Source organism: Telmatherina bonti (assembly GCF_933228915.1).
Source record: "Telmatherina bonti genome assembly, chromosome: 8".
Classification (NCBI taxonomy): Eukaryota; Metazoa; Chordata; class Actinopteri; order Atheriniformes; family Telmatherinidae; genus Telmatherina; species Telmatherina bonti.
Window position 1 is genome coordinate 20,274,170 of NC_136626.1, and position 252,402 is coordinate 20,526,571.

Below are 252,402 nucleotides of genomic sequence, written 5' to 3' on the forward strand. Positions count from 1 at the left end.
TGTTATTAATACAGCAAGCATATACTTACAGAGTAACTTAACCAAATAACAACCACTTTAAAGTTGGTGAGATTGGTCCGGAAGTCTAAATCTCTGGCTACATCTCTGTTATTGTTTTGCATCAACACACGTTTGCCCTCTGGCATTCACAGTGATCGTCAGCAGGTTTATTTCCTTCTGTCCTACTGATATCCCCTGTCGATGTCACCATAGCAACCCACCAGAAATGAGCTAAAGATGTAATTTTAGAAATAATAATTTTTTTCTTTGGGGGAAAAAAAAACAAAACAGCGATGATTTACCCTTGCAAGACATGATTAAACTGGCTCACATGTCTTCCAAAATAATTTAGTCAAGTCTGGTGGGGTTGCAAGGATTTGCATGTATCAGCAACAGAATAACAATTCACACCTAGCTCAGGCACATACCCTCTTCAAAAGCTTCCACAAAGATTGGTGGAATTACGAGGCAGAAAGAAGGCAGGGCATGGATTCCATGTCAGGATGTATGGGGGGGGGGGGGGGGGGGGGGTTAACGTTCACAACCTGCTTAACAGAGTGCAGATGCATGATATAAAATGTGTTTCACTGGTACAGACAAGCCCTTTAGAGTTAGGGACTTTCTTGCAATGATCAGACAAATATTGAGGATTGTTGACAAAGTGTGTTTTAAGGACTCTTTTTTTTCTTTTTACTCACATGGCATTGCTTCATGTTCTATAAAGCCGGTGTGCCTGTGAGATATCATGTTCCATAGCGTGATACAAGCAAAAACGATGATAAAACATTCAGTGGGTCAGTTAGGTTTCATCTGGCAATATCCATAATTAGTCTTTAGATTGCGTCGTGTTAGTCTACCGTGATATTAAAGCTGTGTTTCAGTGGTAAAACCTGTACGAACAAGCCTGACACAAAGAAATGTGTCTTTCCACACACCCTGAAACCTCGCCATTGTTTTTCCTCAAAGCTTAAAATGTTTGAAGTGCTTGAGTTTTTTCAAAGGCAAACGGGGAAGGGCACCTTTAAAAGTCCTCTTATTGTAACACATGAAGGGGAACGGGAAGAGACTTAAACCGTCATCTCAAAGTCAATGGAATGAAATAGACAATCTAGGTGTTCTGAAATGTAATTACAGGTTGTAAAAGCCCCAGGCTTTATGTGAGCCAGAACCTGCAAGAACAGGATCCAGCACCAACCAGTGAGGTTCTAGTAGGTTCTTTCTTTAAAACCATGAAACGTACTGATGTAACTTCATGAAGTTGGCCACTCGCTCTTTCTCCTTCTTTATTTTTCCTACTTTGAGAACTATTACCTCTGACATATGCTTGAATTTAAGACACACTACATGAAAAGCATGAAAACACAGTAATTGTCTAAAAGGTAAATCCAATAAGGTAAACAAAAAAATCCCAGTGCAGTAAGCTGGTTCTTCCGAGGTAAAGATTTTGTAACTGTGACGCATAATCTGCTTTCAGTTTAAATCCACCGCATACCTTAAGTTGTGCATGTAGATTTTATTTACAAAGGAGACTGAATATTTATTTTAAAGAAAAGTTTTATGGAACCATTTGTTCTTTCAAGTCGTGTCAAGTCAGAAGAACAGTCTCCTGTTTGATCTCTTCAGCTAAAGTCTTATTTCTTTTTTACTTCATATTGAAGGCAGCACCAGGGCTACCCAGGTTAATTGGCTGAATTTTTTGTTTATTATTGTGTTTCTTAAACAACTCCAGTTGGTTTTGCCTCTCTACCTCTTGCTTGATGTCATCTTGGTTGTTTGTGGCAGACTTCGAGATCCGGCTTCCCGTGGAGCCAGGCAGGCGTGGGGTCTGTGTACGTAGGCCCACCATGCTGTCATGTCTCTTTCATCGCCAGCCAGGTTTGCCCAATAAGGAGATAAGGAGACAATGACTGGGAGAGCAAGCAGTGGCAAGGTGTAACCACAGCCCCTGGGTCTCCTCCCTGCCGAGTACTTCAAATCCTCATTAGGATTTTCAGCAAAGGAAGGAGGGATTTTCTGGATTAAGGCTTTGTCACAGCTGGCTCCAGGTTAGTGTTTGTCATGCATGAGCATGGCGGAGCGTTGACATCTTGCCACCTTCCTCCTCCTCCCGCACAAACACAGACACCACCTTCACCTGGCTTCCGAGGCAGTCAACGTATGTTCCACTGACCTAAAATGAAACTCAGAAACATTGACTTGCTGTCATTGCCAAAGGTTTTTTAGCAGCTTTCTAGTAGCCTGTGTCAGGTGTGCATTTAGACTGCTGCATCAGCATTCTTCCTTTTGGTTATTTATGCAGCGTTTACCTTGGGAAGTATCATTAGGTTGTTGTTTGCAGTTGCCATCTATAACCCTTGCTAAGATCTCAGTTGTTGTGACACTATGCTTTCTTTCAACCGCCCAACTTCACGTGTCAGTTATAGAGGGGGCACTAAATTGTATTTTCCTGAAGCCATTTGTCCCCTAGTTTGTAACTCATTTCAAGGTGCTATTGAAGTTGGATTCTTGTCCCATTTAGACCTAGACAAGAAACTTTGCATTGTGAGGCTTATGGCTATTTGCTTAAAGTCATGAGCTTTAGTGATTTCTCACACAAAACTAACGGGCCTTGTTTTTTTTGTTTATTTGTTCGGTCTCATATGGTCTTTAATTGGGTTTCCAGACTTGTTTAGCAGAGTGGTTCTGCGTGACGGTGTCTCAGACTTGGCATGTAACCTACCTTTTCCCACCATTCTCTGTGCTGATCTTTGTGGATAAGGGCGTCCATGCAGATCCCACGAGAAATTTGTCGGGTGGGATCTCAAGCTACCTAGATCATTCCTCATGCCACATGTCCCTATCGGCCTCGTATTTTATAGTCACGCTTTGTCTCACTTTGTTCTGGCGCACGTAGAATCATGCGGGTCCCTAACAAACATATCCCAAACAATCTACAAACGTGTTCTGATAAACCATAGCGTCTCCTCTCTGAATTCCAAAAATGGAAAAAGAAATATGACTTATCAGTCTCCAGTGCAGTGATCTATGACCAAAAACCTATTATTCATGGAGCATTTGTTGTTTTGTGCTTTTGTTGGTTGTCTCTGATCTGACCGTGGCAGATGTGACTAGCGGTATGTGGGCATCACTATGTAAGCAGGATTCAATATTGTCAGAGATATGCCTCCGTTTGGAAAAAGTTATGTTTTTGTTTGCTGTTGGCCTTTTATATTTGTTGCTTATGTCTTAAACTTTTGTTGCCTGCAGGATTTTGATGTTAAACATTCTAGTATATGTAGCAAATGAAAGAATGTAAAAAGACCTGAACATATCTGCATGATGCTGCAATATAAAACAGCGCTTTAGCTCTTTAATATTTTTGTGTTGCTAAAGCCTGTGTAGTGGATATCAAGGACCGCAGACAGACATCATGCGAGGACTACTGATGAAGTGCAGTCTGGAAGGGGCGGATGAGGAAAATGTTTTTGATTATCCAGCGTAGATGATATTTCAAACAGGAAGCGGCATGTACACCTCGCGCTTGACAAACGAAGCAGCTCAGCTGGTCAAAGGGCAAATATAGCTTTGTTTCCTGTTTGCTACTGTAATACTGTGGAATTTTAAGGTGATTAGACTGCAGCGTTTGGGTCACATGGATCACAGCATGCCAATATTCCTCTTTTCACTAGAGATTTTTACAGACTTGTGCTCTTTGTGTGAGTCAGAGACCGATACCAGCTGAAATAAATGGGCTTTGCTTTTCATCCTATTCTAAATATCTTTGTAAGTAGAATTATATGTCAATGTGACATTCAGTCCAATACAATCTTCTGATTTTAACTGACTCAAATGAGAGCTGAATGCCCTGAAATGATCTTGATCAAATCTATTTCACAACAACTGAAACGTAAACAATAACAATCTGGAGGTGTTTGAATGACACATTATTGTGTTTCCATGGGCCACATTTTACATGAGAGTTTTAATTCCTCTTTAATTCCGAATAAAAGTGAATTGTGCTTTAAACTGATGAAAAATGACCATGTAAACACCTAATTCCGAATGCAATCAATTCAAAATTAATCTTTATTTAGAAGTAAGCGGCTGATGTATTCACATTTTAAATCCGAACTGATTGATTCCTTTGTCATGTAAACCTCAACCTCACAGTTAATTCTGATTGTTCTGTGCATGTACATTACGTCCCGATAATGCACGTATTCTGTGCATTGTTTTCTTCGGTAGTATCTTCCATCTCCTTCTCAACTGCTTAAAAAAAGTAAAGTAATATGCTTTTATCGAGCTGGTACTTCAAAATTATAATAAAAATAGCAGCAAAACTTATGTTGTTTTTCATGTTATGACCAAAAAGATGAAAAGCAGCAAGTGAACTTAGTATATTTCAGGTAGATGTCAATATGTCACCTCTGCTGCCTGTCCAATCAGAACCCTTCCCATCTTACTGATCTAAAGAGGAATTAAGTAAGAAGGTGTTTCCATGGAAACCTCCGTTCAGAATCATTATTTTAATGTAAACTCATAGGAGAATACAGTTGATTTAGAATGATTTAATTCTGAATTATTAATTCTGAATTAAAAAACACCATGTAACCGTACCCAATTTGAGCCCACTATGAAATGACATACTCGCAGGATGTGGCACTGTCATGCAAAAAAGACCGTTTGCAGGACATACAATGACAGAGTCTGTTAAGGGAGCATAATAAACTCAACAAGTTAAGATTTCACAGGTTTTACAGTTCACTATCAAGAGTCCAATGTAAGATGTTCCTTCTTGCCCTTAGTGGAATCCCTTTTGTCCTCTTGCCTTCAGTTCTGATTTAGTGCAGCCATAAACCCAGAGGAGGCTCCTGTAAATGGGGGGTGGTGGTGGTGAAACCAAGCCTGTAAATATAAAGGATTTAAAACCAGGACCTTTTCAAGCAAGTCTAAATTCCCATTTATGAAGCTTGTTAACTCACAGACTTTAAATACATTTAGTGTCCTCCCTGATTGTTCAGGGGTCTTGCAGACCTTTTCTTTTTAGCAAAGCTGCTTGTCTAAAACTGACTTTAACAGAGGCTGCAAAAATATGCTGTGGTCAGTAAAGACATTCTTCAACCTATACCCAATGTTTTGTGTGTGGTTTCTTTTTTAGAATTGAAAATGTCCTGGCATGTTGGTTTACTTGCTGGCAAGCTAAACATGTGCCAGTTCAAGCCATTTGTGCTCTGCCACTATGACTTGACCCCAAGTTACTCAGCTTTTGACCTTGTGAGTCATAATGACCCCTGAGTGCTTTTGTATGTCCAGGCATCGGGCCCCTCCTTTTAAGCCCCCATTCTTCAGTAAATGATGGCTTGAAGAGTTAGCGATCAATAACAAATTAAATAAGTCATTTTGAGTGAGGCTCTTTTAGTGTATGAGTGTGTTTTGTTTAACGCTAACACAACTCATTTTAACTGTTGTTTCTGCTTCACTGTTGCTGTCATCCCCTTATTTCCATCTGACACGTGCCCCCCCCCCCCAAACCCTCAAACTATTTAGAAATAGCCAACAAACAATAATTAATCCTGATAAGTATGTGAGACATCTGACAAATCCTTAAATGAGAACTTCAAAGTACTCCTGCTGTGACATGTGTGAGGACAGAAAACAGATGGCGGAGTGAGAATGTTAGGAAGGAGGCTAAGGCTGTGGACTCAGTTCAGACGAGGTTAATCCAAAATCTGAAAGTTTCTTAAAAAAAATTCTGATGGGGAGACCTCTTTTGATGCTCAAAACAATCATCTCACCAAGGGAAAAAAATAATATAAGGTCATCAAGATAATAGTCAGCCTCTTAATTTTAATAAATAGCATCCAATAAATCCTTGATAAAAATGTAATAAAGGAAGTTTCAGTTTGAACTTTCTCTTTTAATATTATGATTCACAGTCCTTGAGTCTGATGAAATCTAAAGAATATTTTAAAAAAGCGCTCAGTTGAAAATAAATATACATATTTGTATTGATTCCCTCGTTTGCATTGTCAGATAAGCACTCTACGTTTGTGAATTACCTTGAACGCCTCATTCAGTGTGTCTAAGTTGAAAAGCATTGTGTCAAATAACCAAACCTGGAAGGCAGCAAGTCTGTGGTTGAGTCTGAATAAGGGCTGCATAAAGAATTCAGCTGGAGCAGCAGTCGTGTCATCAGGGCATGACTACCCTGTTGGTCAGGGAATTTAAATGCCAGGTGGGGGTCAGTTGAAGCACTAGCTGAATAATGTGGCACAAATGCATACACATGAGAGCAGAGTCTTGGGAAGAGGAACCACTGCTGTGGGCTGCTTGAGGAAGTGCACTCTGGGAATGCAAACCAAGCAGATGGACCCTTCTCATTTGTGTGTATTGCCATTGGTGACCCATTCGGGGAACACTATTTTATTGAATTGAGGAGCATCAAACGCTTCATTGGAGCAGAGACGGAAGTCTTGGCTACCCTGTTTATCTCAGTCCATTGTTTTCATTATTTTTCATGTAAATTGTGGAACTGATGGAGAGTAGAACTGAAACACAGAGCAAAGGCAGTCTGAAAGACTCATTGTCAGAACAAAAGGAAATTTTATTCAATTCTGTATTACATTTTAAACTCTGGATCAGTTAAAATCTTTTCAAAAACAGTTGCTGATTTGGAGTAGCAAGGTTCAAAGAGATTACTGTTGCCAAAAAGCACATGATTTTTTAGCAGGGGCTTCCCTATATCAATTCTCCTGGGGACTGAATCATAAGATCAGTCACAGATTTATATTGTACTGTCAGCTCACTTTCAAAGTGCGTTTTTTGAAATGTAAGGTAACATCACCGCTCACATATTTCTCTAAATTATTATTCCATAATTTACTAGTGAACTGAGTAATGTTGAATTGATTTAACCTCAGCACTGTCATAATAAAAATGAGCCCAAAGCCTTCACCTTGCCTTGATAATGTCAAAATGTCTGGTAATTTAACATTGAAATGTACCTGTGACCATTTGTTAGGGACCATGAGACAAAATTTACTGCTTGACGGTCACCGCAGCCATTTCATTACCACAAGATGTCCTTGCCTTTTTTTTTTGGTGACCTAAAAAGCACTCCCTCTTTCTCTCTCTCTCTCTCCCTACACACACCGCCTGCCCCCAGGGCTATCCGATATTAGACGGTGAGATGACACTGTGCGCTTGTGTGAGTGCAGTCAGCCAACATGTGCAGATGATGTGATGTCAATAATGCATTATGAAAAAAGAGGATTTATGACCTTGATGAGCCCCATAGAGCTTAATTAGGCCTAAAGGTTGATTTACATACAAGTGTACATGGAATTTGATGAGGCAGTGTTTTCCTGCTGGTGCAATACATTTTCATTTTCTCTGGCAGCAACACTTGATGCCTTACACTTGTTCTAATTCTTGGATCAGGGAAAAAAAAAAAAAAAATCTTGGCTGGTAGTTTTTTTTAGTGTCTTTTTTTTATTATTTTTTGTTTCTTTTTGTTAAGTTGTTAAATTAAGTAATCCTGACATTTCTTGTGCATGCTTTTGTCTCCACAAGTGCAGCTTAGTAGGTGTGAGGAATAAACTACATAAAAAGGAAACCGTGACAGGGTAAATTTCTGTTTAAAGAGGCCCACCTAAACCGAAAAGGAAGAGAAAATAGTTTCCTTATTCATGGTGTCTATTCAGAGAGAAATGACAAGATCTTTTTCAGAGTCATGTACCTATATCAAAGATGTTCCTGATAGCCCCCCTGCTGTTGCTATGGAAGTAGAGGAGATGTAAATGAACTGGAGTGAACTGAATGGGGGAGAATACAAATGAGGTTGGAATGCTCATTCTCTTGCTGCTCTTTGCCTCCTCGTCTTCTCCAAGTATCTTTCGCTGTTCCTTCTTTCTGTTCAAAGACTAGGATAATCTACATATATCTACAAATAATCTACATCTTTTAGCACTGCATCATGTGATTTGGGGCTTCGTTTTTAAAAATTTCCGATCAAATTGACTTCTACTCTGATAAATAAACAATGATTTTGTGCAGATTCCCTTTTTACGCTCGGACATTGTGTATCAGTGATAATGGATTCATGAAATAAGAATAGAAAATCAATGTTTTGTCCCCATGGAGAATAATGTGAGCTGAGGTATCAGTGTGTTTCGTGCCACATGGATCATAGTTTTGGCATTGCTGTCAAAAAGTTTAATAATCTGCAGATGTTACAAGCTGCACTGCAGTGTGGACCTTTACAAATTCTGCTGCTTGCTGTTAGGTGTGCCCAAAAATGACTAATACTTTGTCAGACCATTTCAAATTTTAATTACGGCATGCATTTGCTGCATCATTGTTTCGATAATAACTCGGTCAATCAAAGTTTACTTCTATAGTGCTTTCGAACAGTGGTCAAGTTGGCCAAAGTGCTTTATATTATAAAAACACATAACACAATAAAACAGATAGCATAAAAGAACGTGGTAAAAGAACAAAGTAGATTAAAACTAAGATGTATCAAGGAAGGTGCTGAAAGGTACATAACACATTTAAACAAAGGATGAATGTACTAAACACCAAAAACCATTTAAAAAAAATGTGGTTTTGATTTTGGGTTTGAGTATAGGCAGTACAATGAAGGAGCATATTCCACAATGTTGGACCTGCCACTGAGAAAAACTGTCACTGGAATTTAAACTGGTGAATAGATTTTCAAGTCTTCCTGCATACTGATGAAAAGTCAGATTATGCTGTCCAATAATCGGTCCGAAAGGCAACATGTATAATGAGAAAAAGAACAGGTCCCAGAATGGATCTTGGCTGGACTACTTCATTTTCCTCTCTTATTATCCTGATTGGGTAAATCTGGAATCATTGTTGGACCCATTGTTCCAGAGTCAAATCTTTATGCTCCTGAGCAAATTAAAGCCTTTTTGTCAAGTTAGCCCCATTTATTAGTTGTTTTCTTATGGCTATATGATAATTGAGTTCCAATCCATTGGTTTTCTTCACATTGTATGTATGGAAATGCACTTATTGTTTACTGATCAACAGACTGCTGAGTTCTACCGTTGTTTTTCTTCAATTTGAATTCACTAAACTTTGAAGTGATCAGGAAGTCATGATCATTGAGAATGTTGTCTGACTACAATTCTTTCTTAAAAATGATCTTTCCCCACTATCCTTCCAGTTTACAATAATGTGTCGGGCAGTTCTTAACCCCATTGTAGTAATTTCTGCAATCACCTTGTATGTTTTCGCAGCTTGATGCATGCCAATGATTTGACCCTGCTCAAACATACCAGCATCTTTTACACAACTTAAGGATATGTCTTTCCAAAAAGTTGTTTAAGAAATTAGAACAATGCTTTGTTGAATTAGAGTTAAATAACTTGTAGCCAACTGAAACATAATTACCCATACAATAATTTTCTAATACATAGTTTGTAACCATTTTCTTTGTTAAATCCAGGTGGTGAGTTTTTTTGCGGCAGTGTTGGAACATAGTCTTAAGTTAAAGAATGCTAATATTTGTCAAACCAGTGGTGTAATTCTTCTTTACAATGACCACACAGAGTCAGCAGTATACCTCATACCCTGCTGTTTGCTGGATATATGCAATATTTTCTTTTTTGTCGCCTCCCCTGTGTAGATCTGACTTCTTAAGAATACATGCTGTTGTAAAGGATATCTCTGGATTATAGAATCAACACTGTGGGAAGGGTCTTGAAATAAAGGTTTTCTTTCTTTTTCAGACTTAGTTTGCTTGTGACAGATTTAAGAAGGCAGTGGAGGTTGGATGCAGAACCTGGAGCCTCAAGCTGCGTCCCCTGTGGCTCTACGCTAATGCTATAGGCCACACTATTCTTTCACTATATATCCCCTCAGCAAGCTAGCTTGTCGGCTCAGGAGTGCAGAATGACAGGCCAAGCAAATATGCTAGCTCATTTACAAGCAGCTGTTTAGCTCTCGTCTGAACAGCGAGGAAAATCAAAGGGCTGTCTTAACGGCAGACGACAAGCATTGGAGAGTCCCTGTCACACTTCTCATTGGCTCTCGGCAGAAATTATCTGGTTTCACATCAAAATAATCTGAAGACCTCTTTTGTGATCTCAGCACAATGATAGCAGCGTTAGTCTCTGAATAGGCCTTTTGATGGGCTTCTGCTTTGCCCCTGAACCAACTGTGGAAGCATTTGTAACTCAGGTTACAAAGACTCATTTTAATATGAAAACCATTAACTGGATGCAAGATAGCCCTGGTAAAAAGCAGAATGGTCTCTCTGTCAAAATGCAGTATGACGAGGGCTAAGCATTATGCTGTATGATGAGGTAATTTCCTTTTTCTGAAAGAGATTTAAATTTGTGGCTCACATCTGCTTCACAAACTGTACATAGTGTATATAGATGTTCTTAAAGCTTTTCATATCTACATGTATGTCCCTTTGGGTTCAACCAAGTAATGTCTGGCTTTATGGTAGAGCGAAGATGATCCTAATGACTCCTCATTTCTGTGAAATACGAAGACATTTTGTTCATTACCTCTGCTTCAGTGACACTCATATCCTACCAGATGGTCACTTTCCAATTGATTTGGCTCATTGGTGAGGAAAAAAAGAATTAAATCATTACAGCACCAAAGAGACAGTGCATAATGGGTCCACCTTGCATATGGTGAGTTTTTCACAGTTCTTCAGCTGCAAATTGTGTATGGACCGAATGTCATTGTAAAGGTTACATGGGGTAATAAATACCAACTTGGGAAGCTTTAACTAGAGGTTTGTCACTGGTTTGATAAAGCATTATAACCCATGAAACAAAGATCCTGTACACCAACCAAAGCCAGTTACTAGTGTGTTATACAATGAGCATATGGAAAAAGATTTAAAGGACTTTATTACAAAAAAAAAAAAAAAAGATTATAAAATATACAATCTTTTCAAGGCTTGCCATTTTAAGGGGAAAAATAGTGCCTGAACTAAAACAGTGTTTAGGGGAGTTATAGTGGCTATAATTATTGCTCAGTTCGATGATTGCTATATAGTTGATGATGATGAACCAAACTGCTTATTTATGGTGGTAGTTGGTTGGATTGGTGGGTGACCACAGTGCCTTATTAGGGAGAGTGCCAACAGGGTCATGATAAGGGTCTGGCAAGAAAGGTTTCAGCTACACCATGTTGCCATGGTCACACAAATTGGTTATTCTTTACAATATGTTTATTGGCTGTGTCTTCTGTTTTGTTTTCCCTTCTGCTGTTATAAGATTGCATAGATTTAAATAACCATTTTATTTAAATGTTGGATTGAAAAAATATTGTTTTCTGGCTTTCAAAGAAGTTTGCATGTTGCATCACACAATAAATAAATATGTTGAGATTCAGTGGGTGTGCTGTCAGTACAGTGGGTGGAGTTCAGGTTCTTTTTGACTGTCAACAGTGCACGTAGAAAATGCAGCTTAAAACTTTGTTTAGTATTGCTGGTTTTTTTCTTTCATGAATTTGCCAGTGATTCAGATTTTATTTTGTTCTTTTTTTTCCCATGTTTGTTTTTCTTAATATTTTCACTCTACTATTCTTTAGTGTGCATTTTGTGTCTGGTTATACCAAGGAGTGTTTCAGTAATGAAGGGTTGCCGATTGTTTCAGTGAGTTTCACAGAAACTTCTCAGTTCCTTGCTTCTTGCTATATGCACCACCTGAAACCTCATTAACTACATCATAAACTTTCCGTTGCACCAGTCAACACCAATCAACTCATCCCCCCATAAATTTCAAGTGTGAAACAAGAAGAAAAAAAAAAAAAAAGCTTCTTACATAATCAATATTTTACTATTCATACTCCTGACATGGTTTACTGCTGCCATATGGAAAGTAAACAATTTTCATATCATGCATTCCACTAAATAATTATGCTAATGACCCCAGCAGCAAAATAATGATTACTTTTCTGGGTCATTTGAATAATGAAATTATGCAGTTAAGTCAGACAGTAAGCATTGGATTTGTTTAAGTTAGATTAAGTGTGATCACATTACTTTGCTGTAATAGCAACGCATGATCAATGTTGTTTTGGTTTCCTCATATTAAGGGAATGAAAACAGACAAAGACCATTTATTGGAAGTAGTCACATAAACTGTATTATACAATATTAAAGAACTTTAGCAAAGTAATACTCAACAACAGATTTAAGTAAGCATATTGTTAATTTTTTTCATACACTATTGACTATTTCTTATGTAAAGATAGTTGGAAATGAAAACAAAAATATTTGCATAAAAAAGAATAGTAAGGTATAGAAATGAAACTGTAATCAATTTATTATAGTTTCATTTCGATACCTTACTATTCATTACATACTATTAATCTCTACATTAATTCATCTATGTCAGTCATCTCCGCTCAAGCTAAAAAAATTCCGTCTGACACCAGGGTGAGAAAGTGGTTCAGCCTTGGGTCTAATCAATGATGAGAGGCTTTTTTTTTCAGGTTGTTTACAAGCATGCTGATGGTCCATGCTGCATAAACCCTGCTGACTAATAAAAAGCACTTGGGTGATGGCAATGGTGTTTAAGATTCAAAAAGTAAAACGTGAAAATGTACCACAGTACCGAGCCTGTCATCGGTACGGGTGGAAAGCAGTCGGTGTGTTTCAGCAGGAGTCTTGCAGTTTTCCTGAGTATACATTTATCTCCTCGTTTCTCAGCCTCTGTTTTCCTCTTTAAGAGGGAGAGACTGCATTAGCTCTAAATCATAAAACCAAAAGCCGAGATTGTGAAGGCTCTGTTGAGTGATTTAAGTGTTTTAACAGTGTTCCTGCAAGGCAGAGCATCAGTGGGTTTGGCTGCGGATTTGGAGATGAAACTCAGAGGTCTAACATATGGCCAAAAAAACAGATCCCTTCCAGCCACAAATTAGACCCTTGGAAGCTAATGCATCCCACCCAGCAAAATGTGACTGCTGACCAATTGATCCATTTGTAGTCTTTTTTACTTTTATAGTAAGAGATAGAAGTTAGACAAGTTCATTCTCAACAGTTTAGCAGAAACAATTTAAATCACTTAAATTCAGCTTTATTTGTATAGCGCCTCTTAACAACAGTGTCACCTCAGGGCACTTTACAGACATATCAATTCAAGCCAACTCATAATAAATAGCCTAGCTAAGAGAAAAACAAACAGATTTTATCAAGTGTTGACTTTGATCCAATCCCCCATTCTGAGCATGAATGAGGCGACAGTGGGAAGGAAAAGTGTCTTTTAACAGGAAGGCAAAGCCTCCAGCAGAACCTGGCTCCGGGAGGGCAGACATCTGCCTCAACTTGTTGGAGTGGAGAAGACAGGATAGACAGATCAACATGTACTGCAGTTTTTTTTATCCCGGAAGACCTGCATAAAAAGGAGAAATAAAGAGAAATTATTGTTAAAAATGCAGAGTAAAATTATTTAAAACTATGTGCAGATGCAATATTTAAAAGATGTGTGAGACTTAGGTCGTAGTTTCTCTTCTGCTTATTTAGAGGATCAGACTGTCAAAGCTTCTGGATTTTTAGCTCGGTCATTTTATGAACTATTTTTTTTTTAAATTATTTTATAAGACAGGTGGTAAGAGAAGAGCAGCAGCCAAACTTCCATTACACACCTGTCACTTATACATCATGGTCTGAATATATATATATATATATATATATATATATAAAAAGGTTGTAATGCAGCATTGAGTGATGTTTAACATAGTCTTATAGTTCCTACCTAAAGTATTGCTGTCTATTGGTGAAGCAATAGTGAAGAGCATTGGCATGAACGGAAGATTGACTGTCAAATCTTGTTCCTAGCATGCAGTGTTGCCTTTGTTTTTCATTTATTTTTGCTTTCCTTAACCATTTCTTTTTGACTCCTCAGAGAAAAGAGTTGCAAAAATGAAATACAGCTGAAAGCTATCATATATGGAAATCTTTACTTTTTCATGCTTACTCGTCACATGATAATGTTTGCTGTCAAAAAGCGCAAGTAGAAAAAAAAGCTCCTTTCTTGATGATGGTATTCTCCCGGACAATAGAGGTTAGACAGACCAGGGCTGCAGCCCTTCTCCTTACAGATGTATCCTTTGTTTACCCTGAGCTCTTCACCGAGCACCTTAGAAGCTGGACTTTCACCTGATTGGTGCACAAACAGAGCATCAGGCAACACAAACTGACATTTATCTTCTTTTGTAAAATACCACGGCAGCATTTCCTGGCAAGGAGCACAATGCAGAATGCTAATCCCCTGCCATTGTAGCTTAGCATTTAACCAGACAAAGATAATTGTATTGGTAGTTAATTGATTAAGCATTCAGTCGGGTAAAATTAACCCAGCCTTTCTTGGTCAGTCTAGTCAGTGGCTGTAAGTAAACTGCTGCCACACAAAGAGCATCTCAAAGAATAACCGATGAAAAGGGGAAAAAAGAAAGTCCTTTGTGATTGTAAACAACTGCATACATGGATCACTCCTACTTGTCCAGGAGCCAAACAAATTAGTGCATGAGAAGTAGTTAATGGTATTCTTTTTTTTCCTCCTGTGACTCTGAACTAAGCCTCATTAGGGAGACAGAGCCTTTGGAAACAGCACAGCTATCAACAAAGTTGTATGTAGCAAAGAGGTGACAAAGTCACCACTGGATGCAGGAAAACTGCTGTTATTAGACAAAGAAGTCAACACAGGAGCAGCTGGCAATCTTTATAAAGCTTCCTGCGATGCTTCTTTGTTATGGTCCATATTGTAGCTGCAAAAAGCTGCTCTTATCAAGATATATTTGCATTTGTATACTTCATCTATGTAGTTGACTTTTAGTTTAAAAATCGCTTTTGGGATTGTTCATATTTGCAGAGCCACAATATTGATTTCTTTTCTACTTTTCCTACCCCTCACCCTCCCATTACAGTAACACACACACTCACATAGTGTTCCTGTTTTTTTTTTCCAGTCTCCCAATAGTCCTCACTTCGATTGTCAGCTCTGCAAAGTGGATTAAATTACACTCATGTTGTCATGCGTGTTGTTCTTTTTCATTTGTACAGAAAAAATGAGCATTACAGGAAGACCTCAACTCTGGCAATACACTGTCCAATAACAGTATGTGTACATATAGAGGTGAAATAATACACAGTAGTGAGACAAAGACATAAGAAATGGTCCTTCTTCTTTTTTTTTTCCTTTTTTTTTTAGCTATGTTGTGTCTGGATGTTTATGCTAATGGTCACATTAGTGCAAGATTCCAGACATTAAGCCAGTAAACTAGACTTTAATGACAATTATTTCTGGTTTTTTTTTTTTTTTGTAGGAGCAGTTCAGGCAAAAGGGTGACATAGTAACACCATTACCTTTGAGCTGCGGTTGAGCTCTGTATGTCCGGCTAGTAGACTTAGAAACTGTTTTAACCTGTGTATTGATTTATGGCTTATAATCCGTGCAGTTTCAGCCTTTTGCCTTAAACCCACAACAAAAAACTGCATGCATTGAGATATGTCCTTGGTGTGTATCCAGCTCTAATGTCCTATATCCTCTTCCTTTTATCGTGTCTTTCTCTGTGTGATTGCAGCTACACACCTCCCCTTGATTTACACTGATAGAGCTCTTCCTCTCTCTCTCTCTCTCTCTCTCTCTCTGCTTTCTCCCTCAGGATTTAGTCGAGCTGCCCTGCCGTTTGGCTTGGTAAGGAGAGAGCTGTCTTGTGAGGGTTACCCCATTGATCTGCGGTGTCCAGGAAGTGATGTCATAATGATTGAAAGCGCCAACTATGGCAGAACAGACGACAAGATCTGCGACGCCGACCCCTTCCAGATGGAGAACATCAACTGCTATCTTCCAGACGCTTACAAGATCATGTCACAAAGGTAAAACCTCAGACATGTCTGTGCAGTGTCAAAACAATCACTCCAAAATGAGGTGTCTGCCAAAGTTTCAGGACCCCTTAGAAAGAAATTGACAGGGCATGGTAATGGTTGCCTGGTACTGGACTGCTGCCGACCGTTTTAATTTGTCTGGTTTCCCCCATGTCGACACACATTTTCCTACAAAGGGGGGAGGATCTTCCAGCATAGAAACTAGCAGGGCTTCTGTCAGATTGATTTACACCATCGAAAGAAGCAAAACTAAACACACAGTAAGTGTGGGATTAGAAATAGAAATAAAATAAAAAAAAGCAGCAGTAGCCTGTCACCTTTCTCACATTTCAAAGGATATGAACATAGCAATTGGGCTCTTCATACCTATAAACACCATGTAAGAATACTGGCAACATCGGACTTTGCAGTAAGTAATTCCTGTCTGTTGTAGTCCTGCTCATGTCTTCATAAACCTGCACCGCAGTCTAAATTTACATCAGTCTAGCAGTGCTTGCTTCTATTATGGCATGTTGGTGAGGGCGGACTTCTTGTTCTCAGTGACATATGTTTAATGTGTGTAGGTATGTGTACCGGCACGTGTGGGTGTGTGGGCGTATGTGTGTGTGTGTGTGCACGCTGCAAAAACGTAAAGCCAAAAAAAGAAAGAAAGGAAAAAAAAGGAACAAAAAGTTTGTTGTACAGAATAATAATCAAAGATATAATAATAATAATAATAATAATAATAATAATAAAAAATAAAAATAATCACCATCATCGTCATAGTCATAAAAATCATAATAATAACAATTAAAGCAGTAGTAGTATTATGGCTGTTCTTTTTTTTTTTTTTTTTTTTTTTTTTGTCTTGTCCAGCATTTAAGCAAGCAGACTGATGTTCTGGATGCTGTGTTCTGCTGAGCAAATTTATTTTGCCAAGGGGAACTTTTGTAGATGTAATGATCCCCTTGTATTTCTTGATTCTTATTTTATTTTTCAATTTGTTTTGGATAATAGCTTGTATTACAGAGTTTATGCTGCTGGACCCGACCGGAAAGGACAGGAAAGGGGCAGAAAGAGAACAGAAAAGAGAACATAAAAAAACAAAAAAAAAAAAAACAAAAGAAAGAGATCAATGCATACATGTATATGCACATACATACCCACCTACATATATATGTATATACACTCGCACATACATTATATATATACATATATACATACATACATACATATACACATACATACACATGCATACACACACATGTACATATACATGCATACATAAAGATAGATATACATACATACATATACACGTACATACACACACATATATATATATATATATATACATATATACACATATACATACTCACATACATACACATACATATACACATACACACACATACACATACATATACATATATACACATACACTCACACATATGCATACATATATACATATCCATACACATACATACATACACATACACATACACATAAGTACACACACATACCCACCCACACACATAAATATATACACCCACACAAGCCAACTCTAGATTCGTGGAGAACAAAACCGTTGACAATCATGAGGACCAGAAACTAGCAAGTTAAGTCAAAAAGACAGAAAGAGAGCTACCTGCTGTTAGTGAATAAACTTGCTGGATGACTCAGTGACTGTGACACATGCAGAACATTCATGCAGAACATTCAGAGTGGAACGTGTTTAGAGAAGAGTGATCATGCCAATGTGACCCCGCCCGCCTACAGCTAGAGGAAGGCCAGGAGAACCCAGAGACCCGGGTAACCGACAGTCACCCCCAGGTACAGATCCCAACCCCCCCACTCCAGAGCCAGCCATGCATCTGCCCAGGAGGTGGCGAAGGAGGTGCCCAACCAGAGTCCCCCGCAGTCAGGGGGAACAGGCCCCAGCAGGCCCAGGCCGGCAAGGGCCGATCCCGCCGGGCACCGGCCACCTAGGGCAGACAGAGCGCAGGCCCCAGGGCCCCAAGAGCCCGTGAGCAGCCCCCCGCCCCCGCAGGCAGAGGGCACAGCCCACACCGACGGAGGACCAGGATCCCCAGACCGCCACCCAGCGGCAGCCAGGTCGCACCCCAGCGCACCAGCTGCGCCCCCGGGTACAGGACACCACCCCCCCACCACCAAACCACACACACATATACATGCATACCCCGCCCCCCCCCCCCCCAAACACGCACTCCCCTCACACATATACATGCATACCCCCCCCCAAACACGCACTCCCCTCTCAACCCCCATCCACACAACCCTCTGCAATCCATGCACATCATCCATAACATATACAACCCCACCCCACCTCTACTCACTCACCCATACCAAGTCACACGAACCCCAATCGCCCCCGCCCCCACACACGCTCACCCCCCCCCCCCCACACACACACACACGCTCACACCCCGCCACCCCATCCCTCTACTTCTACCCAACCACACATGCCCCACCAAACACCCCTCCACCACCCATAGCCCCCCTCCAAACTTCACCCTCACTCACACATCCCATTCCGCATATACACCACCCCTACACACACACACACACACACACACACATACCCTCACTCCTCCAACACAGGCACACCCCAATACAACCCACGCGCCAACATACCCCTCCACACACACATCTACTCATCCTCACACATCCCTATCCCCTACCCACCTATATCCCCAACCCTAATCCCCCCCCCAGCCATCCCACCATCCATCTGTAACCCCATACACCCACTCCCACACATCCTCACCTCACCCCTCCATCATGTCCCATGTGAGATACCTCAGAGGGGGCAGAGGACAGGATGGCCCCGATCAGGGCCCCCATAATTACCGCCCACCACTCACAGCGTCCCCCCCACCACCCCACAGATGCAGCCGACCCAGCACCCCCCCAGGGCCGGCGACAACCCTCCTACAGCCAGGCCAGCCCAGACTTAGGCCTAATGGACGGCACTCTTCCCCCACCCGTACCCCCCCCCCAGTAAAGCCCCGAGAGCAGGGGCATGAGAAGACCCTATCGTCCCTGCCTCCCCCCCGCTTATGACTGATTGTGAAGTATGTATTAGTTGCAATTAAAACTGAGGGAATTGCCACGCGGTGTTGGGAGAGGGACCACCTAAGCAGCCCCGCCCACCATACACCGCATGCTCTTCCCCCTAATCATGTGAGTCGTCAGTGTTTTGGTGTTTGGTGTCTAAGTGTAATTAAAACTGGGAGGTGAGCCGAGGCTGGGTGCAGCGATCAAGACCACCTTGATGGCCTTTCTCACCACCCAGCGCCACGTGCACACCTCCCAATACCCTGCCTGTGTGTGATGGGGAGCGGGGAGGAAGAGGGGTTGAGGGATTTAAGTCTGGAGGAAAGTGAGCTTTCCTCCAGAAGGTGAGCCGCCCGCAGCACTGGGCATGCCCCCTACTCCCAGGGCCCCCCAAGGACCAGGACAAGCCGGGGACAGCCATCCCCGTAACCAGAGCCTTCGGCGACTCTAACCAGAGAGTCATCACTGACCCAAGAGGGGACCAACTCACCACATGCAGAAGGGGGGCACGAGGACAAAGAGGAGGCGGGGCGGCAGAAGGGGAATCCCAGACCGATTGTCCACCGCCCCCTCACTCACAGAGGACACCCCCACCTGGGGACATGAAGTCCCCACCTTGTCCACACATCGGCACTTCACACTGTCTCAGCACAAACCTACAGCCACACACACACACACTTCCGGACACATTCAGGTCCACCCAGCCACCCGTTCAGCCCACCCTTAAAACCATCCTCCTGACCCCCACGTCACATCCAAATCTCCCCCACTCCCATCCATCATATCTACACTTATCCACCAACCTACCACACACATGCACCACCCACTCCCCCATACATACACCCCTGCCCCCCCCCACACACACACAGACAGCACGCCCCCCCCTCCCCCCTCCTCCCCCCCCATACACACACCCGTATACATGCACCACCGCCACTCCCCACATACACGCATCACCCCACTCCCCTACACACACGGCACTACCCCCCCCACAGACACCACGACACCCCCCCCACACACGCATCATCACACTTCCCCACCCACACACATCCACATACCTATGTACCGCCACCAGTCCTCAACGCACACCCCCTACACACATCCCTCCATACACACTCACATCCCATCCACACTATCAAACACCCCCCACTCAACAAGTCCCAGGGTCGCAACCAGGCACCAGAGCACGTACCTGCCCGCCGCCGCAGCGGCAGGTCCAGGTCAGCCCAGCCCCCCCCCGGCACAAGCCGACCCCCCACCCCCAAGAGACAGGGGACAACCCCGGGCACCGGAGCCCGGGACCCCGCCCAGCCCACCCCACGGCGGCACAGGCGCCCGTTACGGAGTCACGCCCGCCAACCCATCCCCCGCCAGCGACCTCACCCCGCCGCTGCGCGGCAACTCCAGCCGCTGGCCCATCCAGGTCCACAGTAGGGCTAGAAACCTAGCCACTCCAGCAATGGAGCAGTCAAAATCCCCCCCCAGGAGCCCACCACAGACCCACAGCCCCCAGAGAACCCCAACCGGCCACCAACCCCGAGCGCAATAAGGTCACATTCTCCCCCCATACTAAGTGATGGAGCTGATCACAGGGGACCAGAGGGAATAAAGTTCAGCTGACTGATCTCTTGAGGAGGCAGACATCATCTCGACACTGATGTGATCTAATAAGAGATTTCTGAACTGCTGGATACACAGACTTTGTTTGCTTTTCCAGTTTAGAAGGATAGTTTTCTTTGCGATACATAAACTGGTGAGGATTTTTGAAGCAATTTGACAGATCTTTACATACCTGAAACCAGAATTCCTGGACAGGTGGGCAAGACCACAAAGCATGGTAGTAGCTGTCAATTGTGTTGCCATTGCAGTGTGGACAGATGTTTGATTGTGACAGACCCATCCTGAACATCCTGTGTCCTGTATAATGAGTTCTATGCAGAATTTTAAATTGTATTAGTTGCATGTTTGAATTCTTAGTCATTGTAAATGTATTTGAACAGATTTGTGACCATTCATTTTGGTCAAAGTTACTGGATAAGTCTGCTTCCCATTTAGAAGTTGGGAGACATATGGAATTGTCTAGCTTTGATAGTAATCTATATATTTTGGATAACAGTTTCGGGGCATTGAGATTTAAGAATTCTGCAGCCCTGATAGGTAGCTGCAAGTTTAATTGATCAGGGGTGTATTTCTTACCTATAATAGATTTAAGTTGGTGGTATTCTAAAAATTTTGTGCTGCTGATTTCATATCGTGAAGTAATTGTATCAAAAGGGAGAAAGTTCCCATTTTCTATTAAATGTTCTAACTGTTTTATTCCTTTATTCTTCCACTGAGGGAAGTTTATCATTTTCCGGTTTTGCTGGATGTCGGGATTGTTCCAAATAGGTGTAAGTTTGCATGGAATAAGCAAGGATTTGGTTAGTTTAAGAAATTCCCACCAGGCCATTAGTGAGGAGCTGATATTAATGCTTTTAAAGCATTTTTGGCGTTTGACAGCTGTGCTGATAAATGGCAGGTCTGAAATTGCCATATCCTCACACATAGCTTCTTCTATATTAAGCCATGGTTCATCTAGATAGCTAGGTTTAAGCCATTTAGAGATGTATTGTAGTCTATTGCTTATAAAGTAATTTTGGAAATTAGGCAAGTCTAAGCCATTATGGCTGTTCTTTCTAGCATTTTCAATTATGGTATTACTACTCGAGTGACAATAGGTATACTGCCAAAATTTCTTCAATACACCGAGCTTCTGTGTAGACGGGTTTTTGTGCATCATCATCACCGACGTGCATGCAGAACCTCACGGCAGAAAGTAGCACTCAGGTCAGTGTCTTTGGCAGAGCCAGGCTCTGAAATAGAGAGACAGGGCAGTAAACTTTTTCAGTCACCTAAAAAGATAAGATGGAAATTATTCATAATTCCAAGGGGTTCACAGCTCTTTGCTCAGAGCAGGAGAAAATTGTGGATCCAGTCCAGTAAAAAGAGCAAACTTACATTCCAAAAGGCAGCTAAATCTTTGCAGTGTTCACTTTGTGTATCAAAATTCAAAGCTTTGATCTTGTGTAATAAGACTTATCTATTTAAACCACACAGTGAGAACAAATATGTGCATTTAAATATTCGGCTGCATGTGGACAGACAGATTTTATGTAAAAACACTGAGTGACATTCTCAATGATGTGTATCAAGGCCTGCAATTACTCACTCAGAATTATGACAGCAGCTCAGCTGGGGACAGCGGATGAAACTTGCTACATTTTTAGCTTTAGCCATGCCATTTATATCAATACAATGATATATAAATTTAACGTAATGATATGGTTATCATTGTTATTATTACAATCAAGGAATCTTGAATCAACAAATACAGTGGTTGTAAAATTAGGCCTGCCATGAACATTATTACAGACTCAGCGCAATGAAACATCAACATAGTGCTGCTGATATCCTCAATGAAGGAGAGCAGAAACATTAAACAATCACGTAATATCATAAATGCATATCAAAACTATGAAATAGCATTTCATGATTAAACTATTTCATTCATGAGTCAAAAATAATAATTAAACAATAAAAAGAAATTGACATCTATTAAAGAATTTCACGACATTCATCGGGTCACCACATTTTTATGTCTTGATGCACACGCATCAATTATTATGTGCACACAAGAGACCCATCTATTGAGTGACACAGTTACCTTAAATCTTAGGGCAAAAATATATTTTCGCTTTGGTCAAAGTAACATTTGAGTCAAATAGAATTTCAGACAATATTTGAGAATAATTTTTGTCAGTATTGACACTATTGCTGTCACCATCTTTGTGTATATTTCTGCCATGGTTACCGGTGTTGATCAGTTAAAAAGTGTCCTCTGACTCTCATATTGAATCTAATTAATGTTATTTATAAATTCTGGAAATTTCATGTCAAGAAAAACAATTTAATTTGTGAATGAGTCATGTTGGGAAAAAAAAAAGTTTTCTTCCATGGTCATGAAACATGCGATTACACACCTAATATTCCTAGAAGGAGGCTGCTGCTTAGTGACAGATATATTTCTAGTGAAGTGTTGTGTGATGTCCCCAGTATTGTAGGCCCCTAAATTTGACTTTTCTATTTACATTTAACTATTGTTCCAAAAAACTGTCTGTTGTTTATTTTTATTGAGACATATTTTCTCAATGACCATTGGGTCATCATCATTTTTTTTTCTTTTTTCAGTGCGGTGTTCAGGGATAAATTTAAGGCGGCCCATTCATCATGAAGCATGACAATTTGAAAATTCGACATGTGATTTAAACCACTAAAGATACTCTAACTTGTCCCAGCACATTAAACCATGATGGAATTCCACCAGGAAAATTGTATACCATGGGAGACTCAATACATGACACCAGTTGTCACGCAGGGATGCCACTGGAGCCAAAGTGCACAGGATGGAATGACATGTGTCTGCCATAGAGCGAGATATTGGCTGGTCTGACACTGTCAGAATTCCTGTCTGTTGTGAATGAATGAATATATATATATATATTCATATATTATATATTCATTCATTCATTTTCTGAACCGCTTAATCCAATTCAGGGTCGCGGGGAAGCTGGAGCCTATCCCAGCTGGCTTTGGGCGACAGGCAGGGTACACCCTGGACAGCTTGCCAGTCCATCACAGGGCCACACAGAGAGACGGACAACCACTCATGCTCACACTCATTCCTAGAGGCAATTTAGAGTAACCAATTAACCTAACATGCATGTCTTTGGATGGTGGGAGGAAGCCGGAGTACCCGGAGAGAACCCACGCATGCACGGGGAGAACATGCAGACTCCACACAGAAAGGCCACTGACCAAACCCCTCCCCAGCCAAGGATCAAACCAGTGACCCTCTTGCTGTGAGGCCATGGTGTGGACTGGCATTTCTTTGGAGGGCTGCACAGTCCTACATGTACTCGCCAGAGGTAGCCTGACTGCCATTAGGTACCGAGATAAGATCCTCAGACCCCTTGTGGGACCATATGCTGGTGCGGTTGGCCCTGGGTTCCTCCTAATGCAAGACAATGCTAGACCTCATGTGGCTGGAGGGTGTCACAGTTCCTGGAACATGAAGGCTGTTGAGAAGATGGCTTGATGTTATGGACTGGCCAGCCTGTTCTCCAGACCTGAATCCAATTGAGCACATCTAGGACATCATGTCTCGCTCCATCCACCAACACCAAGTTGCATCACAGACTGTCCAGGAGTTGGCGGATGCTTTAGTCCAGGTCTGGGAGGATATCTCTCAGGAGAACATCCACCGCCTCATCAGGAGCATGTCCAGGCGTTGTAGGGAGGTCATACAGGCCTGCAGAGGCCACACACACTACTGAGCCTCATTTTGACTTGTTTAAAGGACATTACATCAAAGTTGGATCAACCTGTAGTGTGTTTTTCCACTGAAATTTTGAGTATAACTCCAAATCCAGACCTCCATGGGATACATTTGATTTTCATTGATAATTTTTTGTGATTTTGTTGTCAGCACATTCAACTATGGAAAGAACAAAGTATTTAATTAAAAAATATTTCATTAATTCAGATCTATAATATGTTACTTGAGTGTTCTCTTTTGAACAGTGTATATTTATATATACACTGTATATACTCCCCCCCGCAGAGTTGGCAAATGTGGCTGGGGAGAGGGAAGTCTGGGCTTCCCTGCTTAGGCTGCTGCCCCCGCGACCCGACCCCGGATAAGCGGCAGAAGATGGATGGATGGATGGATATTTATATATTACGACGACTGGTTTATTCTAATTGGTGTTGGCTTTGCCATTTATAATGGCGTGGTCTCAAATCAAGAAGCTGTGAAGTGGGATCCCTTAGTGTTTATCATTTATGAAAACATATACAGATTGCGGCATCCAAAATATAGTAAAAGGAGGGGCACAGATCTAAGACATCCAGACCTTCGCTGCTGAGGGACCCCATATACCGACCCACACTGAGCTGGGATCCCAAAGACAGTTGGGGACTGAGTCAGACAAATCACTTCCGTAAGAACTTAATAGGAAGAGTTTTGTTCTGAATTAATATGATCATCTGACACCGTGCTGCATTCTCAGTGAGAAGACGGGCATGTGAAGTTGTGTATAAAGCGCTTTGCAGCTAACACTCATTGATGTGGGATCATGCTAATGTGACAGACAGAGAAAACTGATCAGTTTTCTTTGAACTTAGGAAATAGATTTTCATTATGGCACAATATATGCGGGCAAATAAGATTAAATGTTGTTTAGCGATTGTTGATAAGGTGTTTAGTTTTTTTTTTTTCATTTTTACTTCAGACTGTTTGAAGAAACATATTTCAGTTCATAAAGAAATGTTTTGGTACTTTTGTAGTCTGTCACTTTCTAATGACAACAGTTTGCGTGGAGTACAAACATTTTCATGCTAGGTCAAAGTGTCTGTGGCGGTACGGACAGACCTACAGAAAGTATTCTTTTGTACATCCCAACTTAGGTGTGGAACATGGCATACGTATTCTTTTCATGCTTACGTAACATTTGTACATGAGGATCCAGGTGTCAGTTCTGCGCTACTCAGACTCATAGCAAATAGAGTGTATGAGAGAAAAAACTGCTAAGACTGATCTCCCAGGTGTGTGAGGTGTGTTTAACTCCAATACTACTGGCTGATAGACTAGGGGGAAAAAAGTAGCAAAATGTTGCTAGATGTACATTTTCAACAGAGCTAATTTTATTTTATTTTATTTTATTTTATTTTATTTTATTTTTTACATGTTCATGTGCAGTATCTCCATGGTACTGTGAGAGCAAATGGATAAATTATTATTTGAGTGAGAGTCATACATTTTAATTATATTGTCAATACCATAAAATTAAAACAAGCAAGTCCACAGTCATGAAAATAAACTCCCATTGACAAAATGCCCAGGACTGCATATGGGACTAATTAGCGATTGTCTTTCTCTTCCTTTATTTATTTAAACGAAAGGGCCTCTTAAGATACCAAATGTCATACAAGTATGCTTCTTGTGCCATTTGTAGTCATTCTCAGTCGAGATTTATATATATATATATATATATATATATATATATATATATATATATATATATATATATATATATATATATATATATGTGTGTGTATATATATATATATATATATATATATATATATATATATATATATATATATATATGTGTGTATATATATATATATATATATATATATATATATATATATATATATATATATATACACACACACACACACACACACAACAGTTATAGGCCAACATATTTTTGCCACAGTTACTTTGGTCTCTTAATTTAAGTATGTTGGGAAAATAAATACATTAACACTTGTGTGTAAAACTGTTTTAAACATCCAAAATGAATCAGATTCTGAAGTGTGGAGAATTGGATTGAGGCTCTGCTGAGTTTGATGGATCCTGTTGGCACTCCAGCTTGTTTTTATATCTGGCTGGCATATTATATTCATGAGCACAATGATTTTATGAAAATAGCCTTAGGTCTGTTGTGGCTCAATTAGAACATTCAGCTGCAAGCAATTAGTCGACTCAAGTGGGTGATAATCTGTTCAGGAATTTTTCTTTTTTTTCTTTTTCATGGACACCTCCCTTGCAGATGTGAAACTGCATGGCAGTACAATTTGAAATAATTAATTCATTGATAATAACATTCAGCGGTGTGATTTCTCTTTCTTTGCAGAATTTAGATTTTTTTTCTGCAGTAATGGCATTTCCATGTCTGCACTGATGGTAATGACTGCAAAAGCATTTGAACCACACAGATAGTGCGTGCAAGATTAAAACTGTCATTTATACATATTTAGATATTACTTTGTGATGCATTTCGCTTTTCTTGCTCAACCATCTGGTGCTTGGTTGTGATTTCCTCACATTTAACCATGCATTCTGATCTCTGCAGGAGTTGGAAAGATGACAGTGGCTTACACTGATTAATTATTTTGACTGAGGAAGACATATTAAGATATAAAGTATGAAAAGTGGCTTACTTATTGATTTCTCTTTCACTAATGAGCTTCGTTGTAAGTATTTGATAACAAGGCAATTGATTGCTGTAACATTACATGCTTGGCTCCTGCAGTGCATGGGATCATGTGTTTTCCAGTGGGTGTATCATTGATGGATTTGATCAATTCAGATACTTCTCTAAATGAGAAGATTCAATTCATCTGTGAGATGTGAATTTGACAATGGGTTAATGATAATCTGGAAAGTTATTAATATCAATCCAAAATGTTGTGTATAATGTAACATTACACATATTTTGAGTCGCAGCAGAATTTAATCTGAATTCATTTTTTTTTGTTAAAATGCTGAGCAATATGCTTAAAATCAGCTCTATCTTCCAAGTTCACAACAGTAAATGGGAGGAAGGTCTGGAGACTAAAGGATGCTACTTTACACTATTTATATCAGTGACAGTACTGCTAGCAAGGCTCTCCAAGGATCTCCATTCCTGCCGCCTGACAGCACTCTGCCTTGTTCTTCCTCTCTGTACATACGCTGCTGGTGTTTATTTAAAGCACGGCAGATTAAGATTTTATAAAGATCCAGATTCAGTTAGGGCGTTTCACAGGGATGTGCAAAAGTTCATGATGCATGAAACGGCTCTCTAACCAGTTGGTGAAGAAGTCTTGAACAAGAACATGTATTATTGGTGATCAGTGATTTGCACCATCGCCGATCATCCACCTAAACCAGCTGTCTATCTTGAAAGCTGCTTGATAAATCCAATTTACCTGCTTACTAAAACCATTATATTATGTTTAATCTTGTTAAATTATTAAATAAAACTCATAGTGCAACTATGTTCATGCTGCCTTCCCTTCAATGCCACTAGACACCAACCATTTCATCTGATTAGTTTATCTGTAAACTGTTTTTTCCTTACAAGTTGTTGAAAAAAAATCTAATGAACATTAAATATCTGTTGACGTAATGAGAAGCTGTGTCTGCTTTGATGTAAATACAGAAATCTGACCCACTTTCACTCACAATAATACTCGCTGACTTGTTCCAGTTTTAAAGGATTACATAATCATTTGTATTAATACAAAAAAAAAAAAAAAGTATTCTGCGCTTCAAAAAACGATTAACCTATTTTCCTACGTGGCACACTGTATTCTCATTTTTATTTGGCTTTTAGATGTTTGGATCAAAAGAGGGGAAAACTGTCCTTTTACATATGTATCTGAGTGAACAGTACCTGTACCATACAGAATGTTTTGTGAATGAGTGCATGTGGACAGGTTTCTGTCAGCTTTGTGCGGTGTGATACCGCATAACTGATCACTTGACAGTGAAAAGAACAGTCCTGACATCAACCTTATTTTCTTTGGTCATATTGAGATGTGGAGTCTCACTCAGCTTTTCCGGTTTGCTTGTTGTCTTAATGCACGAGTGAGCCGGCATCGCATTTTGTTGTCTTGTAAAGGTCACATTTCGACCAGCACACTGTCACAATAACATTCCCATTGACTTCAGTGGCATGACAATATACCTCTTGTAGTTTAAAAAAGAAAATCAATATGAGAAGTGGACGGATGTGAGTCAGACAGCCTCCCCCCTGACTCTTTAAGAGCCAAGAATTCCACCATCGAGTATCCATTAAATATACCATAAATGCAAGCATATGAAGGTAATTACATGTTTCAGGGATGTCTTACCCGGATATTGGTTAAGACCTCAAGTTAAAAGCAGGATACTAATAGTTCATTTCTAATGACCCAGTTCCTGAAACAATATTGGGCCACCCCATTAGATAATAGTCTAAATATACTGATAGTGGAGGTGATTATACTAAGAACATGGTGTAATGTATGTGTGTGTGCTTTGTGTCCTGTTCACGTCAGATGGTCTTGCTGCCATTCTGTGGCCCTGGAAATGATTTAATTTTTTTCATTGGCCTGTCTGCGATCAACAGGCTTGCCTCTTGAGAGAGATGTCTGCCTTGATAATTGTGCCATGAACCTCATCAGCATTTCAGATGAAATGGGTCTAGACGGGTCACTTTGAGTTTAAGAGACGCTAATTTGATTGAAATTCAGACTGGGAGCTCCAGGAAGTAGATTGTGCGTTTTTCCGTAATGTGCTCCCCTCACTCATGTTGCTTCTCTCCTCCTCTGACATGCCTATTGTTTTCGCTGCTGCTACTCCTTTTTTTTTTCCTTTCTTTTTTTTTTTTATACTGTGAATTACAAATGTTCACTTTAGGTTTCATGAGTGTTGAGGGATAGAAAATTGCTGAGGTGAGGCAAAGCAATCTAGTATTAAGCAATTAATGGCCCTATCGCTCCTCTTAACTGGGAAGACCACATAAGAGACAGACATTGTTGGGCCTGAACCATTTCAACCAGCTGTAATTACATTGCCACTTGTCAAAATGCTTATTCAAGATATGAAATATCATTTCACAGACCCATACTGATACCTTTATTTAGACTGGAGCTCTAAATATATGAAATGTTGGTATGCCGCATCTCAAACTGCTGCACGTGATGCTGCTTATAAAGAAAGTTGTGTAGCCACTGATAAAATGAACACACATCAGTTTTCCCCAATTACATGCATAGACTGCAACATCAAAACAATGCTAAGATTGTAAGCTCAAAATCCAACATCAAGCAATTTAGCTATAGCTGAAAATAGATTGATTATATCTAAACTATAATAGTATCGTAACATGTTTCAATAGCCAGCTGCAATGCTTGTCTTCCATGTTTATGTAAATGTACATTTACATGGAACATGATGTTAATCTGGGGCCTTTTTTTTTCTTTTACTAGATAATCTGTGGAAAGAACAATTCAAAGTGAGCAGTGATCTCTTTCCAAGTGTTCAGTTCTTAATTGATACAAAGAAAAATTTTTATTAAAATCTTAAACATATTTGGTGAAGCTTAATTAATAATATGTGTATACAATGGAGAATTGGTTATAAAGATACATATTTTATTCCAAAAGATATTTTTGTGAAAAGCAAATGTAATACAAAGTCCTTTATCACTTAAGTAGACTTTATTTCCCTATAGCTGAGATTAGATGTAATTTGGAGCAATTTTGCCATTTGAGGGATTACATTGTTCAACCTCCACATTATCTCCATGCCCAATTATTCCTCTGACATGGTTTATGTTGGTAATGGTGAAGGTTAGATTGAATGTGGCTACATGGTATCAGGAGTACTATCAGTATTACCTTGTTGGCTCACATTGTACCCTTTTCACTGTCATCTGCGGTGATGATTTTTAAAAGAGATTTGCGTCAAATCCAAGCAGCATCTTCTACAACACTGTAATTGTAATGATGGCTGCTTCGTCTAAAAGGTCAGAGATGTGATGGGATTATATTTGGAATACTTCAGTGTGATTAACAGGCCAGGGGGAAAGATGAACACAATCAGTATGGAAAGCTTTGTTCCCCACTTCTTTTATTTTTCCACCTGGAAAGGATTTGGGAAAATTGTTTCACACATACTTTCACTATTTCTGTTTATTTTTTCTTTTAACTAAATACTCTACATTTAAAATAGTTCATTATTTTGTGAGCCGTTGAACGATAAACTCTTCACACACAGTGTTGTATATTTTTCTTTCTAACAATGAAAACAGAAATCAGTCAGATAATATCCCTGCTGAAAAAAATCCAATGATTTTACCTGAAAAAAAGAAAATAAAAAAATAAAGCTCCATTTCCCAGTGGTTAATCATCATATCTCTCACTTGCATTACAAGACAAACTAAATTTCTTTTTCCATTTTGGTTTTATCCAGTGGAGCTATTGTCGTGTTTATAGAAGTAGAGTGTTTTACTCTGGAGGAAAGTCAAGAAAAGCTTCCTTCCACTTAATATTCATTATGTAGATGATTAATTACTACATAGCCTCACACTATCAAAAGATAGTCAGCGATATCATATTTTGAATGTATTTAATTAGTGTGCACTTGGAGACCTGTGGCCTGCCAAACCAAACGCTGAACTTTTTATGGGTGGAATTTCAATTACATGCTTTCTCTCAAAATGAGGGCTAAGACTATGCAGAGAAGAAGTCATTAGGGCTTTTTCAATTGGTCTCAGGAGATGCCCGAGGTTTCACAGAAGAGCTAGGAATCAGAGTCACACAATCCCATAGATCAGGACGCCCCTGTTGCACTGCTCTAAAATTAGGCCAATATATCAGGAAGAGCTATCAGCATTATGTCAACATTGTTTTAAAAGAAATATGAGCTTCTTTTGGGTTTCCTTCTGTTCTTCAATGCGTATTTCTGAGCAATGACAACAGGTCTGTGTCTCATTAGTGTCACTAATTTTATTTTTCTATATTAATCTGTTTCATATGCCTGACATAAACTAGGCATTCATTTCCTGGTCTCAGTGGAATCTGGTAGATAAAGCAGTGAAATTTATATTGCTTCCGAAGGATACACTTACGCATGAGAAAAGCAGGGAAAGTCATCAAAGTGACCATTTAATATGTAGAAAGAGCTGCAGACTCATGAAATATTACCCACAAAAACAGGCTTGATATTGCTGTCCCACCATGAGATGTGTGTTTTAATTTCCACAGTATTTTATTTCGATAAGAACAAATTTAATATGCTGATATTCAGTTGCTGTTTTGCGTAGAACTATTAATAAAGCAAATGCCCCTTGAGATTCTCCCTGAACACAGGTGCACAATTGTATGTGGATTCTAATGTGTTTAACAAATATGCTGGTTAAAGTACTCTTTATCAGATATTATTATAAACTACTTTATTCAAACATGCAGGTCTTATGATTAAAATGAGCATCAACAATAATGAAATTGTATATCTTTAGTGTTTCCAAAGGCATTTTGAGTGTTTACCTATCTATCTATATATATATATATCTATATATATATATATATATATATATATATATATATATAGATATAGATATAGATATAGATATATAGATATATAGATATATAGATATATAATATCTCTCTCTCTCTCTCTCTCTCTCTCTCTCTATATATATATATATATATATATATATGTATATATAGATATATATATATATATATATATATATATACACATACACATACACATACATACATATATATATATATATAAATATACACATACATATATGTATGTATATGTGTGTGTGGGTATGTGTATAATAAGCACTGCATGGACTGATGGCATGCAGCAAAATTAAGGTTGTTTATAAGCTGGGACCAAAAAGGCACTGATATCTGAGTCTATGTTCTTTGCATTAACTATTGCTATATGTTACCTTAAAACACACACAAAAAAAACCTAAAAAAAAAAACATTTGGGTAACTTTTCCAGCTGAAAATAAAGGCAAAGGTAAAAAACAGACCAACTAGTAATACATTTTCCACTGATCTGCTGTAAATGGGGGCACTGGTCTGTGATAAGAAGAAACAAATATTTTCTCTGGTCCCAGCTAAATCAGCAGAACAGAGTTATTGATCTGACTCCTCACACTCCCAATAGAATTTTAAGTCCCTATGGTTACAAAGACGACACGCTCGGCGTATTGATGTCACTATCTTGGTTTTAGTGCAGCAAGAAGGTAGTCACCTGCAAGTACCTGGATCTCAGAGAACACTGAGAGCCAATTTAAAATGTCTGCTCTCCAGATGTTACATGTGTTAGCTGAAATTAGGTTGGCACAGCTGCACACAGAGGGTGTAATAAAATTCAACAGCCGATGTGTTAATATTCAGGTCATTTTTTTCCCATGAAGATGTCCATCTATCTATTTTATCTGCTGCCCATCCACAGGTCTTCATAAAAATGACTCCCAATGCAACTTATATATATCTTTTTTTGTCTGGATTTTTAGGTATTTTTTAGTATTTGAGAACTTTTACATTCAGAGCAAGAGCAACCTCACACAACTTACCCAGAACATTTGAGTCAGGATGTTTACCAGAAACAAAATCATGTGCAAAATCTACTACACTAAAGAAAGAAGTGAAAAAAAATAAATTCATAGATTGCATTAGGTTACCATGCAGCAATAGTCAGTACGCATCATTTTTGTCTGCTCTCCATAATATTTCTTGTTTTATTATTAAATGCTAATAAAGTTGAGTTAGAAGAATGAAGTTAAGTAAAACTGGTTTGGATTTTATCTTGTCACAAATAGCAAAAATAAAGTTGAACAAAGGCTAAAAAAAAAAAAACTGTAATTAAATCTAAATGTAATACGGTGTCAAACCCATTCAGACACAAAGTCCAAGCTATTGGAAAATATGGAGTCATATAGCACAAAAAACCTCCGCAACATTGTAGACACGAGATACAAATGAGAGGTTCTCCCTTACTCTACAGGTGCTAATCTTAAAAAAAAAAACAAAAAAAAAAAAAAAACATCCCCTTAATGTTATCACTGCTATTTCCTGAGTGTTTATTTTTTTGTTGAGCAGTGTGAACTTATTTTCTGTTCAGGTTTTATTCCACTTTTACTCTTTTTTAAGCATTTTATGCATTTAATTCCTTTTAGACATTTAGTTCATTATTATTTTATTCTGCCCCAGAAGCGTAACATTTTTAACAATTATTTTGTCCTTCATCTGTACTTTTTTGTCTTTGTTTCTTGCCAGATGTAACAATCGGACCCAGTGTATTGTGATCACTGGTTTAGATGTCTTCCCTGACCCCTGCCCAGGGACCTACAAGTACCTGGAGGTCCAGTATGAGTGTGTACCCTACAGTAAGTATGACCCTTCTGTCATGAATTGAAAACCCTTAGTCCACCTTTTCTCCACCCTCTCGTCCTTAGCTCCTCTCTCTCAGTCTGCCCTCTGTCTCTTCTCGGTGGTTTACCATATCTAGTCCCATTTCTCCCCCGCCTCGTCCAGTCGGTGCACTTTCTTTGTCTGCAACACCTTCCAGCACCCTTTTTCCTCTGTCTCTTCTTCAATCTGTGTCACGCAGTGAACCTTCCATGAAATATGACCTGTGAAACCCCTCAGTCCTCTTCTGCACTCCCCTCATTATTGATGTGCTCCCCATGTTTCGAGTGGATCGACGAGCCTGGTTATGAGGTAGCAGAATAGAAGGAAGGCAGAGGAAGTCATGCTGATTCTCTGTGATGGCAAGCGGGAGTTTCATTTCTCAAGTCTTGTACTGAGAAGTCTATCAGACAAGAACACGGCTCACCGTGATGTCTTAATATACAGCCATACAACAGGTGCAGAAATATGTTAACAGATGTTTCATTATGTAACAGAATGGTTCCCCTCATAAGTCAACAAGGTAATATTTCATTTAAAGAGATAGTGTTAACATTTTGTCTCTTCCTCTGATGCTAAAATATTCATTGCCATTCAGTTCCCAAACAATCTTTAGATTGCCCTTTGTATTAATATTCCCCTTTGTCCTTTAGGTTTCCACGTTCATTTGCAATTTGTGAAGGAAATCCCCCCATGTAACCTTTACATACTGATTAATGACAGTGATTTAGATGAATTGCCAGAATCACTAATCAGGTGGAACTGAAATAATTAGAGTTGGAAAGATAGGATGATATTATTTTCCAGCTCTTGCAGGATCAAGTGAGTGTTTTGGGTTTTCATGTCTTCAGATAAGTTTCAGTTTGAGGAAAATGAATTAAGAAAAATTAAACCCAAATTTAAATAGTGCTCATACATCCGCTGCACTTTCTATGCAATACATCTGTTCTGCATTGTTCATCACAACTACACCTGTCCAAACTGCTCCCCTTAGTGTTGATTCAGATTGCTCAAGTGAACATCATTAGATGGTGAAACTCATTACAACTTAAAGGTTAACCTCTCTGAGGCTTTGAGGACTCGTAATTAAAGATGGAATAAGCAATAACAGCCATTCGAGTCCAAACTATTGAGCAAAGACAAATTGTGAAGTTCATTTCTTAAACTCAGCAGCTTGTGTTTTTTTCTCTTCTGCTTTCTTCTTTTTTTCTCCTTGCCTTATCGTTAAGTATTGATCTGATGTCTTGCTGTGTTACCCCCAACCTTAATAGAGGGATTAGCCTCAAAGTGCACTCATGTCCACCCACTGTTATGATTGTGTTTTAGTTTTGTCTTGTATCAAGGAAACAGTGAAGACCACTGTGGTGTGGTTCAAATTAAGCTTCCACCCAAGGACTCTCAGTCCTCGCAAAAACCTATGTAAAAAACTCCCTTCATTCTGTGGTGTTGCAAAGATGCGTATCTGTAGCCCCATCTTTTTGCTTCTCAAGGTCCATGTCCAACCAGAACTGGGCCAAGAATACAGAAAGTATCCTATCACAACTGCCCTGGTAAGTGTTTAGTGTTGTCCCAGTCTGATTCAGTCCACACAAGCCCAGTCAAGCCTTTCCCACTCAAACCCTCCTGTAAACCTCGCTAGTTTTTGATTTATAGGCAAGTTCCCTATTCCGTTGCCTTCCTCTTACCAATCCTCTTGTCTCCTCTCTGAAACAAAATCAATATGCCTCGCATCATTTTATAGAGTCGGACTAATGCAGAGAAGCAATCGCGAGAGAAGATTAACTATTCAACACCAGAGCAAACTCTAACTACAGCTTTCAGACGGGCTAGCGAAGCTTTCACTGCAGATTTCTAGTTTGCAGATAGAATAGATCATATGCCAAATACCACGATTTGTGATTAAAAACATTTCAGTGGTCCAGGGGCTTAAGATCGCCTGGATTTGCTGGGACACAAGACTTGAGAGGATGTTTTGCAAGAGAACGCATTAAAACCTCATTAAGCTGATCAACAAGGGGGCCGCAGACAGTGTCCTCATTTTGACTGGTATTTACCCAATCTGTCCCCAGAAATATGTGACTAGAATATTTATTAATATTTATTTATTATTATCATTTATTTATTTATTTATTCTACCTGAAGACATTTCTTTTATTTGATTGTCTTAACTTTTATATAATGACACAAGCATTTTAAGATTTTTTTTTTCTATTCAGGTGGCCTTTGTAACACATTGACAATATTTCCTTCTTTTTTTTTCTTATCTCTTTGGCTTTAAATGTTGGTTCTCGTCATTAGCTGCCCTCATTAGCAACATCATTTTCATACTCCAGCCAAAGATGTAAATTTTTTGCCTTCACTTGGCACTGAGGCCCCATCTAAATTGGCTCCAGTAATTGCTTTAATCAGACAACATAAAATCTAAGACATACTTTATTAAGACTGTTCTCTGCATGCTTGTTTGAAATAATAACAAGAAAAAAAAAGAAAAAAAAAAAAGAACAAAGTTGGCTCCTTTACCTTACGTTGTAAAACTGTAGTTGTGCCAGTCAGTAATATTTTAACACTACTGCCAGTAATCCATATGAACGCAATGGCCAGACCATGAAAATGAGTAGTAGCATGTGTGTTTGGTCCCTGTTTGGTGTTTGCTTTTAGCCTTCCCCTTCCACCTTATTTGTTAAATGTAATTTACATAATGTTCTAATTTCATTAAACACTCAAGCGCTTGGTTCAGTCAACAGTGGACAGCAGAAACCATCCATATCAAGATGGAAAACAAGTTTTTATTTTGTTTTGTTTTTTTTTAGAAGTGATTGCAAATGCTTGTCCCAGTTTAGTAGGAAATACCCAATAAAAATCCTTTTATATCGTTTAAAGAAAGTCTTGTGTGTTTGGGCATTTGTGGGTTGGGCTGTGTCTCTTGTTTGTTTTTATGTTGCTGGATGAAAACTGACTGACTGTCTTCCCTTCCCCTGTGCAATCTGCAGGAAACCTCCTCGGGTATCTGACTCACTCTCCTCACGCACTCACCGATTTCTGATCACACTGATTGCTCCTTCTATTTTTGCATTTCTACTAACGTCATCCAGTCTTCCTTCACGTCTTCTCATTTTCTTTCCAGAATATCGTCACGCCATGTCTCTGTGTTTGCCTCTGTTCTATGTCGCTGAGGCAGCTTCTGAGAACTGTAGTTAATTTATTTGCTTCCTAGCCATGTTTGATCTCATAGTTGGGTGCAACACACTCGAATTTCCTCTGCAGAATGGAGTGCATTCATTTACGGATCCTTGCGAAACTCAGTTTCAAATGTTTTTCTGTCACTGAAGCCCAGATCAGACTCAACAGTTTTCTAACAAAATGAAATTCTGTTATGAACGCGAACTAATCTGAGCAGGAGAAAATCACATTATCCCATGATGCATACTAGCCGGGAATATGCATGTTGATTCTTTCTGTTCTCTGTCATGGAGCCTGTTGATTGTAAAAACAGGCATCAGAGAAAGACATAACAACCAGTCGGGGTGAAGATCTCCAGTCCAAGAATCAATGCTGGCAGTACTTGTGGATCTCCATGTCTACTGGTATTCACATATGAGGCTGCTGCTGTAATGATAAACATGTTTCTACATTAGATATGCTTTGTAACAATTAAATATGATATAATTCCCAATTACCCAGTGTCAGTGCAATTGAAAAATAATCGTTTTTAGTTATTTATGTGCCATGAGAGTTCTTGTAGCTTTTCACACAACATTTCAGCATCAAGTAGACAAACTAAACCACCCTGAGAACTTATTGTCTAATCTGGGCTTCAGACTAATTTAGAAAATAAATGTGTACACTGAATAGCCATACCTTAAAATCACTTTATTTAGGCATTCTTTTGGATTTTGAAAGTTGTGGGTTGGCGGCGTCACAAATACTGTTAATCCTGTGAGGTTAGAGGCTAGGTCAACACTTTTCACTCACTAATGTGTTTCTCCAAAGATTCCCTCCAGTGTTGGAGTGGATTGTTTTGCTGTGGGAGGGCACTGCCACCAGGGATTGATGGAATTGCTTGGTCTGAAACAAAGAGCCCATTTACAAACACACCAAAATTTAATAATTACCTTATTTCTGGAGTTAACAGAAATATAAAGCTGTTGTTTAAATTGTTAAATCTAATATCCTTTATCAGATAACTTCAATTATCTGATTATTAGAAATCAGATTAGCACACCTACATTTCCCACCAATACCCTAAAGTCTGTGTGCATGTAGACCTGAATGTGTGATTTAGTTTTGTCTATTTACGATCTGCACATGCAAAGACGTAATCGCTTCAATCTTTTTAAAAGCATCTGTCAAAAAGAGAAGTGACTTTATCACGAGTGGAACACAAAAGAAAAATACGATTTCGTGCAGCCGCCAGAGTATAAACAAAGTAAAGTGTTGACCTGTGGACTATTTTGCAGGCCTCTTAGTTCCCACATTAGCAGCTAATGCTAACACTGCAGGGTTATTCGTGCCGAACAAAGATCAGAAGTAAATCTGAAAATGAACAGGAATTGTAGACTTTATTTTGATGAGTGCAAGACGCATAAAATCAGATTATTACAATGATCTTATTTGTCCAAGTTATCAGAATCGAAGGTCATGAACTGTTTTTTTTAGGTGGATTGTTTATGTCAAAACCAAAATTTTCTTGTCACTTAATTGGTTCTCTGTTTCACCTTATGGTAGTTTTCAGGTTGTGGCTGATCTGTGTACTTTGCATTAGCGTTTATCTTTTTTTTCCTTTTTTTTTTTTTTTTTTTTTTAAGTCAAAACTGTTTTGTTGTGCTGTTTTTATTGATGATGTTTTTCATACATTTTAGAGTAATGGCCGGGGTAATGCTGCTTATTATATATGAATTCATTTAACCTTCTTTAGACTTGTTTTGGAAATAAGGAAAATCAGTGAAACACATTGTTCCTAGTGTTTTATGTTATGTAGTACTTATGTAAAACTTTTGTATCTGCACAAAAATTTGCAGAAAAGTCAAACACTTTCTAGCAAATATTAATCTGTTTAATTCAGGTGAAAACACTAACTTTTTGTCGTCATATGTAGATTTACTGACATCTGTTTTGTATTGAGACTTATGTCAAATAGAAAACAAAAGGGAAATGGTATCTAAAGATGGGTGGCACATTAAAGGGAAAAAAAAAGAGCACATAGTGTCTTTGTAAGGTGTTAAACTAAATTCAGCGCAATTGCGTTTCTATTTACAAACATATTGGTATTTTGCTGATCTATAGCTGATTTCATTCATATTACAGTGTGGTTCAGCTTTGCTAAAGCTTTCTATGCATGTGTATTAACTTGTAGGACTATATTTTACGTCAGTAAAGCATTAGGGTTATGTACAAAGGCAACTTCCTCAGAGTCGCTTCTAAAAAAAACATCCCATGTTGCTTTTCTGCTCTGTCTCCATTGTCTGGCTTGTTGTTTTGGAGATTGATTTAAGCACAGCAAACACACACACTTGCCTTACTTAGCATACGGACAGCAGGGGAGGCACTGCTGATGACAAAATTTATGTCAAGCAAGTCGTGATCACATGTAGAGACTCAACCATAAATTGACTTTTTAGGCCACAAAGTGCTACAAAAACAGCATCAGTGCAACAAGGCATTAGCTTCAATTACACTATAGAGCTGTTACAAGCAAGGCTATCTTTGAGCCAGAAATACTGCTGGCCCTGAAGGACTGCACAGATCCTTCCCACACTAGATGGCTTCAAATTAAATATTGCCCAACTTGTTTTAAAATAGCCCCAAAACTGGGACATATGCTCACTCCACAGCAGCATTAAGTGACTGCTAACAGGTTTTATTATACGACAACATTCAGAACAAAAAGAAACTATTTAAATGTGTGTGTGTGTGTTTATGGGAAAAAAAATCAAGAGATTTATTCAAACAAAATGACTGGTTAATAGCAACATTAATAATGATAATAGTAATAACAACATATACTCACTAATAACAAGAGAAAGCTGTTTAACCACTAAGCAGAAGGTTGGTAGTTTAAGCTAAAGAGCTTTGGGCATTAAATGGTTAAAGTAAGCATTTTTACGAGATTACTAGTGAGCTCTGAGACTATTTCCTCCATTTTTACAACCAACTAATCAGCTTATATAGAAAATAATCAGAATAATGAAAAATCCCACAAGGTGCAGTTTGAAATAGTTTGGTGCCAGCTGTATAGATTAAACATGTATATTTATTTATTTATTACATTATGGGACTATTATTATTATTATTATTATTATTATTATTATTATTATTATTATTATTATTACTTTAATATTTTGAAATATTTTTCTGTCCCAATTACAGTTTCCAAGTTATACTTACTTTAACTTCCTTAACACAGACAGTACAGGAATTTTATAACAAATTTGTATGATTACATTTTAACAAAGTTTCAGACACCACTTTTTGAAACTTCAACTATTTCACTGTTGTTACATTATTATTAACTTTTTCTTTTTACCATCTTAAACATTTGCTTAAAAAAAAACAAAAAAACAGTCATCCTGATAATTCTTGTCCAAAGCAAACAGAAAAAAACAGGGAAAATTGTTCTCTGGCCTTTTTGTTAGTGTGAAAGTTAAAGGGTTAAAATGGGGAATCAATGCAAAGTAATCCAAAAGACAAAAAGTCTGCTGACTAGTCACAAAACAGATTATACGGGTCCAAAGCTATGCCTAATGTGCTCCAGGTGACTTTATTTGGCCAATAAGAAACACTGTCTGTGCAATTTGCCAATTTGCAGCACACACAGTTTTTTCTCTTTTCTTTCTTTGTTTTATTTTGTTGCTATTGTGTTTGTTTTTCAATATAAAAGTTAGATTAAAAATGGGATGATATTTGAATTGCAAAAATATTCTGCTTGGTAACATGACTGGATTAGAGCACCTTGGACAGACACAGTCTCCCAGAAGTAAAGATGAGCAGAGGTCAGGCATTCTACAAAAGACTGTCTAAAAATATGGGAAGCATTTTCAGCTAAATCTTCCCCAATGTAAAACTGTAGAAACTATGAATGCTTCATCATTCAGCAAAGAAAATCATCTACATTCAGGGAATCTGGAGACATCTCTGCATGACAAGGACAAGCTTGAACAATCAGTACTGGATGTCTGAGATCTTTGGGACACCAGGTGGCATGTCATAAAAATATATAATAACTATAAACATAATTATCTGATAGAAATTATCGCATGGACTCAGGAAGACTTCCACAAATCATTAATTATGAACACACTCATAGTGCAATCCAGAAATGCAGCTTAAACTATTATACAAAGAAGAAGCTAAATGTGAACATGATGCAGACATGACACAGTCTTCTCTAGAGCGATGTTCATTAAAAATGGACTGAGGCAAAGTGGAACACTGCTTTGTGTTTAGATGAATAAAAATTCTGTTAGCAATAAAACAAACTATCAGGATGTTTAAACTATTGCAGAATCCTTTGGACTAAAGGGAAGAGGGCCCATCTGGCTTGTTATCTGCATTCATTTCAAAAGTCTGCATTTCTGATGGTATGGGGATGCTTTAGTGGCTGGTGGAACTGGCAGCTTCCACATCTGGGAAGGCTCCATTAATGCTGGAAGGTATAGTCAGGTTTTAGATCTGCATATCTCCCATCCAGATGTCATCTCTTTCAGGAACAGCCTTTTATGTTTCTGGGACAAAATGCTAAAGCACATACTTCATCTATTACTTGTATTTACACGGAGAAGTAGCTAAAAAAAAAGGTGAAATGTTTACGGCTGTGCCGTCTTCTGGTGGATGCCACATTCTGATTTGTAAGGCCTGTGATTCAGGATGACTCAGTAGACTGTTCAGTTTTTCCACACCCTTTTAAACCAACACTGATGGACCAGTCAACTGGTCTTAAAGACCACACACACATATGCAATTAAAAACAATTCAATTCATAAAATCAAAGCATCTCAATGTGTGTAACAAACACAAGATTGGGTGCCTGAATGCAGCTCTAGTTAGCAGTGCTGGCATCAGCAGCGTTTTTTCCATCCAGTTTGAAGTCCACTGTTTGTTGTTGTAGTTGCTCGAGAGAAGAGATTTTGTTCCAGGTTTTTCACCCTCTCAACCTTATTTTCACCTTCTCATTGAAAGCACTACCAAACAGCACTTCTAACTGGTTTGCAATAATCATTGGAAGATTGGGGGACTGTGTTTGCTGGTCATGTGCCAACAAGTGCCTGCTGACGTGCAATACCGAGACTGGTTTCAGCAGCTAGTATTTATGGTGCCATCTTCCAAACAAGGTAACATATAATTGACAAGTTGGTATTAGTGGACAACCCCATGGCCTTCATCTCTGCAGTGAGGGGTTATACACCGCAACCTTACTGTAGTGTCCCTCTCTACGGTTTGGTCGATGGACTGTTCTTGCTGACGCAGTACAATTTAGTCCTTCCCTGACATTTTCAGTAACCTGAGGAAGATTTTCTCTTCTGGTTGTCCTTACATATCACGCTAATGCACAAGCAGCAGTGTCATCATATGTGCACTGTCAACCACAGTATCTGTTGCTTTATTGAAAATGTTCTCGCAGATCTCACTGTAGAAATCATCACAGGAACTATTCTAATCAAAACTCGAGCCAGAGTAGTTGTCAGGACTGAGACTGCATCAACAACAAGCCATCTTCAAAAGTCATGTCGACTTTTAATTCTGGGCCTTTGAATAATAAAAGCTTAAATTCAACAAAATCATGATGAGACGTTTACGGCTTATTTGTACCATGAAGTTCACCAGTGTGGAAGAATCTGTATTTGCTGTGTTTTGTAGGTCAGTTATTCAGGCTTTTCCTTTAATATGCCACCCATATATACACACACACACACACACACACACACACACACACACACACACACACACACACACACACACATATATATATATATATATATATATATATATATATATATATATATATATATATATATATATATATATAATGATAAAAGATAAAAAATAATCAGAGGTTAAAAGATGTGGATTATGATGGTGGGTGGATTATAAGAGGCATAGTGTACTTCATTTTCAATCACGCTCTAAATACCATATTACTGCTATTGCACTCATAAATGGAGCCACAGCAGCCTTGAGGGTTGTAACATTACCATTATAAGCTACAATAGTTTTTACATCATATATTACTGTCTGTTGAGGTGATCTCACACAAAACATTTAGCAGTTGTTTCAAGCAAAAACTGAATATGTTTTACTTGTGAATTCTAGACATTGAACCAATTTGGAAATACTATTAATGATCAAACTGGCAGTCAGTGGAGAAAAAGATATCCACCCACCGCCATAATGTACAACTAAAAGCAACAAGTGATCTTTTTTTTGTGTGTGCTAATCTTAACCTATTTCCAGTACAGGACCTCGATGGCTGCGAGTTATCTTCCTCATAACTTTCCTTGCTTTAATAGGAGTACCCGTCTTTTTCCATGTCTCATAACGTGTTGCTGCATGTGTAATCACAGCTATGACAGTTAATTCATATTAATCTCTTTTTTCCCTTGCACCCCTTTCATTCTCTCTTCCAACGCTTAAAATAGAAGTGGAGCAAAAAGGTAAATAACAGACACGATCCAAACCCTAGCTCCTTGTTTTGTGGCATCTGGTTGTAAATTACCTATTTTCCCATGGTGGCCTCTACAAACACACTGCAAACGCTTCCTTCAAAACACCCCAACTGTAATGTTAACGGCCAGTGTAGCGCTACAAGGGAAGTGAGGCTGGCCATAACAAAGACAGCACACAAGCAGCCGAAAGATGTAAATGGGGGTGTATTGGCTGCAATCCATAGGGGCATCCTCTTCTTATTCTCCCTGGGTGTTTTTGCTACTCAGCAGAATCTCATATTGCCTGGCTTCCAAACCCTTTCTCATAGCATGCCATGGTAACGGTGTTTCTTGGCCCTCTATTCAAGCTATTGCTTTCTACTGTTCCTTTTTCTCTCCAAGCCCCCCCCCCCCCCCCCCCCCCCCCCCCCCACACACACACACACACACACACTCCCAGTCTTCTACCCATTATTATCATCTGACCACTTGCCTCTCTTTTCTCTGTTGATTCTTATGCCTTTTATACCTCAGAACAACAACCAAAAACACCTCAAGAGACTTTGAATTAAAGTATGCTAAGACCTTAATGTTTGTGACATTTGCACCACTTTGTAATGAAACAATATCTCAGGTTTATAATGTAGCAAAGTTGGTGTAACTAAGACACATCTAAGTACACACATTTTGCAGACTGCTGACTCCTGCTCTCTCATAACCTCTCCCGTCTGTTGCTAAGTGACTTTAGTTTGCTGCATTTTTTTGTTTACAGGACCAATTGTTTTTTTTTTTGTTTTTTTTTGTTTTTTTTTTTAGGTTTTCTTTCTGTTCTGTTTTCCCTTCATTGTGTTCTGTTCAACAGTACATGTCAATGAGGCCAATCTTCTTTTTGTTTCAGACTTCTTTATACATTTAAATAATATGTTTAATAACTTTTTCTATTTCCTTTTTTTTTTCTGTGCACAAAACCAAAATCGGTACACTGCTTGTAAATATTGGCTATAGAAATTAGTTGTGTTTTGGCCACTCTTTAATATGTATTGTTGTTATTGTATTCATTCCTATTGGACAACCTGTAAAACACAATGAAGACCAGTGATTTTTACTGGTATTAAATTTTTGAAGTTTTAAGTTGCACATTTTTAACCTTTGTCTGTTTCTCATTCTACTCTTCTCCCATTACTAGTTTTTCTTTGTCCTGGGACTCTGAAAGCTGTCGGTGACCCTTCCTTTCTATTTGAAGCGGAGCAACAAGCTGGCGCCTGGTGCAAAGACCCACTGCAAGCCGGCGACAAAATCTACTTCATGCCTTGGACTCCTTACAGGACAGACACTTTAATTGAGTATTCCTCCCTGGATGACTTCCAAAATGCTCGGCAAACAATCACCTACAAGCTGCCTCACCGGGTGGATGGGACTGGATTTGTGGTCTATGATGGGGCTGTATTTTTCAACAAGGAGCGTACGCGCAACATTGTGAAGTTCGACCTGCGGACTCGAATCAAAAGTGGCGAGGCAATCATCAATAATGCCAACTACCATGACACATCGCCCTACAAGTGGGGAGGTAAAACAGACATTGACCTGGCGGTTGATGAGAATGGGCTGTGGGTGATCTACGCCACAGAGCAGAACAACGGCATGATGGTAATCAGCCAATTGAACCCCTATACGCTACGATTCGAGGCTACCTGGGAAACAACCTATGATAAGCGCTCAGCCTCCAATGCCTTCATGGTTTGTGGAGTACTGTATGTGGTCCGCTCCACCTATGAAGATAATGAAAGTGAGGTCAGCAAGAGTTTGATTGATTATATTTATAATACCAAACAGAACCATGGGGAATACGTTGATATCCACTTTCCCAACCAATACCAGTACATTGCAGCTGTGGATTATAATCCGCGAGATAACCAGCTCTATGTATGGAATAACTTTTACATCCTGAGATACAACCTGGAGTTTGGCCCACCTGATCCAGCACATGGTAAGAACCCATCATCCATGCATTTCTCCTGCAGACAATAATGTTAGACATCATTGGTGTAATGGTTATTTTATTTGCTGTCAAGTACACTTTGATATTCCCTTCGTATTCCCCCTCTATGTGTCAAGTGTCACAGCCAGCTGGTTTTTAATTTAGAATCTAATATGTGCCAGATATGTTATAGGAAGCTTTGGAGTATAGGAAAGTATCTTGGGGAGTGAAGTGAGCAGGCTCTGTGGTAAACAACACCTCGAAGCCAGTTACCATATCATAAGGGATCAGTATCTTGGGGATTTGGGGAGGTTTACCATCCCAGCGTTCCCTGAGTCCCTGGTGCTAATGCTCCAGGGACCACTGCTAGCATGTCCCTTTTTTCCAGAGTGAGTAAGACAGGAAAAAAGAGAGATATATTTTCACCTGTGGAAACATACATGCCTGGACAGGTGCAAAGTCTGGCCTGGGGCAAGGTTAGATTATCCCTTCAGTGATGCTGAAATTCCAAATCTCCATTGGCCATTAAAACGAGGAAAAAAACATTTTACACTCCGAAACGGAAGTGTAAGGTTCAAGGTTTTTCCTAAGAAGGAGATGGTGGACACAAGGGAAAGGGATCAATCATGTGGGGTCACATCAGCTGCGTATGTTTTTAATTTAGCTGTCAAGAGCTGGACGCAGACTAGCCAAGGCCTGCGATAGCCCTTGCACTGAGAATATAATAACAGTAATTATCCTAATCCCCTCCACACCCTGAGTCCTAACTTCACGTAATACTCAACATAGTCAGTGATGAGCCAAAGAGGTCAAGCAACTTTTCTCCAGATTATCCGAGAGCTCAATATTTATTAATGTGATAGCTCACATTGGTATTGATAGAGCAGAGGCTAGAGCTGCTAAATTGGGTTCAGTCAGTGGAACAGCATCAGACTAGTCAGAATAAGGCAAGCTTTACTGTGACAAAGGATGGAGTCCAGGTTTCAAAGCAGAGGGAATGTGCTAAGGCCTCGCTGCAACAATCACATTCATTAATATTCCACATCTGAATGTTTGAAGTCTTTCCACTGCAAATATGGCTGATACTGAGGTAGTTTTTGAATTGAGCGTTTGCATTTTACAAGTACATTTAGATGAACTGAGAAAGCGCCACAAAGTTAAAATTTTAATCATATTCAAAATGTAGCTTCACACATTCACATGAAGTTACTGAAAATGAGCATATTTTAACTTGTCCCTCAGCAGACAGATCCTCCTGAAGTCGTCATAATTTAACCTTTTCTCATCCAATGGAATGATGATAATTGTGTATTTTCACATGACATTCTGTACACTATAAGCTGGTTATAAATGAAACAAGAACATTCCTCACTTTTGGTGGATATGGATTTAGCTGTGTACAAATGGGCTGTGCACTATATTGATTTGTTCATTTGTTGAATAGACACTGATCACAGATAGCAAAATCAGATTTTCAACGAATATTCCCTGAAATAGCTCAGCAGTCAAGTTATTTGAGTTCAATGAGCCTGAGTGCATAGGAAATACACACAGTTAGACCTCCAAAGAATCGAAAGAAGCCCGCTTCAATTCTCGTTGAGTATGTTTGGAAAGACACACTACCTGACGTACTGTATTAGCTCCTCGGGGTACACATTTTTATTTTAATGTCAGCAAAAACTCTGTTCGCTCTTCTTGACAAATGAGACACGAGCCTGGCCCTGCTGCTGACTAATGTATGTTGAATTGAAGTCGATGAGAGCAAGGGAGAATGGTCCAGGATGATCATCAAGATGTCAATAAACTTGTCCTCCCACATGGCTGATGTTGACACATAAATGATGGCACTTTTTTCTGCCTGTCACAGGACGCCCTCTCTTTGATATCTTGAAGCTTATGTCTTTTCCTGCTTCAGTAAGCAATAAAACAAGCTATCAGAATGCTTTTGTGGTAAAAGTTGACTGCAGTGTTGCGTGCTTCAAAATACAAACAAATAGAAACTCAAATTGAAAAGAACATTTCAGTGTTCAAGTGATTTTAGGCTAAAAAAAAAAAAAAAAAAAGCACCAAGAGTACAACAGAGCAAACAGACTCCGTAAAACATCACCAACTTTAATATGGATAAATTGGAATGACAAAATATGCACAGTCTGAAAGCACAAGCAATTTAAACAGATGGTAATCCTTATAGCAGCAAAGATTCATTGCAATTAGCGTCCAAAGAAGACAAAGAAATGCATCGTTATTGAATCACCATAATCTCTTCAAAATCTCCATTAAAAAATCCAACAAAATGCTTCTACGCGTTCAGGGTTAAATGTTATGGAGAAGCAAGAGTTGTTAATTGTTTCTTCTCCAAAGAAAGAAAATACTTTTTTTTTCCTCATATTTTCCTTCAAGGGAATATCCAAACACGCACAGAAGATGAGTCAGTGGTTGCAGTTGTCGGGAATAGAGGCAGATGCTGTGTGCATTTGCAAATCTACGTTAAAACTCTGATGTCCTACTCACTATATTTCTCAAACATCCTAGTATCTGGTCTCTAGATTCGCTTCGTCATGGAATGCAAAACATCAAAATGATGTTAAGACCGTGTGCGACAGACAGTTGGATTCTTGTCAACTCCAATAACATTGCTTATGTCGAGACAAGCTCATCTCTTGTAGGATTATGAGAGAGTGAATAGGGTCACATCCAACATGCAGCTCTTCTGGAAGTGGACATTAAATGGGTCAGTAAGTCCGACTCTTGGCTTTGAACAGCATCCCCATAATCCACTCATTTAACCACAGTTCTCTGCATGTTTTCCTTTTAGCATACAGGAGCTTATAAAAACACATATTCCTTTGTTGCATCATGTTCTGCATGCGAGATGATTAAATTTAGTTAAATGAGCTATTCCCACAGAAAACTCATAGCACACCCATTTTCATGGACAAACTCCTTATGCATCATATGCGTCCTTAGACCACTTAGTAAGCACTATCACGAGCTATTTTAACACGAAATGTGCACAAAAAGAGCTGCCTCAGTTGGACACGTGAGCCTTTTAGTCATCCCTTGTTGCAGAGCAACCACTTTAATAGTTCAAATGTCAATACATTTGCATTCAGTTTCAAACTTTTGCTGCCCTCTCAAACAGCGCAAATGTAAGCAGGGACTGGAGGAAAGAAAATGACCCAATTTGTTAGAAATTATTAGGTGCAATTCTCTGATATGACTTTCCAATTAGCTTACAGAACTCTGCATGTGGTCAAAATGTTGCTTCATAGTTTGTGTTATAGAAGTGCTTTACAATGCAAAATTGTTCCGCAGCTAGGAATGCATGTGTCTTGTATACATTAGCGGTCACCCTAGAGAGCATACCTCTCACAGTCTGATGAATATACAGCTCTTTAATAAGCACCACAATGATTCATCCTCATCTTCTGCAGTGCTTACAAGCAGGTCAACTTGTGCGTGGCAACATTTAGAGATGAAATATGGGATATGGCGAGGAGAGGTGGACGTTTTCAAAGCAAGAAGCAACCACAAGCTGAAAATGACACCGCTTTGAAAGTACATTTTCCTAGTGGTCATCAGGGTCTCTTTGCTTTTAGTTTACAAGAAAGAATACCTTGTATGCAGAAATTAATGGAAAAATTTCCCTACTCTTCCTTTGATTTATTAACTCAGCAAACATGTTCCTAATAGGCTCATAGTCTCAGTGGTCGTGATGTTTATTTAGTAAATTATGGTTACATTAGAGTAAATAGAAGATAATACTGAGTGTATGCTTGCAGTGGTGTAGTGGTTATCTTGGATTCACAAGTAACTTATGTGTCAGTAGTGTGCCACACTCTCAGCCAGGTTCACAGATTACATTCTGTTTTAAAAAGGTAGTAATAAAACTCAGTGTCAACCAAAATGTCAAATTCGAACTTGACAAACCAGTCTGTGACATCATGCAGTATAAAGCCTCTAGATTGACATCTTGGTTTTCGCTCCTTCTATTATACAAAGGCAAAATTCAGCATTTGAAACCATTTTAATGTGACCAGGTAAAATGGCAGGTGCTTATTTCTCAAACATGCTTGTAAGGGGTATAGGAGCAGAGATCAGGATGCGTTAAGAATGGCCGGTCTGTTTGTTTTCCCAAACAACAATCCTCCCTCTCCGCAGCCTGCTGTCGGCTGCCCAAGTGGACACAGCAGTGTGAAAGGAGAGGTTATCGATGTGGAAAATCACCCGTTTTGTTTTTGTTTGCCAGTCCTCGTGTCTTATTCTCAATGCTATGGTTTCTTTGTCTGTTTCCACCTTATTGTTGTGTTTTTTTTAACCAATAGACCCTTATGTTTTTTATTTCTCTTAACCCTTCACCCACATGAGCTATGCCATCCTTCCCCACACTCTTAAATAAATTTGCATTTAAGTTCAAGTCTGTCTCCTCACATAACCATCTGTGTGACTTTTTTTTTTCCTGAGTACAGGCTAAAGCCCAGGCCAGACTGCTCAAATAATGCCTAGTGGGAGCAGTGCACACTAAATGACTGGATTTAACTAAATCCTGAGCTTTGCCTCCTGGGAAACTACAAACACAACAGAAGGAAAAAAAAAGATGCCCATCACGCACATAAAAATCAGCGATCACACCGCTTACTTACGGCATTCAGAAATATTGTTTCAAGAGCTCGAACAACTTTTTGCAAGAAATTTATTCCTCCTTATTTGCAGCTGTATTCTTTTGCATTTTGAATGTGACCCAGATGACTAAATGACTGCAAAGCAGAGCCATCTTCATCCAAACTCTTGGGAGAATTCATTCAGGTTTGCTATGTATTGTGTCACATTAAGATGCTAGCAGATCTGTTCTGAACTGTTTTATGTGTAAGCTGTGAGGAAATCTTACTCAGTCAGAACACAGTAGGGTGGAAGACTACCCTAATTGCTAGCTTCCGTCCGTTATTCCTCCCGTGTAGCTTTTTAACCATTGATTCTTTCTCCATCATGACCCCTCTGGTCTGATTTATGGCTGCATTCAGCTGTGAATTTGCTGCTTAAAACTGGCCAGCATGAGGTCAAGCAGTCACCTGTTTTCTCTGAATTCTGATCTCGATCTTTGGTATTTCTCCAGTGTGAAAAGACTACAGCCAGTTGCTGTTACCACAAAGAAGGCCATTTCACCTCACACACTTTAACATAATATTTCTCATAATCCCAAGCTGCTAGTTGTGGGGATTTTTCAATTGTTCAAGTTAAACTGCGACACGAAGCAACACCAAATAATAAGCACTCACAACGTGCAAGCGTGTGGGCAACAGTAAACCTGGGGTTATGATTTAGAACGTCACAAAGAGGTGTTTTACATAAAAAAGAGAAAAAAGGAGGTGGGGGAGGGGGTGATTATGGTTGCATTGAGACCTATAGCCAGGGGGATCCACAGTCTCTTGTTTGATTACAGTCAGACTGTGAAACAAGGCGTATTAAGAGAATTATTACTCAGACATCACAATGGTCCCCTACCACTGCCTGACACACGCCTTTGAGGAGATTTATTTCACACAGCCTGATTATTGTGTCTCTGGGAGTCTGCATTCCTCTAATCTGAGCATATGCGGGTTTGCATGAGTTTTTGTGTTACACAGCTGTGTTCGCATGTGTATGCGTGTTTATGCATTTGCAGTCTCACAGATGTGTGTCTGTGCCAAACTGTTAGCAACCACCCTTTTGCATGCACAGCATTACACCTCAGTCTTCGAGGCACACATAGAGTTGATGCTTGAAATTTGAAGCGTGTCTGGTCTTTGTTTCCTGTACTTTGGTGTTTTTTTGTAAGTAGAATTATGTATGAACGCGTACATGTGTTTGTGCACGTGAGTGGGTGTGCACTGGGCGCCTCTGTCCATATGAATCGATGCCATTGTATTGTGGGAGAGAGAAATATTGGAGACAGCAGTAAATAACATAAGCCAGCTATTAGGTTTTGTTCGCCGAGACATGGATGCGTACTGAACACTCTTCACAAGGACATTACTCATGGGAAATTATATGAATTTTCACTCAACTTTCCTCATATTTACTGCTGATACACAAGCAATCACATGTTGCGTTCGCTTCCATAGCTACCAACACAACGCAGAGTGGAAGATGTGTGATCTGTTTTCCTTTGTGTGTTATTGTTACATTTTGAAATGCATTATAACCATGTTATAAGTCATCACACTGTTTCATACGCATGAAGCGCTTCAGCTCAATCTGAACCTAGATGCATCCACAAACGGCAGATATGCACACACACACAAAAAAAAAAAAGATATTTTAGGAGAATACTTAGAAAATTATTGACATTGTTTGCTCAACAGTTCAGCGCCTTATTCCCATTAACTACGTTCTGTGTCAAATAGCATAAAGTGGAATGGTATTAACTCATTTATTTTCTCCTCACCACTGTCTCCCAAACACCTTGCAAAGGCCAAACATCCTTTGAAGGTAAAAACAGGCCTTGAATTATTTGAGGTTCCATTGGCTCGTTAATTTTTGCTATTCCTCCTCCATTAGGATGTGATTACCACTAAGGGGCCACATTTCAGTGTACAAAAGACACAAGTCTTTTACCTAAGCACAAAGTAATTCTCCCAGAGAGATGTGAACAAAGAAGTAAACCTCCTATGAAGGCTTGATTCACATCATCATGAGATTATTCCACGACAGAGCAGGGGATAGAGGAGGGAATGAGGCAGATGGAATGGTTCTTTTAAGTTTTTATGTGGCAAATTATCTGAAGCAAACCCTAAATGTGTGTTCCCTTACCATTTTCTCCTCCATCAAAAGATAAACAGTACCTGATAATGTGTGTGAAACATTAGTCTGATGAACAACCATGCAGCGTACGCTGAAAGTGAAGCTATTAAACATAATATAACAGACACACGCGCTGTCAGTTTCCATTTGTCACTCCGCCATGAATACTCAATCCCAGCAAAGTCTCATCTAGGCTCTATGGGAGCATGGGTTTCGCTGTGGGTATGTGTTCTTGAGTTCTTACTATACATGTATATATTATAGTTTGACGGCATTTGACAAACTCCTCTCCTGACTCCTCTCCTCAGGTCACATCTCGACGTCTGTCACCAATCTCAGACCTGTAACCCAAGCAATATTAACAACAATATGTGAGCAGTGAATCACACAAAGAGGTTATGAATAAGTCTGTCCTGTCGATTGGCAGCGCTTTTGAGACTATCGGTCCATGCTCTCACACTCTGTGACAGCTAATTGAAGCTTCCCCTTGGGCTGAGTGCAGCAGAGATGTAATAATCAAGGATCCTGTCCTGGTTTTTTTTTTTTTTTTGCTGCATAGCCCATATGCAGAGCTGGCTTCTTTTATCACAATCAAAGGAATATTATACAGGGAAAGGATTCAGCGCTGTCAGACTTGTGTTGCCGCATTTGAAAGCTTGGATGTTTAGACCATGTTATGAATCAGGGAAAAAGTATGGCAGAGGCTGCTGCAGCACTGGCAGCAGATCAATACCAATCCCTCACAGCCTGTACTTATAAACTTATCCACTTAGACATCTTTGTGAAGTAGTGACTACCTGAGAGGAGTGTCCATTTGAATACTTATGGGTTAATTCCTCCCACTTTCATTGGATTAAATTAAACCAAGCTTTGGCATAAAGGTAATAAGATTATTGTGTGGCTGGCAGGATTACTGGCTGACACGCCGAGTACACTAGAACAGCAGTGGTCAGAGAGGCGGCATTGTTTATGCACAAATCTCACTGGGAAGTATTGCCCACGTTCACATTAGCCTTTTTCACACAGGAAAGAGGATTACTTTGTATCGTAAACATGACATGAAACCCCCCAACAGGATTATTTTAGACCCATTATATAATGTGCTCTCCTCATAATATCCCTCATTAATGAAGCTCTTTAAAGTACAGCTGTATTCCATGGTAGCGTGGACACAGACCGGCCATTTTTAGCAAATGCCAGGACAGTTTTATTTTTGTCACACAAATAGTTTTGGAATGGGGCGCTTTATTCTTCAACAGGGCGCTTCAGGAAAGCAAAACCCATTAGCTTTATCCTCCAAATAATCCAGTCTAGCCTTAATTATCTCTCCAGTTATATTTGTGGTGGCACATGTTAAAAGAATAGGAAAAAAAAAAACCTTCAAAGACATTGAACTGTACCTGCTACAGGGCATTAAACTGTTGAATGAGAGTGTAGACAAGATACAGTTGATACAGTTGTTAGTTGACATGCTAAAGGAATGTGCTTGGATTGCAGCAGATGACTTTTTGATTTATTGGCTGGAGTTCTAAGAGCTTTATCTTAAATCATGCCGCCAAACAGTGATTCATTTTCGTTTTATTTCTGTCTGGATTCGAAACCTCTCACCCATGGAGACTGAGATCTTATCTTGCATACTTTGGAAATGAGAAACCTTTAAAGGGCCTCACAGTTTCTTGGGAGTCTTCTGGATGTTTGCCAGGCAACTCTGACCCAGATATTTAAAAAGAAACAATAATAATGTTTTACAGGCTATATGGAGACATTGATTGCCATGAGATGGTGCAAAGACAAATGCAACTAGAAGTTTGCAAAGTTATGAGAATTAATTTTTGGTGGTTTTTGCTATCTCCTCTGCGAGTCTTCTAAGTGCCGCTTATAGCAATAAAAGGGTATTTGTCCAGGACTGAGACAGCCATTTCTCCCAGCCAGCTAAATGCTAGTGATGACAGGACACTAAGCACAGGTTGTCTCTCAACTGCTGTGACAGGCCGTGCAGCCGAGAATTTCACTGCGTTGAGTAAAAAGATGCAGGTAGGGAGGGAGGGACGAGAGAGGAGGAGGCTGAGGTGAAACCAGCCGGCCAAATCTGCCTTCAGCTCAGTGTCAAAACAGCCAGTCAGCTGTGTACACCGTCATGTCACCTGCTTGTGTTTGTGTAGGTGTTTGTGTGTGTGTAGTTCTCTCGCCCCCAACAGGAGGAAACACACAGAGACATCTCCTCTGGTCAATAGAGCCTAATTCGCCACAGGTAGCGACCAGCCTCAAAGGCGATTTCCCTTCAGCTCAACTGTGCTGAAGCCTTTCATCCTCACCGTGGGGCCGACAGTGATAGTAGCAGTTGTGTGCCTGTGTGTGCATGTGTGTGTAGGGGAGGGTTTGAGCTTGCTATCAGCCAGACCCATTATCCAATGGAAGCAACAGATATGGAGGTGTTGTCGCCTGGGGTCTGTCTGCTTCTCCTTCAATCCGGGAGAAGACAGAAACCGTCCTCTTGCTCCTGAGTTCGGCCCCATTGTTTCTGAATTTTCCTGTCATCATCCTCTGTGTGTGCCTGTATTTCCCACCTCCTTCTCACTCTGCTCCCTTTGTCCTCCGTCTACCTCTGAAATACCCCCCCAACCCCAACCCCATCATCCTCTTTCTGTCACACTCTCGTCTATGTTTTCACCACTGGTTGTACTACTGAGAACTGCTGCGTTCAACTCAAGCACTGTAACAGCACCTCTTCACATTCTCTGCATGCTCTACAGGCAGCCTAATGGAGGAAATCAAAGTACTCAAATGCGATTAGATTCAGTATGCACATGGCATTCCAATCAGAGCTCCTTAGATTGATGTAGCTTATCCTTTTAAACTCAACCTGCAAAAAAAAAAAATAAAAAGGAAAAGAAAAACAAAGCGGTTAATGGTTTCTTTTAACATTTGTTGGTGTGAAGTTGTTTTTTCTTTGTGGGTAAAAGTTGGTGTTTATCAACATTTCATCTATGAAATGCTGTCATGTTTTATGTTTTTTCTTTTTTTTTTTTCTTTTTTTGTGAAATGTAATTACAGTGTTACTCACACTCCTCTGGTGTATCTCATGAAAAATGTCCTCATAGGTTTTTCCTTAGTGGCTCATGTTAAATGTAAGGAGAGTACTATTTCCTCCTTTCCCCCAGACTGAGACATATTGTTTTTGCCCAGGGCATTGCATGAGTTACTGCACACCTGCTTTATCAGAGTATGAGTTGTTGGGAGAAACAACTGTAAAATGAATGTTCTGGCACCATGGCTATACATACTGGTCTGTGTTGCTCTAGTGAAATCTAATCAGCCATGCCACAGAAATCTCCCAGGCAAGAATGATTGCCAGACTCGAGGATGTTACTGTAATTATTGTCTTGTTCGCCTCAGACTGAGTGCACGGGATGAACTATAGTCAAAGGGAAAGGATATACGCTTGTTGCACAAAGCACTTAGCGACAATCCACATGACAGGGTACTTGGATATGTAAGCATGACAATGTTGGATATGTGCAGAATAACATTGTGAAGGGATGGGGATGCAGGACATCTCGCTAACGGATGGTCAAAATACTCTACATTCTCCCCACCAAAGAGCTGACTTCACCATGAAACCAGAGGTCAAAGAACCAGATGTTTGTTATTTTTGTTCACAGTGCTGCATCATATTTTTATAAGATGTATAAATGTGACCAAACGAGAAGCATACTTCATTAATCATGGCTGCAGTCGTGTTTTATCACATCACATGTTAGTGCGCCAGCCAATTGTAATGCCTTTTTTTTTTTTTTTTACCTTTTCCATCTTCCACAGCACCACCTCTGTCGGAAGTCACCACATCCACTCAGCCTCAGAGAACGACAACCGCAGCCACCACAACCACAGTGCACTGGGGTGTGGCCAACACTACCACCACAACAGGGCTGAAGGAGGGCAGGGGGGCGCCCAAGCCGCCTCCTGTAATTCCACAGACTACGTCTCCTCCTCCCCTGGAGTCGTTCCCGTTACCTGAGCGCTTCTGCAAGGCGACTGAAAAAAGAGACATAATGTGGCCTCAGACCCAGAGAGGCATGCTTGTGGAGCGACCTTGTCCCAAGGGAACACGAGGTAAACAGAGCTCCCTTTCACCTCAGGGTCGTGTTCTCTCTGTAGTCGGTATGACCCAAAGCATCTCAAGCGTTCATTCACGCATTTGTTAGATCTGGCTGATATTCGCACATGCCGGGATATTTTTTATCTAAAAAAAGAGCACAAGTGGCAGAGAATCAATGAAACAATTTGTTATGGTGTTAGGCTTTAGCTGTGTCATTCTGCGTCAGAACCTGATTAGGCGATGTGTAACGGCTGTGTTGGGGAGTGAGAAGGCTCACTTGTTTTCTCCAGAGCTTGCAGTGGAGGCATGCATTCCTGTTTTTGATTGTGTGTGAAATCGTGCTCAGACTTCATCAGACATGGAGCTGATTAGGAGAGAAAAGAAAATTGCTGCCACTTTGTAGCAAAGCCAGGTGCAAGGTGTTGCAAATATTTCCAGAAAACAATTTGACCAAAATAAAACTGGTGATTGGTGTTTGGAGTTAACTGGTTTCCTCAATCTCAGTGGAAATAGTCTGCGACGCTCACTAGACTAAAAAAAAAAAACAACAAAACAAAACAAAAAAAAAAAGACAATAAAATATTTTTCCTTCTACGTCCGCAGTAGAATTATGATTTTACACAGTTTCTTCCTTTGATTTATGTTCTTGTCATTTGTTGTTCTGCAAATGACCTAACAGGAGAAAAAAGAAATAGAATCTGATTTGACTTGATTAAACTTGAATATTCTTTTCTTGTTTTCCCTGCCAGGCACAGCCTCTTATTTATGTGTTCTTTCCACTGGGGACTGGCACCCAAAGGGCCCAGATCTCAGCAACTGTACCTCCCACTGGGTCAACCAAGTGGCCCAGAAGGTTTGTATGAGCTCTGCATTATCTTCCTCCCTATAAGTGGAAAGTGCAGATGGAAAAACAAGGAAGGGTTATTTGGAATAGTAGAAATTTGCACTTTGCAAGGATTATAGCTTTAAATTTGCTCGCAGATGGCAATAAAAAAATCTATGTCTGCATTACCAGTGTTACGCCCTGGCATTTCAAACACTCACTCGAGTGTGATGCATTGTTGGAAATGTAGCTACAAAGAACCATCCAAGGCTGTCTTCTTCTGTTCTTGTCAACATTATTCACTCTCTGCTCCTGCAGATCCGCAGCGGTGAAAATGCAGCTAATTTGGCCAACGAGTTAGCCAAGCACACCAAAGGCCCCGTATTTGCCGGGGACGTCAGCTCCTCAGTGCGCCTGATGGAGCAGCTGGTGGATATCCTGGATGCTCAGCTCCAAGAGCTGAGACCCAGTGAGAAGGATTCTGCAGGAAGGAGTTTCAATAAGGTAACCACAACTACCAAACTTCTTTTCCATAATGACAAAAATATGAAATCAGTTTTTTCTTGATGCTATCTTGAGCTGTTCTGCAGTGAGATTTAAGATGACTTCTATACTTAATGGATGAGATAATGGCCTTATTTGTTAGGTTAGTTAAGTTCATGGTTTGAAATCGAGCTAAAAGGCAAGTTACTAACGTAGCAAAAGAGAAACACTTGTAATGTTTTTAAAATTGACACATAGCAGATATCATGGTTATATTTATGCATTCGTTTGTATTACTACATTGCCTGTGCTAATTAATTGTCACGTGTCATGTGAGCGTAAAAACCAAATACACCATTGTCAATAATACCAGCCACATCCCTTTTTTTTAAAAATAGGCTTGTGCATAAACAGGTCTGTGGCACAAGGCGATGAGGATTGGCTACTTATTAGATAGTTTGTACATCCAGCACTCAGACATGGCCTTTTTTTTTTTCTCCACATACTCTTGAACTTGTGCAAATTATTTGTCTCTATTTGTTATCTTTTCTTCTTCTTTTCTAATAAAAAACAAAAAAAGCTTCAAAAGCGAGAAAGGACATGCAGGGCATACATGAAGGTACTGAAGCAATGCTTCTGTCCACTCTGCTTGCTGCTGTCCCCTCTGTTCCTGCACCAATCTATGTGCCCCAGCCCAAGTTCAGCAGCATGTACCTTATGCACTGTCATGTACTCCCTCCTCCCTGTGCTTCCTGCTTCTCTGAGTATGTGCTTGACATGGCCACAGTTTCATTGAAAGTGCTCTCTAAGACAAAAGTGAAGTCATCTCCCATCAGTGAGCTGGCTTCATTTGATCGGGTGTGTCTCTGTGTTGTTCTCCTCTCTCCACATCGACAGCTATGATTTAAACGTCATTCATTCCGCATTCTCTGTCTTATGTTGATTGTGTTTCCTTAAGAGAGCCAATCTGAATGCATAACTCCTCAACCCAAGTTCACCCAATCTCTTTCATTATCGATTCAAGGCTTTATGGCTATTTCTTTTGTTCGTCCTGCAAGAGCTCGCTGTTATATTCACTTGTCCAGACTTGATTCATTCGAACCTCTTTTATATCAAAGGCCACCGCCTGACCTTTCACTGCATTTAGGGTAAAAACAGGGGTTGTTGTTTAACAAGGACACAGGTCTTAGGTAATTTTTTTGTAATTTGTTCGAGCACAGACCTGTAGCTGCAGGGTAACTGCAAGTAAATGTTCAGGTCAAACTTTTTTTCTTTTCTCAAGAGCCTCACAGGGTAATCTTTAGATATCAGTGTTTTTCGGCCTCATATCCATCCAGTATGTGGAACATCAGTGTCCTACTACACCTGTCTCCAGTACAACACATGCACTTCCCCAAAACTGAATCTAAATCTGTCCTTTGCGAGGGTATTAAAATAGATCAAGCTAATTAGCCAATAGACAGACACACGCTCACAAATGAAGCGGGAAAGTAGAGGAAAAAAACATATATTTAGCAGTAACTGCCCCCCCACCCCAACCCCTCTCATGTTACATCATTCCTTTACTTCCTGATCTAGATTTAAATTGAAAGATGGTGACACTGTTAGACTGCTGTTATTGATGTAAATCACAACATTCATTGGACTAATGACAGCGTGAGGGGAAGTGGGACAGTGATTGTTGAGTCAGCATTATCTGACATCTGCCAGACTCGGCACAACATCGCATTAGCTGTCCCCCAACCCATTCCACCAGACGTCACCAACATTGATTACCTGATTAGACACATTGATTTTATTATTTCCCTAAGTTACCTTGCATTGTCTGGATCCCCCCTCTCCCAATTTATTCTCTGTCTCTCTAAGCTTTGAGGTTCTTTGAGGCCGGACAATGTTTCCTGCTGCAGTTTTAACAGTCATATCGGGCACATTTCCATGATCTCTTTAGAGCCTTTCGCAGGGTGACTCAGTTGTACAGTTGTTCACCGAGCTTTGCAATTAGAGAATTTTAATTGAGAACAGCTTCAGATACTTTCATCAGCCCATCTCTTATTATCCTGGTGTAAGAGAGCCCTGATAGGCTCAGTTCTGTGCAGCCCAAAGTGTTTGCCTTGGTCCTATGTCCTTGAGAGAGGAATTGAATCCGTAACCGTCGGTGATGCACGTGTTCAACTCTCTCAGCACGTCCCTTTTTTATTATTTAAAAAAAAAAAAAGACATCTGCCAGATTCAATAAATGTCTGATTAAAAGTCCGTGCTATGTATATAATCCAAAAATAGATCAATAAATAAATGTCCATGTTTATTTGATGTCTTCAGGATGTCATGCTTCAAGCACAGCACTTCATTCATTCCAATGTGTGCATGTCACTACTTACTGTGTGTTTTCAAGCAACGTTTTTTTTTCTTTTCCTTTTATTTTGTCCATCAGTTATTCAGATATCTTTTCTGTCTTCCGTCTGTCTATATTGTCTGCTTTGATTCAGGCCATTGTGGACACAGTAGACAACCTTCTGCGACCAGAGGCCCTGAAGTCCTGGCAGGACATGAACAGCACTGAGCAAACCCATGCAGCCACCATGTTGCTGGACACTCTGGAGGAGGGCGCCTTTGTCCTCGCCGACAACCTCATGGAACCTGCCATCGTCAAAGTTCCCGCAGATAACATTAGTAAGTAAAGAGTTAAGAGTCAGTAAAAGACAAGCTTTTATAATCTACACGAGCTCAGTTTATTAGATTACATGAAGTTCATTGAAAGTGACACTCCCGTGATAGGAAAATATGGCTTGCTTATAAAAAAGGGCTTTGTTTTCCTAAGAAGTGCTTAAACCCCGAGGGAAGAGAAAAACAACGCATATTAGGTTTAAAGAGCTGCTTACTGACAAAGTGATAAATACCAGACAATTAAATAGACTGGATTCTCTGATTGTACGTGCTTACTTTATAAATGCACGCTTCTAGACCTTGTAACTCTATACATTAATGCGAACATTAGCCTGCTGTGGAGAGAGAAAAAATACTTTGTTCTTCCACTGTCTTCTCTTTCTTCAGCTGGCAGAACACAGAGTAGTCTTTTTCTTTTTTTTTTGCCCCTCCACTGTTTTATTAATTTTACTGAGTGCCTCGCTAGGACAAAACAATGACTTTGTGATTGACATTTTTATTGTACAGTTCACTCTCGCTAAGATTTGGTGTTCACATGACACATTCATGCATTCTTTGCACGCTGGAATTGTTGGAGTAGAATTGTCAAGAAGAAAGCTCTGGCATCAACATTTCCCTCTTCTGTTATTTACCCTGTTAATCTGAATCTGAAAATCTATAATAACCGATGGCCTTTTTTTTTTCTGTGTGGATTTTTTTTTTTTTTCCTTTTTCTTTTTTTTCTAACTGATTCCCTGTCCATATTTTCCTGACAGTCCTGGATGTTTATGTGCTCAGCACTGATGGTCAGGTCCAGGACTTCAAATTTCCTCAATCCAGCAAGAGTGGGATCTCAATCCAGTTGTCAGCTAATACTGTAAAGCTGAACAGTCGGAATGGTAAGCTACGGAAAAGACAGACTGACGAGTAAAGTGATCTGTGAGCTAATTACATTTTTAAAAAAAAGGAACTTAAAAAGTGAGAAGACTACATGGTTCTGTAATTTCAGCCAGAGATATAATAAGCTACTTATAGATGCTTTGTTTCATTATGTCTCACTTGTCCTCTTCATACTGGTCATGTGTTCAATATTTTAAATGTAATTACTAAACTGAATACTAGCGTTTTAGTACTTTTAATGATTTCTCATCACATAATATTTTTTTTCATATGCATTGTCTGAGTCAGGGGTGTGAAACTGGTCTTCAAGGGCCGCTTTCCTGCAGGTTTTTATTGTTTTCATGCTCCAACACGTCTGATTCAAATCAAACAGATCTAACAGCTTCTTGTCTACTTTTTTTTTTTTTTTTTTCATAATGGCCCGTTTATTTTAGTCAGGTGTGTTTGGATCAGGTGGAGAACAACAACCTGCAGGATAGCGGCACTCAAGCACCAGAGTTTTACACCTGTGGTCTAAATCAGGGGACCCCAAGTCTAGTTCTGAAGGCCCATCTGCAGGGCCGGATTAAAAGTGCACAGGTCCCTGGGTCCACAGTGTTCCTGGAGGCCCCTTCCCCACTTTAACATTTTGAAAATTGTGAATGATACTCTGTGAAATGACATTTCTAACATCTCTCAGCCAGTGGTACCAGTAGCAATACACTAGACACTGTGCTGTAACTATTTATCTACATTTTGTTTCATGTCCAAACTACGTGGCCCCGACATGGGACCCAAGTGGGTGTGGGCCCCTGGACCTGTGCCCATAATGCCCATTCAATAATCTGACCTTGCCCATCTGAGTCAAATAAACGGCTCCATAGCAGACTTGTCCAGAGCTTGTCAGAGATCCATTTAGTTTTAATCAGGTGTGTTGCAGCAGGGACACAACTAATACCTGCAGGGTAGTGGGCCGGATAGGATTGAGGATCACTGCTGTAAATCATGCAAAATATATTTTTTGTCTTACTCTGATATCTTTCACCCCACAGGAGTTGCCAAACTGGTTTTTGTGCTGTACAAAAACCTGAGCCAGTTCCTGAGCACAGAGAACGCCACCATCAGGATGGCCAATGAGGCTTATGGCCGCAACGTGTCGGTGGCCGTCAACTCTGACATCATCGCAGCCTCGATCAACAAAGAGTCCAGCCGTGTATTCATTAATGAACCAGTGATTTTCACCCTGGAGCACATTGATGTGAGTCTCGCTGCAGGAATGAATGGAGGGGTCATATTAAAAAACACCAGGAGGGAACAGCCAGAGCAGACAGGGATCTGCAATTTGAATTGTAAATGTCTGACTAGGTCAGTTGGCAGTTTATTTAAGTCATTGAACATCAAATTAAAGGAGTCTTTAGAACCTAAGTGAATTCTTAATGAAAACTAATTCTTTAATCAACATTGGAATATAAATGATACCCATTTTCTTTTATAGTGAGGAAAATTAACTCCTAGATTAGCCCTACAATCTAGGATGAAATTGCTGGAGCACCAATTATCTTTCGTCTTTTAAAGTTGTCACTGGAGTTCCCAGAGGGCCATGCATGACTCCATTCTTTATCAGAGAAAATGTGCAATTCCAAAGACATGCCGTCAAACAATTATGCTTCTCTGTTATTAAGGCCTCATATACTCAACCATGCTTCGGTAAATTTGGCAAGCATGTGCCAAATGAGATACAACATATGAATTGCTTCATAAGAGCTGTGAAGTGAGAAATCCTCACTCATATCAGTGCAGAAAAATACTTTGTATGAGTAGGGGGTAAATGGCCTCTGTGTTCTACATGTGCTTCAATTTCAGGAAGTCAATTATTTGGACACTTAACCATATCTCTTGTTATCTGCAGATGGAGCACTACTTCAACTCCAATTGCTCCTTCTGGAATTACTCGGAGAGAAGTATGACGGGCTACTGGTCCACCCAAGGCTGCAAGCTCATGGACTCCAATAAAACACACACCACCTGCTCATGCAGTCATCTTACCAACTTTGCAATCCTCATGGCACACCGTGAAATCTCAGTAGGTCACACCTTTTTTTTTCTTTCCTGTCAAACTCACCAGTATGATTTAAGATTTGTTAGGAACAGGATTACCATTTCTGGGTTCAGGTGTTGTTATAATGTTGTAGGTATTATCTGGGAGGTGGTACAGAGTCTCCCAGTCCCACACGTCCCAACAGTTTTTATACCAAGGCCATCATTCCATATGTCTTATTTTATTATTTTATTTATTTTCTAAATTTTGCAAGGTTGATGTAATATGTCAATATGTCACCATATGTGACATACTGACAAGAAAGTATCTATAGTACTATCTAGTGTCTATTCTATTCTATTCTATTCTATTCTATTCTATTCTATTCTATTGCAGTGAGGGTCAAAGTGTATTTAAAACTGTGTTTGATTCTGTTTGTAAAAGTCTGTTAAAGTCACCAAAAATTAAAAAGATAAAATAAAAAAAAAACCTTAAAAGATTTCTTTTTAATTTAGATGCAGAATTGGAGAATTGAAGAAGATAAAATATGAGTTCACATATGTCTAGAAAGTATTGACGAAAGAAAAAATTTTGTCAAAATGAAATACACTTAGTTTGGATTGAAGGAAATATGATTATGAGACCATTTTATACCATTTTGTGCTCCATCATGAATATCTTGGGACCTCTTTGGATTTTATTTTCTTACATGCAGATAAAAACTTTTATGTTGTTGAATATTTTTGTCTCATTGGCAAAATGCATATATTAAAGTTGGTTGTTCTTTGGAGTTTCCCCGGTGACCGAGAACTGTGTTTACTTCACTAATGTTTTATTCAATCTGTATATTCATAAGCATTTCTAACAAAGTCCTATGTGATGCCCAGGACATAAAATACTTCCATCTTTCTGCTTAATACTGGAAATAAAAATCCTCGCAGATAAACTTTTTAAGTGGAAGTTTATCTTTTGCTCTTTTCTAGGGCAACATTAGAGACCATCATGAACTGCTCCTTACGGTCATCACCCGCGTTGGCATTGTGGTATCCCTGGTCTGCCTCACCATCTGCATCTTCACCTTCTGCTTCTTCCGGGGCTTGCAGAGCGATCGCAACACCATCCACAAGAACCTGTGCATCAATCTCTTTATCGCAGAGTTGATATTCCTAATTGGTATTGACATGACAGAACCAAGGGTAAGCTGGACTGACCTTACCCTATTGATATGGTTTTATTTATTCCCTTTCACTTTATCTCATCTCATCCCTCAAGACAAAAGATGCTTTTAGGACAAAATGGATGGGACTTAAAGCATTGTTTGTTTCCAACCTTCCCTGGCTGTCTCTGACATGACATGGCTGGGACAGCACCATTAATACAGATTACTAAGGAGGCATGTCTTACATTTGACAGGTCTTTTTTTTCCTCTTTCACTTAAAGTCACTGTTGCCATGGCTGAGCCTGCAAACGTACCACTTTCTACCCTCGCTTTATATATTTATTTTTAAATATTTCCCCTTCAATTTGGAGAAATACAAAAACAGAGCGTATAGCTGGGAAGTGAAGCTTCGGGTGCTGAGCTGTAGGTTGAAATTTACTTACTAAAACCTCAAACCTCACAATATGCATGACATTTTAATTTCTGCTGTGCTGCTGGAAACGCAGGCCTGTGCACCGCCAGAGCCCATGTGCTGAATGAAAATTCATTAATGCTTTTCATCAGTTTTATGGATATACATTCTGCTGAATGAGAGAAGTAAATGCGATGAATGTCATCTTTTTGATGAGTATTAATAAAATATGGAGGTATTTGATATACAGTTTTCAATAAAGAAACCACAACAGATATCCTTCTTTCCATGGTTAGATTATTGTTATTCTACAAGTTAATCTAATTATGCCTTTTTTTTTATTAGCTATGTATTGAAAACCAGCTATAATATTTGTTCTCTGTCATTGTTCGCTCTCAGATTGGATGTGCCATCATTGCGGGGATTCTCCACTTCTTCTTCTTGGCTTCCTTTTCCTGGATGTGTCTTGAGGGGGTCCAGCTCTATCTCATGCTTGTGGAGGTCTTTGAGAGCGAATACTCACGGAAAAAGTACTACTACGTGTCCGGCTACCTCTTCCCCGCCATTGTGGTCGCCGTCTCTGCAGCGATTGACTATGGAAGCTACGGGACCAAGAAAGCGTAAGAGCGGAGCAGACACACTGAACGCTCCACTGTGCAGACTCACCTGCTGTGACTTGTTTGTGGTAGATTTTGAAATGAAATCAGCTCATCTTTGCCAGCACCTTATGTGTGTCCCCGGAGACTACACCAAAACATGTGAGCTCTTTTTTGCCAGGGATGGGCAGCTGTTCAATTTTTCATGTCATTTGAAAGTGGCTGACAGACCCGACGTTGTGGTTTCACCGGCGGGTGCAGCTACATTAATGCTTGTCTATTCAAAGACCCTCCTGTGACCTCTTGTTTGTAAATGCTTTCTTAAAGAGAAGAGCGCAGTGCAGAAGCCTTTTACATAGATTAATGGCCATATCACAGCTAAAGCCCGGCTGTCTTTCCTCTGTTTTGTACACATGTATTTATGTTCAACATGAAAAATCTCTCTAGGTTAAATATTGATGGAAGAACAACAATAGTCCATCCATTAAATACCTTCAGCTCAAGCGACAAAAAAAATGTATTTCCCCCATTATTATTTGTCCTGGGGAGCTGATATTGGGTTTTTTTATTTGTTTAGTTTTTTTAATACTTGTCTCTCCCTAAAGCTTAAGTATCTGTTTCTTTATCACAGGTGCTGGCTAAGTGTGGACAATCATTTCATATGGAGCTTTATTGGACCTGTCACCTTTATCATCATGGTAAGCCAATATATTTTTGCTTTGAGTTCTGAGCCTTAACAGCATGCGGGAGGACTGAGAGTGAGGGATGAAAGAGATGCAGGAGAAGGATAAAGGAAGTGAGACATTTGGACTGAAGGAAGAAGTCGGCAGGATTTTCTTACCCCTGCCTTCCTCAACAGTGACAGGTTAATTCTGCGCCAAAGACAGATTTCCAGAAACCCAACCATTCTTTGTGCCTCCCTTCACCTGACAAGGATCAGGACTTGATGGTGTACTCTAACCTTGGTTTTGTACAACTTTGTGAAGTGACAGTACTTTAACGGCCTTCAGTTTATACTTTATATGATCAAGAAAAAGAATATATATATATATATATATATATATATATATATATATATATATATATATATATATATATATATATATATATATATAAATATATTAAAAACTGCCTCAATGTGGTATTCTGTAGCAGATAGGAAATGTTAGTGTTTCTTACTCTTTTTATCCTCCTCTGCTTTCACTTCCTTGAGTGTTTTTCTGCTCTTAGCAAATAGTAGATGGTAGTGTCAGGGAGAAGAAAAGCAAATCCGTCTCTCTGTTGGTCAAGGACCGTCAAAAGTGAAGGACATATAGCATATCATATTGACATATGTTCCATAGAGGCATGCAATTATTTACTGGTCATGACATTATTATCTCCCGCTCCATCAGAGAGGCTCAGAAGAACGAGACCTCGGGGAGTCTGACTCCTCTACAGAAAAAAAAAAGGAAATAGCACGCGTTATCCCTCACATATATATTCTCTCAGCCTACCGCATGATGTGTCACTTTGCCCTCGTGCACACCAGAGGACAAGTCAGCTCTGCAAACTTGTCTTGCTTCCATCCTGGAAGGTTGGGTAGTATTTGTTCAGCACCATGTTCATTATACAATCTAATGGCTAGTACAGTATCTACAGACACTGTGACCTCTGTTGAACATCAAGCTGACACTGAAAATATACTAGAGAGAAAGGGGCAGCCGTGTCAAATTCCAGTGAGTGTCTGCACATTATTGGCAGACTGCTAGGAGCTTTCACAGCAAAGCTACGGTAGTGCTCTTTGTGGGCGGTGGCAGAATAAATAAAAGACGAGTCCGCTCGCTGGACTGCATTTCACAGTTTTCTCAAAGAGAAAATGTTGCCTCTCAATGATGCATTTAAACATGGATGAGGAAGTGCAGAAAGGACTTGAAGATCTACGTTGAATTGAAATGTCTTTGAGTAAATGCTGAAATGCCTTTTTTTTTTATCTTTTCATTCCTTTTTCTTTGTTTTCTTTGTTTTTTTTTTTTCTTTTTTCTTGTAGCGCCTGCTTTGAACGTGCGAGCTTATAACTGAAGAAAAACCCAACATCGTATCAAAGCAAACATACATTTTCTCCCTGCCTCAGCAAATGCTCTGTCAGCCACACAGGAATATGTTTCCTCCTCCCTAAATTGGGCCTTCATTGTTTTCCAATCGAGTGTTGCTCTCATAATAATTTGCATGAAAAATATGTCTGCAGTGGAAATGATGATCAGGATCCCAGCGGTGATGACCGGAGAGATAGAATCATGACCCTTTGAGGAGCTAATGTATTGCTGCAGAGCTAATGTGTGACAGCAGTGAGGCTTAGTGGCGTTGGCTCGATCTTAGCGCGTTGCCCCTCGGCTTCCGTGCAACAATTGTCTCGCAAAGACAAAGCACTCTAGAAGGGACACCTCATGGGAGCTTGCAGGAGCAAGGTTTGTCTACATCATCCGTGACCCTGGTTTTTCTACAAATTGGCTTTGTCCTTGTCAATGAGAGAGAGGGATAGAAAAGACTCACAAGAAAAGAAAAAAGTAAAAAGAAATAGTGCAGCTTATGCTATGTGTGGATCCCCTTATGCAACACAAACTATGTGAGGGCCAGGTAATGGTGGCTTTAACCAAAGGTGGTCATGTTTTTCCTTCATCCTGCTGAAAAGGGTTCCGAATACTGACTGGAAACTAAAGCACGGAGCAGACATTTAGATCTGTGTTCCCAGGCATAGGTCGCTTGTCTCTGGGTACAGGAGGTATTAGCTCCATGAAAGGGGAACATGGAAGTAATGAGTGGTGGAGGGAGCCATTAGTATGCTTGAGATAGCTTCAACACAAGGCCTCTTGGATCATGACACGTCGTGAGCAGTTCTTGTCATCTGGACAGCTCCATCTGCACCTTTAATATTTTATCCCCAGCAGTTCATTTAGAGTTCAGTGTGTACACACACAGTCCACTTCAGAAAAAAGCTTTCTCCCCCAGTCCCAGTGAGGCGAGGTGCTTCTGCATGGCTTGCAGTGATGATTCAGAGACAGAGTGAAGGATAGAGGCAAGGCAGCTTCGCCCCAGCAAGAGGGATCCCCCGGGAAGGGCTGCGAAAGCATGTCGGTAGGGGTGGGAACATGTGCCATGCTGCTAGGTTACTTTAAAGCACTGTGCCCCTCTCCTCTGTCTCATTGGATCCATGTCACCACTCCATGTGTGAAAGTTTGTTTTTTTTTTATATTTCAAAAAGTCCTTGCCCACCTATTCCCCCCCTCTCTGACTCATGCAAGCGGATGACAGAAATAATGGCTGATAGCTGCGAAACAAAACATGGTTTCAGTGGCGTCTATGATATAAAAGAGGGTTAGCAATTTTTCCCCCTACCTCGCGCTCTTTCTTTCCTTTTTTTTTCTTTCTTTTTTTTTTTTTTTTCCTGCAGTCGTCCCTTTCTTTTACAGCCTTGCTCATTGTGTGTGTGTGGCTCCGTGAGTTGATTGCATGTAGAGGGGGTGATGTATTGATCACAGGCAGTCTTTTGATAGCAGTGTGAGCCTGAACACCAAGAAATTTCTACTCAAGGATGAATGGCTGTGGTCTGAGCCCAGCTCACAAAGGTCCCTCGTATTGGCAATTTGTCTCCATTTTTCTTTTTCTGGCATTCTAAAAATATCATTGTGGCACTCTAATGCACCATTTGTGAGGCTCTCCTGGAAAATCTTTTTTTATTTTTGTTTTTAAAAATGCACAAACAAAACCGTGTTTTTGTCTTTGCAAATGAGTTTATTTGTGCGCTACGTTTTCCGCTGCATTGTTGTATTTGTGTGATCTTTTGACACGCTCTATTGGAGACACACATCTCAATTCTTCTTCCTCAGACATTCCTTGACATTATTTATACATGGGTAGTTTGCGGTACAAACACAGTTTGGTACATCTGCCGTGAGTGCTTGTGCATGCTGTGTTGTGGACTAGTTTGCAGCAGAATAAATGTTTTTGAAGTGAATTATTTGGAGGGGGCGCCTTGCTGGACCGTTCAGCCTTTGTGTCTCTAAATCACACTATTGATTTTTAAGCTACCAAATAAATGTGCTCAGAAATACAGCACATGGTATCCTTGTCTGAACCTGATATGTGCCACTGTGTCCTTTAAGATTTAATATGCTAAAACAAGCATGGACTCTCCCTCTCCCTCCTGTTTTTATTTATTTATTTTTATTTTTTATATCAAGACACTAGAGAATCAAACAAAATATACCATCTTCCCTCATGCCTTTTGTTGGTGGTTATACCTGATTATATTTCACTATGTGCATAAAATGATATGCAGTTGTTTTGTACAACACGAGGCTCTCTTATTTCTCCCGCTACTTTTCATTCCCATCTAACATAACCAGACTACTGCTATATGGCTGTTTCTTCTCTTTTTTTTTCACAGTGATGGATTTTAATGCATTTCCATGCTCTTATTGATATAGAATGACACTAAATTTGGCGCCAGTCTGCCTGTCTGAGACTAGCTGGAACGATAGATGTTTATTGGATTAGTCTGTGGACATGCAGAGTTGAAGGCTCTCTGCTTTTAATACTTATAGTCAAATTAACAGTTTTTTTTCTCTCTCTCTCTCTCTCTGTGTCTGCTCTCTCTTGAGTAATACATCTTCATGAATTAACACTGCCATTACTCTGTTTTGACAGCTCAATCTCATATTCTTGGTGATCACAATGTACAAAATGGTGAAGCACTCTACCACCCTGAAACCAGATTCAAGCCGACTGGAGAATATAAAGTAAGTGAAGAATCATGTGCCGAAACCCCGACGTTCTCCATTGTGTCCGCACCTTAACACTGCTTCCTTTCTTCCACAAGAAAAATAATGTTCTTTTACTGTCATGCTTGTGTTTGCTGCTGCTTCTTCAGTTTCTTTTTATCTTTTAATCATTTTTATCTGAAAGGATGTTTAACAGATGGTTGTATCCGGAATGAAGCTGGTGTTTTGAGTTGTACTTGTGGATGATTTAACTATCTCGATGACGCCACGCACTTTGTTGAACCTGCTTTTCGTGCTGTGTTGTTTGCTCCAAACCACTAACCGCAGAATGGCACTGGCATGACACACATCACTCTTAAGACTGCAGCTTTAATACGCGCTGTTGGCTCTTGGGAGGGCGAGGGTGGGGTGGAGCAGAACAGCTAACGTGCGTTTGCCACTGAAGCATGTCTAACCTTATTCTCTGATGGGTCTCAGTTTTTATTCCTGAAAGCAGAAAACAGAACAAATATCAATGTACGTCCAGAACATTTCTGCTTGTTGAAGATTTTTTGCCTCAGAATTTTGCTCTTGGCCTGTAACTTTTTTTTTTTTTTTTTTTTTTTTTTTTTTTTTACCCCTTATCGATTAAACATTATTTATTGCTGTTTTCTGCAGGCTGAGATTTATGACCCCTTCCATTTGGGGGTAGTATGGGCTTTTTGGTTGCAGTAGTAATGCTAGTTTTCACCATTACATTATTACAGTAAAGTGTTCTAACTGCCACCACTCTGTGTCAGAGCAACGCTGTTGCTTTTTATAGTCGGTGTTTGTTATTTTAGGGTTTTTTTTTTTTTTTGCAGTGTATGTCTACAATATTACAGCGCTGTGGTAAAACCGCAATCAGGGAGAAAAGTCAAGAAAAGGGCTTATTTCGACTTCTTGGTGGATTCGTGATGGACTACTCGCTTATCAAGGAAACCACAGCAGACCACATTTGCTGAACTTGGTGGCTCTTTCAGATTTGTCTGCATTTTATTCCTAGACGTCGGGAATGATTTAATCTAGACTTGTTTGCGCTGAGAAATCCCACTGTTTACTAATGGCTGTTTACTTGTGGTAATTTCCTTTGTGTTCTTTGTGCCAGTTTGCTTTCAGAGCTAGTTTAGCACAATGGTCATCGCATGTTGCATGTGAAGGCAAAGCTAACGCGCACCCTCTCTTTTCTTCTCTCCTCTCATCCTTCTTCTTCCTCTCTCTCTGTTCTGCGATCCACACCAGTAATTATCGCGTTTGTGACGGCTACTATAATACAGATTTGCCTGGGTAAGCCTTTATTATGCACCTCAGATAATTCTACCCACACAACACCATCCACTTATCAGAAGCACAAATGCAAACTCAAACCACAGACAATGTGCTCTGACCAAATGCTCTGCTATCGACGGGATTTCTGTAATTGATTCAACAACAGCAAAAACAAACAAGTTTTTAGTTCTTGTTAGAACCTTAATTTCATTGCCTCCAGTGATTTCCCTTGGATCAAAGTTGAAGATATCATACTCAAGTGCCAACTAACACACGCTGCTGTGCGCTCTGATCTAATTGTGTTTCTCTCCTCCTGCCTATCATGCTCTCTAGCTATGAAGATAATAAACGGTTTATCAAGTAAGAACATGTTGCCCAATAGTCTCCTCTTCAGCTTCTAGTTTCCTCTCTCCTCTTTCCCTTATTCGTTCTTTTCTTTCCCCCTTTTTTTTCTGTCTTTTTCTTTCTTTCAACGGTTCATCCTCCTCCAGACTGCAGCTTGAATGCTTCTCATCCATCCTCCTTGTGACTGGTCACTATCACCATTCTCATCAATCCAGTGCCGTGGTTATTGTTGTGTGTATGAGCATCGAACTGTGACCGCTGTTGGTGTCTGAAGGCTCCACGGGACCTTTACACTCAAAGCGGGGAATTTTCCCTGAAAATGTTCCACATCTGCCTCGTTTTCCACTCTTGATAACATACACTAGACGACTTAGTATTTATTTGTTTCTTCTTTTTTTTTCTTGTTTGTTTATTTATAGTTATTTGCTGCTCAGTACGTTGAAACATATCTTCAGTTCTTTACACTACGAAGCTAGGTGTAGCTTCTTTTTTCTTTCTGAAGGGAGGAATTGTATATGAGCTGAAAATTTGTGTTATGAGAGGGATGGGACAGTGTCATTAGGGGGTTTTAAGATTGCATATGTGTTTTTTTGTCATTATATTTTTATTTTTTACCCCCCCACTCCCACTCACCAGGTGATAAAAATCTCAGTCATTGCTCTGCTTTTGGAAATTTCTAATGTTTTATTTGTCCTCTTCTTTTTTTTGCTCCTTTTTTCTTTTGTCCTTCGGTCTCTTAGGTCCTGGGTTATGGGGGCTTTCGCCTTGCTGTGCCTGCTGGGTCTCACTTGGTCCTTCGGGCTCTTCTTCATCAGCGAAGCCTCAATCGTCATGGCTTACCTCTTTACCATATTCAACACCTTCCAAGGAATGTTTATCTTCATTTTCCATTGCCTCCTTCAGAAAAAAGTAAGGTTTTTTTGGATCCGCATTGTTGAAACTCTGATTTGTCCTTCAAGTTGAAAAGGTCTGAGAGTTTTAGTATTCCAGCATTCCACTTTTCTAATATAAAGACCAAACACCGCTTGGTTGATATTATGGCTAAGTCATTTTTTAAAGTCAACAATCTGTGCAAACACTCGGCTGTTTGCTCATGCAGGTCCGTAAAGAGTACAGCAAGTGCTTCCGTCACACATACTGCTGCGGTGGGCTGCCGACCGAGAGCTCGCATGGTTCTGCAAAGACATCCACAACACGGACCAGTGCACGCTACTCATCTGGCACACAGGTAGACCGGCAACTTTACACAGTCAGATCCTTCCAGAGCTGAAGAGAAAGGCACAGTGTTTTCTTTCGCCGAGGAGGATGTACAATGCTGACAGATGATGTTCAGACCCATCTTTTACATTCTGTTATGCTTCAGATTTGTGTTGAAAATAGATTAAAACTCATCTGTTTCTCATCAGCCTACACACGTTCTGGAATGACAAAGCAACAATAGGTTTATGGATCTTTTTTTCCCCAGTTTATTGAAACAAAGACTGAAAAACCCAATTCACACAGGCATTCAGACTTTTCAGACTTTTTTATGACACTCATTTCAGCCTCCATGCGTGCTTTGGGATGCTTCTACAATTTTATAATTTGCCCAAAGGAACCTTTTTGTACATAATTAGGAATGGCAAACGCCTGTGAATATAAAGCCGGACAGGATTAAAGGGTCAAAAAGCACAGCAGCCCACTTCATAGTAAATGAAAACTGTTTGCACAGATATTCTGGATCTGTCAGCCAAACTGAGTGACCTGGGATGAAGGTCTTTGATTGTACAAGTCAGGCAAGCCAATGTTTTTTGTTGAATAAAATAGATTTTTTTTTTTTTTGTGGAGATTGAAGTACCTTGCTGAAGGCCTTTATGGAAGACTTACCAGAAAAAGCCGTTCCTCACTAAAAACACAGTTCCCTGGGAGTTTGCTAAAAGGAAACTGAATGACTCTCAGACCATGAGAAGCAAATTTTTCTGGTCTGATGGAGCAAATTTGAACTATCTGGCATTAATACTCGACAGTATGTGGGGGGAAAAAACAAGCACAGAGCATTACGTCATTTCTAATGTTCTTGTGGTCAAAGATGGTGATTCTGTGGGGACTGGGAGACCAGGAAGAACAAAGGGAAAGACCGACTCAGAAAAAATATGGAAATGGTAAAATCCTGGATGTTTGGAGGAGTGCTCACTAGCTCATAGGATGAAGGTTCGCATTTCAAAATGATTTCTGTCCACTTGTGGGTTTTAGATATTTGCTGCTCCAAAACATCTGATTCACATCAAATGGATGCAACTGCTTGTTGTCAAGTTCTGCACAGTGATGCATTTATTTGAGTTAGGTGTGTTGAAGCAGGGAACATCTTAAACCTGCAGGACAGAGGCCTTCGAGGACCATGTTTACATCCTTACAACAGAGCATCCCTGGAGAGTGGTACAAATGAACACTAATAGTAAAACAAAGTGGAATAGAAGCTAAAATAAAATGTATGTCAAGCTGTTTAAAACGATGGACAAGAAGTCTAGAGGCTCCCATTGCTGACAAGAAAATGCTTCAACTAAACATTAAATAAATGTTCTGAATACGTGTTTTTTTGTTTTCCAGATGAGGAAAACAGGAACGTTGTTTCTTTCTATATAAATCTGAAACATAAAAAGTGTAGAACTTGAAAGAATCTGAGAAGTTTCTGTCAGCACTGCACTGTTACACGAGCATGTAGGCGTCGCACAGTGTGCACAGTCAGCGTTTAGGCTTCGAGGAGGATCAAGACATACTGGCATTACTGCACATTTTACAATGAGTATTTGCTGTGCTGCATGAGTGCCTTGCTTCTGTTCTACCCCTTTAGCACTTGCTTTTATCTTTTTTTTTTCTCACTAACGCCATGTGCATGGAATATAATATTACATTCTTTTAAGAGCATTACTGGTGCTTTTTTTACCACAGGGAGTACCTCAGTTGCAAAAACAGTACATGTTTAAATGATCCTTTTATTACTCTGAACTGATAGCTATAAAGACACAATAGCCTCGGATTGTTTTAGATTACAGACCATCACACACACACCGCCTTCCTCAACCAAAGAAGTGATGACTAGAGCTGCACTTGTTCAAAAGTTGACTTACATATATATATGAAATTAGATTTGAAGCATTTATACAGAGAGCGTTAAGATTAGGACCGCCCTCTGTTTGCTTTATATTAACAGCCAGGTGAGGTGTGCCACGTTTTGCAGTATGCACAGAAGATCTAATTAAAGTTGATCTGAAGGGTGAGGGCTAGCTTAAAATCCTAATGACTGTCCCTTGTTGACCTGACAGAGTCGTATCAGGAGAATGTGGAATGACACCGTAAGAAAGCAATCTGAGTCCTCCTTTATCTCAGGTGACATCAACAGCACCTCCACTCTTAACCAAGGTCAGTCCACGCCTCGTCTCTCTCCGCACCTGTGCACACATTTCATCATCCAGCTTAAAAACATCACCTTCAGGTTCCAATGATTTTACCACCAGACAGGGTGCAGGTAATTGTAATAAACGCCTTCAGCTTGAAATACGCAGCAGTATGGGTAATGATACAGGCGAGAGGCAAGATTTGAAGCCTTCACTGTCATCTTCTTGTTCTGCAAGCTAAAAAAGCCCACAAATCTTCAAATACTGCATCGTCATTCTGGCTGATAGCGTCAGTATCAAACTGGGAATGGGATGCTTTTTTTTTGCTTTTTTTTTTGTCATTTAAGTAATGGTTGTCCAAAGTTTAAACACAAGCTCAAGGAAAGCATAGAAAAAAGCCAAAATGGAAAGAAAAAAAAGTTTTATTTTCAGAAAATTTCCTAACATGCAGAAATTCCTTCCCATATAAGGTGACTTCTGTTACTTTAAAGGGGGGGTGGGGGGGTTTATGAAGGAGGGACGAAAAAAAAACTGTCATTTATTATTTAGCTTGAGCAAGAATATGATGATGAGAAGATGATGTTCAACTCTGGCTGACCCAGAGTACTTAGTGTGTTGTTTGGCTTTCTACTGCCTCTGAAATGGCTCTCCAAGCATGCATGGGGAAAGAGGGTTTACACCACGGTAGTTTAACTTCCCCTCCTCTGACTTCTGTTGCTGCTGCTCTTTACCTTCCCTTTTTTTATGTCACTTCCAAAAATTCAGAGCATTACATCAGGAGCTTTAAAGCACATTTTGACATGTTGATACATCAGTAACAATATAGAGATAGGGCGTTTTTTTTTTTCCCTTTTTTTCTTCGTCTTTTTCCCACAGTGCCATTTCCTGGAGATGTTAATGCAAAGGTTGGATATTGATCACTCCAGGGTGTAGTAGTTACCCTGGAGAGCTAGTGCACTGAAGGAGGGCTCTATCTCCTAGAAGCACTTCCATGTCATTAAAAACATCCCTGGAGACTTCTCAACATGACAGATGGCATTTAACACAGGTGATAAATGGCAGTGGAAATACCTCAGATCCTTAAAACACACTGCAAGAACGGCAGAAAAATGAGGGAGATTATGCTTTGGGAGATAATAGCTAATTGATTTTTTTTTTTTATTATTATTAAAAAAAAAAAAAATCTTGCTAAGATTGTCTTACCTGTCATACAAGAGAAATTATATTTTGGCTTGTTTGGAACAGTGAAACTTTGCATAACCACAAGAACCCAAAGTGCTGTTTTTGAAAAACGACGCTTCCTCGAGATAATACGTAAACTTCAGTTCTAAAATATACTGATGACAGAAGGCAATAATGAGCACAGTGGGGTGAAAATTTGTAGGTTTAGAGAAAAATGAGTTGCGAAGGATTTGTAACATACATATTAAATCAACTTGAGGGCTAGCAGCAAAAAATTGAATATTTCTGCCGCATGCTAAAAGAGCTGCTCTTATGTTTCCTTGCAAAATTCTGCACTTTTATTCCCGACCTTTAAATAAGTAACCCGGTTTCTGATTTTGGCATATATATACTCCAGGTGAAATCACTTGCTTGAAAATCCTGTTTTCTGAATTTCTTTTTCTTCACAAAACTTTTAAATCCCAAACTATTTTTCTCCCCCTCCTCTGTCTTGCCGCTCCAGGAATGACCGGGAACTATCTACTAACAAACCCTCTTCTGCGACCACAAGGCACTAACAACCCTTATAACACCTTACTGGCTGAGACAGTCGTGTGTAACACCCCCACAGCTCCAGTGTTTAACTCACCAGGTGTGCTTATTTAATTCTTCCACCTGCATTTCTGCCTTTTCTTATATCTCTGCCATTTGTTTTTTTTTCCTCCCTTTATGGTGGAGTGTACAGCAGGCCTAAAGAAAAGCAGAACGCTCTGCAGTATCACCTTTCCGTCTGAATCACTGTCTCCCAAATGCTTGATATAGTGCTCAGTATGTGTTGCACATAGACTGTATACATTGTGTGAATGTGTATGTGTGTGTGTGTGTGCGTGTCTGTGTGTGAAACGCACATGGTTTTTTTTCTTTTTCATGCACGACAAAGATTTTTGTGGTTCGCCTCGATGCAGCATCTGTGTTCTCATATTTCTCTTAACGGGACATAATGATTAAGATGGGAAAGAGATACTACATGTTCTGCCCGGAGATAATGTAAACAGTGGTGAAGACCTGAAGCTGTACTATAAACTGCATGATCATTAAGATTTATTTCCCTTAACTTATTAGGGGGATTTGTTTCTTTCTGTGTTTGCTTTAAAGGCTTCATCCTAAAACCTACTAGGCTGCAAGCAATACCATGCAGGATAAAGTTGACTATTTATGTATAGAATAAACATAAACATTAACTTTAGCAAGTAAATCACTGTAGTTTGGTTGCATGGGATATTTTAGCATATATCACACTGTAAAGACTACTGTAATAAAATGTATGTTCCTGCTATGAAACTGAAATGGCATCTTCTGTCGTGTCTTGTGCTTTTCCCTTGTGCTTTCCTCTAGTGACCTACAGAGAGACAAGTATGGGAGTAAAACTTAACTTTGCCTATCAAATGTAAATTTTATTCAGCATGCTTATTTAAAAACAACCCAAACCCTGGCACAATCACTGGTTTACTTTAGGCCATTAACACACACTCAGTGAGCAAGTGGTTCACAAAATTACCCGTCTAAATTCTGCGCTTATCTGAAGGAAAACAAAAGGTTTCATTGGTCATTTGAAGCAGTCGTTCAGATCTGACAGATTAATTGCACAAAATATGTTGCTCTTTTTCTGGTTTTATTTAGTTTTCCTCCCCCCACCCCCTCTCTTTTTTTTCCCCTTCTCCCCAAATGTCTGTCCTCATGTGGCATTCAGCAGTCTCAGTGTCCAGTTGTATTCCTGTCACACCTTCCAGACAACACCTGTCTGGACACTAAATTGCCTCCTTGCAGGCATTAGCACACGGGTGTCATGGCAGCAGCTGTTCAGTTTCCCTCACTTTCCTAATTCTTTTTTTTTTCCCACCTTCTTTTACAATAAATTTTGTAAAAGCTGCTCATTTTATATGCCTTCTGCAACACCAACGTCCCTCCACACACACACACACACACACACACACCTCCTGTCTTATTTGGGGCTTTCAGAAACGGCATTATGAATAACTGCAATAGCCTCCATCTTAATCTTCTCGTGTTATTCTACAAGGAGGTGTAACAGTCACAGCAGAGCACATTCTTTTATCTCCTCTTTCAATCATGACATAAATAATATTTGTATTTCTTGGCGCTGCTTTCCATGACCTCTACGTTTGAGAAATTCCTAACATAACTGCGCCTGACCTCTGCAGCGGCTGTGTTTTCTTGAGCTGTTCTGCTAGTGACCGGGGTCTCGCTGGGAACTGTTACTGTGACGGATGCCAAGTGCCGGACTGCGGGCCAGCTCTGACCTTTGCCAGCTTTGGCTGCACGAGCTGCCAACTAATGGACAGCAAGTGTACTGACACGAAGTCAGCTTAAAATAAAAGAAGTAATAAGAAAGGGGGAAAAAAGAAGAGATCTTCATAAATAAGCTGCTGGCGTTAAATTCAGAGAAGTGAAAGCAGTTTTAATGCTTGTCTGCTTAATTTGCTGAACCCTTGCTCTTGCTAAGTTGCAGTTAAGACTTTTACTTTACATTTTGTTTTGTTTTTTTGTTTTTTTTTGTTTGTTTGTTTGTTTTTTTGGGTGATTTTTCATGTTACAATAAATCATTTTACTTTCTTTTGTACATCAGCTGCTCTTAGACCAGATAGCCTGAGCAGACAGACATGATGTGAGTTGTCTAAAGTGAGTCTTTTCACCTGCTGTGTGTGGTGATGGTGGAGTGCTGCTTGTAGTGACAGCAACAATGGCTGACCCATGTCGACATGTTACTACTTTCCCTTTTTCTGTCGATGTCATCCTTTCTCATCGCTGTCCTTTGCTTTTCTTCAGCACATCCAATCTATTAGTTGCTAGAAAACCTTTGAGTGTCGTAGCGTGCCCGTTTGTGGCTTCATACTTGTGGACTTTTTTACCCTGTGTGTTGTGATTTTGCTTACTGTTTCAGTTTGTTATTAATGTTGTTTGGGATCCCTTTCATTGCTTTGTCACTTTTGTGGCAGAACTTCTCGAAGCATTGCTTATTTTACAACAACTTCTAAAAAAGGGAAAGTTGAAGTGTATATATGAGAAAGTAAAATGATTTCTCATTGCAAATGAAGCATGTTTATGTATTGTATGTTATGGATTGTGCCTAACTAACAGATTTATGGCATGGCTTTAAATTAACTTGACTTTTCCATGTGAAACCGCATCCTAAACAGCATTAAACTTTTAGGTTTTGTTTCTTTCATGGTTATCAGCCTTGACTAATGTCAACCCTCCTCACGTTTTCCTTTCTTCCCAGGGCACTCACTGAGCAATGCGGTGAGGGATACAAGTGCAATGGATACTCTACCGCTAAATGGTAACTTTAACAATAGCTACTCGCTCCGCAACGGGGACTTTGGCGACAGTGTGCAGGTAGTAGACTGCGGCCTCAGCCTGGACGATGCTGCCTTTGAGAAAATGATCATCTCTGAGCTCGTGCACAACAACCTGCGTGCCTGTAACAAAAGCCACCAACAGCAGCAGCACTCCAGTTTACATCATCCACCCCCCCACCACCAGCAGCCGCCACAATACCACCATCACCACCACACGGAGCGGGCTCCGCCCAAGGTGACGGTGGTGGGTGGCAGCAGCAGCAGCGAAGATGATGCTATTGTAGCTGATGCTTCATCTTTAGTCCACGTTGGCGACACGGTGGGCCTCGAGCTGCACCATCAGCAGGAGCTGGAGGCACCTCTCATCCCACAGCGGACTCACTCGCTTCTGTACGCACCCCAGAAGAAGGTGAGAACCGACGGGGAAGTTGATACCTACGTCAGTCAACTGACTCCCACCAACCCCGATGACAGCCTGCATTCCCCAAACAGAGACTCCTTGTACACTAGTATGCCTAACCTGAGAGACTCTCCATGCCCCGAGAGCAGTCCTGATGTTGTGGAGGATCTGTCCCCCACCAAGAGGAGTGAGAATGAGGACGTTTACTACAAGAGCATGCCTAATTTAGGGGCTGGCCACCAGCTCCAAGCCTATTACCAGATAGGCAAAGGGAGCAGTGATGGTTACATTATTCCCATCACAAAAGAGGACTGCATCCCTGAAGGCGACGTACGAGAAGGACAGATGCAGTTAGTGACAAGCCTTTAAACGTATTTAAATCATCCCCCAACCATCCTGTCCTTACACAAGCCTGACTTCTTGCAGGACACACTAGTGAGGGCAAGGGAAGTGTTCGATTTATTTTTTGGAGAGAGTGCAGAAGCCTTGTCACACAAGCTCACCATTTGCAAACTTCCCCTCTCCCGTCTACATTGCAACCCCCCCCAACCGCCCCCTCTCCTCTCGAATTGCACCACTGCAGACCAACAGACTTGGAGCGCCGCAATGGCAGTGCAAAGTTTTAAAGAGACTGTATATAAAATGCAGAGTCAGATTTCATTTTTAAGAGACAAGCCGACTATGTATTTAAATGTGCTGCTGCTGTTAAAAAATTGAGAAAATTTTATGGTACAAAAAAAAAAAAAAAAAAAAAAATCCTGGAAAAAAAATGTAAAATCCCGAAAAAGAAATAAAACAGGCATTACTGGTTACATCCAATCAGCAGTTACCCTGTCAACAGGTTGTACATACACTCCCCAACATTCAAGTTGAAGTCTGTTTTTCTTTTTTGTTTGTTTTTTGTTTTTTTTTAGTCCTTTTTTTTTGTCTTTTTTTTTTTCCTTTAAATTGTGAACAAAACTTACACGCCTGGACCAGGACGTGGACACGTTGGTGAAATGTTCCTGATCAGACTGTTAGAGAAGGAATATAAGGTCCTGGCCGTACTCCCATCACCATGAAGTTTGGATTGTATAACCACTAGCAATCAAGCCCCTGGCCTTATATTTTCTCAACTGTACCTTGAGCTGTTGTCAAGGAAATCTGCTAAAATATATATTTTGTTGTATTGATAGTGTAAAATAAAAATTCATGGAGAACCGTTAACATAACGAAACCTTTGAATTGCAAAATTTAACGTTTGAGAGACTATTGTGTAGAAGATGCACATACGTTATACAGTGTGTTTCATGGTTCCAACACTTCATTCATGGTAATATGTTTGAACGTTCAAGGCTTGCAAAAAGAAAGATGGAGTCAATCAGTTCTAAAAAAAGAAAAAAAAAAACATCACTTTCCTCACCTGTGAACAGTGTTCCTTGCTTCAAGAGTTCCATTGATATCGCCCTTTGAAATATGTTTATTTGACTTTGCCAAAGTGGCATTACTTCAGTAGAACAGAACAGCAGCAACCCAGTTAAGGTTTATGCATTGCACAGTTTTTTTGTGTAATTTGAATTGATAGAGAACTTTATAACAGTCGTGGTTGAGTGTTGGGCAATTGCAACTGAACTGAAACCGACTTTTAATGATAACATTTTTATCATAAATGTAGTTCTTCCGCTCGGGTTTGGATATTTTATTTATTAAAAATCTTTCCAAAAAATAAATAAGTGGGAAAAGTGTGAATATTTTCCAGCACTGGTATACATACTGTACTGTAGCTCATGTTTTTTTTTAATGTAAACAGAAGGGGCTCATCACTTAAGACTGATGTAAAGTTCAACACTTGTTTATCAAATACAATAAATGTGAGATTTTTTGTCAAATGCCAGTTGCTTTTTAATGGTTTGTGCTTTTGGTACTAGAAAACAGGTTTAATTATTTTGCTATGGACAAGATACACTTTTGACTCAGGTTATAAGTAAGTCCCGAGCACCTTGAAAGGCAAATTGATCAATTTGTTTTCTGAAGGATTTTTTTTTCTTTTTTTCTTTTCTTTTTGTTTGGTCTGCTATTTCTTAAATCGCTGCAGAGTAGAGACAGCTCATTCCACCGTGTGTGTTAGAGAAGCCAAATTTGTCCATGTGATTCAAAGATGAGAAACTCAGGTAGGAAAATTGCATTGTAAATGTTACTCTTTGTGGTTGTAACACTAATAAAGGTTAAAAAAAAAATTTACACTGTCCACTTAGTATATTACTGAATGAGCAGTAGGTTGGGCTCAATTAAAGGGCCTTGCACTGCAGAAATCCTGTTCTAAGATGTGGGCTGTAATGCCGCATGGGAGTGGAGAAAAAAGTCCATGGACCTAACAAGGGGTCAACGTTACACATGGCTGCAGTTGTAGAAATATATAATACATAATATATCTGGGTATGACACATATTTGCCCTAATTAATGTCTGCAGCTGCTGAAACCCAAAGTCAGTTTCTGTACGCTTTACTTCTCAGGTAATGCTAATTTACAAAGCATTTTGATATAATACCAGTTGAGGCAGAATGACAGCTCACAGCAGGGTAGCTGGAAATTGCGCTGTTTACCATTTGGCATTGAAGGAAATGACTCACACATAATGCTGTGTGGGTTGTGTGTTATTTTGACTTTTTCAACAATTATGTGACATTTTGTGCAATTACCTGAGACTTCAAATTGTCTTAGCCTTTTTTTGTGTGTGATCTATTATACAAACCACCTGAATGTCAGTTTGAAATCATGTGTTTGTGTGAAATGGAGGGAGTTAGGATATGTGTTGTAATAAGAACAATCCATTTGGTTTTCTATGCTGCATTGTAAACCATGCAGTCCCATTTCAATTCAAAACCACATTTTGAAACTTATTATTATCAGTTATTACAAATATTATACGTGAGAAACTGCCTATAGGAGAGTAAAAACAGAATTCAAATAATTTTGAATGGAAAACTCAGGTGTGCAAACACTTCATGGTGAGAAGGTTAACTGCACAAAAACCTTGTGCTCAGATGTTTCGCTGTACTTCAAAATCTTCAAAAGCACTAAAAGCAATGCTTTAAATATTAGGAATAATCCTAACCTGGGAGTTTCTTTGTTCTCTTTCGGCATAAATCACTCCAGGAGCCACCTCTAAGTAACCAACTAATTCAAATGAAACTGAAAAGACGATGATTTACTGGAGAAACAAAACAATGTCCACATTTATAGCTGAATTTTACATTTTTAGTTTACTCCAAAACAAATTCTCCACTTTTCTTACCAATCTCTCTTTGTTTATCCTGACAGTCTGACCTTAGACATGGATAAACTCCATGGGTAAGCAGGTTTATTTTCATTATTTGGGGCAAGGAAATCTGATCTGGGGCTGACTATTTGTCTGTGACAGAGAATGTGGCCTCAGCACCCTCTTGCTTTTGCGTGTGGCCTTCTCTCCATGCAAGAGTCTCTTTAATTCCCCGCCTTTAGCTCAGGGAGAGGCTCGCCCCTCGTCAAACACTGATTTAGAAGTAGGCCAAGAGCTGGGGGGCCGGGAGCCCGGTCCTGCCCAGAGAGGGCCGAGTCGCCGCTGGAAAGAAGGTAGAGGATTTTCTCAGGAGAATTAATCTCCTAAAGACGGATGAGTTCGAGACTAAATAGAGGGATGAGAATGATAAGTGGTCAAGCATGGATAACTAGGATTAGCTTGCAGAGGTAATATTTTAATGATATCCAAATCAAGTATTTTTGTTCATGCTTTTGTTTTCCTTTTCATCGTATCTCTTATTTTATTATGAGCCAATTTGCTTGTTTTTTACTTCAAATCTTCAGCTTTCTTAAGCCTTTCTGGAAGATGAGCAAATGTAAAACGGTGTCTTTCTATTTTGCTGAGAGACTTATCACATTTTATCAGTGAAATCAGATTTAATCAGTTTAAAAATATAATTATCCTTGCATTTACAGCATTTCTTTATTTTTTTATTCATAGAGCAGTGTGATTTTTAACACAAATTAAAGATGAATTTTATGAGTTTATTAAGTCTCTGACCCAAGAAAATCAAAATTAGATTAGCGCATGCTCTGAATTATTTTTTATAATTCTGAGTTCTTTCTCCTCTGGGATTTTTTCCCGTTTATCAATAACTTCTCTAGCCGTAAGTTCTGCGAACAGAAAAATAAAAACTGGCAATAACAAATATGATAAACATAGATGAAAACAAGTGTGTACAAGAGAAGGAAAACCTCTGAAGCTATAAACAGTAACTGGCAACACTAAAATAACTTCTTAAACTCTTTAAGTTAAAGGGGGTCTTAAACTGCTTCCTCTTTTCTTCCCCGAGCCTCTTTTGTCCTGTCCCCAACATCAAATGTACAGATTTAGGGCCCCATGGTTGACTTAGATCCGGTCCCGTCGAGGTGAAAAATCCAATTAACCTGCAGCTCCCGCTTCCTACGTTATAATCCCCTCCCATAATTATGAAATTACTAGATGCAGGATTTCAAATGAAAAAAGGATAAGAGTGACTGGCACTAGAAATAAGAAAAAAAGGTGAAATGTGGCATTACTTGCTGGTGTTTAGTTCCTGGTACCTCCAGGAGAAACAGCGACTGAAACTCTTATGGCTAATTTTGAAAGTGAAACCAGTCCAAACCCTGAAAATCAGCATAGAAAACATCCTGATAAAAATCCTAAAGTAGGTTTATCATAATTTAGCTTTTGAGATTAATCGATAGACTGTGAACCTATGAAACATAGCGTGTAGTGATGTAGTGATGGTCTAAGTACTCACTGAGACTAAAATATCCAAAACCAAAAAAACAACATTAGGTGCTAAGATAACACAAGACACAAAAATACAGCAACACTGCAGTCTTCTGTTTACAAGCTGCAGGCCTCGGCAAGGTAAATAGATGCATGTGCAATATCAGAATTTCTTTTAAACACTCAAAAATAAAGGTTCATTCTGATGCATTATTTAATCTTTAAATTAAAAATAATAGTTAACTTTGTTTCAGCTTTAATGGATTATTATGATCAACAGTGAACACTGCAGAAGTTCATGTCACATAATAAACATTTTCAGATGTCTACTGGTTCTTCTGGTTTTCATTTTGATCAAAGTTGTTGATTTATCCACTGCAGGGCAAGTTCTTGATTTTTACAAGCCACAAAAATAAACAACTTAAATCATCCTTTAAGATTAAAATATTTTCAACTGATAATGTAACCCCGCCTCACGGTGGAATTTAATGATACGTCATGATGCAAATAACTACACATCTCAGGAATGGAATAGAAAACTAAAAGGCCTAAATCATTTTCTATATTTTGACATGTGTATGAAAGAGATTATTATGCTACTAATACAACTACTGCTACAATAATAATACAAATTATAGTGAAAATAAAGTGGTTAATTTTTACTTTGGCATTTTGTCAAGAACAGTTCTGATTAATGTACATTAGATGCTGCAAAACCTTAGTTGTCATAGAGTGTAATAAATAGCATAGCACATATTTGTTATGTAACGGTATGGCTTATCACATTGCTTTTCAGTAATGAGGGACAATGCGTTCTCGTCTTTTATTCAGGCCCTTCACAGCAGAAAGAAGCTCCATCTCATCAGCAAATCTAATATTCGTCTGATAAATTCATTGGCGCTCGCCGAAGGGAAGCCTCAAGCAATAACTACAAGAGCTCCTGCTGTGTACAAGCTTCTGCAGGCCAATATAGATAATTCCCACTCAGAATACACCTACGGTATTCAGTCTCATGCAAAATAACTCATTTTACCACTCAGCATCAACATCTCTATTCATCATTTGGCAAGAAGGAAAGGGGCTTGCAATGACTTAAAAGTCGCTCACCAACCTCCTATGGATCTCAAGGATTCAAAGACAGGGACTCAAATCTTGGACTCGAGACACTCTCAAGTCACGTTTCCGGCAACTTGAGGTTTGATTTTGAGTCGCAAGCAAAAAACTTGAGGCTCAGATTTGAAATTAGAGACTCATGAACAACCTGATAGTCGTGATCTTCTCTCTGTTTGAGCGCTTGTGTGCCGTCTGTATTGTGTTCTGTCACTTCCTCAGACATAACCATGATGTAACATCACACAAACACATCCAAGAGAGCAATCAGTCAGAACAGTGGCAGCACCAGTGTATAAGAGCAGCAAACTGCAAAGTCTGTGGTATTAGCATCCAGTATTCTATCACATCCACCTTAAAACAATGTAACATGATAACATAACTTTTCAAACTTAAAATTCCAAGCTCTTTGATTGCACAGTGACGTATCGTTTGTGTATTTTTAAAGCTGAACGTGGCTGATTCAGCAAACAAATGCAAGAGGACATTACTGGAGGAGGAGAGTTGTCCTACCTGCTGCAGTACACGTGAGTCAAATTATTAATAGGCAATTATGAGGTTTATGCAGAGCTTGACAACAAGTTAATTTGAATCAGGTGTGATTTAAATCCGGTGTGTTGCACCAGGGAAATATCTAAAACCTGCAGGACTCCGCTCTACAATCAGGAAAAGAAATGCCGTGTATTGCAGTATTCGTTTAGAAAATTTCTCTGTGGATCCAGGTGGATTTTTGTACAGATTAAAACCTCTTCAATACAATATTTTAACCCATTTAGGTATTAAAGTTTTCAAAGTTTTTAAGAGATACAGCAAATGACAAAAACTGTTGAATAAAATGATTAATATATCTCATCTTGTGGTCCCACAGGTTGGCAGCCATGTTAAATTTTATAGCCTGATGTTTGTAGCAAGATTGCAACTTTGGTGCTTATAGAGGGTTAAGAGCATACTTACTTATCTGAATACATCTTCTTGTTCATCCACAGATGTCTGAATGCAGTAAAATAAAGCAAAAACTCAAAAGGCAGATTACTCTTTACAATTAAGAGTGACTTGCAACTTGAGTTGGACTTCAGGTCAAAGACGTAAAAAAAAAAAGATGTGAACATCTACAAGAATACAAGAAACAAAAAAGTAAAGGTGGGTTACATTCTTCAGTCAGATCATTTACTGTCAAATGAACAACCTTTTCCACATTATAGTAGGTTTTGTTTCTCATCATCATCTTGAAATACTCAAGATGATGAGTATACATATATCCCATGTACTTTTGTTGCTCGCATGTGACACTTGATTTGAATCTTTTCATTTGAATCTTTTCATATTCAGCTTTAATCTGACAATTGCCTTGGCAGACATGATAATAAAGTACTGAGCCTGCAGTAGTGTAAGAAAGGAGCCTACTGTCCATATTTTGGAAATGACAACAGCTGATAATGTCATGGTTTGTACATTTCATGTCTTTTTAGTACCAGATTCCTGTTTTACTTTGTAGTTTTCCCTGTTTAGTTTCCTTTAGTCCTGTTTCCTGCTTAGCTTTCCTGTTCATTAGATTCTCCTGGACCCATCTAGTTAAGTCATTGCACCTGTGTCTTGTTCTATTTCTGTCATCAGTTTTACTCCTTGGTTTCAGATCTGTTTGCTGGTTGATTTAGTTAGTTTCATTTGTTAGCTCCATGCGGTTGCTTCATGTGCTTGTGTTAGTTTATCATAGTCAACTTCTGTTTTCTGAGAGAAGTTTTAGATTGCTTCCCGCCTCTCATCCCTGTGTTTGGGTCCACACCTCCACTCCAACTCGTGACAGATAACATCCATTTCAGGAGTGTTTTAGGTACTATTTGGTCATGTTATTGCATCACATTGCATTGCAAATGGTAGTGGATGAGACAGAATATGAACTGCTCTGGAAAAAAAATTTAAAAAAAATAATATATATATATATATATATATATATATATATATATATATAAAAATTTTTTTTTGTTGTTTTTTTTTTGTCAGTAACTCATTATCTCAAAAAGTGGACAGAAAACATCAACACAACAAGAGTTATATGAGTTCCCAGATTCAGAACCACCTGTACCTATAATACCAACAAGCAGAAGAAAGGTGTAGGTTTGAAGGTTGGAAAGCCAAAGCTTCAGTAAGCCACTTCAACTTTTCTGTTCTCCATAATGCACCTTTAGTGTGATCTAAAACTAACTAAAGAAAAACAGTAACATGATAAACCAGCTCAATTATTTCAGGAGTACATGAGCACTTTAATGACAGCATATCAGTAATGTAACATCATCATCTTGTACATCTGATAAAAATATTTAATTGAATAAAAATGTGTGAACCTCAGTTGTGAGGAAAATCTACATTCATAATATGCAATGCAATTTCTGGGTCTAGTGCTGTCTTCATTATTGATAAATAGAGGGAATGCAGTTGTAACCTTGAGTAGCAGTGTGCATTGGAGCTGAATATTGATTCTGAGTTTCCTTGCTGGTGGCAAATGTACGAGCAGACTATGAAGAGAAGATATAAAATATATTATGAATGTCTCTGTTGGATTGTAGTTTCTCATTAAGATTCAGAGGGGCCTTTGCAGACAAACCTTGTCATGCTAATCCTGGGCAAGTGTTCCCACAGGGTCCCAGTAACTGTGTGTGAGCACACAGTGTATCTCCAAGAACATTTCTTTTTGCGTGTGATCTTTGTCATATCACTTGCTTTGCCTTTGTGTTGTCATTGTCCTATTTGTGAAGTAGTTTGTCTTAGTCAAATTAACAACTGAAACATCGAAATGCACAGTTGCCCCCCAACCCCAACCCCACCCCCCACTTCCCATCTCCTCTCTGCTGAAAGAGAGCAACAACAGAGTGGATTTCTACTCTCACACACACACACATATATATATATACATATATATATATATATATATTCTCAGTTAATACTAAAGACTCAAAAAACACAATCACAACACAATTACAAACACCTCCCTTAATGCTGATGGATTATCACCTGCTTGATGACTGAATAAGTCAAATTTTACTATTTTAAATGGAATGTGAACACCTATACCAATGAAAAAGAAAAGTAGCTCTATTCTGTGACAGAGAAATACAAAGGATATACAGTACGTGAACAATTTAATGTCTACTGATCTGTAGGTCAGTTTCAATATATCATGAGTGAAGTGAGATATAATCTGATTTCATTTTATTAAAATGAGAATGCATTTCTTTGAGTCAGTTGCACTTCTTTGATTCATTTCAACAGTTCATTCCACCCTTGGTCAGTGACAGCCCACATCCAGGCTTTGTTGACAGGTTGTAAATAAATACATGTTCGACTGAAGACTGCACATTTGATTTGAATAACCAAGATGAAAAAAACAAAAATAAAATTTCATATCTAGATCACATATTGGACTGTAAATTAAATGTATGCAGGTAAATGCTGTTGGAATCTCAATGAATGATCCTTTATGCATCTAACTCAGCCTTTGTAGTTTCTACACCGACTATAGAAAAATGATGAAAAAAATTCTAAACTGATATTATTTTTAAGTGCTATAGTGATGCTGTAAAAGATTCTTACTGCACTGAGCTGTATCTTTATGATTGGAGGAAAGCCCTGAAATCTATCCACTGCACAATTCCTAGCTGATGAAATTACCAGTATGACCTTTAAAGCTTCCTTTTTAAACTTCTTATACCTTACAAATGACAATAAAATGTCTTGTCAATCATGCAAATTACATCTCAGATTCTTTGGCTCACGTTGCGGTTAGAAGGGAGAAAAGCATTATGTTGACTGAAAAAAAAAGAGAACAAGCAATTAATGATATCTGAGCTGGGGTTTCATATCTCCAACAATCAAAAATAGATTTAAATGATCAGATGATCTGATGTCGAGCATGCTTCCACTTTCCGTGTCATTTCTCTGTTAATATAGGAGGGTAAATTGCTCTAAGCTTATTTGTTACAATCATATTGACACGCAGGTCTTTGAATGGTGCCTATTAGATGTTCTTTGGGTAGCCTTGGAAATAGACTTTTAATATAAATGTATTTCAATAACGTTGAGTGAAATAGAATATGATGGCGCCGCCTCCTGCTTGATTAATTTCATACTTTTTGTGCCGCATAAATCTGATTGACACTAGACATGTCTTCGCAGGAATATCGCTTTAAGAAACAAAACTGTAGTCTGACTGTTATTCAGTGCATAGGCTTAGATTGTAGTGCAGTCATTATACTGGATGTTTATCTTCACTGTCTGTATCATGGCGACCTAAAATGCCTCCTCGCCGCAGGTGGACTATTCAAATATGTTAACACAGAGCCTGGGATTCTAACAGATGCTTTGTCTTTAAACATCAGGGCTTTAGCTTGAAGGCGATATCAAGTAGGAACCATATTATGATTCATTTGTGTTATAGCTTACAGCTGTGAGTTGCAGATGAGCTGAATTAAATCTCCAGCTGATATTTAAAGAAACCACAGGATGAACATATTTGTTTTCTGTTTTTAATCTTCCAGGTTCGGTGCAACTTGGAGGAAATTAAGTTAGGAATTAAAACATTTGCAGAAATGCTGCAGATAACTATAAATTCTGAATGTAAGAAAAAAAAAAAAAGAAAAGGCTGCAAAAGGGCTGAGAATGCATTAGCTGAGGAGCAAGCAAAGTGAGAAATACAGATTTTTCTGTTGGCTTCACCCCTCAGATCACTGTAAAACACACATGCACAAAGTTTAAAATTCCAGTGTGCTGTTTTAGAAACTGCAAGGTAAATTAAGCTTTTCCAAAACCAATGATAAAAACTGGTTAAAGGAAGCCTCAGGTATGTGTGGCTGTAATGTCAAGAAGGACTTCCCAGGCTTCTCCATCATCATTTAAATGTCAGCAAAGCAAATGACACAGGGGGGATCATTAACTTGTACTTGTGTTGATTTTTATCAAACGATACCATAATCATGAAATGGCTTTCTCACTCTTTAGCATGTGTCAGTGCTGAGAGTTAACTGGAAGATGGTGGAAGGAAAAAAAGAGCTTTATCTTGCCCAGGTGTTTCACTGCGAGCAGATTCCTGCTGGTCTGTCTGGAGATTTCTTTTCTCATAAAACCTGAGTTTAAGAGAAAAATAAATGCCATATAGAGTAGATTTGGTCTAACACACGTTCTTGGTTCAGACAAGATTAAGCACTTAAATTCCAAACTCACCCCCAGGCCAAAAAACCGATACCATCACTTCCCACACTGGCTTACTGCAACCTCTGCATTTAGTGATTTTAAATGGGGTCACTTTATTGCACAACTGCCAATCCCATTTTCGTATCAAGTTTGTAGAGTTGCCGATGCCATGTCGAGATTTGTTGTTGGATGTAAAAGCTAAGCCACTTTAATTTGTATTCAGAGGGCAGCTCTGGCATCTGAGGGGTCTGTCTTGATGTGGCTGTGTATGCCAGAAGCATTTCAGGACAACCACATGCAAAGAATCACAAACCAAATGGAGGCCACAGCCACAATATCAACATGTGTCATCTGGATAGACGTGTCAATTTAAGTGTGCCACATGCAATGTGTTGTGCCTTGAGCAGCGCTTTCTGCATTAATTTCCTGTTGTCTGAGTTCAAAGTGTTTGTCACCCGGTGTCAGTCACATTGCTGACTCCCCTCTTGCTGCTCAGGGACCTCGCCGCAGTCGCAGGAAATGTTGTTTTTCCTAACAGGACACTGGGTCACTTGGTCGATAGTGGCAGGAGGTCAGGGCAGGAAACAGCGGTGCCCACTGCCGCTGCTGCATCACAGATTACTCCAAGGATTCGCTGAGTGCTCCCGGAGGAAGAAAGAGCAGGCAGATGAGCGAGGAGGAAGGTACAAAGATAGAAGCAGGAAATGTCTGCCATGTTTCTATTTAATGACCATAAAACAGCACATGGATGGTGGATCATCCAAACATGTGATCATCTGAAATGGCTGTTTTTTTATTCGTTTATGGGTCTTCAAAAAAAAAAAAAAAAACCCTTCCAGAGGCTCGAGGAAATCAGACTTTCCCCATCGGCATGGATCTCATTGTTGAGTTTAGCCTTTAACAAGCAGCAAAATCTACATTAGGAGTCTTAGGAGGAATGGTTGGATGGAGCCACCATTAGATTATACCAGGGCTTTTTTTAAGGCATTCTTTTAACAATGCAACAAAATGCCATGATGAGCGTTATGTTTTTCTCTTCCTTTGTAGTTGTTTTCACAACCTCTAGAGGTTCCACATTCTTTAGACGTCAATCCATGTCATTATCTGCTTGCATCAAAGTAAGCAATATGGTCATGTTTTGGGGAGGAGAACAGCCTTAACTAGCTGGTCAAACCAAACAAAGTTCCGTTTGATTAAAGCAACACTGCAGATCAGCTGGACTCTGTACATATTTGCCCAGAGGCATTAATCAACATTGGGTACACTACTCTGAATAATAAGAGAGGTGATTATGCAGCTCGGAAATGCTGCCTCTTGTTCATGATTCTGGGCATGAGCAGGTTTACAAGCCACTTGTTGGTTGAAAGTGATATAACAACACCAATTATGAAACACAATAGTAAATCAGGGAGCAATCAGTGTGTCTTATTTACCTAAGATTCAAGCCTGCCTTCTAAACATATTTGATTAACAGCTTATTTTAACATCTGCAACAATCTGAAATTCCTGAAAAAAGTAAAAATAAAAAAAGAAAGAAAAGCATTTTAACTGATTTCCCTGGCGGGCTGAAATGTATTTGCTAAAGAGATTTAAGCAAAAGCTACACGATAAGAACAGATTAAATATCTTTGAAAACTTTAACTACCACAACGACTCGCATTCATGTGTCCTGTAAACTATAACTAGTTTTTCCAAGATTTCTCTTTATTGTTTAAATTATTATAAGCCTGATTTGACAGATAAAAAGGAGCTTCTGTCTGTGGCTCATACCCAGGCTGACGGTCTAAGTATCTCACAGTTTGGTAGCCAATGAAGACCATCCCATTGGCGAAGTTAAATTCTGCTGAGTGCTCACCTTTACTCATCACTTCTCATTTTACCGTTTAACATCCAATGCTCATTTGTAGTAAAGCTAATGCGCAGTAAGTAAACACTCAAAACAATTTGCTATAATCGTAAAGCACAACAGTTCAACAGCAGCACAAATCTGCCAACATGGAAAAAAGTATTGATTCATAATTTCTGTATAAGTGGCAATGACTCGTAATCTGACACCTCTCAGAGGTAGTTGCTAGTTGACAATGGACACAATAATGAAAAGGTATCATTTTAGCACATCCTGTAATTAACTTCATGAATATATATTGGTTTGTTTGGTTCTCAGCATCCTAGATTCTCACCTTTGCATCTAATTAACACCCTCAGTAGCAACTCAGTGTTATTAATCCACAACCTAGAAAAAGAAAACGCTGACTTGTCCTTTTTTTTTGTATCACAGTGTTTCTCTGCATACTAAAATGACTTCTTAAATAAAAAATCTAATCTCTCTAAGATAAAGTTCAGCAAGTGATGGGCAGAAAACAGTGTCATTTGTAAAGTTTCCTCATGCTAACTGACGATGATCATTTTAAATCCGACTCACAGGATAGCAGTGCTCAAAGATAAGCACTAATTGGGGTCATGTATTTCATGCTTAATTCCCCATCCTTTACAATATCATGCACATTATCACAAGGCTTTTCACAGTCAAACTAGAGAATCCATTACATCAATTAGAGAAAGTTGACAGCAGTCAGTTAAAATTAGAACAGTCATGTGGTGGGCAAGCCATTCTCTGTCTAAAAAGTGTTTGCAAGTGAAAGTATTAGTAGGGATTAGGAAAATTATCTTGTAACAGTGCAAGCAGGTGGCAAGAGGCTCGAACAACTCCATGCTGTAAAAATTAAACTGCTCATCGTGGATTAAAAGGAAAGTCTCACTTAAAAGCCTACTGCAGTGTTTCAGTGTACTTAGTACATAACCTTTGCTGCACTTTTTTTTTCTTATGATGTGTCAGGTGTGTAAATAGACTAGTGTGGCATAGTTTTTGAAATAAGAGTTTTTTTCCTCTCTTCCTGTTTTATACATTATTTTTATTTTTCTACAAATAGTCCTGGCAACCTCATGTAAAAAAGGCAGAGCACATTCTTCCTAAAGTTATACCCAAACAAGACATAGTGAAAATCATCTGGGTCTTTCCAGGCTCTAAAATGAGGAATATTCCACCTCTAATAAATAACATCACACTTTAAACCATGTCGTTGTTTCATAAAAAAGAAATTAGGCGAAATGCAGAAGCATTGTTGTGAAAAACCAAGTATGATCACCTTTAGTTACATTAACAGTAATCATTTTCTGTGATCCATTTCTCACTTGGTTCAGTTTTTTCACTCTTGTTCACAACTTTGCTGCAGTTCATTTGGTTTACAGCCAATTTACAGACAGGCACATTTCATACCAAGTTAGTTAGTTAGTGCAAGTCCGAGCTGTCTGTTACTGTAACTAAATGTTGTCCAACACAGTTCTATCTTGTAGACTACTATAATGCCCTTAATGTGCCTTAGTGTATTCCCATGGGGAGACCTCTGCATGGGTGTCATGTTGGCCATGGCTGCAGGGGCGCCTTTCACGTCAGACTGAACATCACAACTTTTGACTAGTGCCCGTGGTGGTGCTCTAGTCGCTGTGGTCTGGTCAACTCGTGGTGCAGACGGCTCCTGTGATCATGTTTCCTTAACCAGCTCTTCTGTGCTCAGTAACGTATTGCTAGGTGTTTGCGTGATGATTGAGATGGGTGTTGGAAGTGGCTGTTGGGTGCTTGTGTGTGCATGCGTGTGTGTGTATGCTCCAGGGTGTGAGAAAGGCAGCAGCAATGGATTATCCTTTGTAATGCTTTTAAAATGTGCGAAGCACTTTGAGTTACATTTTAGTATGACAAGTCCTTTATAAATAAAGCTTAATTTAAGTTGAACTGATCTTTGAAACTATTTGTATAAATAAAGATTACAAAATTAAAAAATAGTATGGATTAAGAATAAAATAAAATAAAGTAAATAAAAATATATGGCCTCTAATGGTCACAAATGATATACAAAATATATGTCATTTTGCTAGTTTTTTTTTTTTTTTTTTTTTTTTTTTTTTTTTTTTGCAGACAGGTCAGTCTGGAGTTCTGCAATGTCCCTGAAATCAGATTTTTCCAATTATTCCCAGGAAGTTCCTGTGGGCCAATTACTATCTAACTTTTTATATTCTACTCTGTGTTGGAGCGGAACCTTATTGCACACCTGCTGTAACGCAATATTGAACCTTTCCTCTCACATTACAATAATGTAAGCGGAAGTCTTTTTTTTTAATACTTTTTTTTTTTTTTTACTGCATTCACTTCGTAAGTCTCTCCCTTTCATGCTTCTGTTTGCTTGACTGGAATTATCTAGTTTTTCTATTTTAATGGGAGAAGCCAGTCCAGTTTACAGCTTCCCAGGTTTAAGAAAAATTCATTAATAGTTAGAGAATTTGTCTTGTGATTTCAGCGATAAATAATTTTGTAACGCTGGAGGAAAATGTAGCCTCTCCCTCAAGTCTACTTTAAAAACCGTAAGTATGTGAATGTGAGCCTGTTTTTGGAGCAGTCACAGATGCAGAGGGAGGATCGGGTCACTGTGAGCCCACAGAGGAAAGCAAAGAGGGGAAAGGGGGAGGCTAATGTGGGAACAGAATGTCAGTGTGTTTCACCTTCATTAGCCAGACTCACCACATGTTCCCACCCAGCCTCAGTGTAGTTAACCAGCTCAACTGCTGTCTTGTATGGCGACAAAGTGCAGTAAAATGAGGGGGCGGCATGGTGACACTTGCCAAGGGAAGGAGTAACTGCTGAAGATCATCATTCCTCATCACTCATTTATTTGCCACTTAGTAAGACTCATGTAAAACAATTGTTCGTTTATGATTTTGATCAATTACAAGTCTATAAACGAGTTGTGGTCAGATTCTGAAGACACACGGTACCGAAGGCAGTGGTTAAATGCCTCCTTAATTCTTCAGCAGACTGGCACCTGATCCTTGTCTGTGTTTAAGATAATCTGACCAATTTAAACAGCCTCATCACACATTTGTGAAGCATGTTTATATTTTCTTTAACTTTGACTTTATAGACACTTCCTTTTTCCCAGCAACATAACACAGTTTTCTCTGAGAGATCAATAAAGTCTTTCTGATTCTTACACTGAATATAACACAAGCCAATTCCCTTCACTGGCTTTCGAAACCTGGTTTGACAGCAACATGCTTTAGTGTTCATCAGTACCGAGCTGTTGGAGGCCGTCCCTATATTACAGATATCCAAGCTTCTGTTTGAATGTTGTGGGAAAAAAAAGCTGGTCCATCCGGTGCCTCACTGGTTAAGATAAATAAAACAACAGCTTTCATGGTCTTGCTCTCTAGTTGTGCTGCACATATTAAAAAAAAAAAATCATGGTAATTAAAAGTAAAGCAGGCAGTGCAAGGCGTTAACTGTGCTGCCCCTCTGTGCCCTGTTGCCCTTAGCAAATGATGTTTTTGTTATCTTTACTGCAAAATGGATCGCACTGGCAAATCCTGCTGATTCTGATGCAAAGTCATAATGAACAACAAAAAAGTTGTGTTTTCAGTTTGACATTCAAGTGAGTCTAGAAACACAACAAATTGAGACAATATAACATAGTACCAGCTGCAATTCAGTCTTTCCTGTTAAAATTAAACACACTCAGATACAAAGACCTCAGCCAAGCCGTTGTATGTTTTTTGCCCAATAATTGTGGGCATTTTTTTCGAGGCATAACCTCTATAGAAAATTTGTCCCCACCTCAAGTACAGGCACAATATGTAACAACCAGGTGGTGACGTGACCATGATCCTCCATCATGTCAACGAGTGTTGGAAAAGTGCAACTTGTTCTTGTAGTTTTTTTTTTTTTTTTAGAAAATGATCCATAATGTCATACAATGTAGAATACAATCAAATATTTAACTTACCCGTCACAAAATGATCGGAAGAAATTGTCAAATGTCTGAAAGGACTCCAAGGTGTCAGCTTTTGCATTTTTCTTGGTTTTGGGTCTTTTTGGAAGTTTGAAGAACATTTTTTTTGTTGTCTTTGGAACAACTATTTTAATGGCTACCAAGCACAATACTTTTCTGCAAATCAAATCAAATCAAATTATTTGTTTATATAAAGCACTTTTCATACAATAAAATGTAAAACAAAGTGCTTTACACATTCTAAAAGCACTACAAAGAATTTAAACTAAACTGTGAAAATCAAAGAATCTATGCTGAAAATCCCATGATGTCAGCTTTATTAACTGTCTGTTCACAGATGTTCCCGGATATTGTTGCTTGTCCTGTGCCTGTAAACAATCCGTTAAGTATTTCTGAAATTCAGGCAATAATCTGGATCACTCCCAAAATCAAATCACTTGGTTCTGATGCTTTTTTTGTTCATTTCCTGAAATCACAGCAAATTCAGCAATCACAATTCAGAAATTACAGGAAATTCCATCCATAACTATTAGAGTTATGTTGCTAAGAGACAGATGGACAAACCACTGCTGCTGAAAACATTACTTCTGTTTTGGAGGTCATTCAAAAATATGCATTAAAGTAGCTAAGAGACCAAAATCAACATTTACGGTCTTGTTTCTTTCAAGCATGTGAAAATAAACATTTCAAATTACATTTAAAAATAAGTAAGATGAATAAAATAAAACTTATGTTGGGTTTAAGCTCCTGAGGATTTCACAGTATTTCTTCAAAGAGGTCTTGGTCTTAGAAGCCTAAATTATGCAAGCGATTTCACAGCATCTTTTGGCTAAAAACATGTTCCTTAAGACAACGGCATGTTTTCTTAAATACTTACTCTGACCGTTTTTTTTATTCACCATTATTAAATTTACGAAAACAATAACTTTAAATTTTAAACCACTAAAAGGCAAAAGAAAGACCCTTTGCAATGCCTTTAAAAATTGCTCCCAGAAAAGAAAAAAAAAGTCAAACAAGCACCTTCACATCTACGAAGGTGAATGTACAAGCATGAACGAGATAAAGGAAAATACAGCAGATTAAACAAGCAGCTATGACAACAGGCATGGAGATGACATTGAGATAGTACAGACATGTTTAATGATGAGCCCTGCCTGTTCTTCTTTTTTTATTTTACATTTATTCATCCCTTCTTTTCTTCTTTTTTTTTTATGGCAGAGCGTTTTATTGCTGCAGCTGTTGTTTTCCATGTCATTTGTATTAAGGAATGAGGATGCATCCTTTCCCATCATTGGAAACTCTGACACCACTGTGATTTATAATCCCTGTGAATAATTTGCAAAACATTTCGTCTCTCTGCGAGATACCCTGATATAAACCTCCTCATTTAAGCTGGCCCCTGGGATGTTTAGGACAGAATCTCTTTCAACACAGTCGCTGTAGGCTGCAGGCACGGTTGGCTGCTCTGGACTTGTGAGAGCCTTGTCATTAGTTGTTAACTTTGCTGGAAAAAAAAAAAAAAAAAATCTTTCTGGTGGCAAAGTTATATTTCCACCACTGTACAAGTAAGGATTTTTTACTCGTTCCGTGCTGCGCATTGCAAAGCTGTAATAGGAGGTGCATTGCAATGTGACACGGAAATGTTTTTGCGGACAGATATGCAGACCTCGGCCTCAAGCTGCTGGGTATGTTTTTTCTTTATTTGCCGCATAGATAAATCATTTGACACCTTTATAGTTGGTACTATGGACTACAGAGAATAGCTTTTTCTGGAGGAGTGCAGTGCCTTTGTGTACATAACCACATGCTATTCAATTTATCATTGGACAGTAATTTCAGTAATCAGGGCAGTGATAAATCTTAATTTTTTATTTTTATTTTTATTTTTTAATGTTTTGGGATAATTATGCTATTTAATAGTGGTTTAAACTGTGCTTTATATTAATGAAAGAGTTTGCAATACTTTAATCTTCAGCTTTTTATGTAGTTAAAGATGCAATTCTGACATTAGGAATTTAAAAAGTCAAAATATTGTTTATCTGAATGTAGGCTAAAGCTCAACAGTCAACGGTTGTGTCCAATTTATATATATATATATATATATATATATATATATATATATATATATTTTTTTTTCTTTTTATCCTACAGTTTGGAAACGATCCGTAAATACAACAGTTGTGATTTTCTCTGAGCAGTGCCCCAGATGAAACAAAGCATACACCTCAATGAGTCTCCATGGGACTGGCGGCTATCTTACTAGTTTTTGGAAGATTGACAATTGAGTATTATTTTTTCTAGGAAAAGTGGCAGGCAGTCCCTCGTGTGATATGAAGGCATGTGAAGGGCTGCTCTCAATTTTTCTCTCTATGTGTCTTTTCTTTTTTTTTTTTTTTTTAAACACGGCTGTTATTCAGGCAGGCCTCTGAGCATTTAAATGATCAGAATTCTGCAGCATGGCTGTCTGCCCCCATGCTGTCAAATTTGGACGGATATGTTTCAGCAAGTGAGAGAGGTAGACATGGATGATACACGTATGCTACACAGAAACAGGATGTGCGCACACAGACACACATAGATTTGCCCACAAGTCCAGCGTCGCCTCTCCAGACAGGCGAATGCCTCTCGGCATACCCGGCAGTTGAGCCGGGCAGAAAAGTGGAAAAATGTGCTCCTCAGTGGAAATGCAGTCAATCATACAGCTGTCCAGAAGCACCAGCTATCTGTTCAGTTAGAGACCAGAGGGCAAAAGGCCACAGTCTTTCTCTTGAACTTTCAGTCACTCGTCAAATATAAATCTAGAGTGAATAGCTTTTTATCCTTCAGTGTTTTACAGGAAATAACACCCCTCAACAGTTTTATTCAATTTCATAAGTCTCATTTCAAGATTCAATAAGGCTGAGTTCATTCACATGGATATAAAGTCCATTTTATTGGTTTCAGGATAGCAAATAAATGCCAGAAAGATGAACCGAGCAAAGAAATTGATGATTTAAAAAAAAAAAAAAATAGTACAGACAAATCATCTGTTTGAAGCTTTGAGAGCTTTCTGGCATATGATGCTCATGGGTTAAGCCAGATCCATAAAACAGCATCCTCTCTGTGCAGAACATGTGACAATACCCAAAATTAGATGGGCGATCATGTCTTCAGACATAACTGCCCAATTATACATTACAGCCATATGACCTGAAACAACACAAATATGTACACTGATCTTAACTGGTTGCATTTGGATATTGCTGAGCGCAGATGTCACTGTCAACACAGACTGATTAAAGCAGATAAGAAAATAAATAAGCCACAGGCAGTCGTTGTTATTGACAACAGCGTAGTGTGCCTCTAGTGAGCCAGAGCTTGCCAATTTTCATTAAAAAAAAGGCACAATTTAGTCAGCAAGACAAGATCTGTATGACGTGCCTGCCTGCTGGCAGTAAGGGGAATATGGCTTCCTCCAGTGCTCTCGTTGCTCATCATTTGAATAAAACATGTTCATGTGAGTGTGCTAAATAGTGGAATACTCTGGAAGTCATTGAAAAAGACAACGGTGTGTTTAGATTGAGGGTAAATGAGAGCCATTTTAAACAGAAAGAAGAAGAGAAAGAATTGGCTTTGCAGGAAGTGGGACTGTGACAGAAGAGCAGGTGTAACCTTATAGCAAATCAAAAAGTAAATTTAATGAGGCTTTAAACAAGAATAAACAAATAAAATAAAATGATGGGAATCTAGCATCTGTGTCATCCAGGCTAATACAATTTATAGTGCAGTAAGCCAAGTCTTTTCTTTTTTCTTAAGGAACAGAGACTGACACAGAGGAGCCAAGAATGGCTGCATCTGCCTGCCTGCTCCTATATACATCAGTCTGAGAAGAAATGCCTTGTGAACAATAAATGCGCTCGCTGAGTGCTGGGCTGCTGCCAGAACTGATCGATCTTGAAATGTTATCGTTTGGGTGACATATCTGGAGGCAGCTATTTTTGTCTGTTTCTTTTCCTTTATTCCCTATTCTCTCTTTTTTTGTTTTTCTTTTTTTTTGTTTTTTAGATTAATTTTCTAATAGCTTAATGAATTCTTGTGTGTCTTTCATATCTTGCCTGACCAAAATGAATTTTGGTAAATAACACTGAGCTGCTATCTCAGCTCAGAGTTAATAGAGTGTATTTCAGTTCATTATGAAGTCTTTTTGAATTGTATCTCAAGTATAATAATCTCAATTAGCATATTATTGAAAATATTGAGCTGAGTTTAGGTGCAATTCCAATGACAAGTAACAGAAAAGAGCTGAAATTTGCCCCAGATGTGCACCTGGTCCTGAACTCACCCTGTCAGCTGGAAAAGATGTTAATAAATTGCCACACAGTAATCTTTCCATATCTCTATATGAAGCTTTTGCTGGTCAGCAGAACTCATGTCTACTTAGGCCGAGAGATGTCGGAACCTGTTTTCTATGGCCTTTTGCACAGCCTCACACTGAAAAAATTGACATATTGGTCAAAAATAGCTTCAACTGCTGGGTAAATCCAATATACCTGGATATCATACGTTTCGCCATGTGAGCAGGACTCTGAAGAGTTTTGAAGCAGGATGCGGGATGACTCTGAGACACAACATTGACATTCTGAAAATGGTTTGTTGTTTGGATTTTCACCGGAGTAAAATTGAACTAATCAAATTCAATGTATCTTGAGAGAGATCTAAATCCTTGAAGCCTTTTTCAAACTATTTGGAAATGAGATGGATCACTAACTTTCTGTGGAAGCGCCATCATTTTTAAGGTTGTTCACTTTTACTCTATAAAACTGTGTAAAGGGATGGATTAAGTTTCTTCTTTAGTGTCTTTACACGCAGTAAGAACTGGAAAATGTTTTTGGGGGTGGCATTGGCATCTTACACTAAAACGAATATATATATATATATATATATATATATATATATATATATATATATATATAATACACTTTTTTTTTTCGATTGTTTAAGCTGCAGTTGGCAGTGGTAGTTCTAGGGCAGGACTTAGTAAACGGTCAGTTGATCTGGTTGCTTCATATTTAACAGGAAACTTTACATGCAGCCCAGCTGGGTTGAGCACCGAACTGGGTCTGTGTTTATAAAAACTATCCATTCAACCTGATATTAGCAACAATGCAGAAGCGACAATTGTCCGCCTTGTGCTTTTCCACATTAACCACACCCACTTCAAATATTCAACCAATCACACAGTACTTCACGGAACCCTACAAGAAGAAACTTCTGCTTGGCAGAACAAGCCTCAAGTTGCATCCACAAGAACAAAGCTACATCATTTTGTTCTTGTGGCCTCAAGAACAAGAAAAAAGATCTTGCTACTCAGAGAGTATATAACAGGCTTTAAATAAACACTGAATACATTCTTATACATTATCCCGATGTTTGTTGGAATGTTTATTGGCAGGGTTTGGGCTGCATACCAGCTGTGACTTCCTTGTTTTTGCCCAACTACAAAGCAGTGTATGTGCGGGAAATACACACAAACATCTTTGCTGACTGGCGGTAACGTCCTTCACAGAGTGCAATTCACAGATAGACCACAAAGAAAGCAAGGTCTGAGATGACTAATCTCCTAATTATTTGACAAATAGATCATTTATAGCACACAAGGGAGGAAGGAAAGAACAAAAGCATTCTAAATAGCTTTGCTGTCAAGCCATTCTCAGTCCAATATCAACAAATACTGCCGTTTCTGTCAAAATCGGCTGAATTGAGATATGTACTAGGTGTCCTTTGGTGTTGATGGCGCTACTAAAATTTGATTGCAGCTGCTGCATTATGAATCCATACATGAAAATAAGAAACTCAGCTTTTGCATGTGTTATTTTATGCATTTTTTTCTGCCCAGTTAAGAAAATTGCAGTCTGTTGCAGTTTCTATGTACCATTTTTGGTTTTGAAGTTTTACTTTTGCATTCTGTTTAAGCCTGGAAACAGCAGCTTGATCGTGGTTTTACTTCACTTGCACCATTTTACTTTATTCATTTTTCACACATAGTGTCAACATCTCTAACTGTTAGTATCACTGAACTTGGGGTTATCAGAAAAGAAGCAATGTGTGACACAATGGGACTTACACCAGGCTCCATGATTACTAGTGTGTGCTGCATGTCCTGCAGTGCACATTGGTCAATCCCTGATAATGTAAAAACATCTATTGACAACATCGATGTTGTTCTTTTCACAAATGTAAATCCATTGATCTAACAGTGCACAGAGCTGCAGCTGTGATGAGATGGCTAAACCTGAGGAACACAGTAAAGACCTAAATCCATAAAACGTGTTGTTTTCTACATCTATTCAAGACTCTCAGCATTGATCAGTTTCTTGTGAAAAGAAGATCAAAGACTCGCTGGTAATTAATATTGTGGTCAGAAGTGTACTCTACTTGGATGAAAGGCTGTATAATTTTGGATTATACTTATTTTTAATGTGGTGCAAGGATGGAAACTTGCAAACCATCAATGTTTACTGGTAGTGAAAACATGTTTCATGTTGCAAAAGGGGCCACGGCAGGAGGAAGTTAAAAGAAAACCATTTAAAAGATGTGTCAAAAGTTAAGTGTTGCCTAGAAGTACTATCTTTTATATCAAATGTGTATATCAAAGAAGCATTGTTAGATTCTAGTAACATTTGTTTTCAGCTTTATTTCAGATTTGTTTTGAAGGAAGAATGCAATGCTAACAGGGCACAGCATTCCCTTCAATTTGATATACTTACCACTATAGTTGGAGCAGTTGATGATGCTGACTGAAGTCTGTCTTACTTTTGGACCAATGTGTTGATCTTGATGGACGGTATTGACTTGTAGACTACCTGGTTCGACAATCCACGAGTGCCCAATTTGTAAATCCTGTTTTTCCAGACACCTGAAAATGATTGACTTCATTTGCACAGGTGTGTTTCTTCATTCTCAACCAGACCCCCTATGCTGAGATGTGAGAAAGATCTCATAGTGCAGTCCTTTTATTTATTCGAACCACACCATTTTTGGAAGCTGTAAAATGCACTGTGAACTTATTTAAGGTGTAAGCACTGTTCAGTTCAGGATCGAATCTTAATTGTTCTCTGCTGCAAGTCAGTAAAAACAACTGAAGTAATTCTTTTGTCATCTGGTTTCAGGGAATTTCGCACAGTGGAAAAAAATAAGAAAGTGCATAAGTGTTAACTAAAAGGCATAACACACCTGTAAGGTTACAAGATGAGACAAGATGAGGAGGGACAATAGGGCGGCTAACTTTGCCACACTTCAAAATGTACTTCTGGTTTTATATGCTACAACTGCTATCTAGATGGTTCAATCCCAATTCCTCTGTTTCTTGGTAACCAACTGGGACTTCCCCATAACCTAAAAATCTTGTGGATTCTAACATACCACTAAAAAAAAATATTACAAAAAACCTCTGAGGACGTCCTCTGAGGATGTGGAGGATGTTTACATCTTTGGATTATTTGTGATTGTGGCGCTGGTGGAGTTCTGATCTACCTCAAGACCTGTGAGATTCTGGCAACAACTGGCAGGTTGCTAGAATTCTGTAACAGTATGTGCCGAGCTAGCAGTGCACAGACTCTTGCGTTGACCGGACTCGACCATAAGCAGGATACCAGTCTGGTCCATTGTGGTCATTTGGCTGAGGTCCCGGAGTTGGTCCGCAGAATCGCAGAATCGACAACAACATGGAGAAGATGTCTGCTCAGGACTCAAGGCCGAGGGTAAATTGTTTTCCTCGCCTGGAACCCAAACAACAATCGTATCTGGATTCGGCTTTCCAGGGGCCTTGGGCCAGTGCAACCCCCACTGAGAATGGAAGAAGAGATGTTCATAGATGCTCTGTCCCCCTTCCTCAGCCACACCCGAACCCCTCCCACATGACTCACCGCCTCCCTGGACTTTGTATGTTGTTTGAATTCGTGCTTGAGTGTATGAAGGTTTTTTTTTTCTCTCTATCTTCGGACTGCGTCATCTAGTGGTGCGGCACGGAGTTACAAGACCTTTTTTTCCCTCGAACCCCTATTATCCGAATGTATCTCTGTTCTTACCTGTTATAAGGCAGCGCCAGTAAAACTGGCTGCTTGGCCAGAGCTTAAGCTTGGTTCTGTATTATACTTTTGTCATTAATGTTACATGTCTGTATGTCAAACCTTGGATGAGCTGGCTTGAACTTTGAATTTCCCCTTCAGGAATGAATAAAGTATCTTTGATTTGATTTGATTTGAATAAACTTTGTTTTATTCTTGACTATACTTACTAATTTTGATTTGATGGCTGCAACACATTTCAAATAAGCTGAGGCAGGTGAATGTTTTCCACTGTGTTAAATTACTTTCACTTTTTACACTTAATAAGCATTTGTGAACTAAGAATATTAATTGTTGAGGCTTTGTCCATCTCAGATGGAGAAGTCGGTGGCATTTCTTGGTGTTTCTCGTGCATAGTTTTGGCTTTGCATGGTAGAGTTTTAACTTGCACTTCCAGATGTAGCAACAAAGAGTAGGTGCGTTTCCATTACTCCTAGATTTGCACAAAAAATAAATATTGCAATGAAAAACCACTGATGGAAACCCCTACATTTTTAAAACAGTCTCAAATATTGCTGAAAAGTTTTTACACTCTCATGAGGTGGTTTTTCAGATGTTTCGATATAGAAACATATCGCAAAAGTGTAATGGAAACACTTTTTTTGCTTTTATGTGCCCCCGGACATGACATTGGAGCATCATGACCAGTTTATTTCCAGTAAAGATGGCACAGTGTGGAACAAACAACAGGGAATTTCAGAGTTTTACAAAAGGAAATGAGGGAGAAAAACTTTTTAAAAATCCATAGCAAATTCTCAACAGCAAGTAGGAAACCCCAGAATAACGCTATGTGCCTATTTTGCATAAACTGCAGTTTTCATAAAATCTCGTCAGAGGAACGTGATTTTATGAGAGTTGAGGCTAAAGCGCTTTACACTCTTCAATGGAAATACCTGCAAATCGCAATTGCAGTTTTTTTAAACTTACAAATATCGCTTTTATTTTGCGAAAAAATGTAATATAGATGCAGCTTTCCTTAACTGACAGTTTCTTTTTAGAAATGTTCTTGTGCCCATGTAGTAATATACATAGTTCATAGACTTTAGCGTATTTAGCAAGTTTTTGAAAAAAATCAAATAAACTTTTGTAAACAAATGTTTACTGTGTGGGACCAAGATATAAGCAGACTAAACAGCTTGGACCCGTGCTGTGCGTTGTGGTGTTCTAGACTCTGTGTCATGCATTAAACCCACATCATGCATGGCTCCCCATTGTTTAATCCTTATTTTAATCATTGCTAATCACAACTTCCTGCACAGTAACGATGCATGTAGGCACATATTGTAAATGGCATAATCACTCACAGATTTTAAGTAATTTATAACATTTTTTTGGTAATATGCCTTTGTCTTTGACAGAGTTTAATCTTCCAGGCTCATTTTTGTCCTCCCTATCCACAGTTAAGATCGGCTCTTTAGGCGTGTGGTGTCCCGTGGGGGACAGCACTCCCCACACAGTCTCTACATAAGCTAACACTCTCAGAAGATCCTACAGGAGAGATAGTTTTAAAAACTTCACAAATTCATTATTGGACTCTAAATCTTTATGAGCAGAGGATAATTAGAATAGAAATTTAAATGAAGTAACTGATGCAGAGGTCGACGTGGAACAGAGGCTCTGTTTCATTCACATAAAGAATAACATTTTTTTTTTTCTGATTATGAGGGAAAGTAAATGTATATGATGTGTTTCTGGTAATCATCTATGTCAACATAAAACATAAATTGATGACTAAGTGGCCAGTTTGGCACAGTTTAAACAACAACTGACCTCACTTGAATAAAAAAAATTAAATCAGCAATCTTTTAATTTATCTAGACTGTTTATTGCTTCCATTAATTTTGATTTACTTATTTGATATGGTGTTGTTCTGATTTATTATGTTTTTTGCATACACATGTAGTCATTTCTTATGATTTGGTGCTTTGTATTATTTTACACAATGCACAGTAAATTTCTTCATGTATAAAAGAAGCTAAACAAATAGCAGTGCAATTTTTTTATGTTATCAATGCACTGACGTGTAGTTTTAGGAAGTAAGGTAAAGATAAGGTTGAGGTACTTTTAGAGGGACAGTTTAGCTCTAAAGTTATGCAGAATAGTTCACTGGACACGACGAAGGGGATGTTTTTCATCAACTCTGGATGTGAATCTTTCTGAATCAGCAAACAGCTGATTCAGCACACAGCTGATTCAGAAAGCCCTTCCCCTCCTCCAATAAAGAAGGTCCTTGATGGATAACTTCCCATGGAGGCTTCCTGATAATTCTACTCACAGCAGCCTTTTAGAAAAGTGCGTTGGATAGACTAAACAGGCTGGAAGCAGTACTAAAACACTGCAAGACATTTACTCTTGTTTTATAGCATGTTTGTTTCTAAATGAAGGCAAGGCTGTGAGAAGGGTGTTGAAGGAGTGTGTGTGTGCTTGTGTGAAGGTTTTTTTTTGTGTGTGGTTGTGTGTATGTGTGTAAAGTCATTCAACCTCTGGGAGGTAAATATAACTGAAATGCTTCATGCTATAACTGCAGGTACATAAGTGCTTCCAGAAGCATTTAAAAAACTTGCTTTTACTGTGCATTTAGAAACTGTAAAAAAAAACAAAAACAAACAAACCTGCAAATTAAATCCGATTAACATGTTATTAATCGCTATGGACTATTTTGAATGACACAACTCACAGCCCCAACTAATAGATCATTATACAAAGCAAAAATAACACAGAAGTTCCACTGAACATGGAAGCATCTCGGATGCGTTGTGAAAGGCTATGTGCTTGGCACCCTATTCCATCTGGAGTGTTGTAGAGCGGCACATCTCTGGATTCAGTACACTCAATCATGCCAGGATTGTGTCTGATTTGTTAACTTGTTAAGTGAACAATAAATCAACTACGAAGTTCTTTGGCTAGTCTGACCGGGTCTTGCAAGCCTTTTCTATGTTTCTATATAGTATGGATGTGTGGTGTCAAAACAATACAAAACAGCGCAGCTTCATTGTCCGTGGTGTAAAGTATCAAGTAAGAACCTGCCTCATCTGATGACTGAGTCTTGGTGCCACTGGATAAAAAAAAAGTTGTTGATGTTTCAGAGTAAAATGCAATCCAAAGTGAGGACATGTAGTCTTTTACTGGTAAAATCAACTGGATTCACTTTGTTTTTGATGAACCAGCTCCCTGCCTGAATGATCCAATCTGCTGTTAATTGACATGGTTTCAATGTTGCAAGCAGCAAAAACAGAACAGCCACGTAATTTTGGGAAGCAGAAAGTAGCAATACTTCTGTGTTTTTTCAGAAATGCACCTCTGAACAGCTTAAGTGGAAAATGCATTGACAAGAGTTGTCGCAATCTGCTGCAAAGGAGCTGCAAAGGCGCTCTGCAGCGGTTTTGCATTTGGCATAACCAAGGGGTTAAACTTCATTTTGGGAATGTTGTCAGATAAATGCTACCTGTAATCATCACCTTTTTTGTTCAAAATGTGTTTACATTAATCATGTAATAGAAGAACACAAATTGTCATCAAAGAAGGATCTTCTTAACTTGGAAAAGACAGCTTTTCAGCATTAAAGGGCTCGCCTAGACATCAAAGTCTTTTGTAATATCAAGTAACCGTTTGATTGTCTAACAAACGGGGAGCTTCCTTATCAGCATTCACAATGCGTTTCTGCTATTTTGTTCGATGTTGTTATTGATAACATTATATGAGAATATTATGCATTAATCGCATACTTTAAAATGCTGTATTTAGTGCTGATTCTGTTTTAGATTAACCAAGTCAATTCTCCTGTAAGGACACAAAACAAAATCAGCATTCTGTGTGGCCTAGATCAGGAACACTGATGTGTGCATTTTTAGATTTGTAGAACTGCTACATCTATGCAGTCAACAAGCACATATACATAAAAAAAAAAACACCCACCATCAAATACTGCATAGTCTGTGCACATCAGGTGAGTGTTTCACATGTAATAAAGTTTGTTAAAAATGTCTTCATACATAAATATGTCATAAAGACACAAACATTCATCTCCCTTAATGTTATCTTTTGACTCATGTGGCTATATATTGCGAGGCAATGTTTTACAGAAGCAAGGGGGAGAAAAAAAATAAATCATCAGTTTACAGCAGTGCAGCTACCCTGCTGGGTTTCCATGTACAGCATCAATCCATTCACAGTTGGATAAAATTACTCAGTTAACTCGCACGGAGACAGAGAAACAAACATGTTCAATGTACATATCAAAGGTTCCAACCAGTTGCTTTATAGTGCGGAGGTTCCCAAACTCCTTTTCTTTCTCTTTTCTTTATTCTTCCTCCCTTTACCTCTCTCTATCTATCAGCACATGTGTGATATGTCAAAGTCTTATTTCCATGTCTTGGCACCACTTATACTCAAGGCAAACACAGGGCGGTATGTGTTGATGATTGTCAGCACTGGCCATTTATCATCTGTCAAGCTTCTGTCCTCTGAGGAGGTAAATACACCCAGTGAATTATGGTTGTTTTAGTCTGCAGGCGGAATCCCACATGACAGCCAGCAGAAGGCCGTGACAAAATCGTTTATGAGGAAATAGTTTATCACGACCATGGTAAACATTGTCCATCATTCATGAATCGCGCAATGGATCTACAACTCTGATGGAGAGAAACTTGGATTGAAGACGGTTTGGAGTTGAAGCACAAGCATGACAGATGTAATGCAGTCTGATAGGTGGAAGAAACTACATAATAATCATATTTAGTTTGTGTCTCATTTGTTTAGTGTTGGATCCTTTCACTTGAGAATTTGTTGGTGTGTGTCTTGAATTATAGGGTTTTCTTTTCTAATGTGACTGGTTGCACAGCTTCAGCACATGTATAGATCCCACTCCATAAGACTTCTTTTTTTTTCATTGCTTTTTAATGATTTTTGCAGAAGTCATCAGATTAGTAAAACATAAAATATAGGTATTGCAAGTACTAAAAGGGCTTTGAGCTAAATTAGGGCCTAATAAATGTAAAAATACTGCAAAATGTAAAAGGAATCAAATATTGTAAGGCTTATCATGCAAAACAGATATTTAAAAATCATTTTATCATCATAAAACTACTCCTGAGATAGATTATTTACCATATGTAATTCAATGTTTGATAGCACTTTCAATAAGTGTGACACAGAACCTTTTTCGTTATTATGTTTTGCCATTTCACACAAATGTTTGATCCATGCTTCAAGTGGAAATTCTTCCAACTGTTGGACCAGATAAACGTTGTGTTGAAAAACGGCAGAGCTTGGGGCAACAGGGTCAACTCTACATCTCTTCCTGCAAAGTGGGTCAATCATTAACAAATCTGACCCTGCTTTTCCTGACTACATGTGTTAGTTCTGGCTAGCACTGCATTCTCCTCTAAAAGCCCTCAGGCAATCCCAGCAAATGGCCTCCATCATATGGAGGGAGGTATGTGGCTAAACGCTCCAAGTTTTAAACGCGGCAGAACTTTTCCATGAGTGCTAAGTACTGTGGGGTGCGGTTAAGGATTGTCACACTTGTGGCTCAGGACTGCTTCAGGAATTTGCAGTTGTCAGATCTTGTAAGCTGCTTGAACAAATGATGTTGGACTCTTAAACTGTTGCCAACAGCATCTGTTGCAGGGAGGTGCTTGTTGTGCCCAGTCTGACAGTGAAAGTTAATCATCATTCAACACAGTACAGAATTTCATAGAAAATTGTGAAATGACAAGAGCTTGATAGGTTTTGTCCTAATCTCCTGTGAGGCACCATTTCAAAATATCTGGGCTCCAATCCAGCGGGTGAAAAATAATAACTTGTGCAGTCTTTCTTTCTCTCACCCAGTTATTTTGGCCTCAAAACATGACTTGCAAGGCCATTTGCTTCAGGAAAACCATGAAAATAGTTTGTTTCTGATTCGACAGCTCTCCCAATAACATGTTGAAAAGTGGCTCACACACTGTCAAAGTCTTGAAATGATATTTCAGGTAAAGGAACCATTAATGATGATGGAAGCTAATCAAGAGGTGACCCGTAAATGTCCAGGTACTAGTAGGCGTGACTGCTTTGACTATCAGTAAATGGTGTGTTCAGGCGTTGAACTACTTTATATTCCATTTGGAGAATAGGGCCACTCGTGCATTAAAGTATATCTTTTTACAGTTGTCTTCACTGACAAATGCAACTGTCTAAATTGAAAATTAAAAATAATTTCACAACCTATTTCACTCAATTAAAGTCGTAATTATTTTGTCACATTGAGGATTTATTTTTTAAAAGTTAATGTATAGAGAGACATTTTGTTGCCCTTTCCATGTCATTCCTGCCGTTTGAAAAAAGTGAACCTGCATGCACAGATAGCATCTCATGACTATGAAAGGTAAGTACTGGAGGCTTAGTTACAGGTATCTACATTTTATGCAAGTGCTAAGCAACAGTATTATATATAGCTTAAACATTTCTGCTTCCCATTACACTGATGCTTGTTTCTATGTTGCTTTGTCATGCTTTCTCCTCCGGAGAAGGTATTCTAATGGATGATAGATTTTCTTATCATTATTTTCTTATTTTTCATTCTTAATTAGTTTTTCCATTTTATTAATTCTGCTCGTAGAAAAAAGTTTGTTCCCTTTATTAGAAACTATCTGCTAAAAGAGAAATCATCTGATGGCTGTCATCAAAAAATGTGGAAAATCGATCTTAGAACAAAAAGGGTAGGATGGAATTAGTTAAACAAACATAGACTAAGTAATAAAGAGATTTGTGGAAAAAAGTGGGATAAGATAAAGAAAAGTGAAACACTAAAAAAATTAACCTTACAAACTCATAATTTATTTATAAATAGCTGTTGCTCGACTGGCAATACCACATACCCAATTTAGTCTATCTGCATTTTACAGATTGCAGATTTGTTACCCTTTTTATTGTGAATAAACATAAAGCTCTCAGTTAATTGGAGATATCATGAAATCTTAGTTGAAAAGCAGAAATAACCTGCTGGACTCAGACGTTACTGTAACATTGCCTCATAAATCTTATGACAATTTAAATAAAACACTTTTCACTTTTCTTTGACAGTGTCAGTCTTTAAAATGTTCTTACAAATAAGACTTACACAAACATAAAATAAGTGACCTAAATATAAGAGAATATGCTGTAATTATCATGACTAATGCGTCCTTATGCATTGATAGCAGCTCACACTACTGCTGCTCCTGAACCCTGCATTGTATATGGTTGTTGTCATGCTAAGATCCATCTGCCCGCTCCATCAGGAAGTGAAGAAATCCTGTTAACCATCATCTGTTGGCAAAGTATTTGGCAACTTTTCCAGATCTTTCATATGCATTAAATATTACATAACACGCTGAGGAAAAGAGAAAATCTCAAATTTCAAATAAGTAGAGTCCATACTTTCTCACACTGAACACACACATACCATCTAAAATTATTTGCATCACCTTTTGTGAATGATAATATAGATCACGTGGTGAAGGAAACAAAAGGCAAATAAAAAACTGTGACCTAGACAGGCTGATGAACTTCATTAGTGTTAAGAGACAAAGGCTAATTCAGCTTTCTTTCCTCTCCGTTTGCTTGAAGTTATGTTCATTTGTCATTCACAATACCATAGCAAGAGAAGATCAATTTATTTCATGGGGTCATTCATTTTTTTTTTAAATCATAGAATGACAAGAAAAATGGAAAAAAAAAAATGAGGATGCCAAACTAGCTCCATATCTCCTATTTGCCAGTTATTAGCAATATATCCCTAATTAGATTTTGGCTTATTTTGCTTTCTTATCTTTCATGAACCTGCTTTGAAACTTTCTGAACAGGTATTTGGTTCTACCAGTGAATTTTGCCTGATCTCATATGAAAATGATATAACTACATTTATACAAAGCTGTAAACTCAAGTTTCACCTTACAGTCACTGTGTTTCTCACAAAGACGCAGCTCAAGTTTCAGGTTGCCATTAGGGTTACATATTATGTCTTCATTCATGTTTCAACATGATGACAGACACTTTACAAGTCTTGCCTCTGTTTGGTAAGGTGTTCATGTTTCAAGAATACATTTGTAGACTAGGCAAGCACCCAGAGAGCACAGGTCGCTGCGAAGCAGCTGGTTTGCACCCTTATTGTGTCAAAGTTGTTGCATAAAGTTGCTAATGAGCAGACAGATAAATGTGGGAAAAAACATAACCTCTTGGGCAGACGTAGGCTTACAAATTTCATAAGTTGCAATTTTTGTCAAGTCATATGATGCTGCCTGAGAGAAAGCATGAGAGGAGTATGTAGTCGTTAAACAATTTATTACCATGAGTGTGACAGTTCTATGTTTTGGTCAAATAAGACTAGGTTAATATGTTATATAACACTTGGAAGTTAGATTTTGTATTGCAAAAGGAAAATTCAACATGTCGTAAGCTTATGCACTGATTCCAAATGTCGACTATGTTTCCCTAAAGGCAGCCTGAAACTCTGTCCGTTATGACAAATATCATTCAGTGGTGTCATGTCAGAAAAAGGAAATTAAAGATAGCTTGTTATGCAAAACTCTGTCATTTCCCCTTTAAAGAGAAAAAATGTACTGCATTTTTAAGCTGTTACATTTGTCAACGGCAAATCAAAACAGAAAGGAATTCCTTGTGGTTTGGAGCTTATTTTTTAACATTTGTTTGATGATATGAAGTTGGAGTTATTGTGTATGAAGCATCAAAACATTGACAGAGAGAGAGGAAGCTCACCGTGCAATCAAAGGTTTTTCATCAGACTCCTCTTTGTAAACATTGGCATCCCTGAGCAAACCACATGGTGATTAAGAGGACTTTGCAATTTTCACAAAAAACTTTCTACTTCTGCCAAAAGTTCCAGAAAGATCAACAGAGACATGTTGTTTTCTTTTCCTGTCTTGATAGATGCGATCAACTCTTGACTCTCTCTTTGTAATCCTTGCTTAATTATGATGTAGTCAAGGGGCTACAAGCCCAAAGTCTCCTTGTTTTCGTAGTTTTTCTGTTTTATACATTCCTATAGGTTTATTTCTTTGAAAAGAATTCACTAGTGAAAGTGAGTTGTGTCTTTTAACACTGCATTGCAAACCCTTGACGTTATATCACAAATTATGACTTTAATATATAAAAATACATCTATATCTGACAAAAATTACAAAAATAAAATTGAAATAAAACTTCACTGTTCCCAGAGAAACTAACAACTAATAGCCTTCTGACCTTTCAGCACCTTCCTCACTTCTATTGCAGACATTCATTAAGATTAATATAGGGATTCACTTTAATTTACTTTGTTCACATAAGAGTGGACTCATTTAAGTTTTAAGCAGTAAATGGTACAAATATACCCAGAGTGTGCTGGAGTTTTTACATCTGGAATTATCAATTTAATTTTATTTAATTTTATTTAATTTTATTTAATTTTATTTAATTTTATGTAATTTCTATTTAATTTTTATTTAATTTTATTTATTATATTATTCATGCAAACACAAAAAAGTGAGGATGTATGTATAGACAAGCAAGGTGATATAAGGTCATACAACTAAGACAGAGTGAAGAAGGAGCAGGGCCAAAAGCCAAAGCTCTCGATTTACTGTTCGATCTACATTCCTACCCTCACCTATGGTCACGAACTGTGGGTAGTGCCCGAAAGAACAAGATTGTGAATACAAGCAGCTAAAATGAGTTTCCTTTGCAGGATGGCTAGGCTCTCCCTTGGAGATAGCACAAGAAGCTCAGTCATCCAGGAGGGGCATAGAGCAGAGTTGCTGAGGAGCCAGATGACATGACTCGGGTATCTGGCTCAGATCCCTCCTGAAGGCCTACCTGGTGAGGTGTTCTTGGCATATTCTATGGGGGAGACCCTGGGAAAGACCCAGGACATGCTGGAGGGTTTACATATCTCAGCTGGCCAGTGAAGATCTAGATAACTGGGATGGATGGATGGATGGATGGATGGATGGATGGATTTTGATGTGTCGTATGTTAATGTTTGTGCAAATAAAGCATGTAAATAAATCAGATCAAAGGCTCTTACATAGCTGTAATGGATTAATAAATGCTAAAAGCTAATTTCACTGATCTCTTTTGGCTAGCTTAAACATGTTTGTGTTGTTTATTTTTTGTTGTGACGTATCAGGTTACTTGCATTGACTTAGTTTGAGTCTTTCAGCCATTGATAAAACAGGAGAAATGAATACCACTGAATAAGTCCAAATGGCTGACTATCCAGGGAGAGAGTTGCTGTAGTCTGTGTTGAACAAAAAGAAGTCAAGGTTTCTGATGAATTGCAGTAGTTTACGGTTGTGAACATCGGCTTCACATAATACAGAATTAAAAGTTATACAAACCAGAATTCCTTTGGCTTTGATGGAAAGATATGATTTGTTTCCGAAGGGAAAACCCAGTGACAATGGCAGCGCTTTCTCCAGTTGGTGAACTTTTGGTAAAGGAGAATGTATTCATTCTAAAACACGTAGGCTGCTACAGGGTAAGACCAATGGTATTATATTGAAGTAAAGGCCTTTAACCTGGTGTGATGAGTGTTTTCGTCAGTCATGGCCTCGTTAGTGTAAGCCTAAAAAGTTTGTCATTACAGAGCAAGTGCAATCTGTCTAGTGAGGCAGGGCCCCTGCCAGCTCTGCTCTGTGGAGGTCTCCAAGCACACAGAAGCAAGGAAGCTAGCTGGGATTTATGGCTATGAACCATAGACTGTATAAGAAAGATGGACAGAGCCTTCGGCGGTAAAAAGTGAATAAAACTGCAGTTCCCTCTTCATCCACTAGGGGCTGGCTGCAAAACAGAGCAAATCCCCATAGACTCCCATGTTAAAAAGACCAACTTCACAGCAGAAATAAACATGTTTACAGCCTGGTACAAAAATCCATTTTCGGTTTATAGGTCAGGTTTACCTTCATGACAACTGTGGGGGAAGTCCTTTTGATTGACAGGCACCAATCTCCCGCTTCAAGTAAGACGAATGTAGAAAGTTAGCTGATTAACAACGTGACTTAGCTTACCTCCGTTAGCTGGTTAGCTCCTGTTATCTCCGGGTTAGCTTGGTTAGCTCTTAGCTACAGGAAGCTCAGAGTTCACTAGATGTCAATCATCCACCACAGCCCCCCTCTCAGCTCCACCTCTTTGCCCATATATGTATTTTCCAGGTAAGATGACGCGCATGCTCCTGAAGAACAATGGGCTGAAAAAAAAAAAAGCACAGATCTTTATCTATTTCTTAGGAAGCAATGCTGAAGTTGTAATGTCAGTAGGAAGAAGTAAGCTGAGGGCAAGCTGCTGTTGTTGCCTGCAAAACGTTCACGCAAAGAGATCAATAGATATTTGATCAGGCTTAACATGCCCTTATTTTGGGTAGTTTTTTCAAATCATGCAGTGGACTGTTGTATCATCAAGGTTACCTCTCCCAGTGATACATTTTGATACAGGGAGCTGAACCCCACTGTGATGAATATTATAGGATCTTTACATAACAAGGATATTTAAAGTATCTATAAACTTTTGGGTTTTTTTGGGGGGGGCGGGGGGGGACTCTGTTCCTCTCTAGTGCAACCATATTTATTTATTCTAATTCCAGTGTGTTTTTGACTGTTATGTTACAATCAGTTTAGGTGCATTTTACCTGCAAAAATATATAATCCCAAGGTGTAGCAATGATTTATAAAAAACAAGATCCTTTGTCTTGTCTATCGACTACACTGTAAAAAAGACAAGTTATATTGCAGGCTTTTTTTTCTGTATTATTTCACATTTTTTGCTTATTTTTTAAATGTAGGGAAATACCAAGGTGCTTACGAGAGTGGAAATAATTTAATCTTCTAATTTAGTGTCGTGAACAGAAACGTAGCCATCGTACGTGAATTGATGCTCATTGTGTTATGTTAATAACATATGGTAAATGGCACTGTAGGCTTCTATCCTGAAATGTTTCAGATGTTCGAATGTCTCTGGAGTATTTCAATCCAGCTGAGATGACTGATGACCGCAGCTGCCACAGAAGCCACAATGACATGTCCTTCTTTGTTAAAGCCAGTGTTGCAGCTCTTTGTAATAGCAAAGATTTGGTAAATAAGTGCAGTGAAGTGGCAAAGATAAATTGTCCCTATCCCCCAAATTCATTTATCTCTTCAGTCACTGATTTATTTAATTCTTTATCTACTAAAAGGGGCATTATACCATTCTAAACAGTCACTGTGCATTTTCACGGTTATGACGCCCGTCTACCTGGCCACAGTGGTGCCCTACTTCTTATGAGCTTTAGAGTTAAAGCAAATATCTATTTGCATTTGAAATATTAGTTTCATTTAAATAAAAACTACAAATAAAAAGGGGGAAAAAATGAAATAATGAATACATATGTTCTTATTTTAGAGTTGTGTTTTGTTTCAGGTTTTGACCATCTCACTCTTGTCAGCCTCAGACTAATTATTTAACTGCTGATCCTTTTGAGAAATTCTCAAATTTCAACATCCATCACCCCCTTGTCAGCCAATTAATTATTTCTGCCCTTTAAATATTGTGATGGTTATCTTTAATACTCTTAGCTTGTTATCAGAAGCTGCTACAATAATCATTCTTACTAATACATGAGAAGCAGTGATAGCAGTGAACTAAACATGAGTTAGTTGGATTCTAAGTCAAGTGTTCAGGAGGCAGTTTGGTAATTTTGCACATCAGTGTCAGTTTGTAAGTCATATGAGGTACAATTGCAAGAAATTGACCAAAAGTTGGAGCACTTTATATATCTCTAAAGGGGAAGATTGATTCAGAGAAAAAAAAAAAGAGTTTGAAGGTCCCAGAGTGCTCTTCTCAACTCAGCTTGAGGCTTTCAGCTCAGGGCTGCATTTGCTGATGGCATATGGCTAAGAGCGCAACACACTTAAATTTCTCAAGTGTGTTTCCTTGAGCTACATCAGGGATAATATGGGTGCCATGTTTTGACAAATACACATAAAATTACAAGAATAAAAGTATTACTATTTGTGCCAAAAGTCAGACTGTGTTTCCATTAGAAGAAACATATATATATATATATATATATATATATATATATATATATATATATATATGTTTCTTCTATATATATATATATATATATATATATATATATATATATATATATATATATATATATATATATATATATATATATATTATTATTATTATTATTATTATTATTATTATTATTATTATCATTATTATTAGTTGGTACAAATGTTAGTTTTGTTTGACAGAACAGTCTCATTCAGACATTAATGTGCTATTTGTTAGCTTCCAGGTAGAATAGACCCTCTTTTGAAGTTGACAGAAGAGGTTAAAGAATGGTTTAACACAGCTTTAATGTGATATTGGTAAAGTTATTTATATCACATCTATGATTGATGAAATCTGAATACCGAAGATTAGCTTTACAGTAATGGTAAACTAGTAATTCGAGCAGGACAGCATTCAAAATGCATGTATTTTGAGCATTTTGTCTAAAGAATGGTTATTTCTGCTTAGACTTAACTTCTAAATGTATCTTTGCATGCATGGGTATTTTTGAGATGCCAAAGCAAAAAATACTTGCATTGAGATGTTGGGAAATATCACAACAAAATTAATAAAGGATGTAATATTTTTTTTCTTTCGGCCATGAGCTTAAGCTCACATTGCAATTGCATTTTGCATTGATTTTGATAGATTTATCCTAGGGAAAAAAATCACAAATGTTGTTTAATTTTACTTGAATCGAAGTAGAACAAAAGTCTTTCAAGAAAAGTTATCTCTGCTTGGCATCCGCAAAACACTGTCTGTGACTCCATCACCATCACTAAGTCCAGCTCTCTGGATTAGGTATGCTTCATAAAAAATTCAAAACACTTTCCCGGGCATTTGTTGCCTGCGGCTCTCAAGGTTTGTCTTTGTAACAATTTGATAATACTGGTCACACCGTATTTTGTGTCCTTGAGCACCAACAAGGGCAAGAGATTTCTTTCCCAAGTCCATAAAGACAAAAGAGGAAAGAAAAAAACAACCTTATAGCAGAATGTCTCAACAAATGTTCTGAGTGACAAGGCTGACAATTCTCAGAGTGCATTATTATACACTGTCTGGCCAAAAAGAAAAAGAAAAAAAAGGGGCCTCTTGGATTTAACCAAGCAAACACATACGAGCTTCCTATTAGATGAAGATGTTAGTTGGAGGGTTATTGAAGATAACGGAGGATTCTATACATCCTTTAAACAAAACAGTGAAGTAACAACATCATGTGTTCAGGGAGAAAATTCTTCAACTCAAACTCAATACCAGTAAGGTACCGGAGATCACTAACTACCATCACCGTCCGGAACAAATTATTTTCTTCTGATTGTTTTTAATTTAAAAGAAAAAGTATACGACACCATTGAAATTTCCCTTCAAAATAAAACTAAAAGTATTGTTTTATTTAATTTTATTTTATTGTGCATATCTGTGGATCTGTTGAGATATATGCCGGCGTCACTCTGGGAGCTGAGTTATATTTCCAAGCCCTAATATTTTACTCCTTCTGAGTTCCTTTAGAAAAACTCAATTTGTTTTCTGTTCACGGCAACTTTTCTAAAACTCGGGTCAAAAATGTCAAAAGTTGCATTTGCTATTGTCTGCTTTACTCAATCTAACAATATCTATTTATCTGCTTAGAGTGCAGTGCCCAAAAATCAATGTGGCTGAGAACAGTTGTGAGGGGTTGATCAACTTACGTCGAGCCTTGCTCTCAATCAATGAGTTTGATGTTGGTTCAGTTGCTGGGAACGATTGACTGGTGGGAGACGTAATTGGTCTCATTTGACACTGTAGCAGGTTGGAATCAGAGAGCTGGACTGAGGAGGTGTACTGGAGGATGCAGAGTGGATCATGTGTGCATTTGTGTTGCAGGCAGAAGAACACAATCTTTCAATTGAGTACAAAGCAGACTGAAAGCACTTACACTCTTCATAGTTTGATCTATGGTCTATGGTTCTTTCTTTCTACATTTACTTTTCTAACTGCAAGATTTGTGACACTTCAAGTTATGTTTGGGAATTAGAAATGAGATCATGACAATGACTCAGTATATTTCTTAAGTTATTATAATCACATGGTTTTGATTTAATCAAAAATGGTTGTTTCTTCAGACTTTTGATGAAAAAAATAACATATTGCATCATTTTAATTCAGTAACAGTAGTTGATGTTCTAAACTAAAGTCTGGTATTTTACTAGCATCTCAATTTTGTCCTTTGTTTTAACCTTTCTAAATATATACTTGCTGGCTTCATCCGCAAAGGTCAGTGAGTTGAAATTCTGGACTCTGAGGGGACAAAGTAATTAATGAAAAGATAGTTCAATGCTAATTCAAACCTTTTTCAGACAATTGTCTTTGACATCAAAAGTGTGACTGATCTCCCTTTTCCTGTGTTTAATTTATCACACAAAGGCAAATAAAACTGCAAAGTCATGGTGGATTACATATGAAAAAGTTTAGATGTAATTAACCTCTGGCGGCAACATTTGTTGGACCTAATAGCAATTAGAAACATAAATCGTGAAATGATGGGACCTTTTCTAAAGTCACATACAGAAGATAACCCATCACTATTTCATTTAAAACTGGCTAAACTATCTATGTAGTTGATTTGAAGAATTATGTTTGTCTTATTATACATATTATTTTCCACAGCAATAACTACCCTTCATAATAAGTATGTCGTGCTTCTTGTTATTCTGTCGAGTCTGATTTTAGTTTCCCAGCTAGTTTTCTTGTACCTTTCTCTTTGTAAGAGCTGTCCTGAAATGTCTTTGTTTTTTGTGCTTTGAGTGCAAATTGTACTTGTTTGTTTTCTTTTTTTCTTTCTAATTCTTTGTGTCCTCAGGCAAGGGTTGTGTGTTCGTGCATAGCCACCTCTTTCTCTCTCTGCTTTCAAGCTCTCAGTCTCTCATTCCTTCACAAAACTCTCTTTTACCTCCCTCTCTGCGCACATATCCAGCTAATTAAACAAAGCACACAATTTGATTAAACAAGTAAATTGTGCTAGTCTGTGTTTGCAATAATTAGGATAACCCAGAGTTTCCTTAAGAACATTAACTGTGATGGATGTTTCATTCCCTACTCAGCATGACTACGCCTCGCCAGCACACGAGTTGTGACAAACACAGGAAATCAAGATGGAATCTTTAATAATCTCAGGCTCAGATGGCCTTGTGATGCCATTTGGTGGACATCAGGATTCAAAACAGTGTAATTAAAATGGGTTCAATCGGCCTCACAATGAGTTTCAGAGTCACTTCTTTCCACACACATGAAGACATCTCTTCTTATTTTTGTTTTCTTCATTATAAACACATACATATTACTGCAGGGACTCTGTCTTGTCAAAGGAATTTAAAACATATGGACTGGGTGTAGACTGGTCACTGAATGAGCCCTTTGCCACCTGTGCTAAATTTCCCATAACTTATGTGCTTTGAGTAGTGATGGATCTGCTACAAATGTCTCTCAAGGCTTTGGTTAGTTGAGTATACAACCGTGCTACAGGACTGCGGGTAATTTACTCCTGTTTATAGTATGTTTGTTCGAAATGAAGGTGAGGTTTGTGGTTTGTGTGTGCATCATTTAGTCTCAAGGGGGTAATTGTAGAAACCAAAGTAGTTCATTTTATAACTCCTGGTAAAAGTGAAAGTGAGTCATGTGGATCTTACAATAATATAAGTGATCATTTTCCAGGTGGGGTTACATCACAAACAATTTGTTGTAATCGAAATCTCAGTTTTGATAAACCTCTGAAAAGCACATAAAATAATAGTTGATTTAGAAAAAAGAAAACAGACTTTACATTCAACTTACTTTTTCTTGGAAAACTTTACCGATCCAAATATTATTCCGCACCAGTCTAATTCCATATTTATCTGTGGGGGTGGACAAACAGATAATCTTTTAAAGTAAATAGGATGATTAAAGCTGCTTCTGTGGGGACCAGACATCATTACTGAACCCACCTGTTTTGGTTCAGAGTCACGCAAAACTAAGGGGTAGCAGCATTTATTGTGCTGCACTAAACAATTTATTTGTATTAGAGTTTAGAACAATTTCCACTCATTGAATGATTATGACAGAAAACTATTTTAACGTTATTTTGTTTGCATAGACACAACTCTCATTATAAGTTGCAGCAATTTCTGCATACACTAAAACAATAACAGATGAAATCTTCAAAATTGTTTACGCCTTTGATTCCAATGCTATTAAATCTTATAATGTAGAAGTATTAAGCTAAAGCACATTGACATTTGATGAAGACAACAAAAAGAAAAATTTGACCATGAAACAACACAAGCCATAAAAACTATGAATAAACAAACATTTTCTTTTGTTTCCCACTAAGTCGTTTGAGAACAGAAAAATACATAATACAAGTTAAATTTGCACAATATTTGAGGTTAATCATGCTATAGATTGCTACGATATATTACACAAACTAATCTACAGCATTACAACTGTATTTGACCACATTTTACTGATTCACTATCTAAAAACAGTTCATAAAAAAAAAATATCTATCAAACCCAAATCATGTTCATTAGAATGATTTATAAAATTGGAAGTGACATTGAATAAAGCTGGCAGAAAAAGAATAATATGTACTTTTTTCATCAATAAAAGGCTCAATATGTTCTTATGGATAGACATATTCACCACGTAAGCTCTAGTCTTTTTTCTTTAACCAAATTAAATTTTATAGTCAAAGTCTAAAAGAACATGAAAGGTCAGAAGGTTAACCATAAATGTGGACAGTGGTGTGTGAACATGATGCAGACTAACCACAGGCCTTTTTTTCCCCTCATTCTCATTCCACAGACTGCATGACAATACAGTCTGTAAGAAGATAAGAAGGCGAGATCAGAACAGAAAAGGATGTGGAAGGAGGCTGCTGGGAGATGTAGGGATAGGGGAGGGGACAGGCAAGGCCTGATTAAAGACTGTCTTTGTTATGCAATTAGCTCCAAGAGAAGAAGGTCCGTTGCTGCAGGGATGTAGAGCAGCTGGCCTGAGGTTGTCTAATTGCCTGCTCGGATCCTTTCCAGACCTCATTCTCTGGAGCGCGCACTCGTTATGGCACAGATGTTTACTGCTGTGTACTCCGGTAAAGGCTAGATGGGAACAACCGGCCATCTCTGCTGCTGTGATTCAGTGACACCTTGTCCTCCTGGGATTGCCACACATCCAGGATGTTAGAACGGGCTCAGTCGCTCCAGCAAGAAAAGATGCTTATTTAGAGGCTGAACATGGGAGTTTACATTTACATGTAAACATAAAACTCCCATGTAAACGTTTACGTTTACATGGGAGTTTTAATTCCTGTTGAATTCCGAATAAAAGTTAATTCCGCTTTAAACTGATGAAAAATGACCATGTGAAGACTTAATTCCTAATGCAAATTTTTATTCAGAATTAAAATTAGTTCCGATGTAAGGGGCTGGTTTATTCACATTTTAATTCCGAACTATTTTATTTTACTGTCATGTATGTCTAAGTTAATTCTGGTCGCTCTGCTCGTTACTTTGTCATGTCCCGATGACGCACGTTGTTTTGCCTCCTGTGTTCAGTGGTCTATCTTTCTTGTCCCTCACCGTTGCTGCAAAAAGTGAAGTAGTATGCTCGTGTTGAGCTGGTACTTCAAATTTATAGTAAAATTGGCGGCGAAACTTGTACTTATTATGTAGTTTTTACAAGTTACTACTGAAAAGACAAGAAGTAGGGAGCCAACTTGGTTTATTTCCGGTATACGTCACGTGCACCCTCCGTCCAATCAGAACCCTTCCCAACCCGCCGCTCTGAAGGGGAATTAAGAGAGGATGGGTTTCATGTAAACCTTCATTCGGAGTTATTATTTTCATGTAAACTCATAGGAGAATACGTTAATTCCAAATTATTTAATTCCGAAAGATTCATTCCGAATTAAAAAATATCATGTAATCGTAGCCATTGACAGCATTACATGTTTATCCTTGAATCATTGTGTTTTCCTTTGAAATGTATAAATTATTCATTCAGTATTGGTCCCCATTTAAAAGAAATCTCTTAACTTGTGCAGTAATTTTTTATTTTAATTTTGACCTCAAGTGTTATTGACTCTTGATCCGCTTTGAAGTTGCATCATAGCTTGATATTTGTTATTAATGTTCTCGGCAGTTCTGAGCGGTCAGGACAAGGTTTTTGCTGATTCCTTTGCACAGAGACAAATCTGGGCAGCTTCTATCTTTATTCAGGGATTTTAAACAACATTACCTCAGGGCTCCTTACTGGGTCTTTTTTATATATATTTTCTTAATGAGAAATAAAGGATGCTGTAAATGTGTTTGCTTTTACTATCAAACTACATTCCTCTGGGGAAAATGTCTAAAAATCCATTTGCAAGGTAACACGTTTGGCCCCAGAATGTGAAGAAACTGATTACATGTTTTTTTTTTTCTCTCTCTCTGTCTCTGATAACGTCACATAGTTTCCTTAAATTCAGTAACCTTCTGCAGATGAATACAAATAAAGTATATGGCCATGTAATGGATCCTATTTAATATGTGATTGCATAAGCCAGAAAGATTAGAAGTCTTCTTTATACAAACATCTGTATGCACATGTGTGCTCATTTTTGCGCTCTAAGATGCTTTACGACTTTACTCGTTTACATTCAAGATGCGCTTTTCAGTTCTGTAACAAGACAAATGAGCACCAATTTATACGTTCAAAAAGAGGGCAACAGAAACAGCGATGTAATGACCAAACGTTACATCAATGATCATTTTAATCCATCAAGTCAGTTTTTTTCCACTACATCCTTGGGACCACCTGCACCCAAGTATATGTGTGTGATGAGTCTGTGTGTGTGTGTGTGTGTGTGTGTGTGTGTGTGTGTGAGAGAGATCCAATACGAGATGATGCAAAGGGAGGGGGGACAGTAGCAATCAAATCTGTCTTCTGTGTTTAGTGTTGCTTGTGAAGCTGGAGATGTGCAGGTGTTATTTTGGGGGGGAAACAACATTAATGCTGTGATAATTTTATGTCCCTCATCAAAATTATTTTCATCCATCTGAGAAGTATCACTGCTTATTTCAGTGCTTTGCTGGCTAGCATTACTAGCAGACATGTGCACACAAATACACACACACACACACACACACCTGCTACACAGAAACCAGCCAAACACCTGCATCTTCCCTGGCTCCCGAGGTCTGCCTGTGCCAGTGTTACTTCTCTTCTCTATTTTCTCATTTCTGAATCACAGCTTGCGGGACTTTGATGACCAATGCCGACCTCCTGCGCAGCCATATGCAGACATGTAAACACAGACGAGCACCTCTCACCCTCTGTAGCTTTTGTCAGCAAGAAAAAGGAGAAACCAGGTGGATCAATGCAGAATAATAAAGCCAGCATGAGAAGGGCAAGAGGAATGACAGACAAGGATAAAACAATAGAATAAAAATAGAATAAAAAATAAAACAAACAATCAAACACAAAAACAAGGGACTTTTGAATGGATCAGCCTACAGCTAAGATGTCCGACCGGTCTCATTAGGTTTAACACGGTGACATCATAAAAAAAAAAATTCCTATTAATCAGATATTGCATATTTTTGTGGGATTAAAGAAATAAAAAAATGCTTTTTGGCAATACATAATAGCCTGAGATATGTTTGTTATAGATGTTTTTACATCGTAGTTGTGTTTCAACAGATTTGCTAAGACTGTCCATATCCACAACAAAGTAGAATTAAATTCTAGAGAAACATTTTTAATATTTTAATGTTTAAATGTGCTGGTAATCTGGATGCAAAGAAGTGCCCGTTTTCACACATTTCCAGAAAGAGACATGAACACTGAATAACCTCTGGTTCAACATTCTTGTTACTTTTTGCTGAAATAATAAAATCTAAAGATTTTACTGAGGGGATTTGGGATATCTCTGTCTATCACTCATGAAAGTCAGAAGACGCTTTCAGCGGCTCAAAAGAAAATCCATTTTTTTTTACCGTGTTTTTAGGAATAAATGTTTTTTTAAGTCAGCATGTGAATGATATATGAACAACCTCCTGTATAACAACCTTCCGTTCACTGAAGTGGATATTTCTCACTCAGAGCAGGAGAGAGAGAGAACCCAAGGAAAATGGCTGTCGAAGAAATGTAAAACTAAATTGTAGAATGCCATAAACATATAAACTAATAGTTGTTACCGTATTATCATTAGCCTTACAAGTCGGGTCATAAAAAATGACTATTTGTATTGTGTTTTAATATATTTTTAAGACATGATAATTGAGTATCCCTTCATTAAGTGTGCACAAATTTGCACAAATGTCCCAAACAAAATGGAATTCGAAAATCTAATTTTCTTTTGACTTGTCTGAAAGAAAACATGTAACAAAGACAAAATAACGCAAACTCTGTTTTTTCTCTGGATTAGGGTGTGGTAAGCCAGTAAGATTTTGTAAACATTTCCCAGTTTTCATCACAGTGTTGTGTATCATAATTATAAAAAAAAAGAAAAATGTGCAAAACATCAGCATTTCACAGAATAGTTTCTGTCCTTGTAATTACCTAATAAACATATGAATAACTTTATTTGTTAACAATGTTTGATGTCGATAATTATTAACTGTTTACACCGTGTCTGCAGAAAAAACAAGGCTCATTGTCAGCAGGAAAGCAACTCTTTGACTAGTTCCTTTTCTCACTGGCATAAAAGCATTTCAGCAGTGCTGAGTCCCAGAGACAATATAGCACAGACAGCATATGTATAATAGTGTCCACCCACAAGTTGTCATCCTATCATTGGAATTAAGTCCCTTCTCAGTGCCAGAGATGAGCCTACAGCTTTTTAGTTGTTAGACAGCCTTGCTACCTATAGGCCAATCTGCCACAATACTTGTTCCCTCATGAAGGTGATTCCATCTGAATCGAGGGCATAATTTACCCTGTGCAGCGCCTGTGAATGTTGTTGAATCCAAGAAGCAGGAAGAGGCTGTCAAATCCATCCCTGCCATGATAAATAGCCATTTACTGAAAAATGGCAGCAGGATAGGGCAGATATACACGCTGAGACAATCATACTGTCTTCCTAGATGTGTTTTTTCAGACACTCGGTGTGGTGAATCCCCGGCTCAGCCACACATGTCTTTGCTACACACTTGGCAATTGCCATAGAGCTTGACAGACTATTCTAGTTTTGGCAGGCATGTCTGTAGCGTACAATACCATGGTGACACTTGCAGAATCTTCGAGTATACAGTGGCAATTATATAGCACATCCCGTATGTTTGCTCTGTTGTAGCGGAAAAACACACGTTCATCTAGATGACCATGTGTGAGGTCAAAATCATGTTTTCTAGTCTTCCGCCATGAGGGGTAGTACTTTTGGAAACAAAGCAGGGTGTTCAGCGAGAACTTTGAGAAGCAAGTTGTGTGTCTGAGGGAGAGTAAGTGCTATCAAGGAGAATGTTTACATTTTGTGTAGAGATATCTTCTGGTATTTCATTATTACAAAACAATGAGTTTGTGCACAGGCTCAATATTAAGATATCAATATCAGTCTACTGCAAATAGATGGAAGGAACGTGGTGGAGAAAAACAAATAAAAAATAATGTGAACATGAAATTTGCATTTAATTTTACCCATGGGCTTGTCAAGTGCTGCTGGTTTAATATGATTGATGATTCAAAAGGCTGATACACAAAGAAAATGATCAACAACCCAGAACAGGGTGAGATTAAGTGATGAATCACTGGCCACTAGAGGCATCCTCAGTGTAAAACAACATCGCACTTGACTGGTTGGAGAGAAAACTGTTCATTGAAGCCTCTAGTGTGCTGACAAAATCCTGGGAATAACACACAAGCACAGCTGAATGGCATGTTTGTTTGTGTTTGTATTAGTCTGAGAATGTCATGGCTACAATTATAAAAGCACAAGTTCATGGAGGTAGTACGACAAAGTTGTTTGTGTAGTGTAATTCTAGTTATGACAGAAAATTAGAGCAATAAATTACTGATAAAATAACAAAATGCCTCAAAATGTCTTGCATAAACAACATCATCCACAGCTGTATGTAAAATGTTAGTGTAAACAACAGAATACCTGAAGTCATTACCACACAGTAGGAATAATGAAATAGGTTCTGTGCTTAATATACCTTGCTGGAACAACATGCATACTTTAATTACTAGAATGTCAGGAAGGTGCAGTGGGATTAAGTAACACATATGTTCAACTTTAAGTGGCTTTCTACAGACATAATAAAGGATTTTACAAAAATTGATCAAAACCACTTTTTTCTTTTAATAATAATAATAATAATAATATATATATATATATATATATATATATATATATATATATATATATATATATATATATATATATATATATATATATATAATGTATTTCTAATGATATTTATATTTGAGGACAAGCTGTTGAATGAGTGGTGTGTGCCTATTTTACTGCAATCACCTGGCACACCCACATGATTGATTATGTATGCACACACTGTACTGTATTTAAAGACAAAGAATTCTGAATGTGTGCCCATTGCACCAGCAGTATATAATATGTGTTGACAAATTTCTGTACATTTAATTGAATTTTTATCTAATTCTAACCAGCTTTCACCCTGCCCTTTGTGTATGCAGATTTGCAGCTGTTGCCTTAAACCTGAAAACCAAATAAAACTGCATTCACAATATCAGTAAAATGTTGTTTTGTTTTTTTTATACAAGCATGGTCTTAATGTTAAATCCAGCACATTGTATACTGGATGTAATAAAGAAATCATGTGGAGATACTTATGACCAGTACACATATCTTCTGTTTGGTCCCAGAGACATTAGATTTGCACTGTTCCCATACCATGTGAAATAATTTAAGTCAGGATGTAGGAACTTATCAGACAGAACATCAGGACTCATATGCTTTGAGTTTCCTGGTAGCTATCTTTTGCTATTATCCCCGGTGGTCCTGTTTTTTTAATGGCAAATATCTTTACCAAATGTCTACTGAGTCTCCTGAGAAGACAGCTAAACAGTCAGTCGACAAATCAACTGTGAGACACATACAGCTTTACAGCACTGCACACTAAAATCTTCATATAAAACACCTTTTTAAGATGGCTGCTTTGTGCACTGCTGGAGCACATAAGAAAAGACCTATTTTGGTGAAATATAGCTTTAAAAAATGTTTCCATTAAACTGTCTGCATCGATAAATGACTTATAATATTCGCTTGTAAATAGTCATCTTACTTTACAGTCACTCAGATGTAGTGTTTAAATTATTATTAGTCTGCTGATTTGATTTACTCCTTTTTTTTTTTTTTTTTTTTTACATCAACGGAAAGTATTTTAAGCTGTTTGTTTTTGTGTGCTCAAAATGTGAGACATCGTTATCACATTTTTAGCACAATTACCCCGATCCAGAAACAACATGTGCCGACTGTATGACGACGTTTGATAATCACAAAACCACTTAGCTTTAACAATTACAGTGACATATTGAGGAAGTATTGGCATGTACACTCAATGCCCAGATCCAGATGGATCCGCTGGATTTGTGACAGCCTGGTCTCTCTTCATGAACAGTGCCCTTAACAGAGAGAGAGGCCAAAAGTACACCACACAGCAGGAAGCTAGACAAGACCCAGCACCAAACATACGGTGAAGACTGATGTCATATGGCAGCTTTTGATGCATCTCTCAACGGCTGCTGCGCCTGAATAAAGTTTACATTGAACTCCCATCCCCCTCTTTCCACCATCCACGTGGGGAAACGAGGAGATTCATGGATATTTCACTGGGCCGTTTGTCAGACTCATTAAATGCCCTTTAGACTGCCACAGGTGTACATTTTAGTGTAAATCAAGGCGATATTTATGGCAACTCTTTAAGAAGGAAAGATATTCTCTCCTGGGGGAAACATCGGTTATCTTTCAGTCCATTGCAGACACACAGCCTGGTCATGATATATCCGACTGCTACGCAGAGAACGAGATGGAACAGAGATTCTCCACAGCTGCATGCAGTATTTTGCAGACATCCTAGAATTGCAAAATAGTCATTCCAGGAGTCCTTTCACATTGCAATCAAACTGAATTGTAGTTTCAGCCTCGCAGCACAAAAATGTTGCAGTCCAATGTTGGGCTTGGACAGAGGGAAGTGTATAATCCAACTCTCATTTGTGACACATTTGAATTTGATATTCACAGCTCTGTCCTGGTCAGCTCCAGGCCACCTGTTATGTCAGTGATGGATGCCAGCGGAAGCTTTCGACTGGTAACTGAAACGAACAGTATATGACTACTATTCAGATTGTAAATGGTTGTGAGTGTGTGTATTTGTCATGGCTCCTTATCATCACCTGCTGTGAGTCCGAGAGCAGCGAGCTACTGAGCGAGCGCACACTCAATTGTTCTCCCTCACACACTTATTCGCACAAAAAAACACACACCCACACATAATCCAAGCCAATTTAGTTCACCATTTTCTCACTAAATCCTCATTTAAGACGCTTTATTTTCCCCATTATAATAAGGTTTTAGAAAACAAAATGAATACATCTTCCATACTAAACAACTCAGAAGACAGTTGGGCTAATCGAGTGACTATTCAGGTTCCCAGACACACAATCACACACACACACACATTTATCTCATCTCTTACGCTCATCATATCCTTGGGCAAGTGGTCTTCCATCTTATTAGCTTACTAAGAGGTTAATTAATGAATTTACACCTGGCACCCGAGCAAAGACTGTCTAGTAACAAAAGCACTTGTTCACTTATCTGTTTCTGCATGTGGTGGTGGTGGTGGTGGGGGGGAGACTGCTGTAGCTGTAAAGTTCGACTAAATTTCATCACAGACTTTTTTTTCTTGCTTTTTTCATATCCTGCCTTCAGGTTCTGTCACATCGACGCCTGAGTCACTGCATCTGATTTATTGGGCAGTTCCTGAGTCCTCTTAATCTATTCAAAATTGTGCTGAGCAGGACCCACTGGAAACCAAACTTATCAGCAGCTCATATTGAAGCACCTATTGATCCAGAAATATCGTGTTTGCATAGAAACACTTCCAGTTCGGCACATGCCTCGTGGGAAGGAGGAATACGTGGATTCATAAACACATGTGGACGAGTGTGTTCTTGCTCAGATGCTCGCAAGCACATTCTCAAAATAACATACACACACACGCGCAGAGGGTTCTGTTTGTCGAGAAACCTGCTTGTTAGTTTTGTTAGCTTTTACTTCTCCAACATCCTGTCAAAACAGACAAAGAGATTCACACCCGACATGGTGTGTGTTCCATCGTCGGAAGAAAAAAAGTGTTTGATGATCGTATTAACCAGGCAGTTGAGCAAGGCTTGCACTGCAAAATCCTGCATAATACAATTTCCACTGCAGTCAAAGTTTAACTTGAAATGCTCTCCAAATTCAACAGCGCACAAGATATAAGGCACTACTAAAGGTGCAGAAACTTATGTTTCCACTCGCACCCTGAGCAGCCCAAACTAGCCTTGAATCATGTTTTGTGTTTCACCGCTGCTCCTAAATGAGATATTGATTTTCAAAAGTGTTCCTTACAGTAAGCGCATGCCTGCAACATTCAACCCAGATGGTATGTTGTGTTTTCAAGATCAAAAGATTTACTTAGGAGTCCTTGACTGGGAGTGGATGATCTTTTTTTTCTGCTTTAATGACATACCTAGCATTAAGGATACAGTATGGCGCATGGTGCAGGACCACTTGAGGCATTATTGCATAATTTTCTCCACCAATCAATACCCTCTGGTTTCTACATACATCTTGGCTCTTCCTCTATCAGTTCTGCTATGTCATTTACTTTAGTGACCTGGTAATACCTCTAAGCTGTGTCAAGGTTCAGCGGTACTCAGTGACAGAGATGGACTGAGCTGTTAATCTCCCCCACCGATCTCCTCAGACACACTCACTCTGTCACCGAAACCCCCAAGCAGAAGTGGCCTCTTTTCCTCCTTTCCCTCCTTTCCCTCACGAACACTGACATGTGAAAGGAGTGGATAAGTCTTATATCTGGCTATCTCTTCAGATCAGTCACCATGGGGGTGTGTTACTGTGACAGAGTCTGTCAAGGTCAGTTTTAGCATTGTTCGGTGTGAGAGCTGGAAGCGTTATTGCCTTGAGAAAGAGCAGAGCTTCATCAAGATCTTCGGAAGAGTCTGCAGGTAAATGCTGCACATGGGGAGTATGTGGAGAGTGCTGAAATATTTAAATGCTGCAAAACTACAGAGGGAGTCAAATCGTTCTGCAATTAAGAAAGGCTTTACACAAAGAAATGTCAAATCTCTACTTCTTTTCAAGAGAAAATAAGTGAGATTTCACTCATAGTGGAGTTACTTTTTTACTTAATAGGATAAAGGGGGATGGCTGCTAATTCTGAATTTTGAAGGTAAAAAAAAAAAAAAACAATGGCAGGAAATTGATGAAACAAAGATAGAAAGAAACTGACAGCAATCAAACTTGTTAGGAAAGTGGACGAATTGTCAATGACGGAATAAATACTTCATTTGATTTCAGAAAAGAGAGGTCTGTTTAAACATAATGGCATCCATTAAGACACTGAGAGAGGAAAAGAAACAACAACACCGAACACTGAATGGATGCACTACCTTTTTAGTCCATTAATGAAGCACTTTAATTTAGCAGCCAGACTTTGTCTGTGACCTTCTGTAGTGACTTCTCACGATATATTGAGCAGCGTTTGAGAAGAGAGGGAGAGAACACCTCTTCAAGGGAAATTAATATTCACAGAGGATGCTGCAGTAATCTGCATGAGATCTGACTTCCTTTCATTAATCAAGACGAGTATGCCCCGGTGCATGGGCACTGTTTACCTTCCCAGTTTGTTGTTTACCCAGCCTGTTGACTGCAGGCAAACAGTATAAATCACACAACAATACATGACTTAACTTATCTACCTACCCTGGCTGTCATAGTGTTGTATATATTAGAAATATTCAGGTTATTACGGAGGCGAGTAATAGGTTTGTTTTGTTTTGATGTGAATTATCAACACAGTGAGAATGAATTCACTCACTAAATCCAATCAAAATCATAAAATCACACTGATTTATTTATACAATCGGTTTTTTAGGAATTTTAAAAATGTCCCTAAATTGCATGTAAATGTATTGAGCATAAATGTAATAAATAGTGGCTACTTTTAAGGAATTAAACATTATGTTGTTTGTGACCTTTCAATGCAGTCAAGCAAATTATTGGTGATGTTTTATGATGAGAGATGCTACATTTGAGAAAGCCATGTTCACTAGTTCCATGGCTAATTTATTTCTGTGACTAACTCAAGATGAATAATCAAGAGAAAATACCGCTTCTTTTTGTCATTTCTATGTGTGTTTTGTTTTGCAGTAATAGATTACTTGAGCAGAGACAATGAGATTCTATATATTAATGAATCATTAAGTAATGATCAGCTCATAACATCAGAATCGATCATTTTAGCTCTATTTTTGTGAGCTGTTCCTAAGTCTGAACCAACTGTTCAGCCATAACTACGTACTTAGAACAAAAGTGTTTTACTAAGCCAAGAAGTAATAAATGAAATTAAGTAATTAAGTAATTTCTAATGGCTTTATCATTGACTCAAGTGGTTCATTGAACTAAGTAGCTGCTGATAAAATGTATTGATTTATTCAAAGCTAAAAAAAAAAAAAACAAAGAACCGAAATTATAAGAAACTTGATGACTAAATGACAATTTGCTCATTTCATAACTCCTCAGTATGAAGTATGATGCATCCTTGAGAAGTAACTGATCGAATAATGTAAGACTGTAGTAAAAGATCAGTATGATGTATCAGTTACAGAACTGCTCACAATGTAGAAGCAATTATTTTCAAATTTACATGCTGTTCACCAGAGTTTGCATGGAATCACTAAAATAATTCATTTCAATGCAGAGCAAAATATTTCACATCTATAAACAATAAACTGTTTACTAATCAATAAATAGACTATTTTCTTCTCCTATACCCAACATTATCTGTGGATTTCGCTATAAATAAAGAATTAAGTTGTATACAACTTTATTCTACAGAAGGTTTCTGAGCATGCTCTTTTTCATGCTCCACTACTTCTTCATTAGTTTAACACTTATTTATTGTTTAATGCTAAATGACAAGGAGTGGTTAACCAGCAGTCAGTTTCTCCATTCACCCTCATTTGCTCCCCCCAAACTCCACCCCTTTCTATCATAAAATTGTCTCATTGTGTCAAAACAGCTTAACATCACTTGTAACTTTAGAAACTGAAATGATTTGCATTTTCTGTCTCTTTATGGGAACAGGTATTTTAACATTCATGGCCACAGAACAGGCTCAATGAAATCTATCCAAAACACATGCTAGACCAGAGATTTGCTGTTATTCTGACAATGAGAGTGTTTTGCTGTTTCTCTCAAGGTTTCTGTGACAGAAGGGGCCAATGTTTTCTGTCAAGGAGCTTTTCTTCACTGGGTGATGTAAACCCATTCTGCACTTCATTTCCTTTTGTATCAAGCAAGGTCGGCGATGCAAAGTTGTTGGCTTGAGATGGTAAAATCAAAGATGTAACAGTTTATCGACAGAGACATTTTCACCTCTCGGAATAGGCCCGCCCACGAAGGTCACATAATGATTAAAACTATACCACTGCAATGATACAAAGAAATTATCCAATGAATTCAAATGGACTTTTTATTCAATGGACTGATATGTCACACAGAGCATATAAAAAAAAACAAAAAAAAAAAAACTTGCAATTTATAGTCAAGCATACAATGAATATCTGATCTACTGATTTCATATAAGCTACTGAGACTTCTAAGATCATCTGGGTCAAGTTTGTTTTCCATCCTTAGGATTTAAACAAAATGAATCAGCATTTAGTTTTCGTGCTCTTAATATTTGGAACAAAATACCAGAAAACTTCCAGCCGGCCCCAAACCGTATTTCTTTTAAATAGGGTTTTTGTCTTTTTATTTTCCACTGCTTTTAATCAAGATATGGAGTTTCTCTTTTTCCTTCGGAAAATATTTTGTCACTTGTGTACATTGACAATGGTGATGATAATGTATCTCAGCTCCCTCTTTCTTTTCATTTTAGCTTGTTTTGTTTCTATTTCATTGCTTTTATTCTTTTAGCTTGTTTAAATTCTCCTATTTAATGTTTCTTTTGTATCCACTTCTAAATATCAGCTTCCAACCAATGTTTGAGATGCGGAGTCTATGTCTCTAAGACCAGACTTAAAACTTTTCTTTTCAAAAAGGCCTACAGTCAGGCTCAGCTTGGGTCTGACTGCAGTTGATGTCTCCTGCATTTTTGTGATCAGTAAACGTTTATAGTTTTATTGTAGTCTTACATTTTTTTTTCTTAAAGATGCTTTTGTTTTATTATATTATCATACTCTATTTACTAATATATTTTATTATAAATGTCTACTTTTTGCTGTAGACTGTTTTAAACTATTGTAATATTAACTGTATTTCTACAACGTTTTTTTCTTTTTTTTTTTTTTTTGTGAAGCAGTTTGACACAGTTGTGCTGTAAGTAAGTACAAATTATAGGATGGTGAAACTACCCTCTCCAGTTGCAGGCAGATTTAAATCCAAATATAATTGAAAATTTCAATCTGAAAATTCAACAAAATCTTGACTTTTTTTGTGTATGTATATATATATATATATATATATATATATATATATATATATATATATATATATATATATATATATATATATATATATAGTATTTTTCTTCTTTATAAGCTTATGTCATTATGGAACATCATTTCTTTTCATCTGCTTATTCTCTTATCCTGAAAAATTAAGTCAGTTTTCACTAAATCATTTTTTAATAACAAAAATTGACGACAGCAAATACTGAGGTAAAAGAAATTAAAGAAAGAGGTGAGGTTACAAAACAAATCATTGCTTAAATAAAAGAAATGGAAATTAAGTGAAAAAAAGACTTTATTAAGAGAAATTGCTATGTTGTGTTATTTTTTAAATTATTCTCAAAACAATTAAACAAATGACTAAGCAATGAATGTAAATAAACAGTTAAATAGAAGAAGATTGTAACCTGTTCCAGAGGGTCACGGCTGCTGGTAACAGTGGTCTCCAATACCGTCTTGTCTTCCACTGGACAAGATGAAGCCTCAAGCTGGGAACGCTTGGTTGTTTCTTCATTGTGTCATTGTGTTGTACAAAGGATGTGAAGAATTGTATACATATACAATATATATATATATATATATATATATATATATATATATATATATATATATATACATTATTTTAATATTGTTCATTTGTTGCAGAATGCCATGTCATTTGTTTGAAACCCTGTGTTTTTGGTAGTTTAACAGCAGGAAATCCAAAATCCTTACGATAATAAAGTGAGGACTTAACACCTTGGTCACAAGATGTCCGGGGTGAGTGAAGCTCCTGCTCCTGACCAGTCAGACTACACAACTTACTCTCTTTAGTCTGTAGTGACAATACCTTTTCTAGATGTGTGGATTTTTATCTCTGTACCCAAGCTGGTTCCATTTATGTGCAAAGCGTGTCCCTCAGAAAGAGAAGAACATTATGATCATATTATTAATCCATTATATGACTAAATCCCTGCAGGAGGTCTACTTTGACATTAATAATAATAATAAAAAAATAAAAAAATACAGGTATAAAAAACACACCCAAATTGGAGAATCCCTGAGACACAACAGGAAGAGGAAAGAAATTATCCTAGCAAGAGTTTCACCTTTAATAAACTAATAAATCAGGAACCCCACATTTTATTACTTCAGAAAAGGAATTAAAGTATAAATTCCTCCCTTTTACCTTTTGATATGTTCTCTCATTAAGAAGGGGATGAAATTGCACCTCCTGCTGCTTGGTGTTCTCTGAGCAATTGTTCTTTTACAGTGTTGTGCTTTCAAGGCAAGAGTGTAATCAAAATCCTGAGTATTGCAATTAGATACAATGGCTTTCTCTATCCCTGTGTGGGCATCTGCCAAGCAGAGCTCAGAGGCAAAGGGCGGAATGAATATATTGTGTCTGCATTGAAGGTGAGCAAGTAATCTGGAAAGTATTGTATGTGCACTGCACACTCCACAGACCACTGGCTGTGAACAGCCATTGTTTTGTGAGCTGCCTTTAAAGTTCTGAAAGTAATTCAAAAATAGCTTTTAAACATCATTATATTGCTGGATTTTCAGCCTTCAAAGAAAGACCAGAGTAGGAAGAAAGAAGTGGGCATGTGGGGGGGGGGGGGGGTCTGTTTTGATTGACATGAAAAGTCAATGAATACCAGATAGAGACAAAACAATAACATCTCCCTCAATTTGAAAGATCATATCTAGACTTTGGAAAATACCTCACATGGTTTAAATATATGGCCACATTCGCTGGCAGACACACACTGTATTGTCAGGCAGTATATCACACCATGCTATATATTATATTCAGTATGGTGTTGTTCCTTTTGTTCTGAGTGTTTTTATAAACTACATGGTTTTTTTTGTTTGTTTTTTTTTTTTACTGTCATCCTGTGTGAATACCAATAAATTTTGTGCAGAAAATCAGGGCTATGTAGAGCATGAATAAACCTGCTCGTAAAAACTAAAATATATCTCGGAAGAGATGTGGTTTTTCTTTATGAGTGTGTGTGTATATGTGTGTGTGTGTTTCCTGACCTTTTACCGCTCCTTATTTCCTGCAGAAGAGGTCTCTTATGAGATGAGGTATTTTTGTGATGGGACACTTACCTCTGGGAGTGGGCTTTTCCCCTCCACTTGTTTTACCAAGCTGGAGTGATAATCAAACTCATATATACATTGTGGTGGGGAAAGAGGAGTAAGGCAGGTATTGGATTTCAGCACAGTAGACCCCACTTGAAAGAAAGTCACATAATTAACCAGGGAGCAGATGGGAAACTAAGGCGGTTTGTAAGCAAAACAGCCTGGGTCTTATGCTACCACTGTTGAATTGAGGAATAATGTTTAAAGTTTTCATTTTTGTCCATTTATGTGTGTTTTCTTTTAAAAAGTCACCCAAGATTTTAATGGGATTTCTTTAAAAAAAAAAAAAAATCAATAACCATTTAATGTGAGTCATGCTTCATCACCTATTCATCACTAATTTCAAAATGACTGCGTTTACTGAGAATATTGCTCATTTTAATTAATATAAATGCACTCCTAAACTCCTTCTTAATCTAATAAGTGATGGTTCTATTTGGGAAATCAGGTCCCCTTATTAACAAGCTTCATTCTCAAGCAAGCTTTGTAAAACGTTAACAGCGAGTGTGTTTGTTTGGATGTTTTATAAAGATACGCCAAAGCTTTTAGCACACTGTGTGTGATGAATAAAAGTCAAGCAGAACAAAGTTAGCTGACACTATCTTATAATGATAATTGTTTCAGTAACAGGTCAGAATTTATGTAGACCTGGTCGGGACTTTTTATTTGAACAAGTACTTTGCATTTGATTTAATATAAAGCGTGAAACTGGTGTTGCATAAATTTCGAACAAATTGGTCTGAATGGTTCAGCTTATATTTGGACACTGAATTAAATTCAGCAGTATTAAGCTAATGCCTGGGCTTTCACGGTTCTCCCTCCTATCTAAAATTCTGTATATCTTTTTACACTTTGCCGTTATCCTTTCATTCACCAAAAAAGAAAAAAAAAAAAAAACACAAAACAGTACAGGATAAAGGCATCTCTGGGTGGAGTGGTAGGAATTTTTCTTGTATAGGCAGCACACCATGTGTAAGAATCCTCATTCGTTTCAACAATAGGAGATGGTGAACACAAATATTTTTGATCGAATACTACAAAGGGAGCTCAGCAGCGACTAAATCTGCTGCAGGTTCTTACATTCTCACTCCGGGATCTCAGCATTTGGAATCAGTAGGGGTGGGAACACTAACACTACCTTGGCGAGGTGTTCTCATTGTGAGATTATTATAGGAGGAGTAAACTTTGTGGTTTTTCTTTATACTGTAGCAGCAAGTCCCAAAATGCACAGTGAGATATATCACGGTAACAGAATCACAGTGCAATGCCTTATTGTTTTCATTTTCTAGTCTTTTACAAGAAGCATGCTTTCAACCTGTTTTGCTCCGATATTCAAGGCCTCAGCATGTTATTTGCCAGACGCTGAGAATATGTCTTATCTTTAAGAAAAAAAAATACCTCTTCTGAATCTTACTTAAGAGATCCATTATTTATCAGCAGCTTTCTTGTTCCTGAGGCAGTCACACATTTCATCTTCAGCAAATTCTTGGCAGATTTGAAATGTACAAATCAAGCATGGTCTTGATCCACAAAAGAAAGCAGTCGTCCGCACCTGTAGAGTGTCAGGCTTTTCATGAAAATGATTCAATGAAAGTAAACCTTGAACTGACTTGCTTGATACATGTGTACAACATGTGAGAATTTTGCATTTCTAGGGCATAAACTTTAACATTTCATGACCCTGAATGTACAAGCACTAAGGCGTTGTATTTTTTTTTTTTTTTAATTTGTTTTTCAGTATTTCTTTTGTGTAAAAAAAAAAATATTGCCCATATTCAGGAAGAATTAAGATCTGCATCCCTGTGAAATGTAATGTGCTGTACGTCACACGTTTTCAAGGTTTGCAAAATTGGAAGGATGTGGAACCAGACGGCACCAGTTACCGTGAGCAGAAACACAGAGGTGCTCAGATCAGGCTGATGTGAATCAAATAGAATTAGGCTGCAATGAGGTGAACCATGATTGAGTGTTGATTTAGAGCAGCTGGGTGCCTTGGACTGCATCCACGCTCTAGTATGAAAGACAGACCGAGGAATGTTTGTAGACATTCAAAACCACACACACAACAGCCTGACTGAATGGATCACAAAACACAAACCTCACAAAAGTTACAAAGATATGAACATACATTGACACACAATGCATCCAGTTATATGAATGAGTATGATCAAATGACAGACTGTCTGAGGAAATATACATTTAGAGTCTTTATTAAAGAATTCACAGAATTTGTGTACATTTCTCTATTTGTGCATCTCTGCTACACATGAGCGGGAGGTGAGACGCTTTAGAAAGAATTTGTTTCAGAAATACTGGGTGGCACATTCTTCTGCCTACCACAGAAATGCCTTTTCCATCCATGTTCTTTGTACTGCAACACTTAATAGGTGGGCTTCATGCACTGAAATCTTTCCCACATGCCTGTTGCATTCTAATTCTGCTGTGTGACCAGTTATGTGCGATCAGGGGAGTGGCTGAGCATAGCGGCCTTCTGTGCATTTAATCTGTGATGAACTCTAAAAAGCATCTTGACTAATCTAGCAGGAAGCACGCGGAGACAGCATCTTGCCGACCTGGAAAATCCAAACCGACAAGGCAAACAAATGACAATTACAATGCTGATAATGTTAATTAAACACTGTGTCTTGGACCACTGTAATGCTATGGCTGACGAAGACCTTTTAGTTAATGAGAAGAACAACTTGATTACGGACTGAGACGAAGAGTCTCCTAATCTCTTGTCAGTGAAAGTGGTATTTGCCAGTGCTCTCCACTTTCGTCATCAGCACTTTATATTCCCATGATGGTTGTTAACACTGATACCAGTATTGAGATTTATGGTTCGTAAGAGTGTCTACTCTTTCCCTTTCAGCTTATCCCTTTAGCTTATCAACTTTATCAGCTCATCGTTTAGGGAATGATGCAGTAGGTGTGCAACTGCTGTGGTTTTACATGACAGCCCCCTCAGAAGACTTATTCCCAGAATTTCTATGCAGAGCATAGATTTCCATTACTGCAAAATCATTGCAGTGCAGACAAATGAATAGTTGTAGTCAATGCTGTTTTTTTTTTTGGTTTTTTTGCAACAAGATGAAAATATTATTTGTAGAGTGGCTCAGGTGGCAACATGCTCATCTTTCAATTGAAATATCAGTTTTTGATCAAGAACACCTCCATGACACACAAAACACAGTAAAACCTTACAATACACACATTAGTTTGTGACCTTTCTCTCTCTATTTTACACACACACACACACACCCACACACACACACACACATATCTATACGTGAGTGTTTCTGTGATTGATATGTGAGAAGCACTAGAAAAATGTTATTTAGAACCTACATAAGGTTAAAAGGCACTATTCTGTTTAAGTGTGAACCATTTAGCTTTTTTAAAATTATATACAACAAAGTGATGAAGGTCAATGGCCTCAAAAGCATCAGATGCTTCAGAGAATTGTTGAGACATTATAAGCAATTGTCTACTCAAAGTAACAGAGGGAAAAAAAACTGGCATTTCGAGTTAGTAGTGACACGCAAACAAAACTGAGATAAGAAGGGAAGCTGATTATGTTACACATGCAGATCTCCAAGGGCCATATTATTTTGAAGCCAGACATTGTCCTGAGCCCATTGCTAGGTCCTGAAAATGTTATATTAACAAATCAGAGCAATTTTTTTATGGCTCCATAATGAGCGTATGTTTCAGAAGGGTACTTCAAGCAGAGGAGGGGAAGTCAGCTGTCATCCTTTGTGGACTCTAACTATGGAGGTAAGCAATACAAATGGGCTCTCTCTTATAATGAGATGTTAGCCAAAGTATCACATAGAGCTTTTAATCGTCCGTAACATGCTCTGTGGGAAGATAAAGTGAGATAACAAGCTAAGTGTTGGAGTTCAAAGGAAGTCTTGCAGAGAGAATCACACTGTGATGATGGGTGTATATGTGTCGGCCCTTACAGAATTAAGCTGCCCTTTCATGAAGATGCATTTTTATTTGTAAACATGTGACACATGCAAAGCAAGACAAATGTGTTTAATATTGCAGCGCTAATGCTGTTAGAGTTTCTAATAAAATTTCTGAATATCTGCATTAGGTTTGGTGCCCATTTAATTCTCTGGCACATTTTTTTTTCCTAAGTAAGTTAATAAGACGTATAAAACCACTGCTCCACACTGAAACGTCAAGAAGAGTTTTGTCTTCTTATCTACATATTTACGTCTGCACCACTTGAAAATAGTTTGCCCACCTTGGCAAAGAAATGCTGGTATGCTTGGAGGAATTGTCTTAAAGTTAGAAAAATCAGTATTGTGACAACATTATTTTGAGTACACCTCAAGGGGAGTTCCGTTCCCTTTGCTGTTTCCTCCCCTTATATTGACAACAAATTAATGGACTCCTATAGCACTCAGCACTCAACCAGTGAGTGGCACCCCATTGATTTCAAGGTGTACTCTTGCCCATATATAGCTTTCTGAATAAACCTTTAAGGTGCAGGAAGAGTGCTCAGACAGTCCACCGCAATGATGAAGCTCTGTCTGGATAAATATTTCAACACTTGGACTTTGCTTATTGATTGGGGCAGTAATTTCCACACATGCCACCCAAGGGAGGTAGACACTAATGATGCTGGTTCCACCATGTCCAGCCGAGGCTTTCCCACAAAGACGTACTCCAAGTCCCGGGACTGTGAATTATGAGATAAAACATTAACAGCTTCAGAGAGTGTTGCGTGTGTGTGTCTTTTTTTCTTCTTCTTCTCACCAACCAAAGTCCGGTGTCTCTCATCAGCAAACTCCAACGAGGGTAATGGTATCCTTGGTTTGAAGCCAAACTGTTGGTGGATGAAGATGTATGTATATACACACACACACACACACACACACACACACACACACACACATATACACACAAAAAAGTTTTTGCTTCTCTAACTTTGAAAAGGATTTCTCTACAGCTTCTGAACGATAAAGTGGTGACTTGGAAGACTCGGACAATTAAATCTCAATAATAATAAATAGTGAGGTGGAACACATTTGTTTCAATGTCTGCAATAGCACCCCTTAAATTGCTAAGCCTTCACCCGTGCACCATCTCACATTAAGTAAAATCCTTCATTTTCTATTATCTTACAGCCCGTAGCATCGCCACTGCTGATGCTTTTGCCCAAAGCACTCCAATGGCTTGTCACTTTTCTTGCCTTTGGCAATGGAACCACTCTAAATCCCAGTTGTTTGTATGCATATCTTCAGCTGTGCCCCTCTAAAAGGGAGCTATATTGGATTTGTGCATCCCCCATAGGCTCCATAAAGAGTAAAATATCTCATGAAGACACTAGCCACATGCTGTGAGGACAGCGGTTTAATATATGTTGCCGTATCTCACATCCTCCAGGGTGATGTGATGAGAGCTAGTTTCCCACCTGTGGGGCAAGACTAACAATTTGTGCTAACACAAAGGCAAGTCAGTCTAGCCCAAGCAGCAGGAGAGCAGAAAGGAGGAGCTGCTGTTACTCAGACGTGCTAATTACCTCTCCGGTAAAGTGTGCTGTGACTTCCTCCCTCTCCCCTTGGCCTGGCGCCTCACGCCATCAACATAATGAGAACATAACTTTTTATTCTGAATGCCTTAATATCTCCTTAAGTGATCGATATTGTGCATCATCATAAATCATATCAGGGACTGCATGAAATTATTCCAGAAGTCAATACTGTGTGCCGCAGACGACTTTTGAGAGCGACTAATGGTGAGATATAGTGGCCTTTGGGGACATATGAAAGATAATTATGCATATGCATTGTGCAAAGTTTCTCACCCTTAAGCAGGAGCAAGACTGGGGTTGGCACTCAGCTGGTACTTCTTGGCCTGCATGGTGTGCCGCTGAGCAGAGCAGAAAAGCAGTGAAACTAAAGCCACAGTGAGCCCGTGAAAACATTCTTAAAAGAAAAAAAAAGAGCACTTTATTTAGAAGATAGAAAATTTTTCTAGTTTTTGCAGGAGGCACTAATGATGTGATCAATTCAATTTAAGGTAAAATTCACACAAAAGGACTCTGGACTTTTTTTTTTTTTTTTATCATCAAATACCTTCTTTTCAATTCATAAATTGTAAACAGACTTGTACTTATCTAGCACTTTTCCAGTCATGCTGACCACTCAAAGCACTTTACACTACTTGTCACATTCATCCATTCACACACTATTATGGTAACTTAGGGTTCAGTGTCTTGCTCAAGGACACTTTGCCACATAGACAGGGGAAGCCTGGAATCAATCTCCCAACTTACCAGTTAAAAGACGACTGCTCTTCTTCCTGTGCCGCAGCTGCCCCACCACAAATACACGGTGTGTTTTGCTTGTTGTTGTTATTTCCAACATCCTGACTGAATGGAAAAAACATTTTTTGTGCTGCTGATCAAGTAATAAATAGTCTCCGCTGTGATGGTTTTTTTAAGGCTTCTCAAGCACAGAGCTGCAGCTCTCCAGCGGCACCACATACGATCAGCTGCAATCATTATTTTGTTTGCTTTGAGTTGAGCAGGGATCACCCCACAGCAACTACAAGGTTATGGGTTTGCATCTTAAATACACACACACACACACTCACACACACATGTATGTGAAAATATGAAATCATATGAACATTTTTTTCAGGAATGTGTGAAAATACAACCTCTTTATATTTAAAAAAATATATATCAGAATTATGTGATGTGCAAGTAAATCCATTTATAGTTTTCCTGCATGAATATGATTTTCTTCCTAACAGAATGAATTCATTCTCCTTATCATTCTTTGTGTATCAGTTCCTAAAAAACAATTATTTTTCTTTGTGGATGAAAAATATGAAGCAACCACATTTCAAGAGCTCTGCATTAAAGAAAAGTAATCTTTAAATACTTTAATAATGAGATTTTAGCTTGCTGTGATGCCATTTGTGAAAACAAGGATTAAACATTTTTTTTCTAACAACACATTTGATTGCTACTCTTTCAAAGTGTTCATAAACGTTACCAATTAATCTTACTGCCTGATTACACAAATGCATTAAAAAAAAAAAAAAAAAAAAAAACAGTGCCTATTTAAATTGTTACACTTAAAGACCACCGTCTTTGGCCCCTCTCTCTCATTCATTTGTTTTGTTGGAACAATTTACTGCAGTGGTATGAATTTCTTTTTTTAAAGGCAATATTCATATCCATTTTTATGTCACTGCTGTTCTAACAGGCAAAAACAGAAGAGAAAGACAGCAGGCTGAGCAGTGTGGTGCAATTTCTGCTTCTTAGTATGCACAGAGTACTGTGATGGACTTGGGAATACAGCTGTGGAGGCACCTGCAGGTTCATTTGCAAGCTAGCATTCAAAATCTCCAAGGAATCATTTCAAACTACTGATTGGACACCTGTCAGCTCTTCTGATTGACCAGGCATTAATAAATTGTAGCTAATGATTGGAAAATTTCAGCCAATCACATGGATTGACAAGAGATCACCCTGGAAAAAAAAAAAAAAAAAAAAAAAAAAGGAGAACAAAAAGAGGCCTTTGTGTCAGCACCTCTTCGGAAAAGGCGAAAACTCAGTAAATTAGCGTCTGTATGGATAATGTATTTGATCCTGATTAATGCATGCAAAATGTCAGCATATTTTGAGAAATGCTGACAATAAGCAGTATGTTGTCTAAGAGCAGTCAAAAGTTTTTGTATGTGCAAGTATTTTCTGAGCAGAGGAACAATATTTGGGTGTGTATGAGAGGGCAAGACAGTGCGTGGGCGTGTGTTGTGTACAAGGTCTTTGTGAAAGTGTGCTCTCTGAGTGTACACCAGTGCAGATTTGTGTGCGTGTGTGTGTTTTTCTCTTGTCCCAGAGGGAGGGTGCTGAATAACAGGCCCTTTTTGACAGGTTGGGACGCTGAGAGCTGTCAGCCCCCTCGCCAGGCTGGGGATGAGTAGTGAGAAAAATGGAGGGAGAGGAAGTGATAGAGAGAGAGAGAGGAATAGTGAAAAAGAGGAGGAGAGAGGGAGTTAGACAGGGGATTGGGGGATCCATGTGTTTAGACTAATAGGAGGCCAGCGTTCAGCTTCTCCTTCAGCAAGAACAGACAGTTGAAATCTCTGGGCAGTTAGCACAGCTCTGCCTCTCAAAGATTTCCTGTCAGATCATGTCTATAAGAGGGGAAGAGGTTCTCAATAGCAAAGGGAGGAAAAAGGGGATGAAGGCAGACAAAAACGGCACCTGGAAAAAATGCCTTCATGAGAACTGAGCAGCATGAATGGAGTCCAAAAGTTTAACTTGACAAGGCAAATGTGCGCTTTCCTAATGTTTGACCATTTCAAAAATGGTTGCAAGAGACTGAGAGCTGTTGTTGTCTTTAACTTTTTGGTCACCTGCATAAGCTGAATTGAGTGGATCGAAATGTGACGTACTCACATCCTGTCATTTTCTTACCACCTCCGTGTCCAGCTCCTCTTGATGTGCAGGAGCAGCAACTCTACTCCAGCCATTCCTCCCATATCTGTGCCTAAAAACGCTGTCCATAAAAGTTAGGAACAGTACTTGTGGCAAAGGATAGCCTTGGCAGAATCCAGTCCTCACTGGAAACAAATCTGACTTGCTGCTAGCAATGCAAACCAAATTCTGGCTCTGGTCATACAGGAACTGGACACTTCGTACGAAGGGGTTTGATACTTCATAATCCCGGAGACCTCCCGCAGGAGTCCTTGTTGTACATGATCAGATGTCTTCTTCAAGTCCTGAGTGCAGCTCTTTGCCCAACCAGCAAACTCCCATGCTGGTTGGGCAAACTCCCATGCCCCCTCAAAGATCCTGAAGAGGTTGTCAAGATGGCCCACTGTTCCACGAATGAGACAAAAAAACCACACTGCTCCTTGTCAAGCCAAGGTTCGACTGTCCAATGGACGCTCCTCTCCAGGACACAAGAATACACCATACCAGGCTGAAAATTTTGATCCCCTGTAGTTGAACCACACCTTCCAGTCCTCCTCCCTGAAGAAGGGGACCACCCCGGTTTGGCAGTACAGAGGCACCATCCCCATTCTCCATGCAATGCTGCAGAAGCATGTCAACCAAGACAGTTCAACATCATCCAGAGACTTAAGGAACTCCAGGAGGATTTCGTCCATCCCTTGAGCTCTGCCAGTGAGAAGCTTTTTAACCACCTCAGCGACATCAGCTCTGGAGATAGGAAAGGCCACCCCTGGGTCCCCCAACTCTGCTTCCTCATTAGAAAACATTCTGGTGAGCTTGAGGAGGTATTTGAAGTATTCCTTCCACCAACCTACAATGTCCAGAGTTGAAGTCAGTAACTAATTATCTTCACTGTACACACTGTTGATGGTTCACTGCTCCGCTTCTGAAGTCCACTTGGACTCAATGTCTGCCTGATCATCATTCAAAAAGGTCTAATGTACTCAAGATGATCAACCTCACACTCATTCCTAGGAGCAATTTAGAGTCTTTGGATGGTGGGAGGAAGCCAGAGTACCCAGAGAGAACCCATGCATACATGAGGAGAACATGCAGACTCCACACAGAAAGGACACTGACCAAACCCCTCCCCAGCCAAGGATTGAATCAGTGACCTGCTTGCTGAGAGGCCACAGTGCTAACCACTGTGCCACCGTGTAGCCTGTAGTATTTTCATTGGATCTCTATTTATTCTCCCTCAGCACCAATGCAACTTTCATCATTGTTTAATTAAATCATTTAAATTAAATAACTTCACTCTTTGTTATGAAAGGAGGTTTCTGATTATGATTGTTGTGTGACAAATTTAAGCGAAGTCTGCATGTTTTTCTTTTTTTTTTTGTGGTGATTCTCCTGCTGTGTTTAGGTCTGAGATGCATTAGTGTCCAACCCTGTCGTGAACTCTGCATGAGCTTCATGCATATGTTAAAAGAAAAGATCAAAAGTGTGGGGAAGTGATTGTATGTTATATTTGTGTGGTTATTATTTTAATCTTTTTATGCCTATCATAATATTTAATTTTAATAGTGGTCACAACTTTCTTTCTGGTCTACCTCAATTACTGCAGGGATGACATGCTGGTTTTAACATTATTAGGACTGCTTACCATTATTTAGTTCACACACAGATGTGTGATGACATGCTTTAACCTTTTGCCTCGTTCCTATGTGCAACACATATGCCTTTTGCGTGACTAAACCCTGATTTCTGCTGGTATTTTATAAGGATGAAATGTGAGGCAGGCTCCAGTGAGTTTGTTTTGAGGTGTGTAGACTATATTACATTATGAATTTTGCTTAGCATCTTTTCTGAATAGAGTGTACACACAGAGGCAGAAATAATCAAAACAAGATAAATTATATCTCCAAATGTTTAATAAGCAAAACACCAATTGTTTAAGTTTAAGATTTTTTATCAGATATTTATATTTTATTTCTTAGCTATGAAGGTCCAACAATCAGTCCATACAGTTTGAGTAATAATAGTTGTTTGATTTACTCAGCATATATATCTGCACACATAAGTGACTTGAGTCATTTATGACAGATTTTTAGTCATTCCTTCTTTTACATCCTGTTACCAAATTTCTGTCAGTTTTTAATTAGTTGTATTTGCTTGTAAAAGTAATTTGAATACTTTATGCTCAAAGAATTATAAGAGAATCTTAAAACAAAAGGTTGGAAATAACAGAGAAGCAGAGGTCTGGATCCTCATTTTTACTATGAGATCCTCTTCAATATCATAATATGAACAGTTAAACTATATTATCTCATATAACAGAGTCTACATTTGAAGTATTTTAAGAGACAAAACATCTTCAATACTACTTGTTTTTTCCAAATATAATTTAAGGAACCTTGTTGATTTGCTGTCGCAAAAAAATCAACAACAAAAAAAACAGCTAAACTGCTCAATTGGTTGCAGTCTAATGCATAGATAATTAAAAGTAGCTGAATTACGTCTCATCTTTCTGGTAAGCTGCTACTTGAAAAATGTCAAAACTTTTAAGTCAAGGCTAATATACTTCATCAGCAAACTTGAATAAATAAGAATACTAAATCATTTTTTTTCCACTATGTTGATGATGATTAGGATTTATCTCATTCAGTTGCAAAAGACATTGACAGAACTGACCTTAAAACCATCAAAAGGAGTTTAACAGATTCTAAAGGTTTAATTGCATATTTTCTGGTTGACAAAAAGAGACTCAAATACCAGCTAAAGAGCATGCTGTGTAAAACAATGCTGGCAGTCTGAGATGACTCTTAGTTTTTATCTATGGATATTTGAGGTATTATAAAGATATGGCCCAAAGAACGAGTTTACAGAGCAACCTTGTCGGAGAACTGTGGATTAACATGACTAAATGCAGGAGTAAAATGTCAGTATTACCATACCTTGTTAATTTGATATTTTATCTCCAGTTTCAAATTTGGGGTTTCCACATAACGAATGGTTTAACAGAAACTGCCATCCTGCGAATAACACAGAATGCAAATATCAACAAAGAAGTTTCCTTTTTTTTTTTTTAATGTCAGAAAAAGAAAAAGCGAGTGCGGCGCAATGATGAGGCTGAGTTCATATAAAATGGATGCAGTCAGCTCAATTTGTATTGAGGTCTCCACCAAGGCCGGGTGCATTTTCTGTAATTAACAATGCCTGAAACTGAACCTGTGTTACTGGGTATGTAAATAGACAGGAAAACATGGATACTGCATAATTTAAGATCCTGGCAGGAAGACGTGACTTGCTAAACACATAATACCTCAGATTAATTTGAGACAAACTTAATCTGATCTGGAGATTACCGTAAACCTGAATAATATTGCCCACTTCTTGACAGCGTCCTTTACCTTTGACCTATCAGATTTCCTTCCCAAATGAGTCATGCAGCAACATCTTTCTATGACTTGAAGAACAGTGTAATTAAGATTATGTAGTCTTTAATTTAAAAGGTTTCTTCTGACAATCTGGCTGGTAATAGCTATTTGAAAAAAAAAAAAAAAGATGCTTGACAGCAGCTAGCAAATGTTATATTAATTTAAACCCAGTATGCATTAAAATATCTCAAAATGACACTCTAATGGAAGCACGTATTTTGGGTTTATCATAATTCTTCTACTTGCACATTCTCAGAATGATGTAACATGTAATGACAATTTCCATCAATCCCTTTGTCATAATAAAAAAAAGGCTTCATGATAGCAGCAGGACATTTATAAAAGATGACTGTCCCCAAACTGAAAACAATTAATACATTGAACAATAAAACTGACAACCTGCAGATTGGCACTGTTGAGTTCTGCTGGCTGTCAAGTCTTTAGTTTTCCGTTAGTAGTGTAGGAATGTGTCTCTGCTTATTGAATTTTTGAGGGGGACCCTTGCCTAGGGGTTAATACAACAATTTACTCTGGACTGCCCGTGGATGTGTTGCTGTGATTTGTTTGGTGAGCGTTGTCAGCCTGCAGGGTTTGGCGCGCTCTTGCCTCCCTGTTAAGTGGGAAGATATAGTGAGTTCCAGGGGAGCTCCATCATTTGCCTCCCACAGTAACTCGGTTTAATAAGTCAATGGAAATGAAATATGGCTCAATGCATCATGAATTTGCTTCTACACATCAGATTCACTTAATTTTCATTTCATCTTTTTTTTCCCTGTGTCTCATGACCAAATCCCATTTATGTAGTGATCCAAACTCAAGTGCACAAAATGCTGGGGATGTGTTTGGAAGGTCATCGGTCGACTCTCTATTAGCCCAACATTAAATAACTAAATGAATTCCACATTTTGATCTACTTTTTCATTCCATACATTCAGAAGAAATAACCAACCATCCTATAAAACTGCAGTAACGACTTTTATGATCATAAGTAACAATTTTTAGTGAAAATAAGGAATCATTTTTATAAATACACTGCAATATACTTTGTATGAGAATGACTGGCAGGCTTGTGAGAATCCAAGTTATAGTTTACAGCATGCTCTTGATACCATCATATTCATTCATGTTTCCACATGACATATTTCTGTTCCCACCTCCATCCTCATACCGCAACTGTCAGTGAAACTATGATAGTATGGATTATAATGAGGTTTATATTTAGCTGTTTTCTCTGCCTTAAATTTGAAAGCAAGCTACACTCTGTCAAAACAGAGACTCATATATGCCTGCTATAAACAAATTTTCCATTTTCCTGGGATTTGTGGCTGTGTCAGGCAAGGTCATCAAAATTCATCAGTGTTTCAGCCGCTTGTCCTTCTGCTGGTAATCTTCAGTTTGTGCTACTTCACTGAAATGTTTCCTCTCATATTTCTATCACGAAATGTGAAAAATAAATATTTTGCTTCACCGTGGAATTTAAAACAACACGCACTCCGAAACCACAAACCTCTACCGAGACTGATTATAAAAGTCCTGGATCTTGAATAACATCAGAAAATAATCCCTTCTAAATCAGGCCATGCTCCACCTTAAAAAAGAAAATCCTAAAAATCTACCTACCACTATTTGAGTAAAATAAAAATGAACCACATCACCTCACTGGCTTGGATAACAATGTCCAGAGACTGCCAGCATTTGCTGGAGTTATATTGAGAGTCCTCATCCTCTGAGATGGCACCAGAACAAGGTCTGATCTACACAATGTGCTGTTGATCTTGAGAGGCCATGAAGCAGCTTTTTGCCAAATGGAGGTAGAATCATCTTCCAGGTGGGTACCTTCCCCTTCAATTTAAGCTTTCCCTTTCATCAGAACAGCCCACTGTTTGACTGTAGTCCCCTCGAACAGAAGCTGGAAAAGACAGTGGAGAGGAATGTCTGCTGGCAGGTATGATTGTATCCCAACACAATGTTATCATCCAGACACAGTTTTGTTGAACATTTGAAGAAAATCATTTTGCTCGATCTTTGACTGTCTGCTGGACTGTGAGGCAGCTGCTGGGGAGACTCACCACCTGGTGAGCAGCTTTGAAGTACACTTTGAGGATTAAATTATTCATTCAGGGTGGCGACATGTTTCCAGCTTGCCTGAGACTGTGTGGAAGATTTTGTCTCCCGCAGCTAGGTGGACAGACATTTAGCGCACCCAGCATCATTTCACCTCATGAAAACAAGTTTTCTTTTTTCTTTAAAAAAAAAAAAAGGAACACAAAAAAAGTGTGAAATCTTTCTTAGACAAACATTAAATAAAAGTATTAATTCCAACAGTCAGAATGGAGATTATAAAGCATAAGAAAGTGATATAGTTCATTGCTGTTCAGTACAAATGTCTCATGTACAAAAAAAAAGTCTTTTCAGCGTGGGGGGATATCAACACATTTGTCAATTCTGACTCAATACACCACAGTTTATTCCATTTTACAATCAGGCACTTGCAGGGAATCATCCTGCTTTAATAACTTAATAACCAGATCCAATCGTATTTCGCTGTCAGCATATATGGTTTCTAAAATAAATTTTAATTCCAGGTACCTAGTACAGCAGTCTGGTTTGCTTCGTGGGTGACATGTAAATTAGCCTGGCCTTGCATAGTTTTATCTTCATTCGACATGTTATCTCAGTGTATGGTAAATTCTGTTATACAATCTTTCATTTTTCCTTTTAGATATACTTATGAAAATGCCTACAGAAAGACAGTTTATATGAATTATATTTAAGGCTGGTCTGGAATGTTGTCAACTTGTTATTCTGTGCAACTTATCACATTAATGATCTTACTGTGCACTGCGGATGCAGGATTCCCCAGACCAGTATTGTTTCTATCATGTTCAGAGTGCCCCAGATCTCTCATACATCCTATATTCTCTCAGGTATATATAGCTTGAGGCTACTTCCATGTGGCACAGATTTAATTATGTGCCATATTTAGACATATTTTGAATGGATTTAGTGGGGAGATGATGGAGTCCTAGTATTCCGAGAAGAAGCACAGCTGCAGTCAGAAAAGGAGATAATCTGGCTGAGTAGTACTCTGACTTTTGACAGCCTAAATCAGGTCTCAGTTTTTAGAAATTAAAATAGACAGTCATGGTAGGCTGCCAACTTTTTGATGGCTGACTGACTCTAAAATTTTGTAAGGAGTTACAACCCTCATTGACAAACCCACAGAGCATTTGGAAAGTGGGTCCTAAAGGAACATCCATAGTCAGAAATAGAGGCAAAGGGCACAATATGCTTCAAGATCTCCACTAAGTTTTGTGGTTAAAAAAAAAAAAAAAAAAAAAAAGATAAAAGTAAACATGTCACATCTGCTCATAGACCAATCCGGAAGGATTTATCACTAATTCAAGTGGTTTCTAAACTGTTTGAATTGCAACCACGATGGTTGTACTGCCACCATAATCTTCTTACATGTTACCATCTGCACTGCAGAGGACTTAATGTTGTCCCACAGAGGAAGAGAGCAGTGGGAGCTGGAGTCATTGTTAATGAGAAGAAAGGACAGTTTAAATGAGCTGGACAATGGGTCAGACAGGAGCAGGGCAAAGCAATCATCCATGGAAAGTATACAATCAGATACAAACATTAACAGGAAGTGATGACACTTTTGTTTTGAACAGCTATGTTAGCATATTACATGGAATTGTTACAAATTCCATGTAACATTGCAAACCAACACATTTAAAAAGCGGTACGAAGGATGAGCTTATTTAATCTTTTCTCTTATTCCAATTGACAGCCAAATTATCTGTTTGTGTTGTATTAGCCTGCTTTAACATATTTACATAATATACTATCCCTTTTAGGGATGAATAAAGTCCTATCTATCTATCTATCTATCTATCTATCTATCTATCTATCTATCTAAAACATAAAAACAATAAATGTAAACCCCCAATAACAGTCAACGAACCTTTCTTTTCTGTAACATGTGAAAAGCATGTGTTTATGGTTACTGGTTCATGCATGGACATTGCGCTCTGTTTCATAACTTCCTTCCATATATGGAAATGCCTAAACATTTTAATGTCACTGTATGTCTGTGTCTGACTTCACCAAGTAACTGCTAAACTGTCGGGCAAACAAAGTTTGGGGTGCAGGCTGTGTAGGAAATTTATTTGAATAAATTCTAATGTTATTCATCTGTAATATTGTCTAAATACTTCACGTGTTGGGGACTCGTGCAGTGCAGCTGGCTGTCTTAGGTGTTATCTGCCCGGTGAAGGCTCACCAAACACCTGCTGCTGCTGCTCTCTTTCAAATGTGTTTTATTATTTCATTTTCTACTCGATTTCTGGAGATGTGCTGTGTTTCAGATTGATGGAGGAATCTGGAAAATCTACATGTCTGCCCTCCTACATTTAGCTATGATTGTTAATGTGTATTATGTAGAACTAAGTCCTTTTTATTGTACAATGTACACATATCTTTTGCCTTTGGTATATGTTGATTTATGCTTCGCTTTGTTTTTTTTCCTATTAATTTATTTGGATCGAGTTTGGCCTTAGTATTACTTGTCCGCTGTCACTGTTGTTTTTTATCACAGCAATAAAACTACTTTTAAGAATATACTGTCCCTTTTGTGTGGTTAAGCTTTGTCTAAATGCTTCCCTTGTTTATATGTAAATTGTGCAAGTTTTGGTTTTAACAAGCACAAGACAAAAAAAAAAAAAAAAAAAAGAGGGACAGCAATGGCAAATTGTCTGATTTGTTGCACCCACCAGCATTGCAAATATTTAATTGACAAAACTTTAGTTTTATTAACAAAGCCCTGTCACCAAACTTTAGCAGGATATGGCTTTGCTGTTGGTATCTTTTCTATGATGCCATTTTTTCCTTTTTGTTCACTGAAAAGTCAATTAATTCCATAAAAGTATCACAGAGTCTGTTGAGATTTTCAGTTTACCAGACACACTGTTGAGTTTAAAATCCTTATTTACTCCATTTTCTGTGCAGTGATCCCTCAGCTGCTCTTATTCTAGTTCGCAGTCTGTAAGCTGGTGCAGATTAGTTGACTTATTCATTACAGAGGGCGTCTGTTGTCAGTCGCAGAGCTTATCCAGTGTGATTAATGTTGGGTTTTTGGAACTACCCAAAGCAAACAAAGAATGGTCTTTCAAAGGTTCTTCTTCACCAGGGGATGCATCTGAGTGATAGACTTACAATATGTTACAGGCTGTGTGTTGTGTTAACTTTTTCTGTTAATGTTTTCTCCATGAACAGATGAAGCCACAAAGGTCCCACATTTTATTACATGCTTGTGTCACTCTGGCTTTATTGATCCCATGAGAAACTGAATTATTCAAGTTAAAATTTCAGTTATCTTAAAGTATATTAATTTTGTCACACAGTAAGAATTCTGTGCAGTCACCAGCCAGACAGAAAACGCACCGTTAAAACAGCTACCTTTAATATAAACACCACTCCACAAACAATATAAACTATATGGCAGGTTTTGCTCCACTGGTCAATTCCTTTTTCCCAACTCTGGTTTGATTTATTCATTACTGATACAAAATATTATGCAGGTTACTTCTGCTGAGTCTCCATTTTGTTTAAATTTGCAGTAAAAGTGAGATTTATGACTGTTAACACCGTCATTTCCATGGTATGGGTATATCACTTCTAATTCTCGTCTACATCATGTCTACATGCTCTCCTACTTGTGCAATTTTGCTGGTGAGTGCACATTTATGGATAACGCACATACATGCATATGCACATTGAGCTTCCATGCCGTTTCTGCTCAGTGTAAGTATTGGACACGGGCAATTCCCCGAGGCAAGGATACGCTCTCCACCCAAACAATGAGGTGCAGCTTTTGCTCTCCCTGTGAACGAGGAGAAGCAAGCCTGCTCAGGAGGTCAGCTCCGAGCTGTTGACATTGCTCCCTGGTTGCCTGTAGTTCTGGGCAGAGCCTCATTATCACAGGGTCTGCTTGGATGAGAGTGGGCTTCGTTAGGAAGCAGCTGTCAGTGCTAAGGGGTGAAGGCAAAGGGAAAGAGCAGATAAAGTAGAGCCTACACTATGGTCCGTTCACACTGATGCTCTAGGGCCAGTTGGCTGTGGTACTGTAGCCTGGTTTTTCTTTGTGGGTGTGTGTGTCTGCGCATGAATGTGTACGTGCATGATTTTGGCTTGAGTGTGTGTTCCTGCATGCAAGTGTCATGCTAATCCTACGACTTGTACTGCAGTTGTTAAACTTCTTATAAGTCTTTTTGCCAGCATTTGGCTGCTTGGGCTTGCATACTAGAAAAAGGGGGGTTTTGTGAGTATGTAGGCAGTTTTAAAATGTATAAAGTTTTTTTTTTTTTTTTTTTTTTTTTTTAAATGACATATTTTGCACAAACAATATAAGAAGCCCCTGGCATGAATGTATAAGTCCCACAAACACACATGCATTACAGGGCTTAGGCTCATTTTTATCCCAAAGGAAAAAGCAAGAATTTACATTACTCATATGCCTCTAGTGGTTATAAGTTTTCATTTCCATTTAAGACATAATTGCTTGACTGTGCCAGATTTCCGAAAGTCTTAATTTAAAGAGGACATAAATTGAAAGATACTAAATCACACAAGGGGAGACATAAAAGACTGAAGCAAAGGCCGAGAAGGAAAAATAATCACATTTTTAGAAAGCCATGTTTCAAACATTATGAGAACAAGATGAAATGTATAGTGGAAGCTTGCAGCATGTGTCAAGTTTCATGTCTGTCACACTCGATCACTGACCGGAGCTAATGAGATGCTACATGCTGCCTGAGTTTTGAGCTGGAAAACTGCTTTTCTGGTGCGTATTAAAATCTCAGGAATTCCAAAAATCTAGCATCTGGTGAAAAACAGAGCAACTCTCTGTGGCACAGCGGTCATTAACTTCTGGGATTTACTGAGATATGATACCCTGTTGAGAAAAAGTTTCCACACTGATGAGAACAGTTCTTCCGACTTTACCAATTTTCCGCCCAGCAGTAGAAACGCGAGTCAAGAAAAGAAGCTGCCAATGTCTTTGTACTAGGGATTGTAATGGATATTGAGTAATGTCATACAGATGTCATAAAAGAGATATGTGCTCAGTAGTGATGTGACCAAAGGCACAGATCAGCAAGTTATAGAATAGCTGAAACACTGATATGGTGTTACTTAAGGAAAGTTTAGACATGACTTAAAACTTTGTTTGAAAAGTGGAGAATTTTGTATTTAAATCACCTTTTTATTGAGCATCATTTTTTAAATTTTCATTTCTGGCATCATTGACTTTTAATTTTTAATTAAGTCATTTTGGCCGAATTACATCTGGAACCAATTGTTTAATGGTTCGTTAAAAACTTGATTTTATAATGTTGAGGGTTTCTAAAATAATGAAATAATTCATTATTAAACAGTTTTTATGATGATAGTGGATGAGGTCATGCAGTCTTCTCTTTGGGAGGAAAATCAAAGGATGGATTTGCCTGTCACAACACAAGCTGCACCAATACAAATGTTGAATTTTCAAGGTTGATTTAGTTAGGAACAGACAAGAGACTAGTGATATTTAGAAGTAAATGCTTTGACTTGTTGGAGAAAGAATATTTTGTTTTTAAAAAAAAAAAAGTTTGTGCAGCTGTGAAAAAAAGAGGAAAAATAAGTTGTCAAAAAATAACATTTCAGTTTTTTTAATACATTCCAGTGTTGTTTTGTTTCAAAGATTCATTTTGAATGTGTTCTGATATAAAAAAAAAAAATTGATTGTAATTAGAAATTACATTGTAATTAGAAATAGAAAAGAATAAAACTCCATCAAAAGTTGGATGCATGAGCTAAATCTTGCTCATTATGCCCGTCTCTTTAATTTATTTGCTGACAATCATTATCCTGTTTTGTCTTCTGAAGAAGCTCACATATAAATATATATCTTGATATTGTACATATTTACATTAAAAAATAAAGTAAAACAAACAACAAAAGAGATAAACAACAAACAAAATACAAATACAACACTGAGGAACCCTCTCATGATTGTCAATGTCCTTTATAAACCTCTTACTGTATAAAAACGATGATTTTGTACCACTGCTGTAAATGTTTCATGCTCTGTCGTTTCTTGAGCTCCTCATTCTGTCTGTTCCATAATTTCACACATATGGAAATACAAAATGTTTATTTTATGCTGTGTGGGCACACAGATGTTTTAAATTCAGTTTACTCCCAAAATTCTAGCCTCTATCTGTTAAAAAAAATATTTTGTATATTTTTCGGGAGCATTTTAAATTTACATTTGAATCGCAGATTTAAAAATTAAGGTGAAATTAAGGTTAAGTCTTTGATTTATCTGCTGCTTATGTCAGGCTTTTCAGACACCTGCTTTATTATGAGGTTTTATTATTGTTTTCTAACATCTAAAATTTTTTCTAATTACATTATTTGTTAAATAAACCAAATTACAGAACAGTGAATACAAACGTAGCTGTGTGTGTATTTCTGCATGGTTTTAATGTATTTCAAGAACTTGTTAATCTTCCATTTTAACATTGAATTTTAAAGCGAGACCCCACTATATGACAGTATTTTGGTTAAATAAGGCAGTGATCAGGCCAAAAAACTATTTGTTTGATGGACAAAGCTAAACTCTAAATTCAGAATTTGTACATTTATAGTTGTATTTGGTCAGCAGTGGTACCAGAACTTAGCTAAGCAGAGGTCATCTGGTGGTTTATGTCTTGTTTTTTCGGTCAAATTTGTGCCCCATATGACAAACCTATTTTGTCTATAAATTGGCACACAGGCATGACCTGATACAATCTATTTCTTTACTGTTTTTTTGTTTTTTTTTCAGTGTCCCTGCATACACTACAACATACTATTGAATGTTTTATATTTACAGTAAAATAACAGTTAGATAGTTGCCTTCTATTTTTAATGCTTACATATGAATTTCCGTCCAATCTAGATGAAACATTAGGAAATGATGTAGTGTGGAACTAGCATGCTTAGATGAGTTGACATGGAATAACCTATGAATTTGTATTCTGCTGTTTGTGTCTTTGTTTTATTATTCATTGTAAATTATTCTGATTAGACAAACATTTTGTCACTCTGGCCCCTACAAAAACATAACTGGTGGTTTTTTGATTGTTTGAAAAAAACACATTTATGAATGAAAAGAATAAAAACAATATCAGTAAAGTAATAAACTCTTATATATTTCAAGTAAAGTTAAATTATTTTAACAATTAAAACAGATGATATTTTAACCCCGACAGACTTGATGGCCATCACACACTGCATTGGCTTACCGAACTGCTTTTCAATGCAGATTTCCCAGGCTTATTGCAGTTAAACTTCTGTTCAAGTAACTTCACCAGAGTGGTCATGATTCAAAAGCTGCAAAATCACAATTCACCCCCGGCCTCACCCAGTAACCAAAGCTCAGTTCTGACTTGATTACATTTCAGCCAAGGTAATCCCTCAGAAGATAACAACTGGTCTAGGAAACATTCACTAATGTACGTCTGCAAGACCACTTGCTCAGTCACTGAACCACTGCTGCCCAATCGATGGGGATCTTTAATAGCAATTTCCAGGCACCCTGATGCTATTGATTTCAGTCGACAAACATTTCACTTTGATCATTATGATCCCAGGCTTGCAGCACACTTCCTGGGGCTTCTTCTCATGAGAGGCATACAATTGGTCTTCAAATGGCAATCCGGTGATGGCTGCCACATTGACTGTGTCCGTCTACAGTAATGAGAGAAATTGAATTGCATTTGAGGAAATGAAGAACACAAACAAGTTAACATTTATGAAAAATGTAATGTTTAGTGGTTACTTTTTTTTCATTTGTCAAAAATGTATCTCCTTGTCTTGCTCTGTTTCAAAACCTGTTGCCAGCTTGAGCGAATTTTTCCTTCCCCTTCATTTTTCTTTAAATTGGTTCATTAATTTTCCATGCACTCATTGGTAAGCCTTATTGTTCAGCAAACCAATATCTTATGACAGGAGGAAGAACACAGAAGGAGCTCTGGAGACTAATTAGAATTCGTCAAACTTGAAAATCTGTTCAAAGTCTTGTTGTTGCCAACACATAGAAGCAATGACCTGGGGTCTCATTTAATGTTTCTGAGTATCTATTAATGTTCTTTGGTTGTGTCTAGAGCTGCTGTAGGAGGGGCACAGGAGCAGGAACTGATGGATGAGAAACATTAAAGGCCCGGCAGGCACAGCATTCTAATATAATGTAGTCATGTGGCTTTCTTTCTTTCTTTCTCTTTCTGTCTTGGTGTACTTCATTACATTTCTCTTTGGTGGAATATGTTTCTGTTTAAATAATTTATTGTTCCCCTTCTTTCAGGTTTCTTTCCAAAAATCAATTGGTGGCTGTCTTCCTCGAGATAAGCAAGTCTTATTAATGTTAGATCTTTATCATGCCAGGAGGTCCCCTAGAACTGCTGCTGAGTCTGCTGATAATTGACGTTTTCTGCAGATGAGGGTATTTATCATTATATCAATGTCCATAAGAAGCCCATAGTTGACTGTGTGCATACGGTATTCTGGGAAAGACGTTGGGACTTTGCACCGTGTATGAGTCATATAGTTTTCATGTTTTATTAGGAAGAATAAGAAAGTGGAAAAAAGTTTGTTTCTTAAGCGAAGATGATAAGATTTCCTTTGCAAAATAAGGCAATGAACAGAATAATAGATGCTGATTGTGGGCTTTTGAAAAGGTGATATGCACATAGTGACCTTTAAATCTTACTTTTTTTGGGGGGTTGTAGGGGGGGGATAAAGCGATTTGGGAGGTTATTATCAAACATAGGACAGATAAATGTGGCCAATAATTCTTCTCCAGGTGACATTGGTTATTGAATCCACAGTAACTGATTATCATAGTAGTATATAACACACTGAAGGTACTATCACCCAAACAATATTACTTTAAAGTTTTTAACACAACTAAAAATTTACTGCAGGTGTTTATAAAAATAATTTATTTGGCATTCAAATGACTGTGAGACTTGTGAGAATGTCAATCAAAACTGACTAAAAACATTAGTCTGAACATCCATCATGTGATCTCACTATGATGAAAGGATAAAGAGGCAAATTTTCATCAAGTTAACAACTTTCTCAGGCAGATTGCTGTGATGAAAGTGTGATGCTAGTATTGTTGTGAGCACAAAAAAGCAGGAGTGGCCCTGAGAGCAGACATAAAAATTTAAGGGAAAAGAAAAACATAATAAAATGTCCCTGCCGTTGCTAATCAAATTCAAGACAAATGACAGCCAATAATTTTACATTGTTTAGTTATCATTTTCTGTGGCACATATTAAATGCAACACATCCACACAAAAAGCTAAGGAATTAGATTTGACATATTACTGAAATAAATCCTATTGGGAAAATGCATTTTGAATGAGATCACTGCAACTGCATTTGACACACTTCATTTCATCCTCATCTGTCAACTTCAGAGCAAAATCGTAGTAAATGCGCACGGCTTAATGAAGGGGACGTGACGACTTCAAGTATGAATGCTGTCTGACTGACTATAGGTCACTTTGTTTTAGTATGGAGCAAAGTAATAACTTTCTCTCTTATGTCTGTAATAAGTTTAAAGAAAATTTAATCAAAATGAATTCCCTTGATGCAATGTAATGTACAAGTTTATATATATGTTGTGAAATTTAAAAAAATGATGGAATATACAATATTGTCATAAATTCTGCGCACTTAAACTTTATGCTTTCTATCCTATATAAATCATCTTTACTAGATAATAAATTGTAATTCTTTTATTGGTCAAATTAGTTAAAATGGACAATTCTTTCAATGATCTTTGAGTATCATAACCTGACCAATATTGAAAAGACCAAGCTCTTTGCCTCAAAGGTCTCACATCCCATCATCTATCTGTACATTTCTGTGGCTTGTCCATCACTAGGAGCTGAGGACAACAGCCTGAGCCGAGATCTTGAGCCATTCAAGTGTCACCACTGTCCCTTAGCAGCTACTCCAACTCATCCATGGGGATGCTCCCAAGAGAGCTAAAAGATTTCTCCAATGGGTCCTTAATCTTATCTGAGATTCTTTATCCACTGGGACATGCCTGAAACATCCATACTGGAAGAAATCTGGAAGGCATCCAAAGAGAGACAAATGACCACAACTGGCTTGCTCCAGTGTTGGGCAGTAGGTGCTCTACTCTCAGCCCAAAGCTATAAAGCTCCTGAATTTATCCTTCTGTCACCTTCTGAGGGAAAGTTATTTTTACCGTTTGTGTCTGAGATTTTTATTTCTTTCAGTCACTAAGTGATTTATCAATTTTTGATTTAACAAATTATCAAGAGTAAGGATTAGAAGTTTGTAAATTGACAGTTTTGAATGGTAGCTTTCTTATCAGAAAAACAGACCAATGTACAACAGTGTTTAAGTGTATGAGTACTTAAACTCCCTTTGATACACCAGCATACTCCCAATCCAGATTTGGCACCCCTCTCTTATCTGACTTCAATGTTCTTTGTACTGTCATCTAATCCTACATAGCAATAGCAATGACTTGCTACACTCCTGAAACATCTCCCACAGGACCGCACAAGGCCACAAGGGACAATGTCATCAGCTTTTGGTGAAACATTATAAAAGTTGTTGGAATTTGTTGAGCTGGAGTTTACAGTCCCACCAAGGTAAACCATGAGCAGAAGAACTGATACTGTAAGATGATGCTATTGGTGAGCAGCACACTTAACAAGTGTTGAATATCTGCCTCTCACCACAAATTCATGACAGCACTTACAGTGAATTTAAATGCCACAGTATTACAAATTCAGTTGAGAAATTTATACTTTAGTCAAAACCACACCAGTAAACCATACCAATGAAAAACTTAGTAAGAGTAAGAACAGGTGTACATGAAAATCTTAGCAACATTGTGTTTGCCAACAGAAAACACCTTCCAAGGTTGGTGGAGGTAATTAAGAATGGTGGAATAATATTCCACAACATTGAATTGAAATTTTGGTGAAACCCCAAGAGACATGTCCCCATTTCGGATTCATAGTCTAATGGGCTTAATAGTCTGGTGCAGTCAGCAGCAGAGGAGTAAGGAGCTATAGAAAATTACAGCATATACAAAATGAAAATATGATCGTCCCTGGAAACAACTGAATTTGGTTAAACATTGGAGAAAAAACATCTCTCTTTGATGTTTCCAAAGTGCCATATCATGACAAACTCGACAGAGAAAAGCTACAGAGAAACACCACCAGTTGTCGCCACCAACCAAATGAGCAGAACTGACGAAATCACCAGGAGCTGCTTGTATCTCATTGTAACATTTATGAAGAGATGGAGACCTGCCTGCACGACAGCTGGAACTTCTGAATAAAGATCGATGACATGAGATGTGAATTAGGTGTGGCCGAAAATCCTTCAGTGTTTTGCCTCCTGGTGCAAATCGATCATACAGCGTGAACCCCAGGATTTCAAAACTCCAAAGAAGCGTGCTGTGCAGCGAGGACTTATTGTCCCAAATAATGCTGAAGATCATGTAGTCTGTACTTTGTTTTGCATGGGCCCCACTGACATTGTTTAATCATAGGTGTTCCATGGTTAAGAAAATAGATCAATATAAAAGTCAGATTCATCAGACTATGAAACTTCTGACTTTTAACTTGTTTAAAAGTCAGGGTGGCCGCGGCATGTTGGAACATAAAATAAATAAAGAAAATTAAAAGAGTCCTCCGAGCCACCTTGGTCCTTTTAAAAATCAGGGGGAGCAGAGTCAACCACACTCAACCTTAATAGGAAAAACCGGTTTATTTAAAAAAAAAAAAAAAAAAAGATTAAAAGGTTAAAATATTGAAACCCCATCCTCCAACTCAGTCTTCTAAAATGTCCACTGTGCGGCTTGAGGTGATCCTCTCTGCAGCGACATGTCCATTCACATAGCCCTCTGTTCTGCAGCACCACGTCCCAGGACCTGCAGAGAGGAACACATACAGCAGTCCACAATCCCAAGAGGGGAACCCTCCTGCCCGGCCCTGCAGCCAGCCTCTCCCTCTGAACCCTAAACTTAGCCATTATACTCATGCTTGGTCCTGGGCCAGGAATATCCGAAGGCCCAGGACTGAGTAGCTGCACCATAGGGTCCAGACTGGCTGCTGCACTTCAGGCTCCTGCCCTACCACCATCAAGCCTCGTCATTGTCGTACTCGTCGTGCTCGTCGTCTCCTTCCTCCATCTTTCAGGAGCACTGTCTCCTTTCCCTCCCGTCCTGCTCTCTTCCTCTCACGCCCTCATCACACCTGTTGCTCCACTTTAAATTGTCACCTGTGTTCTCATTTAACAATTAGCATTGAGTTAACAGGCCTCCAAGGGGGGTTGGTAGCAGCACAGCAACATGTTAAACACATGCAATAAAACAACTTCATATAAAAACCATGAATTTGATCCCCGTCACATAAAGAAGCAGCTAGCTTGCATTCTTCCAAAATGAAAGTGCTGTTAGTGCCTATAGGTAGCAGCCCAATACTCTCTTCCTAGTTTCAGAACAATTAACCAAACAAACCATAGAAATGGGTTTGTCTGTCAAGTTTGTGGGTTTTCAGTTTTTACTCAGAAATGTTTTTTATGCAATTGCTTTGATTTTGTTTAATGCTTCTGTTTGTGTATCAGAGTACTTTGCTGTGGTAAAAGCTCCTAATTCTCTAACTTTTTACCATCTATCAGGCAGCTGTGATTGTCAAAAGTATGTGTTTACATTTATAACCTCTTATTTATGTGCACAGGCTTGAAAGTGGGGTTGTTGTTCTGACATACAAAATTGAAATTACACCCCCTTAATGTAAGACTTCATTAGTACTGTACTCATCTAACCCCACATATACATCCCTGCAGTGAATCAACAATGCCAATTATCTTGTTCTGTTACTCAGAGGCACCACAATTTACCCTGAAAGAAAAGCTTTATTATACAGAATTAATCTATCATAATGATTAAAAAAAAAAAAAAAAAAAAAAAAAAAAAAAAAAGACCTAGCTATCTGCATACACATAGATTACATTCTTAGCATCTGGCCTTCATTGGCCTAATTATTGGAAGTAATGAAATGCTAATTTCAACACTCATACTGCATGCTTCAATGGCCCCATTCATGTGAAACATAACTTTGTGACTAAACTAATAAATAAAACATCTTACCAGTGGTAAACATTGAGCAGCTAAAGGAAAGAAAAAAATCCCAATGAGTAATTAAAAGTGCTTTTTCATAATAATGCTTAGGTCAGAAGATAGCTTCTCTTGCCACTGTTTACTGGTTTGTGAGGAGAGTTATGGGCTGTTTCATTAGCTCAGAAGTAATTAATGTAAAATATTTCGTGGTTTCTCATTAATTATAAGGGTCAGTGTTCTCACTTTAATGTTAACTACAAAATCTAGTTAAAGGCACTCAGGTGGTAATATTTAAAAGTTATTTTGCCAGTTTATTTGGATTAAATACCCTAAAATAAAATTAGATTTTGCTCCACATTACATTGTCTGACTTATACATCAGATGTAGCAAATCTGAATCTGTTTTCTGTGTTGTAAGAGAAATATAAGCCTAGTGTGGCACTATAACATTAGGCTGTGAAATCTCTAGCTTGTGAACAGGATTTTTTGTACACATCTGCTTTGCAAAATCCTGAACACCATTTATTTAGTCATCGAAATCCCTTTTCGTGAAGGAAATTTCCTAGCAAGGTACCTTATACATAGAAGAAACTTAACTTCAAAGAAGACATGATGGCCTTCAGCCCAAATATACATGAACAAAGTTGTTTATAAATTTTAGCCAGTCAGCCAGAATTTATATTGATTTGACCTCTCAAAGCTAATGCCATGTTTGACATTTATCATTTTTATCATTTAAAATGTTTATCATTTTCCAATTGATAATATTAAATAGGTTTCTTACATAATTAAATTTTTTTGTTGTTGTTGTTGGTTTTATCTCAAATCTAACTCCACTCAAATGATTGGTTTTTTTACCTTTGTTTATGCAGTTTTACTCTTGCAAAGTTATGTGGTAATCAGTCAAATTAAACAATGGCTATATTTTAAAAGAACTAGCACTGACACATCAAGCAGATGGCAAGAACAAGCAGCATAGGAAGCTATATGTTAAAAACGTAAACAAGATTTGCATGAGGTCAATATATTATTATTTGACAGGTTTCCAAGCGAAGTGAGTAGCCACTGCCCCTAGCAGGAGGTAGAAACAGAACTCAACTTTCTGATCACCTGTCCTTTATGCAAGGTCATTAGAGACACCTACTTTCACCTCATCGCCAACATATAAAAATAATCCCGCCATATGGACAATGATCAGAAGTCGGTGTACCTGCTGGTTGAGATCCATCAGTGTGCAAAACACAGCAGCATACTCTTTGAGGTGCTGCAACCAGAGAAGAATGACCTGCACAATGACAAATTCTTTTATTTTTATTATTTAATTGAAACAAAATTATCCTAAATAAACTGTAGCTGTGAATATAAATGCACTGCCCTGAAAACCTCTACTACCTTAACGTGTTATGATTCCTTTCTGTATTGTGTATGATTGACATTTTTTTTCTGTGTTACTCTTGCTCGGGCAATGTAATATATCTTTCAATCTGTTCAATAAACCCTGACACACAGAACTAAACTGTATTTAACTAGTTTTTAGTACCAAATGCACTAATCTAAAATGCATACTAAACCTAAATGCAATTATTTGCAAATAAAAAAAAAAATCCTATTTCCAAAAGATCATAGAAAATCTTGAAAGTGAGACACAGCTAACAACTTCACAACACTTTAACTTTCTGCCCAGTTTTGGCCAGCAATCTTTTCTTTTGTTTTGAATTGAAAGGCGATTAAATTATTTTTTCTTGTCAAATTTACAACATTTTTCTATTATTTGATTAAGCAATTCAAAACCCATTTAAATAATATTATTGGGGCAAATATTGTTACGGGAATAAAATGTGATGGATAAATATTAATTAATTACAAGAGCCTCAATATATACTGATTTTCTTTTGTATTTCAGTCCTTTATAGTCCTTTATAGTCCTATATATATATATATATATATATATATATATATATATATATATATATATATATATATATATATATATATATATATATATATATATATATATATACACCATAGGATCATAACAGATTTAAACTGGAAGTTGACTCTCTGTTTGGTCAGTACAGTTATAACTTAATTATTATTCACTATGAACAGTTTTTTAGAGCACAATACATCCTATGAACAACTGTAGAGCATTTTTTAAAAATCAAAGCAGTCTTTGACTCATGAATTATTTCCCTGAGTTACTAAAGTCTTTGGCACTTGATCTCCTGCTCTGTCAAGAACAGGGATTTGAATTGATGTGACTAATGTAGAACAAGGCCAACTGTCAAATGTAAGCCAGTCACTGCTAGTGCACTTTTGCACCCTCCATTTCCAAGGCATAATGATGCATAGCTTTTGCACTTAAGCCCAGTCTAGTGCCTACATATGGAAAAGGTGTCAGCTGCAGCGAAGAAAATTATGCAGTCCACTAGTTTCCTGTCTAGCGTGGCATCTCAGTTGCCCAGTGTTTTCCCTGAAGAAGAGATGACATGTTTATGAGTTATTCCCATGATAGGTACCAGCACCTAGAAAATACAGATTTGTCCTTTACCCCTGACTGGCACACCGAGGGAACTCTTTTGTGAATAACTGAATAAAAAGATTTATGAAATATTCTTTTTGCCAAATTGATTATCCAAGCAGCCAAAGAGCTTAATAATAACGCAAAGTGTATAATTTGACACTGAGGAACTATAATCGCCCACTCACAATTCATACAAAGGAATTAACCTTGAGGGTTTGATCATTTCTAACACTTTTTCATCAGTATGAGCTGTGAAATAATGTGAGGTGGATGCAAAAGATTGTACATGAATCATAACATTCCACTTATATTTTAAAAAGATTTACAGAGTGAATGTTAAGTGTTTGGAAAGCTTACAAAGCTTTAGTCTTGTTTGATTGAGAAAAAAAGACCTCAAGGGCCATTTCTCCTAAGTAGTTATTATAAAGCTCACAAGTTCTAGATGATCCAGTTGCCATTTCATCGAGTAACAATTTAAACATAATATTTTGCATTTGCTATACTAGGAAACCATAATTATAAACATTCTTTAAACTTTACTTACAAATCACTCATAGGAAATATAATATTGTGCAAAAGTAACAATGTCTTTTCCATAAATTGTCTGTAAACATTTCAGATTAAAGACTTTGTGAATATTATACAGACTTGCATGAATCACCGTGGCTTTTGAAAAGAAGAGGAAAATAACCTGTTATAATTTGTCCCCCCCAGTCTTGTGGAGATACTGCTGTGGTGTTCCTCTATTTGTCACTGTCAGCCTCCAGACTAAGGATATGAGAAGGCAGCAGAAAGAATGGGAACGATGTGGGGGTGCAGTTGTGGTGAGACGAAGGGGAGTGTGAAGAAAATGCTGAAGTATGTGATTAAGAATAATGAGTAAAAAATTGCATAAAGTCCTCTCCCAAATCACATATCAACTCTACGCCTGGCATTATCCCTGAAGCATCTCATCAGTCCTGGACCAAGTCCCCATCGTTTCTGCTAGAACACGTGCGCCCACCCACGCACACACATACACAACTATCTCAGTCCATTAGCAGCCAACATATGAGTCAACAACGCGCTTTTTCTTTATTTTCCTCCCACCTCCTCTGTAGCTGCAGTCTCTCCATGAGTCTATGTTGGGTAGTAATGGCAATGGCAGGAACAAGACTTGTCAAGTCTCATGTCAATACCATGGCCCTCTGCCCCTTTGCTGCTGTTTCACCACTCCAGCAAACACAGCAAGGCCTGCCAGTTATCTTCAAACCACTGTTTGGAGAGGTATCTCTATCAGAACAGTGGGGAAACATCCAATGCATATCAATTGGAAGACTTTGATTTTTATTTGTTCTGCATTTGCTCTGTCTTGGCATGGTACACAGAAATGACAGCAAGGTCCACTGTATAAACTGTCAAGCCGCTTGAATCATCGTGGACTTAAGAAGAAAAATTCAATCTGCAAATGTTGAATGTATATTTTTTCTCACCTGCCTTGTTACGAAACCCACTACATGTTCCCATTCTATGGCACTGGCCAGAGACCTTTTGTGATCTTCTCCCCATTTCCCACTGTGTCTTTCAAGCTCCTGCAGAATGGATGAATAAATAGAAATCATATACACTGTAAATTAGGCCAATAACCCTTTTGCACCGATTATTCAGGTACAGTATTCATACTGGTATTATTAAGAATTGTAAGTAAACTACCTCTATCTATTTACGTGGACAATTTTTTTTACATTTTACATCATATATGATGGTATCTATAGAAACAGACCTTTTTTCTCTAAAGCATTCAAGCAGGTACTTACCACTAATTTGAACTAAACTGGAGTAATGTACAGCAGGGCTGTTCATCACTGCAAATATGCAACAGTACTTCTATGCCGTGAAGCACATGGTGAAAATGCTAAAGCCCCTCCACATCATGCCTGAACATATGCATTTATTCAGTCTTTCTGTTGTGTCTGACTTCCGCAAACAGAAGCAGAATTCATCAACTACACCAGAAAATGTCCCTCCACTGATGCACGGAATGTCAAGGCAAAAAAAAAACAAAAAAAAAAAACACTGGAAAACTGGTTGGATGTATACGGGTCAGAGCTTTACACTGGTCTATTACTGACATTTCAATTCAGCACCAGTACAGGTCGGCTTTTTGTTACGCTTCTGGAAGACTGAATTAGCAGGGATCATGGCAATGTTTCAAAACAAAATGACGAGTTGTGGCAGATTAATGCCAAAATCCACTTAGAAGAAAGTTTAAACATAAATTATAACATAAATAAATACATTATAATATAATACTCATAAAAGTTACATCAGGTTTGCTTTAATCATAACTAATGACAAGACTAAAGTGATTATTTTTTTAAATATTTTTGAAGTTGCTGAGTAAATTTCCAGTCTTACACATGTAGCTCAGTTTTTAATTTCGTATACATTCCCATTGCCTATTCCAGAAAAGGAAAACATCGTGTGTGTAGTGTGAGAGAACTCGTACCTGCCAACTGATCGTTTTCTCTGGCTGTCAGGAAAAACTGCATCCTCTCACCAGTGTGTTAAAAGCTCTCTGCCTTTTTGGCTTCTGCTTTTTCTGCCACCTGCCTTTTCATTATGAATCTTTTCTTCTTCATTTAAGAGACAGTTTTCACATCAGAGAAAATTGCAAAAAGTCTAATTTTTGTTGACTCTGTTGACAATTTTTGTGAAATGGAAATAGATATGATGAATATACTCACGTTACTGTTCAGAATGTGACAGACTTTAAAAACAATAAAAACTGGCTCCATATAAAAATCTTTGACTATTGACCGTTTAAATTGTCCATCATACATTTCCCCCAACATATGGCACATGCAATAAGTTTTTGTTTGTTTGTTTGTTTTGTTGTCTGTTTTGTTTATCAACACAGTTTGCTCTGATCTCTCCAAGACACTTGCAGAATGAATAAGAATTTGTAGGCTGCTTGGTTTGAAGTCTTCTGTCAAGCTGGTCACATGAGACTGAGGTGGGCTAAACAAAGCGGGCATGACATAATAAATGACTGCATTTGTCTAAGTAATATTTGCATTGCCTTGAGGCGTAGTTTAAGTCATTGTCTTGATGCATGTCAAAGATTGTGACTTATCAAAAAAAAAAAAAAAGGATCTGTTATTTATGGCATACTTTTAGTCTGTCAGTGTGTTTTAAAGTGTTAACAAGGCTTCTTTTTTTATCTTTCTCATTCATGAAATGCCCCTTTTTATTATGTCCTCCTTATTAAACAGAAGGAAGTTTGTGCAAACAAGTTAGGACTAAATATGGAGTGTTCCTATATTTGAGCATTACAGTGAAGCAGGAAAATGAGTATGTATATGTGTATATATGTATGTATATATATATATATATATATATATATATATATATATATATATATATATATATATATATATATGTGTGTGTGTATGTATGTGTATATGTATGTATGTATATCTATCTTTATGTATGCATGTATGTGTACATGTGTGTGTATGTATGTGTATATGTATGTATGTATGTATATATGTATATATATAATGTATGTGCGAGTGTATATACATATATATGTAGGTGGGTATGTATGTGCATATACATGTATGCATTGATCTCTTTCTTTTGTTTTTTTTTTTTGTTTTTTTATGTTCTCTTTTCTGTTCTCTTTCTGCCCCTTTCCTGTCCTTTCCGGTCGGGTCCAGCAGCATAAACTCTGTAATACAAGCTATTATCCAAAACAAATTGAAAAATAAAATAAGAATCAAGAAATACAAGGGGATCATTACATCTACAAAAGTTCCCCTTGGCAAAATAAATTTGCTCAGCAGAACACAGCATCCAGAACATCAGTCTGCTTGCTTAAATGCTGGACAAGACAAAAAAAAAAAAAAAAAAAAAAAAAAAAGAAGCAGGAAAATGAGGTCTTCTTTCTCTGGGCTGGCAGAACAGGAGAAAGGACCATCTTACTCCAAATAATAAGGGTCTGTTGCAAAGGGTTATTTATAAAGTGCTCTACATATTTTGCAATATAGAAAATAGGTAGGTAAGCTGCCAAACATAACTGGTGGCAAGAAATGAGAATGACTTACCTTTCAACTTATCTATCCTGTTGGAGTTTCACTTGTTTTCAGCATTCATTGGTTTATCAGTTCATCACCTTTCAGACTATACTGATGTACTTCAATCATTGCAGTTAACAAGAGAGAGACGCGCAGAAAGATTTTTCACACAATGATTAAAAACTTGAGCAGGCTGCCCAGGTGCATTAATTGTCAAATTTCAAGCAGATTATTCACAACCATAAGATAAAGGCTTTGCTGTTTTGGTGTGTGGGTGTATTTGTGGGTGTGAGAGTGGGTGTGAGAGTAAAAACTGTAAAAGCTGCCCTCACAAAATCAAAAAGCTGCACAAACACGTTTGAGGTTATAGTATTGCCAGTGACATTTGAAGTCCCTTCATAGACAGAGAAAGTAGAAACCTTTTGAATTAACCTCACTTACTTGTATTCGACAATTCTTCACACTGCCTAACATATTCCATCTCCTCTGCAGGATCCAAAATAATCCCAATATGAATGGTCTCTAATTTAGGCAGAGCTAACTTGACCAAGAATACATTGCTCCTCGGTCAGCTCCTCAAGCATAACGTGTTTGGTGAGTGGTAGAATGAGGGTAAAAGAATAACAATACATTGCCTGCACTGTATTATAAGTCATAATAAATTAGTGTTGTCAGTGAAAAGTACATACATAAATTCAGTAAAATAAATCAAAATGTGTTGATTTATGTCAATGAGTTGATGTGCAATTTATATTATTTAAAAGAGAATTCAAAGACTTAATTTTAATTCTGACAACAGGAACAATTTCCAACCAAAAAAAAAAAAACCCCTCTGACAAAAAGGAACATTGAATACAAACATGGATGTTCAATCAGTCATAAAAAAGATGTCGGTTCCTTTTTTGTCTCAGGTCTGTTTGGAGGAGATATTTTGTCCTTTATTATTCTAATTGTCTATTTTATTTCCTTCTTTTTCAACTACACTTTTCTATTATGTTTGTGCAACATTATTTCATAACATATAAAAGCAGATTTGAACATATTTACCAAGACTAATTTGTCTGGAATATATTTCAGAGCGATCAGATATTTATTTGGTCACGATCAACATATTCTCTGTTGATCGTGACCAATGTCACTCAGGTAAGTCTCAATAATTTGGTCGCACAAAAATGCAATGAAGCTTTTTATTAAAGGGTATAGTGCATCCAAGGGGGTAAATAAATCAAAGGCCTTATATTAGAGTTATAATTCTGTCAGCTTTATTTGCAGTAATACAAATATCACAGAGGAACATTTTTAATACTATCTAATTTTTCAGTTCAAAACAGTCCTAAAATGTGGCCACTCTAACGTTAAATTAGTAATTATTTTGGCCCCTAGGAAACTCATCACCATTACCATTTTGGTTAGATTACAGTATTTACAACAAATTATTGTGGCCGGCAGCTTTTGTGCAACAACCGAAATTTGGACATACAGTATCTAAAAATGATATTTTTTAGAAAATGCTAAATATTCATTCAACGAACATCCATTGCATGAAATCTGCATCATATCGTGTCATCAACAGTATAAGAATGCACTGACGCAAAACATTCAAGAAAGTGCTGTGCTGTTCTTTTCCTTTCTCTTTAATGGGATTCCAACTATTGACTGCTATCACAGTTTGACAGGTCTGAAGGGTATCAGAAATTTTCTTAAAATTTGAGTAATCACTTCTTGTTCATCAACTTCAAGTAGTTCATTCTGGTTTCTTTATGATGTTTCCCTGCCCAGGTAATTCTTGTAACACAACTCTAGGAATGAAGCTACATTTTCTCTAGCAAGTGAGGATCACAATTTTCCAAGAATGCTGTGAAATTACATCTACTTTCAACTTAAAATCAGATTTTAAACAAATTTGACTGGGAAAGATGTCCGAACGGCCATGTTTTGTAAAAATACTGCAGTTAAATTTTATATTTAATCAACAATGGGTGCATTGTGCATCTAGAGACTGTTTTTTTAACTGCCTCCACACTAGTGAATCATTAGCAACATGCATGAAATGACAAAAAAAACTTAAATATGATTTTTGCATCACCTGAGTTGCACATGTCCTTGTTTCATGTGTGTCATTGTTTATACATGCCCTGTGTGTGTCTGCATCACGTAGCAAGGAATACATGTCAATGTCTGCCTCAAAGTGTCAAGGTATTAACCTCTGCCGGCACAATTGACTGGAAAGATTTAATTTTCACTGCAACATGGAGCGACACAAGCAGCTCAAACATCTTGAAAAATCTCACAGCTGCAATAAAATATGCAAATGCAGTTTTCACCGGTGCATCACTTCACATTTCTGAAGTCTTGAGCTGATGGGAAGGCTAAAAGAAAATTATGATACAGCTATATAATAATAACAACACTGTAACTATGAGAATATGAGCAGCAGGTATTCTCCAGCAACCTAGGGAGAAACCAGTGGAAGGTTTCCAGGTGTAAACCTAACAATGGTTAACAGTGGTACAGGTGTATGCTGGTGATGGAGAGATTGTAAAGAGATTTTACACTTCTACCCAATTTTATAAGAAAAAAAAGGAAGAAATAATAATGTTATGAACAATTAACATTATTTTAAATGTTTACTAGAGAAGAAAGAAAAAAAAATTAAACTGAAGTGAAGGATTTAAAAATGTTTACCATGACATAAATACAAGCACAACCAGATTTTTTTAAACTAAATGAATATGTATAAACTGCATCTACAAAAACTCTCTGATAGGTAGGTTTGTGAAATCACAAAAAAGTTCATGTTAAATATTAAATATTTATGATTTTCAGGAATTGTTGCTTTTTCTTTCTTTTTTTTTTTCTTTTGGTCTGTATGTTAGAAAATGTCTTAACAGATTTTTGGATAATTTATTTAATCAATAAATGTTTTGTTTGTGAACAAGGAAAAGCCGATGTCTTCTTCAGCGGGCATCTTGTCAAACCTGAACAAAATTAGGTTAAAAAGAATCTTTGTGATTTGCATTTTTATAACCTGAACCCTCCAAATAAAAAAAAGAAAGAAAAAAGAAAACACTTTTTTATTTGGGTCTCAGGATGATTTGAACTTGTTCAACAGAAAACTTAGCATTGTAAAATGATGCTTGATTACTTTGGAAACTTTTACTTTCCTTTGCTTGAATAGGTTCAAAGCAGTTTCATTGAACAGCATTTATATTGCACTTGGAAGATGTGTATTTCTATGTATGTGAGTGTGTGTACACATGTTGGAAAACACAAACAGTTTAATCATGCTTGCAACCTCTAATGCAGTGTTTCAGGGCAGCAGACCAGCACACTAAAGGTCTGTCTGGGGAACCAAGACTCCCAGCTGCGTCTCACATGAGCAGCCGAGTAAAATTAGTTGATGATTGATCCAACTCTTCTGGGGGCAGAAGGCTTTTTTTTCCTTCCCTATGCTTTCTTCTAAACAGATATTGTATTTAAATTGAATAACAACTACTGGCTTTGTAATCTCTGTGCAACTGATCAAGAAAAGTCAAGTGTCGTATTTGTCGGTATGCCGCGCTTATCTCCTGGGGTCCCAACGGGCCTACTTTGTCAATGTCTGTAGCTTCAAGCTACGCTTAACGGTCTCCGATATTAAAGAGCACTATCTCTCAGGTGGCCATTTGGGAAGACAGGTTTCTTTTCACTTCAACAAAGAAGCTCTTTGCCATCATACTGAGAGCATTTTTCCCATGTCAAGCTGAATGCACCTACAAATGAAAGTACTATTTGTAGTGTTTATCACAAAATCTGAATTTCATTCCATTTCTCCTGCATGTACCTCTTATTGAAAATGCTCTTTAAGGTGTTTGCATTGTACTATTACTGTTACAATCTATTTTCGGTATTTTCAGTATTTAAATAGTTAAACCACCTTTGGATGTACAATAAATAAATACATTATTATAATAATTACTGATTAAACTTAGCGTTGTGCTGTAGGATTTTAATGATGTGCTCCAATCATTTTGATGAAATGCAAAGGTTTCCTCAATCTCTTGAAACTCTGCCTTAAAATCAGCTGCCCTGCATGCACCAATTAAGTAGTAATTACAAAAGCACCCAGTTTTATCTCTACTTGCGTGAGTTCAGTGGTCTGTTATGTACTTATTAAAGTGAATTATCTCTGATAATCATTCTAATCGGGGTTCAGCTCATGTTAGCAGACTTCCTGCTGGGTGCTAATGTCTAATTACACTGGAGCACGTCTTGATGGGAAGGGTGCCCCGCAGCCTTCCAGCTCCATGTTCTGTGATGCCTCTCTATTCTTGCCTAATCACACACTGGACTGTCAAGTACACATCGTGGCCAATCACTGATGATAAGCTGTTGATCAAAGCAAGTAGAGAGAACTGATCAAAAAGACTGGAAGATGGATGTAGTGAGTGCATTCCTGTGAGATCATTTTTCGTCTTTTTTTTTTTTTTTCTGAAGATGACCTTGATACCCTGATGAGGAGTCAGTTGTATACTGTGCAGCTTTATCTGCACTAGTTCTGTGTGTGTGTGAATGTTTCAGTCTGTGCATTGGCAAGACAGAGACGAAGGCAGGGTAGGGCAATTCATATTGGATGTGTGTGTGTGTGTGTATAGGATGTGGACGTGTGTGCATTTAAAGGACACCTTTTCTAACAGTCAATGAGCTACCCATAAAACATAAGTTTGAAGAGGTTTTTTTGTCATTGGACTAAAGCTCTGGGAAAGAGTGTGTGTGTTTATATATAAACAAAATGAAGAAAAAAAATACAATATTTTTACATTTATGCACACCATCCATCATTACCAAGACATATGCTTTATTGCCTATTATAAAATATTAGAAATACGGGTCTTATATTTAAAAGCCTTCATCCAGGGTTGAGATTTGTATTTCACCTCCTGTTGTCTTTCATAAAATAAATTGAGTGGAAATCCACCTCCAAGGTTGGTCATTACTAGGGGTAGGTAGAGTGATTTCATGGCAGCAGATTGGAAAATGGCCCTTTGTAGCAACTCCATTTACATAGAGAAATGCTGATGGTTCACAATAACAAATGTGCGATCGTCAACAGAGAGCTGCTCTGCCTGTTGTCTTTCACTGACACTTGATAGTAGTGCATGTACAATTATGCATAATGCACTAATGGCGGTTTCTCATAACTGTCAGAGAAGCTGTGGGCAAAGTGTTTCCTTTGCAGACAACTTGATGCTAGGTCTACCGCCGTTTGATTTTGCTGACGCAAGTATCCTTGACAACAAAATAGCATTGTATCAGCTGAACATCTGCCTCAACCTCCCTTGCAAAGTTATTGAGAAAAAAGACAAAGTTTCCGAATTGCTTATTTAGAAAGTGGAGTATCATAAATTTATATGGAATAAAATCTTAACTATGAGAAAATAAAAGCAGTTTAAGATCTGTTTGAATTAGTGTGTTTTGTTTTGGGTAATAGGGGGTTAAAACAATATTTTTTTTCCAACAGACTTAAATGGGGATGTTTGTGGAAGTGTGGGGTGTGAAGCAGACATCAGCAGAACATTAAAGTATTTATGGGGATATATATTTCATGCTGACTGGTCCATAAGGATTACAGCAGGACACATTAATGGGTAGAAGCAACCATTACAACAACAAGCTGATGAAAAATTAATTATGTTTTCTTGCTTAACTCTGTTAACTATGTCAGAATGTAATTAGCGACAACATTTACAGCTTGAATAATACTGAATTGTTCAAATAATGTCAGTAATTATAGCATCAGTTCTCCTGTTGAATCATCTTTTTTATTCTGCATTGTAATTAGACATAAAGAATTTCTATAACTCACATGCTTTGTGACTTAAAACTGTTTTGAGATCTTGTTTTGGAGTATTTATTGGAAATTCAATTTCTATAAATACTAAAAAAAATTCAAATAATTCTTATTTCAAAAGAAATAATAATAATTAGGGTCTTACATTGTGATCAGTGTTTTCTGTTAGTGAGAAACGGTTTTGAGGGTTAGGATTATTTAGTCCTTATTTGCCCCCTTTTTTCCATCCTATTTATGTTATTCTTGGAGAATATACTTTCTGTTTGTACATGCTGGTTTCAGATTAACGTAATGACCACAAAACATTAAATGAGGAGCTTGTTTATTCTGTCTGTACTTCGGCTTTGCTAAATCTGAATATTCAAGAATTATGTTTCCTCTAAAAATAGTTTAAATCAAAGATTTTCAATCTATTTTCATTCAAGGTTATAAACCCAAGTCTGGCTGCCACAAGTTTTCTTTGCACCCAGTCAGGGAGGGCAAGAAAGCAGAAGAAGAAAAATGCTTTAGTTGAGTTTTATTGAATTCATGTGGGGATCTGAAGTGTTTTAATCACTGCCGCAGGAATATACTTGCCAGTGTCTCGTGAAGTCAGCTGTCACACAAAAAGCACTCTGAGTTGCTCTGCCACAAAATCACTGAATAAGAAAGATGTGTTCCACACACTGTCGTGCTTACAAGAAAATGTTATTAATTTATTCAAGCCCTCCCTGGAGCCTGTCTGCAAAATCCAAGAGCAAAACTCTAGGGGGTGTGATGTTTCTCAGTTGTTTCTACTTCACTGTTTGCAGTTCAGATGAATTCTCTGAAGATTTATTCTTCACAGCTAATCACTTGTTACTTGAATCGAATGAGTACAGTAGGTCACAGTTGATGCACTTTACACAGAGAGAAAATAACCATGGCTGAATCGTCGCCTGGCGTGAGGTGACTCTCTCCAGAAGTGATAGGATTTCAAGATATCTCTTCCAAAATATGACAGCCCATCATTGCTTTTTTAATTTAAGATTAACTTGACTTTTTTTCTTCAGCTCCCGATAGGAGCGGTTAGGGTCAGCTCCATTTTTCTCAGCTTACTGATTCTCCCTCGCGCTCTCCATCTTATATGTTATGCTCGTTCAGTGCCATCAGTTACATGTCTGCCAAACATCACACGTCGTCAACTTGCTTCCAATGACATCCCACTGTTCTGACCATTGATTGGCAGGTCAAGCAGCGAGCACAAGCAGGAAATCAATAGCAGAAGACCTCTAGACAGAACAGGGGGAGTCTTCAAGGAACTGGCCCGCTGGACACTGCCAATCACCAACCACAAAATGTAAGGCCAGCCAGCCATGAACAAAAGCTATCTCCAGGCAGAAACATCGGCCTGGGTAGTGGATGGATTTATGTTTAGGGAGAAGTTTCTCCCAAAGTCTGGGAGCAGTAAAGAAGGACAGGCAAAGTTGGCTGAAAATATATTTGCATTACTTACTGTATGCTCATTTATATGCTAAAACTCAAGTGGGATCTAGGACCTTTGGGATTTGGCATTACCAAATGTAGGCTCTTTATCTTAACATGCAGTTGCACCAGGTCTGACAGTCTAAGCATGACAGAGCAAGCTTATTAGCATCTAGTCAGCCATTGCCTACTACTGGAAGACATAGTAGTTACAAATGGAGTGTACAGTGTTATATTCACCCTCTAGCCTCCTTAGAATATGGCCTGAGGGACCCTTGAGGCTTTGTGCAGTAATGCTTTGTCCTCCTTGGTGATGCTTTTCCCATTTCTCTCAGACACGCTTTGGGTGCTGCTGGCACATCACCAAAACAAACACTCAGCTGACAGCAGTTACAATTATTATAGAGCAGATTCTAAATAAAAAGTGGAAAGGAAATGGTAAGACTAAAAATGTGGTACTAACACTCAGAAAACAGAATTGTATTTTAGGCTCCAGGCCCAAAGGAATTAAGGCCTTTTTTTTAGACAAGACAGTCATAATCTTCTCTTTGGGACATATTTTCATGACTGTTTTCTGTTAAATCCAGAGATCACTTTGTGCTTCTCACTGTCCTTTATTTGCTGAGTGTTAGTTGTGTTCCCTTACCCTTGCACTTTCATCCCCAGATGTCCCCCATCTCACCACAATCAGTGACCTTTGAACCTGGTCATTTATCTATGGTCAAAGTCTATTGAGGTGATTTATTGTACACATTCCTCAAGGGTGTGAACTTGATGAATCAATGAAACAAAGAATGTTGTATAAGGTACAACAGTTTCAGCAACATTTCAGACACCTTCCAGGCTGATGATCATGAACATGTTTTTCTGAGGTAAGTGCTGTTCGATACAAAATATCTCACAAGTTGACCTTTTTATCTTTTGAATTTATTAATTAGATTTCAGCTTTCAGTGAATTGTAATTAAAGATATTTGTAATGCTAACAAAGTATAATTACAAGTTTGGACTTCATTCTGAAATTGGCACGTCAAACAGATCTGTTTGTTTATGAAGTTTATTCCCGTCCAATAAGAAAATAAAAATCGGTGGCCTTGCTTCCAGACACTGCAAGTGGTTGAATCATTTGAACGTGCTTCAGCTCCTGTCACCTTGGGTCAATGCGATGCACCTACTTTCCCAATACACCTGACAAAAAAAAAAAAAGAGAATGACAAAAACCTGCATTTCCATGGTAACCACTGGAATTAAAAATGCATCACAACTTTCCAATTGAAAAGGACAAAGAAGCAATGGCAGCGGGTGATAGCATGTTCTCTGTGGATACCTGACAGAAGTGTACCGCATTACAGCAGTGTTCAGCACAACTGTTCACTCACATGCATTCACCAGTGTACTAACAATCACATTCACATCATCACCCTCACCTCACCTTACCTCTTGTGTGCACTGAACAATGGAACAGCATTCAGCATAAATTCTGCTGTTGCTGACAATGACTTCTCACCAGCCTCTGCCTATCTTTTTACGATCTTTTGTATCTACAGTACTAATGCTCTATGGATAGATGTACTCTGAGCTCTTGCTTTCATGCAGCATTTTGAATGTGGATATTTGTGAAATGGGCCAAACTAAAATGAAAAAAAACAACAAAAACAACAGCCTGTGTATTATTTCCACTTTGCAGCATCTCATTTGCTTCTCTCAAACTCACCCTGAAAATGAAAGATGAGATAACTGGAGACTGAAATGGCTTATAAAATTAGCCTTGACTTGGATAGAACAACAGAAACTAAGAGTTCTCACTCTGCCAATGAAAGTGTAGCATAAGCTATTTACATAGCAATTGCAGAGGTTGCAAACCTCAGTTTCTTGCTTATCTCAGTTAAAGTCTGGAGACTCTGGGCTGTGGAATCCCTCTGCAATGATCTGAGGGTATTCTGCAATAAAAACTCATCATGGGGCATCCAAAGCTCTGAATGGAAAACTAAACTTACAGAATATGACATGTCCTAGAAGACCTGCATCTTTTTTTTTTTTTTTAATTTATTTTCCTCCTGGTATTATGTGTACTATTTCAGGCTCGCACATGAAAATATGCCATTGTCCTACTTCCCCAGTGTCACAATGCATCAGCCATCCAAAAAATACTGTCAGTTTACTAAATTTGCTCCCAAGAGCGAACCTCCTGATACAATAACTCCTTACTTTGCCATGTCCAGTGTGTGCAACAGGTATCAAATGACAGATGCAGCCAGTGGTAGCTGCCAATCACACATGGTTATACTTTTCTTCTACCTATGGAGACACAATCTTGTTTAAGATGTGTTTTTTCTCAGAACTTACACATGTCTGATCTAGCTGATGCGATCCTGTTTGAATCAGTCCAACTCAATACACAGTATGTAAAAGCTGGCATTACATGTCTGCAAATGCAAAGTGAGATGCATATTTTTTCATAAAGTGTGTTTCCTGGTGGGTTGTCACAGGAAAATGAGAAACAGCAGGGTGGCTCACCAGTACAGTATGAAGTTTTATTGCACCTTTTCAGTTGAGCCAAGGTCAAAGAATATTGTCATCATGGAGAATGAGGCCCAGCAGGGTGGTTTGTTGCAATGAAGTCCCTTGTACCTTGTCCAGTCATAGAAGCAGGTCTGTTGTTTTGGAAATGGGGAAAGCGTGAGAGGCTCAGGCAGTGGTAGACACCTGTGTGCTTGGGAGACCCAGCAGTGAAGCTTTGGAGAGCAACAGAGTGTAGACAGCCAGAGCCAGGAGCCCAATCATTGTTCATTTCTGCTGTCTGTGACCAGCATTGAACTAAGCTGGAGAAAGCCTGATAACATGAAAACATATTTTTATATTCCAAAAACCAAACTATGCCCCTTGAAATATGGTGTGAAGGCTTAATACAGTTATTATTTTGCATTTATTTTTTGACATTGTGTTTGTGAACATTGCCTGAATGTTCTTGCTATTACAAAAGTCCTCTTTTCCAACTTGAAATAGTTTGTGTGTTGAGCAATGAGCACTTTTAAAATAACCAAGACTGAAAAAGTTTAATATCTTTTTAATATTGTGGATAGATATGTGTGATAATCTTAGCCTGTCAGCAACAACTACAAACACTTCTTCTTTATCACAAATGATTAATAGTGCCAAATTGTTTGTGACCTCAATTTAATTTTTTTTGCAGATTTTCTATATTTTTTAATCAAGCTGAAATTGGCAAAAATCTCCATAAATGACTTTTTTGCTTTTGCGTTAGGAGTTGTGGCAATCGTGGGGGAAAAAGAGCCAAATGAATAAATGAACAAATTAGCCATGAGAAGTTCCTGGTATAGTTTGTCATGTGTCAGACTGTGTGTGACACAGCTTGTAATATAGTTATACACTACATTCACACTTTGTCTTTGTTTCTATTCTTGTCTATTCTAAATAATTATGGAGGTTTTTCTTGGTCTACATTCCATGTTCTTTGCAGATTTCGCACAATGTTAAAACATTACACAGTGCCAGTTTCCCTCATTTACAATCAGATGTTTTTTTTCTTTCATTTTCTTTCTTTTATTTGTAGTGAAAATAATTGCAGTATGATAAAACAAAATCTTATGGACAGAGATTTTACTCCAACAAAGACAGCCAACTGTTTGGCAGTAAGTCTGGTACAGGAGAATCACAGTTATACGTGCAAAAAGCACATGTTTTATTGGAACAAACCAGTCTATTGATCTTAAATTATGCATAATGTTACCACTGAAACCAAAATAAAGAAATGTCTCTTTCATTGGCAAAGAGCTACAAAATCACCAATTAATAATCTTGACAGCATTTCAAAAGCATCACTCTGACAGGACCTCCTTGTCAACTTGGGTGATGCTGTGGCTTACATACCTACAGTTTTATGCTTTAAATATAATGTGGAAGCCTCATGTCACTGAGAAACCACTGTAACTATCAATCAGTATGACTGGGTTATACAGTACACGATCCCAAATTCCACAAAAACTGTAACCCCCCTTTTTTTTCTTCTTCTAAGTAAGAATGCTTCATTTATTGGTTGTTTTGACAGCTTAACTGACAAGCAGTTGCCTGACTATAGTGGACAACATTGGTCTTTTTTCTTTCTTTGTTTTTGATTTTTTTATTTTGACTTCATTTAAAAAAAAAAAAAAAATTGAATATTACTAGCCTTTTGTAAAATGATCAAATATTTTCACTATGTATCATAACAACTTTACAGTTCATGCACTAATAAAAAAAGACTTTGATTCAAAGTGTCGGCAAATAGTTTCTGCTCCTAATTGGCCTTGTTTATTAATAAGTAAGTCAAAAATCATTGATTTTGACAGGAGGGTGAGCTTCTTACTGTGCACCAGCTAGACCTCATGCTGTTTGCTGCATGTAGGACTCTTGCTGTGTAGCAGTGATTGCAACATATCCTTGTGATTACTGTCAGTGAATGTTATTAGGTGTTTTCTGATTGGGCTTGCATCGGCTGCAGGGTTCAGTCTAAAGGCTTCATGGGAATATGCAAAGCACATTAGCAAGTAAACTCCCATCCTAAATACAATGCCGCCACCACTTCTGCTTTGCCTTTGTGGGCATAATTTGACACAGATGCTGGGTCTGTCACAAAACCAGTGGAAAACACATTAAGGATGGAAAAACCAGCATGTCCCTGCACCCGAAAACAAAGCTATTTGAGGTTTGTGGTGCAATCACCAGAGGATGCCACTTGATTTTTTCTTAATACCATTGCTGAGGTTTCCTCAATCTTGAAAATGTCTTTCTTTGTATGATTATGGCATCATGGGACTAAAAACACACTGCTGAACACTCTTTAATGATATGGCTTTTAGAGTTTCATTATTTGTTTTGGAGGATGATGACTTTGGCTTGATCCTCTTGTCAAACTCTTGTAATTTCACATAGTAGGTCAGATTCAAGTGAAAAATAAAACACAGTTAATTTGATTTTTTCTTAATCTTTGAGCTATCATATATTCTAAGATGTTATTTCATCATGTTTAACCCGGTATCTCCAAAGCTTTTCCTCCTCCACAGGTAATTAACATAAGTATACATGAAACCCTCTCACACTTGTTCATATGTAGGGTTTGTGGTGAGATTCACACCATTAAAACTTGACTAGTACAGACAACTCAGAATCTACGTTTACACACCAAAGTCTAGTGGCATCTTACATGAGCTCTACCCTTCGTCATGGCATTACAAGGGTAATTGTACCTCCAACAAATTCAAATGTTTGTTTTCACCTTCATCTCATTTATCGAGCTAATTCTTCACTTCCTAAACATAATGCTGGCCGTTCAATCGGAAAGCAGTTTAACCTATTAACTTGATCTCCAGAAGACCAACAATACCATATGCAACTACTCTCTAGCCATCATACAGAACTATAGGGCAATTTGTTTGTTAATAACGTGGGCTGTGTTTTTCTGATTTGGAAACGGAGCGTTTCAGACAATAATGCAAACAACAACAGGATGTATATGGGGATTGGGAAAAGGCTCAATGAGCAGAAGGAAACATTTATGAGATTTCTGCAAGGTGAATCAGTAGGGTTAGGTGAGGCACTTAAAGCTCTCTAATTAGTCAAGTATTTATTTTGCTGAAATGTTGGTTTTAGGTTAACTGAAGCACGAGGTGTACTGTCTGCAGCTGAAAGATCTACTCGGATCAAACATTCACTGAAGCATCCACATCTTGATATGATTTGAAAAGACTTTGCAGCACATTTTTATAAAACGAGGGTGAGAGTAAGTAAAGTGTCAAGAATTTTATAAAAATGTCAAATCGGAAAGCTTGACCGAATGTATGGGCATTGAGTGGATCTGTTGTGTTTGCCAGGGAGAGAGAGGTCATTTTGGACCAATGTTTAACTCCACTGTCTCCATAATAACACCAGCTGAGGGAATATTTTTAAAAATGCATTGTGCTTTCAACAAAATTCTCAGAAAATACATAGTAAGATGCATTGGAGCTTTCTCCAGGTAGAACACGGAGGTCCACTAATTTAAGACAAGTTTTTCCCTTTTATCTCTCACTTATCTGTATGTTTCTTTGATAAGTTTGATAAATTCCTTTCATAAATTTAATGAGTGATCTTCTTTTGAAGCTCATCACTAGTTGCACCACTGAATCCATCCTCAGTGGGCGTTTTAATGACTCGAAGGAAGTTAAATGAAAACAGATCTGAATTATGGCTTTTTTTTTTTTTTTTTTGAGATCATGCCTGCTTAAAAGTTATTAAAACTGAAGTGTTTTCTATCGTATATACACTTATCGACCTATGAACCTACTGTATATAAATGTGATGATCATCTGTATCTCGATTTCTATTTTATGTTTAGTGTCTTAGTAAACAGATTAATGTGGATTAAGATGGCATGCATTTGATAACTGGAGACATTATATGCTGCTCTTTGAGGTGTCTCTACTGCACTTTGTACACCGACTCGAACATTAAACATGCAATAACAATTTAGCCTCAGTGTTTGAGTACGATTTGTGTGCTGTGGTCTTCGCGTAAAGGATGTTGCACTGCTACAGACATAGCTGAAGCTTTCAGGTAAGGCGTCATCAATCACCAACCTTCTTCTGACATTAACTTTTTTGTCAATGCCACTGTCTCCAGTTTGTCTGCAGACTGAAAGATTTGAGAGGCACTTTTTATTTGCACGCTTTTAACTGCCCAGATGGGGTAATGGAGCTGGTTGTATGCAAGCAATTAACGCAACCACAATGCCAAAAGTGGTGATTTGTCATACACAAGTGATACAAAATCATTATATGGAATGTAACGCTCCTAAACCTCCCAGCCTTGTTGATGTCGGGATACTGTCTTTCTTTGGGTTTTGCATTATAAAGAAGAAACAAAAAAAAAAAAAAGAGGAAAGAGATTTCCTGTAATATGTGCTGCATGTTTTTTTATATTTATCAGTGCATAATATGGGTAAGGCAACGCATCTGCAATGACCTTCTAACATATGTGTTCATCATGAGTGTTTCATACAAAGTTTTTCCCCCTTTATATCTAATTGTAGATAGAGATATTGTTTATTAGTTTGAATTTCATGACGGTCATCTGTTTTGACATTATAAGACACAGTGCTGCTAATTTTTTATACCTCTAATTTTAACTCCCTGGACTCACTGCCTCCTGTCTACTCTTGCCCTTAATATGAAGGCATTTCAATAGCAATGAAGCCCCTAGGCTGACAACCATGAGATTAGTATGAATGTATTACCCCCTTGGGTGCCATAGCCTGTAATAAGTTCCCCATTAATAGTATCCTTTGGGGAAAATTTGTTTAGGCCTTAATTACATATCATTAAAATTGGTCTTGATTCTCTGAGATTTAAGCTTAGAATTAGACTGCACAATTTCTGCCTTCTTTGCCTTTGGCCATTCGGCAAATTTATGTTTCTCTGCTCCTTGCTCAAGTGTGATTTCTCATAGCCTCAATGATTGCAGTAATATTTTGCTATTTGTTAGAACAAACCTGGCATTTTAATTCACATTCTTTTAATTCATCCTTGTTTGCTGCTTTAAATATGCTGTATTTTTCTTCTTTGTAAAGATTAGCTTTAAAAAGACCTTATTCCCTGTGTGGAGCTGGAACAGAAAGCATTTTTGAGCAATCATGGATAAGACCAAAAGAAAGAAACAAACAAAATAAAGAAAGAAAAAGGAAGACAAAAACAGATCTACACCTCTGAGTGGCTTTGACACTGCTTTCTTCAGGGTTGAAGTTCCATTTGCATGACCAGAGTGTGAAGCAGAATCACGGCTGTAAGTCACTGGTCTTTCCATGTCAGGACAGTTGTCAGTTCACAGTGGAGTTCACATCTGACTTTGAGTGAAAGGTACAGACAGGACTGGTATAGTGTAGCGTTTCTACATGGCATCCATATCAAAACAAATTTAAAAACTTCTGCATTGAAATATATCAGTCAATATGCTCTTTTTAGGAATATAACAATGACCGTTTATAAACTCATAATATATTTTTCCATATAGCAACAAACAACACAATATAATGTGACATATTCAGTTATCAAATTTTATGCTTGGTGCTTTTTCTATTTTTTTTTAAATGAATGCACAACATGATGCGATCACAGATTTTGAATATATTTTGAATGAGCTGTTGGTGACTGTTGCCAGTATGACATTTCTTAATGAGGTTATAGCTGTCACTCAACGGCTTTTATAGTAATATGACATTTGGAACAGAGTTAGGTATATTTCCTACATTACAAAAAAGGGTTTGCCTAAAACAACAACAAAAACAAAAATGCAGAAGGGAAATTCAATACAGGTGGTTTATATGTGCATATGAATGGGTATTTGGATTAGTGATGCTTCCATTAAAGTAACATGGAAAAACTTGTGAAGAAGTTGCAGCTAAAACTAAGTTTTTACTTTTAAAAGAGGTTGTTTTTTTCTAATGCAAAAAAGCAGCTTGTTGCTGCAACTTTCTTGCTATGAACTCATCTGCTCAAAGTCTGAATAGTTGACAAAGTTTATCATACTTCCCAGAGGTTTATTACAAATTTTAAAATGTCGACAAACCACTGTGATACATACTCACGATTAGATGGCCTTCTCTGGCCACCCATAGGATCTGTCATTGATACAATTTATAAAGGACTGCTTGGATTACTGCCAACCTGCACTCATCCATTTTTCTATACTGCTTAGTCTAATTCAGGGTCAAGCTGAAGCTGGAGCCTATCCCAGCAATTCGCAGCTGAGAAGCAGGGTACACCCTGGACAGGTTGCCAGTCTGTCACAGGGACCAACTTAAATATCTACCCTAATTGCTCAAATAAATGGTGAATCTTACTGTCTACTGACACATGATTAGTTGTTGTGTTGTGTTCTATATGCTCAGTGTGACTTGATTGAAACAGATTTGTTCACTCTGCATCTTCTGCTTTGAGTATTTCTTCTCAAAGTATTTCTACAGCCACATGATTCCATCAAGTTGAAGTCTTCTGCGTCTGGAAGTTCTACAAAACTATTTCTGTTTGCTTGGGATGGTTTACCCCTATCTGGAAAGTGGTTGAGCATATGCAAAAAACAGCTGGTTTTCAAACATTTACCTTACTGACTGATCACTTAAATGTTCTCTGTCTGGAAAGAAGAAACATTTTTTCAATAAAAAAGAAAATAAAAATAATTTGCTTTCTTCAATTTCTTTTGGCAGTAAACTTAGCAGTCTAATATGTTTGTCTTGTTTGACTTGGTGTATTTTAAACCTTCTCATGAGACCATATTTTCTTTTTAATTGTATACTATTTTATTTTGGCATGACTGCAATATCCCTATTTTGTGTGCTGCTGTGACCAAAGGTTGAATTTTGCGTCACATTAATAGAAAAACATGCCTACTCCTGTCTGTGTTGAGACTTTTGCAACAAAGCTAAGCCTACAAGCAGCTTTGCAACTAAGAAATTAAATATGCACATTTTTTCTTCTTGTTCATATATTCATATTCTTCACCTAATAGTTTGGATCACTTGTCCACACTGTTTAACTGCTTCCTAATCACTCATTAAGAAAAAGAGACATTAGATGTCTGACATTAGCAAACAATGCTGTAGTAAATATTCATTAACTTTTCTGTTATCAGTTTGTTTTTCTTACATTTAATAGTTTTCTGTGCTGCACTGCATACGTAAAAGTTTTGATAAAGGAAATGACATGTTTAATTTTTTTCCAGACACAGTATTTCAATTTTCATAAATTATTTTCAGTTTGGTACTGGATGAATTCCAGCAAAGTTTTATCTCACTTACATGACTGTTTCATTGCTACTTCCTCTTCAATTTACTATTAATCTCAATGAAATTGAAGGAGTGTTGAAGTAGTTCAGGTGTTATTTTTGCACATGGAAACAAGGATGTTTACTCATAAAGTTTTACATTTATAAATTAATGGCTTTCTTCAGGTACTTTCCTGAAACTCTGGTTTATACCACCTGTTAAAATTTACCAAGTAATGACACCTGTAATATCTGGAGTGTGTGCAGTAATGTTCACACTTCCTGATAGCATTTAGCATGAGAGCGGTGCTCAGACAGTTAGCGTGTTCTCATAACGAGCAGTCTGTCAGCTGTAACCTTTTCACGGCTTCATTCCCACACACAGGCCACCTGTAGAGCTGTTTTCCTGGCAATGTATTGTGCTTTATCAAAGATTCAGAGCCAAATCATCACTACATTTTTTTCTGCTGTTTTGAGATCTTGTCTCCAGCAAGTACAGGCGTACATTTAAAGAGGGAAACTGCGTTTTACAACATTCAAGAAGATAAAGGAGAACATTTGGACTTTTTGTGATGTAGATGGCTGTTTATACTGGCCCTGCTTCTTTGGTCAGAAACATGGGAATGGCAAGAGTTCATTGACTCAATATGTCCATGATATATCAGACTACTGGGACCATTTGGGCTTGTAAAACATGAGGTGAAGCCAAGACCATTAAGCTATGTAATCAGCCATGGTGAGCCTGATACCACACTCCCTACTTCAATGCTTTTATGGTCCAATGACCAAAGCACATACTTGTTGGTTGTTACTACTGCTCTTGATTTTTTTTTTTGTTTTTTTCTGTTTGTCTGAGCGACTATTTCCTCTTTCAGAACCTTTTTATATGCCCCATTTGTACAAATTGAGCGTGTGTGGGAACCGAAATGCTCTCCTGAAGGCACTTTTAATGCACATCCGCTTGTATGTTTTAATAGTGTAGTTGTGGTGCAATAACACAACACAAGAGACTTTTTATATAAAAGCAGTATAATGTTCACCACATGTAATTGTTTGCCATGCGTCTGCATGGAAAAAATATAATCTTATCAAATAAAGGGCTAAAAACATCAACTAAATTCTTTTTGCATGCTCCCAGACTTAAACATATTGTATTCGGTATACTGGTTCAGAGTTTGTTATAATTCACATGTACTGGTTCAACAGCATCGCAGCCTGCTCCACAACTTTTTTTTTTCCCAACAGGGATTGTATTGACTTATTTCCCTTAATGATGTCTCTCAGGGAGATGATTTGTCTGCAGCTAAAGGATAGACAATTTAACTGTAGCAATGAGTTTTTTTAAGGTTCATTACTGTAACATAATGGTTTACCTTTTGTGGAAAGACATCAGGGCAACAGTAATTTGTCAAATAAGTTTTCATCTTGCCAGGCAAGATTAATTTCCACATCCCATAGTATTTCCCTTAAGATTTAACTTTTCAGTAAGCAGGCTGCAGGTCAAGAAGGTTTTCAACAAGACCAGAAAAAAAAGGAAAGTGAGGCACAAAGCCTTTACTGTACAGTAACATATTACATGAAAGTCGTTGTCACTTATGTCTATAGATCTGCTTTTATTCTTTGTAAAGAAACAAAAAAACAGGTCTTCAAAGTTAACCCATTTGTATCTTATTTGTCCTCAGTGTAAATTTTACAGAAATTCGCAGCTTTAGACATGTCAAAGTGCATTTCAGCCTTACTTTTGGAACATTGTGTTCATTTCCTGAGTAAACTGCAGGATAAGATCTCAGATAACTGAGGTGACTTGGGTCTAGATGTCTGTATGCATTATGCATAGCGAGACTATGCACAAGTATGACATACTTTAGACACATCTGTGTGGTTTCTTAGAGCTGGCGAGAGATTACACAACTAGCAAGAGATTAAATAAATCATAAGCAATTTGATTAGGTAGTGAAGTGCTTTATATTTCTTGACATTGTCTTTTATACTTAAAACATGCAAATGAAGCCTGTTTAGGATAACTTTGAGGTATTGTTTCCCCATAATTGGCATTCTTTTGAATGCCTTTTAAAGTGTGTTTCAGTAGTATAATTTGCTTCCAATAATTAGTGTAAAATTGAAGCAATGATTATTTCCAGACATTTGTCACATGCATGATATCACAAATTACAAAGAAGCTGTTACTGCCACAGCTTTGCAGCGAAAACGCTGGCCCGATGCTGTCAGAGAACATCAATAATTATACAACCTGCACTTCTTCGGCCATGGACAGATGCAATGAGTGGCAGACTGTGCACATGCAAAAGATATCAAACAACATCTCTTCATTTATTGCAAGCTGGAGGTAGAGTTTGAGCTTTTGCAGAGGCTCCAACTTCCAACAGTCACTGAGATTTTTAAAGCCAGGTCTGAGAATAATTCTGATCCTGATTCTTGGTGTGATTAATTGATTTGGAATCAATACTCAGTTCAAAACTATTCTTGATCTAAACAAGAGAAAGATGACCATGGATCTTTATCCTTTTCCCACTGAGGTTGATGGTGGTGGGGAAGCAAGTCAGCTGCTATATTAACATTTGCCTTCAACAGAGCAGGACAGCCTTTGTGCTGCGCTCCATCTACATTACCCTAACAAAATAAGTAACTGCAGTCAGGCCGGATTATGTGTAAAAACGATCGTCTAGCATACGCAACCGCATTGTAAACTAACTATATTCTGTGCAAGGGAATTTTTAAACTCACATCAAGGTTTTTGGTGTCAAAACAAAGCATGACATTTTGTCTTACATTAAATACGTGGAGCATTTCATGTGTTTCTGAAAAATATGTTCCACATATGTAATATTTCCCTGTTAATTAATGTTTTTTGCATATTTTCACAGTGTTGTGACCCCCATTACACATTCATAGCCAGTGTTTATAAATGCTTGCTGGCATTTGATGTGGTGCATAAAGCAAAACTTGCCTGCAAAATGATATGGCATCCCTTAAGAAAGAGTTAGATGTGGCTTCTCAGCTATGGGGTACTGCTGATCAGCAACAGGTCCAGAAATGCACAAAATAGATATCACTGTACCACCAAACAAGCCTGGAACGTGGAGATTTAGGGTCAGAAAGTTACGTAGTGCATATTTAATAAGGACTGGTTGATTCTCCAGGTTTAGTGCAGTGGTGTATCAGATGTAAACAAGTAAATGAAAATTGTGTTGACATGCAGTTGTAACCCATTTACATCCAATGTTTCTGTCTTTTTTATGCTTTTATCGCATGTTGCTAATAACTGTTTTATCAGCATTAATTAGGCATGAGTGCAACTGCAGTATTTTTTTTTCCACAGCATTGGCAACTGTAAGTGATGCTCGTTTGCATACAGGTTTCAAATAATACTTTTGTTTGATTGATTGTTTTGCATTTTATATTTTTCCATACTCTTAGTGGTATAGTCTTAACAGATTTGTTTTTGTTGAGCTGCAGCAAACACAAGGAAGAAGGAGCTGTACATTTTAGTTTACATGGAGTGTGTCCTGTGTGATTCAGCTTACCTTTTCCTTCCCTTTATTTAGAGGATGTTGAATAAGACTCAGAGTTAAATCATTTTGATCTCTCATTGCCTCAGCCCTTTCAGAAGGAGCTTTCCTCTGAGTGGGCAGGAAACCTTCAGATGACTATTCCACACATCATCATAAACGGGTGTTTTTCGTTTGATGTTAGTGATAAAGGAAGTGAAGGTCGGATTAAACCCATGCTCATCTCTGAATGTTTAGTTCTATCTTAGCATAGCTATACCTGATATGTATTTATCTAACTCAGGGGTCGGCAACCCGCGGCTCTAGAGCCACATGCGGCTCTTTAGCGCCGCCCTAGTGGCTCCCTGGAGCTTTTTCAAAAATGTTTTTTTTTTTTTTTAAATGGAAAAAGATCTATATTTTTGTTTTGATATGGTTCTGTAGGAGGACAAACGTGACAAAAAATATTCTTAACGTTTTCCAATGCTGTAAAAATGTGTAGAATAAATATTAAATTTCAACATTTCTGTCAAGGAAGATTTGCGTCATAGCCTGCGACACACGTAGCCTATCAGCAGGGCGGGAAGAGGCAGGTGGCGTTGTGAACAAACCGGGGCTGTGTGATGCGCCATGGATCCCAAAGGGAAAAAGAGAAAAATAACCGAGGAGAGCAGATGATTCAACGTTTTCTTGGACCGAATCATTTGCATTCATTGCCAATGCGGAAGGATTGCCTGAATGTTTGCTCTGTAGCGAGAAATTGTCAAATAACAAAAAGAGTAATGTGGAAAGACATTTCCAGGGAAAGCATGCTACATTTGCAGCCGGTACCCAGTTGGGAGTGACACAAAAAGTGCGATTGCATGACTTCTGGAGAAATTAGAGAAGCGCAAAAATAGATTTAAGTGGATTGCATCCCCAAACTCCACTGCTACAAGTTTTTTTGCAACCCGGGAGATAATAAAGCGTAGAAAACCGTTCACAGATGGTGACTACATGAAGGAGTCATTCATCAACATATCAGGACACGTATTTGCTAACTTCAAAAACAAAACCGAGATAATGCAGAAAATCAAAGACATGCCCCTCTCCGCTAAGACAGTGAAGGAAAGGACCATTAAAATGACCGGCAACATTACCGATCAGCAAATCAAGGACATTAATTCAGCACAAGTTACATCGTACATGTTGAGAAGCTGACCAGTGATGTCCGAAAACAGAAGTCACATTAAACGGGTAAGAACATAATCCTTCATAGACACATATTGAGTAACAAAGTGGCTGTTTTTATAAAATGATTTCTGATTTTTGTCAGTATATATTTGGAATGACACTTGGTAATATAATCGGGTTTTGGTGCTCAGGTCGGAGGATAGCTGCGTTGGTTGCGTGTCTAAAGAGAAGAGGATGCTGCTGCGTTTTACCCTTGCACTGACTTGTTTGGCATTTGCACAGTAATCAAACTGTATTAATTTGATTTATTGTTTTTTTTTTTTTTGTTTTTTTTTGTTTTTTTTTTATAAACGCAGGCTTCGTTTTATTGCGCTGTTTGTTGCCCACATAAGGGGCGCGTTATGCACATTCCATTTTGTTTTTCGATTCCTCAAAATAAAAATGACATAAAAAAAATCGGATTTCTATACTGCATTTTTTTAATTTCATCAAATCAACGAAACATAATTCATTGATATAGTAATGAAGTTAAACAAGAGATGGCATCGTACAACAGAGTAGTCACCTGGTGCGTTATTCTCTACACAGGATGCGCAGCGGGGAAAATAAACATTTTATCATTAAGGCTCATTATGTATATGTAGCCAACTTAGTCATTTTGATAGAGGCTAATATAGCTAATATAGATACATAAAGCATGTGTTGCCGACATGATAAGGCTTATATTAGGCTTTTAATTTTTTGCGTCTCCGGACATATTTGTTTTTTGTTTTTTTGGTCCAGTATGGCTCTTTCAACATTTTGGGTTGCCGACCCCTGATCTAACTACAAGTTTTAGTGTGAACAACACACGTTATAAATCACAAGCAAGTTTGATTTCAAGAGAGGGAAGATATAAGATAATTTTTCCGTGCATATGTGGAATACATCACTTCTGAAGTCACAACTTGAACAGACAAACAATGGTGTAGCAGCCTGGGACGTTATTGGCAAGTTATTTAATGGAAAAAAATCTTGATGATTCTCCTTGAGGGTGTAAAATGGGATAAAAAAAAGATTAATTCAAATTATCAATATATATATATATATATATATATATATATATATATATATATATATATATAATTTCAGGGTATAATGAAACAAACCTGCAGAAAAATTGCTGTGGGATATGGAACTTTTAATTTAGAAAATATTTTACATTTTAATTTAATTTAATTTTACTTTTCATATAACAGTATACTATATTTAATATAATAAAATAAAGGGGGTTAGACCTTCATTGTACTGATTTTGATTGCTTTTCCATTGCACAAAACTCAGCAAGATGTTCACTTCCAAATGCACTCAGAAACTGTGAAGTCACATCACTGGGCTTGTCTGTGTCTGCTTGCATCTATGTGGTTCTTGCAACCAGGAAAGCTTGCCTACTGTGAACTGCTCCATCCTGTTTCTTCCCAGAATTCCTTCCTGTATTTCAACCATCTACTGGTCTTCTCATTTCACTGTGGGAGGTGGGAGAGCAGAGGAAGGAAGCCTTTTGTGGTTCACTTGAACTAGAGTGCAATTCAAGACCTTATCAGTGTGTGGCTACAGAAAATCAGAAGTGCATGTGTTCACGAACGTGCTACAAGCCAGATCATGTCATCCATCAACACAGCCCCTCTGCTTTCTTTCTTTTCTAAGAAAAACTTCAAACTAACAGAAAATGATGGTTGCAGCTGTGGTTTTTGGAGTGACTGAATAAAATAAATCTTGTGTCATTGATTAATTTCTTAGCAAACTATCAAACTCTCTCTCACTTGTTGCTCATTCCTCTGCCTGTCTTAACTTCTTATATTAACCCAATGCCATGACATCTTATTTGACCTGGCTTGGAGCTGCTGTGACACTTGTCCTGCTGGGATTCAGTGATATTAAGAAATGCCTGGTGCACAGCATGTAGTACAGGCCCTCTGGAAGAGACTTTCCTCTATCTTTAAGGCTTTGAACTGGAGCCAGATGGCCTGAAGTAATGGAGTGCAGCAGGAGGCTCTGTTGCTGTGGAAGTCAATGGACTCCATTGGGGGTGAAACAAGAAAGCTACCAATAATCACGATCCATCTACCCACTTTAAGATTTGGAAGTAAATATGTCAGCTTGGAAATGTGTGAGGCCTTCATTCTAAATATCTGACAACAGAAAAGTGCAAAAATAGCACTTCAATTTGCATGACTGAAAACACCAGCAGCAGAATAACACTAGTAGTTATCCAAAATTAAAAAAAAGTAAGATGATGTCCGAAATGACTTCACTATGTTTCATAACTGAGTTCATCGCTTGTAATGAAGTGAATAGTTAATGCAATTGGACAGTTATTAAGAGCCATTCACACATTGGTCACTTTTCCTTTATTGTTTGCACCCTTCATTCAGGCATGTTTGTAGAGGTGGTGGGAAGAGCCACTGTGCATGCACAAAATCTGCCATTTGCATTAGTTTACAGGAGTTCTTTCAAAAGAAGTTTCCTCTCCACATGTCATATCACCACATGCATTTCATGTCAGTGTGCCGGCTCTGCAGTGGCTTTGTGAAACAGCAGCAGTTGATGAAAACAGCTGAAAACACATCTTTGTTTTTTTTTACATGCCGAGAGTAACTGAATGTCCCCGCAGCAATAATATAACAATTATAAACTTGAGAAACATGTTTTATTCACTTCAGGACGTTCTTACGACTGTAACTGTTGCTGTCAGATGAGAAGATGCAAAGCCAAACAATATCCTAATTCATTCTAGACTTACAGTTTTCTGACGTCATCTCTATATGTTATAAGACTTCATACTAAAACAAAAAGCTTTGTGTCAAACAAAATGTTAGTGCGTTTGACCTATTTTTTTTTTTTTAGAGTTGCTTTGGTGCATTTTTTAGGTCAAATTCCAGGACAAAACTGAAAGAAAAATACCTTGATGCATGTAAATTTACTCTAAATTAAAAAGAGGATGAGAAAGGTTTGAACAATAAAGAAGTTTATTTAAAAAAATAGTTTAATTTCTCAGAAAAAAAAAAAGTCTTTTGTTCGCGTACAAGGCTTCTCCTTGCTGCCTAGACATGTTATAGAAAACAACCAGGGCATTAATTCATGCATAATACTGACACCATCAGTTGCGACTAATGGAGAGCAGTAGATGTGTGAAAATAGCTCCAGTTTCTCCACAGTAAAACTTACATGAACAGCCACAGTGCATTGCTGATGTTTAAGGAGGAAACATGTTCGGTGTGTTTTTTTTTTTTCTGGCATGTCTACCTAATTTCATATCCACAATATTTTTGGGTTTTGTCTTTCTGTTTCATCAAATATGACAAACAAAAGTCACACTCTCTCTATTATAATCTTCGAAACTCTCATCACATCTTCTCTTCTCTGTGAAAGCAAACGTGCTAATGAGTGAAATCCACCAGATGGACAGTCATTATTAAAAAGCTGAACAGTTAAATGAAGATTTCAACCCTGACTTGACGTATGACACGGGTGGTTCTGTCAACTGGAGTCATCAGAGGAGCGAAATATGGAACCCTGGGAAATCAGGGCAGCTAATAAGGCAGTTGTTCTGTGCAGAGTTTTGTCCGCCAGCTTCCCTTGAGTAAGGGTAATAAGTGAGGAGCTAAATGGCTCTGACAACAAACATTGGTCTTTTTTCATGCAGGGGTGGACTTCATATTGTGACACATGTAACACACTATAAACCTTCATCTCAGCTCCTTTTGTAAGTTGTGTTTGCAGAATTCAGTGAAAGCAGCAAAGTTTCATTCCATGTTTGCTGCTCTAGTTGGTAATGATGTAGTGGTGGAGGGAATAAGTCGGGTCCACATGCTCCTTTATTCATCTCTTTTACTTTGCTGTTCTTCATTTTCCAAGGCATGATGTGCATCACACAGTAGTTGATGAAAGGGGGAGAAAATACGAGCAAGCATGTTTTATTTATGGATTCACAATTTTTTTATTATTATTATTTTATTTATATTTTCTACCAGCCCTAGCCATGGGCCTTCTGGCCACCAGTGAATTTATTCCACACTCTCTAAAATGATGGCATAAGCCAGGCTTTGTTGGGAGGGGGTTTGCTTCTCTGTGCTTTTCTTTGGTCTGACCTCTCCTCCCCATCAGTGGCATACCATTAACAACTAGCCGTGCTTCTCTGTGCACCTTCCACTCCTCGTCAGCATAGACTATATATTTTGTTTGTCTTTTTCGTAGGTGGCGCTGCCGCTGTTTTTATTCCCAGCCATTCACCAGGCTCCACTGCTTAGCATACAGTATGTTAATGGGCTCTACAGATGTCCTTCACTTGAGTTTATTTTGCAGTCATGTCACATTACTGTTCTTTTAGAGCGCATGTCTGCTGCCAACAGTTGCAATTATGTGTAAAATAACATGCTGTTCCTTTCATGTCGAAGCAGGAGGCTTTCACCTGGGAATGACTGGTGGAGTAGCTCTTCTGCACAGCCTCCTTTAACTGAAACGTTGAACTTTGCCAGCTGACAGGTGAAATGTTCGCTTGTTTGACGTCTTGCATTTTTGTCTCGCGTTGTGGCACCTATGCAGTTGCTTCTTACTCATTTCTGAACACTGTCTCGCTAAGTCAGGAGAGGGCTGGAAGTTCATCGAACACTCAAGGTGAAATTTAATGTAAAAGTGTAATTTGAACTTTGAAGACAGTCAGCTCCTCTCTGAAAGGCTGTCCCTGCAGAATTCACTGCTGTTGGAGAGTATTGTTATGGGTTGTTGAGGTACCGGCACTTCTCTCCTATGAGAGTGGCATCCAACTTATTGGCCTGTCGCGCTCGGTGATGATGAAGACCAAGTTTTATGGGAGCTGCGCTCTAAGTGAAACTGAGAGGTGTTCCTGCAAAAATAGGAGATGGAGGAGGTGTAGGGTCACTGTGATGGCCCCTTTGTTCCCAGCTGCCAGTTTCAGCTTTCATGTGAGTGTTTGGGTTCCCATGGTGTCAAAGAGAGCAAAATGACTTTTCAATTTCCAGACAAGTGACGTGTGTTTCTTACACCTTTAGTCACAAATTGGACTCATATTGTCTGTAAAATTACTTCTTTTTCAGGGAACATTGTGGATTTTACTGTTTCATGGTGAACAGTGACAGACAGGTTCTAAACAATAGCAGGGTTGTTTGACAGCTGTTCAGTCTTTGTTATATTTGTATGTTTTGTGAGAATTTAATCAAATTCTTTGCACACTGGTTTGCAGTCTGAGACTGTTAAACATCATTAATTCAATAATTCAGCAAGGCGACTACACAGAGATGCCGTAATGTTCCGTTTACTCTCAATAGCTCTGATCTTTCGATACTTTTCAATATTTTTTGCCCGCAGAGTTGTTTTAGAAAGCCAGATAAATGCTTTAAACATTCATGATCAATGCATGATTCCAGTCGACTGTGCCGACTCATATTTATTTTGAATTTGCCATCCTAGATTACATGTTTACATTTTAAGTGCACAGTGTAGAGAAAAATGAATGATTTGGGGCTATCTTTTAATTAGTTTTTTTGGCATTCCACCATTTCTGAAAACATGCCAAGAAAGAAGGGTCAAGGTCAGAACAAATTAATTACTTTTTCATATGATTTTTTTTTTTTTCAGATGATTTTTTTCAGATGATTTTTTTTTCTTTCTTTCTTTCTTTTTTTTTTTTTTTTTTTTTTTTTTGGTGGTGAAAAGTACCCTGCATTAGGATTTTTTGTGTGGTGGGGAATAGTTTTAAAGCAGCAGAGAAATAAGGGCTCATCAAAGATTGCAGCTGTGTTGTCCAGGGTAATACCGGTACTATCCGTGTGTATTTTTCAGAATGACACCAGAAACATATGATTACATAATAACATGATCAGCGCTGACCCACCAAAGCCATTATTCTGCTAGATTTTATTGTACTGATTGTATCTGTTATTTTAGTTTTAGTAAACTGTCTGTTGATATAACCTACCAGGTAATATAAGCCAGCTTATTATTTTTTACACACACAAAAGTCTACATTTAACTTGCCTTGTTGCTGAGCAGAACAATATTACTGTGATCTTCTTGGCTTTATAATTCTGCAAAATCTCAGAATCTTTGTGCACAAAGATACATGTATAAGCCTTTTCATGTAATGTGTATGTCCTTTAGCAGTGATTTCCAGCTGTGTATTCAATGAAAATGTGTGTGCACATACACATATCTTTTACTGTGCATGTATGATCAACAGTGCACCTACAACAAGCGAAGTGAGAAGGGTAGCTGAGAGGCACCAAGCTGCGTCAGCCCTAATCTGTCTCTTGACAGTCAAGCCCTATTTTGCAGCAGAATACTATATTGATCTGTGAACCTGTTACACAAATAAATAAATAAGTCAACTACTCTGCACCTGAGTTCACAATCTGCCCTTGACAATGCTTGCGTGTAGCATGTGTGGAGAGAAACAGGGTTTTGAGGTGGAGGGGTTGCAGTTGTGCTGCAGGGGAGCGGAGAGTCAGAAAGGGTTCTGCATTGTTGATCCAATATGACATTGATAGACAGCAGCTGGAGGAAAGCTGATAGCCATGTTTGGCGTGCTGGTTTTTAAAGGACAGACGTGGCTGCCGATCCAGAATTGACTGAGCATGAATTCAGCAGGCGATCGCCCCAAGTGGTTGTGCCAAAGAGAGGTGTGGAAAGAAACTTTCACATATGACTTGCTTGACTTTCCATCTTTTTCATCATTATTATTCTCCCCTTGAACTACTTGTTTCTGCCTTTTTTTCCCCCTATTTTTCTTTGTACACGTGCTTGCTTCTCCTGAAAACAGCAATTCCTGTTTGCTTAACTCTCCTCCTTCATCTCTTTTAGGATATGACACCATTTTTTGACCAACGTCTAACTTCCCTTTTGAAAAAAGGATGGCTATTCTTTCAAAGTTGAAACCATTAACCAGTTATTTTACAATCTAGTCATGTTGGACTTAGACATATGTAATGCAAAACCAAACTTTTGCAAAACATCTTTTTCATTTTGGGTCTAAACTATTTCTACTTTCCAGTAAAAAGCTGCGCTGGCAGGAAATTGTTAAGTTCGTGTCATTTTGTAACATTTTCATACTATAATAAAAACAGCAGGAGTACAATACAATGAATTCAGCAGCTGAACAAGGTGCAAGTTATGATAAGAACTTCTGTAATCTGCAACAATTTGACATTTGTAACAGTCTGTATTGTGTTTTGCAAAGTGGAGGAAACTTTACCCAGGGATCCTGAGTCTCAGAGAGTACTTAGCATTGTGTCAAACTCTAACAAAAACAACCTGTAATGCTGTTAATTATCTTGCTACAGTAGGTTTCTGGTTAGACTCACTTTTGAAACTGCTATATGACACTCTTTTGGGGGGCATATGGCAGCTGCTGTTTTTCCAAGCAAAACATTGTAAAGCCAGCTACAAATCCAACTAAAAGCCCCTGACAAATTATTCTTAAATAGGGAATGAAAGCCAGCAGAGCAAGTGCTGTAGAGCGTTCACGCCGCCTTGCTTTTCTTACATTTGAACACACTAAATTGTGCTTTAAAGCAATTTTTTAAAATCAGTAATAGCTTTGAACTTTATGAAAGTGTACATAGGAAAATAGTCAATGAAGGTTTTTTTTTTTCTTTCTTTTGGTTTGGTGTACAAATTACAAATCCTTTTCCAAAATTATAAATGATTAGCATCAAATTCCCACACCCAGCATGTTTAATGTTTGCTTTTTCTGGTAATCTCCCTTTTTTTTCTTATACACACAAGTATGGATTCTCAACATTGTTTCACAATGTGTTTTCCTCAGACTATAAACTTTTTATTTGCAGCAGCTCTGTTACACTGGTGATGATCACTTCTTAGTGTGTTTCTTCTCTGTCTCTTTTTCTGTGTGTTAGTGTGTTGTTAGTGTCTTGTTGGGGAAAAATGCTTTTTTTCTTGTAGTATCATAATTTGCTGATTGGATTTATTGTCTTACAGTGACTCTGCTTATTTTGTTCTTTATTTTTTTGTACTCTCGGCTGACATAGATGAAACAATTCTCAAATAATAGTAGGCTACTATGTTATACTGTCATGTAGCATTTCCTCTGCTGCTGCTGCGTTCACTGGGGACTTTTTACAGGAGTCCAACAGGCAGATTGATGATGGCGAAGCAAACAATGGTAAACAGGAGCAGAGAGGGGGGGTGAAATAAGAGACAGGCCACCATGCCTCACTCAATCAGTCACATTGCCTCATATTTGCTGAATGCTGAAAACTAATTAATTCAAGAACAAATGTCCCCAAAGGCTACAATTAATGACAAATGTATTAAATATTATGGCGCCCATGAGGTCTTAATCTCTCAGTGTGTTTGCTCCAGGTGGTGTTCATGTATCCAGCTACTTCAAATGATGTAAGAAAGGAAATAAAATGTGTCTCTTTGCGTGTCTATGTGCAATTCTGTCGACGTGATTTCATTTTGTCAAGTAACTGTTCCTTTAAATAAACCCTCAATTTACTTCTATGACTCAACATTTGATATTTGGCTCTGTTAACTTATAATTGACTGAAGCGTCTGTCAAAGCTGAAGTTTCTGGAGAATCACCGTCTTCCTTTCTGCTTTCCGTTTTTTACATTCTTTTAGACTACAACAGCAACACCCAGGCTACTTACAATTTAGTTAAAATGTCCCCCTGAGCACATTCACCTTTCCCTGCCATACTGAACAGAGAGGTGCACGGAGTATGTGAGTGAAAGTGATTGGGAGAGAAAGAGCAACGATGGAGACTCAGAGGAAAAGTAAGAAATGAATCTCAATTCAGGCAGAGTGCATTCTGGGTAGCCTCATGCCTCACCACCTTCGCTGGTTTTACATCCCAAGGGGTTAATACCTCTCACTACACTGCCCTGCTCCAGTCTAATGATGTCAGGTGACGTCAGAGATGTACAGTCAGTGTCAACAGATGTAAACGCTGTTCTGTGCCAAATGTCAAACTGGTCCTGATGCGACTTTTGGGCTCCAGTTTAACTTTTAATAGAAGCATCGTCTCTCTCAAGCTGGCGCCGTTAACTGTCTTTGCATGGTACAGGTACAGTTTGCTCACTCTTAATTTACTGCAGCTGAACATAACCAGCTTTGTGATATTACAGCTTATTCTACCAGAAAAGAACAGCAAAGGACATCCGTCAGAAAACTTCAGTGCCAGTTTTTGGGCCCATCAACATGTTGTGTCTTACAACACAAACTTCTTTAACCCCATGGTGAACATCTAGCTAGTTTGACTTTGGGTACTCTGGTGAAATATTGAAAGGGCAATTGCTTCACACCATGGTTACATTGAATTGGTTTAACATGAGCAATATGGAAACTTACATGCTTTTAAACCTGCCATTTTTTCTTTTTAATTATATGTGGTGCGATGGCATTAATTCTTTACTTCTGTGGAGCTGTCAGAAAGAAAAAAGGCTAATCTAATAAAAGTCAGCTTGGCTGATATTATAGCAGGTGAACTAAAGTACAAGCAGATATATGTGCACTTTGCTGCTTGGTTTTAGTCCCTTAATCACGTCTGCACATCTGTATATGCAGCACCTTCCAGCCACGTTCTCAGCCTCTCCCAGACGTTTTAGACCAAATGGCCTTTCCAAAAGTGCAAAGAGTTTAATCCAAATTCCAGATCCTTCTGTGCACTGTATGACAATCCCTCTCTTCCCGGCTTCTTTCCTTCCTGCTATGAAAATGTAGTGCGTTTGGGGGAGGTTCATGTCTCACTGTTAAACCCAGCTAAATTAGGAGCTAGACTGGTTGTGGGCGAGGGGGATGTGGTTGTGGTGGACTGTGCTATGCTGCCGCCAAAGGGTGTGTCAGGGCAATTTATTAGCTTGCTAAGCATGACTGTGTGAGTGTGTGTGTGTGTGTGTGTGTGTGTGTGTGTGTGTGTGTGTGTGTGTGTGTGTGAGAGAGAGTGTGTTCCCAGCCCTTGGCAGCATAGCAAACTCAATGGCTGAGGCACAGCTGTACCACTATTCTAATATGGAGTCATTATGGCCGGCTGTGGTGTGCCTCCAGTTAATTCATAAATAAGACCATAACACACTAAGTTTTTCTTTGTTTGTTTGTTTTGTTTTGGGGTTTTTTTTCCAAAAACTTGGCAATATTGTGGTTAATGCTTATTAAATCAAAATTAACCTGAAGTAATGCTGTAATTTTGCTCCTCTACTGTTCTGACTTTGCAATACATGTGCCGTTGGTAACAGGTGTTCGGCATAAAAACATAGATTGGTCCCTCTGGGAGAAGAAGTTAAGTATTTGCTGCAGCGTGACCAGACCCTATGCAAGTGTGACAATTTGTGGTTTGTGCGTAATTATATGCCCCCCGCCCCTCTCCCATCTTCAGCTGTGTGTCTAACAGAATAGCAGCCGTCTGATAAAGGCTTAAACAAGGGAGAGCTCTACGATAAAGGCTCACACTCTGCCCGCACCTGCTCCACTCCCAGCCCACTGACTTTCTTCTGAGGACAAAACAGATGTTACACTTAACCTGCAAAATGCAATCTGTAAAACATATTCATTATGATGGTGAGCAAAAATATATATTTAAAAAAAAATGCAAGTCTCACTATCAGAGTCTGTAAAGCACCTGCAGGTCTTGCTCATACCAGAATTTTTTATTTTTTATTTTTGACCATGCAAAAAAAAAGAAAAAAAAAAAGAAATGAAAATAAAACAACCCACTGAGAGAAAGGCATGTCTGTACAAGTTTACCTCCTAGTCTGAACAAACAACTGGTTTCAAAGCCCCATCAGCAATTCTTTGCAGTAATGAGGGAGTTTGGGGGAAATCGGGAGATGGTGTCAGTTTACTGTCTTACAGATGTGGGTCCTGCTGTCCAAAATGTGGAATTTCTGGAGAGAGCTGTTGTCATAAACCGATAGGCGCAGACATCAGCACAAAGTTAGTGAGAAGGGATTTTAAGTCACTATGCGAGACGTGCAGTCCTTTTGAGGGACACACAAATGAAGTCTCTAGACTATTATACAGCAAAGAAAAACACACACTCTCTTATTGAGTCAGTAACAATAGCAACAAAAGCTATTTTTCTCCAGCTCGTTGATTAAGTTTTACACCAAAGGACTGTACTGCCGTCAACAAAGGAAACAAAGCCACTAGTTTGTCATTTGTCTTGAAAGTAATCATTGAACAGCCAGGCACAGTGAGGTAATAAATATTTATACCCTTTTTTGAAAATGTGAGCCACATAATTTTTTTTTCCAACCTTTGCTTTGAGAGCAACTGCCCTTAATGATAACGTTATCATTTAAATGTTTTTTTTTTCTCTCCATTTGCTATGTGTGCTCTCCCCCATTATCTCTCCAGTTTGCTCCTCTTTTTTTTTTTTTTTTTTTTTTGCTCCCACAACAAAATGTTAACAAGCTCTTTTTCTGGCCTATCTCATGTAGGTGAGACAGCCCCACAAAATGACAGAGTGAGAGGGCACATGTGTTGTTTTTGTCTGCGGCGAATCACATCTATGTGTGTCTGCATGTGTGACCACCAGGCACTGTCAGGGCTCATGTTCCTTCCGACAGTAACAATAATCATGGGATTTGATTGCCAGTTCCCTCACCCTCTGTAATTGATGAGTCCAATATTTACTCTGTTACCTGTGTGTTGTAAACATTCATTATGGGCTTCCTTCCCAGATAGGTGAGCAGGGGAGGAGAATGGGACAAGTCCAGCCTGCAGGGACCAGCTGTCAGTTTGACTAATGACAGAAATGAATAAAATCTCATAATTACTTTAGAAAAAAAGGACAGTCTCCACCTTATCTCACGCCAATATGCATTTTAAAAAAATTTTTGGCGGGTTTATTAAATTCCACCCCAGCCCCCGACTCAACACCATCCCCACCACTACCCAGCCCCCCACTGTAATACATCACAGACAGAGGCAAGTTCTCAAATTTCAAATTAAATTTTCCACTCACCACACACACAGTCTCTGTAATCAGATTGGGACATTATTATGTTTCTATTGACATTAGCATTGTTATTATTTTGTACTGTGTAAATATCAGTAACCGGAGCATGCCTGGTTGTTTTGCCAGGAAGGGATTATTCTATGTATTTATTTTGTTCTAATGCTCTCAAAAATGTCCTTTCAAGATCATATCATGTGCTTTCCATTATCAGGAGATGCCATCTGTGGCTCCTCTGATGCAGTGTTGTTACATTGTGGGCCACAACTAAATTAAACTGGCTTTTTGGTGTTCGGTATCTGCTTTTTTTGTGACACCTCATGCAGGTGAGATGGAAAATACAGGACCCTGCTGCAAGCTCCAAAATGGGATATCAATGAGAGGCATCGCACTGTCAGACAGAAAGACACCACGGGTCAGTCTATGCTTTTAGAGCTTCTTGTTGTGTGTGTGTGTTGCTAATTAGATAACTTCTCAATAATGTGCATGTGTTTTTACGTGAGCCCAGGAGGTTCACAGTGCACCAGGTCTTAGGAACAGGCTGGTGTGTAGTGAAGTGAAAAGCTCTCAGCCAAATCAGGTATTCAAGATCGAGAGATGATTAATGGCAGCAGGGATGGAGGGTGAGTTGAGGGGAGGGAGGGACAGATACGGGGAGAGACAGGGCAGAGATATACAGTAGGCTCTACTTAGACAAGTCGACTCCTCTATGCCATTAGACCTAACAGGAGACAGACTGGGAGGGCTATGGTATGGAAGTAAAAGAAAGAATTACTATCAAATAAACAGAAGCATATTTCTCTGTGCTTGCCTTCTGCATGCTTTTACACGTGTCTGCTTACATGATTCAGAGCTGTTTGTTCTGTGACTCTCTCACAAACAGACTTGAAACTTCAGCTTTCCAAAAGAAAAACTCAGCTTGATTCCATCGGAGTCACTTGTCTCTAATGTCTTTTTTTCCAAGTGGAATCCCACATAGAAGCGTGTAATACGGCATATTTGTGTCTTATGGGGGCAGACAGCTGATCGTGTCCATTCGTCATGCTGTCAAGTTAATTACCAAATTGAAAAGAAGAATGAGATTACCCCTCCCTTCCAACAGATACTGACACCTCCGCACTTGCAGTACACTTACACATGCATGAAACCTGCACATTCAAGTGCCACGAGGAAATTTTCAGTGTGCCATCAATAACAACTAACTGCACTGGAGTGAGCATCAGCAGAAGAAATGCACAAGGTGAGGCTGATGTATATAGGTTTTAATGCTTGTGTGTGTAAAGGGAATAAGATAGAGGATTCCCTTTGCGTTTTAGATTTTACCATCAATATTGGAAAAGAGGAAATCTTGTTATTCCTTTAAGATCCCGTTAAAGTTTTTTTTTTTTTTATTATTATTATTATTATTATTCTTGCTTCACTCTTCCTTTCCTGCCCACTGAGAAACTAGCTCTTAGCCACGAGTGAAAGTATTTCTTATGTACTTCAACTTTCTGTGCGGAGAAGTTTGTGTCTTTACTCGTGTAATCAAAGAGGACACTTTGAAAGAGCGAACAGATCGTTAGCGAATAATGAGCTGAAGCACTTTGGGCAGTGAGGAGGATATCCTCAATAAATGATGGCTTAAGGAGATGGATACAAGTGAGTGGAAATCAGATTCTCTCAGCTGCAGGCAACCTTTTTTCTCCTCAGGTGAGTCCACTGTCTCTGTGCTTGTTTGAAGTGAAACATGGTTCAAACAAAATGGCATTAACAAAGCCTTTTGGCACCCTGGAAGTCATGTTCTCAGTTCTTAAAAGTTCTCTTATGCAGCTCATAGTTCCTGTTATGAGGACTCATGCTGCTGATCTGAGCTATATATTCACCAGGCTCCAGCCATTTAAGGACGGAACCTACAAAGAATCTCAGCCCTGTGTGCGAGAGAGAGGGAGAGAGAGAGCTTCTGACAAACAGAAGTATCATAGGGAAGAGAAATAAGCTTTGATGTGCTTGTTGTGTTACTGAACGAACAGAAGCAGGCTTGTTGCAAACTTAGAAAACAACCCAAGACCCCAGGGAGCCAAGACAAAGAATACAGGGATATCATCCATGTGATAAAATGGAGGTGATTCACTCCTGTATCTGTAGAGCTCATTTAGTCATTAACACTTTGATTAAGCACCAACTCTCCTCTTTTTTTCCCCCCCACTTATCTTGACAGCTAGTGTTATATCACCCAGAAGCCCAGTGCAATTTGTTTACCTGTTTCAGAGCAGACCCTCTAATGCAACTATTTTCAATGTGGTTGTTGATCAGGTAATAATGCAGCTGCATGAAATTTTGTGCCCCTGCAGGGTTTTAAAAGTCACGGGCTGCTTAGTTAAGACGTGATGAGGCTCAGTGATGGCACCCAGCTGGTCAAAGTCCTAGAAAGGTGGCCTTTGGAAGTGGTACTTGACAAAATGCCAGCATGCCAGTTGCAATCTGCAAAATAATCTGCAACAGACAAGGATGAGGGCCATCTTCATGTGCACACCCACCCGGTGCCCTTTTACCCCTTTCTCTGCCATCACACAATGCAGGCTGGTCTTTCAAAAAGGTGTCAAATGCAAAGCGTGCACTTCCAAAGGGAAAGCTGGTTCCTGTCAGGTGATGACAAGTAAGTGGCAGGCGAGGAAAAATTAAACACATCACCCCCATGTCCTCCTCCCCTCCCTCTCGCATGCTGTCAATTAGTCTCAATCAACCCCATCTTTTCTATTTAAAGTTGTTATGGCAACTCCAGTCTGTCTTCCCATCCTTCAGTGCATAATAAATACACTGCACAATATGTTATCTCAACATTTTTGTCAGGCGTTGGCAGCAAAGGGCCTGCGTAATTGTGCTGCCACACTGGACAAAATGCATACAGCTACATTTGATCACAACAAGGGAGAATACAAAACAAATGAAACCCCAGACTTGTTTGGGTTTGTCAAGACAGAATGCTCCCGCTTGCCTGTCCGAAACTCAGTTGTCTTCTGAAGGTAGAAGTGAGGACGAGGGAAGAGAGACACAGAAAGTCATCTTCTCAAATAAGGAGACGTGATTTGCTTTTAACAAGTCTTCTCTTGGCAGAATTTGACTAAAGTGTGAGGTGAAGTGGTGCTTACCAATAAAGTAAGTCTCTTGCAATGTATTATTAAGAGGTGATGGCATGCAGGGTTTGCTTGGCTAAAAAGGACTTAAGTGATGCGGGAGCAACACTGTCAATCTCAGCCTTCCTCTGAGAGTCAATTAGGAGATAAACAGGGCTACATGTCTTTGGCAGCAGGGGAAGGCTGATAGGCTGTCCCATGGATGTCCTGGGGCAAGGTAAACTGACAGTACAGCTTTGCCATCAGGGATGGAAGCAGAGGGAACAATACGCGATTGTCCTGCCATTTGAGAGAGTACGTGTGTTCTTATGTCACCACAGCACATGTGTGCACAGGCATTATTAGCTGGCTTTTTTGGTTTGTTTTTATGTGTGTCTGCTCACTCAGCTGCCAAAAAAAAGTGAATTTGGTAATGAAACTTCTCTAGTTTGAAGTGTAAAAAGATGTGGAAAAGATTTTGAGGACGGGACGGATGATGATAACCAAAGCAGTGACGGCTGTGAAGTAGTCAATGATGTCTCACAATATGTTTTTTGTTCACTGCCACCAACGTACATGAATGGGGTTCGGGATACATTGTGTTCTGCGTGGAAATATATTCATGCTGGTGTTTATTATTGCATGTGTGATGCAATGCTTGTATTCACTGGTTTATGTGATGGAGCAAAACATGCAAATAGAGAAAAATCATTTCTCATATTACATTCTGTGGGTAATATATGTGCTTCATTGGGCGCAGCATGTGCATGTGGGTGTGCATTGACAACTGCTTTTTTTAATAATACAGTTGGTGTGTCGATAGCATGACTTAATGCTCATGAATTCTTAAGGTCATCAGGCCATGTATATCTATCTGATTTTTTTTATTAAAAAAAAAAAATAAATAATATATTTTATTTTTATGTATATATATATTTATATATATGTATGTATATATATATATATATATATATATATATATATATATATATATATATATATATATATATATATATATATATATGTGTGTGTGTGTGTGTGTGTGTGTGTGTGTGTGTGCGCGTGTGTGTTTGTGTGTGTTTTGCAGTTTACCAGTAGTGTATTGTGTATTGCTGATTTGGTTCTGGTGTTTTATAATATTGGTATTCTGTAGTCACAGTGCCGCTCAAACTAGAGTATAATATCATGCCCATTAAGTATATCGATATATTCAGGTTGTGCAGCAGCAGTGGCATATTTTATGTAATTAAGTGTGTCAATATAATGAGATAAAATTCTAATATCTTCTGTCTCCATGTCATTTCATTTATGCTCAATGCTTAGCGAAAAGAAGAATGCAACAGATGAATCTTAATGAACGGCGCGCCGTTATTACCCTCATTATTTTCCAATTAGCAATCGGTATACCACATTAGCGCCGAAATATCAGCTGCTATACGTTGCAATAAATGCACCTCCCCTCCTATCTGTAAATAAGAAGAAATTCAATACCAGGCAGTAAAAGACTCCACAAAAGATAGATCATGGTGAGTGCACTGCATGAGAAACAATTCCACAGAGGCTGGATAAAATGCATTAAAGCTAATGAAGTGCTATGGTAGCCCATACCAAGAACCATGCAAGAAAATAACAGCACATGTGAATTAGAAGCATTTGCTCTGCAACTTGGTAGGGAAAAAAAAAAGAAATTAAACACATTATGGGAAGGGCAGGATGTCTGACCTGCTGTGTTTTATCTTTTTACAGCAACAGACAGTTTCTTTTCTTTTTAGGGGATTTTATGTATCTTGTTTAAACAAATGAGAAGTCATAAGTCAAAATCACCCTCAAAAGATTTTAAAAAAAAATATATAAAGTATGAGCTCACATAAAAAATGAAACAAAACAGTGATGAACTGCAAGCTTAAATATTATTCTAAGTAGAAGAAAAATGGTTGACATGTTTTTACTGGAAGGCTTTGTTGTGTTTACAGTAAGACTCATCCTGTCTTAAGATATTTATATGTTTTAAGTATTTAAGTTTATTACAAACTGTAATTCTGTTCATTTTGGAATGTAGTTTTGTGCACAAACATCACGGAGTCTGTTTGATTAATACATTATGATGGCAGGCTGAGCTGTAAGTATTATAAGAATGTCGCTCAGCTCCTCTCGGTGCCATTTCTTCACTTCATTCCAATAAACACGCCCTCCATGGCCGCCATTTTCAGTTGAACATCTGTGTAGTGTTTGACCTATTTTCAGCCCACTTTACTGGTGTGTGTAAAGGAAGAAAAAAAAAAAGTACAAATGGTGTCACTGTATTTGAGTCAGCTCAGTTATTTGGGGTGAAAAAGAGCTGTCGTCAGGTGCATATGTAGCATGAAATGCAAGTGGCGGACGAGTGACACTGTCAGCTTGTTTTCTCCACCTTGTCTTTTGGTCGCAGAGCACAAGAGCTGGTTGGCTAGACAGACGGGGGCTGTTGGGTCATTGTGTGTGTATAGAGAGATGCGCTGAGTGAATAACCTTTCCCGGTAACAGCTGTCAGATCCACCAGAGCAGAGCAGAGGACAGAATAACAGGTCTAGCCTGAGCCCAACCCAGACACAAGGCTGATCAGGGTGGATGGCACAAGGGGGGTGGGATGTGCGCTGCACCGTCTTCCAGCCTTGAACGTTGGACTCAAGAGTTTTGATGGGTGGCCACACCGAGCCTTGACGAGGGTCTCAGCACCCAGGCAGCTTATTGTTTAACACATTGCTCATCTCTTTTATTCCCCCCAATGCAGATTCCATGCACAGCAGTGCAGAGCACGCAGGTCCAACAGCATCCTGGGACGCCGCCTTTGTCAAGATGTCACTCGCAAGCGCAGCATCTCAGCATGGTTCACCACTGTGCATGACAGGGGATGCAGACCCCATGAAGGGGGATTAGCACCACACCTATTGTCTGAGGGCACTATAGTGCTGGATTTGGCTGCATGGCTATTCAAGGACTGTATTTCTATTCTTTGGCACTTGACAGAGACGCTCAGTGGCCCCATTTTTGTTCCGCTGCAGTATCAGAATGTGTTCATGTCATGCCCCCAGCCAAGGCCCTTATTATCTCCGTTGACATGACGAGGGAAGGTGCGATGGTAGATTCTGTTATTGCTGTCTGCTGCCTGACCTGCAGGTTAGGGGTAGTTTTTTTTTTTTTTTTTTTTTTTTTTTTAATGGCTTGGGTAGAAGCTTGCTTCTCATGTATAATTTACTGTTGATTCTGTTAACGCTGAAAGGAGAGCATGTTGACCGAGACTTAACCTAAGGTCGGGTTTGATGTTTTGCATACAAATTTAAATGATTTTTGGGAAGCTGTTGGTTTTGTGTTATTTGCAGTCTTTTATCATTTAAAGAAAATCCAATTAATCTTTCTGAGTGAAAAAACACTGAAAAAGAAAGATATTTTTTTTAAAAACGCAAGATTATGCATGTATACAGTTCATATTACTTAGTATAAACACCTTTAATGAATAATGTATTTAGTGTGTTTTGTTGGAAATATATTATTTACTTCTTTTTTTTTTTTTTTTTACTCGGGACTCTAGACTGTCATTCATTGACTTGGTTTGTAAGCAAAAGAACTGTCAATTCTGTTTCTTTTTGGATGAAAGCTACGCAGTAATGGATGTTTAATAACCTCACTGTGTGCTGTATGTGTTTAGAGGCCAAAAACCCACTGCCCAGCCCCATAGCACTCATTTCTATGTTGAGAGAGCAGTTTGGGCAGTAAAGCACTGTGGAAAATGTTGATGGATTGCTCCTTGTTCCCTCATAGAATAGAGAGGCTGGAGTTTTTTGTGTATGTGTGTGAGTGTGTGTGTTTTCCTCTCTCTTTTAAATTAAGGCAGCAGCTCAAGGAGATACAGGTTTACAGTAACTGTATTTTTTTCAGCTGTGCTCTCTGAAAAAGCTCTTTAACCCCAGGATTTCTCAGACCTTTTTGTAATAAATGCCAGGATTGTGCAACATGCTCACTTCTTTCACCCCTACTTTTGCATCTTCAAAGATAGAGCATAGGTCATCTGAAATCTTCCCTGGCTGTCGTTTCATCATTTCAATAAACACTGAGTCATTGTGAAAATTTCTCCCTGCTGAGAAGCAGAAAAACACTTTCACATGTTCACAAATTATGTAATTGTTCTGCAATTGTGCAAACATTGCCAAAGCATGCTCAGATTTTGATGATACAGTAAACAAAACCCCACTGTGACTTCATCCAGACTTAAAACTGAATTACAGACACATGTTTCACTGCACCATATCCTGGTCTGAATTTCTGGTCTTTTTTTTTTTTTTTTTTTTTTCATGTCCCTCCCTGAGCTCTGTTTATCAAAAGCTTAACCGCATACCTTTTCAGGATATTTTTAAATAAGGAAAAGAGAAAATCCTGCAAAGCTTAGCTCAGTGATGCTTTGCAATCTCCGGGCAAAAAAAAGAAGGCCCCTAACCTCAGAAGTTCCACAAGTCCTGAAACTAATATTTCTTTTCCCAGCTTCTACAAACAAAGCTGCCTTACAACTGCTTTGTATTTATGAGGATTAAGAAGGAAACACACTTATTGTGTTGGGACCATTATATTTGTTTATCTTTTTCAACCCCATCTCATCTCATCTCTTACTGTCGTGTTATCACTGGAAGGTAAGCAACTGGGTCATGGCTAAATCAGAGGTCTTACTGGCCTTGATCCCTGTCAGAAAGCTATAATGAGGAAGTTCAGCTTTCCCCATCAACTGGGAGTAATGGCAGCCATAAAGGCCTTGATTGCAGTCGCTTCAAAATACTCGTCCACATGGCAGAGCGATTCAATCATCTGCTGGTTCATGTACAAACTGCCATCTCCTCATCTGCAGCTGCCACATTTGTCAGTCGTAGTCAGGCTGTCTCTTTACCAGGTTAGCCCAGAATGTCAATCATATGAAATACAGAACAATTAAGCGAAAGTTCCCCCAGAAAGAATCGTATTTTCCTCAGCTGTCACACACATAGTGAGGAACAGTGACACCATGTTTGCTAAAAATGAGGGTTAGGAATTATGATTCCCAAAAACAACTGTAATTTTACAGGTACTAATATAGTTAATGCATTGCTATTAAAATGGTGAGAATCCAATCAGTTTTTTGTTTTGGTTGGCTTCTTATGAAAATGTGTTCACTTAGCAGGTTAGGGCATATCTGCCACTTGCCAAAAAGCTACACAAAGGATTGAGTTTGAGGGCAGCAGTCCTTTCAACTGCAGAAAGCGCTGTAATTATTTCAGCTGTGAAAAACAAGGCGTCTAATTTGAATTTATTGAGCCCGCTGATGTGGCAGCAATATAAACTTTATAAAACTGATGCATGCATTAAATACAAAGTAATTTTCAGAGCAGGGCAGTGTGATGAAGAGGTGTTATGTGAAGAAGACGTGAGGAAGCTCATTGCCAGGTTTGAGGGGCTGCGATGATTGCAGGTGTTCGGTTTGGCTTATCGTCGCCTCCTGTAAACTTCTTAAAGGAGTGTTTTCATAAGGCTTTTCTAGAAGGGTTTGAGTTGCAAAGATATTCAGTTTAAGAAGTTATTTGACTAATTTTGAAGGTGGTGCACCTGCTTAATGTTGGAAAGGATTTTTTAAAAATCTCATTTACATTTAAATTTTTAGCCAACAGATCTAGTTTAGTGCAGAGTAAAAATAAAAATAAAAAAATTTTTACATTGTGTGTGGTCAGCCTGTTAAGATTGGATCTCTGTAAAACTTGATTGTACTTTTAAATGTGAGTCGACATATAATGTTGTCTTGTTAAAGCCCCGCTCTGTGGCAGAGGGTGGCTCTTACTTTTGAGAAAGTGTCATACAAGCTGGATCTGTACTGGTATTTACTGCTTATAAAAAGATTACTGTTTATCACTTTGTGCCTCTTTGCAAGATCCTTTCAGCAAAATAGTTGCCATAAATATTTGTACTCATTAATTAGTTTCAGTTTAATCAGGCATTGAAAATGAGAAATGCACGAAAATATACTGAAAATGTGACTATCTGCATCTTTTTATACAGAAAATCTCTGCTTTCTGTGTCTCGCTTAAGGACAAATAAGCGTGGTAAACAAGGCTAGACCAGAGAATATTTTTAAATAATTATGGTATGGTAGGAGTATGGGCGGGAACCAGACATGGAATAAATCTGGAAGAGGTGTCCTACTCTGTGCAGGTTATGTTCAATTGACTGCATCACCATTTTCATTTACAATCAGCCTAGTAATTAAGGGGAACCAACCCAGAAATTATAAATCAGTTAATTACTGGGATGCTGCATAACAAATCCAGCTCCTGATTAAAACCCAATGACTGTCTGTATAAGACGGTGTTGTCATCCAAATGAAACCAGAGCTGATAAATACAGCAATGTTTACATGGCAGTTTGGCATCACAGTTTGCAGCAGATAAGAATTGATAGAAAATATCCGTCTGTGTTTTAATGTTCCATAAATAAAAGTGGCTTGGGGGGAAGGGGTGGATTTTAAAAGAGTTTTTAAACATAAAGTGGTGTTTTAATTCACCTTTTATTCATGGTGTTGACTTGTGGCTTGAAGCTGAAGCATTCGTGTATTTCTTTTGCAGTCATGCAACCAGTGGCACAATAACTACACCACATAACATGTAACATAAACATGTAACCAGCTATTAACTTCTTAGTGCCTATAAAATTTGGAAGTAATTTAATTGCACAAGACCGTATTTAGTGGTTGCTTGGTGAATGAAAATTATATACTTGAAAAATACTTATGTTCTTCACAAAAAAAAGCAAATAATGTTTAAGGCGAAAAAAATCTGGCATTTGTTTCAGGTTAGTGATGCATACCCACACAAACACATATTTATAGGAGCAATATGAGCTTCTTTTTTTCTTTTTTTTAATCCATCATTAAAATTGTGTTTCTGATTACACTTTTTATTTGTTTAATTTACTCACATAAAAACTTTTAAAAAATGAATTTCTCCTTTTTCATTCAGTTTAATATACTTAATATTTTCTCTCTTTTGTTTTTATGTATCCCACAGAAGCATAAACACCCCTTACAAAAGCATGCAAAAGGGCCCCAGCTGGTAACTCTGCACACCACAGTGCAGAATGATTCACTTAACTTTTTTTTTTTTCTTCTTCTATATGATAAAAAGATGGCCCTGTAAATTGCTTGGCGCAGGACCTCTTTTTCCCATCAATACATTTTCACTGCCCCCTCTAGGCTCTGGAGCATCAAAATGCATAACAGCTCTCTGATAGCATCTGCAACCTACAGCTCATCTTTAAAGTAAACGCTTTGCCGTGTAGAATTGAAAGGAAGGTCCAATGTTTCCTTGACAAAAATTTATTTAATTTTTTTTTTTTTTCCTTTTTTTTTTTTGGGTGGGTTGTCATCCCAAAAGGCAGAAATAAAAGAAAGGAAAAACAGTTTTGCAGGGCAGTAAATGATACTTTAGGTGAGGCTACAGTGAAAATGTGTTCCACAATACCAGATCATGGAATATCCTCCATGTTATTCTAAAAATTTGTTTTGTCCAAAAGCAGAATATTTCATGGCGTTGGCTCTAGATCTGAACATTGGCTTAATTGCTTTTTTTTTTTTTTTACTGCTGTATCTCTTTAGTCATGTGCTGTAATTGGTTTCCTTGTGGCCTCTTTGAGCATAACACAGATTGCACAGTGCCGCAGACCTGAGCTTGTTCCAACATTTTTTAAATGACCCCATCGCTGGCGACTTCAAGATGTTTTCCGTGGGCTGGAGAAGCTGGAACACAGCAGGGTCCTCTGCTGGTGGCAGGCAGAAAGGTGTGTGCAGCGGAGTGGGGGGTTGGAATGACACTGGAGAGGCCAAATCACCAAATCTGGGCCCAGGGTTTTTTGGCAGGCAGCAGAGTGTGAAATTTACAGAATTTCTTATGTTGCTGGTGCAGCTGCCTTTTTGCCTCCGCCGCAGTATTGTCAGACAGTAGCTCCAAGAGAAGACTTGAAAGACTGAAAGAGGGAGGGAATGGAAGAATTCAGATGTGATGTTTTTCCATCTTTTGTTCAGAAAACCACAATGTTGACAGATGAGAGAATTAGGAGGTGATTGATTTTTCTGCGTATGGTAAGACTTCAACAGCAACAGTTTGGATGGTTAAATTGTTTTTATTCTTCTCGGTCTTTCAATTAGTCTCGAAGCGCTCTTAGTGTAGCTACCAGCACAAAAGAAAAGACACAATCCATAACGCCATTAAATCAGTGATAGCTTCAGAATCTGGAGTAGCAAACATCAAAGATGAGTTTATGAAGACAGGAAAATTAGGCAGTCATTTGAGTGCTTTACTGTGGTTTTTTTTTTTTGTTTGTTTGTTTTTTTTTTTACTCAATTTTACCTTGTTTTTTCTTTGTGTGTCCTTGTCACAACCCAAAACCACTTGTGTTTACATGGAAGTCAGGTGGAAGTTGAGCAGCATGCCTAATTTGCAGCAGACCCAATGTTTTTTTTGCAAATTGCAGTCACATATCATTTAGCTTCCCTTTATCAATACAAAAAAAAAAAAAAAACAATCAGAAAACCTTAAATGGGAGCCACTGTACGCTGGTGTCATCTATGGCTCCGGCTTCTTTCCCAGTTCATCTCACTAACTGTCTCTACCCCTGCCAGGATTTTCTGGAACAGATGCCTTCTTATTTTGACGGCCTGCTGCTTGCCTCAGTCAGTCGGGCAGCAGGTCACGAATGCTCACATACCCATGAGGACACACACACACGCACACACACACACACACACATGCACAATGATGACTATGAAGCATGTATGTTTAACTTACTAGTTGTTTAAGTAAACTGAGAAGAATCCCCTCAGGTGATTAGTTCATTTGCAAGCCGCCGGCAACGGAGGCTCGCTCAGACCCGTTGCCCCGCTCTCTGCCTTCTGTGCAGCCCTCGCCCTCTCTCGGGCTTATTCTTTCTCTACCAGCCTTCTTCGTTCCTCTTTTTCTTTTCCCCACTTCTGATCTGCTGTTTGGTTTTTTTTTCTTTCTCTGGAGTCCAAGATAGGAGAAGGAGCTGAGAAAAGAACACGAAATACAGAGAGAGAAATGTTAAGCCGGCTAGAGTAATAGCACTGGTCTTTGTCCTGCACTCATTATTTTCGCTTTGATTACAATCTGGAGGAGCTCAAGTTACCCTAATTCGGCTGACTGAGGCTCTGGCCGAAATTGTGCTGTGCTGAGTGATGGTTGAATTGAAGCTGCTAGGGGGTCAGCACTAGATTGAGAAAAGAGAAAGAGAGAGAAAGAGAAAAATTGGAACAGAACAATGTTAAGATAAATAAATAGAATTTCAAAACGGAGTCCGTGTCTGAGGTAATAATGTGACAAATGTGCAGGAACATTCAGTAATACACACAATAAATTTCAGACTCATCCAGCATGGAGATGTAAACGATGAGACCAACCGTGTAATTCCTTCAGGGGTGCTTTCATGCCAACAGGACGTCTTGTTTATGCCAGAATGTTGAGAAATGGTGTCGGTGTTGCACGGCGCTTGGTGGATGGAAGAGCAAGGAGGCATGCTGGGATCCTCTGGCCAGTGACGGTTGTATCATGGGATGGGATGGAGTGAGTGCTGAAGACGCCGCTGCCTCAGGGCCAACCACCACTAGACACTGCTGAGTCCGAGTTCCCGTATAGCACTAATCACAACCTCCTGCTCCTTCCATCTGCTCTCAATCAGTGGCCTTACATTACCACTTCATTGGTTTACCTCCATCCTCTTCCCCTTCTGGCTATTGCTTTCACTGTCTCTTAACCTTTTGTGGCCGAACACTTTATCCTTTTAGGTTTTTAAGATTTTTTTTTTCCCCTTGCTAGGTATTGATGTAACCTTAAATGCATGATGCATGCATTCTTACATCATCCAAGATCAATATGCTGTGTCCCATTTGCTTGTCAGAGTAGCAACAGGGGCAATAAACTTAAAATCGCTAGGACACTTAGGTCCTTGCTCCCAATTATTGACATGACAGATGCAGCCAAATCAAGCTGGAAAAAAGCTAACTACACACTTCAGATTATTTTTAGTTAACCGGTGTTGCTGAGATGTTGTCAGTTTGGCTGAAAATTGCATTTGTGAAAAATTACAGGCTTTAAGTGGCAGCTTTAGATTAGAAAAGTCTTTGAAAGCAGAGCTCATTGCCCTTTTTTGTTGTCTGCATGTCATCCTTGTGAGCCATGATTTGCAGTTTGTTTCAGCTACAACACTGAAATGCATATATACAGCACCAGATATTGATCCAGTGTATATATGTACTCAGTCAATGTCACTATTTAATTTCCCCTCCTGCACAATATATGCCTGTTAATGTCTCTTTTTTCCTTCTGGTCACAGCACGTAGCCTGGTAGAGATGGCACAACGTGTCATCAGACAGATGTGAAGCTTTTCCTCCAGTGCTGCCGTCACTTCTGTTATTAGCCTGGCTCACAGCTGTACTATAGCTTTGCTGATTTTTGCTGCCCTTAATGATCAGATTAGAGTTACTAATTAAAAAAAAAAAACAACACAATATTACGAGCTGCCCTAACGCTTCTCTTGGTGGTGATGAGTGAGGGCAAAGTTATTATTCTTTTGAACTCCTGCGGTGTGGGAGAAAGACGGCAGACATTCAAAGCAGCATGACGTTTAGTGTTTGTTATTTCTTTTCCACTTTTTTTTTTTCATTCTTTGGCTTGAGATTTATAGCTTTGTAAGTGTCGGATTTTTTTCATATTAAAATATACTTAGGATAAGAGAGAACTATTTAGTAAATTCCCATATTTTTTCCCCGCTGTTCTTTTCTTCAGTTCATGTTTGTCTCAACCCTGCTGTGTGTGCTGCTCTGGTCTTGTCTAAATTTTCTATTTTTTCAGACCGTGATTTTTTTATTTTTTTTTCCTGTCAGTATTTGCGTGTTGTGGTTTATTATAACTGCATATTTTAACATAGTTCAGGCCAAAAAGGGAGCATGTTGACATGTCTGCTTTTTAATTTAAGTTCTTCATGTCATTTTTACCAGTTCTAATATACATTTGGAAAAAGTGTCTCGCTGCAGACTTTTAAAGGCACACAGAGTAAGTGCACGGGGGTTGTTTAACCCCGTGTACGGATGCGCTCTCAAATTTTCCACTCCACCAACTTGCCTCAGATTTTATCTGTTAGAGCATGTGGCCTTTAATGTTTTCTGCATGTAGGTGTGATTTGAAAAAAAAAATAATAATAAAAATTGTCATGCTTTGGAGCTTCTTTCAGCTGTGCCAACCAAGCTACTGGCAACCACCTCATTCAGCCGTTACATCATTTGTTTCTATTTCCTCTCAAGCATGACAGTTCGACAGCCCATCCGTATAATTAAAACGACCTTTAAGCATTTTGCTCCTGAGTTTTCTAATATTTGCAGACTGGTCATTATTCCCAATGCACAGATGTGGATTTGTCAAGGAGGACACATAGACCTGACAGCACCTCACTACGATTTTTCATTTGAAGGGTAAAAAAGAAAAAAGTATGTATAGGTAGGCTGACTGGTGATGGAGCTATTTTCCAATTTATTCATTCAAGTGTCAGTTTTACAGACAAATATGTGTAGTCTAAATGTGGGGCTGATTTTTTGGAGCTGTTACAGCCTGTCAACACAGTGAGAGCAGAGTCATTAATCACCATACATTTGATCAGAATGCAGCAAACCTCTACTGTTTCCTGTGATGGAAGGACAATGGAAGGCTGTGTTAGATCTTGTTCCGCTAATTGGGTTAGTCTAGCTAATGGCCATTTAGATGGTGGATAACAGGGAGGCATTTTACTCCATAAATGTGGTGATGGAAGCAGAAGCTATCTTGTATTTGAAATGTAGGCAAGATAAAGAAAAAAAAAAAAAAAGCGCTGACAGTTTATGCTAATGCTTGCTTCAAACTTCTTCAGGAGCAGTGTCTTTTGTGTACATTCGCGCATGCAGCGGAGGCTTCGCCGCTAGATAATTATTCCTTAAACCATCTTTGCTGCCGTGAGAAATACTCTGCAGGTATATGTTTTGATATTTCTCTCTTTGCCACAGCCATTGTTTGATAGGCTTGACAGTATCACAAAAAGAATGTGTAAAAGATGTGCAGAGTGGGAATCAGCAAGTGGTTTCTTCTTTGAACAAAATATTAGGTGAAATCATACAAGCCGATTTTCTGGTTCTCTCAAAATTTCAGCACGCAGAGCGTTTTCAGTGCCATTTTACCTCAGTCTGGTTTGAAAAGAACAACAACCCACTGTATAGAGATGTGGGAATTGAGAAGGGAATTAAAATTACAATACCTGCATGCCCAGCTGCCCAACTCTGATTGCTCAGCTGTTATATGCTCCTCCATGCAATATCCTGCCACTGAGCTCTGTGTAAGGCACGCTAATAATGAAGCTGTCTCCGGGATACGGATTTCCTTGTGCTGGTCATGAAAATTGGAATAGTCAGAATAGATATGTGACCATACCAACTAAAATAGGCTAAGGGGCTCTCTATTCCCAAATCAAGGTCACTTGCAGTTTGTGGTGGCCAGTGGAAATGACAACCAGGTTGTGGCGAACACATGGCCAGCTTCAGACAACAGAAAGCAATTCAAGAACTGAAATAACCATGTCTGGGTGGCTTTTTTAAGTGTCAATAAAAGCAAAAACAAAGACTGGCTGGTGTCCTTGGTTCCTCGTAGCTCTCAGGCAAAGTTTCTGTGTGGCTGCCAGCGCAGTTTCTGGCCCCCGTTATTTCCTCCCAAAATGAGAAAGAAATGCTGCCTGTCCACACCATGAATGTGCAACCACTGAAAAGAGCGATAGGCCCGCTGCTTCACGCAGCCTAACATGAAAGGCTGCATGACATCGGTTAGCCAAAATGGATTGCCGCTAAAATGGGACAGTTCTGTCCAATGTTAGCAGGGCTCTCACTGCAAGAAAAAAATAATTGACTGTATTCAATGGATTTTCATTTTGTTTTAATTCTTGTAATGGTGTTGTTTTTCTGTGGGTGGCAAAGACTTGTTGGCACTGTTTGATATCTTAAATCTCTGATTTGTGTGGGAAAAAAATGAGTTAATGGCACGAATTATAACTCCCTAATTAGCAGTGTTGACAATGTTTCACAGCATCCTGGTGTGTTTAATAACTTACATTCAGAATCATTTCCCAGGTACGTTATTGAGTTTGCAAAGATTGCCTCGGTGACTCCCCCAGACTAAATTCAGGCACAACATATTTGCTGAAAATTATCAACATCACAAACCGTAGGGAGGGCAGTAGAAAAGATCAAATATGTAAAGTGCCAGTGTTAAGAGTTTTAATTCACACCTATCAGGTATAAATGCAGAATATAGATCTATATAACAAGTTGTGTGTTCATTTAATCAAAATGAACAATGCTTTCATGATGAGGTCTTTCAGACAGTTTGATATTGTTTTCCTGGTTGCTTCAGAAAATCTGCACACTATTCATTAAAAATTATTATAAAGCAACTTTCCAGGCAGGTTACATCTGAAAAATTTATGAATGTGCAGCCAAAAAAATAACCCTTAGCCTGGACTGTCCTTGGAAAAGGTTTAACACTGATATGTAGGAATATAAGTCATGTGTATGACAGAATATGAAGCGTAACAAATAAGACTGCTACAAATCTTTTGGATGTGGATATTTGTCACTTGAAAAAATAGATATGCATAGATTTATTTCCCTCAATTGTATATGTTGGTGTATGTGATCCACCCCACCCACCTCCACTTGGTGACCTGTGCACCACTCAGGCCCTGGGGGCTCAGGCTTACTCATGACTTGATCCGCTGCCACTGCTGCCCACTTTGAATTTCATCCCAGCAACTCCATACACACATCCATAAAAACACACACACACACACATTCTCACTAGCACATCTGGTTTCCAGGATGTCCCTCATGAATGCAGGCCTTTTAGCTGCCGGTACACGCCGCCCGATAGTGTTAATGACTAGGGGGTTCCTCAGCGTCCAGGATGAAAATGGGGAGAGGATGCAAAACAGAGGCAGCCATTGCTTCTAAGGGGTAACCCAATCCATCTAACAGGAGCAACGTGTGTGTGTCTGTGTGTGTATGTGTGTGTATGAATAAATGACCAAAGGGGGTTGGCCAGCGAAAGGTCCTTGAGGTCAAAAGACGCTGCTACAGAGCCAATGCACCTATGTGCCAGCTCTGGCTTCCTCTCAAAATCGCAGAGAGGTCACAGCAATTTCCCCAAGTCAGGAGAAGGTCAGGGTCCCACTTCCCTTACATATCAGTCATTGCAGGATGGGGAGGAGAGCGCGAGGCCTGGTCTTTGTAGAATTACCTCCTCAAATCCCCAGAGTGTAAGGACTGCATGGAAAGTATGCTGTTGTTTGGCAGGGCATGAGGTTATGCGAGGAAAATTTGAACCAGAGACTGTACTTTTCAGTCTGGAACTTAAAATGTAATTATTCCATTCATAATTGGTGGGGGATTTCAAAACAGGTGCCATTATCTTTCTGGTTATTGGCACAGTCCCATATGCTTTCTGTTAAGTTGTTCTTTAACGTCAGTACGCCACCTCGCCTCACTTGGCAGTAATAAGTGAAGTTAAATGTTTTGCCCAGGAACTGCAAGTGAATATATTATGGATGGAAGTAAAATGTTACCCCTGAAAAGAGCCTGGTAATGATTTGAGTAGCTTGCAGTAGACGAGGTTATTAATTTAACATCAGCATTTTCCTTGACCAAAATAGCAGTTTCTACCATGTACCCAGTATTTGTTTTCTTTCAGACTCATCGAAGAAGTTCAACAATCCAAATATACTTCATATTTAGAGTGGCCGATTGAAATAAAACCGCCCAATATGCCACCTATGCCAAGTTAACTGCTACTTACCCAAAACAAGCCATAAGTAGTGTTTAGATATTTTATTTGTCAGCTTTAAAACTAATATCAGTATTTTACAAATCTTAATTCTTGACTTTTTCTCAGTTGATTTTATATATGTATATTTAAACTTTTGTTGTGGTGGTAGAGCTTTCTGCTCAGTGATTAATTAAAAATTAAATGTAAATCCCTCTATCTCCTCCTAATTTTGACTGTCACTCAATTTAAGTAAACTAAGATAAGCTAAACTAAACTAAACCCATTTTCTTGGATATGTTTTACATTCATTACTTACCATGGTCTTGCATCTACCTTTTACCATGCATGAGAGCCCAAGTCATTAATAATAATAATGTATTTATTAGCACATAAAACCATATCATAAACATATGCCCAAGGATAGTTATGTGATCCACTGCCTGACCCGCTAAGATGGAAATACATTAAAACTGTGTCTTTCCTGTTGTCACATTAAAATAAAACATGCATAAGGAACAAAGCTAATCTTGTAAAACTAAGCCAAAACATTCTTTTTAAAAAAAAAAAAATCCGAGTTTCTCCATTTGTTTTGTTTTTTAGTTTTCATAAAAATAAACAGAGATAGAAATTAAATTAGAAAAGAAAGTTTTTATTTTGCCAGTTTCTTCCTTCCACCCATTGTTCCAGTTGTACAAACACATTTTAATGCCTTCATGATTAAGTTCACATCAGAAAGCATGAGCCGGCCACTGGACACCACAACAAATAGGCAGCCCACGCCACTCAAGCCATTGATGCTGTAGCAAAAGCATTCACCCTGTGCACTGCTAAGCAGTTACCACATGATTTTATGAGAGCCATGCTCATTTATGAGGGCAATCAGTTGCAACCCAGTGCCCCATAGGATGTCAGTGTTAGCGCCCCTCTTTGTCCTATGATGATGGACTGTCAGTTCAATGGCGTTATTGTAGCTCTAGTGGCCATCGAGGGAGTAATACATTGATAACAATATCAGCTCATAAAGATGGGCTGTTAGAGAAAAGGTCACTCCCTTTCTTGTCCGTTCTGCATTACCCCCTCCCCTCGCGCTATCTCACGATTCCTCTCTGGATTCTCCTTCCCTCTCTCTGCGTCTCTCTATCCTGCTCTCTCATGGTGACGACGGCTGCCCGTCAGTGTAAAAGGAAGCTGGAATGTCATGTTTTAACTGGACTTAGAAGTATGTTGACAGGCCAGACAGAGGGAACAGATGGCAGCGTGACATGCCCAAGGTCATCTGGCGTGCCACGTTCGGGTGTACTGGATTTGAAACCCAACACTTTTCCCACTGCCTCCTTTGTCTTTCTTTAGGTATTCTCCTCTTCCACTCTGTCTTTCACCTCTATCTCTTACGTCTTCATCACTTCCTCCTTCCTCTGCATTCTTCGTCTCTAACCTTGCCCCCCCCCCTACTCCTTTTCTATGTTTATCACTTCTTCCCACCTCAATGTAGGTCACAAAGCCTCCTATACAGGCTGCTGCCTATCTCTACTCAAACACACCACCCCCTAAACTCTTCTCACTGCCCTATTCTCACACACACACACACCTTCCTGAATTTTCTTATTCTACTTTCTGTTCGTTTTCATCTTTCTCCTCCCACGGAAGCTGATTCGAAGTCATATCCTAAAAGTGTGCCAAGCAACCTTTGTCACCTGAAGTCTTGCCCCTAACAACGCTGCCAGTGGAGATGTAGAAAGAATCCAAAAGAGTTTTAATTACCTGTGCAGCCATGCCTGGAAGGTTGTGAACCGGAAATCCCAACCGCTTTGGTACAGTAAGCATGCCATGTCGCAACACATAGCTTCTTTGTCTTAAAGCTAATTTCCAACAGAAGCATAAAGTAAAAGAAGAAAAAAAAAAAGTGGGAAGCGAAAGGAAAGCAGGAAGGAGAGGAAGCAAAAGAGAGAAAACAGCTGTTTCTGCTTGGTCCCTTTCCATCTCAGCTAAATGCTATTATAAAAAGTTATAGTAAAACCCCACGTAAAGCAGGAAGCGCATAGTGTCCTCACCTCACCCACATCTTGTCAGAAGTGTTCGTCTCAGCTCAGCAGGCAGAGCTGTTTGTCCCAAACCAACATTCACTTCTCATGTGATAAAGAAAACATTTCATTGCTGATGCAAAAAGCAGGTTGGGAGGGTAAAAAGTCAAGCAGGTAGCTGCTTGACTTTTTTGCATTACATGTTTCTCTAATGCAATTTGCATTTTGAGAATTCCCGGCTGCATGTAGCACAGCATGTGTGATTGTTGCTTCTTTATCAAGCATGGCAGAAGTCTGTGTCCATCTTTGCCCCAAACTGGTAACCTTTCCGTACTTTTAACATTCTGGTGTATTATAAAAGCTTCACATTCTACTCAGTCAAATACAAAAGCAGAAAATACTAATTCTTAACAAGGTAAGGACGCCATGACAAGAGCTGCCTCCGGAGGCAATGTTTCTTCAACGTGAGCAGCCCATGCAAATAAACACAAATTTGTATTTGAGAAATGTTGCTCAGCAAGGCCTGTCACACCCCCTCATCCTCTTCCTCTAGATCAGTGACTCAAAACAACCTGTGTTGTGTTTATTAGCATGTGTTTACAGTTTCTGTTTGTAGTCATTGGGGCTCCATTTTCCACCGTTGTTGCTCAGACCCTCTGATTATGCCTGCCATTTCTTTGTATATTTATTTTTTTGGAGAAAAGGTTGTCTGGATATTAACAACACAACAAGGCAAGAGCTGATTAGGCTTGAACACAGCGTAGACAGCAGATCTCTATCTGGGGTGATACAGCTTCTAAATCCCGCCAGGAGAAAGAGAGGGAGAAGAGGGGGGTGTGGCAGAAAAACAGTTCAAATCTTCTCATCTACAAAGGTTATTTTCTGAATAGTAAGTCTGTCAGCATATAACCGCATGTTTTCCTTGAATAGAAATATGCGTAGCCACAAACACAGAGCATATGGATGTATTTATGGCAGAACTTTGTTCTTGCAGTGTTGAATATGTTAGGTTGAGAATTTAAAAAGCTTCTTTTCATCTGTCTTTTTCCAACTTTGCCCAGTTTTTCAGGGAATGATTTTACTCTGCAAGAGAGGAATTATATGGAATAAAACAGTTACATATCAGTATAATTTGCCTCAATTAATCCTTGGAAACCTTGACAATGCCTGAAGATGACTTCTTGTGGGAATTTATCTTTTATTGTTTGTTGTTTTGGTTTTATTTTTATAAGAGATAAAGGTGCTGATTTTGCTCAGCATGCTTGCGATAGCAAAAGCACTTGATGGAAGTCAAAGTTGGGGTTCAGATTGACATCTCAGTGCAAAATATGACTTTGTAAACCACTCTAAAGTTGCAGTTTTACCCATTAATCATCCATCCCTGGAGATGAGAACTCCAGTGTTGCACACAGCTTTCCGTGAAGTGCCACAGCCAACTGAAAGCCAGACCCACTGTTCTTGAACAATAGATGCCCCAATGTGACACCATTTTAGTAGAGAGTGCATGTGTAGGTGTGTGTGTGTGTGTGTGTGTGTGTGTGTGTGTGTGTGTGTGTGTGTGTGTGTGTGTGTGTGTGTGTGTGTGTGTGTGTGTGTGTCTAAGGCGTGAAACAGATTCTTGAAAGTACACTGACACCTAAAGGCCTAATCCTACGGGCCCTGTCTGTCTCTACTCTGTCCATCCGTCCAGCACTTGAGACAAGGACTTGTTGAAATTTGAAGAGAAACAGACTTCTCAGTTTACTGTCCTTGATAGTTGCAAGCACTTGTGTGTGGCATCAAATTTTAATCCTAATGAAATACCCTGGGGCTACAAGTAGAGTGGCATTTTCCTCTGTAGACCTGAGCATCCAAATGGATGCTGGAAAAAAAAATTGGAAAAGGAGGAAAACAAGAGTCTACAGCTGTTTTTATTATTATTATTATTATTATTATTATTATTATTATTATTATTATTATTATTATTATTATTATTATTATTATCATCATCATTTCTATGTTTTTTATACCCTTAAACCTGTTTTACTTTTTTCCTGGCGTAACAGTTATGGCCACATGGGGTAAGAATCAATTCAGAATTTTAAATCATTAGAATAAAATAAGAGATTCAACAAGAAATTATATATATATATATTCATTCATTCATTCATTTTCCGAACCGCTTATTCCAAATCAGGGTCGCGGGGAAGCTGGAGCCTATCCCAGCTGGCTTTGGGCGACAGGCAGGGTACTCCCTGGACAGCTCGCCAGTCCATCGCAGATATATATATATATATATATATATATATATATATATATATATATATATATACATATATATATATATATGTGTATATATATATATATATATATATATATATATATATATATATATATATATATATATATATATATATATATATATATATATATATATATATATATATATATATGTATATATATATATATACATATATATATATATATATATATATATATATATGTATATATATATATATATATATATATATATATATATATATATATATATATATATATATATATATATATATATATATATATATATATATCTGCGATGGACTGGCGAGCTGTCCAGGGAGTACCCTGCCTGTCGCCCAAAGCCAGCTGGGATAGCTGTAGGATTCATTTGAAAATACAATACAATACAGTGTAAATATATACATATATATATATATATATATATATATATATATATATATATATATATATATATATATATATATATATATATATATATATATATATATATATATATGTATATATATATATATGTATATATATATATATATACATATATATATATATATGTGTATATATATATATATATACATATATATATATATGTATATATATATATATATATATATATATATATATATATATATATATATATATATATATATATATATATATGTATATATATATATATATATATATATATTTACACTGTATTGTATTGTATTTTCAAATGAATCCTACAGCTAAGTTCTCTGATAACACACATTCGCATAAACACACACATTCCGTAGTTGAACAGTATCTCGGTAGTAGTGAGATATTCTCGCTGGGCAGTCCTTTGATCTCGTCTGGATCCTTGTGTCTACTTTCACGGCCAGCTCTGCATGTGGAGCCCGTTTTTAATATGGCAGCTCACCCCAGGTTCCTGAGTAACAATAAACTTTACCTTCAACTGTCAGCAGGTCTTAATCACTGGGGTTACTGGAGCACTAAATGTTGGATTCCTGCTAATATTCGTGCCGGTGAAAAAAAGTAAACAGACCCACAGAGATACATATCACCCACCCTGCAACAGAAATATCCTTTGGAGTTAACAATCACATTTTCATCACTTGCAAATATGGCACTGAAGTCAAAAGAAAAGAATAATTCTCAGTTTCAGTGAATGTGGACAATCACTGTGGCATTCTTCCTCAGCTGCAGACTTTTTCCCACAATGTACAATCGGTCACTCTCAAAGAGCCTTCAGTCGAGCTGTTATTTGGTGTCCCGCGAGGTATCGTAGCCGGAGCGCACCAAGCCAACTAATGGAGCTTCAGAGGGCTGCAAATGGCAGGCAGCAAGCACACAGCAGCCTCTGTGGGCTGAATACATTTAGATATCAATCTAGTTTACTTTGCCCATGGAATGTAAAGAAACCAAGCAAATATTGCAGAAACAAAAATTGTTATGACAATCGAGTATATATTCGTTTACAAATATAAAGAATCTTTTTTTCTTTTAACCTATTAATGTTAAACATGATGCATTTATTTTAGCTCCATTAGCAGCCAGATTGTATCTTATTGTGTGCACTCCCACCCCCCCCCTTCCCGCACATGCACACACACACAAATTTGGAAAAAAAAAAAAAAAAAAGTCACAAGAGAAGAGCTCAATCCCAATCTGACAAATTTGTATGTCATCCATATATTCACATACCCTAAAAAAATGGTGTGGAGTGGAGTGAAGTGGAGTGGAGCGTGCAGTTTCAGAAGCAAAATCCCTGCTTTGCTGCGTCCAAATATTTTACCATAGCTTAGCTGCTCCACTAAAATCTGCACTTGTGTGCACTCAATTGCCCCTTCATCTTGCTTTGAAAACACCAGTGGATTAGAGGCCGTTGTCTCAGGACTCAAGCGGCTTGACTCCTCAGCGACACGGGTCTCATGCCTGCGTTGTGTGGTGGGAACAGTCGACAAGGGAGAGAGCAAGAAATTTAAACAATTCAGGAGTACAGTCTCTTCAGAGGGAGAGCCACCGCAGCCTCTGAGAGGTTGGGCCTGTGAACGAGCATTCATGCATTTTCATCAACAGTGATATCATTCACAGGGAATGCAATTCAGGTTGGTTTAAGCGAATACATTAAAGTAACAAGGGCCAGCCGTTTATTTAGAGTGCGCCGTAGAGCCAATGTTTAGGTTGTGCATGGCTGCATTTTGGCTACACGTGCAAAGTGGCTTTGTATGCATTTGATTTTTTTTAATACTTTTCCATCCTCATTCTTTCAATTGTATTCCATTTAAGTTACCTTACCTCGTTTTCTCCAGCACTCTACTGTACACGAGATTTGAATGTATGAATAAACCCATGTAATCACATGCCTGTAAGATCCACAAAACTAGAACTGCATGAATATTTTCATAAATAACTTGTGTTTCGCTTGAAAAGGGGGGGTTTCCTTAAACATTTTTTCTTCGGTTTTGCAAAGCTTGGCAAGCAAAGCAAATACCATCATGCAGGGATGTTTCCATCGTCCTATTTCTTTTTGCTAATTAAATTGCTATGAATCCTGCTATCATAGTGTTAGCACCATGGATATATGATGGCAGTCTTTATTGAAATGATTTCCATGGGTGTTTGTCTCACTCCTGGCTCAGTGTCAGGCTTTTAGAAGGAGAGAAATGGTTTGGTTGGGGATGGGAGGGTTTGTGGGGGGACACAGAATATGAAATTGATTAGTGAGCTGGGATGGAAAATAAAGACTTCATCAGGATCATTTTGTGCCTTCCTCACAATCAGCTGTGAAACAATGCAGCCTTTCTAATGAGGACAGAGGGAAGAGGATGGTGTGTGGAGCCGCGTACCTGCATTGTGTTTGTGTGTGACTGATTTTTAGTTGTGAAATAAATGTGAGAATAATTAGAAAGAGCAAGAATAAAGGCTTTTGTCGCGATCGCTCTGATCTTTAACTTTTTTTTTTTTTTTTAAATCTAACACTGGATTTAAACAACTTCTAAGTAAATCACAGAATCCTTTTTTTTTATGAGAACACAAATGCAGCTGAATCATTTTTTTTTCTGGTCTAATTAGAGATTTAAAAAATTAATTGTTGTAAATATTTGTGGGGACTGACACTGGAAGTGGAATTTTTTTTAGGGCTGAGGGCATTATACACACACAGAAGGTGCAAGCTTTAACATTGATATTGATGTGAAAATAATGATAGCATTGATATGAAATTCAAAACTGAGTTGAGACATTATAAGACATAAAAACTATTAAAAATGGAAACAGCATTTTTACTGTGCAGATTTATAAATTGTTCTGTGTGTGCGTGTGTTTGTGTGTGTGTGTGTGCGCGCGCGCACATGTGTGTTTGTGTGCGTGTTACTAATTTTAGTTTGATAAAATTGTAATAAATATTAATGTCTCTATTTAGACATAAATGCATGGCAGCGGTTTTCAATTCTATGTTTTTATTTCAATCAGTACAATTTACTAAATTATTCTAATAGTCATTGTAAGGGACTTTTCTCTGTTTTTATTTTATCTTTTTTTTTCAGCATCCATGTGATAAATTTGCAGGATTTTTTTGTTTTTAGTTTTTTTTAATTATGCTTTCACCTGTTTTATTAATTAATCTATTAACTACTAGACTTGTAAGTAATAACATAACATTTTAGGTTTAAACTTTACTGGATTTTTTTTTTCTTTTTTTTAATTTCCAAAAGACATTTTATGGTTTTAGTTTTCTATTAATAAATTTTCTTTATTTGTGCATCTAGAACAAATAAATAATCTCTAGTTCTCTCTCGGTCACACCAAGAAGCTTATAATAGTTGATTGACATTCACTCTCTTGATTATGACATTTAAAAACCATTTGCTTGAAAAGCCATTGAAACACACTCATGACACAGAAATAGTTGAAAACACTGAACATAGACACTATTATGGACTTCATTTTCCAGTGGAAAATGTTCTTTTACAGCACATACATTTAATTAAAAAAAAAAAAAAAAACATTCTGTGAAGCCACCAAAAAACACAACACTACAATGCCAGCAATTTTAAGATTGTGCATCTTGACTTCAGGTGTTTCACCGCTTCATTATGGTGACAACAACTTCCCTGAGATTTATATATGTAGCTCTTGAATGCATCATCATTATTACACATAAGGCTAATTGGGAAATTCTTATTATTAACACCCTGGACAGTTTGGAGATTCATTAAAGTCCAATCTCCAAGCACAGGGGTAAGATACACACAAAACTGGGGCATGTTGCATTATCCAATCATGACAGAGCACCATCAAGCAAACAGCCAATCAGAAGGCTGCTCCAGATGGTGCTGACGAATCACTCAAAACTTTTTTTTTCTCTCGCCTTTCTTTACTTATTTCTATGCTGATAGAGTATTCTGACTGAATGTAAGAATGGCTGAATTGCCTCAGTGTTGCTCTCACACTCTTCCCCCTCCCCTGGTTATTTTGGTATGTTGGAGAAAGTGTGGCTGACTCCTGGAAGAAACCCTCTGGCGACTGCTATTTATAGGGAAGACACACAGTCACATTTGCATCTGGAGCTTATGAGAGTGAGAAAGACGGCAGAGAGAATGAGAGAGAAGCATGAAGGATACAGTCAATTTTTGAAATAATCTATCCCAAGTTATTTCTTTCCAGGACAAATAAAGCAGGAAAAAGGGGAACGGGATAGGGGGGTGGGGGATGTTCATATTCTTTTTTTTCTTGCCTATAAATGAAAAAAAGAAGCACCTTGAAATAAGACAGGCTGACCCAAATTGAATTAAATCGATTTGGATTCTCATGAGCCTGCTTTTTCCACAGTGTACACAGTATTATCCTACATTTCTTGTGACAGTGTCATGAGCACCATATATTACTCAGCTTCTTTATGAAAATACTGGAGAGTTGTGATATTGATCCTTGTGCTTCAATAATTAAGCTGCCAATGCAGAACCATACAGTCCCCATTGTCCCCATCCGTGTCCACTGTAAGTGTGTCTCTCTCCTCCTTTCTCTCAAGGCCTTTCACAAATTGAAAGATGACCAGATGTGTTCTGTGTAGTGTAAGATTCAAAGAGTTCACCATGACATCAGCAAAAATATGCTTCTAACTCAAATAGGATAGTCCCTGGGTCTGTCCCAGCTACCTGCAAAGCCTGAATACTGATCAGAATCTGGATATAGTCAGCATGCAGATTCTTTACAAGAATGAAGAAGAAAAAGAAAAGCCACCTTGATGGCTTAAGTAGATTTCCTGCCCGTGTTTGCTCCATTTGAAGTTGGAGCTCGGATGTGATCTGCATAAAATTCAAAGCATGAAGTGTTCAACCTGAAATGGCATGAACAAATGCAGTCCTCGCTGCTTCTCTCATAAAGAGGGGGGCCTCTGAGGCAAATCCCAGCACTTATGTTGATTTTCCTCTACAAACAACACAGGAGACTAAGCAGCAGCCAGACCATGAGACAAAACCTCCGAGTGACCATTCCTGGAGGATACATGTGGCACATCATTGCTCACCGACACATTAGGGCAACATAATTTAACACCGGCATCAAAGTGTGAAAGGAGTTGTGTTCTCGAAGCTTTTAAGAGGGCCAATTTACATCGTCTGTGCTTTCAGTTCTCCCCTTTATTTTTCGGTTGTTTTTTTTTGTTTTTGTTTTTTTACAAATGAGGGGGGAGGAGGTGGGGTGGCTTACCATATAAATATGTTAATGCATGTTTACCCCCATTCACCACGAGGGCATGGTGGTGGAGCATGCAGTTATGTGGTGGAAGAGGGGTGAATGGGGAGAGAGTTATGGAAGAGAGACAGAGGGAGAGGAGAGGGGGGGAAGATACAGGGGTGGGTGGGGAGGCGTATACATTATTAACTATGACTTCATCACATGTTCCCAGTTTCTTGGGGACTTATTATTCCGAGGCGCTTTAATGAATAACAAGAAGAGAGGGCAGAAGGAGAGAAAGCAGAGGGGAGTGATTGATGAAGCAAGTGCAGACACCGCCACCAGCTGGCTCACTCCAGTACTGCTCCACTAACAAGAAGACTGAGAGGCAATGTTTGTAAAAAATAACCACAGAGGGCAACAACCTCTAAAATGTCCCTGGCATTAGCATTTGACAAGGTCCCTGCCTGCCAAGCTGCATATAGATTGGGATTTGCTTTGTCAAGGATACTTGTCAAGTGGACGCATGACAGCCAGATTTCATGAGCTCTGTGCAGCGGCGAGGTTGGACATTGAAGCGGGCGTTCAGTAAACCATCCCAGTGGTGTTAGGTTTGTGTGTGTGTGTGTGTGTGTGTAAAATGGAAGAGAAGTTTATCTGAGTTGGAGTAAATCTATTTCCTTAAGTGTGTTTCTGTTTACAAGTGTGTTTGCGTTACATGCTTGTGTGATTGCAAAACAGAATTAGATGGTGTATCCAAGGTGACCACTGCCCTTTTTTTTCTCTCTCTTTTTTTAATTTTATTTCAGAGGGTGGGTGTATTTGTGATCAAAACTAATTTATGTATGTTTTATTTTATTTATTTAAACAGATAGATTCGTGTTTCCATGCAATTCACTGGTATCTTATTCACTGCTCATTGTACATTAGAAATGTCAAAATTATAAAAGAAGTGAAAAATTTTTTGAAAATTTCTCATGCTGATGCTTCTAACTGTAGTTTTTTTGTTTGTTTGTTTGTTTTGCCTTTAAGTCGGTGTGCTCTTGTGAATGATGGTAAATCTTCAGTGTTTCTTGCATGCACTGCATGTGTTTCTACCACTCGGGCTCTGTGTGCTGCAGACCCTCAGAGAGAACAACACAAGGAGGGTGAGCGAGCTTGGGGGAAGTCTGGACCTTTCACAGATGAGGAAAAAGTAGAATGCAATATCAGAAGTTGTCAGGTCCGCTTACAGAGCGGCTTGATTCAGGCCCCCTGTGTTCCTTGCTGCTACCTTTCATTGTGGCTCCCAGGAAAACGTGCAGAATGTGTAGAGGTCTATTTGAACTGAACTCATGAGAAAATAACAGCCTTTATACTTTCACCTCATTTCTGCTTCTGTCCAGTCCAGACCAGTCTCTCTACGCCTTTCTGTCCTCCCTCTTCTACTCAAGGTTTATCATGGTTTCCCCATATTTCCACTTTGATTTACTGTATATTTGAAGTACTCAAATTAGAGCTCTAAAGCATAAAAATAAAGAAATAATTCATCTGTTTCCCAAGCATGGGATGCATATTATTGACTTCATTGGGTTATTTAGCTGTACACACACAGTTTACTGCTATGTGTATCAGTGACAGTGAACAGGAGAGCTACTGTATGTGTGTCAAATTAGTTGTCATTGACATGAAGCAGGACAGCACAAGCAGGCACAGGTAACACGTGAGGTCAGCGCTTTCTCACCACATTATAAAGTATTACTTTGATAATATCCATCAAGGGAAACACACGAGCAGCGTAATGATAGCAGTTGAAAATCTAAATGACTCCTAATCTCCTTTTAAAAAATTGCTGCACTCCATTAATCTGGCAGCAAATGAACATATTGGTACCATATGTCAGTTGCTCTCCATGTAACCTTTTTGAGACGGAAATCTGACGAGTAACATGTAAGTATCACTTTCAAAATGACAGAGGACTGGACTTTTGTGGTCTAATTATCAGACAGACGCGCACTGCTGTGTTCATTTAATTAGACCAGGATTAGCTGTTCAGAGGAATCCAAGAATGTAACAGATCTGGCATTCAGTTGATACCAACGTTCTCCCAACTTTTCTCCTATAAGCAGTGTTTCCACAGCATCTGAGCCATCCAAACAAAAGAAAAACGATTAACCGTTTGGGTTATGGGTTATTTTTGTTTGTACTGCAGCTGAAATTTTGGCTCTATCTAATTATATATCAGTATTCCAACTGCTCACATCCACCACTTCATTTGATTTGAATTTATATTCCTAAAAATCTCATGATTAAAGTGTCTCTTGTGGGTGCTGCAGCTTCTTTTCCCCTTTTGGTGACGTAAAAATCCTATTTATCTCAAACTGATGACCTGTTATAGTATTGCAGGCAAACCCTTAAAAATATCACTGATTGGTGAACAGCAAACATGAAGAAGCTCAATAATATTAGCATTCATTTTTTACATAATTACAGAAATGCTTTGCATGTTGTTAGAAATAGTTAGGATAAATTAACACATGGCAAAACTGTGTCTGCATAAGGTGTTGTACCTTATTGTAAGGATTGTACATTTTTTGTGACAAATTCAAAGGATTCTTTCCATCACTTTCTCAGGTATGTCTAAAAAGAGAGAGAAACAGCCATGGAAAAGTGACTAATGCAGGAATAACTGAATTAGAAAAACTGATGCTGCCAAAAGTGTTACATGTATGATAAGTGCTGCATTGACCTCTTATCCATCACTTCACTGATAGTCTCAACGGCTGCCTTTTCACATTTCACTAAGTGTGTGTCAGACAGACATCATGAAAACTGTTCTCCTTTTAAAGTGACATTAAAAATTTCATTGGTTCAACACAGTAAGAAGGAAGAACAACCAGGTTACAAATTCAAACATGATTCAGACACTTTCAGATGCTATCAGATCAATGTATATGAAGAGACTGCAGGTTTGAAATTTTACTTTTGCCAAATGAGGAAAGAGAGTCAGGTTGTGTAGGGAAAAACAATAAGGGCAAAATAGCACCTTGTTATTTAGCAGTTCATGCATTTGGCAGCATGATTTAGTTTGTCAAGTTCCATCTTCTCTTTACTTTTCCTCTTTTTAATTTTTCCCTCCTCCACTAAATTTGGCTGTTTTTAGCCAGACAAAACAAACGCTAACTAGCCAGCGATAAAAGAAATAAAAGAACAATCCTTCCAAGACGGTGCTCCCATCCCAGCATGCAACACAGTGTGATGTACCTTTTCATCCTCCACAGGGAGAGCAAATCATTAAATGAGGCTAGATCTCAGACATATATTCACAGGTTAACAGTTTTTTTTGACAAAAAAGTTGTTACTGTTTTTTTTTTTATACTTAATCATCAGTTTTTCAGGAAAGCTTTTTGATCAGTTGACACCGGAGCAGATGAAAAGCCTGCGTGGAAGCAAATACAAGAAAGCAGATTAGGACTGACCAAAGAAATGTTGTGCTCAGTGACAAAGAAAGAAATAATAATTGTGATAATATCTGCATCAGGAGACAGCAGTGAAATGACGAGTGCCATTAATTCCAAACTTAGTGTGTTCACAGTCATCGCCTATATTCCAGTGCCAATCCAGATTTAGAAGCAGCTTTCATGGCAAAAGTTAGTGAAAGGTGACGTCTTGTCAAAACTTGAATACCAGCAACTCTGTAATGGCTTCAAAACTTGGACTTTCAGTCTCCCACACATGACCACATTCTGGTCTGGAGCTCGTCATCTTTATTTTGTAACCCTAGCCTCATTGGCAGCTGCTTTTTGCAGCCCTTTGATTTTACTTTTCCTTCTACACAATTGGACCAACTGGTCCTGTGTTGCACGAAAGGCTGCTACTTGTCCTCTCTGATGTGTGACAGCTTAACTGTTTCTCTGCTTGGCAAAGACAGAGTGTGGCAAACAAGCAGCAAAGTCCCAGGGTTTCAGCTGGTGACTACCGACAGCCAGACTTCATAGAAGTGGATAATCGTGTTTATTACATGGGGTCAGAGGTCATACATCGCCTAATAACCTCAGGCAGTGTATTTTTTTCATGGCTCGCCAGAGTGGAAAGCCGGTCTGATGCAGACGAGCGGCTGTTGTACTTGTTTCTGCAGAAGGAAAAAGGAGTAGAGTGAAAATAGTGTTTAAGAGTTTGGGGAATTGGGGGAGTTTACACCTGTAACGTGTCACTCAAAGCCTGTCATCACTGATCTCAGCCATTCATCATGTTCATAAAATCATTAATCTCATTTTTCCCCAGGAGCAACTGGTTGCAGATGGGATCTATCTCTGTCTTGTTTCGCAAAGCAATACCTTCATCTGTTACGTCTCGCATCAGCGCAGCTCGCATCTGTGCTGACAAGTTACAATCAGAAATTAAAAGCTGTAGTCATTCTTGTAAAAACTCCTCTCTTTTTTTCCCCAATGGTTGTGGCACGCAGTTATTCCATGCGGCAACACATAATTGTATCAGTCGTTTTTCCAAGTGATAAAAACCAGGATGAGTTCACATGCAGCCTTGAGACTAAATCATCGATCATGTTGTCGTACAAGACTTGACAAAAAGATCATTCTGGCTTCCCCAGCCAGCATCCATTTGGCTTTGAGGAAGGAGTTGATATTGGCCAGACTGCACTGAAATTTCTCCCAACAGGTACAACCTCCGTTTACATTGCAGACACACATAATGAAAATATTCATGTGCAAATGCACAGGCATTCACACAACTGGCTGAGTATTCAAAACCAACAACATATAAACCTCTCTTTCTTTAACCAGACCATCCTAACATTTAACAGTTTACATAGAGATTTTGTTCAGTGATTCAGTGCAGACCTGCATCTTTTTACAAGTGTTATCATGTGAAACGTTTTTTTTTTCTGGAAATCTTGCTTTCTTTGAAATCATTGTAAAGTCATTAAGAACGATTACAATTGAATGTCAGCTTTGTTTTGTTTTGATGCTAAAATTTGCTAAATAAACCGAACTGAAACGCTATTTCTTTTTTCTTTTTAAGTAGCAATATGTAACTATCTGACATGAAAAATATGTGTTGTTGTTATTATTTTCATTATTATTATTATTTGTCCACTATGGTGTTGTGACAGTGTTAATTTTCCGAAGCGCTTAGTCCGATTAAGGGTCACGGGGAAGCTGGAGCCTATCCCAGCAGGCTTTGGGCAAAAAGCGGGGTACACCCTGGACAGCTCGCCAGTCCATCGCAGGGCCACAGAGACAAACAACCACTCACACTCACACTCCCTCCTGTCGGCAATTTAGAGTAACCAAACAACGTAATATGCATGTCTTTTGACGGTGGGAGGAAGCTGGAGTACCCCTCGGAGAGAACCCATGCATGCACGGGCAGAACATACAAACTCCACATAGAAAGGCCACTGTCCAAATCTTGCACCGGCCGAGGATTAAACTAGAGACCTTCTTGCTGTGAGGCCACAGTGCTAACCACTATACTCACCTCCCCACCCCCCCTTGAATCTTAAACGTTCTTCTTTGTTATTCTATTTTACAAATATTTTTTTGCCAATTCTGCTTGTAATCGCTGGATTGGAGCGGAGAAACAACAGAAGTATAAAGGTGGATAGAGGAGAAAGAGAATAGAACAAATAGAAACAGTGAATGAGAAACAAATGGGTTTAAAAAAATAACATAACTGCAATCAAACCACAACTGACAAATTAAATGGCCAGCTGTTACACCAGTACAAAAACAGTAGACAACCTCTAAGAAAACACAAGTCAACCGACAGGAATGCCTGTCCAAAGAAAACCTGTATATTTGTGTGGGTGTGTCTGTGTGTGTCTGTGTGCAGGAGTATGAGTGTGTATAGGTCAGTCTACTAAACATTAGGGGTGAATTGTGTTGAGTGATTATGCAAATGCTACCAAGACCCCTCCAAGCTTCGAAGGTAGACCAAGAGTGCCAAGATAACCAGTCTTCACGGAGAACAGAACTGTGATGGCCCAGCACAGGGAAGGCTACATATCTACCCAGGAAGAGGCAGAGGACAGGTGTGGGAGAACTGATGATTTTCCTTTTCATATTATGTGCTTCATAATACGCCACATACTTTCAGGCTACGTGCAGAATGTGGCTTCGCACTGTCTTGTTGAAATAAACAAGAACTTTCCTGAAACAGACAGTGCTTGAGTGGCAGCATATGTTGCTGCAAACCTTTGTGTACCTTTCAGCATTTATGGTGCCCTCACAAATGTGCAAGTTACCAATGCTTTGGGCCCTTAAACTTTACACTAAAATTAGTCCAGATAGTGCTTTTCCCCTTTGGCCCAAATGGCATTTCCTAAAACAATATGAAATGTGGACTCATAAGACAACAACACACTTATTTAAGTTTCCACAGTCCATCTTGGATGAGTTGCGGTCCAGAAAAGCTGGCAGGGTTTATAGGTGTTGTTAATATACGGCAATTGTTGACTTGCATTTGTAGATGAAGCAATAAACTGTGTTAAATGTTGGTCTTTCATGCAGTCCCATCCTGATGGATCTAAAATCACAGGCATTCTGTGTTGGTTTTTGGCCTTACAGCTTGCATGCAGAGACTTCTCCAGACTCGTTTAATCTTGATGTTGATAATTATACTATGGACTTTAGATTATGAAATCGCTAGATTTCTTGTAATTGTTTAATAAGCAACATCGCTCTTAAACTGTTTAACTATTTGCTTACACAGTTATACACAAAGTGGTGAACCTTGCCGTAGCCTTGCTTGTAAACAACAGCTCGTGAATAACTGCATAACAACAGGAGCATCTCCTGTCAGGAATGCTCCTTTTTTATGCAAGCATGCCACTCTTCTGTTTTCAATTAGCCCCTTTACCTTCCCCATGTCCCCATTTACCTTCCCCATGTCCCCGTATACCTTGCCCATGTCCCCTTTAACCTTGTCCATGTCCCCATTTACCTTCCCCATGTCCCTGTATACCTTGCCCATGTCCGAGTTTACCTTGCTCTTGTCCCCGTTTACCTTGCCCATGTCCCCATTTACCTTCCCCATGTCCCCGTATACCTTGCCCATGTCCCCTTTAACCTTGTCCATGTCCCCATTTACCTTCCCCATGTCCCTGTATACCTTGCCCATGTCCGAGTTTACCTTGCTCTTGTCCCCGTTTACCTTGCCCATGTCCCCATTTACCTTCCCCATGTCCCCGTATACCTTGCCCATGTCCCCTTTAACCTTGTCCATGTCCCCATTTACCTTTCCCATGTCCCTGTATACCTTGCCCATGTCACCATTTACCTTGCCCATGTCCCCGATTACCTTGCTCATGTCCCCCTTTACCATCCCCATGTCCCCATTTACCTTCCCCATGTCCCTGTATACCTTGCCCATGTCCGAGTTTACCTTGCTCTTGTCCCCGTTTACCTTGCCCATGTCCCCGTTTACCTTGCCCATGTCCCCTTTCACCTTGTCCATGTCCCCATTTACCTTCCCCATGTCCCCGTTTACCTTGCCCATGTCCCAGCTCTTTGTAAACATGTTTCATGCATCAAATTCAAAATTAGTACATTTTTTAACAAAGACAATTAAGTTTGTCATATTGAATTAAATATTCAAGTGTATTCAAGTGAATAAAGGGTATAACGTTTGCAAATTACTGTATTTCTTTTTTTATTTCCATTTTAACCGAGGGGGCCTTTACCACACTAACACAGATCTCATGTTTTTAATTAATGTTGTCTTGTTTGTTTGTTTGTTTGTTTTTTTGTTGTTTATTTTTTATTGCCCCTTAAAGCAATTTTTTTTCCTTTTTTGCAAGTCCTGGTTTATTGGCTTTGAACACACTGGAACATACACGGAGGACAATACCTCCACCTCTGCGTCTGCAATGCTGCATTTGATGTAAAGGAGAGAGCAGATTTATCAAAATGAAGTTTTCCGTCTGGCCCTTAAGAGAGCTTGAAGAAGAACTGACACATCTGTCCAATGACACGTACATCTACACGTGTAACTGGGTAGAAGAAAGTTATTTCTCATTGTGATCCCGGAGCACAATGAGAAACATAGGTTGTGTTTCTATTTTGGAGGCAAGACACCAAAGGGAAGACATATTTAATGACAAGGTTTTTCAAACATAAAGAATAAATTCAGCCTTATTTTCTTCTGGTTCAGTAAATCTTCCTCACACAAAAATCCGCAAGATGCTTTCACTAAAGGTGCTTGTCCATGCACATGTCGTCAGTTGGAGATGGGTATCTGCCGTTTGTGTTTAAATATTTTTCCAGACTTTGTTTACCTAATCTTACTCCTCCATCTGCCAGGGAGGAGTAGCACTCTCCTGAATTTATCATGTCTGATAAACTCTTGAGTTGTCACACTCTTTAGGGGGCTTTTTTAAGAGTGCCCTCTCAGACACACACCCATCCCTGGTTCACAGTTCAACAGTTCATGCAGTCACCTTGTGAACTATCCTTCACCCCATATAAGACACCAGTGGTCACTTTACTTTCCAGAGCAAAGGGAGGACTTAAATGAAATAATAAATAACCTCAGTATGGCTCCCACTTGCACATCAGGCTATTTTGACCCCTCTCAGGACCTTCTAAACCAGGCAGGAAGACACAGCAAGGGGGTGGGAGTGTGAAGATGTCAGAGAAGGGGTGACTTCACAGGGCTCAGGTGACCCAGGAAATGCCTGAATGAGGTTGGGGACCATCTGATTGTTTCAGGAAGACCAGACAGTTCAATACCGGTCATCAGAAAAAATGGAGCCTTAGCTGAGCTGGGCTGAGCCTGGATAAGCCAGGCAGCTGGCAGGCATCATACAAAATATGTTTGTGTCTTCTGGACAAAGCAGGTCAGGAGGGCTGTGATCCAGAAGGGAGACGGAGAGAGATGGGGGAGATGATGAAACAAGAGGATGACGATAAACACAAACTGAAGAGAGGACTTGAATCATAGCATATGCCACGAGCTTTATGCCAAGCCATCATTGTAAATAAGAATTAGTTCCCAAAGATGTGTAAAGACTGGCCTCAGAGCATTTAACTTAAAAAAGAAATTAACTTCTGAAATTGTTCAGAAAATCTCTCAGATCCCTTCACAGAGCTTGAACCATTCCTCACCACATTTCATCACATTACCCCTTACTCATTTATCTTCTGCAGTGTATATTATCTTTAACAAATGATATATGGGGACTCTTTTTTGATCATCTAATGTGTCCTTGACCCCAAGCAGGACACGGTAGGACTGACGTCTACAGGTCCAGATGTTGCGGCCTGTGCAAACATGGTGTGGGCGAGCCCCCTCCTCTGAGGGCTCGGGTTCAGAGCTGTTATAACACAAGAGGACAGCGGGATTAGGTGAAAGAATACAGCTGTAGATGGTGTCTGTGTGTTTGTGGGAGAAAGGGAGGATAGAAGAGATTAAAGGCTGGGTGACAGATTGAGGGATGGAAACACAGTGTTTGACACTTGTGTGCAATGAGGTGCGGATGAATGCGCATACTGCAAGAGTGTATAAAATATGAAGGGGTGGCAGGTTAGTGGAAGGCGAAAAAAAGATGACCGTAATTACACTGGACAGGATTCACTCGAGAATTTTGAACGTCATATACGTCTGGCTAACAGGGAGCTAGCTCAGGCGTCCTTGACTGGATGAATACAGATATTTTTACAAACATGTGACACCGCATAGAAAATTTACAAGTGCAGATTGGCATTTGTGTAGAACAACTACCATAGAAAATGTGTCCTTGAATCAATGGCAAGCAAAAAAAAATTCACCTTCATGTCAGACCATTTGCCCACTCTATACATTTGCATTTTGCAGATAATAATAAAGCAACACACCCACACAGAAGCATATATAACTGTCTGAAATTTGCCAGAAAATTGGTACTAATTCTGTTATTTTTTTCAAGGGTATTTCTTTACTTTTCTTTCTTAGGTATATCAAAACTTGGGTTGGTATGTTCAAAGATAAAATGGCAGGACTCAAAATATTGCAACAATTTGAAATAGTCAATTGCAACTGAATATAAGTCCAGCTGTTAGCTAGAACCCATGCCAATATAATGAAATCTACTCATTTAACTGTTGATGTCTAAACATGAAAATCAAAATCCCTGTAGAGTTGCAACAACAAATTTGGCTGATCCAAGTACAAGAAACACTCCCAACAGCATTGAAATAAATCTAATATTTAACTTGTGAATTGTTGGATCAGATTTGTGATTCTGTTAAAAGTTTTTTTTTTATGGGATTTTTATGAGTGATGTCTTGTTTTTGTATTTTCCTCCCACTCGTCCTCCAAGAGGCATTCAGGGACAGCCTTCAACTGAGCGCATTTCCAAACAGCATGTCTGTGGGGGGTTCGTTTGTTTTACCATCCCAGCAGGAGGGCTTATGGAAGTCAAGCGAGGTCAAGGCAGGCTGAGGGTTCATAGCCGTACTTTGACAGAGGGGCGTAGCCTTTTCAGACCCCACAGATTGCTGGCTCAATAACGGCATCGAGCACCTCTCTTCGTTCACCCTTTATAGAGGACAGCTTTAGTCAACCATGGTTGAGTTGTTTGTGTGGTTGTCTTAAAGGAGTAGCAGGTGTTTTCTTTTCCAGACTGTCAGCTTTTCTTTTAAGTTTGCAAAATGTGCAGCAGTTGGTAAAAAAAAAACGAAAAAACTTTTCTTAATCTAACTGACTTATATGTTAGTTGAGAAACTTTCTTTGGTTGGTTCAATGTGACTAACAGGAATATTCAAATGAGGATGTTATTAAAAATTCAGGCAACACACCACTTTAGCATAGATAAAGTTACTTTTTTGTGTTGAGATGTATTGAGGCCAGAGTTTTTACCCACTTTTGTCGTCATTTTGCGTGGTGATGTCCCGCCCCTGGAGGATGTAAGCAGTTCTTGGCAGATGTGAGCAGCTGGCTGCTGTAGAAGGGCTACTTAAAGAGGCCTTACAGGTGCGGTAATGAGCAGGTTTTTAAAATCCCCCTGCTGCCTCAATCCTAATCAGCCTCTAGGCTATTTTTACCAACCCCTCGGGCTCATCTACTTTCAGTTGCTCACAGAGGGCACGTTGTTTTCACAGAAACACACACTCATAGTGACACAGCACACACATTCAGGTACAGTACATGCAAATTCGGCTCACACACCCACATAGACTCATATTGAGGCACAGTACAAAGCCACAGGCAAGACAGTAGTCTAATGTTCTCACTAGTGGAGCTCTTGGAGGTTTTGTGAGGTGGTTTAAAGTTTTGTCTGATGACTCGTAAAGGATGTAACTTCTGTCTCCTGAGATGGAGAGAGGAAATATCTGCAACCTTGACTTAAAAAAATGTCCTCATTTCACATCCAGCAGGGGACCGTTGTTGCATGTTGCACCTCTTATTTCATGTCATAACTCTAATGGTACTTGTCTAATAAAGATGCAGAATGTTTAAATCATAACATGGTGACTAAAATAACACAGATTCTTTATGAATGTTTTTTTTATTTTCTGGAAATAAAATCCAAAAGGCAAAAAAAAAGAAAAACTAATGTACACAAAAGACAAAAACTCTACGCTTGAATTTTTTTTAAATCAAGAAAAATATCCACTAATGTACATCTGAGTGGTAAAAGTATGTGATGCTTTTTGTTTAAGCATTTGGTATAATTCCCTTAAATTACAATAACCGCTACTGTAGATTTCAAGCAACTTTTGTCAGTCATCTGAGTCAGTTTAAAGGATTTTTATCTCTCTCCATGAAGTTTAACAGCCTATGGGTAGATTGTATATTTCCTTACGTTAAGCGCTAGTTTATTTTATTCATTTTTCCTTTCATTTTCTTTACCATTTTATCCAGTTCAGGGTCACGGGGAAGCTGGAGCCTATCCCAGCAATTAGCAAGTGACATCCTGGTACAACCTGAACAGGTCAGCAGAGAGAAACAAACGACCATTCACCCTCACATACACTCCTAGGGACAATTAGGAGTGATAAGTTAGCCTAACAAGCATGTCTGTGGATGGCAGGAAGGAGCCAGAGTACCTGGAGGGAACCCACGCAAACACCCCACCACACCATCATGCAGTCCTATGTTTTTGTGGCGGGGGTTGTTGTTGTTATTAGGGGTTTTTTGTTTGTTTGTTTTGTTTTTGTTTTTGTTTTGTTTTGTTTTGTTTACCTGAAAATAAATTTTCCTAATTGAACTTTTTTTTTATTATGAACCTGATCAATTTCTAATCAGGTTCATGGATAGATTGTCTGGATATGTCTGTGTGGTTTCTTTTGCAAAGCATTAATGGCCCAGTTATTGGAAGTATTTGGCACTCAATGTTGTAAATTTCAAATATTTGAAACCAAAGATCATTGCTAATTTCTCATTTAATGTCTTTTTTTTTTTTTAAATCAATATTCTAATAATTATTATATTAATTCTGTATGTGCCTTTAAAACTAGAATGACGTCATGCAGCACGCTCCTTCTACTGGATGGTGAGAAATGTGTCATATGAGGAAATAAAAACAGACAAATAAAATAATAACAATGCTGTGCCTTCCTACTTTTGAATTTTTCTACATCTTTTTAAACACATATATTCCTCCCACTCCCTCTATATTTTAGAATCACACTGTGAAAGTTCAGCAACATGTTTGGTGCTTAAAGCATCTCATAGTATGAAACATGGCAGTGACCCTCCAGCTGGTGGAAAATCACCATCCTGTCAGCTTAAGGAAAGTGGATGCAGCACGGTGGGACATTGCCATGGCAGCAACAAACACTGGATTATTGTTAGATTGTCAACTTTGCAGAGGCCCAGCTCAGAGTTATTTGACTCAGGCTCCGAACTCAAAGACGGAGGCACAGGCAGGCTTCTGATTGATGATTTGATTTTTAAACTTGACACATCAAAGTGCTTCCTATGATCACAGTCTTGTACTGGCATCATCACTGGGGTACCAGTCATGCTTATTACTCGGGTATTGGCATGTTTACTTCCTGGAAAAATCCATTGCTCCCCATCTGTCTCTCCCTCTGTCTGACAGACGAAGCCAACCATTTGTCTCAGTGTCTTTCTTCAAGTCTTTTTTTTTTTCCCCTTGCAAAGTGAAACAACTGAGTGCATTTGATCACAAAGATAAAAAGAGAGAGAACTGGAATTTATTGCCTATCTTTGAATACATTTGAATGCACAATTTATAGTTCAAGGCTGCTTTTTCACTTTTTGCCTTATAACATCAGAGAAGTTTGAAAAATCTAAAAACATCACATGATCTGGTGCGTTCCAATCTGTGTGTTGTTTTTGTTCTGTGTTGGTTTGGTTTGTGTAGCCTATATAAAGTTCTGAATTACAGTATAAATATGGTCCTTACTGTCACACTGCTGTTACAGCAAATTCCATTTTGCAAAATGGCTGCAGAACCCATGGCACAAATGCTTATATTCTTCAATGACAAAAGAGAACAGAAATAGATTATTAATATGGTCATTTATCCCCCAGTGAAAGATGTATGCAAAAAATCTACAGCTACAGTTGAAGGAGACTCACTCCAGAAGCCCCAGGCTGCAGCTGCTCTGACACCATCACCCATTAGTCTGGCATCCCATTCATGTAAGTTCCTGGATTCCTCGAGATATTTATACACAATCATCTAAATGCATTTCCAAATATTTGGATAGCAATGCAGCCCAGTATCTAAACATGTAATCATTATACTCTTTATTTAACTAACAATGTAGGATGGTTAAAAAAGAAATCTCTCTTCCTTTCTTCTTTTTTTAAGACTTTGAATAAATTTACCCTGAACACTGATTTTATATGTGTTGGCAAAACCACTCATTAATGTCATTGGTTAACCAGTTCATTCCACCAAAAAAAGCCAGACTGAAGCAACAGTTTGCTATTTGCACGAGGTGATATGTTTCTTGGCTGACAGCAATAGCTTCCTGAAATCTGCACTGGTTGCCAGGCAACTGCTCCCAGCCAAAGAAACCATCATGCACATAACTCCCATTAAAAATGAGTTTAGGCTATATCATACACATCCCTTTCTAAGTGGAGTAAATTAACCAAGATATAACATGTTTGTGATGAAAAGATTGGGGAGCGCTTATGACTGTCAGTCTAATGCTACAAAACCATGCTAACCGGCTACTGGCTGTGACATCATTACTTGGCTTTTTTTAAAATAAAATAGTAAATAGGAGAAAACAGTACATTTGTTGAGGATTACTCTCAGCTGTAAATCAAACCAGTGTAAGTCTTATTTACAACTTCTTACAACAACCAGCATTTGTTGTACCACATGTCAACCTGTCCAACAGTGTGACTTATTCATATGTGAAATAGTCTGTCTATCAGTGGGGTTCTGTCTCTGAGGAGCCAGCATAAAAAAATTTTATGCTTTGATAGCATAAAAAATGCTTATTACTTTTATATATATATATATATATACATATATATATATATATATATATATATATATATATATATATATATATATATATATATATATATATATATATATATATATATATCATCGTTTAAGTACTTGAAGAATTAAGTGCACAAACTGGATCAGACACACTGTTGAATTGTTGATGTTTAAAAGACCAACTCTGACATATGCTTCATTAGATTAGACTGATGAAATTATTTTGATAGTTGTATTCATTCATTTATTCACTATCCAAACCACTTAGTCCGATTATGGGTCGGGGGGAGCTGGCAGGGCTTACACAAAGAGACAAACAACAATTGACGCTCACACTCACTCCTAGGGACAATTTAAAGTTGTTGTGTTTTTTTTTTTGTTTCTTAAATTATATTTCAGTTACAGATTTAAAGGCTGAATTATTGTGAACAGTATTTCTTTGTTTATGAATGTCTTCATATAAAGGAAGTACTCAGAAGTCTCACATCACTGAAGTAAAAACTGCAAAGTCATAATGAAATGGTGTTTTACTTTCTATTCTGTCTGCATCAGTTGCTTGTTTTCTGCTAATTAATGCAATGTTTACTGAACAGTTATCAGGTAATGCTAATGAGTTGTAAGTTGATTTTTAGAAGTGTCAAAGAAAAAACAGACAGCAACACCTAATAAAGCTTTTTTTTTTTTTTTTTTTTTTTTTTTTACATTTAAGTGTTTGAAATGTGTCTCTTTTTGATCATATTTGGTGATATATTTAATCCTTTGAACATTTCCTAAAATTAAACCATGTGGGAAGTTCAGAAGAAACAATCACCACCTTAACATCTTAGTCATCTAGGAGATAAAAATTATGCTCTGCTTAAAAGGAGGCTTAAAAAAAATCCTATAAACACTATTTATTCTTGAGATAACAGTGAAAAAATTGTAGTCCAAAGCTATCATATGAGCACACAACTTATTTATTTAGTTAGTTGTTTAATTGGTTAAATATTTTATAATGCATATATATACATATATATGTGTGTGTATATGTATGTATAGTTTAAATACAAATATATTTGTATTTGTCCAAACAAAGTTACTACTATGGCATCAAAACAGAGGTCATCTTGTTGCATGGCTCTGTTAAATCATTTCATCACTATTCATTCCCCTTTACATTCTGTCTCAAAGTTGCTGTTTGTTAAAATTGAGTCGATATCGTCTCCTTTTAAGATTCCAGCAAAGGCTGTTTTGACAACTAATATAAAAAGTAAGCGAATGACAAATTTGCTTCGTTACATACAACATAAACACTATTATTGCGTATAACAATATCATTCTGAAATACTATAGTGCTGGAGTGAGATTACTTGAAAACACTCTTGCATGTAATAATTTCACAAGAGTGAGTTTATGCGTTGATTTCCTTCACTCAACATATGGGGAATTTTCAAAGGTGTTACACATTGCCTCTTAATTGTTTGACATGCGTGCCGCTCCATGCTGATGTCATTTTATGTTGCTGTGGTGCAGCACAGATGAGGCATCAAGGATGAACATGTAGAGGCTGAGATGTAGACACACCGGCAGTTTGAGAAGCCAATTATTCTCCAGTTGGAAAGACTGAAAAGGCTCCGCTAATTATCGAAAACTGAACTCAGTGAAAAGCTGCAGATACTCTCGAACAGTTTGCTTCCATTCGCCACCTAGGGTAATTAACATCAGCTTTGGATTTGCAAGTAAGTCACACTTTTATTTAAAGCACTTTGATGTACCATCTTTGGCTGCCACTAAAATGAAACATCGGTCTGAGGGACATTGAGCGGTACATGCCATCACAGTGGTATATATATTTAAGACATCATTCTCAAAAGACTGGCTGTCAGAGATGAAATGAGGCTAAGATAATGGCTGTACTTACTGAAGCAATTTTATCATACTGCCAGTGACATGCAAACACTGATCTGCGTAAATACACAGTACATACAAACATCTGTCATACTAAAGTCCTGCCACAGAGGTGTATTTATTAAAGCAATCCTGCATTCACATTGCCGTATAAAAGCACACAGCCATGACCTTTTTTATCGTTTTATGAAACAACAACAACAACCGCAAACAGAAATTGAATGTGATGCAACTGCATTATACTGTACATTTAAAGGTTTCTGAATTATCCATCCATCCATTATCCTAACCACCTAATCCGATGAAGGGTTGCATGGAAGCTGGAGCCTATCCCAGCAGTCTTTGGGCGAAAGGCAGGGTACACCCTGGACAGCTCGCCAGGCCATCGCAGGGCAGTTTCTGAATTAAATTCTGCTTAATGATTAACTGTGGGAGGTGAGCCACTATGGAATATTTACCAAAACAGACATGCTTGCCTTCCCATCACTTCACCGGAGAACCTATTAAACACTGATGACCTGTGTTTGGCGTAATGTCGCTGGAAAATGGCTGGAACAAAACGGAAGAGGGGACCTTTAAAAAAGACAGTCAGACATGTGCAGCAAAGTGAGGGAACATAAACGGACTGGAGGCACTGGAAGGAAACACAGCTTTCCGCTTTTAGAGGTTTACAGGGTCATCGTTTTCAAATTCCTGTTTTATTTTTTTCTTTTATTTTTTTATTTTTAGAAAAAGATGAGGTCACATTTCTGTTGAAGTCATTTGAGAAGGATTCAGAGCGGTTGCTGGCTCTACAGACCAAACTGTGGTTTCTGTCAATGGTTTCTCCAGTTTTCTGCAGGAAGATTAGCCAGAGATGTGCCCCTGTGAATTATCAATGGTGAAGTGAACATTAGTGATTTGGCCTTTTTTTTTTTTTCCTTGCTAGCAGCAACGACAATTGTGCTCATCTATAGTAGAAAAATGACCAAAGGTTGGACATTAGATTGTATCTTTAGTGAGTTACCCATCTATTACCCTCCAATCCTGCTTGGCTCCTGCTGAGATACTGCTTCAGTTGTCATCCATTTATTTTTTCTTCTTTCTATGTTATATTGTACTGGAGCCTTTTACAGCACTGAAAGCGATGCACTCACAGCGTGTGTATAGAAGAGGCAGAAAATCATAGCAAAGCATTTTCTATTGAAATCTTGTGTTGAGTCCTTTGGCATTGATTCAACACTTGGATGGTTTGAACTATTTGCATATTTTTCAGAAGTGCTAATACAAGGTCAGCCTCCTCATTACACAAATGGAATATAAAATAACTCTCAAACAAAGCACTGATGGAGATTTAAAATACAAGAGGAGTGATTCGAACATGACACTGGGCAAAGAAGCATTCCCAGTGAAACAAAGCTCTTGCAGGAGGGAGGCGTAATTACTTGAGTGGGCGGCACATTATGAGTGTAGGTGCACCGTGGCCCTGTCAGAGACAATGGAATGAACAAGAAAAAAGTGGAATAAAGGTGAGAGGGGTATGAAGACGGGAGTGAAAGGAGGAACAAGGCCAGCAGATGGACAGTAAATAAAAGATGGAGGTGGAAGTAAAAAGGGCATAAACAGTGAGAATGAGACTGAGGTGGCCTTCAAGAAAGACTTTGTGCAAGTAACAATGGGGCAAAGACTAAGAACTAGTTGGCAGTGGCTCTACTAACACCAGCTGTTCCCCATAACACTGATGCGCAGCAGTAGACTAATAGGCGGAGTGAGTCAGTAGCTCCGTCTCCTGTCTCCCAGGCTGCCTGGAGGGGCTGTATTGATAATATCCCAGCCTGCAAGGCTCATCCATCCCCTGGGGTGCTCAGCAGAAAGTGGATGAAGAGTCCCTGGATGGTCTTTTCGCTCCACAGCCAGACATTGCAGGAGAGGAAGAGATCTGAAAACCCTTGACGGCAGGTACAGGCATGCACAGACACACACAAACAGGCACACTGCCCAAGCTTCTTCCCCACACCTCATTTATTCTCATTTTGAGTCTCCCCTCTCACACATGCTGCAGAGCGAGGGCCAGAGAGCAATGATCACACGGGAGGTGAGGAGATGTATGAGGGAGGGGATGGAAAGATGGGAAAAGGAACGGAGAGAGAATGACAGCCTGTGTCGAGGATCGTCGTCCTCTTTTCTCTCCCATCAGAAGTGCTAATCCAGCCAGCGGAGGTGCAGACCACCGCTCACACCTGCCTGCTCCTTTCCATCTTGTTAGGGGCCAGATGGAAAAGAAAGTGACTTCCTGCTGTACTTCCACTACAGGGCTTGTTCTTCCACATTAATGCCTTTACCGCTCAGCTCCATTTGTTACAAACGCTCAAGACACACACTCTGGGGGAGCCTGGGGCTGTGAATGATGGCCATATGCAGAACTGTGCTCATCTATAACCCCCTGTGGCTGGAACAAAGTACAGTATGCTCCTTGAGTACTGAAACCAAGGTTATCATTTGGAGGTGGTGCAGTGCAGAGTGACTTAGAGATTTTATGTGGAGGAGAGCACCCATATGGGTTTGTTGGGTCCATAAAGGTGAGTCAACTAGGGTAATAAGAAGATAGTCCCTTGTATAGATGTACATAGGAGTCTACGTGCGTGTGTGTGTGTGTGTGTGTGTGTTGATATCAAGCAGGGCAGGTGAAAAAGTAACTTACTGCCCTCATCATTCAACCACGGTTAGAAGTCATGTGACCGCTTTGCTCCCAACAGCAGCCAGCGGTCACTGCGTAGTGTGTTAATCAGTCAATGCGAAATAAAGCAGAACTGGAGAAGCTTGCATGCTCAGCACAAGCTCTTTGTGATGAATAGAAAAATAAATAAAAAATAACTGAGAAGTGGATCAAAGGAGGAAATGCAGGAGGACCCGCACCAATCCAAAAGGCTTACCATAAAAATTCAAACAGGACAAACCAAGGTGACAGAGGACC

At 38.5% G+C, this 252,402-nt stretch overlaps 1 protein-coding gene and 1 long non-coding RNA gene across 2 annotated transcripts; both read left to right on the forward strand.

Moving 5' to 3' along the window:
- The first annotated feature begins 15,731 nt into the window (after window positions 1-15,731).
- Window positions 15,732-79,598, forward strand: adgrl2a (adhesion G protein-coupled receptor L2a). Its single transcript, XM_079245258.1, has 20 exons — window positions 15,732-15,853; window positions 33,578-33,687; window positions 44,534-45,334; window positions 55,925-56,218; window positions 56,954-57,057; window positions 57,346-57,531; window positions 58,091-58,129; window positions 59,997-60,180; window positions 60,930-61,052; window positions 62,085-62,290; window positions 62,942-63,115; window positions 64,054-64,266; window positions 65,041-65,261; window positions 65,869-65,935; window positions 69,924-70,015; window positions 72,370-72,538; window positions 72,729-72,857; window positions 74,932-75,028; window positions 78,812-78,850; window positions 79,466-79,598. The coding sequence occupies exons 1-19, from the start codon at window positions 15,738-15,740 to the stop codon at window positions 78,847-78,849; spliced, it is 3,363 nt and encodes a 1,120-aa protein (XP_079101384.1). The 5' UTR covers window positions 15,732-15,737; the 3' UTR covers window position 78,850; window positions 79,466-79,598.
- Window positions 79,599-83,430: 3,832 nt separating this feature from the next.
- LOC306759386 lies at window positions 83,431-205,622 on the forward strand. The gene is made up of 4 exons (XR_013771420.1): window positions 83,431-83,536; window positions 86,257-86,335; window positions 86,795-86,948; window positions 205,533-205,622. It is a non-coding gene; the product is annotated as an uncharacterized lncRNA (long non-coding RNA).
- The last annotated feature ends 46,780 nt before the right edge of the window (window positions 205,623-252,402 follow it).

Coding starts and splice junctions, on each gene's coding strand:
- adgrl2a (XM_079245258.1), top strand. CDS start 15,738: ATGATTGAAAGCGCCAACTATGGCAGAACAGACGACAAGATCTGCGAC. Junction 63,116..64,053: donor TGGCACACCGTGAAATCTCA/GTAGGTCACACC, acceptor GCTCTTTTCTAG/GGCAACATTAGAGACCATCA. Junction 75,029..78,811: donor CACCTCCACTCTTAACCAAG/GTCAGTCCACGC, acceptor TTTGTACATCAG/CTGCTCTTAGACCAGATAGC.